The 275183-nt window shown below is 40.5% G+C and overlaps 3 protein-coding genes and 1 long non-coding RNA gene across 15 annotated transcripts; 1 reads left to right on the forward strand and 3 right to left on the reverse strand.

Moving 5' to 3' along the window:
• The first annotated feature begins 4516 nt into the window (after window positions 1–4516).
• Window positions 4517–115636, forward strand: ZNF827 (zinc finger protein 827). 3 transcript variants are annotated; one of them, XR_011048392.1, is made up of 15 exons: window positions 4517–4745; window positions 29385–30392; window positions 35238–35410; window positions 46676–47159; window positions 59431–59664; window positions 75308–75556; window positions 76263–76320; window positions 81689–81792; window positions 101747–101884; window positions 103413–103584; window positions 105073–105239; window positions 108220–108411; window positions 108505–108682; window positions 111054–111220; window positions 111503–111582. XR_011048392.1 is itself a non-coding variant. In XM_068403386.1 (14 exons), the coding sequence occupies exons 1-14, from the start codon at window positions 4703–4705 to the stop codon at window positions 112308–112310; spliced, it is 4008 nt and encodes a 1335-aa protein (XP_068259487.1). In that variant the 5' UTR covers window positions 4517–4702; the 3' UTR covers window positions 112311–115636. The 3 variants fall into 3 exon arrangements, 2 of the variants coding, with proteins under 2 accessions (XP_068259487.1, XP_068259489.1); XM_068403386.1 differs by lacking the exon at window positions 111054–111220 and having other exon boundaries at window positions 111503–115636; XM_068403388.1 differs by lacking the exons at window positions 111054–111220; window positions 111503–111582 and adding an exon at window positions 109027–109098.
• On the reverse strand, window positions 101297–125144 carry LOC137664841 (uncharacterized). Of its 2 annotated transcripts, none has more exons than XR_011048394.1 (6): window positions 124639–125144; window positions 122471–122530; window positions 122217–122388; window positions 116572–116730; window positions 114062–114222; window positions 101297–101424 (listed from the first exon to the last, which is right to left on the reverse strand). It is a non-coding gene; the product is annotated as an uncharacterized lncRNA (long non-coding RNA). The 2 variants fall into 2 exon arrangements; XR_011048393.1 differs by lacking the exon at window positions 101297–101424 and adding an exon at window positions 105695–105728.
• A 5071-nt stretch (window positions 125145–130215) lies between these two features.
• Window positions 130216–145453, reverse strand: MMAA (metabolism of cobalamin associated A). Of its 6 annotated transcripts, XR_011048390.1 has the most exons (12): window positions 145232–145407; window positions 143892–144367; window positions 142213–142335; window positions 140633–140803; window positions 140229–140314; window positions 139484–139633; window positions 137651–137930; window positions 135588–135677; window positions 133733–133783; window positions 133265–133327; window positions 132072–132717; window positions 130216–130472 (listed from the first exon to the last, which is right to left on the reverse strand). XR_011048390.1 is itself a non-coding variant. In XM_068403350.1 (11 exons), the coding sequence occupies exons 2-11, from the start codon at window positions 144310–144312 to the stop codon at window positions 132689–132691; spliced, it is 1464 nt and encodes a 487-aa protein (XP_068259451.1). In that variant the 5' UTR covers window positions 144313–144367; window positions 145232–145407; the 3' UTR covers window positions 131994–132688. The 6 variants fall into 6 exon arrangements, 5 of the variants coding, with proteins under 5 accessions (XP_068259451.1, XP_068259452.1, XP_068259453.1 ...); XM_068403350.1 differs by lacking the exon at window positions 130216–130472 and having other exon boundaries at window positions 131994–132717; XM_068403351.1 differs by lacking the exon at window positions 130216–130472 and having other exon boundaries at window positions 131994–132717; window positions 145307–145397.
• A 20869-nt stretch (window positions 145454–166322) lies between these two features.
• SMAD1 (SMAD family member 1) lies at window positions 166323–214026 on the reverse strand. 4 transcript variants are annotated; one of them, XM_068403326.1, is made up of 7 exons: window positions 214005–214026; window positions 191883–192506; window positions 178701–178958; window positions 175945–176061; window positions 171900–172121; window positions 169573–169829; window positions 166323–167741 (listed from the first exon to the last, which is right to left on the reverse strand). In XM_068403326.1, exons 2-7 carry the CDS (start codon window positions 192280–192282, stop codon window positions 167598–167600), a joined length of 1398 nt encoding a protein of 465 aa, XP_068259427.1. In that variant the 5' UTR covers window positions 192283–192506; window positions 214005–214026; the 3' UTR covers window positions 166323–167597. The 4 variants fall into 4 exon arrangements, with proteins under 4 accessions (XP_068259427.1, XP_068259428.1, XP_068259425.1 ...); XM_068403327.1 differs by lacking the exon at window positions 214005–214026 and adding an exon at window positions 213802–213821; XM_068403324.1 differs by lacking the exon at window positions 214005–214026 and adding an exon at window positions 213515–213788.
• Window positions 214027–275183: the final 61157 nt, after the last annotated feature.

Genomic DNA, 275183 nt, shown 5'->3' on the forward strand with positions numbered 1-275183 from the left:
CAGTACTCCTTCTTGATGCCTGTCCACTCTGAGGCTGCAAGATTGTAGTGGAATTCAACAGAATCTTGGTCTTGAAGAACATTCCTGATTCAATATTCTCTCTGTTCACAAGCATGGCATAGGCAGCTAAACAGTTGGGAGAGCACTGCCAGTGATTTCAAGGGTTGCAAAAAGTTTTTGTCTAGGTTGCTGTGATAGTTCACTGACTGTGGCCCTTTCATTTTCCTTTCATTTTAAGCATGAAAAGGTTAAAAACTTTGGGGAAGGAGAACTTGGTTGCCTTTTACAAAACCTAAAGCCTGTCTGTCATTTAGGATCCACTGGTTATGCAACTCCACCTCCCACTTTGTAATTGTTATCTGTCCCAAGGTAATAATCATCAGATAGTAATGACTTCTGATCATTGTTTATTGGCCTTTGTGAAACTGGTTGGTGGCCTTGCCAGTCATTATTATTATTACATATCCATTACTTAATGTTATTTGTTTACAGGGCATTTGCAAACATGGATGATGGTATCCATGAGCTGTTATCCTATGGATTTGTTCATCCCCTCATGTTTGCCTCTTAAATGCTTTAGAGCAAAGAGAAGTTTGTAATCAAATCTTGTTTGCAGGATTGATTCACAGTTACTGCTGAGTGTAGAAATTCATAGTTACTGCTGAGCATAGAAATATTGACATCATTTAAAATAGAAAAGAGGAGGAGTTTAAGCCATTGAGGGTATCCCTCCAAGAGGTGTGGGAGAGAGAGGGCAGTTTCAATTGAGTGTGCCTCAAATTAGATATTGAAGATACAGAAGCTAGAGGCAAATATCTTCTTTGTTCAATAGGAAATAAATCTAAAGATAGGAGTACCATTAAAGAGAGCCCATGGAGCCGGAGTAGCTCTCCTCTGCATGCTCAGGGACACACAGCTGACCTGACCATCATTTTGGTAAGCTGTACTTTAAGCAGAGGTGGCCTAATACTGTAGTTTGGTTTGGGGCCCCAAGAGCTGGTTAAAATGATCCTGTTTTTCCACCCAGTAGACTTTTTTAAAAAATCTGAGCCTGGGAACAGAACTCTTTAAAGTTTCAAAGAATAAAGCAAGGATGTCAGCTAAGTTTTAAGTTTCTGTTTAGCAAACTTTTCAAGTATTTGTTACGTTACATACAGATAGTTTGGATGCTAGACACCCTGCAAAGGTTTTAAGAATATTACATCATTTATTACTGGGTAAAATCTTATTTACTCAATTTGTTTCATTTTCTCATGTGTAAGTGAAGAAAATATTTACTTTGTTCGAAAGGGGTTTCTGAGGCTGAACTTAATTCGTATGTGTAACTAGGTTTGGTGTTTGGAAGGTGCTGTACAATCATTACTTATTAATAGCAGGACCTGCAGAAGCAATGCATTATTTATATTATGTTATCTGTGGAAGACTTGCAACTATTTTCTTGTGTTTGGACTAGAACTGTTCAAAAGTATGGTCAGCTGACTTCATTCTTTTTCCTACTATACCACCAAACATATAATGGAAGATTATTTTTAAAACGGCGTTATGCCCTTAGTCATCTTCCTTAAACCAATATATAAAAGAATGTAAAGTTAGGACTGATGTGTCTTTGATTTCCATGTCATGGCTGGATATGATCTATTGACTAGGACAGTTTGTGGAGTAACGCAATCAGCCAGGATAGATATGAAGAAGCAAGTTGTTCCCATATAGGGTATTTCCAGGCATGGGATTAGAAACTCTTCAAAGCTAGAATATATAAAGTTTCTCCCTGATAATTCATTCAACCATTGGGATTTCTTTCACTGCAGAACAGACCTAAGGCTTGGTCCACTAAACTCTTAGGCAAACTGTTGGGATGTCTGTCGAAGTCAAGGTCAGAGAGATTTAGTGCTGCTCAATTGCTTGCCAGTCCCCATGGCCCTTTCAAAGAGTTGTGTTCCCATAGTGTCTTTGCTGCAGCCACCTCAACTCCCCTAAAGGGGGTTTCAGATGATGGAGGGAAAAAAAAATGCACAGCGTATTGTAAATTAATGCTGACAATGTCAACATTAATTTATGCCAGAAGTGCATGAGGAAAAGAGTGGTGATGCAGAACATGGTATTTCCTACATCCCGTTCTCCTAGAGCACCTGAAGAAGGGCTGCCACAGCAGTGGCAGATCATAGTACAGAGCCCTTGCTCTTTCCCTTCCTGCAATGGCTTCTTTGTGGCCTCCTGCACAGACAGGACCATTTGGATGGACAGAAAGCCACTGCTCACAAAGGTGGCTTAGTTCAACACAATTGCCATTGGAGTGTATTTAAAAAATAATTAAGAAGGGTTTAGCACTGCGACTCTTATTAGTGAACAAAGTTCTGTTGCTAGTCCCAGGCATGTCAAAATTGAGGTTTGTAAGTAATAGCAAAGAACGCCTCTGGTAGTTCTGGTTATCGTTACTGATGCTCTACAGATCCCCCAAACCAGCATAATCTGGAGAAGTGAAGGAAAAGACAGGACCTAAATATTCTGAGGGAATTCTGACTCTGGTACTCTTGATCATGAGTAAGTGTAAGGTAGCTGTTTGGATTCGTCTCCACCCCCAAAAATCTCTAGCCCTGTTTCTGTCAGTTATACACTTTGTTTTTTACTTCTGGATTAAAAATAAGTAAATCTCTCAATGAAAATTAAGTATTTTAGCTGTATTGTGAGATGATAAACCAGCTGAAGTCAGGAGTCGTCCGTTTTGTCTCAGTAGAAGTGTACTCTGTACATGTGGTTTTAAAACTCAGAATTGCACGTGCATGCTAGTGAACCTGAGATTCTCATATATATTATCTTTTAAATCTTATTTAGTTTTTCTTTCTTGTAGAAAAGGTAATCGTGGCTGTAAAATGGGTATAATATTATTTGAAAGAATTCAAACTTGAGGTGATTAAGAGTGTAAGCTGACTGTTTAAAAGATTTAGGTTGCAAATCTGCTGGTTTGTGTTTTCCTAGACAGTTGTTAGGGTCTTTTTTAAAAAAAAATTTTTTTTGAAGTTAGGATAAAAAATGTTGCGATAAAATGATGAGTCAGATTGTCAAAAGGAAAAAATTCTAACAGGTACACATGCTAGAAGAATGCATTTTTTTTATTTTTGCAACATCTGACTCATGATTTCGATTATGTATTCTGCCAAGTTCAAAGTTTCCTTACACAAAGAGAGAGCGATATGAAACAACCGTGCCTCAAACCATTTTACTTCAATTGTAGTAACCGGTTTTAGAGTTTAAATCATTAACAACCTCTGTGTGAACTTTTATCCAAATGACTGCAAGTCACAAAGAGAGCACTTCTCTTTCACGAAGTACCTTTTGTGCTTTAGTGAGACCCAATCCCTCTTCTATTTTTTTTTTTCCCCACCTTCATGTCTGTCTTTGAAGATAGATGTGTGATTTGTGAAGTAATGAAAGTATGTATCAGCTAATGAAAACTGCTATCCTGGCTTCATAATACATGCTGGAATTGCTTCAGGATAAAGCTTCACATACCTGCATTACAGCAGGAAAAAAAAAAAAAGTGAATTTCAGAAGTCCAGATTGCTGTGTGCACTGTAGGAGTATCATGTAGCAGTGAAATCAACCATTAGGGGTGACCTAATCTTGATTCCCACCCCCCCTACTTCTCAAGGAGTTGTGATTTTCACGCTGCTTGCATTCTTTCCACTTTTTAAAACTTGCACAAATTGTCAGATCCTGATACTGGAACAGAGTACCTACATACTAACTTGCCCACCTTCCTTGCTTGCTTATTTTGTGCACTTAATTTGGCAGGGAGGGAGCTGTCTCTAACCTCCCTCTCCCCCCAATACTGAAATTGAGTTCCAATAAGCTCCTCCGGCCCCTGTACTTTGTGAGGGAATAGCTGAGCACGTCCAAGCAATCCGGTGGGTTTGCACTAGTACGATTTTTCTTTTCTAACATAGGAAGACAAAACGTATTAATTTTTTTTTAAAAAAGGTGGTGGTTATTATTATTTTCCTTCCCACCAGAAATGAGGGAATTACAGTGCGAATGGTCACGACCCACAAATCCCCCCCCACCTTTTTTTTTTTTTTTTTAAAGAGCGAATTAGGAGCGGGTGCAGGACTGGGGCAGCGCATCCTCCGCCGGCGCGCAGCCGGGGAGCCGCGGGGGCACCTTCCCCTTTGCTCTGCCCGTGTGTGTGTGTGTGCACGCGTGTGCCCGCCCGCCGGGGTGTGCGCGGTGTGTGTGTGTGTCCCTGTCTGCCTCCCGCCGCCCGCGGGCGAGCCGTGAGCGCCGCCGCCGCCGCTGCCCTTTGATCCCGGCGTTAGTGTTAGTTAGGGGCCGGGAGGCGCGGGGGGCGCAGCCCTCGGCACCGCCGCGCCAGCCCTCGCCCCGGCACGGCGCCCGCTCGCCCGCCGGGAACACATCCCCGGCCGCTGAGGGATACTGCGACCGGGGACAAGCCAGGTGCACGACCGGGTTGGGGGGGGGCGGGAGGGGGGGAGAAGAAAAAGAAAGAGAGAGGGGGAGAGGGAGCCCTTCGCGGTGGCTCCCGGAAAACCAGCTTCAGCCCCCTTTCCCCCGGCGAAGAGGGAAAACCCGCCCCGGTTAGCAGCTCCCCCGGGGGCCCCGGCTTTGTGCCTGTCTGTGCCCCCCCCTCCCGGTCTTATTTGATCTCCCGTTAAACCAAGGAGGAGAATGTGAAAAAAGGGGGAAAATGCCCAGGAGGAAGCAGGAGCAGCCCAAGCGCCTCTCTTCACGTAAGTGCCCCCTCTTTTTGCCATTTTCTCCTTCCTCCTCTCCCCGTCTCCTTCCCCTCTGCAGCCGCCTCCGTCGTTCCGTGCATTAGTTTAGGGTTACAGAGGTGAAACTGACAAAGACACAGCCTGGGTTATTCCTCTTTTAGGTCTGAGCTAAGGCAGCCATGTTGGTGATGAACAGCCTTGTGCCCTTTTAATTTTTCCTCTCTCTCCTTTCCCCCCTTCTTTCTTCGCGTCTCTCGCCCTTTCCTCCCTCTCCCTCCCCTCGCCCGTGATTGTGCATTTGTGCTGGGTGGGGGGGGGCGGTGTGGGTTTCTCTTTGGGGCTGGAGGGAGAGGGGGGGCTCTGTTTTATTGGGGTGGGGAGCGGGGCTAGCACCGGAGGGGAGGGCGGCGAGAGGGGAAGCGGCTGCTGGCGTCTTGTGCGGAACCAGCCGAGAGGTCCGTCCCCGGCTAAAGGTTGCGGCGGGGCTGGGCGGCCCGGGAGCGGGGGGGAGGCTGGCAGCGGCGGCGGAGGGGGCCGGCGGCGGCGGCAGGGGCACCCCACACCGACCCCATGGCCACCCCGTAGGGGGCCCGGGCCGGCGGCGGCGGAGGGGGCGGCGGGGAGGCAGACCGTGGCAGGCGAGGTCCCTGCAGAGCAGGGAGAGGCGGCGGCGGGCTCGGGGCTCCTCCTGGCCGCAGTGAAATGAAGGGTCAGGCGGGACTCGGGCTTCGGCGGCGCTGCCCCAGACGAGAGCAGCAGAGCACAGGGCTAAAGTGCATCCCGATCCTCCGCCCGCGGGCACCCCGTGCGCACGCATGCACACACACACACACACGCACGCACATCCCCCGACACGGCTCACCCTGCCCCGCTCCTTCCCGCTCCCTCCCCCCTCCCTGCCTATTTGCTCCCCTCTTTGCAAAACAGTTAACTTTTCTCCCGCTCGCTCTCCCCCTTTCTCCTTGCATTAAGCGCTCGGCAGCTATTGAGAGGGAGGCGGAGGGGAAGAGACCTAAAAATACCCTGCCCCTGCTTGGCCCCAGGGTTGGTTTAAGGAGAGCGGGGGGGCGGATGGAGGGGTCACTCGGCTGTCTCCGGCACATCTGCCTGGAGCGTGTCGCAGCCCCTCTGCGCCGGGCTCGGGGCAGGGCAAGAGCTGAGCCGCCGGAGCCGGGCTCGGTCACCGGGAGTTCACCGGGGCGGCCCCGGCCCTGGCCCCTGCCCGGGGGGCGCCGCTGCGGGCGGAGTCCACCCCTCCGCTATGCGGGCGAAGGGGCTGGGGCAGCGCTTCCCCCGGCCCTTCCAGCACCGGCACACGGGCCGGGGCTGCGGGTGTCGGCGCGGGGGGGGGGGCGGCGGGATGGGGGCAGGGGGGCGGCACTTGCCGCCCCGTAAATATTTCTCTCTCCTGTTCCGTTCTGCTGGAGTCGAGTCAAGGGCTTGAGTTGTGGTGGGGTTTGCGGGGGGGGGGGGGAATGGTGGGGTTTTCCCCCCTTTTCCCCCTTTCCCCTCCTCTTGCCGTTTGCCCCCTCGCAGCCCTTTCTCGGTCCGCCCACTAGAGAAGCCGAGCCGGCAGCCCCGGCGCTGGTTCCCCGCGCAGAGCGTCGGCCGGGGCGGCGGGCACGGAGGCGGGGGGGGGGCGGCGGGAGCGCGGCGCCCGCCTCTGCAGCGCCCCGGCCCCGCCGCGGCGGGCGGGGGCAGGGGCCAAGCCTGGGCGCGCAGGGCCTTGCGTGGCCGTGGAGGGGCGTTTCGGGGCGCGGGGGTGGGGGGGGGCGGTGAGCGCCGCCGCCCCGGTTTGGCAGCAGCCCTGCGGGAACGGGGAGGCGAAAAGGGGCTCCCGGGGCGGGCGGAGGCGGCGCTGCGGCCGGCCCGGCGGCTGACCTTGCCCTCGCCCCCGCCCCGGTGCGGCTGCCCTCCGCCTGCCTCCCGGGCTGACATCAAACCTGGGCTCCATTTTAGCTCGCTCGGGCGTGCCGCTCCCGTGCGCGGCGGCGGGGGCCCGGCTCTCGCCTGCCCCTGCCTCCGGGCTGCGCCTCAGGCTCCCCTCGGTCCCGACCTCCTGACCGCCCGCGCCGGGGCGAGTCACGGCTTTTTCTGGGCCGGGGAACAATTGCTTTCATTGTGCAAATCGAGTTGTGCGTGCGTGTGTTATTTGTTTTTATTTTTATTTTTTTTTAATGCACGGCCTAATTTGCAGTTCTTTCGGATTAATTTCTTAGTTCAATTCATGGGAGTGTTTTTTCCTGATGTGTAAAACACACACACATGCTACATGTCCCACACGAATGCTACTTTTTAATGTGATTTATTTATTTAATTTCCTTTTACAACTAGATTGCACTAGATTTAAAGCTCTTCTGTGACAATAATAATAACAACAATATATTAGATAATTCAGGAAGAATTGCAGGAGTACTGTTCTAGCCTCCAGTCCTGCAGATTCAGAAAATGCCTTGGAATCCATTGCATTCAGTGTGCAAATACTATAAATAGTGATTTATTTATTTTTAGCAACATGTTGCTTTGATGGGTGCTTCGTATAAAATACATTTTTAGTCTACAATTTCTGCCGGTTTTAGCAATACATTTCTTAGCGGAACTGTGTGTGTATTTCAGTTTGAGTATTAACGATGGCAGAAGAATGTAAAGTGCACCGTGCGCATCTAGAAAGAAGATGGCTAATACTGTATTCAACCCTAACTCTGCCCCATCGTGGGTATCGCGCTATGATTCACGCCTAAGTTACGTTACAGGTTGCTGCTGGTGCATGAATGCTCTCGGGTGTACCTAAATGATGTAGCATCTTACTGAACTTACTGATATTTTGGATTCTGTTGCAGTTGTTTGGGAAATAAATAATAAGGTGTTGATAGACTAATTTACCAGTGTTACAATGAGGAAATGTAACTTAGTCTGGCAAGTCCTGTGGACTCTAGTATAGCTTAGGTAGGAAGCTGTCTTCTCAGGATCTCTAGGCCTTAATCAGTTTCTTATAAAATGGTACATACCCTGAAATGCACCTGAAGAACGCTGTCACGCTGCTTGAAGTGACAGTATATAAACACTACTGACCAGGACCCTGATTTTATACTTCTGTCCATTGACTTCATTGGACAGCCCTTGTGTAAATTTAGAGGTAATTTCACAAGAGCAGACTGCACTGCCAAGACGTATGCTATAGTGAAGAAGTTCTCTGTACAAGAGTTTGCTAGAGACGTATCAGGCTGTTGCAACATTTTAATTTAGTTTCAAGGGAGTTGCTAGATACTGAGGCTTCAGTTGTTGAAGGAAAAAAAGGATTGATATTATTAGATGCAATAATACTGTGTTTTAGTGGCATGTGCTTACAACATAATTTAGTTTGGAAAGGTCCTTTGGAAGTCGTCTGGTGTAACCCCCTGCTCAAAGCAGGATGAACCTCAGGGTTCGATCAGGTGGATGGACCCTTTGAGACTCTGATATTAACATGTATTGTAAGTGGAGTTTCCGTGTGTGAGGAAGTCAATTTTTGGGAACTGTTTAGTCACAGATGCCGGCAGAATGTCCTCACCCACACTCTGTGAAATACAAGAGAAAGTGCATCCTTTTTAATTTAAGATACAAGCGGATGAGGAAAGGACTTTAGGAGTTGCTGGATAGACAATGGCTCATTCATACCCAAACTAAATACTATGGCAGCGTAGACTCAGTTTACAATGACACTGTTAGGTCTATAAGTTAAAAATTTTCTTCAGTGCACATATGTCTTATGATTACTTTTGGATGCGACTAACTCAGACAATTCAATTTTCACTGGAATATTTAAAGGAATTTTACTCATTCCTTTGTGTGTGTGTGTGTGGGTTTCCCCCCCCCCGCTTCAGCTGCTTCAGCACTTGGATTTTTTTTCCCTCATCTATTCAATTAGCATCAGAATCTTTAAAAATGTATGTATAAATACAGTTCTGCTCTTATTTTTCTTCTCCTTGTTGCCTTACTTCCCATTCTACCTCACACTATTTTTTTCTTTTCTGAGAACTCCTGAAAGTCTATTTCCTCTGAACTGCTCAAATGTGACTTGGAAGAGTTCAGCCTGAAGAGTAAAAGTTTTGGGAAGCTCTGAGACACTCAAGTAAATGTTTAAGATCTAGACCACTATGTTGCCTTAAGTGTAGCAATCGATACTCCTTGGGGTTTGATTCTGTCTCAGAAGCTTGTAAGCAATGCAGGTTGTCAATGAGTGCCACAATACCATTTATACAAAGCTTGTATTTATTATAGAGTGTCAGGCAGAATTAGATGCTACATTGAGATATTTGAACTACTACTGCTTTCTGAAGAATGTGTTTAATATAGGACAAACTGCAGTGGTATTTTCTGTTGGATTTATTTTGTTAAAGAAGCAGATGCAGAATTGATACAATATTAGTTTCAATACCAAAAGCTAGATATGTGATAATGAGGGGGCATAACTCTTCTTGCTTTCATGGTCAGGTATAGTGTTAGATATTCCGGATACTGTGTTGAAGTGTCCAGCTGTTTCTATATGGTAAAAAACCCCTTAAACTCTGTGAAGCTTTTTATTATATTGGTTTTTATTGCTGGATTATATCATCAGAGTGTAAAGAAAATACTGTCAAACAAGTAAGTTAACGGTGATTTAGAGCTTCCTTCTTTTTTATTTCTGCAGCTTGCTTCATTTGATGCTTTCTGATAGCAAGAGAGGATGTGTTGGATGGGTTTTTCAAAAGACTTCCCAGTGTCAGCAAAGCCTTTACTACCATTCAGCATTTGAGAGTTGCCTCCAAGACAAAAGGCTTTTGCCAGGAACAGGAATCTTTCTCTTTTAATAGAGTTTATTACCTTACTAGCAGACATTGCATGTACAAGAGGAAGCTTTTAACATATTTTCTATTTACCATTTTTAACCTCTTACTGCTGCAGAGATCATGATATAGCTCATTGTCAACAAGAGGATCCATGTAGGGAAAATTATTATTCTTAGTATGATTAGGTTGATAATTTCATTGCTATCATCATGGTTGGCCTGGTGGTGCTGTAATGAACCTCTCAAATGAACAGCAGCCTTATGGTGGATGGAGTAGCATCCACATTACTCCAACTGAAAACACTGTTCTTATTTTGTCCCTCTTGTGATAATGGAGTCGTCATAGACTTTTCAGAAGTACCTTCTGCCTTTATGGGAATTTCTTCTGACGTGTAAAGTCTCTGTCTCTTTAAATTTGTATGCTATTTTTTTTTTTTGTATTATACAAACTAAGTCACTTTTATAAAATCATTCAATGATCAATGTCTAAAGCCATTCAATGGTAGACCATGTCTTAGTGTTGTCTGATAGTACAAAATATGAATAAATCACACTGGAATATAAATTGGACTACCAAAGAGTCAGCATTGTGCTCATTAAGCTATTTAAGGCTTTAGGATCTTATGAATTAGATTTTAGAGGGGGCGGGGGTACAACAGATTATAGAACAAAACCACAAACTTTTTAGTTGGCCAAACAGGAAAACCTGCAGGTAGAGCAGTGGAATGGGAAATGTAAGAACATGCAGACAGAATGCATTTTTACTTCTAAAGTTTAAAATGGATGAAGAAGGAGTATTACTTAATATTGTAACAGGGTGATTGTTGTCTTTTTCATATGTAAGAAGGCAGGAGTAGGAGGAATTAAGTTTAGAAAAAAAAGAAGAGGAGCCAGGAGGAGCTGGCTGTTCAAAGTGAAGTATTAGTAATTTCCTATAATTTAATCAGACCAGATCCCAGAGCAAGATAATGAGAGCATGACCTACAAAAGAGGACTTTTTGGAAGTTAAAAGGCTTTCTAACATGAAGCTTCACAAGGCATGTGATTTGTCATGAAGCACCATATAGAAGACTCTTTTTTTTCTTTCACATTGCAAAGAAATCATAATATAGACATCAGTTCAGATGGTTAGGGAGAGCTAATATGGCTTATGCCTGGAATCCTTTTACTGCTACAGCTGTTCAGCTACTCCAGAGTCATGCCTGAAGAGTGTATCTTCTAAATAAGATTTTGTCTTGGTTTCTAGTATACCATTTTTTTGTTGCCTAGTTTGCCATTCATGGTACATGATTTGTATCATTTAAGTTTCACGTATACAAAACCCTTCAGGATGTATGGAGGCTAAAGTATCGTGTGTTTTACAAAAATAATAATACGCAAAAAATCTGAACGACGAAGTAGCTAGCAGTATGTAATAGAATCCAGTTTTCAAGGGGGAGCAGGGAATTCTCTTCCTCTGTCTTTCTACCCTCTAAAGTAAAACTTTTAATTTTTATTCCACTTTGAAAAATGTTTTCTATGAAGAATAATAAATGATATTGGGCTGAGGGAAAAAAAAACCTCCAAAAGGTGGATAATATCCATTTCCCCAAGGATTTTTTTTTTCGATGTAGTTAAATAATAAAACTCAGACTTGACCCATACGTCAGTTGAAAGGATGCGTGCTGCAGGGTACAGTCAGCATTGGTTCTGCACATATCCACTTCATTGTGGCTAGTTTTATGAAGGGGATTCAGCAACATGTATCCATAAGCTCACATGAGAGCTTGTCTTTCAGTTTTTCTTTTTTACGGACTTAAGGTCACAATTATGGAAGCGTTATGCTCAAAAAGACGTTTCTCTTTTCCTCATGTACCTTCAGTAGCATTTACAGGGTGGTACCTTCTTTGGTCTAGGATCCAGATAATCTGAATGCTCAGTCTGAACCTGTTGGCTTAGTATTCCTTAAAGTTTCTCCTGCCTTTCAAGGGATTTCCTGCTTGTGGTGTAATTACACTGAGTAGTAGAATCACAAGTTAAGCCTAACAAGAAGACAAGCCTGTTCCCTTTTGCAAGTTAAGAATTCACACAGAGTCCAAGTTTGATTAATTTGGAATCATGAAAGAGTTACGGGGGATTTTTTTGAGAAACATGCAGTAAGGAGCGGAAAACTGGGCTGCACAAATAGTCCATTCCCTCATTCTTTTCGGTACTTAGGCAGTAGGGATGGGAGCTGGGGGGAAAATGGTTGGTGCTGGTAGTACAGTAGACCAAGAGAGAGAAGTGTTTATGCAAAACTGATGATTTAGCTGCTGTTTAGAATAAATTGCGTTAAAAATGAAGGGGTTACCGAGTGGTAGAGGTCTTGTAATGAATGGTTTAATTAGCAGTTTCAGAAAGTGAAATTAGGTTCCAAACATCTGCACTGTTTAGTTTCTTTTATTTGGGACATTCACTAGGTAGAAATAAAATTTTTGAAGCACCTCAAAGCAAGCTACTGTAATAATCCCTTTGAACTCTGCATGGTCCTACCTCTAGGGATTCCCTTCCTCAAGATGGATTTATAGCTCTGCTGGCTCTCATCTGAAGTTTGCTGCTTGGATGTGTTTTTCCTCTATTGTGGGGCTTTCTATGCAGGTACGAAGAGTTCTTCCCTGCATGGTCGTAAGTTTTATCTGAAAGTTTCTGTGAGGGAGAAGATTTGGCAGAAGCTTACTTTAAAATTACAGCTTCCTGGTTTAAGTGAATGTTTTGGACACACACTGGATCTTGATGCCTGTTAGGGCTTGTAAGATGCTGTATTGGGGCAAAAATGAGAATTCTGGTGAATTCTTAAAAATAAATGGCAAGTAACTTTTAGAAAAATTCATTAAAAGAATTGATGGCTTTAACAAGTGTGTATTTAGCTTAATGAGTGATCTGCATGTGTGACTTCATTAATGGACACAAATTCTTTGCAAGCTACTTCTAGACTTCACTTTTACTTGTATAGTAGTACAAATAATTACTCATTGCGAAAAAAATATTCTCAAAAAATTGGAATAAGAACAGATTTTCCACAGGTAGATGATCATGTAGTGAAAAGTAGGTAAGGAACAGAGAGGATGGCAAGCAAGTGGATTTAGATAGCAGCTGGTGGTGTAGCTGTTTGTGTTTCCTTGCTTTCCTGAAGCACAGCCAGAGTCTCTCCCCTTACAGACCACTGTGCCAAATCTAGACCTGGCAACTAGTGACTGAGGGCCCATTTCTTTATCTGTGTTTGGAGCAGAACTTCCCCTTATCTACCTCTGTATTTCTAACACTTTGAGCCCATGAAGAGCCCTTCTCAGCCACCAGTGTAAGCATTACAGCCTAGAGCTGCTCTAATTTCTGCTGCCCCCCGGCTCTCACCCTGCTCCTTGTTCTGAAAAGGAAGGGCTGACATAATCCTTTTGTCAATTCTGCGTTGCCAAAGGGAGTTCTTTGCACAGCCAATAACTCTGAAGGGGGCTCTTCTGCTCACCTCGAGGTACTTTTACATAGCCCATAAGGTCTAAATAGACTTCACCATAATTGTTTATATTGTCTTCCTGCACAGTGCTGTGCCACATTGAGATAACAAAGCAAGCTCTAAATAAGCTACCTTGTGTACGGGAGGCAGTTATCACAGCGGTCTACCCAGGTTAATTCAGCTATAATACTTGTGGGTACACTCAAGCTGGCTCAGATATCACTACATAGCACTGCGTTATTTAGTATAGACATACTCTCATGAGAATCAGAGTTGTTGTCTTTGAAGGCATTTACTGGCCTGCATAAAAAGTGTTGGTAAATCCCACAGAGTTTTCAGCCAAGAAATGCACTTTGAAAAAATAAAATCAAATCCCACTGCCATTGGCACGCTTGCTTGTTTGTTCAGCAGAAAAGCCAGCAATGGCATGGACGTGAACACGAAACTGTCCCTTTGCTTCTAGCTATTCCTCTGCATCTGAATTTTAGGTGGATTTTTAGGAAGAATGTGGAAACAGGTTGCTGCCATTTATGCTGTGTCTGTGCCCTAAGTAGCCATAGCATTAGTTTCGTGTACCGGGAGCTTCACACAGAATCCTAAATCTCTCTAAAATAAGATAAGGTTTGAGGAATGTCCACTTTTTGTTCAGTGCTTACACATTAATTATGTGACCTCTGACTTTTCTTAAGGTTGAAAGCTGAGGCAGTGCCTTAAACATTGTCTAGGAGCGAGGAGTGCCCATTCCACATGGAAAGGTCTGTTTCTGTGTGTTCGCCTACCACTACAAGTAGCTTCCTAATCCTCTATTATTTGGCTTTGCTTGTTAACCCCAAGCAATCCTCTCAGGGACAGAGAAAGCAGCTGTCTTTGGTAACAAACACAGCACGACAAAACAAACAGTTCTTTAAGCTTCCTTTGGATACGTTACCATCATATCATCCTTGTGGGAGGAATTAGAAACATGGAGAATATAATTTGCCATGTTTTAATCTGACTTTGAGAGAGAGGAAAAAATTAAATTATAGGGAACTAGATCCTGTGACACTTACAGGAAGGAATAATTTCAGTATCTGAAACCTAAACCTTTTGTTTCTGAACCAGTCAGAAAGCTAATGTGCATAAAGCACCTCAGGTGAGTAGTGGGGAAGAGTAAAATGGTAAATCAGGAGCACATTATTTACCAAAAATAGAGCAGGAGAAGCTGCATTTAGTAAAAATAAACAGAAACTAGTCAAAAACAAAAGAGATCTTTGTTAAAGCGGGTATGCTGGTCTGATGTCGCCTGCTATGGTTGAATATAGCCACACATACGGTGAGCTGCTCCCTTCACTTTGTGACCCCTTGATAGAGGTTGTAGACACAACAGGGATAATTAAAGGCACTGTAGCAGCTTAATCTGAGGCTTCCCATGTTTTGTTCATTGTAGCCTACATATTAAGGTGACATAGGGATTTCTAGTTGATTTTGTTGTTTCTTTTACTTTATTGATCACTGGAACACCCTTCATAAACGTATTCTAAAGCAACAATTCCATATACTTTAAAAGTCTTCTAAGGGTCAATGTTTTGAGTGGTTAGTGTGGGGTTTTCTCTTTCTGTATTTTAATAAAAGGGAAAGAAAGTTCGCAATATTTGCTGTCACTACCTTTCCAACTTCAATATTTAGAATAATTTAAGATGACTTCACTGAGTTCCACTTAACGTTATTTTTAAACTAGGACTTAATGTTCATTATCAGCAATGGGCCAGCTTTGCAGCCTTTCTCTAATCTCCCTTGTGCTGCTAGGGTGATGCAAATGTTATGGAAGTTGCCTTGGCCTTCCCAGACGGGGATTCTTATTGCACAGGGGTGTTCCTAGGAGAGAAATAATACTGTTGTTTCATACATCTTCATATCACTGTGACTTAGAATAGACTGTGAATCAGAGATGGAAAGGGTCAGGGATGAAGCCACAGCTGGAACACACTCAGATATACTTATTGCTAGTTAACAGCCATTTCCAGCTGCTGTTGATAAGCCAGTCGCCAGGCTGAGTCTAGGTTTAGAAAACATAAGGGAGAATCAGAGCGCTGTAAAGGCTCATGCTGTGTTCCTCCTTTGCCAGATACTCACATGTCACACAGGAGAGAACCTGGCCCTATCCGTAAACTAAAGTGTCTGGACTATTGAATATGTAGCAGTAGCAATTCTTCCGAATCGAGTGGAATGAATTGCTTTTGCCAGAACGCCACTGGGGCTGTTGGGAAATTGAGATGTCTTATTCGTGCTCAGAGACGGAAATAATGAGCAGACCAAAAAAGTCAAAGTAAGCATAGGTCAGAATGTACAGCAGTGCATCATATCATCAAGGCAGGCAAATGTAACCACTTCTTTCATGGTTTTTCAAACTCCAGTATGTCCGTTATATGAAGAGCAGCCAGCCAGCCTCCTGCAGCAATAGAGAGAGAGGCTGTGTTCTTCTTCCTTCCTTAGAAGCTAGCTGGCTTAACTTTGTGCTCAGGAGAGGAAAACCTCCCTTTGGCAAGCAAGAATTTTTCTCTTGTTATTTTACTGGTGCTATAAGTTATAACTGTGCTCCTTGGAATGGTTTTTGGGTCCAAGAGTTCTAGACTACAATGACAGAGCTGTTGGGGTTGTATGATATTTGTGGGGATGTTTGGAAGCTCAGCAGGACAGTTTACAGACATGAAATCTCTAGGTTTTTTGAGTTCCTGTTTTTTCTTTTTACTGTGGCTCAACAGGAAGTTGTCTTCAGAGATTCTTCACTCCTATTGGGAGAGCTTCACAGGCAGCTTTTTTTTTCAGCTTTAATCCTCGTGTGGCTCTACTACACTGATGAGGACGAGTTTTCTTCCCTTTTCTCTTTCTCCAAAACCACTTGTGATATAATCACTGATTTTATCACTGCTAATTCTTTTTTTTTTCACCCTTTGCCAGCTGGAGAAGATTGGTCAGGAAAGGTAGGAAAGCAGAGAAATACCCATTTTTCATCTTGGTAATATCACTGCTTTATCAGTGTCACTCCCTGAAGACTACTGGCAGTTTCAGAAGTTAATAGAATGAGAAGTTATTTGGAACTGGTTCAAGAGAAGACACAGCATGCCTTTAATCCATTGGAGAGAAGAGGAAAAGTGAAGGTTGCCATTTGTATTATCCCTGACATTGTTAGCCTGGCTTGGGAAATTAGAGCCAGTAGTCATGGAGAAAGCAGATCTGACATACCGTCTTCTTCTGTAGGACTTCTGATTACTGTTCCAGCTGTCTGCCTCTTGGACTTCTGTTTTCTACGGTAGTGATTAGACATCAGAAAGTGCTCTCAAGGATTACCTTGTGCATGAGAGAGACAAGGAAATATTGTTTTCTTCTCCTTTGTTGTTTTTGTGTAGTACATAGGAGTACAAGCCAGAGAGTCAGCCTGCTGTCCTGGGCACATGTGACCCAATAAAAAGATAGTTTCAGCCTCAAAGAGAGCCTGGATTCTAATTAGATCTCCTGTAGGAAGGATGCACTTGGCAGTTTCTCAGGGAAACCGATGTAACAATGGTTGAGATTGTGCATCTGTAGAGCAGTTGTCTCTTGGAGGAACAGAGGTAAGCAGGAAAAAGATGGAAAATGTGCTCCTTGAGATGACTAGATATGTTCTGGATGTTGCTGTGTGTTTTTACAGAGCTGCTGAAGTATTCTAAAGAGCTTTCCTCAAGTGTTGAAGCTATGCTGGGCTTACATTAGTCTGTCCCCGTACAAACCCTGGTGGGAGTTCTCAGCTTCTCAATTCCAAACTTTGACTATGCCTTTGAAGAGATACAAGAAACCAGATCTATTGAGCAGTCCTTTGTATTTAATAACTTCCGTGTGGAGACGAAGAGGATGACATATCATTATCCTTTTGGTTTCAGCTTCTGCGTCATTAGTCAGGTGTTTTCTGTTCTCCTTTTCTGGAAATCGTTTGCTATTACCAGTTAGAGAGGAAGTATGGAAAGGGAAATTTTAGCTGAGATCATGCGCATGTACCTTGTCATAGATTTAATATTCCATCTTGAGCCCAAACCAGCTCACTGGCAAGGATGATGGCCGCCTTTGGTTTTCCCGTACTCTCCTGGCATCTGTGAGGATTGGACTGTTCTTTAGATTCCCACCAGGGGCACTAAAGCTTCTCTACCTTGAAGATGAAGTCAGTAACTGTAGTGCTTCAGTAGTATTTGCTCATCTTTACCTTCCTCTGTACGTTAATGATTTCTTCCTGTTTTATAGGGGCGCAGGGAGTGTGTGGCTTGGGGAAGGTGGTTTGGACTTTATAGGAAGATCTGAGGGGAGACTGGGAACTTCATGCCCTGTGTATATGCTCAGCCATGCAGGGGGTATCAATGGAAAGACAGCAGGTGCTCTTGCTGTGGCATTCAGATGGGCTGAGGGAGCACTGAGGGTTGTGCACAGAGCAAGAGTGAACGTGGAGACAGTGGCCTCAGATAATGACAGACAGCAAGGGAGCTTTGTTTTCTGGAGCTGTCGCTTTGGAGTTTAGAAACCTTTTTTAAATAAGCCTGTTGTAATCTTGTTTATAGTAATTAAGGATTTGCTAGTAATTTAAATAGTTGGTTTTGCCAATGTACAGATCATCGTCTCATAGGTACTGGTAATCTAAGGATGAAAACATTTACACAAGAATAAAAGTCAAGGAAGCAGGTAATTGACCGATTTATCAACCTTAGCAGACAATTTTTTCTAATACATCATGGTAGCTATGGTAAATTTACTCTGGATTGCTTAAGGGCACGATCCTATACGGTGTGTACAACACACAAGGGCAACTCCTTGAAATGAATGGGTGATGAAGCAGGTAATCAGCCGGTGTGGTTTTGGTGCCTCAATTAGCCTTTTGGTCAATGGTTTGTCCCCTAGGAAAGTTTGGAATTGCCCTGCACAGCACTGCTCAGAGCATAGGTGATTTATGGCTTTTTTGCTGGAGGTTTTAGATCCATTTTAGTCTTTCAGGTAATGTGAGAACTTTTTGTAAACTTACAGCCATTCCCCAGCCATAATGCTAAATTGCAGTTGTGATCAGGGAGTTATTTATTTTCATTGCAAATTGTTTGTATGCAACGAAGTGGCATGTTTGAACGCTTTTCTTGCTTTAGTCAGCCCCTTTTGCCAGCTGCATTGACACTTGCAACTTCTCATCCACTTCCTTTCCAACTGTAAGGGTGACTAAAATCATGTTGCTGTGGTGACCCTGTCAGTTTTCAATGACTAGCCACACCAAAATGAGTTGCATGTATTGAGGGTAAATCAGTGTTACAATAATCTATAGCATAAACAGATCACTTTATTCTTGGCTGCTGTAAATTGTGAGGAACATGTTGAGGATTCTTGTGTCTTAGTACTTTTTACTGTTGGGGTTGTGGCTGTGCTGAGGCTTGCAGTGCATTTCAGGCAATGAAGATGCATTTTGTCACAGTAAAGAGTTGAGACAGCTATCACTGCAGCCAGTTCTGGGGAGGCAGCAGGTCAGGTGCAGGCCTTAATTAAGATGAATTGTTAGCTGATGAAGGCACTGAGTAAGAGCAGGCGATTTATAGATGTAGCTCAAAAACAGAGAACATAGGTATGCACAATAGAGTGGACCACCAATTTTATTTGTTACCGAGTTAAATGAAGATTAGAAAGCAAAGCTCTCCTGCCTTTTTTGGCACCTAGATCATACGAAATGTGATATAAGACACTGTACTATTCATGCTTAATGCCTTACTTCAGTTTTGCTATGGCGGCTTCTTTTCTTGGGAAGTGCTTGCTACGTAAAAGTGATACCATTACGGGTGCTTCTCCCAGTTTTCTGGTGTTTGCCCAAGCCTTGTGGATACCACTGACAACCAAGAAAAATATAATCACTTTAAAATGCCTTGAGCCATCCAGTCAGCAGATGGATTCTCTAAACCCTGTCTTATGCTTAGTCTTTCTCTTGGAGACTGATCATCACAGCACCAAAAAGCATTGTAGAGTACGCAGAAAGAAATTCTGCTGGTCTTACTTGAGCTGTTCAAGGCAGAGGCTTACCTCCCTGAAAATGGATAAATCTCTTTTATTTCTGAGCCTTTTATTCCGGGTCATAGGACAAGTTTTTATCTACCTCTGTAATCATTCACATGTGCCCACCTTCTTTCTTGAAATCCATTGCCTTTTAAGGGATGAAAAGATAAAAAACTGAGGTTATTATTCTGTTTTTTTTCTTTTAGATATCTTAATAACATAGTATGGTCTTTCCGTTTTCTCAAGCAGAATTGTCCAAGTGAATGCATCTTTGATAACATCTAAACAGAACTGTATGATGATAGATTGAGAGTGCCAAGTTACTTCACTGCTTGAGCTCATAGTGATTGTCTAGTTTCACCATGGTTTCCCTTCCTTCCATCTCTTTTTCTTTTGTAAGTGTCCTGGTTTTGTGGGGATAAAATTTATAGAATCACTTTTCCATTACATTTTGTTTGTTTGTGGCCAGCCATGGTATGGTGATCAAGGCCATTAGCAGTGGAAGCCAGGGCAGCTGCCCCAGGCTGGCCCACAGGTGTGTTCTGTAACATTAACGTCAGGTTCACTATAAATGGGAAAGCTTGCTGGGCATCTGGGGCTTTTTGCGCTGCTCTCCTCTCTTTCTCCTTCTCCTTACCTCTCTTCTCAATGGTTGTGATCCCTGGAGGGACTTGCCACCATCTATGAGCTAAGTATTATTTTGTGTCTTTGTATTAGCATTGATATTGGTTCTCTTATTTTATTAAATCTGTTTAAATGTCAACCCACGAGTCTCCCTCCTTTTCACAATTCCCTTTCTCAGCTGGGGAGGGGTCTTGGATGATAGAACAACTGGTTATTGTTTAGCCCTGGGTGCAGGCTAAATGGAGACAGTAAGTCAGGGATAACTGCAGCCTGAGATCTCATCAGAAAAAAATAATCTGTATTTTGATGTCTTCTACCTTAAATATACAGTAGAAGACTATGACCTAGAATCGAACTAGTACAAAGCAAGTAGCCGTTTGGAAATGAGTAACTGAGCCTCTGGTTTGCAGATAGACTGTGTTTAAGATAAGGCAGTTTTGTGTTTCTGCTTAGAATTTCCTAATAGAGTCACTAGTTCTGTGTTCTGTAAGCAACTTTTCAAAGAAGATTTCATTAATGACCTGCTAAAGGAGTAAAATCTCTTCTCATTCATGGAGTTAATTGTCATTCAAGGATGGCTTTAAAATATTATGGATTCTTATATTGACCATTTGGCATTCATGTGATTATCTCCCACAATAACTTGATCTAGAGTGGAAGCTAAGTTCCCTCATTTAGAGATCTTCTGGTTGTAGCCAGCTTTTCCAAATTGTTTGCTGTAATTGTTTGGGGTCTCATTTCTAGTGAATGCCTTCTGGTAGGAAATACTAAAATATTTCCCCTCCTTTATGAAGTAGGCTGAGATGATAGGTCTTGACTCTGTATGCTAATGATAATAGAAGTCTTGAGAATAATGTTTAACTCCTCTTGTATTGGAGGTGCCAGCATTCCTATTACCTTTTGGTATTTGATACTTTCTCACTGCAACAGCCTATTGCCATAGACATCTATCTAGAGCAAAACAAATGAACAAGCAAAGTGAATTTTGGCTAACTAGGAATAATTATAAGGAGTTTTTAGACTTCCTTATAACTAAGAAAAGGTAGAATTTTTAATCACTGTACTGAACTTAACATGTAAGTGAGCCCACAATGGTAAATGTGTGCTGATGTAAATGATAACACTACCACTCCAGGTGCAGGGAATCTCTCTGGGTAGACTTGCACATGGACCACTTGAACCATCAAAGATTGTTGAAGCTGATTCCTGTTTCAAACAGAGCTGTGGGAATAACAGTTGATCTCCTGCATATTTAGTTTGTCCTCAAATTTGTAACACACTGTCAGAGTCTTAATCTGATATCATAGCTGATTTTAAAAGACCCAGGGAAGCCTGAAATTCCTGATAAGGGACTTGGATCCGGCTCAGAAGTTCCTGCCTAAAAAAGTATTTGGTTTTATAGCAAATGGTTTATCATATTCTCTGTTTTCATCAGGCAAAAAAGATGTATTCCTTTGATATGTTAATGTACAGACTTCGGGTTTTCAGTGGGCCATATTCCTTTAGTGTATCAATCAGTCTGATCACTATCTTGTGCTTTATGAAAGGTGTGTCCAAACTCAGCTATAGGTTATTATAGGATGTTTATGAGGGCCTGTGGAAGAAACTTTCTATGAGGCTGGCTGTGGTATTTTGCTCAGCCTCCATAAAAGTGTTACAAGAACAACATCGGTACCATAAAATATGTTTTGTAAAAAACATGATTTTCTGTTATACTGACACTTTATGTGCTTTATGAATCTGTCTTGGGGCTACTAGCCAGCCTTTGCAGCGTAAGCTGACTTCAGAAATAATTGTTTCTTCTGAAAACCTCAATCATAATTAACTGTCTTTGTCTACCTTCCCTTCAGGAGCTCTAGGTATTGGTCAAGTCAGCTGATGAAAGCTTTTTGTGTAGGATGCTCTTCTGTGGCCTACCACTTGAGAAAGTCTTCAAAAATATTCCCCTCCTCTAAGGCTGTGTGTGTTCTGTTTCATGCGCACACCTCAAGTACTTCAGCTCGCCGAGCCTCAAATAGTGACAAAGTCCAGCTAGAACAAAGTAATTCTAAATTGTAGTGAGACAAATATTATACATATGTTATTATACACATATACTATATATATGTAACATTGTTATATATTATACTATAAGACATATTGCTCTGGCCACCTGCTTTTCAGGGTTGCTGATTACTGGGCCTCATTGTTAAGATATTATTTCTGGATCTTTAGGACTTTTCTTCTCCCAGGAAGATGCTGCCAACCAATTATAGAGAAGAGGTTTTTTTAATTAGTATCAGAAGTGTCTATGGTGGTGGCCAACGCAGCTGCAGATGTCCCAGCAAAGGCTTCTAAAGCAGCCTGCCTAATATTGACTGCTGTAGCCATCCTGACTGCATGGGCCAGCTCTTCCCTGAGAGGTGTAGTGCATTGTTGAGGTTTGGTGTGGGAGGGAGATCCCCTGGTGTTTTTCGTTGACAAGACACGATATGCTTTGCACCCCAAAAGACCTCAGGAGATAGGTGGCTCAGATTGTTTTGACTCCTTCTAGTTCCCCATTCCTGCCTCCTTTGCATCAGTTTTGTTCTGATTTCTTGGCAGAGTGAGTGGTTTTCTGCCAGATTAGTGACTTGAAATTTGCTCACCAAGCAGCCAAACAAACAACAGAGCAAATGTAAGGGAGGGCACAGGACCACCACTTCTGTCAGTCTTGAGCTTTTGTTGCCTTAACAGTGTCTTCTAACTGCACTCTAAGGCAACGCCTGTTCATCTGGTGCTTAAAATCTCTGAGTCCCAGTGGAAGCAACACTCCTCAAACATTGATTCCACAGCTACTAACTATAACCTCTTGCCTAGAACAGAAGAGTTGGAGGCAAGATGTCAAACATCCATCGCACTAGGAGTTATCTTTTGAAGAACTTGTTTTGAGGGAGATCAGACTTGTCACTATAAGGTCCTATCCTGGTCTGTCCACAGCTCTGAGAACCTTCATCAAGTAGTGACAGCTCATCTGAGGAGAAACCGTATATTTCTGTCCCCTTTCATGGATACTTAGCTAGTAAAAGAAGGATCTTTTTGGCAGGTAGTGAAACCCACTTGACACATTTATTTCGGGGATTGCGGCTGAAAATAAAAGGCTACTGTCTCTGTTTCCCATCTACCACAAAATTCTTCTCCTGGAAAGGAAATAAAGGCAGTTTTATGTTGTCTGTGACAAGCTTTTTCAGTAATCCATCCTGCTTCCCTTCTTTCTTGGAAGAGACCATCACACCTGGATTCTGCCTTTGAGAGGAAACGGAAGGGCTGTACATGCATTTTGACCTTCTATGGTTGTCTAGCTGTTGGCAAACCTGAATGCATGGTACTTCTGCACATTCACAGTTGTTTGTGCATATGGGCAAAGCATCTTGAAGAGTTCCAGTTACAGCAAGGTAATTAACTTTCTCTAATCTTTTTTGTCCTGGAGCCCTTTTTTAAAAAAAAACAGTACTAGAGAAATTGCTAGGTGAATATTCTGGGGTTTTCTTGTCAGTGAATTTTTTCAAAGTCACTTTAAGTTAGGGATAAAAGTAGAAGCTATACACCTTGTCTTTAAAAGCTGTGCCTTTCTTTTCCCCTCTCCTCCTTCCCTCCAGTTAGGAAAGTCGTTATTTCCAGTTAGGAAAGTCGTTATTTCCAGTTAGGAAAATCATTATTTTAGAAGATGTGGAGATGAAATACAGAGTCCTACCTAGGGTTTCTTTTCCTGTCTAATTGTGTGAGTATTTTCACACGTCTTAAACACGGGGGAGAAGGACAGAACAGAAGAGCTATGGCTTTTTGGCAGTTCCTTCTTGCAGCTGTGCTGCTCTCTCTAGGTTAGCCTGCAGTAGAGAAATTTGGTTCAAGCACCAGCAACACTGCTAAACCATTTTGTGAGGAGGTCAAGAGTTGAATAATCATCCCGTTGATAAGTGAGTGAGCCAGAAATTCCATTCAAAGAGGACAGTGACTTCCTGTGCTGCTTACCTATTGTAGGTCACAGAAATCGTGAAGGGAAAATGGGGGACCGAGGGCACTCTCGCACATGACTGTTTATGTAACTGTGACTTTTAAGTTTTTTTTGCTGCTGTTGATATAATAAAAGGAGTTAAGGCAGGCTTTTGTGTCTTTATTAAAATCATGATTTTCTTGCAAGCATCCCTATGGGAAAATCAACGTAGCTGCTGCTCTGGATATATAGTCTAATCAGATGTGGCTATAAGTGTTTTTTAGAGGTGGAGTCTGTGAAGTGTTGGTGCACAGTGTACCCAGCTTCTCTGAGGCAGTCCTATAGCACACACATCCACGTGGTCTGGTGGGTGTGGGAACCCACAAAGGCTGTTCAGCCCAAAGATATGACATTCACTCTTTTTTATTTGAAATGCTTAAAAAACAGCCTGAATACAAAAAGGGTAGTTCATAGGCAGCTAGACTGAGCAATTTATATAGGATAGCACAGAACAGACTTCCCAGATATGACTGCGATTTTTAGGCCTGTGCATGCCGCTTTCTGTAGTACCTGGTTGTGAAATCAGCAGGGGTTTATGTGAAGCTGACACCCAGAGACAATGTGAATTTGAAAGTGATGTGATATTAGCAAGTGATCTCTTGTAATTATTTTTTGCCATTGCTAAAATGATGCACTTACACAGTGTACATAGATTACCTAAAGGTATCAGCTGTATTCAGTCCTTAGCTCCTTCATTCTTCTCTATTATCTGGTCTGAACTTAATTCTGATGTGACACTTTTGTGGCTGATAGTTCTCACTGAATGTGCTGTTTGCAGTTAGGACTTCAAGTTCCTCTCCTATAATTTCATCCTGGACCTTCTTCAGTATGGCTTCTGCTTTCCTTGTTCCACTAAAACTGTTCTGTCCATGGTGGCTAGCAACCAGTCTCTGGCAAATTTCAAGGCTTCTGTTGCCAGTGGTACATACTGGGTTTGGCTGGAGGAAGTGAGCATCCTTCTGTATCGCTGTTCTAAAGGGTGTAAGTTGGCTGACTGTCGCAGAGCGAGGATGGAGACATTGTGGGCCTGTGTTCTCTTCTTGAATGTGCAGTCATCATGTGATGGGAGACTCCTATTATTTGGATATGATGCTGATGGTAACAGTCATGATGGAACCTGGGTTACAGCATCTGGAAAGAGGATATTCTGAAACAGACTGCCAAAAGAGTGAATTTTGGCCTGTGGCCTGGATCCCTAATCCTCATTTGAGGGTTCTAAGAAGGCAGACAGGAGGGAGTAGGACATAGGAAGCCATCCTGGAGGCCAAATATGAGCACACCAGTTTACCGTCTGTCTCACCTCTGCCTTGTCCATGACTAGGTAAATGCCTTTACAGTTGTCCGTGCCTTCTCAGTTGTCAGCTGCTGCTTCTCTTCATTCACTCCTCTTTTCTTGCTATTCTTGATGAAAGCCACATGAGGCTAAGTTCTGTGTTGCTCAGGTGTTCTCTGCCTTATTTTTGATGTGTCTGCCTGTTTACTTGCCCTTAAACTGACTCCTTATCTGAGTCAGCTGTGTTTCCTCAGAACTCCTTCTGGATGGCTTACTGCTTCATATAAATTTAATGCATCCTTTTAAATTCTTTAGGTATCTTTGCAGAGCTCCTCAGTTCCCTAGTGTAAACCTATCACTTAATCCTAGCTCTTTCAGTAGGCTTAGGTATAGTGTTTATTATAAGATAATACAGAGAATGGTTTATGATAGGCATTAGAGATGGAATAAGATAAGCTGTTGGGGCAACAAATTAGGATGATGATCTGGGTGCCAAATAGCCAGCTAATGCAGTTGTAACTTTTAGATTGACACAAACTTGAATGACCATATCTGAAATCCTTATATAGATTAAGATACTAGATATCAAGATAATAAAAATGGGGTTTGGCTCTCCTATCCCTTTAAATCCTGGTCCTGTAGATTTCCAGATTTTTCTTGAAGTGTAACTGCTCTTCAGTTAGGGCAATCTTACCTAATTTATCTCATCAGCAATTTTCCTGTGTGCATTACTTGGAAATGACTTGACTTCTACCTACTTTTATATTTGTTTTAATTTGCATTCTGTAATCTCATCATTACAATTTCCATATGTTTCATATCACTGTAGAATATGGATTTGCAATGTTAATTCTGTATTGAAGTTCTTTAATTTACTCATTGCACTGAATGATTAAAGTGAAATTTTATCCCTCTTAGCATGAAAATTCAGTCTCTTTGGGGTAAGTTCCTTAGCTGTAACCTCTTCTCAGATAATCTCTGCTGGTTCAGATGGTGTTCTTTCAGTCGTGTTTTCACTGCCCATATCTGTATCTCAGTGCCACAACTTGGAGACTTTTCTGTGTGCTACACAAACTGTTTCTAGACCTAGCCTACTACATTCATATTTCTCCACTCCAAGTCCTGCAAAGTGGAACTGTGGATCATCTCACACTTGCCACTTTTAGGAATGGCATGTGTGCATTACGTTGGGTACAGTTAAAGTTTCCAGCATTTGAATTGGGTGGCTCAGTATATAAATCAACAAACACATTTGTCTTTTTCAGTTTTCAGATATAAGTAGTTTGAGCAAGTTAATATTTACATTTCTATTGATATCAGGGTCAAATTCTAATCACGACTCTAAGTAAAAGGGCAGATGCTCAGAAAGTGAAATAACATACTTTGGGATCAGTAAGATTTGTCAAACTGATCTCTTGAAGAGGAAACTGAGCTTCTCCATATTTGAAAACAAGCAGATGAGTGGGCAAGCAAGGGAAACTGGCACTTTCTTCAAACAGTGCTTCTGCACACATTTGTGGCTTTGCCAGAGATTCCTTGATATTGGGCTACACCAGTGGCAGCAGTCGCCCAGCAGTACTTTGGTGCCTTTTCTCATCGCTGACAGGAGTGGGAAGTAGTTGTGTGAGGCTGCTGTGTGCTGTGTGGTGGAGTAGTCCCGAAGCATGCAGGACACCTGTAACTTTTACTAGCCTCTGCCAGTGGCAAATGGTTTGGGAAGCAGTTCTCCTTCCAGAACTGCCATGGAAATCAGGAAAGAGAAGCATTGACAGGTCTTGACTCTTGAATCATGTTGAGAAGAGGCAATCTGATGAGCGGTTACTCGGTAAAAGTTGGTGAGATTCCCAGCCAGGTCTTGCTCCAAATGAAGTCAGTGAGAATTTGCCCCAAACTCTGAAGTTACCTTTTCCTGCTTTGCAACTTCCATGTGGTTTCTTACCCAAGTTTAGCATTTCAGGCTGCAATAGAAGTGAAATGACAGTAGCTTAACGTTCATAAGTAATTCTGTAATAACAACCTATGGTATGTTTATGGTGGAGAGAAGAAATTTAAATGTGGTGTTACATTTCCATTCCTAGCTTTCAAGGACTTCTCACTGGAGCTCCTTAGAGCTTAGTTGCAACTTAGTTGCAAGAGAAGGGAAAAACACCTCATGCGGATCTTCTGCCACACACCTGAAAAACAGCTGAAGCTTCTTAACCGACACATAGAGGTTGGCTCCTGTTTCAGACAAACCTGGTCTGGGTGTCCCATGAGCCCTCTGAGGGAAGGTTTTATTTAATTTGAAATTGTAAGAAAGTTGGTGGATTGGGCTGATTTCTCCTGGAGTTCTCAAGCTTGTCCAAACTCACAGGCTCACAAGTGAATGTGAATTAAAATCCTCCCCTGAAGGCCTTGAATGGCAACTTTGCTTAGAATTGAAATTGCCAGGCTTCACCATTATGCTTCTAAACCAATTCACTAGTGTTTAAAAGGAGGCTCGACTGAGCTTATGATAAGACACTGATGCTGGCTTTTTCAGCGTTAAACTTACAGCCTTAAAATACAGTGGGCTTGGTACTGCAGCAACTGGGGGAATTACTGAGGAGAGGAAGATTAGAACTGTGTCAGCAGTTATAGAGGCCTGGTTTCTGGGTACAGAAGGAAACTGCACTGGTGGAACGTAAAATCCAGCTGGCTTTTGGGATAGAGATGCAAAGCAAATTTGCCCTTTGTTATGGAGACCCCTTGGAGATGTGAGAGTGCTTACAGGTAGATTAGCGACAGGAGGGGGAGCTCTCACTGCGTTACCCAAAGAGGAGGGAAATTCTGGACATGGCATTGGCCTTTATGTGCATGTTGTTGTTAATCTTGCTGTGTCTGTGATGCTAACTTGGATAATATCAAAATAATTTTAGGTAAGTGATTTGGGGTTTGCTTGACTTCTGTTTGTTTTGAATAGGAAAGATGCTAGCCCTCTTCTGCTTGAATCACTAATCTAAGGTAACTGAGTGGTTTTATTGTGGGCTCTTAAAACATTGGTGAATTTTTTTTCCAAAGGATTTTGAGTAAAAGGAACTTACTGTGAGAGACTATTCCTCATATTCTGTATAACATTAAAAAAAATCTTTGCTTTCAGAGTGGATGTCACTATCTCACACTCATGATACATTTGATACATTTGGCTAGGTTTTTGCTCCTTAAATTCATTGGATCAAAGCAATAATATAAATCTTAAGTTTTTATTCATCAACTTCTCTCCAGGTTTTGTAATTTGCTGGAATTAAATGGGGAATCTGGGAATAGTACATGATCATAGATACAGTACATATCATGCAGGCTTATTTCCAGAATGTCAGTGGAGGGTTATATTAAATCCTTTTGTTTTGCTGTAGTATGATTACAAAGATTCTTTTGTAGCTTGGGGCATTGAGTCTAAAGGCAAGAAATGTGAGAGGTATCTGGCAAGAGAAGATAACATGAATTTAATTCTAGCATTGCTGTTGTTCTTAACTACATTCTGATTGGTCAGCAAGATCTGCAAAAAAAGTCTTGGTCATGTCTGTATGACTTTGAATACCTATCAGGATGAAGAGCAATCCAGGGTCACAGTGCTTTAAACACTGTCAGTAAGGTCCCAGGAGAGACTAGATGTGTTGCAGTTATGGGAGAGGAGAAAATGTAACTAACTGCATTGAGACAAACTTTTTTTTTTTTTTTTTTTAAGATAAACTAAGTTCTTTACAACTTTCACATTAATGAAGAGTGACAAGCAAATGACAAGCAAGTAATGTCTCTATAAGAAGAAAAAAAACCCAAAGATTAGTTTTGTGTGTATGATATTCCTTTCCCAAATAGCTGGAGAGATGAGAGCTTTAGCCTGCATTCATGTATTAGTCATTTCAGCTCTTCAGGAATGAATTGTGTATTATCAGTAAAAATTTTATTTTATTTTAGATAGGGGTCACTGCAGGATTGGGCTGAGATTTAAAGTCACTGGAAGAAACTACTTTGAGTAGCTACACACCTGATCTGCCTTTGAAGGCACGCCTGTGCTAGCTGTACAAAGACACAAGTATCCAGTAATTTCTGGGCCTGTTAAATCCCTGCTTTATAGCACAGAGTTCGTAATATTTTGCAGGATGTACAGACTATACCAATAATGAAATATTTGCAATATATGAATATATATTATGTATATTTGTATTGTTGCAGTTTTAGCTGTTCTAGTTATGCTGACTGAAAGATGCCAGGCTTGTCATGATTTTGTCTCCAAAGAAAGACTTATTCATTTTCAAAAAACTTTTTCCTGGTCACTTAATCCAGACTGATGCCAAGTCCATGCACTTTAGTGGGGATGTTAGGTGACTATTCAGGCAGGTCATGCAGAGGTCAGGCATACTTCATACCAAGAAGTTATTTTACACAGGTTTGGGAATAATACTGTTGTTCTTGATTCCACACAGATGGTACCAGACAGGAAGAAGTGGAAGGTGAACTCAGTGAAGAAGAACGCTGGTTTGGAAATTCTTCAGAAACTCCTTCAGAAGCATCATATGGAGAAGTTCAGGAGAACTTTAAGCTGTCTCTTGAGGACAGAATCCAAGAGCAGTCCACTTCCCCAGATACTTCTTTGGGAAGTGCAACTCCTAGCAGCAACACAGCAGAGCTGGGATCCCTTGAAAATGAGGCACTAAGAGACACATTACAGAGCAAAGAGCACCTTTCTCCTGATGTGTCATCTCTGTGTGAAGAAGAACCTCCTGGTCCAAATAAGCCACTGAGTAGTAACCTGAGGCGGCTACTGGAGGCTGGCTCCCTCAAGCTGGATGCTGCTGTTACAGTCAATGGCAGAGTCGAATCCCCTGTAAATCTTGGCTCAAATCACTCCTTCTCTCCACCTGCTCATCATGCCCAGCAGCTAAGTGTTCTTGCCAGAAAGCTTGCTGAGAAACAGGAACAAAGTGACCAGTACAATGCAAGTAGTCACTTTATATGGAATCAAGGGAAGTGGTTGCCAAACTCAACCACCACCTGTGGTTTGTCCCCTGATTCAGCTATCCTGAAACTGAAAGCCGCAGCCAATGCTGTTCTGCAGGACAAATCTCTTTCAAGGACTGAAGACACTATAAGATTTGAATCCTTTTCCTCCCCTTTTAATTCTCAGTCAGCCAGCTCCACGTTAGCAGCTTTATCTAAGAAAGTGAGTGAAAGAAGCATGACTCCTGGGCAGGAGCACCCGCCTCCGGCTAGTTCCTTCCTTTCTCTGGCTTCCATGACCTCTTCAGCTGCCCTGCTCAAGGAGGTTGCTGCAAGGGCTGCAGGCACCCTGTTGGCTGAGAAGAAGTCACTGGTTGCTGAGGATCCCCTGCAGCTTTCAGAGATGAAACAAGAGAAAGCAACTCCACCACAGTCTTTGGAATTATTGTTATTGCCAGTCCCTAAGGGAAGAGCATCCAAACCCACTAGTACAGGTATGGATACAGTTTAAGCCACTAAGTAGAATGTATTTGTTTTGCTGTAGGCTTATATAACATCTCTTCAATGGGTCTGGATTTGGTTTGATTCCATGTACTATGAGAATAAGAAATAGGTACTTTAGGTAAACAATAGAAGAGCTTTTTAAAATACCCCTTGAAGACCAAACTGTCACAAATGTTTCCATATTTGAAAGGTACAAGCATACAGTTCAGTACTTTTTTTTTTTTTTTTTTTCATACAATGGTATTTCCCCCTCTTACCAAGTTCAGAATAAGTCCACAAGAAACATTTAATGGAGAAGATCAAAGAATACCTGTTAGGGAGCTCTTGGTATCAGTGAGCATGTACAAAACTAGTGCTTTTGAAATACTGGACAAGGGAGAATTCTCCCTCCTGCCGCCTCTGTCACAAATGGACTTTTGTATAATCGCTTACTTCTCTGGCCTAATTCACCAGAGTATATTATTATGTTGCCACTTTTCATTAAAATTTTTTGCAGCCGTTCAGTATTTTACAATCTTTTGTCATTAAAAAAAAAAAAAAGGTGAACTGTGTTTCTCTAATTTGCTCAACAAGAACCATTTTACACTTCTGACTTCCCTCCACCAGTTCCAGCTGTTGGCAGTCAAGGAATCAGGCTTATAGGGAATAAGAAGAAACAGTCTTGGTAACAAAAGCTTTCAAGAACTGGCAAGCCATGCAGGGAAATTTAAATGATCCATCTACAAAATAAGGAAAAATAAGGTTTCTTTCATCTTTCTGTAAAAAGTTCACATCATGGAGTCATATTTCTGGTAGAACATACAGCTTCAGGTGTCGTCAGTGCTCTCCCTAGAGTGGCATTCTGCTGCAGAGGGGAGGGAAGCCTGTCGGCTATCTTCACAAGATGCACAAAGTGGTTCAGTATATTCGAGCTCTATCAGGCTGAGGTTAATCAGGAATACTAGCTTGACTGTACAGGTGTAGCAAGCCAGTGTACAGACATGAAGCCTGACATGGCTGTTGTATAATTGCACTGCCGTCTTTCTGACCTAACCTTTTTGTTTAGGGGTGTTACGAGGTCTGATCTGTCCCTGTGCAGCTCTTGGTGAAAACTCAGAGGGCAAAAGCTATTGGATGGACAGCAATGCTTATTCCTCCCTTGGAAGAGGAGGAGGAGGGATGTGATGAAGTGCAGCCAGTACCTTTTTTTTTGCTCTGAGTTACATGTGTTCTACAAATGCTTTGCTGGTGTGTTTTGCCAAGGCAATTAAAGTGGCAAACTATTCTTGGCATGGGTCTGGCCTAGGGTTTTCATTAGTCTGGATGAAGCCTTTTTTGGAGTAACACAAGCTAAACCAAGAAAAGGTCCTTTCGCGTGCGAATAGGAGTACCCACACTGGCTACACCAGTGTGACTGCGGGCATTAATTTAATGTAACTTACCCCATGAAGACTGGCCTTCATATCAGAAGGGGAGTAATGTATAGAAAAGGAGTAAGGTTAAAATTTGTTTGAAGTTATTAGTTTATTTCCTGCTGGAGAAAAAGCTGTTTACATCATAAGTTTTTACTGGGGAAAAGTAAATGGCTGTAGTAAAATCCAGGTTCTATGTTTGACCAACAAACTGTGGGATTTGTCCGTGCAGATTATACTAGGGGAGTGCTCTGTACCAGCACGCAAGTGTGCTGGTAGTACTGGCACTTTATAAACTAGCTCTGATGCAGCAAATTCCTAGGAAATATTCTCTTTGCTGAAGGCCCAAGCATACTGTGCTGCTAAAAGATAACAATGGGGGCTGACTGCCTCTGGTCCTTGGTAACCGAGGAACAACTATTCATTTTTTGTAATACATGGGACTAGTATCCCAAGAGGAAGGGTGTTTCCTTTCAGTTCGTACGCACTGGGCCAATGCCAGTTGGCATCCAAGCAGACTTTATAGTATAATGTTCATAGTAAAAGTTCTTTAAGTACATTTTCTGATATTCTATTAAGTTTTTCCTTTCTAAATAATTAACCAACTGAAAATAAAAAGCACACTATTGGTTAGCATATCTGGATGTTGATTATGGAAAGCCAAACTCCTTGATTCCGTCATCATGGAGAAATGCAGCTTGCAAAAAGAGGTCGCTGTTTAGTGATCTTTGATTGAAGACTTCACTTCTGTAAAAGCTGAGTAGAGCAGCTGAGTGTGTATATTTGCCATGAAAATAAATGCCATAAAAAAATTGTCATAAAAAGAAATCATATGTTCCTGATTCCTTTTGCACCTATGACCTTATGGCACTAAAGGCAAAAAATAGTATTTCATTTTATTATGTTTTCTCTTTTTGTGTCTATGTGATTGCTCCTTGAGACGAGACATGGGATTTTTTTGTCTTGTTCTCGGAGAGAGACATCTTTTCCCAGTAGGCATAGCTTGAGAGGTGTTTTTTTCCCCTCTCATACTTCGAACTGTTAAGGCACTGATGAGTTTGCTTTGTTGTTATGAACCTGATTCGCTTACCCACAAGCAACATCTAGCTTTGGTTATGAGATCAGTACTCAGTGAGATTAACTAGATGTTGACAAGTAAGGACCAGCAAAGCTGGAGGCTATTTGAAGAGGAATAAGTTGATAACAAGAGTATGCCTGCTGCTCTTTTGTCCACCACATTGAGCTGTTTGTTCAGAATTATTTCAGGCAAGAAGCTGGAGCCATGGCTTATCAAAGCATAGTCACCCCTGAAACTGCATGTCAGGTTTGGTGGACCTAGTCATTACTTGCATAGGTTATAGTAAAGAGGTACAGAGAAGAGTAACTTTTCTATCAATCTGTTAATTTTCCAATTTTATAAAATGCTCATGTGTTTGGGATGAAATTTAAAAGGAAGCCTGGAAACTCTGTTAAAGTTCTGATGTAATTTTTGAAAGAGTGTGGGTGGCAGACCCTTCTTTTACTGATTTGAATGCTTGTTTGATGTAACTTTTTGCCTGTGATGCTTGCAATTTTGTTCCTGAAGCTTCTTTGGGGAGCACTGGCTGATCCTCTCCTCGCTGGAGTCACTTTTTCCAACTAATTGACACCATGTAACGTAAAATAGACATCAATATAAATGAAGGAAAGCTGAAGCCCGTGATTTTCTTTCTTATGCTGAGGTTTATGTAGTATACTAAAGAGCTAACATGGTTCAGCTTTGGAGAGCATTGATGTAATTCCTGTGTACCATTAATTGTCATTGTTATTGGTGAAGTCACATGCATTCAGTCCAGTTTTTTGCATATTTTCTAATGTGCTAAATTACTATTCATCCATCTTGTTTGGAGATTTATTTTTAATGGGGTGGAAAACAGGTAATAGCTTGTTATGCCTTTTTTTTTTTTTCCTGGATCTTTTGTGATGATAACAAGAGGCTGGAGAAAATATATGACAGAAGGAAAAGAAATGATAGGTAAAAATGCTACCTATATATATATTTTATGTGGTTTATCTTTCTCCTGCCTTTTGTGAAGAAGTAAGTAAAGGTGTTTAAAAACTGAAACACAAGCAATTATAGCATTGTTTTTGGCTTACTCTTTAGAAGTGCAGAGAGGGGAGCAATTTGATAATATGTTGAGTGTGATAGAATATTTTACAAGGAGAATTTCTGAACTTGCAGAAGTGCATGCTTTGACAATGTGTCCTTTTTTGTACTTACATAATGACTACCTAATCAGTTGAATTACAGTGGTTTTGTTTCCTACCTAATAGCAAGAATTGTATTTTAGGATATGACAAATCTTCCTGGAGGTTTTTATCACTTAGTTCCTCATCAAGGGAATTTGGTGTTTGCTATATTCTTATCAGTAGGAAATAACTGATAATAATGAGATTAAATATTCTGAGAGAATTTCTAAATAGCAGGATGCACATTGCTGAGCTCTGGATATTTGAAAATAGTCTGTCTCCTTACAGTGAGGAAAAAGGCTTCTAATTCCACGGTAATACTAGACCTTTCTTTATAATAAGCAGAGGAAATCATGGTGAGAGGATGAATGGATGGTTAGTTGTGTAAAGTCATCAGCAAGGAATTTCTCTTCCGTTCAGCCTTGTGATAGTTCCGCACTCAGTAGGCTAACCATATTTGCCTGATAAATGCCACCAAATCCTTTTCTTATCTGAGGTGAGTTGGGCAGTAAAGCAGAGTGCAAACATTTAGGAAGCCAGTAGATTTAAAGCCCTGGCAACTGGAGGAGCAGAAGAAAACCCAGGACCCGAAGATCCCTGATGGCTGAAGTTGCAGCAGCATCTGCTCGAGCCATAACTAAACAATTTCAACAGCAGGGATTCTAAAGTCATTACCTTCTGGAGTTAAATATATCTGATATGCAATACCAGCACGCTTTTCAGTTAGGTTGTGGATTGTTCTATATTTTATATCCGGCTCCTTTGCTGGCTAACCATCAGATATGGAAATGGATCATTTTTTAACAGTTAAGCATATTTTCCATACCCTACTACAACCGGCCTTTGATAGGAAATGAAGCTGCAAAGTGATGATTATGAGGGACATCCATCTCAGTTCAGTTAAATTATAAGGAACATTAGGACCAGGTGAGATAGAGTAGCATCCCCTACTGATTAGCCAAAGGATATTTGGGACATTAACGTTTATAAATTATGGTGACCTTTCTTAGAGGGAGAATAACTCAATTAAGGGGGAAAGGGATATGCAGGGAGGAGGAACTGGAATTTCTGGTACATGTTGTTGTTTAACTGATATATCTCTTTGCAGATGAAATTCTAGCATTGAAAAATGGTATCTTGAGTATGTTTACAAGGGGAAAGTATTCGACAAGTGGCTGTAAAGGATCCTCTCTTTTTCTTCCCCCTTCTGCTAAGCCTCAGAAGAAGAAGGAGGAAAACCTTTCCAGTGTCCAATCTGTGGTTTGGTTATCAAGAGGAAGAGTTACTGGAAACGGCACATGGTGATTCATACAGGTTTGAAAAGTCATCAGTGTCCACTCTGTCCATTTCGCTGTGCACGCAAGGACAATCTCAAATCACACATGAAGGTAAGGGAAATGTTTACTGACAATCAAAACACTTGAGTCATCAATCAAAAAATCACAGAATTGTCACAGAATTGTTTTGGTTGGAAAGGACCTTTAAGATCATCAAGTTCAACCTAGCACTGCCAAGTCCACCACTAAACCGTGTCCATAAGCACCACACCTACACATCTTTTCAATACCTCCAGGGATGGTGACTCCACCACTTCCCTGGGCAAGCCTGTTCCAATGTTTGATAAACCTTTCAGTGAAGAAATTTTTCCTAATATCCAATCTAAACTTCCCCTGGCACAACTTGAGGCTGTTTTCTCTCATCATATCACTTATTACTTGGGAGAAGAGATCGGCACCCACCTCCCTACAACCTCCTCTCAGGTAGTTGCAGAGAGCGACAAGGTCTCCCCTTGGCCTCCTTTTTTCCAGACTAAACAACTCCAGTTCCCTCAGCTGCTCCCCATAAGACTTCTGCTCTAGACCCTTCACCAGCTTCGTTGCCCTTCTTTGGACTCGCTCCAGCACCTCAATGTCTTTCTTGTAGTGAGGAGCCCAAAACTGAACACAGGATTTGAGGTGTGGCCTCACCAGTGCCGAGTACGGGGGACGATCACTTCCCTTGTCCTGCTGGCCATGCTATTTCTGATACAACCAGGCCGCCTTGGCACACTACCAGCTCATACTCAGCTGGGTGTCAACCAACACCCCCAGGTCCTTTTCTGCCAGGCAGCTTTCCAGCCGCTCTTCCCCAAGCCTGTAGCAGTGTATGGGGATTGTTGTGCCCCAAGTGCAGGACCCAACACTTGGCCTCGTTGAACCTCACACAGTTGGCCTCGGCCCATTGATCCAGCCTGTCCAGATCCCTCTGCAGAGCCTTCCTACCCTCCAGCAGATCAACACTCCCACCCAGCTTGGTGTCATCTGCAAACTTACTGAGGGTGCACTTGGTCCCCTTGTCCAGATCCTTGATAGAGATATTAAAGAGAACTGGTCCCAATAGTGAGCCCTGGGGAACTGATGAAAACTGATGAAAAAAATGATAGTGTAACAAATGTATTTCATTTGCATTTGCAAGAACAAAATCTCCTCTAGTTGTACTACTAATGATGCCTTTATTTAAATAAAGAGACCATAAGAAGAGAAAGAAATAACTTGTTTTTCCTTTGCTTGCCTTTCCGTTTTATGCAATGTGGAAACTACCTTGGTTTCTATCAACTTGGTGCAGCGTAAGCTTTCTGTGACTCATTTAGTTCTGGACCTGGAACCACCAGAGGCAGGGATGTTAGCTGAGACGTGACACCATGCAAACACAGCAGTGCTGGTTTTCAGGATGCCAGCTAGTATCTCTGCATGCTGTTGTATCACACTAAGCGGGCATACCAACTTGGCCAGCCCTAGCAGGAGATCTCTCTTATTTTCTGCAGACAGGCCTGCAGTTTTAATGTTTTTGCTGTAGTTTTTAACTGCAGGCACTTCAGCAGTGAAGCATCCAAACCAAAATGAATGATAGATTATACTGTAATATTTTGTTTTCAAGTGTTTCCATTAAGTTTAAAGCATGCTTTTAAGTCAGCCTAAGTTTTAGGCTCAAACTGAAGGTGACCTTTTCAAGGAAGCAACATCTGTGTTGATACGGAAAAAAATAAAAATGTAAAGAAACTCTCTGTCTGCTTAGCTGAAATACTACATAGCTGCAGCATACATAGAGCCTGGTCTTGCAAGCTGTAGGACATGCTCGGTGAAGTAAAAATGGTACCTGTCCCATTAGCCCATGGATGAAGAAGCTGAAGTGCAAAAGGTTTCCCTTGTTAATGCGGTTGAGTTTTATAATGACAGTAAAATATTTTATTATAGTTAGTATTTTGTCTGTTTTAGACAAATGTGTGTAACAGACTACCAGTCTGGTGTGGAGTGGGACAGAAATGCCTGTTCAGCTTTTATATGTACTATTGCAGAATCTGATATCACTAGACAGGAGTCTAACCTTGATTACACTCAAGTAACTATCCACTTCAGTGTAAATGATTCAGGTGATTCCACTGATCACAACAGCAGATCTTGCTGTATTTCAGGTCTTTGCTAGGTCTGAAGTCATTCACCTGAAGTCTGAAGGCTCATTCCTTAACACTCCTACTGCAGATCAGTGCACTGTTCCCAAACATCCTTGGTGTATCATGCTAATCCTTATCAGGTACAAGCAGGTTTGGTGTTTATAGAATCATATCATAGAATCACATAACGGTTTGGGTTGGAAGGGACCTTAAAGATCATCTAGTTCCAACCTCCCTGCCATGGGCAGGGACACCAGGTTGGCTCTTTCTTTTAGGACTTGGTGTTCCATGTTGACTAGATGGCCGTCTGGAGTAGAAGATGAGTAGAAAGAATGGGAACACAGCTTGCTATTCCCTGGCAAAGACCTGTTGCTGTGCCCTGCCTTGTAAAGGACATCCCTATTATTCCCTGCAGAAATTCTTGTTTTCTGCTTTTTTTTTTTGCCTTTTTGTTATTATTATTTGCTCGTTGAGGGCCTATCCCTTCCTTTTTGGTGTGGTGATTTCCACAGGTGGTCACAGGTAGGATGCTGGAGAAAACTAGGGACTTCTTCGCTGTCTCTGTGTGCTATCAAATTGATGGCTATCGGAAGGCCTTGTGCGCTTCTCTGCTCCCCATCTAACATAAACCCCTTCATTAACTGAGCCCATGTCATCTTAAAACGGACCCCTTGTACAAACATGTAACATGTAGTGTTAATTATTTGGTAACATATAGTAATTATTACCAAGTAATGCTCAGTTAGATGTCATTGAGGTCAGAGTCAGGCCCAGAGCTGCTTGACACAATGTAAGAGATTACAGCCTCCCTTAGCCTTACTATGGAGATAAGATCTGAAGTCTCCTCAGTCAGCGCAGTCCAGTCATGCAGGTCGTGATGGACTCAGTGGTCTTTGCTGGTAAAACTGCTCCCTATTTAAGATGAAGACAATTGTGTTACAAAACTAGATGGCCTGTATTTGGTCTTTTGTCCTTGTCTTATGAATAGATGTAAAGAATCACAAGCACAGGAATCTGAAAGATGATGTTTTACCTTAATCGCAAGGGGTTTCACACACTTTTCTCAATTGAGTAGGCTATTCGTAAAAATATTTTCTATCACATCAAAATTGAAGCAGGTGAATGAGGTTAGGGGCATGTTAGTCGTGTCCAACAGTGTCATACATAATTTGAATTCCCTTTGGTGAAAGTATGAATTGATAACAAGATTAAAAATAAAAAATATCAGATTTCTTTTCTCATTATTAAAAAATACTGCTTTTAAATCTGTATGTAAATAAGTAAGAGTTTATAATAACTGACGCATATATAAGCCAACAGTGGTCAAAATGGAATGAATACACATCAGAAATGGTACAGCACAGCTGGGATCTACTTAGGATGTAGCATTCTGTTTATGCCAGTCAGATGTTTCAGTTCTTTTCGTTGTCCTAGGATCCTTTGGGAGCTACCTGGCCTTATCTCCTTCCTGGCAGGCAAGCCACAAAGGGTAGAGCTGCCTCTAGCTCTTCACCCCTCTCTCCCTCCCCATCAGTCAGCGGCGGCTACAGGTGAAGACACGTTTTTCAAAACCAAAAAGGCTACTCAAAGTTAGGGTACTAGGCTGGTGTTTGTCATTCATTATAAGCCAATTTTTATTCTAGGATGCTGTCACAAGCCAAGCATTTTTCCTTTATGCTGTTCTTCAGTTTTCAGATTTTACGTTCTATTGATAAGGATGACAGGCAAAACCTGTTGAGGTGTTTTGTCCAGCCGCAGTCCTCAAAATCTAATAGTGTTGTCTTTGTTTCCTCCTAGGTGGCATAGCCATGAGCTGAAGTACCTCCTCTTTTTTCTAGGTCCTTATAGGCATTTTCCATTGAAACTGGTTATTTAGAGATTTAATTTCCATGAGTGGTTAGTGTGTGTCCATATGGGCCTTCCTTACTGTGTGTATCTTTAGGTTAATGAATAATAACTATATAATATAAACACTGTGTAATTTATGGTAATTATAACATGTCAAACTGAATGACCCACAATACAACATTGCCAATGTTTTTGGTGTCTTGTCCCTTGCTAGAGAAAACCTTAATAGAGAGCTGGATGGATTCCAGCCCTGACCTACATTCAGATCTACATGTGCTACCCACCATGTTGATGAAGCGTTCTTCCAGTAAGGGCACTTTGCCAGGAACAACTCACAACTGGAGGCGAGGAAGTGAAAGGCAAGAAGGGAAGCAGAAGGAAAGTTTCCACACAGACACACAATGAACAAGGGAGGCTGAGCAGACTGCCTTTTAAGGCACATAGTGTTATCTATAATTGTTACGTTGTGTTTAGATTCCCCAGTGATAGACACCATAGAAAAATCCTAAAATAGACACAGTACAGAATTTTATTAGTCTGTTTTGGAGACAAATTATAGTACATGCATAACCAGAGGTTCTGGCCCTTATTCCCAGGAATCTGGGGGTAGCATCTCAGGACTTGATTCTGGTATCATAGTGTGGTTTCCTGGGGTGGTGAGAATACTGAGAATGAAGCTGGACAAAATGAATGGGTAACTGAGAGGGGTGTTGTGTCCAAGCAGGCAGCAAGGATTGTGTTTGAGTCCTCCTCTCTGCTTATCTAAACTTATATTCAGTTGGAATATGTTGGTTTTGTCTTGAGAGAGAGTGTATCTTATATACTACTTTGCAGAAAGCAACGGAAAGGGGTGGTGTAATTCAGCAAGATATATTCAGTCTTTTCTGTTTTTCCTGGTAGGGAAGTAGGGATTAAATTTACCTCAGAGCAATACCACAAGCATCAGTCAGACTTTGGCCAATTGGTGTCTTTGGATCATGCACATATCTTCCTCAGCAATTGGTGGACGGATAGGCTGTGAGATCATACAGATATGTTCCAAGAAAGCAACAGGATATTAGCCTGAGCACTTGGAAGGGGGAATGAGGAAGAGAAGCATATGGCCAAAAATAATATCTATAAATGTTCCTCGTGCTGCTATATAGACATAAGGCAGAAGTGGGTGAGCCAGCTCTTCTAGCAGTGGAAAAGAAGGTTGGCATTGTGAACACGTGCTGAAGCATGATGGTATGACAGAAAATGAGGAAAGGGAAGATTAAGCTTAACAGAAAAGTTAGATGCAATGACAGGCATGTCATGTGATGCTTAACCACAGGATCTTCCTGCTGCCATTGCTTATGAAGAGGGACCATGTAATGAGATCTCAAATTAATATTCCTGTGTAATATGAAGAGGGTTATAATTAGTCTCTTGATTAGGGAGAAGCTATTGATTACATGATAGTGGGAATAAGGGGAGGCCCTGAAGAATATAGCCAGGTGCTCACTACCCCTTAGTGATTTGCTTTTTCCCTCTTTCTTCCTCAGCTAGGGTCAGACAACTGAATAAGCATTCCTAATCCATTTTGGTGAAGTATAGGAGACGTTATTGTAAAGCATCTTCACCATATTGGGAGAAGGAAGTTGACTGTGTTTTATGGGAGGGTTTTTTGTTTAGTTTGGTTTAAGCTAACCTTGAAGAGCCCTGGGAGGTGCCTGTGGTTCCATTACATCCCCTCAGCCAAGGGGAGGTAATGCAAACTTGCACAGCTTTTCAACAAGTGAAATCTGTGCCCTGAGTCTCAGACGGGTACCACAAGTGACTTCAAATATCTGCCTTTTAATCTTGTCACTTCGCATGTGAGACAAGGATAAGACGGGAAATGCATTGATACCTTAAATCTTAGAGAAAAAAAGAAAACAAAAATATATTTTTTGGAACACTTAGTCCAGTCCAGCCCTGCAGAGAGGCTTTTTTTCCCCTTTGCTTTCAAGCAAAGCAAGGAAATAGTTTCAAAAAGAAAATACTATATAAATAATGTATGTGTCCTGCGGGGAAGGATCATATCAAAACTAGCACTGCAGCACTAAACTTTTGAAAGTGCAGTATTTTTAAAATGAGGGACCTTGTCAGAAAAGAGCATGGAATGAAGAAGAGGGCACGATAGATGCAAAATGGAGACCTCTGAAGTGTACTCAAATGCAGGTTCAGAAGAAGGCATTTTACTAAGAGATTTAAAAAATGAACCAACCAAACAAGAAAACCCGAACAGAAAAAATCAGCAGGTAGGCAAATATAGCTAAATGTCCAGGTTGTAGTAGTTGCTTAAACAAGTGCCCCTCATGGAAATGTTAATCCACTTGAAAGTTGGTGAGAAAAATAAAACCTATAGTAGGCAAAGAAAAATGTGATAATTATGTCACAGAAAGTGAGTAAAGACTGAGTAGCCAGAAGCAAATATAGCAGTGAATGGATTTAGCACCCCAACCCCCTTATGTTCTGATTTTGCTTAGGGATGAAGGTTCTCAGAGAAAATATTTCTTCTTGTTCTGAGTGTTTAAAAAATAACCAAAAAACCTCTGTTAAGTCCCACAAAAGAAAGGTGAATGCCTATCCTTCCCTTCCTGTGCTTCAAAACTAGAAGGGAGAGTCTGTGCAAAGCATTACCCCAACTTTAAGGAAGGGGAAAAGATCTACTGCACCAGTACTACAAAAATGCAGGACATGCCTGTGTCACTGTTTCCCTCACCCCTACTCCCCATTGTACCCTGTTAGGTGGGATCACGTGTAACTGTGATACATCTGTACGGGCCAGTGTGTACTTCCCATGACTTAAATTGGCTGGTAAATCATCAGGGATGTTGCTGGTAAGTATGAAAAGACGATTTAAGAAACTGCTTATGATACCAGAACTGTTAGTATGTCAACAAAAAATGTAACAGAAAAAAAATACAATTATATGAATAACGTGATATGATAGGGACATGTGGTTTCTGTAAAAGAAAATCATGTGTTCTTCTGCTAAGATGTTTTGAGCATGTCAGGAAAATCATGGACTTAAGAATCAGTTGAAATTTATTTGGTCTTTAAAAAAAGCCTTTGGCAAAGCTTCTCACTGAGAAGCTGCCAAATAAATTAAGCAATGTGATGTACTGTGGCAAATTAGAAATCCACCAAGAGACAGTAAAACAAAGGGTAGGAGGGAATGAGCAATTTTAAGCATGACAAAAGGCTAACAGAGGGATGTTCCATTACTAAGAGTGGAATTGTGTGTATTTTAGCAAATGCGATCTGCATGAAATGATGACTGTGGGTAAGAGAATTGTAGACGATACAACCTTATGTACGTGAATCAAGATTAGAAAAGGCAAAGCTTGAAAGGGAATAAAAAGAGGCTGGCTGACAGATAAACAAGGGGGCAAATGAAGTTATTGTTGACAAATACAAGTTACTCCACCTTGGAAACAAGAGTCTAATCGTGCACCTGTCTGTCCGATATAATGAACTGTAACTACTGAGGGAAAATATCTGAGTATTGTTGTAGACAGTTCGATGAAAACCTTTTCTTGGCATGTGCAGCAGTGGTTTAAAAGTACATTAGGTATTTGAATGTCTGTAAAATAAACCAGAAATAACACTAAAAATATTATAATGCTGTTATTAACATATGGTATGCTGCAACTTGTGATATTCACTTCTGGTCACTGCATGAAAAAGATGAATCAGAAATAAAAGGGATTTTAAAAGCTGGCAATGAAAATTATTAGTGGGGTGGCAAGAACTCCCTTTGAAGAAAGAAGCTGAAAAGAATGGGCTGCCAGGTGTAGAAGGGAGATGTCATCAAAATAATGCATGAGAGAGAGAAGATAAATTGAATGGCTTTTTTTTTTTCTTTCTTGTAATGTGAGAATGAGGAGGCAGCAAGAGAAACTGAAAGAAACAAATTTAAAAAAAAAATTGACCCATAGATAATTTGTACCCATGTCCTCAAACTAGGCCTAAAGTTTGCAAGGAGCGTATAGTTCTGTTGAAAATTATTGTGTATGTCATATCAAGCACACACTGAAAAAACTGTAGAACCACAAAATATCGTTTGAGACTAGGGAGACTGTAGGGTTAAAATAAAGATGATACAAGTACTTTGCACAGTCAAGGAGAACATCCACGGTTAAAGGAAATAAAGAAGTCCTTAAATGTTTCTGACGTAAGTCAAACAGTAGTTTTATGGGATTTTCAAAGAACCGTTCTCTGTGAGCAGGTTGTGCACTCTGGTTTGTTGCAGCGTGATTCAGAGAGATCCAAATCTGGCAGCAGCTGGGCTCAGAGTGGGACTTTGGAGAAAACCTGTCAGCTGCCCTCTTGTCTCCTCTTGCCTGTGGTTCTTGCAGCAACAGCCTAGTTGAGTCTACAGAGGACATCTGATGGTTTGGATAGCATTAGCACAATGTAAGAGCCGTTCCATGTCTCATGGAGGGAGAAGGCAGCTTTTTGGACTGTAACGTTGCGTGACTTGGATCTCCCCTGTGGCTTTCTGTGTAGCTCTACAGGGTTTCTTGTTTCTTATTCTGCAGCGAGTAGTTGCTGCCTTGACTTTTCCCTCCAAATAGCATAGAATGGCAGTTCTTGGCTCTTTTAGCTGCTGTCGAATGAGAAAATAAGGGATAGCTTTTCCTTCAAAGGGACTTTAATTCTTAGCTTCTATTTCTAATAGTTTTCAAATTTTTAAATGAATATTATTATTTTTGAGAATTAAAAAAAAGTCTTATGCTGGGACTAGACCCAGGACATTGGGAGCTAAATAGTGGGCTTGATGTTGTTTCATATGGTGTTTTTTTGTAGATATAAAATTCTTCCTTTCAAAACTCTAAATATTTGGGTTTGAATTCTGTCATTCCTTGGCTGCAAGTTATAAACATACTTTATTTTGTGAGAAATCCATTGGTGATGCTGCTATTGTCTTTGGGCAGAAGAAAACTCCAAATCAGATTAATCAGTGCCCCCTATTCTCATCCATTTTCAAAAGATATTGGAGGGGTGGCATGCCATGCTCCTGGGAAGAGAAGGTGGACTCCCTCACACTTTGCCACCTGACTGCAGCAGTGACAGCCTTCGGAAAGCATCATATTGATGATTGTGATAAGGGGCCTCTAGAAGTAGTGGTTAAATATGTAGGCAGGGAAATGTTGATTGAAGGGGATCCTGGAGAGAAACCCTGGCACACAGAATCTCAGTGGGTGTAAGAGATAAGTTGCCATGGTGAGAGTGCTTGCTACCATTAGTACATCTCAGTGCTCTTCCTGAAGAAGAGTGCTTACATACTGCTGTGCTCACAGACCATCCTGTTTCCAGTAGCGTAGACAGGCAATCTGACTGGCATTTCTGTTGTAACCTGTTAATATTTAGAATTTATTGTGCTGCTATTTTTCTGCAAGGTTGTTGCTTCAAAACTGTCTCAGGTTAGCATTAGCTTCTAATTATTTTGTTGTCAGATGCAATTTTAAGATTCTAGAATTACTTTTTCTGTAAATGTCATGTTTATACGATACTGAGAATGTCATTCAGTAAAGTGGCTGGCCAAGAGAAATTCTCTCTTGCTGCCTGTTTGTTTAGTACCTAATCTCCGGAGTCCTTGAAGAACTACTGAATGAAAAGTTATATAGCACTAATGAAATGTGTCTTCACTGAATGCAAAAAGGGCTAAAAGAGGGACATCTGTCAGCTTCACATTTTAGCAGACCTGAATTCAGGTCCTGTGTATGTAGAGCTGGGAATGCTGGATATGAGCTTGTGACTGAATTCCTCTTATTATACAGAAAATTAATCAGGCCAAATCTACAACCGTGGGAAACTCCAACCTGAATTTTGACAGAGCTGGGTTTGGGAAATGCTGCTGTTACCCCAGAGCTCTGCAGCGTCTGCACCAGAACTCTGGGGATCTAGATCTCTGCTCTGCAGGAAACTGGAAAGCGCTGAAAGCCTTAGCAAAAGCAAGGTTTTCCAGGCTCCCTGGTGGAAAGCTGAGCTTTGATTAGAGCTGGAGTCTCAGGGCTTTTGGACTCCCAGTCTACAGCAGTGAGCCTTGGATCCCTGGCACAGCTGGCTGCTTCTGAGCCAAGCCCAGGGAGCTGGGGGTAGAGTGCCACTCAGTAGGGTAAGGGAATGGCGCCTCGTTTGCCAAGAGTTCATCAAACCTCTCCATGTTTCAGGTGAAATATTTTGCGTTCAACAAATTGCCATTTTCCAACAAAAATCTGTCTCACTGAAATGTTTCCAACCAACTCGAGTCACAAGTGAAAACGAATCTGTGGAGCTCAGTCTGGTGCCAGTTTGTCCTGATCACATGTTCATCAATTAGTAAGGAAAGAATGTATGTATTTGCCAGTCTTTCTGCAGGGAATAGCCCAGAGCGCTACTGCCAGGATTTAAAATTCATTTGTAAAGCTACAGGGAAAAAAATTTTCGATATACCTGCCACTATTATGCTGGGCTCAATTATTCCTTCCCTTTCATGACTGTGTTAAACAAGAAATTGTATAATTGTGTGTATATAGTTTATATTAATGAGTGTGTCTGTTCAAATAATGTGTAAACCATTACGTATGGATGGATGGATACAGTTCTCTTTAAAAGGTAATCAGGATTGGGCCTGAGGATACTAGGCATTGTAGTCACACTGGAGCATGCAGTCTCTATGAGAAAGAGCCTGCAGTCAAAATATGAGCACAGTAAGACTAACTGTGATCATTAATTGACTGATAAAATAGAATAAATGGCAAACACCATCTCTCATGTTTGTATTTTATCATAACAGAGCTGTTTATTTTCTGGTAGAATTATTTTGCAGCAAACTGTTTCAATAGTGCCTTGGTATTGCCAGGTGCTGTGTTTTTACTCCAACGATATATGAATCGATGATGGACGTTGCTATGCAGGTTGGTGTTTCGCTGGGTTGCTCTGAACAATTGTTATTTATGAGGTTGCACAGAATGAGCATGCTTAGCAGAACATGTAATAGATAGGGGAGGTGTTTGTTTTTTAATCAAGAAAGCTACTAGTTATAGCTTGGAAGTCTTTTTATGCACTGACAGGTCATCAGGATCCAGTTGTAAGGACTGTTTGATCCAAGGCAGATTTCTTCATTTCCATGCTGCAGGAACAGATGTTCCTGACTTTTTTTTTTCTTTAGCTGAGTCTAATGTTTATGTTCTCTGACTTATGTGTGAAAGAATCCTACTGTTCTTGGCACCTGACCTCTTTCCAAGTGCTCAGAATGAAGAGTTCACTTATTAGTTAACTTTTTTTTAAAATAGCGTCAGAAGTGTGGAGTTGAGTTTTCTATAATGCTAGTAAACTGTTCTGCTTAATACATGCTTTTATCTTTCACCTCTTGAACCAGGTTCATCAGCACCAAGACAGGGGTGAGACCTTTCAATGCCAGCTATGCCCTTTTACCTCCTCCCGCCACTTCAGCCTGAAACTCCATATGCGTTGCCATCAACATTTCCTCAGGACAGAATCCAAAGTGAAGGAGGAAATACCAGAAACTGAGGTGAAGGGGTCACCACAGCTAAATAGTGACTCCTGCCCGGGACCACAGAGGGAAGGAGGTGGACCTGACCTGACGGGATCAGCATCTGTATGTAAAACACCTGATGTGGCTGGACAGCCTAGTGGAGGTATTCCACCTTTACTAGTGAAAGAAGAGCCCAAAGATGACAATGGCATCTCAGCTGCACCTTTTGCTCTTAGCACTGTTGACAGAGCCCCCAACAACACAAAGCTGAAAGACTCCTCTGACTTTGTGGCCAATACAGCATCAGCACTATTCAGCCAAGACATCTCTGTCAAGATGGCATCAGATTTTCTTATGAAGCTGTCAGGTAATTGAGCAGCAAGCGGCAGCATCAGCTGCTCCTTTATGGGCTAAGAAACACTTTGCCTTGGGTTTGCTAATTGCAGTGAGAAAAACATTGCAGCTTCTTAACAGGATTTCTTGTTTCTTTTGATAAGGAGAGGTGCATGATGGAGGGAAGAGGGGAAACGGTGAGAGAAGAGAGGGATTTTACTGTTTAATTGCTGGGATTGGGAGGGAGAACTTGTCATCCAGGCTTTCATGATCATTGACAATTACCTTGGCAAATCTCATTCGGTGTGTTTTTCAGGCATCCTGAATACCTGTAGTTCTGGTTTGAAATCACTGAGGGTCACAAGCGTCCAGCATGTTGGAAAATTTAGCTCTTAAGTTCTCTGTCTTTACCCATCTGTTAAATAGGACCAATAAAGTATTGGTCAACTTCCTTTCAGAGTAGTATTTGAGGTCTGACTAATAAATACATGTGAAGTGTGAATGTTACTGCATTTCTCAATTATTAACACTTAAAAAAAGGTAGTCTTAGAGATTCATGAACAGCTTTTAAATTCTTTTACTACTTGAATTGAAATCCATGTCTAATGCAAAGCATGTGTTTATTGTGTTTTCTTTCAATGTCAGATTATTGCTGTAAGAATGATATTCATATGTGACATTCTGAAGTGGAGGATGTGTTTAGGGTGAATCTCTTATATTTTATGTGGTCTTTTATTGATTTGACTGAACCCTTCAGAATTGTGGACATGCTGGGGGGATGTTATATACTAAATGTTTTCAAAATTGGCCTTTAATTTTTAAAGAGAAAGAAGTGAGGGAAAATGCCACTGAAGAAACTTCCCTATGGCAAGTTTTAGACTTTGGAGATAGAAGATACCCTTTTCAACAGAGAATAATTGGTCATCTTTTTTCCTTTATATGGAATGTAAGTTGCATTTTAGCAGATTTTATTGTCAGGTAAACTAAGGAATTAGATCTGTCCTAATGCCATTGCCTTGGTGAAACTGCAGCTATTTTGGAAAGCTTGTCCTCATGATTGTCCTGATCTGCCCAGACCTTTATACCTCTGGGATCACAGTTCTGTGGGGAATCAAGTATAAGGGGTAAACACAAGAAATGAAGCCTGAGGCTTCATGGAGCCAATCAGGAAAATGGAGAAGAGCTGAGGACAAGCAGGAGGTGAAATGGGCTGGCACAAATGGTTTGCTGTTCGGGTTGGAAGAAGGCACAGAAACCTCCCCTTTAAAAAAAAAAAAAAATCTGTTGATATGATTTATTATTATGACCAACAAAAAATGAGCGAGGATGAGTCTGTTTTTATTTGCTTGTATGTTTTTTACGTGTACATTTTTTTAATTGGGTTTCAAATTTGGACTCTCCATGAAAACGATTTTTTATGTTGTCTGACAGCTATCCCATGTATGTTGTTGTTCTGATACCTACCTTAAATTTGGGTTCCTGTGCACTGAGTGTCTCTACACATCAGCTGTACTGACCTGTAGATGGTAGTGCTCATGATGGCTGCATGTAGCAAGAATGAGAGCAGAAAGCAGGAGAGGGGGGGAAAGCTTGAAGGCTGAGAAAACATACAACATTTTGATGTGTTGTTTTTCATGTAGCAGTTGATGGGGAGCTGTTCACAGTTTGGCAGACGGTCATGTTTTCAGTGTCTGATCTATTGGCATCGGGAGAAGGATACAAATGTACGTTATTCATGCAAAAGGCCTATGCAGTTATTTTATGGTGACTTACTAAAGGTCTTGAAACCTGACTTGTATGCACTGTTACCTAGCAACATGTTATAAAGTCACTGGGGGAGTGAGATGTATCTGTAATTTTGTATGTGTGCATATTTGGATGAAAATGTACTGCCAGTCACCAAGTTTACTACAGAAGAAGAGCAATGTTAAAAGGAAAGGAATTTCTTTTCTCCTGAGATTTATGTTGTGTTATATACATTTAGCTCATGCTTTCCTCCATACAGTGTTCATAAATTTAGAGTAGAAGTCATTCTCTTTTAGCAAGTTAGCTAAGTATTAGCTGCATTTTTTTGACTGCTTGCTGTGCTGAACCAAGTTCCTTTGACTTATTTATTATGACACTCTCTTGTTAGGCCCATCAGAACTTCAATTATTGGCCCTACCTTTTCAATGATATAAATCTTTTGACACCTCAAATTGTGTATGCCAGTTGTAACAGCCAACACAGATTTGTTGAGACCAAATTATGTCAAAACAATCTAATTTTCTTCTCTGACAGGCCTTGTGGCTAATAAAGAAGCAGTAGATAGATATATAGACTTTTAGCATTTGGCATTTATTCTTATTGAATATTGATGGTTTAAATGAGCATTTACTTTTGCTTGCCAATGTTTATTGCTCCTCTCCTCAGCTGGTATTAGTTTGTATGCCTCCAGTTTCATGGGAGACCTCAGGGCCTGTTGGTTTTCATTTCTGTGCAGTTTCAGCCTTTTCTTTTTCTAAGTGTGTGTCTCAGAGGAGTACTTGTCTCCCTTCAGACCTAAGAGTTACAGTTTCCAGAAGTTTAACTGGTGCACCCAGGGTGAAAGGCGGTACAAATTGGTGTTTATTAACTACTATGAATTTTTAAATTGAATCTTAATAAGCATGTGTATAATCTTGACTCTCAGTATTCTTTCTGATTGTGCAATGCAGTACCTTTCTAGTCTAGATGCAATGGGTATCAGATGGTTGGAAAACAGTACATTGAAAGTAGTTCCCAATCAAACGAGAAGAGTTGCAGTCAAAAGAGATTTGTAAAAAACGTGCAACTGTTCATCAAACAGTTGCACAAATACAAAACTAGGTAACAGTTCTGTGGGAAAGGAACAGGAGTTAACAACGTCATGCTGATACTAAAAAGGCAGTCATCGTACTGGGATGTATACAGAGAGAAACAGTCTTGAAGAAGGGGGAAACAGTCCTGCTCTTCTCAGTCTTGCTGTAGTCCAAGGTTTTGGCACTATAGTTTATGAAAAGCACGGACAGTTGGAAAGACTTCAAAGGAGAGCAGCAGAAGTGACTGGAGGTTTAGAAAACATGTCCAGTGAGGATGGATAAAAGGGAGTGAGGTTGTGAAGCCTATAGAGAAGACTAAGGAGAGTCATTAATAAGCCTTTAATTCATTAAAAAGTTTGTTGCAGGGAGAAGAAAATAATCTGTTGGTGAGTCATCGTAATTAGGACAAAAAATAATAGGTTTATATTGCTGTAGGGTTTAAGTTGGCATTAAGAAAATAATTTCAAAAGTTGAGATAGTTAAACCTCTATGATAGTTTGGCTGGAGAGAATGTGGCACATCTGCCACTGGAGAATTTTAAAACAGGTTAAATTACTACCTGTCAGATATGGTTGATCACATATTAGGCAGTAGGATGGAGTAGATCTGTGTATCTCAGTCAGTGAACCATAGGACATCAGAAGCAGTTGCAAGAAATTTCAGTTGAACAAAAACAAGCAGCAAGCTGTAGAGAAGCAAGGTGGGAAAAAAATTTACAGATGTTCAAAGTTAGACCTGATTTCGAGTGGGCCAGAAATTAATTGTGATGACGCTTCTCAAAATGGCCTTTGAATTTTTTTCAGAAAGGCTTAGGGGAGCTTTAAAGAGGTTGAGAAATATTGGTGTGGGTGATGTTTTGAGATCCCTTCAGCCCTAATTCTGTGCCATTGCTTGCCAGAAGGATTTTTAGTTACATGTTTTATGAAATAAGGCATAACACAACTTACCAAATGTAAATCAACAAATCTTGAAATTTTTTTCCAGATTCCATTCTCTAGGTCCTAGTTTAAGGTTAGGAGATGCTTTTAAATTCATAAGAAATTTAAAAGGGTTCTCTGAAATTTTATTTAAATTTGGAGAGGGTTATTGTTTGTAAAAACTATTAGCAAATGACTCTTAACATATAAACAGAAGAATATTTAAGCATGGACATGTTTTTACCTTCAAACCTTCCCCCTCCTATTTCAGTAGGATTGCTTGTATGCTTTAAGTTGCCCAAGTCTTTTGCTGCATCAGTGCTTTGCCAGAATGTTTTCTTCTCCCAGTCTATTAATTCCATATTGAAACTTTGTAACTGCGTTCGTAACTTAATTTGCAGAGTATTTGCTTTTCCTGTTTCAGAGGTTTCAGTGGCAGATCTTATACAGCATGTCTCTTTAAATACTGATGTCCCTCCACCCACTTCTAAGGCTTGTTTTCATTTGTAATAAAAACCCTCTTTCACAGTGATCCAAATTACCATGGCCGGTGTACTCTAGTGAAGTTATTACTGTCCCTATGTTATGTGCTGCAGTCACTTTTCATAACATTCGAAAATAAATGAATCCCATCAAAATGAATGGGATTCTTGCACCATTGATCCCACAGGAATTCTGTGTGGAAACAGTAATTGTAAAGCATACTTCATTTCTGGCCCCCACCTCTCTGGCTTCACCAAGTGCATTACTCTAGAAGGCATGTCTCTTCATCTTGTGATGGTGTGTATTACCAAGTGTGCCCTGCATCTGCAGTTCTTTTTATGTTCCCCAAGTTACTCACATGGAAAAACTTTGCTCTCCTTCCTCCTCTCTATTGTAAACATGCTGAGGGTTTGGGGTTGGACATGTTAAACAAAGGAGAAACTATGTTTTCTCGCAGTTTAAGTCACATCTGCTGTCACTGTTGTGTGAGGAGTCAAATCTTTATTTTGGAAAATAATGCCTCTATGGGATTTTGGTGACTGTCCAAAGAACTTGAACTTTGCATTCATGTTTTATTAGCTGATTCCATTAATGGAATAATGAAATAGTAAATCATCAGACATCTACATACAAAATATTAGTAGAGAAGCTAAGTAATCGCTTAGATTATTTGTTCTGTTTGGCTCTTAAAAATTACCGCATTCCTTAAAGGTAACACAAGTAATTTGAAATGTTTTAGCATTTGCCATTGATAGGACTGAACTGACTGGCTTGAACTCTTCAAACAGCTATTTTTAATAAAATAAAAGCATGGCTGATTAAGTTGTCATAATTGATGTATTTGTGTAGCAAGTTCCAAGGAAAAGACCATGCTGCATATATTTAGGATTCATAGTTTATGCCAGAATGTAAAATTTCAATTAGAATATGTAAGCGCATGGGACTGGCAATTATTGAGCTATATCCTTAATTTAAAAATACTGTGAATTCTATAATGCTGCTGTCAGTGTAAATACCCCTGATGTCATCAAATTCTCACTTTGAAGTGTCTTTCCAGATTCACATTTTCATAATTTCCATATAGACCTTTAATTTAAAATAAAACTGAAGACGGGCAATAGCACAGCTAATTAAAACTTGGGCAAATAAAAGCTTGTACTAATCTTTGCCACTGATATATCACCACCCTTATAATCTCTTTTCAGTAATTGCTAGTCTTACATCCACAATTTCCCAACATCCTTAAAATCATACCCATCATGTTTTACACCTTGAAGGAATATGTAGAATTTAGCAAGGTAAAACAGTGTAGACTCTGTTCTAATTCAGTCATTTAAAATGCAGGATAACAAACTGCTTTTTTGTGTACTCAGCCTGATGCAACTTAAAAGAAGACATGAATATGATTCTGGACTGGCTCTGTGCTTACGGTTTAGTTTTAATATCTACACAATCTCTTATACTTGGAGTATAACACTAGACTAGACTGATGGCTCTTTTGCTTCCCTGATTACATCATTACTCTGGGCAGAAGTCCTAGCTCGTGTGCCTTTCTGTCACATCTATCCAAAATGGGAATTGAAGACATTGTTAGTTCAATCATCTCTGATTGTTTGGTTTGGTTTTTGTTTTCTTAAACAAATATGAAGGTCAGTCTGGTGGTGTTTCTTTCCTCTGTTTCTGTTCCTTTGTAGAGAGAAGAAATTTCCATAGTGCAAACAATCCTTTCCAATCATCAACAAATTTCCCTTTGCTCCTTTCGCTTTCCTCCCCTTCTTTTCTCCAGCTTCCACAGAATTTTACCTATTCTGCTGTTACTTTGATTTTTACCTGGAAAGGAGAAGATGTTCTTGGCACGTTTTACAACCTTGTTTAGCAGGTGGGACTTTGGCTGCATAACAGACATCTTGGGGTATGGGGGGATGTGTGGTCCTGCAGGTGCCTTAGCAATTTGCCTATTTCCTCTATTCCACTTGGACTAGAACATTGTGAAATTTTGAGGGGACAGTAGCAGGACTGGTCATTCTCCAGGGCTGTGTCTCATTTTGCTTGACTACAGCTCCTTAAATGCAAAGCAGCTTTAGAGAAGATCAGGATGTTTAGTTGGCCTTTTCTCAACCTCTGCTTACATATTTTTAACGTACTTAAGCAAGACGGTTTGGAAGACTTCATATTTTAAGTGGTCTCTGGAAGCCCAGAGGTGGCAAGTCTTGGCATCATCATATTTCTCATGATTGTTTATTCTGCCATTCCACTGCTTTGCTAAAAAGGAATGTTTTAATGCTGAGTCGTAAGTGGCTTTTCATTGATAGTTCCCGTCCTCTTCCTTGGAGCCGTATAGGTTAGTTTATTTGGCTGAGGGCAGAGTAGAGGGCTTTGAAAATGAGATGTAATTGAGTTAGCACTCCCAGGAGGGTTAGGTAACATGAGGTGCTCTGGGACAGATTAATACTCCAGGGCAGAAGGCACTAAGAAGAAATGGGAGACCAGCTAGACTGTCCTGCCAGAAGAACAGTATCTCTCCTTTTGGGCCACTTACAGGGTAGACAGCCTCTGTGTTTAATAAGTTGAACATAATTTATCAGCCCAATTGGATTTTAGTCTGGACATTCTCCAACAGGTTCCAATTGCATAGATTTTTTCTTGCAAAGCAATTAGCTCACTGGTGTCTTCTTCTGCAATGTTTGTACCCCTTACTCAGTTCTTGAATGTCATCAAATATAAGCCATAGTCTCCATGCAGAATGCCAACACCTACCTGCACATCTCAATTACAGAGCAAAAATAGGAGGACTCAAGTCGTACCCTTTATTGACCACAGCTGCCTTCAGGATGGTGATGCCCAATGTCAGGGAAACATGTCTTCCAAATACTGTGGAACTGATCTGTCAAAGGTCCTTGGTTTCTTTTAACCACTGCAGCTTACAAATCACCACCTGGAATGGAAGGCTCCCTGTGTTATTCAGGTGCTCTAGCTCCAGTAGGACCTGGATAAAACACTGTCCTTTTTTCTTTAGGTAGAAGTCATGCCATGGTTCTCTTGCCATGGTGGCTCTGAGGAGAATCACAAAGAGAGGTTTTCCTGCAAGATCTCAAGGAGACCAGTTCAATTTGCAGTGCCTTTTGGAATGTGTCCTCACTTTCCCTTTTTCACTCAGCCATGACTGGCCTGCTCTCTCTCATCTTTGTAGCTGTAGTCACACATCACTTGTAAAATAATGTGATGGTACAGCAGCATACTGTGGTGTTTTTATCACATTTCCTTTCCGCCCAGACTCTGTAGATGCTTTTTCTCGTGGCCTTTTTTGTAACAGTATTTTTGTTGTGGATTCTTTTTTCTTTCTCATGTTCTTTCCTCAGACAGATGGAATGGTGACCAACTCCTTGCTGAGTGTGACTTGTAACACTGAGCTTGGCTTGAAATAATCAGCCCATTTTTCCTCTTTCAATTATAAACATTTTGAGCATTTAGAAATCCTTGTAAGTGGACTGATGCAGTAGCAGCTTCTATCAGAGTATGTCAGATTAGTGGCCGATGCCCAAACCTTTGTTTGTGGCATTTGGCAGTTTGAGGAAAGTGTTATAACTTTCATCATCTACTTTTGCCAAATGGATCAAATTATTCCAGTTTCTGGGAAGGTAAAAATCAGCAGTCTGGAATCTTCTTTGATCTGTTTTTTTCTGCATATGGAATGGAACAAATAGAGAATTTTCAACCCTGCTTGAGAGGCTGCTGCCTGTTGGTTGTGGGTTTTTTTTTTTATCCTCACTGTGTATTTCAAAATTAAATTGATGGGTTTTTTGAATTCAGTCTGCAGGCAACACATCCTTCAGTCTGTTCTCATTGCAGTTCAGAATGAATGTAAATGAAACACAAATTAAGTATATGTATGTGTATCTATTTTTATATGTAGATAGAAGACGTTATTCCTTCTGGAGAGTAATAATTTTGTAGTTCAAATATACTTTAATAGACTTCAACATCATCTTTTTAATCCTTGTCTAGTTCTAATTTTTAAAAGATTCCTCAGTCATAGGGTTTTTAAAAAACTGGTTTCAGTCAACTTTTATTTCCCTTATTTGCAATGTTGTTTCTTACATCTGTGTGTTATTCTCCCTAATGTGACTAGTGGACGCATCATAGTTGCTATTTCCCATGTGTTAGCAACATTGCCCGTAATAGTGGATCCAAGATGGGACAGAGGCGAGAGTGGTGAGGATTTTTGTTAGTTTTGGGGTTGTTAGTTTTTTTGGTTTGGGTGGGTTTTTTCCCCATCTAGTTTTAATGTATGGATCTGATAGATTGGACAACCTCCCCCTTTTTTAATATGTCTTTCCATTTAGGCTTCATTTACATTGGAATCTGCTTTAATGTATTTCAAGAAAGAGTAAAAGCCCCATTAATTGAAGCACAATTGGGTTGAAACTGACCCAATAGTTCTGTGATTTTATTTGGTTTTGTTTTCTGGGGGAAGAAAAATGAGGTAGATAACTTTTCTTTTTTTTGTGATTTGTCTACAGTAAAATGCTTGATTTTTGGGAAGTGTGGTCAGTTCAAGGATGTGCTGTCAGTTAATTAAAGAAATAAACCCCTCCTTCTTTCCAAATTTTTTACTTCTATCTTCTGTCCAAAGCAAAGCAGCTAGAGTAGGCAGAACCAGCAACATAGGTAAGAACAATAGTCTGGTTTTCTTTTCCCCTTCACGTAATACTGCCAAATGCACATCTTCAGGACTTTCTCTGGATTGTAGGACCCTGACCGTGTTTTATATTTCTCATAGGTGATGTCTTGTAGACACACAGGGACAGACTGAGCATACAGATCTCATAAAGAGCTCGTTTCAATTATGGCTGATGTTGTGCTGGTAGATTTGTTGTTAACATAGTTTTAGCTTTGTTATCCCAGGTGGTGGCTCAGAAGTGGGAGGGAGCAGTGGCTTATAGCAGCATGTGCTGTCACAGTAAGAGAGCTAATGTGTGGGGTGGGGAGAGAAAGGGAAAGTGAGACATAGGAAAGGAGGGAAACTTGATGGATGCCCTGTTCAAGTCATTCTGGGTGTGTCACTGTTATGAAACTATTTAAACTCTGATGTGACCTACCTTGAATTTTTGGTTCTCGAAGCTATTAGAACTTGGCTTCATCTCAGTAGAGTACCCTGGGATGAAGAACATAGAGGTACCACTTGACACCTGCCCTTGAATTGGGTCAAACTGGCTGCTGGGTTTTTGCTTGGTGATAAGAGGGTTTAATAAATGCTAATTTCTTCCAAAAGTGCCCCCTTTGATCCTCCTTCCTGTGGTAGGGGAATCCATAAAGCATCTGCCACTACATGCTGTAGTGCCTGACTGAAAAAAGTTCCTAGTTTAAGGCTATGATATTGTATGAATTCTGTTACAGTGATTCTGTTTGTCTATGGATGTTTTTACATTTTTCTTAACCTGGCTTATAATGGACCACAGTGTATGGTTGCAAACTTATACTGATCTGTGTATGTGAGTTTAATATCATCTCTGTATTTACATGGTAAAAGTGTATGCTGACCTGGTCTTTAGTGCTTCCTCTACCTGGTTCATTTTCTGCCCTGGTTCATGGGCAGAAACACAGCTGGTTTCACAGATTGTTCTCAGTGGGTCATCTTTACCTCTTCACTTAGACTTATGTTTCCTTTGTTTTCTGGGACAATTTGAATTAATACCTTCTTGAAATGAATAAACTCAAAAGAGTTTTTTCTTCAGGGTCTCTGAAAATTCAGGCAGAATGCTTTCTACCAGTTGCACTCAGCTCCTGGTAGAGGTATTTTTCATATCAAAAATGCAGCTAGAGTGGCATGTTTTAAAAGAGAAGGAATGCAGAAGGTAGTGTGGTGAGCATTCATCACTTCAGGTCAAACCCCAGAACAGACTGAGCTAGAAAGATGTAGGCCTGGATAAAGAAGGTAGATGGAATTTTTTTTTGTAAGTACCTTGATAAAGTTAAGATTGGTTTGAGCGCCTTAACCTGTATTTTGATGAATTAAAGCATGTTTTACTGTTACATATTTCTGCTTTTACTCTTTTTTTTAAAAAGGAAAAAGCAATGCCTAATATTGGTAAAAGTGCTTATAGGTCATATTAAAAATTAAAAATTACACATATAAGGTAATTTAATTTCTGAAGTAATGAATAGCACCAATGTGTATGTACTTGCTGCTTATGTGTACACTGTTTATACCCCTTGCTTTAATCTTGTTCTTTGGTAAAGACTTGCCAACCAATAAGAAAGGAGAAAAATCAAACAACCCAGGAATATAAACTGAAAAGATGTAAGTGTTGTGTTACAGAGTAATGTTGTAGCTTTAAAAAATAATAAATAAAAAAAAAAAACACAAACACAAAAGAAAAACACAAAAAAATGCACTGTGTGAAAATGAACAAAGCTCAAAGTAGCAAACAGAAGTGTCTGTTCGTGCTAAAGATGGCAATTGTACCCCGTATTTTAGGGTTGAGGTCTCTGGGAGATGGTGAGCACTTCCCAGTGGGATGCAGGAAGGAAGGTTGAGGAGTCAGATTTTGGGGAAACTGCTGAGAAAGGAGAGTATCTGAGGCAATAAGCCAGGAAAGTGAGGAGCTGGAGGTAGGTGAAGAGTGAAGTGGAGGAGAAAATAGATCAAGGGCTTAAGCAGGTGAATGTTGCAGATTTTGTTGGGTTGATTTTACCTGTTAGTACCCTGCCCCTTCAGTTAGATATTACTGTCCCTGTGATATGCCATTTCCTCAGCTTTTCCTGTTCATGTAATGGGTTTGCAAAACAAAGAGCTCTCTGCAGCAGGCAGTGCGTGTTGGCTTCTAATGCCGTGCTGCAGCCTGTGAAAGGGCTGGTGGGGTACATCCTTACGTGGTCCAAGTGAGATTTGACAGAGCTCATGTGCAAGAGTCATGAGGGTAGGCAGGGGATTGTCATGTGGAAGGAGGAAAATATGTAGGAGAGGTAGTGAGGTAAATGGTGAGAGCTTAGAAAGATAACAAAATGGAGATGATGCTCTATCTTTCATACTTGTGGAGACAGAGGTTTAGAGAGGTGAGAAAGATGTAAACTCTTCAAAGTTTGGGGCACTGAACAACTCATCTGCTGTGTGTTATTGGGAATTTAAAGTGAAATTTTGAACAAGAAGAAGCCACTAGAAGACAGGGAAGGAAGTATCTCTTAATGGTTAAACATAAAGAATTGTAAAAAAAGCTGCTGAAAAATAGTGCAACTTCTTTAGCCTCCTGTTTATCATGCAGTCTGCCTGTGAATTTGTATTGCTTGGGTTTGGAAGTATTGTTTAAGAGGCATTTGTGGTTTTATCCCTTCAACGAAATGCAGTGCAAAGGATCTACTGCTGTCAAGGGGTATTGCAAAGACCATTTAAGAACATCAGCATTCAGTGTGTAGACGTTAAGCAGCCCCAAGATCTCTGTACCCTTCTCTGAGGCTGTGCAGCTGCTTACGTGGAGTATTTGAAAAGATTGTTTTAAACTTGCTCTCTTGCTTTTTTGTGAATGTAGAACCTGGAACAGTGCTCTCATGGCATCTTCCAGTGCAGATCTGTCTTCTGAAAATCCCTCTGTTGTCTTTCTTAACAAATACCAACTTTTAGGACCTAAGAATTTGCTGCTCTTTTCCCTTTTACTCTCCTCTTGCGTTTCCTATCTTTCTACTTTTCATCTCTTGCCTCTTTTCCGTGCTCTAAGAACTTAGTATGTAGTACCCATGGGCTTTGCGAAATTTGCCTGTATGTGAAATGATGTTTTAAACTTCCATCAAGCCTATAGAAGACCTACAAACCAGGGGAATGCTTTTAGGAGGAGTAGGGGCAAAAAAAAGTAAGGAAGGATGGCTTCTTGAGCTCTGGTACACGCAGTTTTTGTGTTTCAAAACTGCCCCTTTGTACAAAAGATGCAGATGTTTGTTTACCTCTTGAAGCATCTTTGAATACCGTTTGACATGCTTGCTTCTAGTACCTGCTCTAGCATTTCTCAGGTTATGGTTTCTTCCTGTTACTAGCTGCTCTATGATTGTATATTATGTACCTCATTAAGTCTCACTTCTTTCCCTCTCTTGACAGCTGCAAATCAAAAAGAGCCCTTGACTCCTAAATTTAAAGTGAAAGAGGAGCCTAAGGATGAAGAAGCTGCAAGTTCAGCCTTGTCTCAGTCCAGCTATGTGTTCAGCCAGGAATCTGAAGCCTCAGCTCCAAACCTCCCTGAGGAGAAACTCAAGCCACAGGAAGCGCAGGCAAATGTGATGAGGCAGGACATGTCAGTCAAGGCAGCATCTGAGCTCCTCATGAAGCTCTCGGGTAGGCATTTAATTTAATAATATTCAACTACTTAATTTTTTTTCATGTATGCTAGCAGGGTTACCTTGCAGAAGGAATGTTTAGCTTTAGTAGCAAGTGAAAGAACGATTGAAAAGGTCAGTCTACAGAGGTTCATATACATAAGACATCTCAGTTTGGTCTGTCACCATAGTGTCTAATTATCTCTGCTCTGGTTTTCAAAATAATGACTATGGGATAAGTCAAAAGAAGTGATGCCTTAAAGCTTTTATATGTTGTCATTTTTAAAATGTACCAGAACATGCTGATAACCAATTTATTCACGTGTCACTTCATTAACATCATAAGAATATGTGTCTGTACTGAACTATACCTGATACAGCTTTATAAATGATGACTTTTAAAGCTTTTTATTTTTTCTAGCAATATGTTGTACTCAAAATCGTAAGATACACTGTTAAAAAAATAATGTAAACTGAGTCAGCTTTCTGCTGTTAGGGAGACCACTTGAACTTGCCTATGTTGCCTTAGTGATACATCCTTCTGCCAGACAGGTAGGACAGTATGTATGTGTATACACATATGTACTGTTACAGCTGGAGGGAGTCAAATAAAAATGTATGTTCTGCTAATTATGCTTTGTCTAACTGTCAGAATCAAGGTTTAACTTTAAGGGAAAGTAAAAGGGTTGAATTCCCTGCTGGCAACAGGTTAAGTGAATGATGAAAAGGCTTTGAACTTCTAATAAACTTCCATTTTTAGGACTGAGGTGTGATAGTCTGGGAGGCTGGATTTCATACTTCCGCACCTGAACTGGATCAATTAGTTTTTAAGTCTTCTCCAAAACTGGACAAAACTTATTTTTTTTTTTCAGTATGCCAATGTCACACAAGAGGTGCCAAGTGAAGATGTTTCTAGTAACTTCTGAGATCTCTGCCAAACCTATCTGAAATTATTTGGCTTGATTGGATACTGTCAACATTGAATTTGAGCTCAAATTTATACCTGAAAGACTTTAACTGACTAGGATCTCCCCCATAAATTCTAACATGTAATTAATTCACTTCTGTTCCTACCTGCACATTTTAATTTTCAGAAGAATTTGAATTATTGATTTGCAAGCCTTCCGTGTTAATGGCGCAAAAAGTGCTTCCCAAGTAGAAAAGTTGATCAGAGCAGAAGTTTCCCAATTTTTCACAGGCTCCCAAATACTAAACGTTTGGTTATTGATATAGTGCACTGTTGCTGCTGGTAACTGGTACGAGTATGGTGTTCTGGTAACAGAACTTTACAGCCTAATGAATGTTAATCTGTGACTTTATTTTTCTTGGTGCATATGAATTTATATAACTATTTTCATAAAGAAAGAGCTCCATAACTTAATGATTTCTCAAGTACTTCAGAGACACTAGGATTCTTGATTGTGAATCTTGAATTCAGCACTAGCAGACTGTGTTTAAATGGTTTTATTACAGACTATTAGAATATTTGTGCCTTAAATATCTGTTTATATGAGTGAAATCTGGCATGTATAAAATCTGGAAGTCTTCAGTCACTTCTGTTGGGAACTCCCAGTCTTTAAAGGTTGTAGTAAAAAATACACTAGTTTTACATTTCTCTTATGATCTCCTGGTGATTGAGCAGATTTTGCCGATAGTGGTCTTTTTGGTTAATCCATAGATTAGAAGGTAAAGAGTTACGCTAGGATTTACTCAGTCGGCATTGCTGCAGCTGGTATTCCTGAACCAGCCAGTGGGTGGGGTTATACCAAGTTTATCACAGACACTGTTTTCAACTTGCACTTTTCTGAATCACCATCTAAGGCAGAAACTATAAAGGAGGAAAACACTAAGATACAGTTTAATGTAGGACAAATATAAGAGGAATATCTAAGATCAGTAGCCTCTTTAGTGTTTTGTTTTGTTTTTTTTTAATGTTTACTTTATCTGATAGAATACTCTGAGATCACTATTGACTTCCCAGCTTATCTTAAGCAATTCTGCACTCTGTTTTTGGTGATTTAGAACTTAAACAATTAAGCTACTTCTTCAGAATAAAGTGAAAACAAGAACAAACTTCTTCCTTTTTCCTGGAAGGAGAAAAAAAAAAAAAAAAAAAAAAGAAAGGAATTAATATGTCTGGATGTTCAACTGTCTGTGGGAAGTCTTCAGTCAAGTGCCCTTATTAGATTTGATATATTATATAATTGGGTTTAAGTCAGGTCCTTCCGGGCTCTATATATTCTTGATAAAGACTGAATGGATTACATCCTTGCTCTGTTATTTTCACTCTCTTCTCTGTAATACTAATTACCAAAACCTGCACTGCGTACAAATTCAGCAAGGGATTTCCGACATAACAGTATTTTGCTTTCTGCATTCCTGACGTACATGCTTCTGTTATCCCCTGAGCAATAATATTGCTGGTTGTTGGAGCCTCAAGGAAGCCTCTTGGGATTCAGGCATAGACCTCGCTGTCTCCTTTCCTATGAAGGATACACTGGTTTATATTTTTCACTGGGAAATCTCTTTTCCCAAACAAAGAGGCTGTGTTGCTAGCTCTTGGCTGAGCTGGTACAGGTAGTGGAAGGCCTTTCCAGTTCTGGAGCCTAGCTTGGCCTGGTGCATGCTGTAAGAGAGACTAACGGCCAGTCACCAGCCCCATAATGGAGGGAATTGTCAGCCACTCAGAAACTACTCTAAAACTAGGAAAAGTTACAAGAATAAACATATTTTACTGTAGTAGAACATTAACAGAACATTTACTAGTTGTCATTGTAGCGGCAGATGTGCAGAAACAAGAGAAAGTCACACGCAGCTGTCTATTTTAGTTCTACTACACAAGGCACTCTCTTTTCTCATTAAGCTAAAAAGCTGTCAGGACACTTACATGCTTCTAGCAGCACACAACCAGTGTTTAAGATCAGGCCCTGACCCTGCATATTACTTTGGTGGAATTGGACCTTATCTGCAGATGCCAAGCCCTTTTATACCAGTTTTTTCCTCTACAGTGTTCCACTTGGATTCCTATCTTCTACCTCACAGTTCACAAACTTGATACCTAGTCACTTGATACTTAGTTGCACTTCTTCCAAAGGATTATTCAAGCAGAGGAGGCTAATGTCTCTTGGGCACATCTAGGCAGGACACTTTTCCATCCAGATAGTCAAAACAAAACTTCCTGACAACTGATCTGCTATTGAAAAATAAATGCCCATTTGGAAGAAATAGTCTTTGGGGGTTAATAGGCAAAATTCGAGCCTCACAGCAGACTTTCAACCTACATTTTACAGAAGAACATAAAATGACTACTATGATTTATACAAATGTACAAAGGTGAGCTGTGAATTCTGTCCATTACTTAGTCTTGACTGAGACTAGATCCAATGGTAAGCAAACAGATTTGAGGAGAATAGAGTAGTGGGGCAAATCACTCTCATCTCTGGAAGGGTGCCATTCCTGCAAGATTTTAAATTCCTGTTAAATGTTGCACAAAATCACTTATAAGAAATGGAAGTAATGTATTTCAATACATCTGAGAGAGTTTTCTACATTCTTACCAGTTCTCTTTCATGGAAAAGCTAGTTTGTTTCTGTAAATGTTTAATTAAGTGGTGCACCCAGTGATCCCTGGTCATTTTTATACACTCAGTCTTGTAAATTGAAAGGTAGGTTTCAGAGGAGACTGAAATTTAAAATAAATGTTTACATTTACATAGGCTAATGGTTGAGTCTAAAAACTCATTTTATGTTGATATAGTCATGCTGCTAATATGTTTTGGGCATATGTTAGTTTTCAGAAGCATACAGTGTTTTGCCTTCTTGTCCAAAAATGAATGCATAGCTGGAAGTGTACAAAATCTATTCCAGGTACTAGCATTTTATAAGTAATATTTTACCCTGGTGCCTTGAACTATGACATTAGTATGCCCTCGTCTTTCCTAGAAATGTTGTCTGAATCACATTTGCCTTTATTTCAGCTATATCTTATTTGTGAAATGTAGTCATTTTGCATTTCAGTAGTGACTCAGGTTGTTTTCCTCCTCTCTTTTTTCAGTGTATCAATTCCCCATGTATTGCACATATCCTTGTTATCACTAGCAAATGCATGACCTTTGTGCTATTCAGTTCCTTTGGATTTTTTGTACTTCAATCATCAGGTCACACAGTGCTTCTTGTAATGCCCTGATTCCCCAGTACCAGCAATGTGTTGTAATTTCGGGTTATCAGCAGATGCAGTTAGTGCGTACTTACTTTTTGTGCCAAGGTCATGAAGTAAAACGTTGCATACAATTGATTCCAAAAGCGTTCTTGATCAACTCCATTTATTATTACCTAATTATATGACAATTCCTCTTTCAGCACAACTGGTTATTGGGGGAAGGGGGTTGGTGGGGTTTTTTTCTTTTTTTGATTAAGTCTTTATCCACTTGAAAATGTTTATGTTGATTTCATATTTCATGCCTTGTAGTTAATTTTTTTGACACTGTATAATACATTTAACTGAAACCACATGGATTAGAACTTCTATTTAAAAAGAGGAGGAAAAAAAGAAGGAATGATAATACAATTGTAGCATAAGATGAAGGCCAGAACACCTCAATGCTGCTCCCATTCCAACAACGGCACATCATGTGTTAGGGCACAGCAAGGTGAAGGACTATCTGAGAAGGCTTTAAATTAGCCTATACCAAAACCAGTCCAGTCACAACAGCACAGACTTCCAGAGGAACTAAATAACAATATCAGTTTAAAAAGTTTGCTAACTAGGAGTGCTATCTATGCGTGTTGTGGCTGGACAGCTGGCGTCAGATTTACCTCATTTTAAGGCTTCGGTGGCTTTATGCTTGGCTGTCATCAGCCATGTGAATTGACAACAAAAACAAGTCTGTGGCTAGTAAGCTATTATCCTTAGCAGTCACAAAATCTTTCCAGGTTTAGTGGGTTGCGTTAGCAGTCTTTTGGTTTATTGTTACTATGGTGAAGAAAAAGTACATTACTACATTCTTTGGGTGAGGTGGGGGACAGAGAAACTAACCTGCCTATGTATTTCTTTTTCCGAACTTCATGGACTGTTCTGGGAAGCACTTGTATGGAGTTAGGCTGCTGTCTTTGGAGATAGCTGTTGTCAGGACCTCGTAAGAGTCTCTGTACCTAGATTGCAGTGGAGCTGTCAAGAGTGCTTTCATCCCTGCTTAGAGGGCCTTGATAATGGGCAGAGGAGTGAAAATACGGCGAAGTCTGTCGTTCCTTCATCTCTGAATAGCTCATTAGAAAGCTCTGGGCAGCAGCAGGTGCTTCTGTAGAAGCCCAGAAAAGTAAGTGGGGAAGTGTATGACCTAAAATAAGACTTTCTTTTGATGGGAACTAGAGAGATGGCAAGCCATGGCAAGTCACATCGCCAGATTAAATCCTGCTACTAGCCAAGTGGGTTTTGTTGTGTTTTTTTTTTTAACCAACAGAAACGTGAAATTGATTGTGAATGGTTGGAGTGAAGCTGTGATTTAATTACAGCATAGAAAAAAGATGCAAGTTTCTAGATAGCTAGATTTATTGTTGCAATGTGTCAGGTTCCAGAATTTCTTTCAAGATTTTGAGACTCTCCTGCTGATGCTGTGCTACATGAAGTTCGTATCAGGCCATGGTATGTTCATTCAGTTTAATAAGCTTTTCCGTGACATCTGCATAATTCTGCCCCTCTGCTCTGCTCTCCTGAGACCCCACCTGGAGTACTGCGTTCAGCTCTGGGGCCCCCAACATAAGGACATGGAGCTGTTGGAGTGAGTCCCAGAGGAGGGCCACGAAGATGATCAGAGGGCTGGAGCACCTCTCCTGTGAAGACAGACTGAGAGAGTTGGGGTTGTTCAACCTGGAGAAGAGAGGGCTCCGGGGAGACCTTCTAGCAGCTTTCCAGTACCTGAAGGGGCCTACAGGAAAGCGGGAGAGGGACTTTTTACAAGGGCAGGTAGTGATAGGACGAGGGGTAACGGTTTTAAACTGAAAGAGGGTAGATTTAGATTAGATATTAGGAAGAAATTCTTTTACTATGAGGGTAATGAGGCACTGGAACAGGTTGCCTAGAGAAGTTGTGGCTGCCCCCTCCCTGGAAGTGTTGAAGGCCAGCTTGGATGGGGCTTTGAGCAACCTGTTCTAGAGGAAAGGTGTCCCTGCCTGTGGCAGAGGGGTTAGAACTAGGTGATCTTTGAGGTCCCTTCCAACCCAAACCATTCTGTGATTCTATGATAATAACGTAATCCCAAAAGAACTGAACTGGTAATGGATTCTTACCTGTTGATGGGTTTTGCCATGTTTCCTGACAACGTTAATGTCTAAACCCAAAAGCAGGAAAAATGTGAAAAAATACTGCCCATTCAGAGAAGTATAGGGTGGGAAGTATGGAAGTCTGGAAGGTCTTAAGTTTTTTTCCCCTCCTATAGAGGGGATCTTTAAAAAAAGATCTTTAAAAAAAGCCACAAAACAACAAAAATCACAGAAAAACCAAGTACCTTATAACAGAACCTAGCTTTTAGTTCAGTAGATGCTATACTATACCTTTAACTTATTGCAATTCATCTTTTTCCTTTTTTCCATGGCAGGGTAATCTTGACATTTAAAGAAATTCATGTTAATTTAAAAGATTAGATAATTTGGAATAATAAGAAATCATAATGTCTGTGGTTCAAATGTGCTTCTTTTGGTGTTCTGGATTTTATTTTATTTATTTTTTAGGAATTGTCACTAAAGAGTTTAAAGAACTCCACTGATCCTTTGCTTTACTGCTATTCCTTCATGATGTTCAGCCAGGTGGGAGTGGCCACAGAGCTATCAAAAGTGGGCATGTCAATTTTTTTCAGCGTCAGGGGATTGTGGATGCACAGTGTTTGCAGAAGGGCGTCTTGCAGTCCCCCTTGCCTTTGCAGAGTCATCTTGTAAAGACAGGAGAACTGGAGCCAGGCTCTCGGCAAAGGTACAGCTTGCTGCAGAAATGCTAGGCTAGAGTTTTCTTGGACTAGGAGACTTACATAAATTGGAATATGTTGTAAAATAACAGTTCACTGCACATGTACACTTTTTATCAAATTCTTCTTGATCTATGTTTTGAGGGGTTGGCTGTGTTCTGCAAGTAGAGTCTTTCAGGTAAGCGCCATAATCCTACCATTTAAGTGGAAGGAGCAGCAGATGCGTATCACAACTCAAATTAGTCTATTGCTTTAATTTGCTCTTTTTTTTTTTTTTTTTGTTGGCTTGCATTTTTGTGAAACTAAGTCTGTAGTTGCAAGATTCTATAACATGGGAGTTCAGAGGTTCCACTTTAACAAATGTGAGCCATTTTATTTATTTTTTTTAATGCAGGATCCTGTTATATTGATTTAAGGCCCATTGACATTGTCTTGTATAAAACAGCAGTTTAAAAAAAATACTAGCAAAATAAAGCATCAAGCACAGCGCCCTAGGGATTGTCAGATGTTACTTGTTGTGTCTCTGTAGCAGAACCTTCAGGGCTCACCAACTGTTCTCTACCTCTGAGGTTTTATTTCAGCTGTTTTAGGGCATGTTTATTTCTAGCAAATCAGAACAATTAGCATAACAAAATGCCTGATTGTCCATACTGAAAGCTTTTGAAGTCTGTACAAGTTGACCCACTAGTTACCCCTGTCTGAATGATTGTGAAAACTAGTACATGAGTCCAATTTATGAGACATATGGGAAAGGCTGTCTTTTCCAAGTTGATTCATAAAGTTGATTTGTAAAGTTGATGCGCATTTCAGCAAATATGAGCAACTTAGAATTTTAGTTGCAGGATGAAGTTTTAAATAAAATGGTGGGAAGAAGCATGAATGATTTAACAAGGATTCGTTTATTTCAGCAATGGAAAGTTATTGGACAGCTATTGTAACAGCAAAAGCAATATTTACTACATAACTTGTGTTTTTTATTCAATCTATGCACTTGATTTGACTTTCATCTCAAATAAAGTGAAAAGCAGACTGTGCTGCATTAGAAGAGCGTGTTCAGTGTGTGCCCTCTAGAGCAAGTGAGTGCTGCATAGAATCATAAAATAGTTTGGGTTGGAAGGATCCTTTAAAGGTCATCTAGCCCAACCCCCCTGCAATGAGCAGGGACATCTTCAACTAGATCAGGTTGCTCAGAGCCCCATCCAACTTGGCCTTGAATGTGTCCAGGGATGGAGCATTTATCACCAATCTGGGCAACCTGTTACAGTGTTTCACCACCCTCATTGTAAAAAATTTCTTCCTTATATCTAGTCTAAATCTATCCTCTTTTAGTTTAGAACCATTACCCCTTGTCCTGTCACAACAGGCCCTGCCAAAAAGTTTGTCCCCATCTTTCTTATAAGCCCTCTTTAAGTACTGAAAGGCTGCAATAAGGTCTTCCAGGAGCCTTCTCTTCTCCAGGCTGAACAACCCCAACTCTCTTAGCCTGTCCTCATAGAGAGGTGCTCTGTCCCTCTGATCATTTTTGTGGCCCTCCTCTGGGCCTGCTTCAACAGGTCCATGTCTTTCCTGTGCTGAGGACTCCAGAGCTGGACACATTACTCCAGGTGGTGTCTCACTAGAGCAGAGCAGAGGGGCAGAATCACCCCCCTTGACCTGTTGACCACGCTGCTTTTGATGCAGCTCGAGATACGGTTGGCTTTCTGGGCTGCAAACCCACATTGCCAGCTCATGTCCAGCTTTTCATCCACCAGTACCCACAAGTCCTTCTCTGCAGGGCTGCTCTCAATCTCTTCATCACCCAGCCTGTATTGATACTGGGGGTTGCCCTGACCCGGGTGCAGGACCTTGCACTTGGCCTTGTTGAAACTCATGAGGTTCATGTGGGCCCAGTTCTTGAGCTTGTCCAGGTCCCTCTGGATGGCATCCTGTCCCTCAGGCATGTCAACCACACCACTCAGCTTGGTGTTGTCTGCAAACTTGCTGCGGGTGCACTCGATCCCACTATGTCATTGATGAAGATATTAAACAGTACTGGTTCCAGTATGGACCCCTGAGGGCACCACTTGTCACTGATCTCCATCTGGACATTGAGCCATTGACCACTACCCTCTGGATGTGACCATCCAACCAATTCCTCATCCACCAGACAGTCCACCCATCAAATGCAATTTAGAGAGAAGGATGTTGTTGGGGACCATGTCAAAGGCCTTACAGAAGTCCAGATAGATGACATCAGCAGCTCTTCCCTTGTCCACTGATGTAGTCACTCCATCACAGAGAAGGCCATTAGGTTGCTCAGGCAGGACTTGCCCTTGGTGAAGCCATGCTGGCTGTTTCGAATCACCTCCCTGTCCTCCATGTGTCTTAGCATAGCTTCTAGGAGGATCTGTTCCATGATCTTCCCAGGCATAGAGGTGAGGCTGACAGGTTGGTAGTTCCCAGGGTCCTTCTTTCTGCCCTTTTTAAAAATCGGTACAATGTTTCCCTTTTTCCAGTCACTGGGGACTGCACCTGACTGCCATGACTTTTGAAATATCATGGAGAGTGGCTTGGCAACTACGTCAGCCAATTCCCTCAGGACTCTGGGATGCAACTCATCAGGTCCCATAGACTTATGTATATTCAGGTTCCTCAAGTGGTCATCAACTTGATCTCTTACAGCAGCAGGGATTTTGCGCTCTCAGTCCCATCTTGCAGTCCATCCGTTCAGAGGTGTGGGAAGAAGGGTTGCCAGTGAAGACTGAGGCAAAAAAGTTGTTGAGTACCTGAGCCTTCTCCTTGTCTGTTGTTACCAGTTTGTCAGTCTTGTTCATTGGGGGCATACGCTTTCTTTGGCCTTCCTTTTCTGGCTGACATACCTGTAGAAGCCTTTCTTATTATTCTTTGCATCCCTTGCCAAGTACAGTCTCCAGCTGTGCCTTGGCCTTCCTGACCCCATCCCTACGCAACCGGGCAGCATCCCAGGATACTTGAACCTGCTTCCACTGCCTGTGCATTTCCTTCTTGCCCATTAGTTTGACCAGCAGGTCTCCACTTATCCATTGACTGGCCTTCCACATCCAGAGCCTCGTACGTGTTGTACAGGGACACCTGGAAAGGCGAGGTGGACAAGGAGGGGGTTTGCTGGCCACCCCAGCATGGACTTGCCTCCATTTACTCCTTTCCTTTAAGCTACTGCCTTCAACATGGTGGGGGGGAGGATACAGGATCCCCTTGATCTTGTTTTTTTTTCTGGTGGCTGTTCCTGTTTCTGTCTCGGGGAGGGCAGAGCTTGGTTCCACCAGTCTCTCCCTTTCTCAGATTCCCCGATGCTCCTTAACCTTTCTGCTTCCTGCATGTGGAATGCTGTACCAGTTTGGGCTCCCCAGTTCAAAAGGGCTGTTGAGAATTAGTAGATGGTCTAGAGGAAGGCAGCAGACTTGATTAAGGGTCTAGGGCTCATAACGTACAAAGAGGCGTTGAGGGAACTGGGCCTGTTCAGTCTGGAAAAGGGGGACTAAAGGCAGATCTAATCACAGCCTGCAACTACTTGAAGGAAACTTAGAAAAGCAGTGGAGTCAAACTCTTCTCTGTAGTGGCAGATGGTAAAAGAAGGGACAACAGCTACCAGCTGCAGCTTGGAAGGTTCAGAGTGGACATTAAGGAAAATTTCTAGTGCAGCACTAGAACAAGTGTTACCCAAGGATGCTGTAGCTTTCTCTTGCTTGGGGCTTTTGAAAATTCTGGTAGATAAACTTGCAGTTGATCTGATCTAATGCTGATGATTCATGGGATAATTTCGTTTGGAGGGGACCTCCAGGGTTCATCTAATCCAAACTCTTGCTCAAAGCAGGTCCAACAAGACCAGGCTGCTGAGGGTCTTATTAAGTTTTGAATGTATCCAAGAATGGAGAACCCAAACTCTCTCAGCAATGTGTGCCAGTATTTCACCATCCTGACAGTGAATTTTTTTTCTGTGTATACAAACAGAATTTCCTGTGTTCTAACTTGTCTGTTGACTCTTATACTATCACTGTGCATTTCTGAGAGAAGTCTGACTCTAGCTTCTCTATACCTTCCCTTTATACCTTAGAGAGTTGTAGACAGCAATAAAATGTCCCCTTAGTGTTGTTTTCTTAAGACTGAATAAACCCAGTTCTCTTAGCTGTTCTTCTCTTATGTCTTGTAGCAGCTCCCTAACTACCTTGGTAGCCTTCCACTGAACATGCTCCAGGATGTCAGTGTCTGTCCTGTACTGGCGAGCCCCAAGTAGTGCACAGTACTCTAAATGCAGTCTCATAAGTGCAGAATAGAGGGTAAGAATCTCCTCCTACTTGATGGCTACAGGTTTGATAATACAGCCCAGAATATGGTTGGCCTTGGTTGCCAGAAGGGCACATTGCTGACTTGTGCACGACTTGCATTGGATTGTGGTAGTCCCAACTTTCTGAGAGAAGTAGCTTGAATAAACCCTTTCTAAAACTTGGCAATTTCTGTCCTAGGCTGTAGAGAGGCGTTGTCTAAGATTAAATTTCAGAGGCACTCTTACTGCCACACCTTTTTGAGGTGATACTGTTAGGCCTTCAGGGATGGATGCTGTACCCTGAGCTTTTAGGTAGCACAAGTATTGTTCTATGTTTCTGTTGTGTTTGGGTCTTTTTTTTTAGCAAGAGCCACTACTTTACAATTGCTTGCACTTGTGAATGCCAGAGAACTTGAAAGCTGTGGAAGAAGTTACTTCCTCATGGAACAAGCCTGTCCAATACTGCATTTTTCATATCTGATGTGGAAAATTGTCTCACTGAGTGTGAATAGGTTGAAGTTCATTGAGGCTTTTATAGATCAGCTGGTTAGAAGTTATACTGGTCTGTAAAGAAACAGCATCTCTGTGGCTTGATGATAGTACATCCGTGTATGCAATAATTTTCTCTTATTTTGTTAAGCTGTTTCCATATCACAAAGTTAACAGCAGAAAAAGGCATATTAGGTGATTTAGTTCATCTTCTGCCAGATGAGCAATGTTGACTGCTGTGCTGTTGTTCTGAGCTTCATCCAGGTTAGTTTTGAATGAATAGCAGACCATGTTTAGGAGATCACAGTCTGGATACTTTAAAGGTACTTCAGTCTTTATGCCCTGCTGATTTTTGCTAGGAATTAGATATCTGTACTTTTATAAAAATCTGGAGTGAAGAAAATGACTCTGGTATACTGACTTTGTATTCTCATACATTGCAATTTATTTAACCTAGCCCATCTACTCAAGGAGAAATGCAAAAGTGGAAAAAAGCCAAAGCTATCATGATTTTAATTATTTGAATCAGGAGACCTTTCAGTGTACTGGTCCTTGACTTGAAAACCTTTAGCTGTGCTATGACCATGTGAGATACCTATGTAAGGAAGCAAGGGGTATCACCTTACTCCACAAATGAACTGTCTGTAGCACAGAAGGGAAAATAATCTTCAAGAAGTTACAGTTTTGACTGCCTGTATGGAGAAATGGATATGGGCATAACCTTAATTACAGTCTTTCAGCAGCACAAGATCTAGCACAGCTGGGTTGTATGCCTGTGATTGCTGCTCATGGGACAGACTGACTGTGTTTCCCTTTCGTTAGCCCTTGAAAAATTATCATCGAGACCCTCCTTCAGTCTTCTGTGTGTTTTTGCTTTTGGGAATCAGGAGTATGACAGGATTCATGTTTGGCAGGGACATTCTGTCAGATCAAAAGGGTTCAGCTGGGAAGATAAAGGTCAAAGGAAATGATTAAATATGTAAATTTAGTTAGGGCAATTTGAGTGCTAGCTGATTGTGAGGGAGAGAAGGTCATTGGTATTGCTTGACTCTTGCCTTAGCTGGGGTCGTATCAATTTGTATGATTCAAAAGCATTTGCAGGACAGGGAATTAAACTGTGTGGAGCAGGAACAGAAATAGAAAGAAGATTTTAAAAGCAGAGAGAGCAGCAAAGGTCAGCTTGACTCTGCACCTAAATTTGGCAGCTGGGTGCAGAGCTCGGTCTGTCAGACATCTGAAGAACTCATTTGTTTGCAGAGTTACCTGAGCTTTTGATTGACAGGGTTACCTGATGCGTTCCTTTGCTGTTCTGTGTTCACTTTCAATGCACAGCATGCTATTTTTACACTTTTCAACACAGATGCAATGTTCTGTGGTTTTATAAGAAGAGGCTAATGGAAGCTTTAAATAAAAAAAAAAAGAGAGAAATCTGCTTAACAGGACAAAAAAGGCATTATATGATATTTCTAACTTGTCTTCAGTGACAATTCACTATGAAAATTCCCAAAGTCTGAAATGTATCTGGTGAATTGTAGATGGTAAAGATTTTTATCAGTGTTTATACATTTCTTTTAAAGGTCAAGAAATGTCATAAGAAAAAATTGGAAGTGCTTCATGTAAATAGTTCCTGGAAGATACCCAAGTGGCTTTTATCTCCTGGCTTTGATGATTTTTTTTTTTTTAACAGCTGTAGCTGGCAAAGCCACTTTTTCTCCACTTACGAACAACAGGAATGTAGGGAGAGAGAGAAACCAGGGGAATGAAAAAGGACTGGGTGACACACATCAGTTTAATTTTAGGTGGAATGCCTATGCCTTCATGCTAAAGGGATTCTGTTTGTCTTTGGCTAGAGACTACAAGATGACACCAACCAGCTGACTACCTTGAGGATGTTATCAGGGATAACCAAAACATACTTTGGTGTCTGAGATTCATTGTAATAGGGGGTAATTGAAAACAAAAGGCCTGGTGGTGTTAGAAACATTCACGCTTGGAATAAAATCTGTGAGGCCGAGACAATCATGTGTGAGTTAGAGAGGAGAGGAAAAACAGAGAGAGAATAGCAACAGATTAATATATCAAGTGAAGTTAGTGGATTCGCCTGCCCCCCGCCTTTTCTTCTCTCTGACCCAAAGTTAATAGATAATATTGTTTGTGTCTGGGCTTTTTCTTACAAACTGGTATTCGTTTGTTTATTTTTAATAGCAGAGCCTTCTAAGTACTAAAATTTGACAGATGACAAGGAAACTTCCATGTGAGGAAACGTACTGTGCAGAGTGGCTCCATGAGTGACCTGATGGAGTCAGGACAGCCAGCCTCTGTCTGCAGCAGTTTACGTGCTGGCCCATGGTCGTAGATCTGATCATGTCCCCCTAGTCTGGACGAGGGCCAGACTGCTCTCTCAGGTCCTAGAGTCCACTCAGCATCTAAGCTCTCTGCTTCTCTGGCTCTGTGTGCTGCACTGTGCCTGTCCCTACCCTCTACCATGGCCTCTCTTGCTGGGTGCTAGCATTGCCTTTTCCTCCTTTCACTCATGAAGTCTGAGCAATTCAAACTCACGCTTTCCCTTGACTCCAGCTGTGAAGGCTATGTAGGTGACAAATTAGGGCAGGTGCTAATCATGAGTAAACAGAAACAAATTTTCCTTAAGGTTTTCAGTATCTTGGCTAGTACCAGAAGTACGTGTACAGGTTTAGACAAAATTAATAAACCCCATGTACATTTTTTTGTTGGAATGATTCCTTACCTGGGTGGCCCTTCTGGTATTTAACTGTGTTCGTGCATTTATTTATTTTCTTGATTCTCCCAGGCACGTTGCCTGTCTTACGCTGCCTGTTTCCGGAGTGTCTGGTGAACATTCAGTCAGCAGAAGCAATGCGGAGCTGGGCAGTTCTGCCATGATACCAGTGTCCTTTCAGGAGCACTCTGAATGAAAATGATTTTAAAAACATGATTTTTCTGTGACACTAAATTGAGAATAAATTCTACAGGTCTTCAACTTCTCTTTTCACAGCAGAAAGTCTGAATCAAAAGGGCTGTACAGGTGTTTAGGGTGTGATAGGCAATTACCTAGGAGTCTCGATTTTGAGATTTTCAGAGCTTTTATTCTGGAAAGAAAAAAGATCACTTACCTTGCAGCCAAACCAGAGCATTCAGCAACACCCAGGTATACAACACTCAAGTATAGAAAGTGAACTACAAATTGGCTTCTAGACTATGGTTTTGTTTGCTAGACCCAGGACACTGGAGAGGAAGGCAAGGAGGGAAGGATATGGGCTTATGGAAACTGGTCATTAAGGTTATTGGATCTTGTAATGTATGAGGGAATATCTGTGCTTATTAAAAAATCAGACTTTAGAAAAGCATGGGCCCTAGAATACTTCTCTCATCTTGAAAGCATATGCAGATATAACAAACTGGTTCTTCACATAATTGTCTGGTATTTTCCATAAAAAAGAAAGAGAGCAGAAGAGGAGCAGATGAGCTTTCCTCCTCCACCCCTATACCCATACCAATACTTCTGACTCTGCTGGTACTTCTGCTGATAAAGAGTAATTTAGAGTTCGTAAGAGGTCTTCAGTGCCCACCTTTGGAGAACTGGTGTGTAGCTGCAACTTCATTTAATAAATAAAAACAAAGCTTCACTAATTGGTTTGTGATCACCTAGTATTCATAGAAGGTGATATAACTCTCATATTTACAAATATGCAACTGTTTTCTGCTCTCTAGTTTGAAAAATTATTTTCAAGAGATTGCTTCTATTTATAACCCCCAGAAGAATACTTGTAGCAGTCAGCTGCTTGCTTCCCGTACCATGTGCAGTGATATGGTATACAAATTATAACTTTGTGATTCCTGCTTTGAGTACTCTGAAAAACTGTAGCCTAATTAAATAATTGTGGCAGTTGTTTATTTTTTTTAAATACATATTTGCAGCTGAGAGTTACAAGGAAACCCAGACAGTAAAGATAAAGGAAGAACCAATGGAAGTTGACATTCATGATTCGCAGGCTTCAGCGTCACCCAGCCAACCCAGCCAAAGTGTTGGCTACAGCACTTTATTAGGCCGAGACATTAGTGAACACATACAGAAGGCACCAGAAGGTCGTGTGCTCCCAGAAAGAAATCTGTTCAGCCAAGATATATCAGTGAAGATGGCATCTGAGCTGCTCTTCCAGTTATCAGGTAAAAGCAGTGGAAATAGTTGATAGTTGAATTTAAAGAACAAAAAGAGATTGTGTATAACCATTAAGGTGCTGTGAAAGTGTGAGGTTCCTAATGCTGAAAAATAATAGGAGTTAGAGCCCTTCTACCCTCACATTTGGAATGCAAAAGCCTTGCCAAATGTCCCCCATCGTTAGCATATGCTTTAGAGCACTGTGACAGTCAGGTCAGGTTCACAATATTTGAACTGAATTGGAAAAGCTGGAGTTCAACTCCTGTATTTTTGAAAGCTAATTAAATAATTTGTGACAACTGGTTGATCCAGGCCTTGGAGTATAGGGGAGCCTATAGATGGCAGTTACTGGCATAAGTGGCCGGTGGCTGCAGCATGCAGTGCTCCTGGGGCTGCACTGTCCATTTCTTTTGACAAAGGAGGTGAACCTCAGCTATTACATAAAGGCAATGATATCAGCACTGTGTTTAATGAATGCTTGAATTGCACACTTTGCATGGAGCACTAACACTGAAATACGAAGCTGAAAACATTTGTCGGATGTTAGTTTAAATAAAGTCATGCCCATTCTCTAATCACGCTGTAACCATTTACCCTAAATTACTCTGGATGATGCTGTTATCAGAAAGGATTAAAATAGTTCTGCTGAATAAAACCTGATAGGGAAAATATGATATATGCTAATCACAAAAAAACATGTATGTTCCTCTGCAGAAAAGGTGAGCAAAGAGCACAACCACAATAAAGATAACGCCATCAGAACTACAGGCAGGTAAGTACAGTCCATTGTTATATGCAAAGCTGTAGTGTAAATGGCATTGCTTCATTTTGCCTTGTGAACTCAATGTGTCTGTCTCCTGCAAATGGGACCTGATATTACAAGTGTAAGATATTTTCATGAGTAGTGTAACCTATATCTGAAAAATTACACCCATAGATCTGATTGCTTAGAGTTCATGAGACAAAAGGCCTTCGGGCCAAAATGACTGCTCTGCTCTGATCAAGTATTCACACGTCATTTTAAGAAATTTTTTTCCTATTTTTTTTCTACAAAAACTGAAACTTAAAAGAAACTGCATAGTACGTGCAGTGCTTGAGGGAAGAACAGGCTGCCAACTGGATTTTAAGATATGGGCCAATGTAAGAAGAGGTGATTTTGATTCAATCTTCTGTCAAACTTGGATTTCTTTAATAAAATTTCAGTTTAGTATTTCTATCATCTCAGTGCCTTCTAGAGATGAATTTTTAAAAGTCAGACTGTAAGACAATGCTAATGAAACATTTGTTAAAGATTACAGTCACATTAATAAAATAAATGAAATTATCCAGGAATTAAAAACATGATACAATTATAGCACGTGCTGTTAAAGAAATACGCACTTTACAGTATAGTGGCTGGGAACAAGCCCGCGAGTTGTTTACATATACGTGAGCAGCAAAGTGAGGTGTTGTTACAACCTGGTCGCAACTAGTTCATAAATCCCTTGGAGTAAATTAAGGTGAAACGACACCAAATAACTGGTATGAAATTAAGAACAGTTTATTAATACAGGGAAAGTAACATGGTCATAAGTGTCTTGAGTTTCTAAAGGCATTGAGAAAAGAGGGAAAAGGAAAAAGGAGAATAGAGAATATGAGAGAGAGAAAAGAGATATCACCACCCTTGGATCCAGCAATGTAAGTTGTTTGTAGAGCTGGTAAATTGCTTGCAGAGTCGCTTCTCTGGTAAATCGCTTGCAAGATCACTCCTCAGGTGGTGAGTGGGAGCACATGCCAGCATCCCAAGCGAGAAGTTCTAAATACTTTAGGTCATTTGCATGCGAGATAGGAGAGGGTGGTAACATCTCTCTTGTCTCCCCCTCCGCTCACTTCTCATCCTAATTGGGACACCTGCGCATTTGTAGTCTTAGATTGTTCTTGAAATGAGTCAGTGGTCCCCCAAGGGGTGTCTGGTGATCGTGATCCCCCCTAGTTATGGTGTCTGCTGTATGACCCCGCTTCTGTGCAAGCGTCGTTGATACCTTCATGTTACAAAGATGTTACACATGTAGGTTGGCCCCAAGGAAAAGATACCATCCTGCTTCCGCAGGACTTATGTCTTCCTCCAGCCAGAGTTGTAAGTCACATCAATTAAGGCACAGCAAAGGTATTGTTCTGCACCCAAGGCCCTTATTTCTTCCCAGACTTGCACGCCTCTGTGGCATCCATCCCCTCCTCCAGCCAGAGTTGTCAAATAAGTTGTTTAAGGCATACAAACTCTGCCCGTCACAGGTGTCCCCGTGGGAAAGTTCAAAGCTCTTATGTAATAAGTGGTACCTAGAATTGGTAAAAACGTAGGAGCCCATGGTGAGGAGTAGGCAGGAATGGGCAAGGGTTCATTTATTTCCTACCTGAAAGTTCCCTGATCAGTATGGATGGGTTGGAGGCTGAGCACACTGAAGGACTGAAGAGATTCTTCAAAGATAGAGTAAGACCTCCTGTGCCTCTGCAGCGCCTTCTACAGAAGTTCCCCATGTGTTCAGTGCCTGCTAACTAAGACAGCTTTGTCCAGACAGAAGTTGAAAAGCATTTCAGTTGCAGAAGAAAAGATCTCTAAAATATGTTGTTCTTAAATTCCTAGGCCTTTCCCGTTCATTCCTGGTAACTGTAATAAATAAATAAATCATTTGGTTTTAATAAATTGACCAGCTCAGTAAATGTACGTTAGGGACTTCTTGATTTTACAAGTTGAAAGATAATTAAATTGAGCTTTTAACTTCTGACTACTGTGAATGCTTCCCATATTTTGCTAGTTTGGGAGTTTGTGGGATATGCAGCCTGCATAGCCTTCCCGTGACTACTTAAAAAGCATAAGCCTGAGGGGTACATACAGAGATAAATACACATACTGTCCAGCTACTCATTAACCATCCAGTGTGCGTTGCAGGAAGGGGGTGGCAAATAGTCAGTTGAAAATAGATTTCAGTGTCTCATGATGTTACCGGCAGGACTGGTGTGAGAATCCAGAGCTGCTTTTGGATCTACCAAAGGTAATTCAAACTGGAAAGGTTGCGGACAGTTCAAAGATACCTCCTCCTTCTTCTGGCTGCCAGTTTTTAAGAGGGTAGCACAGTTGGCCATTGTCAAACTTGCACTGAGTTTTACTGAGAAGTCCTGATAATGGCTGCTACCAATCAGGGTATGAAATGCTGAGTACCTGATTCAATTCTTCCAGGTGCTTTTCTTATCTTACCTATCTATCAACAGAAGACATGAACGAGAAGAGCTTCTTAAGGGGAAGTGAGTCAGTCTACTAAATCCTGCGAGTTCAAACACATTGACTTGAAAGACCTTGCCAAAAAAAACCCCATCCAAAACCAAACAAACAGCTGGAAGTCTTTACTGGTAAGGGTGTGACCCCTTCTCAAAAGCAGAACGTGATGGAGTAGCCAGTGGAGGATAGAGGCACTCAGACGGCATTAAGAAAATGTGTGGTGTTGCAGTTTGGCCCACCAACCTACATCTGGAGTAATGACAGAAAGGCATTTGAATCACAGTTGTTATGTGAAGTTTGCTGACAGCTGCAGAAAGCCAAGGTGAGGTCAGTGTTGTCCACCTGTGAGTAGCTGGGGAGCAGAGAGATTGAGCTGTGTCGTTGGTGAGAGCCTTAAATCAGCAAAGCCCAGCAAGATGGGGTATGCAAGCACTTCTTGCTGTCTTATTCCATATTAACATTTCCAACTGTCACCTAGCTGTTGCTATTCCTCCTGTGAGTATTCCCGGACTTTGCGAGCATATACTTCCATATGACTTTGCTTAAGCAGCCGAAACTGGCAAGGATTCCTTGCAGTTCAATGGCTGAGTGAGATGGTAGAGCCTGCCATCTGTGATATGAAGACAGAAAGTGGAGAAGCAAATGATCTGGAAGTGAGTACGCCAGCATAAGATGCCAAGATAAGTTTCTTTCATCTAAAGAACTGTGTAGCCATAAAACTGGAAAAATGCAGCCAGAAAGAAAAATCCTAAAGCTTAATCTTCATCAGAAGGGACTTTGCGCAATGATTGAGAACAATTTATGTAGTTCCTTACTATGAAGCAGGAGCTCCTCCCTCCATACTTTGCACTGGGAATTGGAGGACATATCTGCTGAAATAAAAATACTAGGGCCAACACTGAAGAGACTGAGCTGCTATTCTAGAGGAAGGCAGAAAAGACGTATCCAAGGATGGTTCTGTAATTCACCGGAGGCTGATGGCGGAGAGGGAAATCCTTGGGACACAACACGATGTGGTCTTCAACAGCAACCTGCTCATGATATATGGTCTAGCCTGAAACAGATAAGTTCTGCATCATCCATTTTGCTTAGAACCAGCAATGAGCAGCGTCCTAGTGTCTGAACCTAAGGCACAAGCAGGCAGGCCAACATGGAAACCTGAGCAGACGACAAGATTTTGAAGAGTTACAGCAGTAATAAAACTTTTTTAATTGGTGTTTTTCTTTCAAATCATTATTAAACCAGTGAGAGGAATGTAGCAATAAATGATGCCATATTTTTATACAGCGTCGGTCTGTCTTATATTATGTCACCCCTGAGTGGAAGTGTGAGTCTTGGAAAAAGTTAAGTCTTGCACATATGGGCTGGATCTTTATCCTGCTCACTTGTTTTCTTGAGAATTGTGCATTGTTCAGCTGTCTGCATACACTGAATTGTTCTGGGTTGGGGCAGCTTCATGCCTTACCCTTCAGCACAACCTAATATTGACTGTGTTTATGGTTATGTTCACACTTTTGTAGAAATACCAAAATATCCAATTAACTGTCACGTATGGAACAGCACAAAATGAATAATGGCCAAAAAACTTAATGAGAAAGTAAATAACGTGATTGCCAAAAGTGTTACATGATCAAGTTAACTAATTATCAGCAAGTTTCCCAAAGGCAGAAGAGACCTGGCTAAGAATACAAGTGACTCAGTGGAGAACACCTCGTTCGCTCTCTGCATGAAAACTGTGTGAGGGAAAACTTACGCAAGTGCTGTTGTTTAGATTGACACCTTGGGTTATTGGGACTGGGACGGTCAACTTGGTTGGTGCTGCTGGCACGTACTTTCTGGGCTTGGACTACCTGCTGTGCAACACTTCGTAAGACCTCATGCTACGTTCTTTATCCTGAAAAGGTTCTTGGATTTTATTACTGAACAAGAACAGGCTGCAGAAATGAGCTGGCTTCCTGTCCTGCACCTTTAAAACACCTATTATACACCAGCCTGTTAAGGATGCTCAATATGAGAGAGATCAGATTAATGTAATTTTCATTTTCCATAGAAGGAATCGATAGCTTGCATGCAGAAGGAGTACACTGCCTTAGAAAACAAGTTTTCCAAGAAAGACTGTCCTTTTCCATTTTGAATTTTTTGGTGTACCACTTACAGATGTCTGTCTATGCTGTAGGCAAGGAATTCTTGTTTCTATTACGATCTTTAATTGAGCAGAAAACAAAATACTTTGACACAAATACCAATTCACTATTGAAATTGACTTTTTTACTGCCTATTAATTAAAACCAAAGCATGCTATGCTTTTTGGAGTCAAGTAGCTGATAATTTTTGCACTTACTCCTCTTTGGGAAGTAACCACTTAGTGTATATGAATTGTTTCCTGCTTTAAAAATCAAACTCACGGAGTTAGTTTCATTCATGGAATGCCATGTCAAAAGAGAGCTATTCAGCATCTTAACCTAAAATCTGGAAAGTTTTGTTTTAAAAATAATTACTATATACCTCAGATTATTAAATAATAGTATTTTCCACCTTTCCTGATTGGCCTCTCCAGATATGACAGTAGAATACAGATTTTTGGACAGTAGAATACAAATTTTTGAAGCATTAATTTTAATGATCCATACTGTATTGTGATATAGCAAGTCTGAGATGTTGAAATGTAGTTAAAAGCCTTTTGGGATGACTTCAGTTTTCACTCTGAGATGCAATTTTACCAAAGCAGCCTCTTCTCCCCGCCTTGCCTCACAGTCTGCATAACTTTCAGCATGATTTCTGTAAATGAAACAGGGCTTTTAACAAGATATTAGGGTGAAAAATCATATTTACTTCTTTCATTAACTGCTGTTTTGTTTACAAAAAGACATCTTATTTTTTCCTATAGCCCTTTCTTTTCTGAAGACACATTTAGACAATCACCGTTCACTTCCAACTCAAAAGATCTCCTGCCTAATGAAACTGCTCTTCATGGAAGGACATCTGCACCAGGTCAGATACCTTTTCCTTTCATTACTTCCAGTCCATATATCTCTTTAAAATTTTCTTACTGTAAACTCCACCACCTGTCCAATTGTCTTAAAATATAATTTGCTTTGTCAAAAGGCAACTATCTCTCCATCACAATAACTGCTTATTATTAAGAAGAAAAAGAAAAAAGTTACAATATTGCTGAAGCATTTGTATTAATAGTTTTTAAACTACTATTTCCATGAATTGTACAAGAGTCTATAACAGATTAAACTCGGCGGTATTAACAGAGGTGAGGGTTTTTTGTGCGTGTCTCCCATATGTAAAGGAACTTTACTGATGTCAGATTACTGTCTGCTGTTCTCCTGTTACTGGCTATCTCCATCTCTCAGAGTACAGATGAAATATTTGCAGTACCTGTGTCAGAGTGGCTGAGCTGGCAATACAATTTTAGTGCCTTTGACAGTAATTTAGAAACCTTTTTGGAAGGATGTGGAGTTCTTAAAACATACTGAAAGGCCTCAGTATCTGTGGGTACATTTCCACTGAACTTCTGAACTAGTTGACAGGCATTTTATGTCCAGATGTAGCTTGGGTTATATTGTACACTAGAATGGGAAATAAAGGCATGTAACAGTACTATCTAAGGTGGCACTGAACACATGCAAAAACTTGATACGTGCCTTTACTGTCCTGTTGCAAAATAACTCATTTGCTAGTTCACTGCTATCTGTCTTAAATTAATAGCTCTTGGGTTCTAAAGGTCAGTAATTACACAGCCTGCTGTAGGGGGGGTTATTCACCTTTTCTTAGCAATCAATAAAGTTTTGGGCATGTTACTGCTAATTTTCAGCTATAGACTGTCATTTAATTTACAACTTAGCAGACTTCATGTTTTTTTAATGCTTGAATAGTTTTTTGACAGCTTGTGAAGTGGCAGATGAGGTTAAGAGCTAGATGTTGTCTAAGGGTAAATACGCATAGCAGGAAAAAGAAGAAAATTTGTTGCATAAGGACAAGGGTCTTCAGGCTATCCTCAGTCACGCTTTTGCAAGGAAGTAGTGGATTTTGTAACGCGGGGCGAGGAGAACCAGACCCAGTGTGGTGCTTTTAAGTATTAAAATGTAAACCAGGTTAGCACTTCAGTCCTGGCTTTTGACCTTGGCATAACATGGAATATTCATACACCCAGATGAAAGACGAGAACTCTTAGACACCTCGGGCAGTGCTCGATACCTCAGAGGACATGGCCTCTAGCAGCAATACTCTTACATCATACCAAAATGAATGTATAAGAATTCTAATTCCCTGTAAGGCTTCATTTTAAGTGAGGCCACTAAAAGTCTGGATGGGTTTTGGTGACATGTTTAATCTTCTGCTTAAAAGTATTTACTTGGTTAGGACATCCTGGAGTGTTAGAATGGCTTCTGAGGAACTGGGTTTTGTGTGTTTGTGCTGCTCTATATTCTGCCTTATGGAATATACGTATTACCTTGCTTGATAGGTCTATGTATTATAATACATATTGTTCTGTGATTATAAGACTCTGATATCTAATAGCAGCATGTATACTGAAAATCAAAAATGCCAGTTTCTGCTTCATTTTTATTTTTGGAACAACCCTATCATTCCAAATATGTTGATTTTTCTCAGCTTCATAATAAATTCTTGGACCTGAAGTGCAACTTCACAGTAGCACCAGGAATGTGATTTAAATTTGATTAAAATTTTTAATCAATTATGAATGTGGTATTCATGTAAAAGAACAGCAGAATACCCACAGGTAGATTTCCTACGATTTTCAGCCTTGCAAGAAGAAATAGCCTATGTAGTGCTATTGATAGCTCAGAAGAAACTTTATTCCTGAAGAGAGTAGCATAAAGAAACAGCAACAAACCGTTGTAAAGGCCAACAGGATGTAACAGAAAGTGCTGTGGAAATGTGTATGTGGTGTCCCATGGATAAATGATATGTATGCCTTCCCTTGAGATTTGTTTTGGGTTACTTCATCCCTGAAACAGGATAATAAGAAGTAGAAAATAACAGCATAAGAAGACGATAGGAAATTCCCAGTCCAGTGTCATCTTCAAGTCATCAACTAAAATCCAAGCAAATTAACTGCTAATGGCCTGAGAGTGTTTATTAAGGAGTGCCCATATCCAACAATGTGACTCTGTGCCACCGTCACCACAGCTAGCAGAGTCTGATGAACAAGCGTGGGGTCTGAGCTGCTGCTCTGCGCTGGCTTTCTGTGACCAGGCTTGACTCAGGCAGGCAGAGTGGCATGAGGAATCCTTGGTCTGGGTGGCCTTGGTGGAACCCTGTGTACATAGTGCTTCTTTCCAAGAGAGCACCAATATGGGTGGTTGTATTCCCAGACTCCTGCCAACTTTCTGTCTTCAGGCTTCTTGGCACCCTAGCTGCAGAGGAATTGGGAAAAGTTGACAGGAACACAGGACAGTATGATATCTCATGTGTCAAATTCAATTCTTTTCTATAATAGGTAACAACATTATGTAATCTCATTCATTAGCAAGATCCATCTTAAACCTGTCATCCTTATTATTTGTATGAGGACACTGTTTCAGAAGATCACCACTTTGAAGGCTGGGACCACTCTTTCTTCTGCCTGAATTTATTCACAGCAAGTTCTACTTTTGTTGTTTCACCAATGCTGTCCTTCAACTTTGATAATTCTTCTCCCTTGTGATGTTCACCATCTCATGTGCCATCTTATGTCCCCCTAATCCTGTCTTCACTTTGGAAAAGTAAGCCAGCCAATGTCTTTTAGTATGATAGGGTTTCCATTTGCTGACCGACATCATAGCCTTTTTCTGCCTCTGTTTAGGCAAATTAATTTCTGCAAATATGAGTAGTCAGAACTATATATGCTATTTTACAAGGGGTCTTACCAATGATTTTTTCAGCGGCATGCAATCTTCTATATGTATATTGGAAATGCCTCTCCTGATTAATCACAGTCTTTGTAACTACAACATGCTGATGACTCTCAGTTCATTTGCTAATCGAATAGTAACATGTTTTTCTTTTCCTTTACAATTTCAGCTGATGATTTCAGCATGCAACAGAAATTCTTGTTCCGACTTTCTAGGCATATGACTTTGTAATTGGAATTGTTTCACTTGTTACTCTAGCTCTCAAGATTATTTCTTAAATACTCTGTAATTTCTGCATATTGATGATATTGCGTTCATTAATGCAATGCTGGGCATTTTTTTCTTGTATTGAAGCTATTAATTAGGATTTTTAAGTACAGTTGGTGCAAAGTTCAGTCCTTGAGACTTCAGCTTAGTGGCGTCCTCAGCGCAAACCACTTCTTGTCGTAGCCAGTTTATAAGAAAATTGCAAGATCAGGTATTTAAGAGGAAGAGCACTCTTTGTAGGGCATTGAGTATATAAGATCCCCAAGGAGCATGAAATAATTAGGAAAGACATATTAAAAGATGTGTGAGAGCAGTGCACTGATCAGGGAATTTACTGGAGGAAAAAAAAAACCCCTAAATAAATAATGACATAGTGATGGATTTGGCCTGAAATAAAGGTGAAGTAATCCTGATCAGCAGCAGTATCACAGGCAGAAGTGATTCTCATGCAACAGCTTTTAAGTCTGGTACCCAAGGAAATGACAATGAAATCTCCAACAACTGTCAGAATTGGACTCAACAGCCCCACACAAATCATAGTAACTCCCTGATAATCTGTGGTGAATTCTTAATATTCTGAGAAGGGAAGAAAGTAGTTTCCTATAGTACATAATTCAAAAGTATTGGATAGATTTGGGGAACTACTTGCCTTCCTTTTTAAGACATACTGTATGTTAATAACCATACAAAGTTAGTTGTAGTTACATTACACTTTTCTGTATTACTATTACTGTCCAAATAAGCTCATTTTTACTCAAAGATGGAAATAAAATAAAATGGTATTGACGTCCACATCAATCAAGCACACTTAGCTCAAAAATTACCATAGTATCAAAGTCATATATCACAAAGTCATATCCAAAACAATTCAATAATTTCAGCTTTCCCCTATAAGAAAAGCAAAATGACCTTTTTGACCCAGCAAAAGGCAGGGAGAAGAAATGAAAATTTTCATTTCAAACAGTTGCTTTAAAAGGGCATTTTTATCTTCTGTTTTATAAGACTCTTCTTTTGACAGAGTGGAGTTTAGTTTTATGTCAGACTATATAGTTCAATGCAGATCGCTAGATAAATTAAAAACTTGATCTTAGGCTGGTGTTCCTGACCCTTAACCAATCTTTAATGTGTTCTAATAGTGTTCCACTATCTCGCTGACTCATTCTGTAAATCAAACCTGCCTTCATGAAATCCAGATGAGTGATATTCATTATTCCTTTGCTGGGCAGTTCATTAATATTGGCGAAGACTCCAGCCGTGGGTTTTTGGGAGTATTTTTTCTCCATGTATATCTGTGTGTAGTATAATAATATTTCATTATTTTCTCTCCTATTCACCAAGGACCTGGTATTCTCCTTCATTTACATTGACAGTGCCAAATATTGAAACAATAGCATCTGTAGAGGATTAAATAAAAAAAAAAAATCAATCTTTTTGTGAAAATTTGCTACTTTTTGCAAAACTGTAATTTTGATTGTGGTAAGTGAATTTCACATGGCTAAAATAGACTCTTGGAACTGGAGGATGTAGGTTTTGGGGAGTTGTAGTCCATGAATAGCCCTGGCTTTTTAAATTTTGTCCATTGGTGCCAGAGCTAAATTTATCAGTGTTATTTATTTCAATGAAATAAAGCCAATATAGCTTCTGTCCTCAAGTACCTCTTTGAAAATGCATCGGAGCCTCTTCTGTGTCTCCACACTCTTTACTGACCTGTAAGATGACTGATAGGCCGTGCTTCCTCTTCAGAAATGTCTAGAAGCCAATATTGAATCAGTAGCCTGATAATAGTTAGTTCAGTAGAAAATTGGAAACATAGTGCAAAAATTTTGGATTTTGGTACTGTCAGTTGTATTTTTAATGATGATGTAATTAGTGGCATTATCCTATATTTATGTTTGTTGAACTAAGGTAATATGTGTTACAAAGATACCCTTACAGACTGTTCACCCGCCCCTCACACAAGAGTTCAGTCAAGTAGTAATATTTGGGTCTGGGGTCGTCTTGTTCCTCATTGGATTCCTTCACTGTCTTCAGACAGGCCATTATCTTGTCTAGTTGCAGCTGCTGTTGGTGGTTTGTAGCCTTGAAGCCTCCATATCTTCTGATTTACGTGGGCTGGGGAGACCCTGTTGTGACTAAGCAGGTATGCATTCAGTAAGCCTAAGTGGCAATTTACAGCTTGCGGCCTAAGGCTTCAGCAAATCTGGCTACTTGTGCTAAGTAAGTAAAGCTAAGCAAACAGCGTACTAAGTCATGCAACATTATAACTCTAAGTGATTCATTCTATTTAAAACTTATTTAAGCTAAACAACTAATATCTCTTCACATTGAGAGGTGTCCCTGCCAAAGGGGATTGTTGCCTGGCGTTCAGTCCAGTTGCCTTCCAAGGAGAATTAAAATTGAGCTCATCCAGCGACCTGTCGTTGGTAAAAGATCTCCTTGCTTCAAGGAGCAGCCTTGAGAGACGTCCTGACTCGAGGGGAGATCATTGCCATGCAGCCACGCTGCCTGGCAGGGCGAGCTCAAAGGTGGCTCACTTAGGCTGTCGTATTTATGGGATAAAGTGGTTGGCTTGTAGTCAGACTGCATACAATGTGAAGGGTATGCACAAGACTCCTCATACCCACAACTTATTGGTGTTCACTGTGTTGCTCTGCTGCTTTGTGGGTTTCCTAGAGGAATTCTTGGCCCAACTATGGCTCAGGCCTTTACCTCCTTTGGAGCCTGTACCAAACTGCTGCTGGTTTGGTTAAGGGGGGGGTCGAGTGCATCCATCACAAAAATGTCCTTAGGCCTTAGGGGACAGTGAAACGCACAAGCCTTGAGGATTTCTGCTTAAGTTTTTCAGCAATGAAATGTTGGCATTTAAATTGCCCTTGTATAGCTATGTACCCATGGAGTTAATTAGAACAATTCACACCTCCTTACGGTCGTTGTTGTTTGCCTTACATCTGCCAAAAAGCTTCTGACTTCACATTGTGAGTAATCCTCTGTTTTCTTCAGGGAGGCTTTCTTCACAGTCTTAAATGCTAGAATTTGTAAAGGAAAGCTAGGTGTTAAAAGCACAATTACAAGCAATTAATTTCTAATCCATTCAGGACAGCAGAACCTATGGATTATTATTTTTGAGAGAATCACAGAATGGTTGAGGTAGGAAGTCTAGTTCCACCCACTTCCTCAGAGCAGAGTCAGTTTGTTGCTCAGGACTGTGTCCAGTCAGGTTTTGAGTATCTCCAGGGATGGAGACGCTCTGGGCAATCTCTGGGCAACTTGTGCCAGTGTTTGACCACACTCACAGTAAAAGAAGTGTTTTTTTACGTTTAAATGGAGTTTTCTGTGTTTTAATTTGTGTTCTTTCCTCCTCTCCACTGGGCATCACTGAGAAGAACCTGGCTTCATCTTATTCTCTCCCATCAGGTATTTATACAGTTTGGAAAGATCCCACCAAGTCTTCTCTTCTCCAGGCTGAACAGTCCTAGCTCTCTTTCAGGCTCTCCTTGTATGACAGATGCTCCAATCCTTTAATCATATTTGCTGGACTTCAGACTTCTTTGAAAGTCTAAAAGAATATTTCAAGGTCCTGACAGCAGTTTCTGTCCCTGTGATGGAACAGCAATTTTTATTGCCAGTATAGTTGCAGAGGGAGTGCACGTGCATGTGAATTGACTTATACAGTGCATTGTCCCCCCCTGCTTTATCCCATTATTAGTGCTTATGGTCATTTTATTTGCTTTCAGTTTTGGTCTGAGTTACGAACTCTGCCCACCCAGGACATTAGATATTCCCTTCAGTTTCTTGATGATAAGAGTGCCTGACCCCTGTTGGCTTCCTGGCAGGGTGGAAAAGTGTAGAGTAGCACTTAATTCACTACGCAAGGCATGCTCCATCAGGTACTTGGTCCTGTTGTTCATTTCTCTCTCAGTATTTCTTTGAGACGGACTTGTTGAAAGCGGTGCTGGAGGTAGATGCCACACTGCTGTCATTGCTGCCTGCAGAACACAATGGTAGGTACTCACTAAGCCTTGCAAAGTCTGGTTCTCTCAGTCCTCAAAAGCACACATTTAATTTTATTCCTCTTCCAGTACCTGTCTGGGTTAAGATTCAAATAGATACTCTTCTTTTTATGTATATGTGTGCATGTGTATGTTTGTGTAAAAAACCCATGCAGATGTATTGGAAAGAACACTGGAGAGATACCTCTGAGAAATCCAACCTGTATGACAGCTTCATAGATGGGAGGAAAATTTTTTTGTGACAGAGTGGCAGATTGCTTTGAGTTAACTGATTTTAGTTCCTTATCTCCAACATGCATTTTACTTTCATTCTTCACATAAAAAGAATGCCTTTTGGGTACACATTGACTGGTGTATGCTCTCTGTCTTCGCACTGTCTAGAAGGCTAGGGACTGTCAGCCATCGTGGTTGCTCTCTCAAGTCTGATAGCAAGAGACAGATAGCTGGCAAGTTGTGGAAAGTGATTCTAGGAAGGTGAGATAGTTGGACTGCTATAGAAGTGGGCTGTGCTTGGCATAGTTCTGGAAAGCAAGACAGATTTTGCAGAATTTGTTCAGCATAATTCAGTGCTAAACTGTGTGACAGCAGTTCTGGCTCTAGCATGTTTGTCATCTGTTGCATCCTGTCCTCAGATTCCCATGCCCGTCTGCCTGGGTGCAGCCTGCTTTTCCTATGCACCCAGATGCCTTGACAAGTGCTTTGCGCTACAGTCATCGAGCAGAGGGTTCCAAACTTCTGGTTTGTTTAATGGGATCATAACCAACGCGGCTGCAACTGATTACCGCATTACTTTTCCCTTGAAGCTTTTTCTGGGTCTGCTGCCAAACAGGTTTGCATCTAGTGCATGTGTGTTGCAGATCTGTGATACAGTAATAGTGACTATGTCCTGAGCAGCCACGCAGTCTTCGTAACTAACAAAGTCCCTTTCAGAACAGAAAATACTATTATGCGGAACAGACCATTTCGAATCAGCAAATCGCTTCTTGCTCAGACATGCACGGTGCGTTCTTTGGCTAAAATAGGACAAGTGAAATGTGCAGCATGTGCATAGTTGTACGTGTTTTAATTTTTCTCAACAATCCGTATTTGTAGGCCATTCCCACAGCAACGAAGGGGAACGTGATCCGATCCTTCTGAGGAACACAGGAAACTCCTGGTGAATTGGCCAGTCCCTCTCTCAATACAACATGTGCTAAATAGCAGGACTTTGCAGGAGTTGTTACGGGCATACAGAGTTCACTTCTTTTCCTTGTGAAGTCACTGCACTAATTATTTTGCCAATTATTTACAGGACCTTCAAGATGAAAGGTGTTAATTAAAATAGACAAACAGAAAGATACACATTCAGGTCCATGTCTAACGGCTGTCTTGAAAGGCACTTGACATCTATCTGAAAATTTGTGATCCTTATTTTATTATGGGCTGCCTTTATACAGGGTAACTTTTTTCCCATCTAATACTGTGCAGTCTTCTTATACAGGCAAAAAGTATTTATTTTTATTTCATTTCCCTTTTATGTTTGTTCCTCCTAAAGCAGGATCCAACCTCATGCTAAAGGACAAAAGAACAAAGTAATTTCAGTCAGAACAAACACCTTCTGGTTTTATTCAGAATAAACCCAAACTAGACCCCATTCATTAAACCCAGCAAACCAAAAGCTGTTCAGAAATACCACCAACATCAAATCCAAAGCAAAATGGCCAAAGGTAACTGTTTCATCCCACATGGAAAAATAAAACTTAGCAATTGGTTCTTTTAACCTTTCAAACAGAGCAGGTTTTGGCATCTTTTATCATTTTTTATACGTTTTCTGAGTCTCTAATAGTTATTCAACAGCAAGTGATTTTTTAAAAAGTAAAATAATTGTCGCTATCAATATTTTTAACTAAATATGTAACACAAATGGAGGTCAAAATTGAGAAGGGCTTCCTGAGCAGCTACACTCATCCAAAGTACAGAATGAGAAATGTGGGATTTTGCCTACCTTGTCTTCTGCTGGCAAGTGAATTCAGGAAAACACAAGGCTGTCCAGCAAGTTCTTGGGACCTGTGTTTTGATGCAGGTGACAGAAGGCAACTTGATGAAGAACAACCGTGAAGTGATAGAATGTGTTTTTTGGAGAAAGAAAGAAGGGAGAACAGCAAAAGAACAGCAGTTGAGTTCAGGAAGGATAACTGTAACCAACTTGGAGATTTTTATGGAAAGAAGCCTAACAATAGTTGTTGCCAGGTCCTTGAAGAAACCTGACCTCTTGAGTGAGGCTTTTGGCGCTGCCTCCCACAACATGCTCATAGTAAGCAGGAAAACCAAGAGTAGGTATGACTATAATTAAGTGGTTAAGTGTAGCTGTCAAAACCCAGGGACTATGTGCGGTTCTGCAAGGGTCTGTGCATGCTCTGGTCAGTCCTTTTATTACTCTTGTGGATGATGGAAGAGAAAGCGTGCTTATTAAACGTCCTGGTGATGCCATGCGTGGAGATGCCATAAGCACTTCAGAGGACAGAATTAGAGCTCAATCTTGTCTTGAGGAATTGAAGAAACAGTCTGGGAAATAGCAGCCAATTCAGTGAGGACACAATTTTGTGCCTGGCAGAAAGATGAGTGCCACAAAAAAAGGGGAAGGAGGAATGCCCAGGCAGTACAACTTTAAGCGACGGATCTGGATTAGTCATGGTCAGACACTGTATGTAGAGCTGACATTGTACGCATTGCAGAAAGGGCAAACACCTGGCTGAGATGTCAGGAGTGTTGTCTGTAAGGCACACATGGTAATTCTGCTCTACAGCTGGAGCCCTGAATTCAATTTTGGGCTCTGTAATCCAAGAACAATGTAGAGGACAGCGGTGGTCAGAGGTTTAGAAAACATGAGGTTGAAGAATTTGTGTTTTTTGAGCCTGGAGAAGAAAAGAGGAGAGACATGATAATGGTATTCAAATACGTAAAATGACAGCTTTGAGAGAAAAAGAATAAACCTTGCCTGTATTCGTGTGAGCAGAATAAGGAATAGCAGGCTTAAATGACAGCAGAGGAGACTTAAGTTAAACACCAAGTAAAACTTTCTAGCAGGGGGGTGGTTTTACACTGGCCCAACTGTCACAGGAGGCTGTGGAACCTCTGTCACCGGAGGGTTTTTAAAAGAGTAAGTTAGACAAGCACCTGTCGGGACTGACAGGTATGTCTGGTGTGTGGCCGGTGTGCCTCCAGGCGAGGAAGAGACAAGGTGGCCTCCTGAGGTCCCTTCCAGCTCTAATTCTGTGATATAAATTCAATAGCAAAGCTACAATGGCGATCAAATAACCTCTTGAAAGAGACTTGATAGATGAGCCTTTGGTTTATAAATACTCGGCATGCTGTGTTTTAGACTCTGCATCTCATTCAAACCCATCTATAGTTTCATTTCCTCTTTTGTCTTTCTTAATATCAGAATCTTTTGTAAAAGTGAACATCAGCATTGAGTCAGACTGTTTCCTGAATATGAAACTTTTCCAAATACAAGCTCAACATGAAATAGAAAGACAGGTTTTAAAATGGCTTTTCAGAGCGAGAAGGAAAAGAAGCAAAAGGAATTGGAACACATCATTCCTGACATTTCTTCTTAGAGTTACCTTGGGACTCGCCAGTCCTCACCTGTCTTATCTTGTACAAGGTTGTCTTCTATAACATTTGTCTGCCTAAGAGTAAATTAAATGCAAAATTCATCAGGCTGTTTGGACAGATATATATATATATATATATATTTATATATATAAAAAAGACCATTGTTTAAAAATAATCTAAGCAAAGCTGAGGAGAAGTTTTTGTTTTGTTTTTTTTTTTTCTACAGGATTATTTCAATCGGCTACAAATTTGCCCTACTGATTGCTGGGTCTTTTAGTTGAGTTTGGGGCAGTCGTGTTGCTGACTAGTGCCCTGCAAATGCAACCTGAGAAGGCAGATGGGAGAGTAGTGCAGAAGGAGGGAGAGGATGGTTTGCAGGCAGATGTGTGTGCTTGTGATGAGAGAGCAAGGAGAGAGGTAAATCTCTTAAAAGACTGAGTTAAGGGCTTCAAGGAAATGGCAGATTCACTGCTTTATTGCTTGGGGAATCTGCAATAAAAGCAGTAAGTACATTTTCTTTTACAGCAGCAACCACAACGTACTGTGAAGGGTGGTGCCTTTCCTTGGCAGCTTGAGGAAACATGGAAAGGTGGATCTGGGCGAATGCTTGCAGTTACTTTCATCTGGTTTTGACTCTTCTGTGTTAATTCAGTCAGCTCAGGAAGAGGGACTAAGTCTGCATTTGGGGCTTTATTTTGCATTCCCCCACTGAGGTTTCTGGTCACCAGCTTACAGTTTCTCTAGTACAGTGGCTTTTGCTTCACTAAAAAGGTTGCAGAAGGCTGAAAAGAAAAATGTAGTCTAAAGGCCAATTTGTCTTTATTTGTATCTGAATTCTGGATGGGGAATAATAGTGTTAGCCTCTATAAAGCGCCCTAGATGTGTTAGCACCTTCTCTATATGAAAGAAAAGCTCCTATTTCAGGGGGACTTGCAAGTAGAAGTTGGCACAGTGACAAAAACAAAAGAAAAAAAGGAAAAATTGTACGTACACCATAATGGTCCTAAACATGCACAAATGTCTCTGAGTGATTTTTAAAAGGGTTTCTTAGGAAGTGTGTCTTAAGCAGAATTGTGGGAAAGAAATTAAAAGGGTAGAAACCTACTGGCATTATGGAAATTAATTAATTGTGTTTAAAAGTAACAATAGGAGCAAATTATACTTTCATAAGTTCATATGAACTCAGTGTTGTAGCATGCAAAATAAATGTTACAAGCAATAAATGGTAGAGCTAAAGGTGAGGGCCACCTGCTTGGGAGCGAATTAGAGAGAGCTTATGTAAATTCATTGTGGCACATCTTACAGTTATCATTAACATGGTTTCAGAATGATATTCTAGCTTTATATTGAAATAAAATATATTGTGCAAAGATAACAGAGAGCACATGATCAGGTTCTTCTCTGACAACAGATGCAGAATTTAACTTTTATTTACAACAGCTATTATTTCTAAATAAGTAAAGTTATGATGATGTAGCTCTTTGCTACTGAAAGGACTGATTGTTCTCTTGGCCAACAATGATCAGGTAAGCTTTTAAAAACACATTTGATGGAGCAGATTTGTTGGTGTTTCCTATCCGTTTCTTGCAATGTCTCAACTCCCTCAGTGAAAAAAACAACCTGGTTTCCATCTGGGCCATATTGCATTACTTCACCTATAGTCATGACACCAAACAGACCTTCTTCACTGTGGTAACTGAATGATTGAGGAACTCCGAGAGCCTGTGCAGTGAGCTACAGGGACTCTTCCATGACTGCTGCTTTTTGGCCAGTAGATTCACAGCTCAGGGCCTTACTTTGCATGTGTCAGGATTTTTACATTGTTCTGTTCTTTTTTATTGTGTAAGGAATGAAGTTACCACCAAGACAATCCTGTTTATGCTTTATGCTAAAGCAGTACAGTGGATAATATAAGTTGAGAGGAATAGAGGGTGTTGTCCAGTGTTATCCTCAACTTGATGTCATATTGTACGTGCTGTAAAAATAATTTGCACGAAATGACTGCAACATTATTGCACCTTTAGGGTTCCTTAAAAATCTGCAACTCCAGCCACCTTGCACAGAATTTACATAGACTGATTTAAGTTTTGAACTGGGGTTTTTCTCTCTTCTTGGTTGTTATGTTTTGAGCTTAATACAGACAATAAAAACAAATCTCAAAGCTTTATAATGCAGGTGGAGGTTTTCATAAGCCTCACTGTTTACTCAGAAGTCTTCTGTTCTATAAGTTAAAATAGGTGTTAGTTTTGATGCAAAGGTAGAAGGTGGGGAGTGACCTTGTGTTTTGAAGTCAATGTGTCCCTACCTTTTCTTTGTGCTGACTCAGGTTTTGTTTTTCTCACCCTGCTTCTGACTGTCTATTTTTGAGCAACAGGCTCAGTCTTAGCAGTGAAGTGGCCTTCACTGCTTTCCCGTGCTCCTCTACGGAGGCATCTTTAAAGTTGATCTTTTGTTTTTATTCTTTTCACAAACCCCGAGATCTTTATCACTTCTCAGTGACCATTTCAAGTGTTGTTGCCTGTCATTGCACATTTGGAATACTTCCGTGCACAATATTAGTGTTTCTTTTTGTGGGTCATACAAGCTCTTTACTGAAATATTTCCAGCTTTCATGGTTGATGCTTTTAGACAGAGCAACTTCAGCACCATGCTACTGATACATAAAATCACTTGGGTTCTATCTTCTTCCATGTCAAGGATTTTAAATTATCATAACGTTACTGCTTTTTGCCATACTCCATAGTAGTGTTAGATATTTGCAAAAGCATTTGAGAAAAAAAAAGAGCATTATTTAGTAAAGTTTTTTATTTAGCAAGGAGACTTCCTCAGCTTCCTCTGCGCAGTTGTTCTGTCATTCAGACTGATCATGTGCAGTTTTTCAGGACTTACGAAACAAAAAGTACATGTCCCCCTCGCAAGTGGAACTAGGGTTCTTTTATTTGAGCAATAATTTTGTGTTAATTTTTATTTTTTATTATTAGAGTATTATTAAATCCCTCCAAATAACTTCTCATACCTGACACATGTGACTGAGAGCATGGCTACACAGACCCTTCCTTTGTTCATGCTTTGAACATGCCAGCTGGGGCACAGGGCTCTGCTGTCAATGCTGGATGGCTCCCAGGCTGGTGCAAGCTCACCTCTGGCCAGCCCACAACACACAAGGGGACTGGGGTTTGTCTGAACAGATGCCCCTGAATTGGTATTAGAGGCAACAGCACTGACCGCTCTTAATAGCTACAAAAAGGCATTAAAAAAACCACCACAGACGGGGTCAGGCAAACCAGCTTGCAATTTCAGCTGAAGCTTGAGTTTAAAAAAATAAAAAGCTTTCTTACTGCTTTTTATTTTTGTGGGGAATATAGAAAATTTTTATGCCAAAAAAGCAGTTGCTTATCTCTGGCTAATAGTGGATGAGTCTGCTCACAGTAAAAGATACATCCTAAAATAAGACCAGACAGGTTGCTGTGATGCTGGTGGTAACAAATGAAGACTGCGGGACCGCTCAGGATCGCAGATACCTTAGGTAAGTCGCAAGACATATCGTACTCGGGAACTATAGTATCTGGAAGGATTCCACTGTTTAACTGACTTACTAGAAATAGAATTCTGGTGCTACAGATAAAAACTTTGTGCAAGTAAGTTGGGAAGAGACTAAGATATACAGTATTTGGACTGCTGCATTTCATATAGGCTATATATTTTTGAGCTTGCGAGCCTTTTGCAGGCTTTCAGCAAACAAGCTTGCAGCAGAGCCTTAATTACATATTTCACAAAAGGAGCTCTCAATTTTTAAATCTAGTGTGCTCGTCAGAGGTGATAGATGAACATGTAAGTGGAAGGCTCCAAAGCAATAAAATGCCAGTGACCTGAAGTCAGGTGAGTCATCTTTGATGATGGGGACACTGCGGAAAGAAGGAAGACATTATAATAACATAGATGAATGCAGACGGAAGGAAAGAAAATTTCTTTGACCAAATAAATGTTTTTAAAGCAGTGTTTGCATGATTGCCTGACCTGAGTATCTTGTTCCTGAATAAATAATTTCTTGAACTTTTTGTCTTTTAGACATAACAAAATAGAAATAACCTTACAAATGGAACAAGCTTTTGTGACATTCATATAGAGCTGCATAAAGTATATTTACCTCTTGGGTAAATGTGGGGTACTTGAAAGATCACAAAGGGCAGGCTAGCAGTAATCCACTTCAGGCTGGTAGTAACCAAAAGTTAATCTGATGACTGTTTAATGTTGTAAGTCTTTCAGAGCAACGTGAGGTGCCTTGCTGTGGGACATCTGCACTCCTGTCAGTGTTCATCCTCGTGCTATGAGCTCACAGAAAGCTGGTTACCTTGTCCAGCACTGCTTCTCAGTCAGTTTATTCATTTTCTGGTTTGGTGGACTTTTTTAGATGCATTCTCCCATGGGAGCGTCCTTCTGCATCTCATATTCTTCACATCAAGTTTTATCCCCTGGAGTATGAGGCGGGAGGTACTGCACGCTTCCCTTCCTCTTCTGTATCAGCTATCATCTACCTTTGCCCACTTCACCTCCTGTTCTGAGTTTGGCCATCTCTCCCTCTTAGCTCTCAGCCTCACCCTGGGTGGCTATTCTGTCACCAGATCCTCTCACATCTCACTTGTTTTCTTCAAGACATTTGGCTTGCGAGCAGGATTGATCGAAAATAGTCTAACCACCACTCTCTATTTTCTGCCTTCACAGGATTTCTGTTCATTTCATTTTCGAAATGACTTACCTGATTTCTTTTTGACCATCTGTGTGGTGTCAAACTGTCTGAATAACCCGAAGTATAAATATGACATACACTTTAGAAGAATGGAGAGAGAATAAATTTTGACCTTCTTTGTTAAGGCTCAGCAGCAGCTCTCACTTCCACCTCTTTAAGGTATACTTATTGCAAAGGACAATCTAGTTAATTTATATCATCTGTAGGATTCCATGTGACCATAAGGATCTGCCCTTGTGGATTTTGTTGCTTCCGAGGTCTGTGGAGGTGTGAAGATGAAACAGTGAAGCAGCTGTTTAAGTGAGTTATAGGATGTGAGAGCAGACAGTAAAGCAGCAAAGGTTATAAATATGAATTTATCTTCTTTGAATGACACTTCAGCATACTTTTTGTTTGTTTCCTTAGCTTTGTCTTTTTCAGTTAAATACTGATTTCATTCTTTCAGTTATTAGTATAAAGATATAAAGGTAGGCATGGCATTGAACAACAGATTAAAACATGATGTAGTATAAAACACTGTGAAGCAGTAATTGAAAAATATATAAGCTAAGTAAAAGAAAAGAAAAATCCAAAGCCAGTCCCTGGGCAACTTTTTGTGCGTGACAGCTACACAAGGCTGATTTGGTGACTCTAGACAGTTACTTATGTATTCAGGTCACACTTTGTTCTCTTCTTCAGTTACAGCTTCAACCAGACATGGTATCCTCTCTCAGCATTTCTTGACAAAACTCAGGCTAAAGGCTTTTCAGAAGGGGTGGTTAATGTACTCTCCATATTGATATCACCAGTTTGAGGATGAGAGAAAAAAAAAATCGTCATTAAAAGTGAAAACTGAAAATACATATATGTTCAGAATAAGACCCAACAGCTTAGGAAGGGGGTAAATAATAACTCCCTCAAGCTGCTGGATTTGTTTGCCAGAAATTCATCTGTGTGGGGGGGCAAGAGGAGGGACAGAACAGTATTTCTGCAGTTGATGTCCACCTTATCCTCACCTCAGGGAAAATACAGATGGTGTCAGTCCCGGCAGTTTCTAACCCCATCTTGGATGATCAGCTTTATACCGCTACTTGTTATGAAGCTGACTTGGGGTTAGTAGGGAAATGATACCAGGTGACACGAAGGGCAGGAAAGGTGTCCATAAAGTTTTATTTCACTAAATTTCATTGAGAATTAAGTTTTAACTTTGCATAAATTTTTTAGCTCTTAAGACTTCTATGCAAAAATGATTTCAAAATAATTTTATTACTAGCATGTAATATACTGAATCTTAATCTTTCTATTACTTTTTAATGATGTACTGGAGAACTTGGAGGCCTTCCATTTTACCAAGCATATTTTGTTTTAAGATCTAAGACCCATACAGAAACGCAGAGTCTATTGCTCACTTAATAATTTCAATATTACTTTGTCATGTGTGCTTTGCTAACATAGAAGTTTTGGACTTTGCTGTGGAGTATTTGTTTAAAGCAGAAATCGTATATCAAGTCCTTTTTTTTCTTTTTTTTCTTCTTCATTTTAGTATAGGGATGTCATGGTGAAAGACAGATTTCTGTGGGACATCCCTCACAATGGTGATTTATTATTTAACATTAGTTGGTCTCAGTCCATCTTCTTCCTGGCCACTGTGTAAGGTGTTCTTAAAGTATAATGATGCTGACTGTCTTGGTAGAGTGCTTGCGGATACACAGAGAATGCTGTGCACAAACCAGTATTCTGGTCTCAGAGTCACTGGACTTGTACTCACTTCACAGAAAACACCCTTCCTTGTTGTTAATTAGAGACAGAGCCCAGGGATTGAATGTGGATGTTGATTCATCTGATTCTTTAGGTCACTGGCAAGGTCAGTTGCTGGGTATGTTCTGAGAAAATTTCTGGACCACTGTATGGACACAGAGCTCCAGTTTCCAGGCTGCAGACAAAGCTGCCCAGAGGGTAAGGTGGGCAGAAGTAGGTGGTTTCCCTTGGAGCACAGAAGTCTTCCACAGAAGTGCTGAGGCTCCTGTTGCACCAGAGACCAACTCTGGTTTGCCATGAACAAGCTAAGCAGCTTGCTGAATAGAAAAAGCGCTTTGCTACAGAGAGAAGGTTCAGTCAGAAGAAGAAAGCAGCACTGTAGTTAGGACTTAAGGAATGAAGCTTTAAAGTAAATAGAAGTACTTTCAAAACACCTACAGTATCCTTTTTTTGCATCAATGAAAAATAAGCAGCTGCTTTGCAAGGGACCAGCTTTCACCACCTCAACATAATCAGAAAGCTACTATTTTTCCAGCTTCCCATGAGCTTCCCAGAACTGATAGCTATAAATCCACCATAGGGAAGAGGATATTATATTTTTCTTAAGAGATAAAAAAGGGCTGATGACTAATGCTGAAGTGAATTGTTAAGAGACTTATTTACTTAATTGAGCCTGCTTGTTTGGTATGTGTCCCAATTACTTCATTTTTGTTGTGACCATATTGAAGCAACCTACACCCTTGTGACCCTCGCTTGTAATTATTACCATATTCCTCTTTTGAAGCACTGTTTTGATTATGTACTCAAAAAGCTCTGCTAAAATATCTGTAGCATTAGTACAGAGTCAGATTTTTCAATTGTTTTGAACTCAAGGATAGTAACAAAAAGAATCATTCTTTACTGAAGTTCTTGTAGGTTATGGGGGGGGGTGTCTTCCTTTTTATTTTCACAAAATGACTATTTTGAATAGGCAGAACTTGTTCTTTAACTAGAAATTCTTTTAAGAAAAATGTGGTGTTGGGTGGTAGCACTCAGAGGTGCCTCATAATTCCTCTGGTGTGCTGAATATTGGACATATTGCAGGGTTACAGGAAACAGTCACAGCAGCTGAAAAGGGGCTGGCAAGTATGTCCATCCCTAAACTTGCTGAGATTGCTGTGTGGAATCTGCCCCAAATTGAGGCATTGTTTTTATTATTGCTTAAATTAACTCCAATATTTGACAGTTCTTTGCCTAAACCACAGTGGAGCCCTCTGGACACCTACCTGTGAAGGAGAGACTCTTTCAGACATGGCAGTCAAATTTGCAGTGGCAGTTGACTCTTGTCAGTGAGAGGTTGCCTCTACAAGAGGAGCGTTTATTTCTCAGTGCTTCATCGGATGAAGATTTTGCTGGTTTGTGCCAACCTCCACGATAGTAACTTACACTCAATAAGATGTGTTTGTACTCCTGTCCTCAGCTTCTCTTCTCCTGTTTACCTGAAAATCCCAGCCAAGTGGTTTTCCTCCGTCACGGCGTGCACACATGCACTAGTGGAGCTAGTTCTGGGCAGCAATCCCACAGGAGGTATCGGTTTGGAGAAAGGTGCTCTGCATGTTGCATCTTTCATTCCAGTGGAAACAAGGTCTTTCACACAAGTAACTCTTAAACCAAGCCCCCTCGACACTGGCTGTTGTATTTGGAAAGCTGCTGAGTACCCGTGCAGTTTTGTGCACTTCTTAACAACAGCGGTCCCTTCTCCTCAGGCAACAGGACCCTTGCAGAGAGAATATTTCTTTACGCAAGGCTTGCTGATACTGATTCTCTTATTGAGCTAAGTAGTATCACTGCTATCCCCAGTCTCCATCGGCTCTCTGCGCCCTTCTGTCCAGATCAAAACTGGCCATGTTTTTAACTCTTGAAGTACTGTGTACTCCTTTTCTCTTCCTCATTCCCAGTCCTTTTCTCTCACCCTCCTTACAGAGTGCCTTCATGTCTGTGCTTTATGCTGTGGGGAGTTTCTTTTTTGTACAGCAGACTCTCTCTGTTCCTGAAACAATTAAAACCCCTTCTTTAAATAATGGCTTGCTCTGGGTCTCAGGTTTTCAATGGATGGCCCTCTAAGCTGCCGGGGATTTTGATGCCTGAGGACAGCAGGTGCTGGGTGGAGTTTACCTCAGATGCTGCCCCTCACTGGCGTGCTGTGTCCTCTTGGTTTAACGTTTGCCTGAGCAATCTTCTGTTCTCCTTCGATGTAAGACTGCTCACGTAGCAAAAATTCCCGTGTCAGTGAAAAGCAAAGGTTTGGAAATCTTTCTTCTGCCATGAATAATAATGTAAACCAGACCACTGTCTCAGACCAGACATTCTTCATGCACCAGGCCAAGGTGGGTGACTGACAAAGCCAAAGGAGTGGTCTCTGCAAAAACAGAATTAGAGGTTAATGCTTTGCCCTGCTCACTATTGACTTTCTCTCTTTATATAATCTGGTTTAACTCTTTGACTATGTCTAGAACACTTTGACTAAGTGTTCTGCTTTACAGTACCTATGAAAGACGCTGTATGAAAGATTGATTTCCTTTCCATCACTGGGAGTTTCCTTTTTACATGAACTCATGTGGCAGATCACACAGCACGTAGCCGAGGTGTTGCATTTTATATGGTGCCTACAGGACTCTACTGAATGAAATCTGCAAGTCTCCAGAGTTCTTAAATTCCGTTTATGTGTTTTTTTGGCATAGAAACAGAAAAGCTGGGGCTGGAAGTGGGAAATGGATTGCCATCTTGGAAATTTAACGACCAGCTCTTTCCCTGTGATGTGTGTGGAAAAGTGTTTGGTCGACAGCAGACTCTGTCCCGGCATCTCTCGCTGCACACAGGTAAGCCGATGCTCTGTGGTTGGTTGTTACAACACTGAGGAAATCTGTGTGTTTGTGATGGTTTGTTTAAGTGGAGGGGGAAGAAGGTAAGCAGGAGAGTGTGTGAGCCATCCTCGGCTCCTTGCACTTAGAGCAGAGCCGAGCGCAGAAACAGGACAGAATGTCAGAGTGGTGTTCAGGGAGTTAACTAACATTGTATTTTTACAACCTACTTGTAATCTATCTTAACAAAATACCTAAATTCAAGTTTGTCCGGGTGCCAGTAGACCAGCCTGTAGATACCAACTGGTTAACCAAGCCTGTGAATGGAGTTCTGAAGCAAAGGCACAGCCTTTCTTACATTCACCTGATGAGCTTTTTAAATGTCACTGAACAACAAAAGATTTGGCCTTGGTGTTTCAGATCTGGTAAAACTGAAAGGATTTAATATCTGTCATTCCTCTTTGCTCTCATCATCCAGTTCTTCTGAGAGGAACAGGGGCTGTTCTACCCCATACCAACTTTCTTAAAGTGAATCAGCTTCAAATCAACTGAGACTAACAGAGTAAGAACTCACCTGGTCAGCCTGCCGAGGTGCACTGCACAAAATAAGACTTGAAAGCAAGAATTTCTGATGCAGTGCTGAAAAATAGTATTGGTATAATGCCAGTATATGCTGTACTGTCTAGTAAAGCCGTACTGAAAAGGTTCAAACGCTCTGTTCTGTGGCATCGTGAGGTTTTCTTAGTCCTAAACTGCTCTATTGAATGCCTTTCCTCTAACACTTGTAGCATTATATTTCAAATTTAGAGCAGCAGCTCCTCAAAGGGAAAGGTTGTAAAAGCTGATGTAATGTTTGGTTATTTTAATCAACTCTTTGCAAAATAAAGCCTGGCATGTACAAAAAATGTGCTGCCAGGATTTAGAAATGTTTAATTTAAAATAAAATAATTTTTTATTTTAGATTGTTTAAGTTGTGAAGCATCAGAAACTCATGATGAATTTGTTCAATTTCTTCAACTGTTCTTTGAGTGAGGTTTTTTCGTTACTTTGTGTTCGGAACTGGCCTAATGATACAGCATTCCTTTTCCTCCCCACCCTCAGATTTTAATACAAAATCATCAACCATCAGCTCTCTGCAAGGGATCACATGGGCAACCTCAAGAATAACTGGACCCAAAAATCAAATAAAAGATGCTAGGTAAAGGAAGTAGTTGTAGATTATTGATGTGTTTCTCTACTGACTCTGCTGTAGCTCTCAGAGCAGCAGTTGCCTCAGTTTTCCAGTTTATAAAGTTTTATATTATCTGACTACAAATGGTAGAGCAAGTTAAAAAATAGTAGCCCTAAACTACCTCCAGATTAGTTTTTTTTCTGAGTAATTGCTGTGAATTCCTGTAAGTTTTCCAAAACGTCGAGCTTCCAAAGTACTTCATTTTGAAAGCTGCTTGGAGACACCCAAAGGAATGCATCTGGGTTGCTGGCAGCTTTAAAAATAGCTTCCTTCAAAATGCACTACACATTTAAGGTTTTTCTGTTTCTTTTTCAGAAGAGAGAAAATACAAATGCCACTTGTGCCCCTACGCTGCTAAGTGCCGTGCTAATCTGAACCAGCACCTGACCGTCCATTCTGTGAAGCTGGTGAGTACAGACACTGAGGACATTGTCAGCGCTGTCACTTCTGAAGGCAGCGATGGAAAGAAGCACCCTTATTACTACAGGTGAGGACCTAGACGAGGGCTGTGCACCAGACACTGGAGTCTGAATGTCTTATCTGCCTGCTAAGGACGTGCTAGAGGGCCACCCTTCTGGTGTAGCAGGGTGGAACTGCGATGAAAGTATTAGTCTGGCCTGTATCTGACTTAGGCTAAGCAGCAAAACCCAGCTGGCTTGCCTCATGCTCTGTGACTTGGCTGGCCATTGGGAAAGACTCTGGGGTTTGGTGTGGGATTGGTTTTTTGAAACAGCTTTGTGACGCAGATGGGCTCTTAGAAGCCTCTTTAACTTTTTGGGCAGCGTTCGTTTAAGTTTTGTGTTTGGAAACATCCCATCGTGTACACAGATTCATGGCAAATCTAAAGCACAGCGCTTCCAGTTGTCTCCGACAGCTCCGTTGTTTTCAGCCAAATCTATGAAGTCAAATAGTAAAGCGTAGTAAGGATTGTTGTAGCGATACACACGTTTCCTCCATTTGCTAGAGGTATATACCTTCAGTGACCAACATGAGGAAAGAAAGGAAACCTTTAGGAGAATTTGCCTGAAAAATTAAAACAGCTTGCCCAGATTAAATGGATATTTGGGTATACTCCTTGTTGTATGCACTGCTGTGTGCTCTGCACACTGTGATATGCACTCCAGCGGCCAAGCAGATTACCAAATCACTCTTACTTTTAGTCAAAGTGCCAAGAGCAGATTTAATTACAGAATCATAGAAGTAAGAAATAAATGAGACCTGCTGGATTAGATTATCTGGTCCATCCCCCCTGGGAAAGCAAAATAGTGCCCTAGAGTATATACTTTTTAAAATGTTTTGGGCTTGTTTTAAATGTTAATGGCCTAATCAAAGCAAGAGGAGGACTCTGCAAAGAAAGTTAAATTAAAGGATTCTTTCCATTGCCTCTCCATATCACTCTGTTTATGCACTGGCTGTGAAATCGGTATTCCTGCTAATGATTTGCATAGCTGATGAATGCTGTTTTCCAGTCGAGCATAAGAAATGTTTGAACCCATTTTTACTTGCTTACACTGAAACTGCCAGGCAGTTTTGCACGAGATCCCAGTTTGGCACGGGAACCATTCCAGGGCTTGAAAATAACTCCTGGAGTGTGCAGCAAGCTCTCCGTTTGTCAGTGTATCAGCCGTACTAAACATCTTGGCAAAGCTGCAGTGCCTCTTATTGCCCAAAGGAATCAGCTAGGTGATGCACAGCATCTGGAACCTGTAGTTTTTAATTAACTTTATGATTATTTAGCGTCATTATAGCATGTAGAGGATGGTTGCATTGTGCCTGCCCTTAATCACGTTGGCACGGCCATCAGTTCAGAGGCAGTTCAGCAGACAAAAGAATTTTGCAGTGAACACTCAACAGTGAGGAAGAGAAGTTGTCTGTGCAGTGAATTTTTTCTTGCAAATTCAGGGAAAGGCAGTACGCTTCTGTTTGTGGTTTGGTTTTTAATGTTTCTTACTCTTGAATTCCCTTCTGCCTGCAGCTGTCACGTGTGTGGGTTTGAGACGGAGATGAACGTCCAGTTTGTCAGTCATATGTCCCTCCACGTGGATAAAGAGCAGTGGATGTTCTCCATTTGCTGCACAGCATGCCATTTTGTCACTATGGAAGAGGCAGATATGAAGGCTCATGTCAACAGCAAGCACACAGGTGATGATCCCTCTCACCCGGCTGCAGTGATCTCTCTCTTCCTTGCTTTTTAGGTGCAACCTTCACACTTCCCATTAGCACTCCACTTTCACTGAAACGCTTGCTAATTAAGGCTTGATCTCTCAAAGCTGAAGTGAATTGGACTCCAGCCAGGCAAACAATCTGGTAGTGCAGATCAATTTTCAAGCTTAGCGAAATAAATGAAGGACTACTTAGCCCTCCTTCTTCCTATTCCCTTTATCCCCCAGATCCCCTCCCCTGTTGAAGTCAGCACAATTCGTTTGTTTTTCTGACTGGTTTACTATTCCATCAAAAATCCCACTTTGACTTCAGCGATGATAAGGTGACTTTGAGCGCTGATTGTGCGTACCTGGCTCTCAGTTTGAAATACACAATACGTTGAGCTTCGCTCTTCAGTGTAGTTGCCTCCACAGTCTATCAGTTTGGAATTTCACGCCGATGTTTAGTTGACACTGTGATTCAGCAATACTGTAAATGTAACTTTATATTAAATAACAGAACAAGTCATGTGTTCTCTCCCTGGTCCTGTTCACTTAAGAGCCAAAGATAAGAGCAATAGCAGTTTTCAAACAAGCTCCATATGCTTAGTCCAACTAATGAAGTCTGGCATAATTTAAGGAGAAGCAAATTAGAATCCTTTTAATTAATTTCTCTTATAACACCAGGCAGAAGCATTTTGCTGCCACAAACTACTAACAATTGTGGTGACAATACTGAACCTGAATTGCATCCAGCACAATTTTTCCATTGCTAAATTGCTTTTCCTGTCCTACCAGGAATGAAATTGGGAAAACAGGGAGGGGTAGAGAAGAAGGGAGAGGAGAATGCAGTTGGTTGTGCTCACAGATACACAAGTTAAACGTAACTACAGAAATACAAACTACTGGAAAGCTCTCAAGGGATTTTATGCCAGCATAGCTCTCAGCACTACTCCGTGCTCTCTGAGGTGTTTCCATCTAACTCCACTTCATATACAGGAAGTCAAGGCAAATGAGAAACACACCCCCATAGCCACGTGAAAAGCTTGCATCAGAGCTCAAAAATGAGCTGTACTCTACTGTATCTTCCTGTCATGGCTAAAAGATTGGAGCTGCTGCTTGAATTTTAAAGACAGACAAAAAAGCCCCTGTTCCTCCTTCACCCTGTCAAACTGAGCTGTTCAGCTGGTGATGCAGCCAAATGCTTACACATGTGGCAAATACAGAGAGTAACAAGTAGAATGGATTTTCTGGGTCACTTGACTCCAGTCCCTTACCCTGTGATGTTACCATGTCATACAAGGCCTGTTTGTAAGGATGTTGGCATATGTCTTCAAACAAGTATAACTGTTTTAAACCAACTACTTCTACAGACAGGCAGCTGCAGATTTTCCTGCGTTAAAGATCAGGGACCTTTTTAAAATTTCCAGTGTGTGTCTTACTGATAATCAGAACACACGTACGTTGTTCTTGTGCCAGAACTGTCCTTCATCTGAAACAGCGGTCCACCTCTTGCTCCCTCCACCTTTCTTCTCTCCTTCCACAGTATTTATTTCCTTAGTATATTTACGGAGAACATCCGTCTCCCCTCTTAAATGTACATTGTGCCTTTTCTTATATGAAACACAGTTTTCTCACTGTACCAATCCCTCACTGCATATGTTCTTGTTAGAACCCCTGCTCTCAACATATGCAATCACAGCTGTACATGATGAAATGAAAAAAGTAGCGGTGGTGGCAGTGTAAAACAGCAGCAGCTACTGGGAATAGCTCACACAATAACATTCTGTGATCACATTTACCTTCCTTGAAGGCTCCCCCACACTGATTGCTCATATTTATCCCATGTTCTGCTCAAATTCTTCTTTTGTTTTCCTTGACTGTTTCCAACTTAAGCACTCCTCATTTGTAGCAAAAATTCTTGTTACTGACCCTTCAGGTCATAACCTTGTACTCTGTACTATTAAATTTCATTCCATTTCTATTACTTTGGTCCCCAAGGTCAGTGAATCTTTCTATATGATATCCCAGTCATCCTCCCTATTGACAGCTCGGGTCATCAGATTTCATTAGTGCATTCCTACATTTTTATCTTAGACTTCAAGGTGCCGTTCAGCAGTTTAAAGCAAGGCACATAGGTACTGGTGTTTGCAGAGGCCTTGATCAGGGGACCTTATCACATAGAGAATATGAAGTTTTAGTAAAGTCTCTTTTTAACACAGCTCTGATTAAACCGAGACATAGGTGGGAGGTAATAATTTGCCCATCCTTGCCTCGTTAGCTCGTGGCAGTTCTCATATGAGAACTCTCACTCTGGTTCATTTCTAGTGTGTGATAAGGTTTGAGAGTTGGACTTCAGACTTTTACTGCATACGTAGGGAAAGTCTGATGGGCTTCAGATCCAGTTAAATAACATTTTTTTAAATTAATTATCATCAATAAGAGGTCCTAATAAAAGCAGATAAATCTTGAGACCACGCTGTTATCTCTTACAGTCGTTACTGAGGATGCTCCTCAGTACAATGAGTGAGATTATTCTCCTTTGCCCTTCATCCCAAATTTACCCATTAGATCCACATAAACGGAAAGGTGGGGGAAGTTTTGGTTTCCACGCCCCAAACCTACAGAAGCTCTGTTTCCTTTCTAAGTGACAAGTTCTTCATTGTTTTTGAACGCTGAAAAGTGGTTTTGGGGATTTTTTTTCAGCCTGGTAATGAGGTAGAGTTGCATGCTTCCATCCCACTACCACTACAGAGAGAGTCAATTCTAGGATAAGCTGAGAGATTTACTGTAGTAAATGCTAATAAAAAGGAAGGAGGTGCAACTATGATTTATTAACAGATCAATCTATTTCAGACTTGTTTATAAGCATGTTTGAATTAAATTTAAATATAAATATTTTTCCTGCCATTTAAAACAGGATCACTGAGATTCCATCCAATCTGCTGTACTAGTTAGTGCTCTCTATTCCTGTTTTTCAGCGGAAGAGAGGAAGACACCCAGTGAATCCAACAGTCCATCTTCATCTTCGCTGTCAGCACTGAGTGACTCTGCCAACAGCAAAGAAGATGCAGATATAACCCCAAAAAGCAAGGGTTCAAACAACCTGCTAGTCATTTCTGTAGTGCCTGGTAGTCAGACCTCAGTGAACACTGAAGAGAAGTCAGAGAAAGGTAAAACACCGTTAAACAAATACAAACTGTCACCTTCTACGCAGTCAGTCTGCCCACAAGGTAAGGAATACATTTTCCTGTTTTATTTTTCAGGCTTTGAATGTGTTTTCTGTAACTTCGTCTGCAAAACAAAAAATATGTTTGAGCGCCACCTGCAAATCCACCTGATCACACGGATGTTCGAGTGCGATGTGTGCCACAAGTTCATGAAGACACCCGAACAATTACTGGAGCACAAGAAATGCCACACTGTCCCCACCGGTGGGCTCAAGTAAGGAAAGCAAGTACACAAACTTTTACTGTGTTAAGCACCTCTAATCCTGTGGGGAAAGGACAAAAGGAAGTCAATTAGAAAGGGTTAGTTAAATGTCTGATAATCCAGATTTGGGGTTTCCTTTTATTTAGATGACCCAAGCCCAGGCCTGTAGTGTACAGGCTTGCACCATTACAGCAGATTGGTACCCTAGCAGCAGCTGTAGTATCCACTGGTCTTAACAAACTACGGTCCTTTCCCTTTTCAAGTCAAATAGGAGACAGCATGCGATGGGTCCTACAGAGAATGAGGCAGCACTACACAGAGCTGTTGGCAAACTAAGAGGGTTTTTTTTTTTCAAGGCATCAGAGCAAAGGAGAGCACAGCACAGGCTCTATTCTGCACCTGGCTCAAAGAAACTAAACGCTGTACAGTCTCTGCAACTAGGTATGAAGTTATAACCTTAAAGGTTATAACCTTTGTAGACTCTAATGCAAAGTCAGTCCTCTCCAAGAACTAATAACACCGATGCTTTCTGCTTGCTTTGCATGCCCCAGAATGATCACTACTGTATAAATTAACATGTAATGAGTAATACACTCCTTTAAGAAAAACAGCGCTTTGGCTTTGGCTAAGGTGGTGTCCTTGAAGGTCTGTTGGTGCAGAGCAGTGTTTCTAGAGAATGAGCGTGCCCTTATGTCAGAGTTGGACCCCTGAGGGAAGGAGTGACTGCTGCGGCCATATGCTTGCTCCCTGTGGGTGGGCAATATGACATTACGCAAGATGCACGTCCCTGGTCTCTGTTCCAGCTGCTGCAGGAAAAGAAGCTGGAACCCCTTTGAGCCCAGCTAGGGTTCAGCACTGGTCTCCCTGCTTCTGTTGCTCTTGCTAAGCAAACTAATGTTTTCAGTGTGCTGTAACTGCCATGTGATGAGCACACCACGTTTAACATTACCACGAGTAGCTCTATCAGTTTGCACTGCAGGTTTTGAAAACTGGTTCTGTTTGCCAGGCAGCGTCTGGTCTCCAGCTCAGTAGTTCCATGAACTGGGATCTGTGGTCACTTGAGATGTGATGACTGAATCTGGGAAGAAGACCAGACTGAGAAACAAATAGTGTGCCAGGACGACAGGATGTCTGTCTTGGACGCACAGACCAGTTGTCTAATGCACTTTGGGTTTAAGCTGCACAGAATCTGGTCTATTTACCAAGGGAAAACCATGACCTATGACTCAGACCTTCCTGACAGAATGGGCTTCTCAGTCTACATAAGTTATTCCTGCCCAACTCAAGTAACAATTAGGTACCTTGAAAGCTGCACCTAAGAAAAAGCTCTGATTTATTTTTTTTTTAAGGCATCCAGAAGAGCCTGAAGAGATCTAAGTAAATTGTATTTTTCTGTCTCCTGTTTGCTGTGGGGGAAGAGAAAAAAACATGATTCCTCCAGCTCCAGGTCAAAATCTGAGATTCTGATCCAGAGAGCACCCAGCCCAGGAGAGGTATGTGTGCATAGACAGCCTAGTCCTCTGTTGCAATAGAGCTAATCACGTTAGCAGCCTCAACACCAGGCTCCCTCTCTGGATCAGAGTACTTGATGTGCATCTGGAAAAGTGTCTGGATGTTTTAATATCTGTTTGTCCTCCTGTATTACTCACTGTGCTCAAAAGTCTCTCTCGCTTAGCAGGTAGATAAGTATTAAACCTGTATGTGCAACCAGCTGTAGCAAGGGAAAACACACATGGAGAGGGAGGATCTCTGCTTAGAAATGATCTGAAATGCTAGAACACAACTGGCAGACCTGCTAAATGGTGGATGCAGATCAGTGGCAGGTGAAGACATCTGTAAGACAGTATCCAGGTGCCTTAGTTGTATCTTTTTTATCTAGACCTGCTCTTTTAGCTCACCTCTTAGCTCTGGAAGGGAGCATGCTTAGTTTAATACAGCAGAGATCCCTGGCAGGTAGCTGTCCTCACCAGCTTCCTCTCAGCTACATAAAGCACAAGCGGGTGTGTTTTGGGTTTGTTCAGCTCAGGCCACCTTCCAAGCTTTCAAGATTCCCTCCTCCAGCCTTCTTGGCCCTTCCTGGTCCAGGAACCAGTGGTGAGGCCCTTTGCCACATCCACCCCAGTCTGGACGCTTGCTGCTGTAAGTGGAGCCCACATCCTGTTCCCACCCAGGAACAAACACTGCCAAACACACGCCCCCTTTGAGCATGGCTAGCTCAGCTCCCAGAAACAGGCATCCCTACAAATCATCCTAACAGACTGCCCTTCAGCTGCTGCTAGCAGGATACCCAGGAAGCTTATTGTTCAAGGTCACATAGAAGGAATTTCCTAAGCTTTTGCTGTACGTGTGGTATTACAAGTTTATTCCATCTTTACTTAAACAGCTGCTTTCATACTCATCTGTAAACACTCACTTTAAACCACTTCTTAATGGAAAAAATGGCCAAAGCGACTTCGTGCAAACACTAGGAATGTCGTTACACAAAGTACCTGTGAATCAGTCACCCACTCTGCACTACCCGGCCTGCTTTGCAGAATCTTCCCCATCAAGGTAAGCCCGAGGATTAAAGGGATGCTCCTTCAGAGTGAATCAGTGTTTTCCTAGGAACGCGTGAGCTCTATTGCCATTAACTGGGCAAACCTCCTCTAAGTAGAGACATGTCAAGATGAACCAAGTATTCCAAAGAGGCTTTACAGGCAGAACTAAGTGCCTTTTTCTGCTCTTTAGTAGGTCAGAGAGGGGTTGAGTGACAGGGTTAAACCAGGAATGCAGGTCTTCAAGCTGAGTGACTTCTCTTTCCTCTGTCCCTGCCTTTCCCTGCTGTGTCGCCAGGTGCCCATTCTGCATCTACTCCACTAACCGCCCCGCAGCGATGGAGTGCCACCTGAAGACTCACTACAAGATGGAGTACAAGTGTCGGATCTGCCAGACAGTGAAAGCGAATCAGCTGGAGCTGGAGATGCACATCAGAGAACACCGCCTTGGCAACCATTATAAGTGCGACCAGTGTGGCTACCTGTCCAAGACCGCCAACAAGCTGATTGAACACGTGCGTGTCCACACCGGTGAGCGCCCTTTTCACTGTGACCAGTGCAGCTACAGCTGCAAACGCAAAGACAATCTCAACTTGCACAAGAAACTGAAGCACGCTCCACGCCAGACATTCAGCTGCGACGAGTGCCTGTTCAAGACTACCCACCCTTTTGTCTTCAGCCGCCACGTGAAGAAGCACCAGAACGGGGACTGCTCCGAAGAGGAGAAGAAGGGCCAGTATTCAACCTCCAAGGAAACCAGTCCACTCCTACCAGTGAACAGCTCCAGAAACCTCCTCTCACCCCTCTCAGTCATGTCTGCCTCCCAGGCTCTGCAAACAGTGGCTATGTCAGCTGCACACGGGAGCGGGGCAGAGCCAAACTTGGCAGTGAAAGCCTTGGCCATCAATGGCACTTCCCTGTGCTTTGATAAATACTGGAACTCAGAGTTTGCCCACCTTATTCCTTTAACAATGTTTTTCCCCAAAAACCACTACGATCTCACATTCCATCCACCCAGACCTCAGACTGCACCAGGAGGTGCCTCTTCACCTAAACACTCCTTCCTTGCCTACCTTGGACTAACAGAAAGGGCAGAAACTGTCTGAGGGCAGTTACATTCTGTACCAAAAATACCCCAACAAACCCAGCAGGTATACATTGCTGCAAAACGTAGACCGAAGAGGTAACGAACACGTGTACTATATCATTAGTAAGGGTTAGAAAAATGGCTCTGTGTGTATACTTATTGCATTGACATGAAAGCTGCTTTATTACATCTTCAAGAGGTGACCTACTGCATACTTCTACCTTCAGAGGCATGTTCCCAGTACTCTTATCTAAGAAACTATTTTGTCTTGTTAAGCTGAAAAAAAAAGAGTGTCCTTAATGGCAATCAGCACTTGTAAGATTACATATTGCTGCATTTTATTTTTGGGCTTTGTGTGCGTGTGGGTGGGTGAAAGAGAGTCTGCCTGTAGCGTGCCATGACATTGCTTTTGCACATCCCTTGTATTGGCTTATTTAATTATTATTCTTTTCCCCTTTTCATACACTTGCTCCCTCCCTTCCCTCCGTCTCCCCCTGAACTGTAGCGTTGTGGCAGGACTAACGCTTGGTTCAGGGTGGATTGGAGTATTATTTCAGTGCTGTTTGCAGCTTCCTTTAGTTGTTTGATGCCTTCTACTCAGTTGTCAAGGTTTGAGGATTTGGGGTAGAACTGATGAGGAAAAAGTTGCTTTCAGCACTGCAGGATGAGAGTATGACAATGAAAAGCGTGTGTATGTACACACACACACACATATGCAGTGTGTGTAGTCTACACACCCACACAGCAGGCCCAATTCTTAACCGTTACACAGGTGTAACAAACAAGCACCTGCCCCTGGGCCATAGCATACATCTTTTGTTTTAAAAGGGCATATAAATATTATATATATATATATATATATATATATACTGTATTATGCAGTGGTTACCTTTTAGTTTGCAGGAACAACTTGTATAACTAGAATTCTATGGTGGAAAAAAAATCCAACAAGGGGATTTAAAAAAAAAGGGTATGGATACATTCTGGGTATAAATACTCAGACTAAAAAAAAAAGGCAGTTTTGCACAGTGCTTTAGTCTTGCACTAGTTTGTTTCTCATTTTCAAAAAAAAAAAAAGAAAAAATCTGTGGGCTGAAGGTAAGATGACTGTTTATTTGAAAAGGTACCAGTAACAACTTTGAAATATAAAGCTACAAAAAGATGCTGTTTGAACCACACAGTTCTCTTTTATACCCTCAGTATTTCAATTGTACTTGCAAATTCTACAGTCCTGTCACCACCCTCCGTGTTATTAGTAGTACTTTATTCCTTTTTGTTAACGGCAGATAGAGTGTACACTGCTAGGAAGCTAACTTTATACTTATTTAATGCTCCTACTTGTGGTCATTAAAATGACATGTTATATGTAGCACTTTATTGCAGGAAGAAGCGAATGCGGATTGGTCGTATAACCTTTGTTAATCTCAAAATGCCAAGAGTGATCTTAAATTAAGAGAAGCTAACCAGCTGCTAATTGATTTGTATTTCTTAGACAACTTAATATCCAGGAAGAAAGATCAGGATTAAAAATACTCTGCATTAAAATTGGGAGTATAAAATATGAAACATTTCAAAATTATCATGTGACTTAAGGGAATGCTTTCTTACTGGATTATTGTTTTCCACGATGTCTCTTGGATTCGGATCTCGCTGTCTTTCACCAGGTATTAGAAACATCTGACCTAGCTTTTGTCAGAGTCCCCTGTCTGTCCCTTGGCCAAGCCACTGTAGGAGGTGCCCTGAGTCACATCTAATGTGCTATTCACTCACCTTCATGCTCTCCTGAAGGAATTTCTTCTGCACGTTGTTCCAGGATGGGGGTGTTCCGACAGGCCAGTTGGAGCCAACCCCTTGTTCATGATAGCACTAAAGCAATGCTCCAGTTCAGGAAGGCATTTCTGGTCCACAAGGGCTCTTAGCCATCTGTACAACTAGAAACATAACTCAAACTTCATTAGTTCTTAAAAGAAGCTTGCGTAGAAATACTTTTTTGATGCAAAACTTGCATCATTTAACCTATTTGCAAGATTCCCACATTTGTTTTGCACTGAGATGGCCAAACATTCTCCACTGTCCTGACCAAACTCTTCTTGTTCAGGGAGGACATCCTAATCTGCGCACTCCTGTTAACATACTGGAAGCTATTTACAGGGGGGAAATACACAAAATAGTAGCAGGTTATCATTTGGAATTATTAATTAAAGGACAGAGAAGTCCCACCATTTTGTTTACATTCCAGCAGACACTTTTGGTTCTAATGAGCATGTGGCAGTTCTGTCTGTCTACGCAGTAAAGAAAAGCCATCTGTTCCAAGGTGTGTATAAACCTTTGTAAACAACCGACGTAACTCAGGGCCCTGTTTGCCATGCTTTACTCCATCACAACTCCTCGTAACTGGCCCCCCCCTCCCTGCCCCGGAGTACAGACAAAATAGAAAATGCTGTATTAATAAATACTCAAAGCATAAAAAATTGAGTATCTTGACAGCATGAAATGCAATCTGCTTTCAGAAACTATACCCGTTCTTTACAATACACCCAATGCATATATCTCTGACCCCACCACAGAAGAGCAAACACCTCCAAAACAAAAAAGCTTATTTTTCTCGCTGACAGGTAAAGTACAGCTGTCTAGGAGGAAGGAGTAGAAATATTAGTAGGGCACTTCATCTAAACCAAACAGCAGTTTAAATAGGGCTGGACCTTCCAAGAATGAGCTGTCAGCATGTGAACGCCACGTGTTCGACAATGTTCCACTGTACCAGTATCTGATATAGTCATGTTTAATGTACCTGGGAAATTTGTTTAGCACTTTGGAAAGGATAAATTAATTCTTTCTAGCAAGTTATAGAAGTTTTCTCTGTAAGGAAAAGTGTGTTAGGAGGTTTTTATTTTTTTAAGAAAAAAAAAATACAGTATTTATCAGAGCTCATGCATAGTAAAATAATTGGTTTGCAGTTCAAGGCTAAAGAAAGGAATGTTCTCCAGAGGTTTCCCCTACCAATTAATGACCAACAGTTCTGATAAATTCCCCCCACCATAAAGGTAATTTCATACTGGTTTTCACTATGCATTCTTTAACGAAAGCTAGCGTGTTTTTCCATTCGGTAATTGAGTTAAAGTTCTCAGCACTTTTTTCTTTCTCTGTCTTTTTTTTTTTTTTTTACTTGTTGTATTATGTTCAAATATCATTCTGTCAAGGTTCGTGTACATTAATAAAAATTTGTATTGTATAAAGCTTTTTGCATTATAAGGCTGTACAGGGTCATTTTGACAGTAACTGGTATATTCCTTTGCATCTTATGTTGCATTGCCAATTTCTAGTGTATCCAGTTTGGAAGTACAATATACTCTAATTAAAAAGGTTGGCTATATTCTTGTTTCTTTTTGTTTTTCCCTCCTCTCTTTTTTTTACCTTAAATAGATTTAGGCTTGATTTGGAGGGAAGGGGAAAGGATTCTCCTACAAGACAAGGTATGAAGAAAAAAGGTAAGATGTTATCAACGCTTGAAGCTGAAAAGGAAAGCTGTGGATATTGCTACTGATGAAGAAATACAGCAAATACTCCTAGGATGGCTATAGGAGTTCTCTCTGTGGGCGCTGTACTTGTACCAACCTGCCAGGTCAATTCTGCAAGGGGTTAGTGCTTCCTCTGAGGAGTCTGTTCAGTCGTGAGGATGATGGAGCTCTCCAGCCCCACCCTCCTCAGCCCTGAAGTTCAAAAATCAGATCCTTAACCAATCCAGGTTTGGTGAACCTAGCCTTGCTTGGGAGTAGCCCCAATGAAATCAAGAGAACTCTTTCCTTAAAGAGGAGCTACGCAGTGAATAAAAGAACATAGTGCATTAGAAGATTGTAGTGGAAATCTATTTTTTTTAATTGTAAAAATATCATGTGTGCATTTTGTCAGCATTTTAGAAAAAGCTTTTGTTTTTTCACCAAAGATTAATGAAATAATTAAAATGCACAGTGGAGGCTAAAGAAGGAAACCCTAAGAGCAGACAAATTTCCAAGAAGCAAAGATCTTATTGGCTCCACTGAACAAGAAAAGATACTGAACAGCCCAAAAAGGAAGTTAGAGTATTTAAACACTAACCAAGGGAAAAAAATATCTGGGTATTCATGAGATAAAAATTATCCTCCGATAAATTGATGTTAACATTAAATACATGTGGATTGCCCTTTGCCCTCAGGGCAGTGTTAAGGTCTAATCAACTGAAAAATTGTTACGGTTATTTCTGCTGGGCTGTGGCTACTCATTTTCAGGGCCTCTATCAGTACCTTGTTAGAGTACGTGGCACTGTTAGCCCGTGTGTTGAATCCACTGCTCCTCCTTCTGCTGGTGACTGGTTAGGTGAAGGGAAGGCATCTCTAGCTTTGACATTGGAGTGATAAGTCATGTTCAAGAAGAGGTGGTCTTTCTCTCCTCTGGCACTATATCTGTAGTAGAAAATATAAAACAATACTCCAATGTGTTTTGGTGGTTGTTTTTTTTTTTGGTGCTAGACATAAATAGTTATCCTGGCAATTAAAAGATGATCATGCAAAGTCTCCTGTATAATTTTGAAAGGTATTTCAGAGATTGATCTGCCAAGCGCTGATTGTATCTTGATGGTTTTAAAACAGACCTTTGCTTGTGTAAATTGTTACAATTCTGTTGTAAATTATTATAACTATTTAATTGAAACAATGGCTTAAGATGTAGGTTCAAATGTTCAATTAAAACAAGCAGAGAAGGTGCAGGGAGTAAGTCAAAGAGCACCTTGGCTGGCAGAGGAAAGGGGACACAGCTGTCTCTGGCAGCAGTACACTCTGCACTGTTTGACAGTGTTTCTAGGAGGGAGCTGAGCAGAGGACTGAACTACCCTGCCTGCGGAAGTAGTCAGCCAGCAGTTAAGTGCAAGTCTTGTAGTAATTCCAGCCCTTGAGTCTTACTGTAAACTTTTGTGTAAAAGCTCAGGCCCAATCTCAACCAAAACAGCAACCATCCTCTTGCAACCAGCCTCTCTAGCTTTACCAAAAACCATACATCTGACAGAATAACCCTAGGTGCACCCAAATAAATAGGGCTATTACTGTCACAAGCTGAGAGGTGATAAAGAGCCACTGTTCTTTGCAGCAGGTGGCTATAACATGCTCATAGACCTGCACAATTTTAATCTATTAACTCAGCTTTAGCTAATCTGCCTTTTCTGATACATACACCAATATACATGTGTGATGATAGAAAAGATCTCCAGTTGTATATTGACCGTCTCAGGACAGCAAGAATGGCCCTGTTTTCATTTTGCATCTACATGTATTTCTAATATGCCATATATGTTTAAAAAAAAATTTAACTGAAAAGTGGACAATTTTTCAACCAGAGTCATTTCTTATAATCCTACACCTGCCATAGTCATCATGAGCCCAACAGAACAATGCTTAGAGAGAGAGAGACTTTGGGAAAAAAAAGTAAAATTTTCTGTAACACTTGACAGTAAGAGAGATTCTTGTGCAGGAGCTGGCATCATTTATGCAGAGGCATGTTTTAAAATACATGTGTTAAAATATATCAGTTGTGCTCCTAACAGACATCTGCATTATATCACCCACCATCATATCTGCTGCTAATTGGTCTCCTTGTTGACAAGTCTCTGCAGCAAGGTTAAGTAGTGGCTGTAAAAGCAATCCAGCCTCTTGCCCGAGGGGTCAGAGCTCAGGCAGACCGTGCAGGAGCCTGCACAGCTTCTTCCCTGCTATATATTTTCTGAGAGCTAATAAAACACTAGCGCAATCACTCCTGCCCGGAGCGCTGCCAACCACTACAGTGGCTGTGGAGCTGCAGTAAGTGGTATGGCATCTTATCGCAGAGGCACCCAAGTAGTCTGCAAGGGAAAAGGCATCATCTTTTGCATCAAAGTTTTAGAAACTACCAAGGAAGCATCTAAAAATTGCAGAAGCAACAGCTAACCTTGGCCATGGGGCAGCCTAGGCCCGAGTGCCCAGCAGGAGCCCCTGGAAAAGGGGTGGGGGGGATAGTGCCCTGAGGTCAATGTCCCCTGAAAGGTGAGCATCTTCAAGGCGACTCATCTTGACCAAACAAATCCACTAGCTGCTTTTAAAAATCTTGGCCTAAAAGTCATCGTGAGAGGTTGGAGGGAGCAGCCTGCTGCCTGTTTCCCCAGGAGTGCACACTGGCCGGAGTATGGCACTGCTGGCATCGAGCCAGTCGGGACAGCTCGGACGTCACACGTGTCTTGGCAAATCTCAGCTGAGTTAATGGGTTACATCTGAAACAAAGACTAGAATTTACTTGGCTTGTTGCATAGTGCTTGGGAACATGATGCTGCGCATCGTCAGAAATGCAGCTGTTGTGCTTCCACATATGCACAACAGCTATCTTTGACCAACCCGGCAGTGGCTATATTACATGTATGACTCTTTACTCACCATTTAAAAAAAAAAAAAAAAAAAAGAAAAAGAAAAGAAAAAAATAATAATTTGGAGCTAGAGCTGCACTGTAGTGGGGGTGGGGACACATATCAACTGAAAATGTTTCATTAAGTTAAAAAATACCACACAAACCCTCCCAAAAGGCCCCAACACCTGTCCAGCAGAAGAGCATAAAATGATACTCAGGCACTTCTCTGCAGCCTTGTGAAACCTCTGTGACCTATTTCCCTACTGTAAGACTGAAGGGGGGAGGGGGGGGAAGAGGTGTTCCATGCTAGGAGGTGGTTTTGCTTTGTTTCCTTTTTTTTTTTGTTTGTTTTTAAATTGTTCCATTTCCTTCCCCCTCAACCATGATTAAAATGCAACATATGACACAACTCTGAAAAAAAAAAGCCACAAAACCAACAGTTTTTCCAATTTAGGCTATAGTTAATGAAAAGACTTTTGAGTTCCTGTAGTATCCGCTGTTGTTTGCATGTAGGCCTGCTCTATTTTACGTCTCAAACCTCTACTTTCTATCAATCACGTACCTTTTTTCCCAGCACTTCTCAGCCAGCATTTCACTAGAACTGCAATCTTTGGATTGTTACTCTTCTGGGAAGGTGCCTGTTTAAATAAAGAGCAGAAAAATGCTCTCTATGGCTGAGCCACTAGACCTTCATGCCAACAGCATGAAGGCAGCACAGCCTAATGTGACCAAAAACAGGCCCCACTTTCTGACTGGTCAAAAAAAACCTAACAAATACTTTCTCAATTCTTTCCCTGTTATTTAAGACTGGAATGTTCATTCACACACCAGACTGAAGAATTTGCTTTTTAACAGATGTAACAGCAAACCAGCTGGGAGGGTGAAAACTGTAACTAACATGCTCATGCATAGTTGGGTAGGACTTTAGAACCTATTTATTCATAACTGCATGAATGAATAGGAGCATGTTTTCTGAGCCTGGTCTAGCCCCTACTCAGAAAAGCCTTGCTGTTCCTCTCTGCCTGAACACCCACAGCAGCAGCACTACTGGTGCAATGTCCAGCGCTGACTAATTTGCCAAAAAGCCAGACCTAAGTGCTGGAGCAGAGCACTGCCCTGCCAGCAGTGCTGAGGCCAGCCTCGGGCACCTCCACGCCATCACACATCTCACACTGTGTAGTGTCACACACAGAGTTTATCTGGGTCCAGAGAGCAAGTGGTGGTTGAGGAGAAAGCAAAAAGTCATTTGGCTTCCTTGTAGGACTAACAACTTCTCTAAAACTGTGTGTAGATTAATGCAGAATTTCTTGCTAGAACCAGCAAAATAAATTATGGTAAACTATACATGTCTCGTATTTCTTGTATTGCAGGGATTAACACTTTCATGATATCTAAACTTTCCAGTACCCAGTGTACAACTGCATTCCATTACAGCTAGAAGCAGGAGTTGTTTTAGCAATAAAATCACAGTATCTTTTTTTCCCTGAAATCGAGAAAAAAAATGTAAATGGCATGGGAATATAAGTAAACAGCTGCAGTGGTCCTTCCATCACTGTGATTCTGAAATAATATGCATACATTGGTGGTTGTCACTCATGCCAGTGACACTTAAAAATGTACCAGAATAGCTCTATTCGCAGGTGTTATCAGATGACTGCACTCCAACTATTTAGTGAGCAAGCATTAAAACTTCATGGTTTTATACCTAGCTACCTGTTTTTAATGGGACTGCATAACTAGAACTTAAGGGAAAGATCTAAATATAATGTTAATGTGATTTAAAAATATGCACTGCTTCTTTTAAGTTGGCATTTCAATTAAAAATAAATAAGATACAGTTATATGGTGACACTGAGATCAGATTGCATTTTTACCAGTCAAGTTTCATTCTTCTTCAAAGCGACAGATTTATCTGAGAGAGACAGAGCCAGGAAGAAGAGTCCTCCATCTACTCAAACCAGGAACATATAAATCACTTCCCAAAACTGGGATATCACATTTTATGGATTAATGCATTTTGCGATAAACACATTGTTACTTTCCCGTGGCTAGTCTATTAAAGCTAATAATTGCATAATAAAATTTAATTCCTATCCAATTTTAACAGGAAAACAACGCCACGTGCACTGCGGAAGGTTACATACATCTACACGTGCGTACCTACCGTCTAAACCTCTTGCAAGTACCTTTAACTTGGTTGCAGCAGCTCTGCTTTAGGACAGTGAGCCCATCAGCGCGTAGCTCTATTTAATTAACTAAGGTCCCTTTGGTGCTGCCATAGTAAATCACATCTGACGTGTTCTTCACTACTCGCACTGCAAAAATAATTCCAGATTAGCCTTCCCCAAGCTATTTTCTGTCTGCCTGCTGTAGGCCCTTGAGCTGGACAGTCCCACTCTGTCTGCTCTCGCCACAAGCAGAGGCCACTTCATACTTGTGGTCATGGCTGTTACCCTCCTCTGGCCCTCTCCACTGACACGAGAAGCTCATTCTGCTCACAGTTCACTTCCATATGTGGTAAAAGGGTTGACCCTGCTAGATCAGCCCATTCATTCCTCAATTCCAGGCAGTATCCTGCTCTCAGGGTAAATGCTACAGACTAACACTTCAGAAGAAAAAAGAATTAAAAAAAAAAAAAAAAATCCAGAAATTTGGATTGCTCAGAGGTTTCTTCCAGCGGAATGTTAGGCTGTCAGACAAGTTTTTAAAAGACACAGGAATTTCCTGTGGAGCAGAATTTGTGGTTCCTGACGATGAGCGCTACTGGCTATGTTCTGACCGACTGCCTTTGGATCCGGTTCCCAAAATCCTTTACACAGAGAGGTTTTCCTGAGCATTCTTTAGAAACTGGACATTTTGCATCAGGATTTTTGATTCTGTCACTGTAATAGCCAGGTCTTCAACTTTTATATTTGCCATTGGGAGCACAAGTCCTGTGAGTGCTGTCATTATTTTTTTCTCACCTAATCAATAGCTTGCCAAGATCCAGGCTCTTATTTGGTGGTAGAGACTTCAAGAATCCTCCACGCTTAGGGAGCCAAACCAAAATGGGTGGGGTGGTTTTTGTATAGTTCAGAAAAATTGTTTAGCCCAGGAAGCTAAAAAGTCCTATGGGAGACTAACAGGAAAGGAAGTGAGACATCTAACTTTTAATGACAAAATAAAAATAAAGTAGATCACCAAAAACTGTCACTGGCAGCCAAAGAGAGGCCAGGACTCTGAAGTCTCCAGTGTGAATGTTCCCTAGCTGCCAAAAGCTTGCATGGTTCAAAGCTCGCTCTTGGCACTGCCAAACGACCAGGGACTACCTCCTCCCAAGTCATCTGCCAATTCATGACAGGCCAAAGACTCAGAGAAATCCCTTAGCTCTGCAGCTCTTTCTAGAAACCTCAAAAAGCAAGGGTAGTTACCTCTAACTCCTCCGAGATCTGCTGTCTGTACGTATGTTGACATTGAATTTACTGTGCAAACGCTAAAAGCCAGAGAACTTCCACCCCAGCGGTACTCACAGAAGTGCACGTACCTTGTCTCCTCGTGCTCGATTCTTGCAGAGGGTGGCCCACTTGTTGTAACAAGTTGCAGTGTCATAACAAACTCAAATCAATTATCCTGCTTCTACAGCAAGACTGCTAAGTCCCTCAAATCTTCTCATCCCAGGCTTGGTAATGCAAGGGGACTTTCTGAAGACTTCTTTCCTGTTAACATAAAAGGAAAAAGCACCTGCAACACCCAATAATACAATTAATATTATCAGTCAAGTGAAATCTGAAATCTTACATCATCCCAAGGAAGCATTCAACTTGAATTCTGATGGTAGCCTTGTTTCCTCTTTCCTTCCTGGCAATAAATAGGACAGCCAATTAAGAAAGCTACCTTCAAGGAAAGATCCCCTCCCGCCTATTCAAAGGTCTTTGAAAGATCTCCCAGGAAGGTGGGAGAACACAGAGAAACCTCCCACCCACGGGGCACAGGCCAGAGACAGCTGCAAAGTGCTCTGAAACTGCAGGGAAGAAAGTCTCACCCTTTTTAACTCCAGTAGGCAACCTGGGACACTGGGGCAGAGACAGCCCAAGAGAGGACAGCAGCCTGTCTGCACACCATCCATTTCCCCGTGCTGATATATTGCGTGGTATTCTTGATAATAAGCACAGTTTCTCTTACTAACGGACAATCAAGGATGTGCCAGACCCCATCCAGTCTTCAGGTCATTAAAGGAAGGACCTGAGACTCAGGTGGTAACACCTGAGATCGGCAATAAAACTCTCCAGGAATGGAGAGGCAGGAGTTTGAGGCTCTAATCAAAGAGCTATAGGAGGACCCGACACCAGCACGCTCAATAAGGCTGTGCCCTGTCAGAGCCTGCAGGTTATTTTGGACATGAGAAGTGTCAGAAAACAGATTAATGCAGCCTGACTAGGAAATGGGGAATGCATCCACCATGGTTCGCAGGCTGGCCCTGAAGCAAAACAACTGGTTCTTCTTAATTTATAAGGCATGGAAGTCAACCTCGAGGTACTTCCAGTTCAAAATATGGTTCTTTTTTCCTGTTTATGATCAAACAGTACAGCATAATTCAAACCCACATCCTGGAAAGGTGAACAGCAGATAGCCATGCTAGCTGCTCGGGGCACCTGCTTCCGACGATCTACCCTCTTCCTTGCACAAATAATGTCAGAAGATGAACACCTTATTTAACTAAATATCCATCCTCATCCCCTGATTGCACATCTTATTTTGCCTGTGCTGCCACTATATCATATGTTCCCTCAACTACACAGGATTTCTTTTACTAAAAATATGCAATAATGCAAACACACTAAATACCACAGTGCAGTGACTTTTTTTTTAACACTTTAACAGCAGTATTTTCTTCTTTTTTTTTTTCAGGAAGAAACTGCAGACAACCCATGTCAGCAGCCAAATTAAACCAAACAAGTCTTTCTGAACAAAAGGTGCTCTTTCTAGAGACTCAGACTCACTCATTAACTCCAGAGTTAATGGACTGCAGATTCTTCAGCTTTTGGGAAATACAATTTGACAATTTGCAGAGGAAGATTGATTTTTATTTATATACATCTATAAATAAAGACTTCATGCAGTGACACCAGCCACTCAGATGCATGATAGAGTACCTTTTGAAGAGAAACAGTCAGGATTTGGGGTGAGGGACTAGTGCACATCCTTTTCTAACTCCAATTGAAAAACACATTTTTCCTTATCACATCTAACACCGGTGAAGAGGGTGGCATCTGTCAGGTGCCTCTTACAGCCCGGATTGCAACCTGCCCTCTCAGGCTAGAGAGAGGTCTGTCAGCCTTTGCCAAACGAGTCAGAAGTCAGTGATGCAAAGATACCGTGTGGAAGGAAATGAAAGAGAGGAGCTTTGCAAAAACAGGATTTTGCTCTTAGTAATTAAAAGTAGCAGGAATTTCACACCAGCTCTAGCAGCTTTCCACCTACGAACAGAAGTAAGGAAAACGGGAACAATACACAGTGCAATTCACTGCCAGAAAGATTGCAGGAATACACTTTCATGAGAATCTTGAGAATATACAAGCAGAAGGAAAACTTGAGGGATGGATAGTTTTAGCAAGGCCACACCATGTAAACAAAAGATACCAAGGAAAAAAAAAAGAGGGGGGGGAAGGATCTAAAAGGATCAGAATCCATTGAGGCTACAAAACCCAGGTTTCCTGACTAAGCAGGTTGAACTACTCAACCACAAACAGGCTGCTTGAAAAAACTTATGCCCTTAAAGTTATTTACACAACAGCTGGGAGTCTTGATCTTGCCAACCCTGCATCTTCTCTCCTCCAGCTGCAAAACCTTTTATCACCTCACCAGTTCTTGCCCATCACAGAGCAGCGAAAAAGCCCTGGTCAAAAACAAGTCAGAAATGCAGAACCCAGAAGAAAACAAGGCAATTGATTTAGGACTCTGCTCACCATTTTCTTTAGCACATTCTCCCTGGTTCTGAGTAGTCCAATATGCTTCCGAAGGAACAGAGAGCAGTTTGACATATTGAGAAAGGAAAAAAAAAGATGGTAACAAGTGGCTGTTCCTTTTACCTTGGCTGTAAATCTGAATACAACACACAGTGCATCATGTCAACTCCAAACAAGTGCAGGCAGATATACAGCATGCTGCTTGCCCTGACCAAGCCATAGAGCAGCAGAGAAAAAATAAGGCACTCTAGCAAGACATAAAATTACTCAAATCTGTTGTAAACAAAAGACCAGTTTTAACAAGGTCTCAACTCTCCTAATGCCAGGAAAACATCACTACTACCTAGACAGAGTAAGCCTACCCACAGATCCCAAACAGCCCTATAGCAGATACAGATATCAGCTGGTAACGTGAGCATTTTTAGGGAGCAGTATGGTACAAGAAGGCTATTCACCATGACTAAAAAAGAATAAAAACATTCAAATCAGCTCAAATTGGTTCTTTGATAGGGGCAACATGGTAGCTATATTTTGGTGGGTTTTTTAGGGATAAAGAAGTTCTGAGGAAGTACAACTATCTCCATCTGAACCATCCAGGAACCTTACACGAGGCAATCTAATCACCAACGCCATGACTGCTTTGCTATAAGTCCAGCAGATCTGGTGATGGATCACAAAATCTATGGGTTGTTTCATGTCATGCTTGGTGTCAAAATACTATATATGTTTTGACAGGTCTGTAGGACAGAAGTTGAGCACTGACAGCAACTCCCTTAGCTCTTGGAAAGGATTCATACCAAGAGGAACCACTAAGCCATCTGATGCCAGAAAACACAAACCACACAGACCTTGAAACCTCCCTTTCTGCCCCAAGGACTCAAGCATCACACTGCCCAAACGGCGAGACCAGGAGCATGAACTAAGAGACTCTAAAAAGATCATTTGTCTCTTTTTTTTTGTAGGGTATTTTACTCAAGTCTCTCTGGGGTTCCCTAGTAGGGAAGACAGATGTACTCGACGCTGAAATTATCAGCATTTACCATGAATCATTTGGCATCAATTACAAGAGATTTTTTTTCCCCTCTCTTGCTGAAAGTACACTGTTTTTCCTGTGTGGGACTGTTTGACTATGTCTGGCTGATTTGATCACCAAGAAGAATGAAAGCAGGATGCCAGATCAAGTACCAAAACATCACTCAAAACCACTGACTAACATTTACAGTTCAATCTCTAATCAGTTATTTAACCGACTTCAGTTGTGAAAACTCAACTGCAGCTTAAAAAAAAAAACAAAAAACACCTCAAAAAATCTGAATTCACTTGAAAATAGTTAGAGACATGAATTAGTAAAAAAAAAAAACCACCACCAAAAAAACACACCATAATTCAGTACAAACAACAAACTAGATAGAGGCAGGGAACATGTACATTGTTTTTTCAAAGCAGTACCTCTGAGAATGAAACAGAGCAAACTCTCCAGTGTTTTGACCTCCAGAAGGTCATGTTCACAAGTCAGTGCCTGTAAGAGCCAAGCTGGCACTCCCAATGCCCACAATAATAGATCCAATTACTTCAACCAACAAGTATTAAAAAGCAAATGCAGCACATAAAGCTCCTACTGCTTTGTTAATTCAAATATATATATCTGCAGACATAAAGATGAGAGAACAGCACCCTTGCCATTTCTGTATGCTATACATGCTTTGGTTTCTTACCTTTCCTTACGCCTTTTGTTTTACACTTTTTTTTTTTCCCACTGGTGTTTGCCTGTTTGGAAGCACTTCACCCAAACTCAAACCAAAACATGGCTGAGTAAATTGATTCGATAACTATTTGTTTTGTGAATGTCATTCTTCCCACCATTATTCACTGCATTTTTTCAGACTTGGCTAAGAGAAAATAACATTTTGTTCTTCTTTCAATTGCAGATGCATAGATCTAGGTGCTCAGTAAAAAAATAAACTTGCTTCATACTTACTACTCAGTGACTATTTTGAATTTGCTAAGTAACCTAGCAGTTCAAATAATTCATTTAAGAGGATAAACAAGACACAGAAAGCTTCAGTAAGTACACTGCTGAAGCCAGAAAGTTCAAAGGGGATCAACAGCATTTTATAAAAGGCAGATTTAAAAAAAAAAAAAAATCAACAAGATCCAGCAGTACCTACCAGAAACCCCAGCCCTGGGGACATCTGAGGAACGGCTGGGACCACATCTCAATGAAAACCCCTTCACAAGTATTCAGCATCCTCTCCCCTGTCCCACTGGGTGGGGATGGGGTTTGCCTTCCTCCCTGGAAGGCCTAAAGACCATCACCAAATCTGGCACCTCTGTGGGCTCCCATGCTCACACCTCAGCTCCCATGCTGCCCAGGTACACTAGCGCTGGCTCCATCTCACACAACAAAGGGAAAACGTTGCCACCAAAATCCTCTGTCACCTCTCTGTTCTCCCCAGGCAGACAAAGCTCCGCTCAACAGCTTCAAAGCAGCCAAGGAAAGAGTCCCAGCTGCTGCCCGTGGGCCCGCAAACATGTCCTGATCACAGTAGAGGAGCTGTGCTGGTTATGAGCTGAATATGCAGCTCAATGTGACTGTTAATGGGGAAGCTATTTATGCCTACTTTGTAAATGTCCCGATTTACTTTAAATACAGTTGTGTTAGAAGAGCCAAAACAAAAATACCTATCAAGAGTATAGTAGACAAAACTAACTGTGGAAGTGATACTGCCCCAGAAAAATGCGATGTAGCCAGTTTTGCAAGGTTGCTAATTACATACGATTAAGGATATTATACAGTAACCTATTAATACATCTAGAGCCCTTTGTTGCCCTATTATCAATAACAAACGGGAACCTTCTGTACTATTTTGGGAAATGACCTTTCTCCACAGCATTGTAGTGTAGCACAAGCCAGGAACCTCCTGAGCTGTAATTCCAAGCTCCACTGTTGTTGAGTTGCTGCGTGATGAGGGAAAGTCGCTTTAACCTATGAAGGACGGTTTCTTTTTCTGTAAAGTTGTAGTGACAGTCGTCTACACCTCAGGTCAGTGGAGTGCTTTACTCAGTTCAAATATTTGAGCAGACCTTTGAGGATGCAAAATGGCAGATCAGTGTGACACATTGGTGCAGCTGTTTAAGGATTTTAACACAGCAGAAATTCAGCTGCAGCTGGAAGAACGTATTCAGCAGACCTACAAGATTCCCTTTTCACAGGTGAGAACTTATAGCCACTAGCTTTAGGCTACAAGTCACCACCTAGTAACTTTTAACTTGTGAGTGATTTCAGCTACAGAGTTTCTCAACACCCAAGAAAGAAAAGCTCAGTACTTGTTCCCACCTACATGCCGGCAGAATTCGGCGTAATGTTAACAACTCACATAATGGCAAAGGATACACCTAAAATAACAGCATGCAGAGACCATAGGATGAAAATTACAGGGACAAGCAGAACGCACAGTGGATACTCAGTTTATGCAGTCTGGTACATTTCAAAGGTCAAAAAAAATAGTTGAGTTATAGGAAGTTACAGAGATTAACAAAATAGAGCAGAGACTGTAACAACACCAGCTCTTTCTCTCTCTAAATAAATAGAAGTCATGACTAAATGAAGTCATTTGGAAAACATTAATTATTTCATTTGCTTTGGCAGAATATTCCCAGAATAACCCCCTCAAATTGTGGTAAAAGGTGGGAAACAATCTGACCCATTTACAAATTACAGGAATGTGCATAAGCACACAATAAAACTATATGAAGGCTATACTCCCAACTTAGAAAAAACTTAGAAAAACTTAACTCTTTTCTAAGGGGCAGAGATCAATTTACTTTGAACACCTCACTTCTCTCCTGCCTCACTCCAAAAGAAAAGGCTAGATACTGATATAGTATTTGAGAGTTGTCTAATAACTCCCTTTCATAACTTCACCAACAGCTTCCAAATAAAACTTACTTCATGGCTTGAGACCCATCCCACTGGAGGAAATTCCATTTCAATTCCTTTGTAATTGACTGCACAACTCAAATTCCTAAATCTGCATCCCCAGTTCTTCAGAAATAAAGCGAGTTTCACAGCATGGCAGATTTACCCTGAAAGCCACACCACCACACACCCATATTTATGTGAGGAAGTTCCCAGGGTGAACACCGTTCTTCCATCACAATGATCCTCAAATGCCCTCAGAAACTCTTCAGCTATTATTTAAAAGCACTTTGTTTTACAGACAGATAAGACAGCAATATATTTGACACAGATGTTTAAGCACTACATGATTCAAGTTTTATAAGAATTAAATTATAGCAGCTATTGAAATCCATGTTTGAATTTAATATTTAATACGTCTCTACTGACAGACTGCATTTACTGATCTTAATTAACAGTGCCCAGAGACAGCTTATCCATGTTCTCCAGATTGAACTATGGCAAAATTTTAGACCTTTAGATCCATGGATATACCGAAAACCAAAGGACAGCAATATGTATTATGTAGCAAGTGGTTGGGTATAACACTTAGGAAACAAAGGGGTGAGTTTCCTCACCTGGGCAAAAAGCTTTGACTTGTGTAGAACACCCGGATGTGAAGACACAGGCCTTGATGGTCACTTTTGCTTCTAAAACTTATTCATGCAACACTTTGGAATTAATTTTCTTTTACCCAACAACTTCATGAAAAAATACTACATCAGTAGCCCAAGGTCAATGGGTCAAGAAATCAGGCAGTCGCTAAGGAAGCCTTTTACCAATTTCTTAAAGCATACCCTCAGGTGGGGCAAAGGCATCCCGAGTGTCGTTTGACCCCGTGGAGGAGCCACCACCTGGGAGGCTGAGCAGAGAGCCGAAGGGCTGAGCGCTGCTATACAGCACCACCTAAGGGCTCTCTACACGTACTGCAACTGAGCCCTAAGGACTGCAGCTGCTCCCAGCCAGCCTCCAGGTTCCCGGGCACATCCACTGCCCTTCCAGCAGCGTCAGGTAGGAAAACTTTCTAAGCAATTGTTTTCTCTGTGAATCACTGTCACTTTTTCATCAAAAATCATCTAGAAAATGAAGTTACTGAGAAGTTGGCTGAGGAAGAATTTTCAGAATAAAAAGATTTTACCTTTGTCATTTGTAGCAATTTGTTTCTCTCTGTTGCAATTTCTTGGTAATGCAAACAAGGTGGTTTACTACCAACACTCTAGATTAAGCACAGGAGGAGAGAAAATATCATGGCTTTCAGATTTAGAAACTAAAAAACAAGAGTAGCCTTAATTCTATCTAGCTTGTGCAATATTTAAATCTCTATTTCAGCTTTTCAATGCAAGATTCTTTTTCTTCGTAAGTTACACAAGTCTTGTTTGTAAAAATCTTTTCTTTTGGGGTGATTTTGTGATGCAAGCTACATGAGGAAATGCCACAGTAACCAGAGTATCCAGCCTTAATCTCAAGCAGCAACCAACAAAGAAAAAACCCTATGAAACCAAAACCATTCAAACTGTCCCACAGAAATGTCCTTGCACTCCAGGTGCTCGCTAAGGGATACATGTTCAAAACGTTAGATGAGAGCTAGCCAGGCTAGTTTCATTTACAGGATCTGTGCATGTCTCCAGAGCAATGTTATCTAAGATGAAAGAGTTGGCAGTGAACCAAACAAGATTATTTTAATTATTCCAGTTTCCCTCTGAAATTTCCTGTCTCATTGCATATGAAATTTACTACCCCAAAAATTGAAACTGACTCACCTAATGGTACAAAACTGAGGCAGCCTGTATTCTGGGACCCCTGCTCAGTCACACTTAGGCATGTGCTCAAATGCCGTCCTTTCCTGATATCAGCTAAAATGAAAGCCACATGCATCCTGCAAGACATGAAACTCAGATTTCCCCATTCAACACATCATAATTCAGAATAACTGATTAATCTTGGTACAGAAATAAAACATTCAGTGGCTTTTAGCTGTGCTAGTGCTGTACAGTGGGCATGGCCTGACCAGTTGTTGCAGATGTGGAAATGACAGCACTAAAGAGCCTCACAGTAAAGACACTTTTTTGCTTATAAGAGAATGCCACATTCTAATGGATAGCTAAAAGGAAAGGTGAAGGATAACAATATTTTAATTATCTAAAGTTTAAAACATTAATTTTCAAATCTACTTGGGCTCTATTGCCACTGCACACAGAAAGAATCAGTCAGGTATTTTGCATCACACCACTTTGAAACAACAAAAAAGTTCTTTGCTTTTACTGAAACCGTTTCTAAAAGTTTATTGATTTTGACCTAAGTTCCCTCCTTCTCCTGTAAATCAGGAGAACGTGACTTTGGCTACTTGTTTTGAATTCTGCAGATACCAAATACTAGTATCTGTTGTTCACTGCAGACACAAATCGTATTCACAGCTCAAAAAAAAATAAATCCTGTTTTGGTGAACATCATCTGCTCTGTTCAGCAAGCATGGGCATGGAAACTCATTCCTCTTAGTCTCAGACAGCAGTAAGGATTTCCAGGTAGATTATTTTGTTAAGATTTGTGCAAATAAAAAAAAATAGCGATATCTGCAATGTAATTCACATTCCAGTTTGCTGTTTATTTTACTTGACTGAGCTCTGCCAGATACCATACACCTGCCACGCTTTTGACACAACGCATAGGACAAAAACCAGTTTCTTGTGTGGCTGCCTTTTCTGGAATGAGTATCTGATCTCAGTCGTGCAATAACAGCAATATTAGTCCTCTCCATGAATTTTATGAGACTGGGATAGTTGAACAGCAGAGTTTCTCTTTGAACTTCAGAAGAGACAGGACACCAGAGCATAACAGGCTTGTGAAACACATGCTGACCTTTTAATATGTTGAGCTGTACTGCTGTTAACAGCTATCAACAAACCCTGAAGTGTGGATAGAGGGGAGAAGTCAGTAGTGGAGGTGATAGCAGAGAAAGGAGAAAACCAGCAGACTGACAAGGCATTATTTTCCACATAATGTCCACAAGCTTACAGATGTCTCAGGATCGTAACATTTTTGGCAGAAAAAAGGACACAAATACTTAGCTGTTTCTTACTTAGATCTAGAACACAAGCATCTGAGTAACAGTAAAAGCTCTTAGTGGACACTGTTGCAGTTTGTGATGTCACTAAAGATCATTTGTCCAGTTAGACTAGCAACTTACGGTTTAGAAGTAAGGTGAAACAAGCAACTTAGTCTTTGCACTTATTTTACAGGCTCTGCCAGATTTGATCAGATAAAAAAAAAGGGAAAATTGTCTTTAAATCTACATTCAGTGCCGATCCGTAATCATTTTCAAACACATTCAATATCCCTTCTAGTTCAGTTTGTGAAATCCCTCCTAAAAGATGTAGAACAGGAAATTCTTAGCACCCCAATTTCCCTTTCCCTTACGGATTATTTTGCCTACTCCAAAATATTGGGAAAGCTTCTCTTAAATAAGAGTAATCCTTACTGTGATGGCTGAAGTCTGTTCCTCCTGCCACAAGAGGAGGGTCTGACATCACAGCCTGGGAACCAGCTCAGCTCCTCTTCCCCATAAGCAGCAGGATACATCTTAGCACAGTTGGCTTGTCTCTAAACTTCCCATCCTCCACACCTTCCTAGGATGGTGCCTGTTTTCTTCTAAGAGTTGATGGGAGAGAGAGAGAAGACTAAAGGGCAAAGGCAAGGAAGGGGTCAAGTAGAGACGGTTTCCCTCAGATGCTGCTAACAGACACTGAACAACAGTTTTGCACGACTTCAGAAATCCTTCTCTTCTGCTGGTGAACTCTGTCCAAGCCTGAGTTCACCAAGGTTACAGGAAAAGAAAAGGTTGTCCTTTTGTTGATCAATGCTGCTAAGCAACAAGTCATAAAAACTAACATTATTCTTGTCTGCCGCTGGTTGCAATTAGAAAACTACAAACAGGATCTTTGTGTCATAGATTCAGGGCTCAGAGAAACCTTTAGCAGCGTGACTTTGTCATGCTATGAGCCACACAGTCAAAGAGAGTATCCTCTCACTATACGTACGTACGCATCCCCAGCCATTGCAGTCTGCCACAGTGCAGGTCAGCTCAGTCATCTGAAGTTATAATAGTCTCCAGATTATAATAGTCACTTTCAATAGAAGAAACAAAGCAAAAATACTGTTAATCCCTGATTCACTTCATGAATATTTGAGTAATTTTAAAAGGTGCATAACAAAACTAAAGCTTTTTTATGCTACTCTACCAGTGAAAGAGATCTAAGCATAAGAGAAAATGAAGACATAGTAACTAACATACAGCAGGAACTCACTTTGCCATAGTATGTTAAGGAAAAATACAGGAATCCCATCATACATTCAGAAAAGTGAAGCTTTTGACTTCTTACAAGTGAACATTTACTCAAACTACAAGGACTTACAGCTTTTCCCCACTTAGAGCACAATTACAAACAAAACCACCTAGTCACAAAGGATAAGTGTGTGCATTAGACTAGTCCTCTGCAACATACAAATCCAAAAGATAATTGAATTTATAATTTTTGTAAACCTCACACAGCACACACTGTTGGTCACATCAGTTTCTGCAGCTTGCCAGTGAATTGTCTAAGATAACTCTTATGCTCCTATGGGAGAAAAAAGGAGAAAAATAGACATTATTCTTGCTGCTCCATAACGTACCTTCTCCATAGACTACCATGAATGTCAGCTCTTTTCCTCGTTGGTTCACCAGCTGAAGCATACCTTGATGTGGCAGCAGAGAACAGAATATGCTTATCATACTTCCATTCTAAAGATGTACTTTAACTGCTTATGAGTTTTTAGTTTTTAAATTTTTATTCTCAATCCACAAATTGTCTTAATGTTCTAATACAGGGTGGGTGGGTAATTTTTAAATAAACTGTAAGGAATATGACCATGGAGTATCTGAGCTGGCTTTTGGAAAAGGAATCCTGCTGCTAGTCAACCTGTGCACTGTTGACTGTCCAAATCATAAGTTCCAGGGGAACGCACTGATTTTTCTTTAAATACATGTTTTATCAACTTCTGTTCGATCATTCTTCAAATGATATCTGTTTTAGAACAGTCCAGCAGGAATAGTTAATGGAACGACTATGCTCTGTAAAAATGTTTCTCATTTTAACTCACAGATAATGTTACTTCTCGAGACTGCATCCAAGGGCGGAGCAATAGAGCACTCTGAGCAAAGAAAAGTAAAGGAGAAATAAGTATGTTTACACTAGTACAGAGCAAGTCAATAATTGAGTCTTCCCCCATTAAGAAAGAAAACTTTATAAAGGGAACTGCATAAGGTTGAAAAAAAAGTTTACTAGTATTCTTTAGCTCGATCTCCATCCCCAAAAATCTCAAGACCCACAAGAGACAGCCAACACAATACAGATTTCACGCATAAAGAAACAATATAAGTGAGGAGAACATAAAGACCGAGAAAGCGTGCGTAACAGGAAGTAATGCATTTACAAAAGGCGAGGGCAGATTAGATATCAAGGAAAAGTTTTCTACTACTTAAAGCAGGACATTACAACAGAACAGTAGTCAAGAAGGGGTCACTGGGTCCTGTCACTGAAAACAAAGAAATTAGATATAAAAGAAATAAGTCACACTGAGAGCATGAACTTGCAAAGAGCATTTTTTCAACCTTAAGTAACATGGCCGTAAATATATATGGGGCTCAGAATAAAGACTACTGAACTGTAACCCTGATACTCTACTGACCTGTTTCAGAGTCCTGGGTAAATCACTTGATCTCATCACATTTGTTTTTCCAGCTGTGAAACACCAGTAACATCTACTACACAGGGACCTGGGGAAAAGCTTCATACAACTGCAAAATTTTGTACGACACAAGAGTTTGTGTATCTGAAAAGTTTGTTCCTACCTCCCATATCAATTTGTCTAACAGTTGATCATACCTCTAGCTACAAACTTAATCTTACAATTTTCTCATAAAGATATATAATTTTCTCATACTGTTTCACATACTGCAGCAGCTGTGGTTTTAAATGTTAACATGAGAGCAACTTAACTCTAGCAACTAAGAATATGTCAACATCCTACTCAACAGATTTGTTTACTATCTTCTTTCATAAGCCTGTTTACTTGAATGAGAATGTTTTAACGCATTTTAGCCCACTTAATCCCACAGAGCTAGAAATGATGAGCTGGAAACACTCTTCTCTATCTTTGGAAATACTTAATTGTTTACCAAATTACCAGCTAAAGCTATGCAGCCCTTCTGAAGACAATGCATTTCCCCAGTCCATGAGGACATAAACAAAATTGCACAATTAATTGAACAGCAGTTGACTTCAAAACATGTCATAGCAAAATTTTACAAGCTATAAAACAAAGAAATTGGTTCTCACACGTGAGGCTCAGGTCACAGTTCGCACAGTATAGCTTTTCAATTTGGTAGGGGCATCACTGAAAAACAAAGCAGGGACCCTTATCTATTGTGCCATTTCTGAAGACCCTTTTCAGTATAAGGGTGTTTCTTTGTCTACTGAAGCATAAGGCACAAATAAACACATAAAGAAAGCAAATCTAATTTTCATTCAATGCTATACTTTCAGAAGAAAATGCAGTTGAATGAAAAGTAGAACTTGCTTAAGCCATTGTTCTGTCTTTTGCTAAGAGTTCATTAGTAAATTAACAATACTTTGTTAAAGTATCAATACTTTAAAAGAAGCAAGAGAAAAATAATGATGGCCCATGGCTTGAGCAGACGGACAGATCTGGGTCCAGAAAACATCCTGAAGAAGTGGTAAAACGATTTCTGCTCGAGCAGCTATCATTTAAACAAAGCTGCAGGTTCTATTTTACTTGCTTGACAGCTCACGTACAACAGACAAGGAAAACGGCAGCCCCTGACAAAAGTAATGACAATAATAAGGGTTTGATCTAACAGATAAGCACAAATAAGGTTCCATTAAAAACTGTCACCTGAAACAACAAATGGACTATCAAAAAGTTGAGAACTCACCAGTTAAAGTGCTGCTGCTCTCATTAATTTGTTTTCCACCTGACTCATTTCTTCTACTAGGCACCATCAAAATACAGTTAATTTTTAAATCTGAAAGGATAGAAGACATTGCTTTTGGTTTGGGGCACTTTCTGTCATATTCAAGAGAGACTGGTTTTAAATAGAAAAGAAACTGTAAGTGCTACATTTTTTTCACAACTCAGCATGCTCCTAAAGAAGTCGCTGTGCTTCTGCCACCCCCTAATGTTCCTTCAGCTACTTCTACATAACTGGTTGCAGCAATCCCAAATTACTCATTTGGGATGCAAAGCTTAAGAAATAGGAATAAGGGGGTCAGAGCACTGAAGTTCTGACAATTTATGTGGTGGAAACCAGCTACACTGGTGCAAAATTTCTTAAGAAAGAAATGCCTTGGCTGAATGTCCCACAAACACCACAGAGCTCTTTGTTTATATTTTACTGCAAATCCACATGGGGATCATTGCTTTTAATTACAAAGCATTTTTACTTTGTCTTGCGGTTTGTCTTTTACTTTCTGGTCATGCTTCATATTTTTAGAGTAAAAATATATGGACAATTATACAGACACCATCACACAATCAGAAAAATAACTGAAATGCTAGCACCGAGGATGGAGGTTTCTTCTGCATTGTTTAATTTGTGCCACTTTGACAAACCAGAGGAAACAAAATCCTGGGGAAGGGAAGAGGAAGGGGAAGGGAAGGGGAAGGGAAGGGGAAAAAAATCACTCTGGGAAAAAAAAAAAAAACAAAGGAAAAAAAGAGGATCCAAGTAAACAAATTCATCGCTACCCTGGAATTGTCTCAAAAATTCAGACTTGGGTTGCCAGAACTCAAAACGCTGTGTGAAACACATACTTCTTGGGAAGCCAAACAGGTGAAACTGAGCTAAAATAAAAATTACAGACACCATACCTTTTATGTATGTGTCCAGAAAATCAAAACTATAAAAATCATCACTTCCATAGTTTTTCTTAAAGTCAATTCATGTAAGCAACAATAGACTCACAAAATCTCCTGCTATATTATTGGTTTTCTGTCAGGTCTCCAAGAATTAGCATTTTTCTTCTTTACCCTTCCTATTTAGTAGGTACCACATAAGCTCTGCTTTCTATATCATGGCTTAGGAAAATGCTTCCTCCAGATTAAGGGCAATTAAACAAAAAAGTACTTTTGGTTGTCAGCAGTCGTCTTCTACAAGAGAGGGGAAAAAAAAAACCAAACTCAAATACAACTGGGCATTTTATTTGAACCCAAAAAACCTAAGTCAGGTCAGAAAACCTCAAACCATTATTACTGATATCAATTATTCTAGTATAAAGACATTTGCCATCATGGATGACACCTGTTCCATTTGACGTCTGCGTTATAAAAAAAGTCTAACTGAATTTTGCTTTTGTATTAAAATGTCTATTTGGAAACTGAGATAGTCAAAATTCCATTCTCCTAGTGTTTAGTGTATAATAACTAACTATAGCTTCCAAACAGGGCCTGAACATCACCATATTCTATTTATATGCATACAATTTATTTAAACTAAGACTGTGGTCAGGTGCTGCCAGGGGGTCCAATGTTCTTGCTGTCATTCAAGGTGAGGAAAGAAAAAGCAATCCATACTGGAAACAGCTGATGGTATGTTAGAATGGAAAGCTGCAGTGTCAACTGCTCTAAGATGGTCCCATAACTGGAATAAAACTCTGCACCACTACAAACCTTTTCTCTTCCACCCTCCCAAAACCAGTCACATTTTGACACAGGCAAACATTTTTGACCAACAGATCTATGGTGTGTACAAAGAGAAGACTTTGAAATGTACTTTTTTCCAATATAGTCTGTAGTAATCTCTGAGTGAGTGTTGGGATTTGTCATGATCTTCGCATATACAGAATCCTATAGAATTTTTTTTTCAGAGTACTGCTTAGGTATTCTATTAATGTCTGCTGTAGTAAAACATTTGAATCCACACATAGAAAAACTGTATTTAATGTTCATGTTTACATAAAGCACTTAACAAGAACAGAGTAGAATCGAATACTTAGAGACCATCTTTGAATGCTTTCAGTAGCAGGTCAGCTGCCAGCCCAGGAGACAAGACACCACTAAGAACTTTTTCTTCTAGAAGTGGAATCTTATCCTTGACTGCCAAGTGGCTCCGGAAATGCTCCAACATATTTTCTTGGATGAGATTCCACATCCACACTTTCTGCTGCTTCCGTCGTTTGGCAATCAACTCACCACTTGTGAGCATGAGGTCACGAAATTCTGTCATTTTATCCCACATATCTGAGACACCTTCTCCAGTTTTGGCAGAGATGCGCATTACCTGTTGGATTCAGAATAATTTTTAAAGCCAAGTAACTACTGGGCTTGAAGGATCAATTACTGCATCAGGTAGATCGTATGAAAATTAAGAAATGCATAAGGCAAGCTTACTTCAATGCACTCGCTTCACAAAGCTCTAAGCGGTTTTGTGCCACTTAATTTTTTTTTTTTAAAAAAAGATCTCAAAATTGGGATTCTACCAACTATTAAGTGGACTCTCAGATCCATAGTATTTGGGATAAATAGGCCTTGTCCAACTCCTTGTATAATAAGAATCATTTTTAATACCTCCTTTAGCTAAAGGGTACAGTGTTGCCATTCTAATTAAATGTAATCACATATTCTGGTAGATATACTCTGGTAGCTACTCTTCTGTGCTTAAAATATTCCAGCAAGGAGGTATTTCGACTATTTTTTGCATTTGCTTTCCAGACCAAGAATTCATTTTGCCAAAAATATTTTAGGCATCCAACATGATCTTTTAAATGGAAGTTGGTTTTGGGTTTTTTTTTGTTTTGTTTTGTTTTTTTTTTTAAAAAAAGTCTCTCTCTCTTTTCCCAATCTAATAGATAGGATACAGGCCCTACACATCAATATTTTCTTTCTTCCAGTTGTCATAGACACTGCCATCCTGAAAGAGAGACAGATTTCTGGTAACTTGTTTAATTCACTGGTCTCAAACAGTTCTTTTGGGTCACGTTTATCAGATGTGACACCTCTTGTCAGATCTAGAAACAAAAATTACAAAATGATGGCTAAACCTCAAGCAGCCCAGCTGATTTAAACTTAATTCGATGGGTCAAGTTTAATACCAGGGCAGAGGAAATCTCCTTTATATACACATGTATATAAATAAAGGGAGTGGGAGTGTGTGTGTGCTTATTTTATATACACGTATTAAAAATTAGTACTGAATCTTTTCCTTAATCATTTACCATAACCTTTTAATAGATGGAATATTGCCTTAAAACTAAAGGCCCACAGGATGAGAATTCCAATAATCTATAGACATTGCATACACAAGTAGATAAGGTCCTTACCCAAGAACTCTTATTATGTGAGAAATTTTTAAAAAGTAAAGCAATAAAGGGAACACACGAACAAGCGAAAGAACAAAGATAATCATAGGCTTCAGAGTTATACAAGAGGGACAAATAGCTTACGGGACATTTTAAGACATGCATAGTTTACAAAAAGACGACAAGGTTGTACCACTACTGATGTTAGTAACAGGTCTGCTAGTGCTGAGACTGTAGCTCAGGACAGTAATCATGAGGAGCAGGACTGGCTTTGCACAGTGTTTCATGTGGCACACCTTGAGATCAGAGGTGAAACAGAAGCAGCAGCAATCAACTCTCTAGCACAGTGTAAAACTCAACAATAGAACTGAAATTTTTATGAAAGAGCCCAGGGAGACTAGTATAGCTAGATGAGACAATAACAATTCTAACTCATTCAGTACTTTTTCTGTGGGGAAAAACAAACAAACAAAACCCAAACAAAACAAAACAACCCCCAACCCCCACCCCCCAAACCACAGTGAAATACACAAACCTTTGGTCTCCAAACCTTTGACCGTTTGCGAAGCAGCTTCATAGCACTAACATATTCAGCTTGTATTCTCCGTGCAGGCACAACTAAATCACCATCAGCTTTATTTATAGCAACTAGATCTGCCATCTCAATTATACCGCGTTTGATACCCTAAATGGAACATGAAGGGAAATCATAAATACCCAGAAGGACTGTGACATGCTGATTTATCAAAAAAAGCAGGTCAAAATGCTTTGGTAGTTTCTGGTGGCTCTTGCTGACTTTTTTGTGTGTGTATGTGCTAGTCACGCCAGAGTAGTACCAACGGTCTCTGTCATTACTAGTTATTACTTTACTTTGACATGGGAAAACTAAACATGGATATCAGAGTTGACGCGATAACCTATTTCATGGGTAGAGATTTAAGTTTAACCAAAACATGACCGAGTTTGCAAACCTATTTATATTGATTTCTGTTTTCCTATAATACAAAGCCACTCCCCAAAATCATATGTAACTAGTAAATAGGCCAAAGTAAGTCAGAGAGTATAAAAATTTTACATCCTAATACTTCCAAAATTGGAGGGGGATATCAGATCCTAGCTGTGCAATAAATTGATAAGACACTGAAAAGACTTCAATAGTAGCAGTGCAATTTACAAAACACTATTGAGATGGACTTTCTGCACAGACAGATACTACATCTTGGATTAAAGTTTCTCTTTCTAGTCCTAGGTAATACTTAATAAGAGAAACTGAAAAATACCTGTAATTCATCTCCACCCGCAGGTGGTAGCAGTAATATAAACATATCAACCATATCAGCCACAGCAAATTCTGACTGTCCCACACCTAAAAAATTAAATCCAGAGTTCAACATTTATTGCAAACTTTCAGTCACATTAATGACAGTAATTATGACAGATCCCAGTATTGCACCATGAACAAATCCCACTAACAAACAAAGACAACACGAAATGCAACAGCTTTTACAAAACAGTGTTTTTACAAAACATACAGAACTAGAAAATTGACAGAATGGGCATTCATTTTCAACGAGTAACCATGTATGAAAGCATGACCAAAATCAAGGATCAAAGTATGCAGTTACTAACCCACCTCATTTAGCTATCACAACAGGACAATTAAAAGAAAACCCTAAGCACATACCTACTGTTTCCACAAGAACAACATTGTAGCCTCCTCCCTCACACAGCAGAATGGCTTCATTTGTGGTCCTTGTTACACCTCCCAGTGTCCCTCTGGTTGGAGACGGTCTGATGTATGCATTCATGTCTCTTGACAACTCAGTCATCCGTGTTTTATCACCCAGTAGAGAACCTTAAACATTTAATGTTAAATTATTTCAAAAGTGCAAAAGAGTCAAACTTCCCCCTCTCCCCCTCGCAATGAGAAGAGACAGATCTCTTGGAGGAAGTCAGTCAAATAAGAATATCCCAATAATAGTTGCTCAAGACTTTGCTGAGGACTAGAAAGTTACTGCCTACTTCTTCTGCCTATCAGAAGCTGGGAAGGCCTGATAAGCAGGGCTTACTGCTACCAAATATGAAGAATTTGTTCTAGGTCAGAATGAATTCTGCAATTCCTGAATGGCTTTTTGAGGCCTATACACACCAGGCCACCCAATTACATCTTTGCTGTTTCTGTCCAAAGGGACAAATCTCTGCCTTATGATACGGACATTTGTTGATGGCAGATTTTTTGTTTTGTTTTCAAGAACGCTGACATGCATCCTTGCCTTCCTTCTACACATACAAACCTCAAATCAGATTCAGTGAGATCTACACGCATGATGCACATTCCAAAAGATGAGAGATGCTCAATTCTTTTAACTGATGCAGTCTTGCTATCATATTTTGCTATTTAAATTGATGCATCTTGAATGTATGCATTCAAGAACATAGTCTTTCTTCACTCCAGGTCATTGCAATGCTGAAATTCATTTTTAAATAGTTACAAATTGCAACATCTTCTCTGAAAGTGCAGAAGCTGGATAAAGGAATTACGTTCTTTGGCAGGTGCCCGTTAGAAAAGGATCAAAATCAAGGTTCTATTATTTATCTGAGATATCGTTAATCAAGCATGGTCAGCCTATAATTCCCCTACAATTTTTGATTTGAGAGTGACAGATTACAGCCACACAACTTTGAAAAATTTCAAATTTAGAAAAAAAAAAAAAAAAATCATACTGCAAGTCAGACAAATGGCCAGTGATAGTGCATCAGCAGACCTTGAAACCAGTATAGTCAACAGAAATCCAGAAATTCCTATTGAGAAGAACTAATGAATGTTCTAAAATCCAACCTGATCTACAGGTTCGGATTGCAGCATCCTCTAAATAGTTTTAAATTAGCATGTGCTTCCTGCCCAATGATTAGCATTACCAACTGCTGAAATTTAAGCAGAAACGAATGTGCTTCTGCTCTTTCATTCCAGGGAAATAATAAATAAATGCAACTAGAGAGAAAAAAACGCAGCTATCTAAAGTTTCAGACAAAAAAGTTGTAAAGACATTCGAACACTGGAAAAGAGTAAACCTGACAAAATTAGGACACTGACACATATTTCGCAATTTCGTATTGTGGGGAAAAAATGAAACTTTAATACAACATTTATTTTTAATATTTTACTTTTATAGGCCCCCAGATTTTCCTCCATTTGGCCCAAAGAGAGACTCCTATACTTGACAAGGTATTAGGAACCTGACTCAAAATTTAATTCACACTCACCACCACTTGTACTAGAGGAAGGGTCTACAGCCAACACAGACACTTTGTATTTTCTTTCTGTAAGCATTTTCCCAAAGCATTCTATGAAAGTTGATTTCCCAGCACCAGGAGGACCAGACAATCCTAAATAATCATATTAGGAAGAAAAAATCATTTTGTTAAATAAATAATACATCGCATGAACACTGTCAACATCTAAGTTGATAACAATTCATGTTTTAGCACAATATCACAAAAAAGGCAAATGAAAGCTCTGCCAGGACTGATATACCCAACTAAGCGGTTGTAATTGACTTGAAATACACTGACTTGTTTCACCCAACAGCGCAGCGCTCACTCCACCATCCCTCACACTACCCACACCAACATAACATTGGGTTTATCCAGCCTTATTTCCTCTCCTCCAAATACATTTACCTATACTGACTTACACTTCAGAACTTTAAAAACATCATAGTAAATCTGAAAAATACAGATTTAGGATATTTATAAGAGACACACTCTGAAAGCAAAAGCCCTTACCTTGAAGATCTGTTAGTTCAAAAAAAATCAGGTTATTTACTTACATGTCAAAGCATGCAAATTAAGATTAGCTTGTTAACCTCCACCAAATATTTCACTCCCATGCCCAAATTCTTGTTCCTACCACCTTTGTACACACACATGAGACAACAGCTGAACATGACATCACAGAATCACAGAATCACAGAATGTTAGGGATTGGAAGGGACCTCGAAAGATCATCTAGTCCAATCCCCCTGCCGGAGCAGGATTGCCTAGACCATATCACACAGGAACGCGTCCAGGCGGGTTTTGAATGTCTCCAGAGAAGGAGACTCCACAACCTCTCTGGGCAGCCTGTTCCAGTGTTCGGTCACCCTCACCGTAAAGAAGTTTTTCCTCATATTTAAGTGGAACCTCCTGTGTTCCAGCTTGCACCCATTGCCCCTTGTCCTGTCAAGGGATGTCACTGAGAAGAGCCTGGCTCCATCCTCATGACACTTGCCCTTTACATATTTATAAACATTAATGAGGTCACCCCTCAGTCTCCTCTTCTCCAAGCTAAAGAGACCCAGCTCCCTCAGCCTCTCCTCATAAGGGAGATGTTCCACTCCCTTAATCATCTTCGTATGTCTTTAGTATACTTTAGTATGTCTTCAAAAGGGAAAAATATTTTATAGTTTCCAAGATAACCAGGTTCAAGTCTCCTGAGCTGAAAAGCAGGCTGCTTTAAAGTAAGGCCATAGAACAGGAAGGTATATATTTTTCCTTTTGTGGATTAATGAAGGGATTCAGGAAGTATTCAAGAAAACACCTTCTTTGGGAAAAGAACAAGTCTGCTTAACTATGTCCTTCCCTATCTAAGTGTAGGTAATAGCTGTATCAATCTGCAAACTGCCTAACATTTCAGCTTATAATAGTTATTAAAAAAAAACAAAGAACTGTCGTGTGTGTGCGTCCCCCAGAATAACCACTATTTCTAGAGCTTATTCAAAAGCATTTCCCAGCTCAAGCCATAATTTAACGTGACAATAGAAGTGATCTAGACTGGTTGCAAACCACATGAAACCAATGATCCAAGACTACAGACCATGATGCTTAAAGAACAACAGTGATAACGGAAGGCGAGGACTGTAATCCCATCAAAGCAAATACTAGACAGACATAAAAGGACTAACCCACTCTAAAGGCAAGTGGCTTTCCTTGATTTAATTTTTCTTGTTCCCTGTGGTAGGATAATACCTTCTGAAGGAGCACCTGGGCTATTTTCTTTTTCCTACTCTGAGTTGATTCTACAAGTGTAATGGCTTCTGCTAAACAGGCTCTATGACCTTGGATTAGTCCATTGTAAAGTCTGTCTATGAGTCTTTGTTCTCTGTCAGAAAGTCCCTCTATTTGCTGGTCAGGGGCTACTTGTTGACACAGCTCTCTCCTCAAACCATTTGATAAGTATATCCATTTTGTACGATAGTGATGCACTGGCGCGAAAGATTCAATGCACAGGAAATCTGCTCTGGAAGTTAAGTGAAAGTTCGTGAAGTAAGTTCTTCTAGAGAAACAACAACGAGGGAATCTCAGCAGCAAAGAGGGGATCTTCATCTTGTTTGGAATTAAAAGTACCAGAGGTATCAGTTCACTTCTGTCTGTAGACACCCTAAAGAGAAAGAAAAAATTTTTACTTCCTTCAAAGCACTTATAAGGACTCAAATAAAATCTATGTACACAGGCAATCATCAGCTTTTATTTTATCCATACCTACTGTTTTAAACAAAAAAAGACAGTTCCCTCTTCCCATGGAAAAAACAAGAGCAAAAAGAAGCTATGGAATCTTCAATAGCATTACATCTCTTTATTATCATATAAAAATAATATTTTCATTTATTAAGTAAGTAACCAAACAAATAAAAAAGCACTTTTAAATAAGACATCCTCTAAGAGCACACACCGTACCCTAAAAACCCAGGAACACACCAACCCTTATGCTTACTGTAATTGCTGTATATTCTACTTTCACGGCTGCAGGGAGTTTTTAAAACAATTATTCAGGATAAGCTTTTTGCACCTTATTTCCAGGAGAGGAAAAAAAAAAAAGTAGTCAAGACAGAAGAACATTTAGAAATAAACCTTTGAGCAACCTGGTCTAGTGGAAGGTGTCCCTGCCCGTGGCAGGGGGGTTGGGATTAGATGATCTTTAAGGTCCCTTCCAACCCAAACCATTCTATGATTCTATAAAGGAGCTGAAACCTCCCAGAAGACCGACACAAAGCAGCAGCACCAGGCACAGCCACCGCTCTCGGGGCCTGCTCTGATCCACCTCAGCCCCGCTAAAAGCCTCACACACCGCCCTACGCACAGGTAGGCCGCTCCTTCACAAAAGCCGCCGCCACTTTCCGAAGCCTCTCGGGAAGAGGCTCGCCCTGGCTACCGCGACCACCCCCCCACCGCCGCGGGTCTACGAGGGCGCACACCCACACGGCCTCCCCCGCCACCGGGACCCCGGACAGCCCCAGCCCCGCACCCGCTCAATCTCCTCAGCCTGAGAGCGGCCGCTGGGAAGGACGGGGGGCGAAAACCACCGTCACGGATCGCCTACCGGGCCAGGCGCCGCTTCCCGCCTGCCCCAGCACCTACCGACCGCCTCCCCGCCGCGGGGAAGTGACGCCCTCACGCTGAGCCGGAGCCCGGCCCGTCAACACGGTGACGGGCCCACCCCGCCCCGGGCTCCCCGGCCCGCCCAGCCGAAGGCCCGCACCGCGCATGCGCCGCCAAGCCCCGGCCGCCGCTCCCGGCTGAGGCCAGTTAACGCGGTGCTTCGTTGGCGCCGTCGCACAGGATCAGAGCGAGGAAAGGGGCAAGGAGGATGGCGGGGGGCTCTGATCGTGGCTCGTCTCCTTTCCCCTCCCTGCCTCCAGCGATCCCTGCCAGCTCTCACGGCAGCGTGGGTTGTACCAAGGCAGAATTTCAGCGGCTGACATAAACGGCACCTCAAGAGAGGGACGTTTGCCTCACTCTGCACAGGGAGACAAGGCCCAACATCCACCACCCCGCAGACGTGCCCTAAGCAGGCCCTTTCCACGTCAAAGTCGGTTGAAACCTCAAACTAGTCTCAAAAAGTGACCCTAAACTCTGATCCAACCACCTGGTGATCTCAGAAGCGAATTAATGAACCCACTCAGTACAAAAATAACACTTTATCTAAAGGAATGTTAAAGATTAATGAAATACACTACACGTACAACACAACAGTGGCAACCAACTCTCTTTTCAAGTCCTCGCCTTGGAGATGCGCTTAAGACTCATTTCTAGTCCTTTCATGAGCACACAAACTTCCGTGTTGATGTAATAACAGTTTCTTTGCCCTGTCCTTACAAGGCTGTTGCAAGTCATCATTTTTCTCCTGATCTGAAATCTTAAAAATGTCCAGTTTGAATCTGTGCATGACAATTTACTATTCCCTGATTTCATTTCAGATACCGGGAAGGGAGAAGAAATGCGTAAACCACCAAAACGTGCTTACTAAATCATATTTCTTTTCAGTCTTCATTTTGCCAAGTTAAACAAACCTGATTTTTAAAATTTCCTCTCATGGAGTGTTGGTTTGTTGTGGTTTTGTTTGTTTGCTTTTTTAAATTGTATTATTTCTCTAGTCATCTTACCATCCCTTTAACAAGAAGAGGTGAAGAAAAGTACATGCATTTATTTCCAATAAGCGCAACACGCTAGTTGTGTGTTGTGTTACTAGTGCCTTACAATGATACCAGCAATTTTCTAGAATGCATTAGACTTGTTCAGAGTCCTATCAGATTGGCAGTGCAACTGATGGACCGTATAAAATCACAGAAGTTTTATTCTTAACTGCTGAATGCACGATTTAATCTCATTCCTATTATTCCAGTCCACAAGATCATCATACACAGAGAACTGAACAAGCCACTCTTCAGAGTTGAGAAAACATGCAATTTTGTGTCCCTATCAGCATGTGATGAAACCACAGCAGAAAGATACAAGAATTCCCATTTCAAAATAGCCTGTTTAACCAGATCTTTATTCAGCACGTTAGCATGTATCACTACAATCTTTTCCTTAAAGACGTCTTCTAAAGCTCTGTTTTGAGTGCTGTGCTTAAACCTAGGTAGCACATCCTCGCTATTATTTTAATAACAGCAGCAACAACAAAAAAAAGCCATTCTGCTATGGCTTCATCACAAATCATTGATCCTACATTTTATTCCACTTTGGGTGCTTTCATCTTGAAGACTTTTGTCATTGACCTTGTTGCAAGAACTAGATGAATGGGTACACAAAATTGCATGTTTTGTCAACGCTGAAGAGGAGAGTGAATTGTTCAGTTCTCTGGCTATGATGATCTTGTGGACCGGAATAATAGGAATGAGATTAAATTGTGCATTCAGCAGTTAAGAACAAAACTTCTGCTATTTTATACAGTTCATCAGTCGCACTGCCAACCTGATATGACTATCAACAAGCGTGTTATGGGTTTTAGAGTACTCTTCCTACAAGAACTGTTTCAAGACCTTCCACACTAGTGAGGCGTAGAAATCCAAATCATTTATGAGTCACCTCTTCTCTTCCCTTTCCCCTCAACTCCGTTATTCAACAAGTTTGCTCTTCTCCAGAGACTCCAGTCCCCAAATATCAGATATGACAGGAAGACTTCCTGTTGCACTGTCAATTATATACACCCCTTCTTTCCATATTCTGGAACAGAGACTACGCAGGTCTTCTAGAACTGTGCGCTCTTCTACCATCTCTGATTTTATGTTACTCTAACCTCACCCAAAATAGGCAAAGTATTTCCTTAGACGCTGGACCATGTCTAGAGTCTCCTTAATCTACGTTCTGTCATATTATACAGTGCTCTTATGTTTCTACTATGGTATTTTAACATATGTGACCAAACATGTATTTTTTTTGGTCTTTATTACACACAGCCCCAATGAATTTTGGTCAGACTCGCTGTTTTTGTGCTTTCTGATCTCCAACATACAGAGTTCTCTTGGCTCATGTGTTTCTTCACCCGGTCATTATTAATTCACTTAACATGCTAGCTGAGGTATTCAGGAGGGTATTTCAGTAGCTTTCCACATCAGCCTCTTTGTTTCTCTCTCTTTTTTTTTTTATTTTTTTTTTTTGTGGGGGGGTGTTTGTGGGGTTTTTTAATTTCAAATTTCAGTCATCTTCCTTTTTGTGTTCTGTCTGCTTCTTTTCCCCAGGGGTGTCAGCAGAATAAAAATGTGCATCCCATAGTTATTCCACCACAGTCTGCAAACTTGTCCAAGATTTTAAGGAAAATGATCTGTTTGAACATCCTTGCTGCAAATCTACCCCAGATGTTAAAGAAAACAGTACCGCTGTGGTTACTCATGAAATGGCAGTCTTCCTTCTGAGCCAATACTAAACCAAACACCCTGTAACATGTTATAAAGTATTGTGCCATGGAGTAAGGGTGTGGGGAGGCACAAATCTTCAGACAAAACGTGCAGCTGAATCCCAACCATTACAAAATAATAGAAAAAGAGCCTTCTGTAACTTCTCACAGGAGAAACAGTATTACCATTAGCATCTTTGCCAAATTCCACCATGCAAATTTACGTTCCATCTAACTGGCTTCCCCTTGCAGTTTTAGTTGGATTTGTTCGTTCTTCCTTTCTCTGGCAGCACTCTGATTTCCCTGCTCTGTTCACCTCCTCTTTAAGAAGTCCTGAAGTAACCTTTGCGCACATTATTATCACAACGATATTTAATATGTTCACAGACATAGCTATAAGCAATGTGCTGCAAAGGCAAATACAAAGCAATCTCTAAGATATAAACAAAATTACAACAGGACAGATAATTGATGAAATTAAACAAACAGCATCAGCTTGAAACTTACCAGCTTTTCCCTGAACATATGAAGATGTACTTCTGTTAGGAACTCCCTGTTGGTCCCTCCCTCTGTACGTTAAAAGGTCTGGCATGCCTACAGTCACTACTGGTTATGGTTACAGAATTATGAAATTTGCATCACTTACAAGAAGAAATTATGATTTCTTAGAGATGAGATTTTATTTCATCAGTTCTTTCTCCTCCTGTGAGGCTGGGAAGGGTGTTCAAGAAGGCTCTGCCATGCTCCCAAATCCCTTTTCTCCACTATGCCTTATTGCAAAATGAACTTCGCACTCAGAAATACACATTCAGTGGCAATTCCTATGCTGACTACTCACATAGCACTTGCAGTGTAGCACCTGGTTGTCTCGCTCTCTCTCTTCCAACATTTCTCCATTCTGCATGTAACAGTCCACCCTGCTCACCTGCAAATGCATGTTCTTGGCCAGTATGATTGCAACTAGACTAGTGGTTTTATTGCTAGTACAAACAGTCCAAGGAAAAAAAACCCCAAGATACTCCTTAAACTACATTGGAAATTTTGGCAGACATAACAGAGAGAGAAGCTCAGCATCCAAACTGTATCAGGGTCCATCCTGTGAACACTACCTCCCTGTCCCCTGGCCCCCAGGAACCAGCATCACAGCACTTCGCCTTTTGCGGCTATGAACCAGACCCATCACCTCCCAGCACACAGGAGAAATGAGGGGTCTCCTCCACTGAAACCTACAACAGCTGATCAGAGCAACAAATAAGTGTCCATTTGTGGCGAGGGTTAAATCCTACCTGTATATCAGGTTCAGCCAAGTTACAGATTAACTACAGTCCCTGCCACAGTACAAACTGAACTATAGTGGTGACTGAATGACCACTTATCCTTTATTTTAGAGGATACACCTCAATATTTCCATTCTCACAAAAGCAGAGAAGACTGAACCAATCTCCTCTTTGCAGCACAACACTAAGGAAGGTAACTGCTGATTACAGCATTATTTTTAGTAAGGCACTAGCCTTTTTATGAGGACAATCTCAGCACTTTAGCCAAAATGTTCCTTCTGCCTCATCTTAAAAGATAATTGGACACCTAAAATAAAAACAATAGGAAGCATATTCACAGCTGAAAGTTTGCCCATTTAAATGCAACATGAACCCAGGCCTCAGGTTTTGCATTCATCACTCAGGCAAAGAAATGGCACAGAAGAATCAAATCTCCCCAAAGGCTCATTAACAACTACACAAACACGTGTTTGCTCCATACAGGCATTTGAAGGTCTTACTACAAAGGCCAGGACAGAGCAGCAAGTCAGCTCCCTGGCTAGGTCTGGAGACAAAAGCCTTACCACAGACCTCCAGGTTCAGCAACCTACAAAGAGGGGACCACTCCAACAGCTGAGCAGATTCACTGTACTCATGCTGGTGAGGAGCTGTAAGGTTGTTGGAGCTGTGAGGGCTGCCTGAGGAAGCTGGAAAAAGAAATTTGCTCTTTGAGCTTTGGCTGAGATCTACCAAGAGATTATTTGAAGGAAGAGGAAGAAAATTTCGACTTAAACAGCTATGGTTTATATTTGTGTAACATTTTTATAAACAAGGGAGCTGAAGTTTCTTCACAAAACCTTATAGCAATGACTTCAACATTTTCTTGTTGGTATGAACTGAGCTAGGATTGCACTTCAGTGAAAAATCACCCATTACAGGGAAGTTTTCTACTGCTTAGCACAAGTTTTTTAATTATTCATGATGAACTGCCTGATATAAAATGACATATAAAGGGGACACATAAAAAATATTTCCTTATAAAAGCAATTATCTTTTCTGTAAATGTTCACATTTCTTAGAAAAGAAAAATAAAATTACTATATGGGCAAAAAACCCCAAACATTATTCATATAGACTGCTGGTTGTAAAAGCAAGTTAAATAATGTTCTCCAAGACTGATTCGTTGTTAAAGTTATAAACCTGAAAGGCCAAGTCACTTGCCAATAAAATACTAACTTTTTTCTTTCAATTGAGAAAGTATTTAAAAGCTTGGCTTACAGAGTGTGTTCTTCTCCATGGCCACCAATAACTCATGATATCAAGATATTTCTCATGTAGCTCATTATGGCACAGCTGAAAAGGAAATCATTATTGCTGCCTCCTGATTATTTTCAATACAGCAATGAAACCATAGCAAGTATATTAGTAAACATAAGAAGTATAATACAATCTGACACTTGACTTTGACAAGGCACCCTCCTTCCCAGCTACTTTTTGCTAAAGGAAAGGATTGATCAGCTGCAATTTCTAAGTTCTAGAGGAGTTGACAAAGACAGGAGCAAAGGACTGACACTTTCAAGTGACTAAATACAATCCTCCTTCCTCCCACCCCAGTGTGCTAAAGATTTATTAGGCTGGTACAAAATCAGCATGATCTTATACACCAAAAAGTTAATACCTTTGTTCACAAGGTGAAGCATACGGTGGGGGGCAAGGAATGAATGATGAATGCATAACTGTTTACAACTTGAACATTAAGAGTAAAGACGTAATCTTTCATGCATTCAAGTGTTTTTCCCTGCATCTCCAACAGCACTGGCGCTTCGGAGGCCTCTGTCTCAACATCCCTATGCTGAGTGCTTCACAAGCAGGTGAAAACCACAATTGGTGGAAGTGAGATAGTAGGTAGAATTGTCCATAGGAACGTAACATTGCAGCAAAACATATCATGACATGTTTTTGGTTCCAGGATGACACTATGGCCAAGAGGAAGACCAAGCCCATGATAAATCTGATAATTGGGATTCAAGACTGAGATACAGGAAAACCTAAGTGTTTCCCGTTTGGGCCAAACCCGTGGTATGAACAGGGAAGCCTGTTTCCTGCAGTCCACCTAGAGTGTCTTAAACATGAGGCTATCATTTATCACGCAGGAAGTTTCTCTGGTATGTATGTGCATGCATGTTGTGTTTGCATGCTTACTCTCCAACATGCCCACAAAAGCAAGACTTTGGTCTTCTTATAAGGCAACATTGTTTAGTGATTTAAATGTTCCATTTTTCCAGGCAGCTGAGCAGATGGGAGTGAAAATGATAAAGAGGAAAGATTCTGCTAAGTTTCAATGTTATATGATCAACCCATCCAGAAATGTAGTAATACAACACTTTAAAGGCTGGCAAACTAACTTAGAAAGGGCTTGTTAAAAAGCACGTTGGATCATATTGTGCATTGTTGCTTTATACCACAAAATAAACACCTTTATGCTAGTACACCCTACATTTACTAAGCTTATGCTAAGGCTACAAAATATTGTGCCATAGAATTAAAATGAAATAAGAATCTTTAAATAAGACAAAAAGGCAAGCAAAAAACCCCCAAACTCCAAAAAAAAAAAAGTTACAGTCGTAACTGATGCAGCTGCATGGGGAAAATTGGCCTACAGAATATGAAAAGCAGTAAAATATTTGTTTCTAGCACTAGCTAATAGGGGTCGAGAAGGGACATTGGAAATCTTTCTGTCCAGAAGCTGGTATTTTTATCTAATTGCTTTCCAAATTAGGCCCACGTTTAGAAAAGAATTTTATGTTCCACCAGCACTTCGCCGCCCCCCCCCCCCCCCCAGCAGCAGTTAAGCATTAATTTGTTCTTTGAAAACTAGTGTTTATCTTTAGCACGTAGAAATAAACCAGAAATAACTGGTGTGACTCTTGTCTTCAGGATCACTTACTTCTTTTGGCCAGAAGGGGAAGCTAGCGCTATGCGTTTTTGTCATGCAGCTTGGATGTATTCTGAACACAGAGGAATTCTGTGTTACTTCATCATTACAATCATAAATCTACCGTTTGGCGATGGCAGATTTTTAACAACCTGAGGAACTTAAACACACTGAACGTTTATTCAGAGTGCATTCAGTAGGCTTCAGAATGTAAAATATAAAAGTCACACCTCTGCCAGCATGAATTCCATCTCAGTTTTGTTTTGGAGAGTTACTGACACAAGACCAACAGCAAGTGGCTGTAACCCTATTTCGCAGTCCTTTACAGTCAGTTTCTGACTTTCCAGCACAATTTTGCTGTTGCCCTCTCTGTGGTTGTTTCAGTAAGTCAGGGGTCCCTGTGTAACATAGGGCTTATGTAGGAATGTCATCTTATTTCCCACTTAAACCAGAAACAAAATGCAAAGCATAAATTTTAACCAGTAGTTCTGTTTCTGTGTTAAGACACCTATTCAGAGTATCAGTGTGGGGAACAAACTGAAAACTTCATATGGAAGGTATGAAGAGTTGCCTTGTTGCCTAAATTAATGTTAAAGGACTTCATGTTTTATTATTGAGAATGAAGAAGAGAAATCTGCAGTATTTACCTCAGATGACTTGCGGTCATCGGCATCCTTCATCCTTTTGAGACCAGATTCAACTGTATTTATTTGATGTTTTGCAATTTTAGTAGAGGAGACAGACTGAACAACTGAGTTTTTTCTTTCTTATCAACTATTCTATTTCAGCTTCTCAGCATTAAACAGACGGCTCTTTATTTGATTAAAGTTAATCTATCAGCCATGTTAGATGGCCTTTCTCACAGTGCTGCGGAAAGAAACGCCAGCAATCAGATGTCAAAAGCTGTGTCTAGTTCTTTCTGAATTTTATAGTCTTGTATCTATGTGTCCCTAGTCTGGCCTAGACTCAGACTCTGCCCATTTCTGCTAGCAACTATACCAACTTCCAGGAGTGTTCCAACTCTCAACTCTCTGCTCAGCCAGAGGCAGACTATTCAAATCATCAATGGATGAAACATTTAAAAAAATTAATAGAGGAACACCTAAATACAAGGTTGTGACACATATATATACACACACCATTCCTTGTCCTTGTTTGCCATTTGTTCCATGAGAATACATTCTTAGTGCTATTTCCTTCTAACGTAACAAGACTGATACCAGAAAACAATAAACAGATGCCAAGTACTTCAGTAAGGATGTCAGTCACCAATAGTGGAGGTCTGACAGAAGGCCTTACATGCCCATTACATCTTAAAAATGACCTAAAATGGTGAGATAAGCAAAAATTGACAGTGTTGCATTAAAAGTATTCAAGAAGTCCTCATTTGTTGAAGTGTCTCTTCCCCATCACCATCCCTTTCTGCTGCTGACTTTTTGTACCTACTTATTCTAAAAAGGATGGAATGAGTGGAGACTCATTGGATTAGAACAGCAGAGTTACTTGGGGAATGAGAAGTTTCTTGAAGGGAAGGGATCTTGATTTTGTCTTTAAAAAAGCTTCTCATATTTTATACCACACACTGGGCTATAAAGATCTTTTTTTTTAAAGAGCAACACCTTTAACCAAAAAAAACCAAACCCAAACCAAACAATCAAGAAAATCAGAGCTCAAGTCAGAGCTCTTAGCTCTTAAGCCACATTTCAGAATCGCATGTCAATTACATTTCACCTCTTTTGTGCTACTGTTCAATTGAAGGAAAAGTAAGCAGTCATTCAAATCCTCACTTACTTTAGCTGGTGTTCTGGAGAAACAGCATTTCATGAGTTAAAACCTCATGATCTGTCCATCTAATTGTGGAAAGCATAAAAATTCTGTTGTCATCTCCTTAGAGTGAATCCATTCTTATAACTAAGCCTATGACAAGAATAAAAATGGCATCAACAATCTGTTTTAATGACACTGTTTGTATCATTTCCAATTACAAAAGTAACATTTCTCCAAAGTCATTAGTGCCCTGCCATTATAGCTGTCACTGCTTCTCCGGTCTTGCTGCTCTGAGAGCGAAGACTCTGGGTAGGTTCCTGTTAGGAATAGTTAAGCCTCAGGAGAAGCTCTTTTCCAGATGGTCTTGTATGAGGCAATCAGTGAAGGTTAAATGCTATTAGCAGAACACTCTCCAGCAGAAAGTGAGGTTTGTCACTAGGATAGCTGTGCAAATCACTAAATTTTTTAGCTGTAACTCATCTTCACTTTAACTACATAGGCATATGGAACAAGGAGAAGAGGGGAAAAATATTCTTGCCTGGTTTATATTAAATCAGTATGTCTCAATAGGCACGAAAATATGCTCAAGTGACAAAGGGATCCTCAACATCAGCATCTCTGACAGAATTTAGTTCTTAAATGTTCAGACCAAGCCCTAAACACTCAGTCACAGCACAGAGCAGGAAAGCATCCAAGAAAGCATCAAGGACACCTGTGCTTTTCCCAATATGCATTTTTCTAACCTGTCATTGACAATCTCCAAGGACCAATTCCCCAAAACCTATCCAAATAACTTGTCAGTGTTTTACTGTCTTCACTGATAGGAATTTCTCCCCTCTGCCTCCAGTTTTAAACTAAATTTTATTCTCTGCAATTTAAGCCTGCTATTCTTGTCCTATTCCCCATGAAGTAGAGAGAAGGGATAGAACTCTTGCTCCTCAGAGTAGCTTTCTATGTACGTTTCAGGACCTCCAGGTTTGTTGCAAAAATGTGAGTACAAGCCAAATCAGTCAACTAGAACCACTAACGATGCTCTTTCCTATCTAGTCCCTGTATTCACACAGCTGTTTATTCTTGTTGCAGTGTCAGATATCACATTTGTCCCTATTAAATAGTAAGGTATTTTTTCAGCTGCAGAGTTACCCATCTCAGTACCTCAAGGGCTTTAAGAGTCAATGCAAGTAGAAGAAAAGCTGGCCTTCTTCGTTTCGCACTTTTCTGGTCTTTGCTACAATTAATTAAAAACTAAACAAAACAAAAAAACAACCATAAAGCTTTTCTCCCTTCTCCCCCTTCCACAAATTTCTACTTACTTTTAACATCAGAAATTGTCCATATTTTTTCCCTAGAAATCTGTGTGGCATATGTTTTATCATCTTCAGATCAGAGAAGCTAGAGAAACCTGCAGAAGTTCACTAGTGAAAGCCCTTATTCTACAGGACAGGGACATTCCAGTAGTCTATGTAAAATTTACAGGGCAGACCACAAAGACAACTGCATATTTAAACAGTTAAATCTGGTTTCGTTTTGTTAACATAGTATTAAATGCCAAGACAGGTGGTAGAAAAAGCTCCTTAACCATAAAATACAAAATCCCCACTCTCTTCAGTTAAGAGCAGAGAGAGAGGCCACTGACCAGAATCTTCAAAGATTCCAACTAAACAAGTACAACCCTGATCTGATATTCTTTAGCAAGCAGAGCAGAACTGTATCTGGAGGGAAAAAAATAAAACCTCATTTATATGTCACAAATCCATTCCTCTGACCCTTTCAGTTAATTTTAAATCACATTTATTTACCATTATATTTTAGAACAAAACTTTTCATAAATAACTATAGTAATACAGGGAGTATAGTGAACTCTTATAGGCAGCTTCCTCACTTGATTCTCCCACCACGCACATAAACACTCCTAGATTACTTAATGATGACTGCAGTGTCTCAAGCTCAGACAACAGGGCAGCATGTATTTTAGTGAAGGTTATTTCTGCAAAGTTTATGGTTGGCCTTTCTGGAAGAAGACTGCAAGTATAGACCTAATGTTAGTTATCTAATCACATATTTTCTTAATTCATACATTCTAAATAACAAAGACCACATTTTAAAGTTTGACCTGTAAAAGAAAACTCTTTTTGTTCCTTGTGATCTATGAAAAAGGAGACAGCACATGCTTTTTTTTTTTCCATGGAAATAAGAGGAAAAGAAAATCTTTTGCCTCCCTTCACTTCAGTGAAGGGTCCTCCCCCTTTTTTGTTTAAAACAGTGACTCTCAGATTATTGGATAAATATTTCAACACTTACTCAAGAAAGAACAGTAAATACTTACAAAAAACCCAACCCTTTTCTTTTAAGAGTTTTAGTTTTAAAAAGTATCAGAAACAGAATCAAAAAAGAAAAGGCAAGAACAAAAAAAAGTTTAATCCAAGGGAACTATTTTTGCTGATTAGCTTAATTAATATTTTCTGAAGACTAATCTGGACATTCCCCATGATCAATTTCCAGGTGATACAAAATTTAAGATTTTGGCTCAATTATGTGTGTAAGAGTCCTGGAATTAGGTCAACTTTTTCCTCCCCTCATTGCTCATTCTCACAAGAGCCCTACAAAAGCATCACGAGATGATGAATGCATCAGAATTTCCAGGAAAATACAATGAAATCCCACTGTAATTCCAGTGGGGTGACAATCACTAAAGCCAAGCAGAAGAGACAACATTTTGTATAAAATAAATACATACATAACTATAAAACAAAACCATTTGGCTAGGCAATCATCCTACTAAAAAGGCTTGGAAACCACAGACTGGAAATGCTGTTGCAAAATGCAATTCTGAGATGTATTAAGACAAGTGTTACAAGAAAGAAATGAAGTCATCATTTCACGTTACTCAGCTCTCCACTCAACAGCTTTGAAGTATTGGTGAGGCCTCAAGAAGACTACAGTGCTCAGTTTCAAGCACCTTACTAGAAAAGATGTAAGCAAACTGGAACCCAGAGGAAAAACAAGTACATTTAAAAGTGAAGAAAAGCAAAGAATTTTAAAAAATTATTTTTTTGACAAGAGAACTGGAAAAGTAGGGGAAGGAGTGGGAACATACCTTTCTTGAAGGCATAAAGTGTTATGAAGACAACAGTAAATGATCTGCATCACCATCACAAGCAGACTGAGAAGTAATCAGTTTCATTTGTAGAAAGGCAAATTTAAACCAAATCATAGAAGAAACATTCTAACTACAAAGGTGATTAAGAACTGGAACAGGGTAGATAGGAAGACTGCAAAATACCTTCCATTTGAATTTTACTTAGTCCCTACACAAAGTCCTTCCATCCATACCATAAACCACCTGAAAGCATACATGATGCAGCCAGCTCTCACCTGACTGGGATTTACTGCACTTCTACAGATATGTAACATGTACGAGGCTCAAATACGCTTCAGATGCAGCATTCCTAAAAGAATTTCTCTCAAATCTTTATGCACCCAAAGTGCTGTTTTGTTTTGTTTTTTAAAAGTATTTTCCCTCCCCTCATAGCCCTCAGGCTTTTAGACTGATCTTTTCAAAGGCCGAAATTCCTCTGAAGAACACAGCGTCTGTTCCACTGTGAGATCTCTGCCTGTTGCTGGGTCAGCTTTAGCCAGAAGGAAGCCACATTGAGCAAGTCCCTCCAGATTTTTCCCTTTCCTCCAGTAAGACCTACGGAGGCAGAGTTCGTGTGGGGGAGGTGGCAGGGAAGGAAATGAGGCAGATCCCTGTACTCCCCCTCCCCAAATATCAGGACTATAATTTCTCACCTCTTTTCATCCAGCTTTCCAGGAAAAAAAAACAAAAAACAAAACAACAAAAAAACCAAACACACAAAAAACCCCAAAACCCACAAGAGATCATCACTTAAGCACATTTGATGAGACAAAATAAAGTGATGCACCCCAAGCTTGGTCCTGTCATTAACAATGTCTATTTCCAAATTGTTGTACCACATTAACATTACTTCCAACCTAGCCTGGATTTGATTCTACAAACTATGCACGTTTCATTTTGTCAGACACCACAGTCTCTCAACTTTAGTTTCTTAACACTTAGTCCATCATCACTTTGAGAGGTGCTACGGTATATCGAAGGAGTATAAGCACCTACGGAGCAAAAGAACTCCAGGACCACTTGAAGACCTGGGCCCTGTGCAACTGCTGTGCCAGTTAGTAGCTACTGGGGACTATGAAAATGGGGCTGAGCTCCGTTTTTCAGGTACAGTAATTTCAGGTAGTCTACTATTTTGATAGTCAGAGAAAATACACACACAGCCCACAACACATGCTGCTAGAGAACAGCAACAAGCACAGTCAGCTCCTACAAACATTTGTTTGGCTGTTATCCTCAGACCTGAGCTCCTTTGAAAAGTGACTGAAGAGTGCAACTGCCATGCACAACAAACTCATATTGAGCAAAGTAAATCACTTTTGCATTCTCACCTGTGCCTTAAAAACAGGGTCTTACAGAATTTGCCTTCTCTAAAGAAAGGGAATTTAATTCCAATCGCAAAATTTGTATCCTTAGTAGTGAACCAGCAATGCCAAGTTAACCATGTCAGACTTGCAGTCTGGAAGCTACACTCCCAACAATCCACAAACAATACATAAATAAATAAAACCAACCCAAACACAACCATGTCTTTTTCCAGGTATACACTACATACCTTCTCATGGGACCACATTAACTTGTACTCTCTTTCATTAACCAGCCCTTTTACTGTGCTCTCAAAAACCTCTGTAAGAGCTCAGAGGAAGAAAGATTTTTGGGAAGAGGGAGCAGGCTACAAAGAATGAGAGGTAAGAACTTCATGAAGAGGGTTCTGGTTCTGCATTTGAAAAACCAAAACCAGACAGAAAAAATAATCCATAGATTATACATGTAAAAATATGGAAATTGAGAGTGCCTAATTATTATATACACCTACAGAGGATATCGTCAGTCTGTTGTTACATTACATGGTATTCTTTGTGAGGAAATTAAGCTAGCTTTTTACTGACATACTAGTCAGCACTTAAAAAGTACATTGTATTCCATCTCTGACAACTACATCTTTAATAATGTACGCTACCTCTCTGATTTTTACTACTTATTGTCACCACAAACTTCAGATGATCACAGAAACCCCAACCTTGCTTCCAGTGTTGCAGGTCCAGCCCAGTTCCTGTGTAAATAACAACCTTCACACACACAGGCTTTCACTCACAACTGCTGTACGTAAAATCTTTGTGTCTAGGATCAATTTTAGAAAAAAAGACTTAAATGTGTAAGACAACATCTGGTATCTACGCATTCATCCAGCATGTGGAAGCCAGTTACAACCACGTTTTCCAAACTTGCGTGGCACTGAAAGGTTACCATATGGAGATGACTAACAGTGTTATTTGGATCAGGCTTTCAGCTACACTCAGTGCCTTACAAGGGCTGTTTCCTGTTTATGTGACAGGCATCTCACATTTTTCAGGCATGCCATATACAGTTGTAGAAATAATGAATTTTGACTGGATTTCTTGTATACACCACCTGTGTGAGGCCACAGTGATTTCCAATGCAAGAAGACACGGTAATGTTTTACAAAACACAGAGCATTCAGAAAAACAAAAGGCAGGCCACATACTCTTCTTGCATATGCTTTCATCCACCTTACTATTGAAGGAAAAACGGTGCAAGAGCACCCAGATAGCTCTGAAACAACACTGAAAATAAGCACCACACACAATGAGATCACTCACACTGTGATCAGGCGAACCTGTCCCCCCAACTCTAGTTCAACACGATGCTCACATGCAAGAAGTTCCAGGTCTGACCAACATGTTTGGGATTGTTCCATGTAATGGCACAGCCATACCCCAGCCACCCACCCACAGCTGCTGGCACAGAAAGAAACATTCCCTGTACTTTCTCAAGTGACGGTAAGAAAACCTGGCTGTGAACACACTCCCTTGGGTACTTCCTCAGCCAGCCATTCTTCCTGTACCTGCTCTTCACTGGCTCAGCTCCCCAGCTACATCCATGTCACCACTGCTGCTCCTCTCTGACAAGGCAGTTGCTGTCACAGTGCTGGCTTGAGTTCATTTCTTAGGGTGACTGGCACAGAGAAGGGAGAGAAATTAGACTGAGAACAGCTTTCAGTTCCCTTTATCTCCCTAACCAGTTCTGCTTATCATAAAAGCAACACCATACCCATGTTCAATTGAAGAGGGAGGGGTGTTGGGGGGAAATAGCAGAGGCTACTACACTAAATCTACCTCTGGAAAAAGATCTGGAAATCAACTGCTGTTGTGTAGCCCTAAGCCTAACAGCCCAGCCTGTAAAAAAATTAAAAATTTAAAAATTCGCCAAGTTCAATGAACCTTCCCTTGCCACTGTACGCACACCTTTTTTGCTTTGCTTCTGTTGATTACTCACAATATGGACTAATCTGGGGCTTGTATGGTGCTAATAGATCCCATGAACCAGAACAGGTGGTCCCTTACTGAAAGTATGCTCTGCTCAATCAGGCTCCTCAAACTTGAGGTTCCTACCTCAAGGTAACTGCTTAAATTGCCACGTGCCCATGCCAACATTAAGACATCCCAGTGTTTTTCTAGGAACCATTTTAAAGATGATCAATTTATAGAAAGTTTAATGTTTTAATATTTTGATTATAAGAATGCAAATAGCTGCTTTCTATCAACGTAAGCTCATCAAATTCAAACTAAGCCCTATTGCTGTATCTGTTCAAATTTGCTCCTGTGACTTGGGGAAATCACAGGAACGCTTAGGGCAATGACACGATTCCTGAAAGACGAAGAGCAATACAGTGGGTCAGAAAACAAATGCCCAGAATATATTCCAAATTAGCACCAAATCAATCATTACCAGTAGGGGTACAAAGAAACCCTACACCCGAATTAAAAGCTACCCAATGAAAGAGTATTTACAACACTGCTCTCCTGGCACATGATAAAAATCCAGCTCCTGGAACCATAAGCCTTCGGAGCATGCAGATCAAGGTAGCTTCTTTCTGTACTGCTTTAGAAAACAGCATGGATCAAATCCAACAAACACAGGGATCAAGCTGTGTTTGAGAGGTTTGTAAGGTTTGTTTGTAGTCAAACCATTGCCCAAGTCATGTTCAAAATGAAGCCATGCTTGGATCCAGTTTTTAAATAGTGCTGTTGCCAGCACTATGGCCTGTGGTGATTTTGACTTGAGGAGACTGGTCCACAAGCTTGAAGAAATATCTGATGGGACAGCAGCCATCTTCCAGTCTCCACGTACATATCTGAAAACACTCAGGATTACCAATCCCAAAAGTATTAACAGAAGGCAGAAGTGAAGAGCTCAGAGATGAGACAGACCCTGCTCTCCTGCCAAGAACTGAGTGCTCTGGGAAAACAGTAAGTCTTACTGCAGTACACACAGAGAGTCTCATTCTCCTGCTTGTACTACGTTCGATTCTGTAATCTGAAGGAACAGAAAACCAAGAAGTTCAAAGTCATCATACAAGGAAGGGTAAGGGAGGGGGAAGTTGGGCACATTTTTCTTCATATAAAAGAATGGTTTTACATGCTACAGGGATACTGGGGAAACAAAGAAGCTGAAAGAGGAAAATTAGAATATTCTTTACAAAGGCAAACTGTGCTGTTCCCACCATGTATAAGCAAGTGACTTGTCCAAGCAAGTGACTTGTCCACTTAAAGCAAACTCTTTGAGCAAGGAAAGCCTGTTTGGTGTGTGCAGAATCCCCTCTGTAATATAGTTATAGCTCATTTTACATTTACTACAATAGAGTTCTAAGTGGCAGGCTTTTATCACTGCTATGAGAGATCTTAAGTCTTGTCTACAATCTGAAGCATGTCAAGGTGCTCACTTCATCAAAATTTACCTAAAGCAGCCTCCTCTGAGCTTTACAGATTTGAAGTGTCAGATGAGCTGGCAGGATCATGAAGAGATGATACAGATTTTTCAACTCATACCTTAGCAGCAGGATGAAAAGGGGAAATTGCAAATGAATTCCTGAGAGAAAACTAGGAATCCGCACCCATGAGAATAAAAATTCTTAATTCCTGAAAGATGACTGAATCAAATTCCAGACTTTTGGACTGTTTGTAAAATTTGGGGGTTTGTTTGACATTACTTTTGATTACTTCAGCTGCACACAATAAGTTAACATACACTGAGGATCCACATGCCATTTTTAACTGTAAAGCATTTATCAGACACAAGTGAAAACTACAGCTATCTTGTCCATTCACTGCAATAGACCTGCTCATCTTTGCACCCACGTCAAGCCCAGGGGATGCTTACATTATAAATCTTATTGGGGTTACTTTTGTGTTTGCATCAGGCTTGATCAGGAGGCCATCTCTCTATTGCAACTGCTTCGTGAAAATCAATTCACCATCCATACACCCTGTCAGATGTAGCTGCTGTAGCTGAAGAGATCATCATCTCCCACAGCCGGGATGAATGAAATAGAATCCACCTTGTCAGCCACCTCAACTAAACTGAACCAAAGTGGGAAATCAGAGCCTGCTGCCTCAACAGTTCACAGCACATGAACATACACAGACAAACCGGTGGCAGTTTGCCGCACCACACAGACGTGCGACTTGCGGTGGCACACGAACAGGCACAGCACCTCACAAGGATGGCAGCCCCCAGGAACAAGGGCCACTTCAGCCAGCCCGCACATATCAGCAGCCCCCCCAAATGAGAGCCAGGTCCCAGTTACACAGCTTCATTTGTCCTGCAGAGGTTTCCTCTCTGAGCAAGTCACCAAGGCCAGTGGAGAGTACAGGAGCTTCGTTCTACAAACCACACAAGTTATTTATTCTGGAGCCTGTTGGGAGAGAGCGATGATGAGAACAAGTGCAAGGCTTGCTTGTGAAGCTGAAGGCAGCAGTCAGGGAACACAACTGCTAAATACAAAGCCCGAGCACCCTGGCTGACACTTTCTGTCATTTCAGTCAGATGCAAACCAAGTGACATACTACTGTAGAGAGGAGGGAAGGGAATCTCAATAACTGTAAAAACCTTTAAAACAATAATCCCAAGCAAAAGTCAAATCCAATAGCATTAACCTGTCTCACTTCACCTTCCTCTTCCAAAAAGCATCTGAGACAGCAGGGGTTGAAAAAGTGGTGCCTGTGAAGCAGGCATATCTTTATGGGTGGCTTCCAGTGGCTACAGCAACACATAATTCTTTACCTGCCTTTGGCAAGCATACTGTAGAGGGTGTTTTGTCTGACTGAAACATACAGTGTCTAGCAGGTACAAGAAAAGAATCAGACAAAAAGCTATTTGCAAAGAGTTAAAAAAAAAAATTAAGGAAAGTCATCAAGAATATAGGAGTCGGGGGGGGGGGGCTTAGGAAACAGAGAAGAGAGAATGTTCCCTAAAAGGGTATCATGACAAGGGTGTCTCTCTTCATTGAGCTGTTTAAGTCAAGGACCGAAGGGGACACAGTAAAATAAGAGCCATTTTCACTTCTCTCCCACACAGAATTACAAATGTAGTTGAAGAAAATGAACTGTGAGATGATGCGTGTAAAAAATATATTGCTCTGCCATGACTGCTGATGGTAGAGTTATGTTGTATATTTAGGCACGCATCCAGAAAAAGGTGACTGCCAGTTCATGGTTATGAATCATGAATCTCAAGAGCAGAATAATAGGCTACAGTGTGCTGAACAGAACTAACCAGCAGCAATTGATAAAGACACCATCAAAACACAGCTACCTTCCAAGATGTCGATCAAAGGTTTAAAGTGTGTCAAGACAAAGGAAAAATCAAGGAGAGAGGCACACCAAGAAACGGCCATATAAATTTCAGGCATCTCTGCATTCATTTATTGTCTTCAAACAATGATAGTCACAGAACTGCATTCTCTGAGGCTAGAAAAGACAACTGCAGTTGTGAAAACATAGCTACAGTAGCAAGAGAAGTGATTTAGTAAGGGAATGGCTTTATCAGACTAGATAGCAATACCAGGTTAGTGAGCATTAGAAGATCAGGTCCATGATTCTGATACAGGATATGTTAAAACATGAATTATTTCTCTCCATACCTTCCCTAAAACCACACAAATAACCATGACTACCTCTCTTAGCTTTCATCTAGTCTTTTAAAGATTCACCAGAGACTTTTTAAATGGTTAAAAAGTCATCACCACCTGGGGAGAATTATTTTCTTTCCAGCACTTAAAAGCCAAAGCACAGATTTCAAAACAAATTCAGCTCCATGGAAGTATCTGTCTCCACATCTACTGTTCACTACTCTTCCTCAATTCTTTTTCTAAAACAGTTATCCATACCTTTTCAGTTTCTCCTAACAGGGACCATCTTGGCTTTTCACCCTGAAGTAGTGCCTTCTGTGTTTAACACTGTTGTTCAGAAGACTAGACCTAGGAAACTATGAGGAAATAAAACCAAATAGGCAGCAGGGACGCACCTGATTACAGAGTTGACACTGTAGGCTCTCTCCGAGTTTCTAGCTCTCATCATTCTCTGTTTTGTGAGAGGTCAGCAAAAAACTCTTTTCCTTCTGTCTTGTACTGTGCCTTTTCCAGCTTTCTGAATCCAACTATCCAAAGTGGGGCAAATCAGTGAGAAAACTCCGAGATGCTCCACAGATCTTCACAATAGCCTCAGCCTAGCAGTTGCCTCCTCCAAGTTAACTTCTGTCCTACCTCCTATTTTTCTGGCTATTAGTCTCAGGTGCTACTCCAATCCACTCAGCTTATTTAATAAAGCGCAGCTGGGATAGTCTATGCCATCACACAAAGGTACACTTTTTCCTTACACCTAATGTCTCCTCACCACAAACAAAAAGCTGGATAACAGATAAAGAAAATATTATGTACACTGCACTTCAACAGTATCAACAGCATAGAAAAATCCACAACAGAAGGAACTTAAAAAAACTGGGACCCTGCGGAAGTATTACCACTGAAAGTTTCTGAGACGCTGCAGAGCTAGCATTTTCTGATATTAATGCCTGTTTAGGAAAAAACAGAGAGGCATTACACCCCAAAACATACAAGACTAACATTCAAAAGCAGTCACAACACAACCGTCTTTTCTTACTCCAAAGCTATTTCAAAGTTTACCAAAACTTGCACAGGATCGTCCAAATATGAAAACTTCCAAATAGAAACACTCTTAAGACTTGAATGATGGATGGTTACAGCACTGATAAAAAAAAAGTCACTACCTCAGTGCTGCATTCCAACAAAAGGAAGGAAACTGGTTGGGAACAGCTGGAAGTTAATGTAGCCAGGCTGAAGATGGGAAAAACAGAGACAGAGACTGAACAGCAAACGGCATTCTTTCTCATTCTTTCTCTTTTGGTCATCTTTAAATTTTACTTATTTTTAAGACATTTGTGCTATGACTGGTTCTTTATGAAAAATATATGTTAAACTGGATTTAAAAAATAAATCTGTTCTTGGAACTTACAAATACAAAAAAGTAACTAACCAAGTTCTCCTAAATAGGGAACTTGAACATTATGTATTTTTTTCTCCTTAGCAGGGGAAGAAGGGTTAGTTTTAAAAACATATACTGAACCAAGCAATGGCGTTAACTTTAAAACAAAAAAAAAAAAGAGAAAAAGATGGGATTGACTCATTCTCCAAAAAGGGCTATTACTCATTACAGTGACATACATGTACATACATCTGGCTGAACACACATTCATCTCTGTTGCTCAGCTTTCCCTCATGCTCCTATTAGCACTGCATGGTCTAATACAGCCAGGCACAGGTGCTGGATCTCCAGTCAACCCCTGGTCTCTCGAACTCCATCATCACCACATCTGACAGACACTTCGCAGCTGCAAAGGGACAGTCCTTCCCTCACTTCTCCCCAGAGCAAAGGCAGAGGTGTGGGGAAAGGAGCGTGGAGGTTCTTCATCGCAACCATGGCAAGGAGCAACAAGAGCCCACCGACAGGGCAATCTTGGGAAAATCTCTTCTCATACAGATATTGTATGTTGAAATCTCACAGAAATCTCACAGAAATTCAACAGTGGCTAGGATACACTTCAGTGTTACTGCATCCAGTCTAATCTTGCCTGGTTAAGAAATCTTTCTCTCTATAGTACTCATTTATTGCATATACTGAGTTTAGTAAGGTTACTAACCTGTACTAATCATAAATGTCTAACCTCAGCATATCTAGTTGTTCCTCCTCCAAGATCGTATCTTCATCTGGTTTGTTAAGAGTCTACTAAGAAGTGGACAGGACAAAGTTTTAATCAAATGTAAGCAGTAACAACAGGTTTTATTCAAAACTTCCAGTAAAGAGGACCCACTAGTTTTGGAATAAAGGTACTTAAAGTACTACAGCTTATGTGAATATAAAAGATCAAAGAGAAGAAAATAAACCAAGCAGTAAAAAAAAAAAAAAAATTTAAAAAATATATATTTTTTTAAAAGTTTGAAATAGACCCAGACAGGGATCTTGAAGTCCTCCAAACAATTAACAGTTAATAAGTTTGGCAAAACAAGATTCTCTTACAAAATTAAAAGCCTACTTCTGTTACATAAACTGTATAAAACTGCTCAATAGTTAAAGAGCACTCTGTACAACTTTCTTGAAATACATAGAGCTGCAGTCTTCAAACTGCAGAAATTAATTATTTTGTCCTCTTCACAGGTAAAAGAACCCAGCTGCGCAATTGTTTTGGGGGAAAACAAAGAGGCAAAAATAGTCAGAATTAACAAGATGAAGCCACTATAAAAATGAAATGCACAGCAAAACTCAGACCTCAGTTTAAACTAACAAGCTATGTTTACAATATATTCTACATTTCAGTTGTCATTTTCCCTTCCCACTCCCACCTCCCCCCATTCAAATATTCCTAATTCCTTTATGGTCTAAATCTAATTAAATTTCTAAACTTTCAAATACACCATACATACATTTAGCAAAAAACATACCTAACATTCTTACAGCAGTATGGTCAGGACACAATTTCAAAGATTATTATACAGTTATTGAGATCAAACCTTATGACTTTTTTTTTTTTTCCTTTTAAAGAGAACAGCAACCATCAACTTAGACAAATGGTTTTAAAACGTACTGCAGAGAGCCTGCAAAAAGCAGACTTTACCAGCATCGGCTCTTAGCCCCAGAGGACACAGGGGAAAACAGCGAGCGCTGAATGTAAGGAAGAAAGAGAATCTCAGAGTGCCAGCTACAGGAAGATCCTTCGGGAACTCGGTCCGACAGATTGTGGTTTTGGCTCAGTCGTCCCCGTTGCACTAAGCCCTGCAAATCAACTTTGCAATAGTACGTTACTACAATGTAAACTAAAATTCTTGATACCAACAGTATGTCAAAGGGGTTTATTTTTTTTTTCTGAATCCAACAGTTGGTCACAGAAGTCAAGTATTTTCATGGCTCTTACTCAGCTGTTGCCAGTTCAGGGAGGGGGGGAATAAAAACGTGTGTGTCTGACTCATACGTCCTTCAAGTACATGCAAGGCTCAATTGTTTCCAAAATGCAGGAGCTTGGGACCTTTTAAGACACTGAAGAAATAGGATTATGAGGAGAGCCCATCTGAGTAAGTACTTTATCCAGCCACTGAAGGGGACCATGAAGATGTATCTCTATCCAGCATGGAGTGCTCGTTACATCTTGGCGATGATATTCAGCTCCCCAACCCTGGAAACATAAATCATAAGTGGGGAAAGAAAAAAAATCACCTTATTTTATAATATCAAATACGTAAGAAGCATACTTGAATCATCTTTCTTACCAAAATACTCTAGCTTTCAACAGTCATTATCAGCAGGGTAGCATAACACCCTTGATGTACCAACTATCATAATAATTAATATTTGGAGAAATATATAATATAATAAATAATTAAATTTGGAGGAAGTGTAATTTTGAGATCTCTTGTTCTCTTGGAATGGAAGTCCTTAAATTCTTAAAGGCATAACCTGTGGCAGTGCAAAATTTCCCCATACCTCACTGCCAGCTGCATGATGTCCCCAATAAAGCCTCTGAAGAGGGGGATAATCAAGTCTTCTCTGCCAAGACCAAAAATAGAACAAATTGGGGGGAAATACTGCCAAACATATTAACAAATTAAAAAATGAGGTCATAGACTGACATTATGGAAGTGGGTGCAAGGCATCTGTCTGACAAGAACCAAAGCATCATTCTCAGGATGGACAAGATAAACCGAGCAATAAGTCAGAAACATTCCTCTTTGGAGAAAGAGGGCATGGTCATTCCCCAGCAGGCTGTTTCTCAAGTTAAGACAAGACAGGTTTTGTTCCAGCTCATACCCGATTCAGTTACAGAAATTACCAAAGATATAAGCAGATATTTAAACAGCATTCAAAATCATTTTGTAAGTGAACCATTTTTGGGGCAGGTCTGGAGACAAGACTAAGGTAGCCACAGGTTCAGTTTGCTCTGCTCCATATTAACCCCTAATGAAGGGATTACCCAGCTCCCAACACAGGTGGCAGCAGCTCTGAACACTGTGCAGTGCAACATCCAATATGCAGGAAGTCCTGTGCAACTGTTCAGGCGACACTGCCGTACAACTCCATAGGATGCAGAGCTATAAACAACCTATTCCATTTTAGGAACCCCTGTCCTAAGGCATCTGAAAGTTCCTACCCTCCTATCAAGGAGAGCACTTCAGCATATTACCATCTTTATTTGACTACTTTCATATACGTGACCAGCCCTTTTATATCGGTACCTATGTTGACACTCACAGCCACATCACAAATCTTGACCTTGCATGCCCCCCTAGAATATAAAGATATGTATGTTATTCTAAATAATTACTGCAGCTCCTAATTTGGGAGCTGCTGGTCAAGACAGATTTAGAGGATTATGCTATCTACACTCCCACAACTGCTATGATGACTTACACTGCAGCCCCAGCTCAACTCTCCAAAAATACCACGCAGGAACAGGAACATGAAGTTCAGCAAAAGCTGATGCTACATAATGAATTGGTGGCTTTTCCACTTTTAGGCCAAGTAATTAATGACTCAGTTCTTTTCAAAACTTACTTGTACTGTATCTTGCCATATCCCACAAAATTAAAAAGACAACACCCATAATTCCAGAGTAATTATGCAAAAAATTCTATATACACAGACACAGTATCTATACACATATTAAATACAAGAATTCAACTGAAACACTAAAACTTTACAAGAGGCAATTCAATGAAATTAGAATAGTTAACAGACATGATAGAAATGCTTTACAAGTGACTAGAAGAAACACATTCTGCAAGTCACCTTGAGCTTTCCAAGTATGTGCGTCAGATGGATTTTTGTCCACAAAGACAACTTCGTTTCATTAAGATCTGTCTTACACTTAACGAACATTATTCCATACTTAAAATTCAACAGCTATTAACAGGTCGATGGAGGGAGGCACTGGACTATTCAAAATCACCACATTAAGAAAAAATAATTTATTTCGCTTACAAAATAATCTCAAGCAAATTTTCACGTACCTTTACAAAACTCATACGTAGAGTGCACATCTTGGTTAGCTCATACACTGTCTCAAAGCCATGGTTCACTGACTGAGCCAAAAGCTGAGCAAACTCTTGATTATTGAAAATCTTCAAACTGCAGCCACTGGGGATTTTGCAGACCGTGGTGGGATGGAACCCATGATGGTAGTTGCAGTTCCGACTTTGCACAAAAATACTGCTGTCACTAAGACATTCAGCATACACTTCCCCACCAACATAATAGAGATGAACACCTGGGAGGAGGAGGTTGACATAAGGAGGTTAGACGAATTCACACTGTTTATGTATTTTTCCATGCTCTGTCTCCACAGAGATATGTTTCTTCTTAGAGAGATAAATATTAATTGCATATCAGACCATTGTCTGTCTTCAAACTTGATTTTTACTTTTCTGTTTCATCAGGAGGCGATTTGAAAGGAGGGTGTGTGTATGTATCCATATATAATGGAAATTGGTAATTCCTGCATTTTAACATGTTGTATATTCAACAACAATAAACTAGCAAGGACTTCAGTAGTTTTGACACAGTACGTTGGATGGCTTGACCACTTGCACTTTTTCTCATTATATTTATGTAAAACAATCATTGGGAATGCAAGAGGAGAGAGCAGAAACCTACTGCATCATTTGTAGATACTAAAACGGCCCTAAGCTGGATTCTCTGGAAAAGTCCTAAATGCTATTTTGGATAGCATGAGTTTTTTCAGCTCACTTTAGTTCCAGAAAGCTGGAAAAAGAAAATGGCCCTTATATTCCTCAGATGTATCTGTCAAATGAGGATAGACATGAATTTTATAGTCCTTTCCCCTCCTACTGCCTGCTCCCTCACCTGCCACTGATGGCAGCAAGCCCCAGAAGAGCAACATACAGGGAACCCTTGTGGAGATCTGCAGTCAGTAGGACTCTATTCCAAAGGCTTTGAGAAAGCAAGAAAATTTGCCTTTTGTGTTTAAAAATGGATTACTTGCTGCTTAAACCTTTCACCTCCCACAATGTCATGAGTCAGAGAAGTGAACACACAGAATTTAAAAACTAAACTGAAGTCCAGTCAGAAAGCCCTGACTGTGCTCTGTCATGTAAGATTTTGCCACTGACGTGTGTACATGTGTGGGTACATATATACTCCCACCTGATCTGCAAAAATATTTATGGCTATGTCTTCAAGTTTGGGATTTACTCCTCCTTACTCAAAGACTAACAGTTCTACATCAACATTAGTTGTACACATCTACTTAGTCAACAGCATCCTTGTCTCTTCCACACTCTGCTTCGGTACATACACAGTTAAGTGCTTCAGCAGAACTCTGCTTGCAGCTGGGTTACTTTTAACAGGAAAATGAAAGAGGTGTTAAATAAACATCCTGATACTTGCTAAGATGGATGGGGAAGAAAATAAGGAAGAAGTACTAGGACTTGAGTGGCACAGCAGAGGTGGTGTACTGCTGAGAGCTGCACAAGTCCTCATGTAGAGAAAAGCTCTCCAGATCAAGGGCTCAAACCTGAAGACCTGACAGTTCTCTTCAGTTTCAATTCTTTCCTCCTCTAAGGAGGAGGAAGATACTTCATTAATTGGCACTTACCACATACACCCCAGTGCCTGGGCATGCTGAACCCTCAACTGTCTCAGAAAATTTAGCGTTTACCAATACCGTAAACACCTACAAAATCTGTCTGGCAGGAATGCCACATTGCACAGTGCAATGTCAGTTTTGCCTGTCATTCGCTTCATAAGTGAGTTCTCAGAAAAGAGGACTGTATTAAGTCAGACGTAAACCAGAAGCTTTTCTCTTTTGCAGGACACTGTCACAGCCATAGAAGAGAAGCACAAAATTCCCACTGAAAGAATCACTAGCTCGTGAAAAATGCATTTGGAAAAAGTGTTTTAGCAGGTTGTCTCTCTAAATACATGTTAGGATAGCTAATCTGTGTTGGAACTAAGGCTAGCTAAAAATTGGTGCCAAGAACTATCATTGGGATTTCCATATATACCAATAATCAAGATAAATCAATGCATTTCATTAGATAAACTGCCTTAAGCTCTCATTCTAATTAAGACTATGATAGCCTTTGGGTAATTAAAAACTGATTAAGGGCAAAAGCTTCCTGTAATTACACACCAGGTAAGAACAATACTTTGCTTATAAGACTTGGCCAGAAAATTATGTATTTACCAATACAAGCACTTATCCCATGTACTTGGGAAGACCAGCCTGCTCTAGAGGGAAGTGGCCCAGGTTGCCATGTCTAGAGGAAATGCTCCCCCACCCCAACCCCAAAAAGCAGATGCAAAGATCTAAACTCACCTTTGCCAATATGCCGCCTAGTGTTCTCAATGGTGGAGTTGCGGTTAACGTTCGAAAGCAGCCCCAGGCAAAATCTGTTCTTGTTGTTTGAAGGATCAGTGAAGCCATCCACCAGAATGCTGGTGGAAGAAGCATGGAATGCCTCCCCGACACGGTTATTCAGCTCATAGTAGACAATAGAGCACCAATGCTTCGGCTCTTCGTAAGCAACTGCCTGAACATCTGTAAAGCAACAATGGAAATGTTATAATCTAACGGCACTGGAATACAGGCTCGAGGTGTAAAGATTTATAAACCTGCAGATTTTGTCTGAAGATTGCTGAAAGATGAGCTGGATAACCAACTGCAGTTAAATGAAGACTCCTCTATCTTCAGTTATTTTTGAACTTTTCATAGCCACAGACATACAACAGAATAACTTCACCTCATCTTGAACATTTCACCTTACTTGCACAAGACTCAGAAGAGACAAAGGTCGGCCCTAGATACCAAGAGAAAAGTGCAGGAAGCTCCTGGGCACATACCAAGCACTGCCCCAATATCCCTGCCGCGTTTGCTACAACACACTATGGTGTGGGCCCAGACAGCAGAGAAATGCTGCAATTCTACAGCTCAGCTTTCTTTCCAATTTAGTAAATGAACTTCTACTTCAGTTCATTTTATTGAGCTACCAAATTACAAGTCACCTCTGTGCTTACTGCAAAGTTGTACGACGACAGGGAGAAACAGCATCACACAATTATACGAGAGACCATTTTGGGTACCAAGAAGTATAGCAAGGTAGCTTAAATACACAGTCAGCAGATCAATCTTTCAGTATTCAAGGAGTCCACAAATCTTTCTTCTGGGCTTCTTGGGGGAAGGGTAGGAGACTTCAAAAACTAAGAGAGATTGAAATTTGTCTGCAGAACATCCATGAAGCACATCTTCAATATGAACAGTCCCCGCTTGGGATCGGAGGCTGAACAAGGACATAATGCGCAGGATCCTAACAATCATGCTGGGCTGAAGAGCAGATGAAATGGAGGAAGATATTATTTAATGAGACCCTTTTATTCATCAGGTGCTACCAAACGCAAAATCTGCAACTGTTCATCACCAAAAGAATTACTTGTTGAGTAATAGCAAGGATTTCTCAGAAATGGTTTTCCAGACTCCGGTAACGAGAGGCTCCTCCTCAGCAGCTCCTAACTGAAGCTGGGAATTGTGCAGAATGCCGACAGGGAATTCCTGGTTCATGACTTCTACCCATCAAGCTCCAGAAACACATGGAAGTCTTGAGGTAACCCTTGTGACTGTGCACGGGCAACAGTTGCTCCAGATGATATTGAAGGTCTTTACCAAAAAGATTTTCCTAGTGGGTGTCCAACAACAGTATAGGCTGCTTCAGATATCTCCATCCAGTGCGCATTCTTTCAAGTGCCAAATACAGCTACAAATTATTAAACTGCCTCCAAATAAAAGGAGGCTAGTGCAGGGATGAGGTTGCTTTATGTGGTTTCTTTTAAATGAAGGGGACTATTTCACTGCTAAGCCTGGCACAGCTGGACTCGCTGCTAAGATACCAACTTTGCAGATTAAAGCTCCAGCTACAGGTTAAAATGCTAAAATGAAGATCAGACTGGTATTACAGGAAAACTTGTTTCTCTGGCCAGAGGTTTCCTTCTCCTAGCCTTAAGTCTTTACTGAAATCAGCCAACTAAGACCAGTGTTTGTATTTTCCTCTGTTCACAGATCATATTACTGTAAGTTGTGACACGTGCAAAAGAAAAACCAAAAAGTTCCCCCCAAACCAGCAATACATAGCAGATACAAAAGGTGGCAAATAATCAAAAGCAGGATAACACATCCTACATCACTGTGCAAAACTTGTGAGCACAGTGTCTACTGCTGACCAATAACTTGCTTAAAACACTCATAAAAAGGAGTTGATCCTTCCTGATACCCTAGCATTTTCTATCCTTTCATCTCAATGTAAAAAAAAAAAAAACACAATAAAAAATAATAAAAATAAGTCATTAATTATTAGTAAGAGGTTACTACACTCTTAATTCCCATGAAGATGCCAACAATTATCAAAGCTGCAGCTTTGCCCCAGTTCTCAAAGTCAGGAAGAAATCCTGCCAGCTGGCCATTCTTACAGAATGAATCATATCTCTCTCACACAGATTTCATACTAACTTCCTTACATTTGCTTTAAGTCATGCAGAGCAGGTGCGTTTAGTCTCTCTATTCCCAGCATGGGCCAACAATGGAAATTACCCAACTTCATTGACAGGATGCAGCTTGTTAAATCAAATCTCTTAAGACTAACAAATCACCATGAAGAACATGTTTCTAAAAAGTTTGCAACAAAAATGCTGCAGTAAGTTCACAGTAAAAACTCTTCTTTTACAACCTGCGGCAGATTTTTTTTTAAAGTAGCGCAATTACAGCATACGTATAAGTATAATAAACACATGAAGGCACACGGATGAAAATCCATTGTGCTAAACTACTAGAAGGGGAAAAACACAAATAGACACAATTTTTATTTTGAAATGGTTGAATATTAAAAAGCAAGAAGAAAAACGTAAGCCCTTTACTCTTTATCAACTCTCATATAATAGAGGAATTCTACAGTACTCGTGTATTGTGAGAGGGACAAACATGCAAAGGTCTGCAGTTAGGCATAAACATTGATAAATGTACTTTGGGCCAGCAAGGACTACACATGCACACAGAGCGTACTGGATCAGCGAAAAGTGGAAATGCTACAGATGGGGTTTATCACATGCAAAACTCATTCCACACGGAGAATAAATAGGTTAGCACAAAAGCTATCCAAACTGTTGGATAAGAGGGCAAATATACTTCCTGAAACCAGACATTAAGCTCAGCCACAAAACAAATCAAAAAAAAAAAAAAAAAAAAAGAAATCAAACAACAGTTAAATTGTTTATATGCTTGTGATCTTGATAATCATTCTGGCACAGCATCCAGCTTGCTGCTTTTTCTTGGCATGGGCCACAACTATGTAAGCTTATGTGTTCTCTAAAGGGGCTATTTCTCACAACGTGATGAATGTACTAAATCCTTTACTCAGCAGTCACGGCTGGCTGCAAAGGCTTTAAAAAGCAATGTGTAAAAAGATGTCTGTGTCATAGTACATAAAGCAATAGGTTTTTTTTTAAATACAGATTTTAAAGTCTCTAGCAGTGCCACACCTCAGGCAGACAGCTCTGAATTCTGAAGCAAGTGCTATCAGCGCATGACTCAAAGATGGAACAAAAATGGGGAGAGAGAATGAAACAACACAAAATATGAAAAAACTCAAACACCCTTATGACCAGAAGGGTAAATTATTAAAAACAGAACATTCTTTTTAAGCACTGAAGTTTAGAATTCAGGACAAAAACATAGTAAGAAAAGACAGTTTTATGAGATGTACTGTCTCAGAGGAAAAAATACAGATATTCCAGTTTTCCATGTAAAATGTCTCTGGGCAGTATTAGCATCCATCCTCTGATCAAGTCTTTGCTTGCAGAGCTATACTTGACCATATCTACTGTCATCCACAATTCAGTAGGCTTTATATAGTACTAACTGCATTGTTCCAATAAATCAGTGTAATCATACGACAGAAAGAGATCCCTTTCCTTGCACATGTGTAATTTCAGCATCGCACACAGAAACGTGCAGCATCATAGGAATTCTTCCTGGTCGGTGATTAATGGAAGCTCCAAATACAAAACATAAAATGACTTTGGTTGTTGAGTTGGCTGGGAATAAGTAAGTAATAAACTCCATACATTTTACATTTTTTAAGAGTCATGTGATAGCTTCTTGTCCTAAATAAATATTTACATTTATAAATTTTTATCCCCAGATTTACTATTTCATCCCTTACAACATCAGAAAAAAATTACATGGCTGGTTTTCTTTTCTACAGCTAAAAGTTTCCATAAACAATACACATCCAAAACTAAAACTCAATTACTAAAGCTATGTTCTGAAAGTTTACTCTTAAGAAGCGAAGCAGAAGACGAGAAGGAAGTGTTCTTACCTCCTCTGTGTATGTCAGGGGGGATAGCGGGTGCCATCATGTTGGTATCCATTGGCTGGGAGGTATCGTGTGTCATCTGATCTTCCGGAGGCAGGTAAGCAGGAGGGGGGGTATCAGCTAAATATAGAAAAGGCAGAGATACACGAGTCCTTTCCTCTCTTTAAAGTATATATACATACTCACATAAACAGTTTTAGCCTGGAAATGCTTCCAGCCTGACTCAGCTATAAACTTCCACCCATCAGAAATCTGAGAAAGCAATCATGGACATTGAATCAGGAAAACAAAGAATTACTGTGCATATTAAGCACAACTGCAATAAAAACAAGTCACCTCCCCGCCATGAAACCACAAGAGAAAGCTCAGCTATGTTTCCAGCCCACTTTTTCTACAGGTTGAATGTGCCATATAGATATTAAGGCACAAAGAGGTCTCAGGACCAGGCCAGAAGTAGATACCGAATGTGAACAGAAGTTGGAGAAGAAAACTTTCAGTTCAAACTTTTCTGTTTCCAACATGATTCTATCAGCAAAGCACGCAAACATCCCAGATACATGCAGGACCTTATTATTGTCGTTGCGAAGTATCAGCTCTGTTTCCCTAGACTGGGAACAGTAGCAAGTGTTCAGGAACCCAAATTCTACAGAAGTAGCCGTCTGGGTCTGGAATTCATCTGTCGGTATCTCTTACTGGCTGTACTGCCCCGTTCAGGGTTGAATCACTAGCCTAAAACTAGCCCGTGCACAATGACCGTACTCACTAACACACTGCTTTCAGCCCTGTTTGAAGTGTCCCAGACAGGTATTCACGTTGCCCTTCAGATGCCTATTTCACTTCTTGGAAAGTTTCCCAAATGGCTTCTTAGAAGCTGCAGGAAGTTGCCAATGTCACCATTTCCCAATACACCAGAGGACATTCTCCTCCAAATCAATTGCCCAGAGGTACATGCAAAAGAGAGAAACCCTTGCCTGATCCCTGCAAGCTTTTGCTGCAAAAGCTGCGATTAGATTACCACTGCACTCTCTGGTGAACACGGCTGCTGCTCATCCCACATTTACTTCCATTACTGAGGGCACAGATTGCAAACTACCACAGCAACGAATCACAGGGGCCTCCAAAACCCTGAAAACCAAATCAGCACCAACTAAAGGCAGGAGAATCCTACCGCTGCTTTGTAAGTTGTGGCGTTTTGTGGGCTGGTTTTTGTTGTTGTTGTTTCTTTTTATTTAAGAAAACACATGTTAATGAAATCTATTAACTGCTTATTGTTTATAGGATATTCTGTTGACAGCTTTAGATCTATGCTGGCAGGTACCTTGCTAATTCCTTTACTTGGATACCTTCGGTTGGATGAGAGAGCAGCAGAGAAAGACAGAGATGACAACAGGATGCATTAAAAGCTTAACAGTCTGCACTGGAATTTAAGTCTTGAGTTTTACTAAGCCTTAAATGCTCGTGTGTGTGCAAACATCATGTTAGCGATGCACAGACATGGCAACAAGATTGTAAAGCCACAGACAACAAATCAGCCAGTATCCAGAAAGTTTTCCAGATCTCTGGATAACTGCTTTGCTCCTTTTTTTTTTCCCCCCAAAGTCAGCATCTTTCCCCATTAGTGCAAGACGGCCAACTGTCCAGAAAGCATCAAGGACATCAGTATCTTGACCTCTACTCTAATTCAATTTCTTCACTGTAGCTGCTGACTTGTCTTTACGGGCATGTGGACAGAACAGACCCTCAAAGATCAAAGTTCAGGAAGACCTTGTCAGAGAAGCCTTTATCTCTGCTGGAAGAGCCCCAGTCACACCAAACATATTTAAAAAAAAAAAAAAAAAAAAAAGGAAGTAAAGACAGCTGGTTTTGCGGCAACTTTTCACATGTTTTAGAAAAGCCAATACAAACTCTTTCCTTCCCTCCTGCCTCTGCAAATTCAGTAGTCTTAGCTCACAAGAGAAAAATTTTAAAGAGAAACAACTATCAGCAGCAGAAATCTATGGATGTTAATTTCATGTAATAAAAACAGATTTTCACAAGTCTGCTGCTTTGTTTACACACGCCCTCCCTCAGCCTCCAAGAAAACATGCAAACAGAACATCAGTAAGCATTTTTATGGAGTCCTTCTCCTAGCATTTAGACCAAGAAATCTGTCACAGACTGCTTCTGCAGTATTTTCATCCACCTGCACGTAAAGACCAAAAAAAGACAGCTTCACAGAATTTTCTACAGACATCAGTCAACAAAGAAAGGTTGTTATTTCTTTGACTTTAGGAAGTAAAACAGCCTGCAGATTTCTTTTCAGGACCTTAAGGAACTGTTTTGAAGTATATTTGTTTCTTGAAATTACATCATTGTTGAGAAACATCCTTCTTCTGCAGAACTAAAGCCTTGTGCTGAATTTATGATGATCTCTTTCCTAAGCAAGAATGTCCTGTAGCATTATGCTTTTTGTGCATTAAACACTATGCTTTGTGGGCTAAACTGTTGAACTGGTCCCCAAAATATTCTGAATCCCTCCCCCTACCCCAGAAGAGTTTTACTGTAATGTTTTAACTGTATTTGAAAGAGGTACATTATTCAAAACCTCAATATTATTACCAGTGAAAGCTATCACGTAGTCTTTATTACCTTACATCTCTCAGCTCGCTACTGTACGCAAGTGTTGGCTGATAATTTGGTATTATTAAGCAAAAAAATCATGATACCAGTGATGTCCAACCACCTTCTCCCTTCTGAAGAGGAACCAAAGTTGACTGTACCTGGCATCTGGAAAGGACTTCCCGGGTCTGAGCTGGCTGGAGAATGTGGGTAGGTGCTACTGCTGCTTCCAGGCGAGTTTGGATAGCTGCTGTTGGGCGAGTGGGGGAATGGGTGACTATTGGGTTGCTGAAAAGAGTCCGGGAAAGTAGCGTTGTGTGGCATGTGGGGCTCGTTTTGTCCCAGGTTGCGGAATTGGGCCAAGAGGCTGTGCTGAGGGTTGTACTCGCTGTGCCTTGGAACCAGCACCGGAGGAAGGACTGGAAAGGGAGAAAGAGGGAAAAGCCACAGCGTTAGAGACTCAGTTTTGAAGGACTAGGCTATACAGGGAAAAAAACACATTCTTTCTCCCCTAGGGCATATTCACATCTGTCTTAAAAACAAGGTAGTCAAATCTAGGAGCGCATGTCTAAGCAAGAACTCTTTTCCTTATATCCGGTTACTGCATAGCTTGAATTCATAGCGATCGTGCTAGTTACCTGGTTTGCCAGATGGGAGCTTGCTTTCACAGAGGGCCAGTGAAGAAGAGCCAAGAACAAACCGCAGTTCTGCGTTTTAGGCTTTTTTCGCACAAAGAAATGCTGGGAAGTAAGCACGTTACAATGCTGACGTGCAGTTCGTTTTGCTGCACTTGGTGATCCTGCTAATCACGTAATGGCCTGTATCCCAAAACCTTGCTAATAAGGACAGATATTTTTTTCTGAAGAAAATATTAATACTAATAGGCCTTGAACTTGGTCTGGTCCCAACAGCTGTAATTTTATTTTTAACCTGGATTATGTTCTTACAAGTTAGTATTAAAACAGTTATTAACTCTTCAAGGCAGTTTACAAAATGTGCGATTTAAACAAAATTATGTAGTTCAAAAAAACCAACTGAGCAGCAATTGAGCTCTAAGTATATGCTACTATGGGATCTGAGAAACACACATCAGAAACTACCAGTCTCACCACACTCTCAAGGCCTCCTCACCAGTGGGGAAACAAAGGTCTCTTTTTAACTGGGAATATGAACATGATACCAGATACATTAAGATAAAAGAATCAGCTCTTTTTCCAGTGCCTCAGCTTCTATCTTTGAATGCCTCACAGCACAGTCCAAGCTACTCAAAGGATTAAAAGCAAGTCTTGTTATAGATTGAGATTTTTGGGTGATGTGGGGAAGAGGAGAGGCAAGGGCAGCGAGATCTGTGCACAAAGCAGTGGAAGTGAAATAAAAAAGTTATTCCTCTCCACATCTGCCCCGCTTCAGCATCTCCATTTCCCAGCTCCATGGCCGAGCAGGACTTGAAGAAACCCCTGTGGATAGGCTGCCTTCAAGGGAGGGTGCTGAAAAAACACAAAACCAGCAGAAGCAAGCCAGGCTACCATCCCCTCACCCCGAGACTCCTGCCCTGGCCCCAAAACCTGGTGCACACACAGAAGAGGAACAGGAGCACATATGCATGACAAGCCCATACAGACATAACTATCACAAAAACAAGAAGTAGGTTTCCCTTGCTCTTTTTTTGATATATGCCTAAGAGAGAAATTAAGCCACCAGATTTTTGCTCACTAGCAGCACTAAAAGTTTGATCCCAGAAATCTTTACTGAATGTACACTGAAAAAAATCCCTCACTACTGAAATTAAGGCTGCCCATTGGAGTTAGAAGCAGGTTTTAAAGATTTAATCTGATGTCTCACTTTCTTAGAGCAGTTTCACTGAGATTCCAACAGATCTCAAATATTTGAGGCAAATGTTGCCCCTAAGAAGATTTGTTTAGATGTGAAAATTTTAACCAACTCCACTTCACAAGGAATATACAGAGTTCATAATTACGGCATTTTCTGAAACAAAACACATCCATCTGCCATCCTGTGGAAGTTCTCAATTGCAAAACATCTCAGGAGAGATGACTCCCTCAGCTGTGCAGACTGTCCCTTGCCTCTAATGCAACCATTCTCACACGTCACTGGAAAAAGCCATCAAAAAAAAAAAAGTTACTGAGCATTTAGGTAGACATCACAAATCCTCTCATTCACAACACGGTAAATGTCAAACCCAATCTCTCAGAGTATTAGGACCTCTCAGAATTAAGCTTGTTCCGTTAAACCTAGCAGTCCTTTTGCAGGGAGGTCAAGCACTATTTAATTGTCATAGTCAACATTTGCTGGGCTAATAAATTACCAGTGAAAAAAAGTAACAATGAGATCATGTGTTAAAAAGTGTTTTCCCTTTCCTGTCTTTATGATTCTTTCTTACTTTTCCGAGCATTAAAAACACAGCTTTCCTATCTCTTCCTTTCCTGTGGAAGAAGGTCAAACCATTAACTTTTCTGAAGTTAATCTGTGCAGAAAGTACATCACCCACCTTTCCCATCCCCTACCTCACATTAAACGATGACACACATGACATCACAGGAAGCCACACAATTTATAGCATTTTAAAATAGCAAGAGAACAGGATATTTTCTGTATGTTTTCTGTAATTAAAATAAAGCAGTGCCAGATTTTCCCAAGGTATATACGCATGTTTCCTCCTGTTGGGCAGAACCAGTGATGAAGTTCAGAAGGACTTGAAGTAAGAACAAGTCTCCTCTTCCCAGCTCTCCCTCATGCAAACCTACACTTTTTGTTCAACTACTTCAACCTCAAACGATTAAATGCCAACTTCTTCAAAATACACATGGAAAAAGGGGAAAGGGGAAAAAGAATACAACTGGTATTGATACAGCACAAATAGTCTTGAAATTCTTGCAGAATTTACTTTGAGTGCTGCCCTTAATTCACATCCTCCTCACACACATGCAACCTTAAATGAGGAGGAAAAGCCCTGAAAGGCCACATCAGGTGGGACAGAGACTACAGTTCCCCAATTAGTCCAACTCTAAGACAGTCACTCACTGCCCTAACCTGATCTCTCTGCAGCTCACAGGGCTTTTTTCCAGGCCAGCTGCTCCTACCACAGTCACATTAATCTGCACACTGTTCACTCCAGAGTGAAGACATGAGCAGGGACCGGGCCCTTTGCAAGCATGGAAGGATGCCAGGAGTTCAAAATTTAAAGGGGGCTGCATACCCTTCTTGCTTCCCTCACCCCTGTGTAAGGCACTGAGCTTCTGGTCAGGTTGCAGAGCTCAACCATATGGAATAACAAATTACTGAGGCTTAGTACAGCAGGGGAGGAGGCTGATCTCTGTTGCAGCTGCCAGCTCCAGGGAGAGGTATAATTGAAGGGGAGAAAGCATGAGAGAGTTACTCTGTGCTAAGCCAGCACACCTGTTGCTATAAAGTAATGAAGCAGCACACATCTTTGCTGTGCAGATCTCCGTAGGACGCTGCTCTAACAGTTTGCAGACAGAATTTCTCCCTTCCTCTTTACCTTCTTCAGCAGAAGGGAACACAGATACAAAAGAATAAGATAAGATTTTTTTTAAATTATCATTGTTTCTATTCAGTAGGGATGCATATATTAAAGGAAACATACTATTAAATACACTGTTGTCTTAAAAAGCTACTGCAACAGATTTGCAAATTCAACCTCATTAAAATGGTTAAAAACCAGTTAATGGAGTAGAACCACAAGTCATCTAACAGCTTCATTTCTGTACTTTCTCAAACACCAGATTTAAAGGTTTTATGGGCTATACTGTGGCTAAATTTTGCTGCAAGATTTTGTGTTGATGTGGTCCTGGAGTTGAGTTAATACATGAGTACTATAGCAGTAATGCTACTAGTAACGGTTGAAGAGGAAGAGAAACCACCTGGAAGCCAGGCTGGGTATATTTGTGGAACTGTAGCTAAGAAGAGACCCTGTATCTGTCAAGACAGCCTGGGAATTGGGTAGCTTGTTTTTACCATGCAAATAATACCCAGAGTATGCTCACACCAAACAAATGGAGCTGTATTAAAGAAATTACAGCTACAGGGCAATTTCACCCACAGGGCTATTTCATCTGAGAGCCAAGAATGCCAAAAATATAGAAGATAGACCAAAGACAACCTGGCTGTTCAGATAAATGTTCCAACTAACCACAGCAAGAAAGAAATGCTTTTATGAAAGTGTAATGGTGGCCTTTGAAGAAAGCTACTGATCTCTACTCTTTGTATCTCCAGCATGTCATCCTGTTCTTCACAAAACTAACAGGTGTGCTGTCCTAGAGTAAATATTTTCTTGGTTTTCTTTTTTGTTCTATTTTCACATTCCAGAGATAATGATTTTAGCAAACATGGAAAGTCTCCAATTTATGATTATAACTTCTTCTTTTTTAAAGTTTCTCTATTAAAAAAAAAAAAAACCTAATCCAAGCCAAAGGACCTGCTGTACTTTCAAAGGAGAGTATTTTCTATCCAGATGGGTTTCAGTTATCTTACACAAGCGAGATGACAGCTAGTTTCCCTCAAGGTCTCATTTTTTTTCCCCTTTGCACATTACATGGAGATTTGGGTAGGTATCTCTTTTTCCATGTCTGGCAATTGAAAGACCAAGTAATGAAACACAACAAGGGGCCGCATATAAGAAAGTAGACTTTGATCATTTTTCCTTGCCAAAGTAGATTCTGCTTCTTCTGTGAGCTTTATAAAATTAAAAAAAAATAAAATGAAGAAAAAAGATGAGCAATTGCTGCTGCATTTTCTGCTCTTAAAAATCATGACAACTTGGTTGATGTATGTTCTGTAGAAGGGTTTGTACAGGCTTATACCACAACAGGGCCCTCAGCCCTAATGAACACCTGAAGGCATTATCATTAGCCAGTGAACTTTAATTTCCAAGCATCATATAGCTGTATTTTCGTATGAATTTATATAAAGCCACTTATGTTTTACTAGAAAAATAGAACTGCGGGTTGGGAAGGAGGGAAATCCTCACACACCAGTTCATGCTATTTGGAAATGGGTATGAAAACATGGGACGGGGGGAGGAACTTGCAGCTTGTACTCCACGCTCTAGATAGAAAATCCTGCAAAGACGAACTTGTACAAAAAACAGAGTTCGGAGAAGGGGAAAAAAACCCAAACAAAACCAATAGAAAAACCCAAAACACAGTGTTTAACAAATTTCAACCCTCCTAAAGACTCCTAGCTTAATTTCCTGCCTTTGAGGCCACAGCAGCTGAGGTTGGCTGTGGCATCCCAGTGAGCAGTACAGTTCCACGGCGGGAACAGAGCAGGTACCAACGTATGCTCAGCTGAATGTCCTTAGTTTTGCTTGCTGTCTGTAGCATTAGAGAGTCACCGAAGGATGCTGACTGAAAGGTCTCGCCAAGATCTTGCTTGTAAACAATAAAATGCCAAGTAGAAAAGTTTTAATGTCATTTGGTTTTCCCATGTTGCCTAAAACAAGACCTGGCAAAACTGAATATTCTTTGACCAAAGGGCAAGTTCTCACATACAAAGACACTTGCATGTCTACACTTAGGATAGAGTTTACACTTGGTTAAAAAAAAAATTAACAGTGCGGCAGCAAAAGCAATCTCTGAGGATCTAGCTACCTCATGTTGTTCCAATACCAGCTGGCTTAAGCAAGGCTGCAGTAGCACGGCTTTGCTTTACTGTTTTCTCAAAAGCAGAAATGCCAGCCTTTTAGACTTTTGCTCCAAACCCATGTTCTAGTAACTGCAAGTGAAAAGGCTCAATAATAGCTATTCAGCAGCCTGTTCTGGGTGACAGATGGACAAATATGCCAGACTTTCTATTCTGGCATATCTGGGAGAAAGCTGAGAGTTGTCATGTTTTTTCAACTCCTAATTTTATTTTGCAGTTTCAGGAGACCCTACAGCTTGATTTGTCATTTCACATAGTTACAACTGAAGAACTATATTTCAAAAAAAAAAAAAAAAAAAAAAAAGGCAAAACAGTTGTTGCTTTACTGACATTACTTTCACATCAGACATCTGGTCTAAATGCATTTGGCAAGTAATATTAGTACATTTCCTGCATTACAATATTGAGCCAACATAAGATTTTATTTGCGGATGCTCTGATAAGCTAACATTTTGATTGAACTGACATTTGCCAAGACCAACTTCAGAATTTAGTACTAATTTTATGCACATTAGTGAAGGAGTGCTTGTAAGCGGATTTGGGGGAGAAGCAGTCCTGATACAGGAGGAAGTTACAGTGTGATTAGTGTATATTAACTCAGACATTTACACAGACCAGAGTTCAAATTACCTGTACAAAAGCCACAGTCACCATCCTACTGAGTAGGCCAAAACTTGGAAGTCTGGTCTTCTGAGTCAGAAGAAACATCTGAATCTGGTTAATTTTAAAGAAGAAAAAAAAAAGACACAAACGCATCCTTCTTGACAACTTTCATCCCTTTATTACAGCTTGTTTTTCCGACACATGAGGTTAGACAAGGAAAGCCCTGCTGTCAGACCATTCCCCCCTTTCTGCCTCCCTATTTCAATTCCTCTCCCCCAGCTAAGTTCTGGTGTGGAATTTTAGAACCAAATTCTGCAAAACTGAAATGAAGACAGTTTTATGCTACTTGCCAAGCAAACTGACCATTGCTTGCTATTTTGGGGAACCATCCTATAGTTGTGCCCACCTGTTGTAGCATGCTATTTTTAAAGTTACGCCCAACAGCAGCGTTACACAGCGATACAGCAAAACTTCTCAGTGATGACACTCTCTGCTCCCTCACTCTGACCCTGTAGAGGTGCAGAAATCCTGCTACGGAAATCCTGTGGGAACAAGGACTTTTCTAACTTGGTTCTACATATTAACTCCGAAGGGAGGCACTGGTTTTCCCCTCCTTCACGTCCCGCAGAACAGTTTCCCTTTCACCTTCGCTCCTCTGGTCCCTCTCCCCCTCCCTCCAATGCCTCTAGGCTCCCTCCAGCCCGGGCCATCCAAGGTCTTCCATCCAGCCAGAAACAGCATGGAGGCTCTCACACCAACCCCCGTTGTCCCAGGTGCCGGGGGGTGGGAGCCACCAAGCAAGCCCCAGGACCACAGAAAGCCCAGCCAGGCAAGCTTGTGGACCCAAAGAGACTCATCGCTTACTCCCAACTTTTCTCTCCTGGCTCCAGATTTGATCTGGACAGACTCACGGCACCCGCCCATTTGACAGTCCCAGGAGCCGCGTTTGAACCCCGCCGCTTGCCGAAAGCGGCATTAGCGATCTGACGGGCAACCCGCCGCAACAGGCTGTGTCAGGTTTGAAGCGCAGGGGGAAGACGCTGTGACGGGTTTTTAAATATCCTCTTCTCAATTTACCCTGTCTAGAAACAGTTTGGGAACATTAATTTTATATGTAGTGATCCTAGGCTGGTTGAGTACAGGGGGACAAGACAGGGATGACTAACTGACCCATTTCATTTTTCTGCAAAGTACCTAGAAAGAGCGAGCTCACAAGCATGACCAGAGCAATACACACACCCAAACATCTGCCTGATTTCAAATGGCATTAAAAAGCTCCCTTAAACATGCCTTATTTTTCTTTCACTGAGACCAGAGCTGCAGTGCTGTGCAGGGAAGCATTCAAAGAGCATTTACTTCCAGGACGCATCAGTTTAAACCTGCCTTATCCAGGATTTCCACCCTTTCAAGTTTCTTTCTGCACCCCTGGTGCCTGCAGTAGGTGTGCAGCCTTACGGAGACTCACTTAGTGAAAACAGCAGAGAAGATCAAAGACAAATATGAAAACAATCAGGCTAAAGTCATAGGCAAGGAGTCCATGCTGGGAGCAAAAACAGCACGACACACCTACTGCTCTCCTTAGAGCCCGGGGACCTGGCCTGTTCTTGTGGCAAAAAGCAGCTGTGCATTTAGGTAAAATGTTTCTTGCCAAAAACAAGCTTTCTGAAGCAGACATCCACTTGAATTGATGGTTATAATGGAAAGGAACATCACGATCTTTAGGCAGACTTGAAAATTCAAACCATTCTGACAGTGTATTTGTCCGTTTCACGAAAAAGCAACCGCTGCTCATCCCCTTATTTGGGTGGAACATGGGCACCATCAGCTTCCTAAAGCCCCTTGATGTAGAGCAGACTGCAGCCAGCTCTCCAAAGCAGAGAAGCTTAACAGTGAAAAATCATCCACCCTTTTTTGTCTACGCTTTATTGGTAATTGCAAAAAACCTGAACCAGTGAAGTTATTTTCAGCCTCCGAGTGGCTGTGCTAATGGCCTGATCCATGCAACTAGAATACTTCAGAGGACAGATCGGCTGCTTCTGGACTGACCGATTTTAGTACCCCCCGGCATGGCATGCTTTAAGCACAGCAGAGCATCAGCAAGCACCTCCAGAAATGACCATCAAAAAGTTAACAACTGCATTTCCCAAAGCAGGTTTAAGCTCACTCAGATCAATGAAGAGTAGGTTTCTCCCCAGCCTGACCCCCGAGGAGGTATCAACATATTCTAGACACTCCCAGGAGACAGGATTCAGTTGTGGGGCAGGGGGTAGCCATTGACGTAAACACTCTGCACCTTCAACCACTTCCATACATGAAGCATAAATGAGAAGTTAATTCCCCTTTTGCCTCCTTTGTAACATATTATAAACTCCAATCCCCTTTAACCTAGCAGGCTGATGAGCAAGCATGCTCAGTAGAGGCAAACACAATTCTGCATCAGATGGAACCAAGAGCTAGTATTCACTAGTACTTTAAGAAAATTAAATACTCAGTTTCTTCATCTTCCTTCCTTCCCTTTAGCTAAGGCAAAAGAACTGAACCTCCTCCCCTAAAGCCACATCAGAGGTGTGATTATTATTTTTTTAAATAGCAGAGTCAATTTAAGCACGTCTTCATCCTCCCTGCTCGCTATCCCATTCCTTTTGTTTTGCTGTTAGAGCAAATGGGATCCAGGCTTAAAAAAAGAAATTTTTTTCCCCTAAATTCTGGATGACATCTTTCACCTGATCCCGTTGACATAACCGAGGACAGAGGCAAGCAACAGAGGCTGTATCTCCACAGAAACCAAAGGAATAAAAGAATGGAAGGAAGCATCTCAGGAGGGACTTCCAAATGTCATTTCACACATTCTCCACAAAACCTGAGAGGTCATTTGTGGCATTTTCAGAGAGATGAGGAACATCACATTCACTTTTTCCTCACAGCCTCTACATATGCTCTACACCTAATTGTTTCTCAAGCCTTGATCATACTGAAGTATAGTCCCAAACCAGATATGAGCCTGATTTCCAGACATCTCTAAACCAAAAAATAAAACTGAGGAGAAAAAGCAGATTCAGTCAAGCAAGCACACCAGTTCAGCTGAGCGTGCCAGTTTTTAAAAGACAGACCCTGCCCTCCTTAATTAAAAGCTTTGCCTTGCCAAGGGAGAAATTTGACAGCCATTAACTACCCTGCACCAGAAATAATTCTGCACACAACAGACGTACGAAAGAGCAGCAGTGAGCTACTGTAACACATCTTGAGATATTTCTTCCTGGCAGTCGAGTACAAGGTTGTATTCCCATCCCCAGCAACAAAACAGCCTCTACTTTCTCCTCTCATTTCCCACCACCTCCACTCCTTCCCACACGTTGTCCGCAGGGCTGTGTTGGTACAGATGTTCCTGTAGCCATGCCGAGAGCCCCGAGCTGCTCTGATCAGCCTGGAAGATAACACAGCAGGGGAGGGAAAAAGTGACTGTGATCTGGTTCAGCACAAGGCCATGCAAACAGCTGTGCTGGCACGACACAGCAAGCAGGAGCTGTTTATGCACCCTGCTGCGGATCGAGTCTCCATCGCCTGGGGGGCAGCTTGCTGACACCAGGCTGACCAAGTGTCACACTGTCACAGGAAGGCCACCCTTCCTCGCCTCCACCCTATGCCCCTACACTGCCTTGCCCCCATCTGACTCGGCAGCGAGCGAGCCAAGCTAGCCGTGCCAAAAAGCTGTTTTCTGTCTGTTCAGGTTTCTTGATGGACTCACTGCAGGATCAGATAGGCACCCGTGCCTGCGCAGAGCCTCTAGATCAGGTTAGGCACAAATGTGGTACCACCACGTCACACCCACGTGTCTGCCAGATGCCACGTTGCCTTCCTTACGCAGGGACAGCAGCACAGCCTGTGCTCAGGGACACCTGGGAGGCTCCCTATTTGAGACTGCTGAGAGTTTTCCACCTCCTCTCGGCTGTTTACAACCAGTTCCTATCTAGCCTGGCTAACAGAAAAATCTCGTTTGGATTCAGGTGTAGCTTTGTAGCTGGCAGACACACCACAGCGTGCCAGTTCACATGTTTTCCAAGCTAAACAGCAAGGATGGAATAAAGTATCAAGGTAGAAAATCCATGCATCCCTCTGTCACTGAGAGGCATCCACAGCACTGATTTCCCAACATAGAGCATTACCTGATTTTACGTATTTGAGGATTTACCACTAATGCGTTCCTCAAAACTTACACAACACTGAAACAAATCACAGAACAACCAGCAGAAGAATGAACATATAGGTGCCATCCCATGCACGCACCATACGCTTGAGCTGTCCAGTAACTGGATCTGCACAAAGCACTTAAATACAGACCACGTTGTCAAGCAGAGCCAGAACTTCACGATGTACCTTGCACACAAAATGCACATCGTGCACAATCTGAGCTTCCAATTTTGTTTTGTCGAGAGAAAGTACACTTCTAACCCTCCTGGCTTGCGATGATAGCCTCTGAAACACAAACCTCGATGTCTGCTTGAGTCCGTAGACTGTTGGAAACAGTGACTCATGCATGAATTCCCACTACCCCTTAATCTCAAAGAGTAAGCACTTATGCAGCAATAATGATGTTTTAATGTCCTGGCAAAAATGGGAAAAAACAGTTAGCAGAATTTGGGAGTGACTGTCAGGAAACGAAGATAAAGATGACGCTTGGAGAACAGCAAGAACAAGGAACGGACGGGAAAAAAGAAGTCATAAGTTATGAAGCACCGCTCTCCAAGCCAAACGGGAGTTCAGCTACCACCTGTTCCCAAAAGCCACGTTTTCCTACTCATCTCCACGCAATATCCCTCAAAACAAACGGCAGATCTGTGGCTAAATATAAAACTCTCCTCCTTTACATACCGAGCCAGACACCTCAGTAAAACCACAGTGGGCTTCAACCCCACTCTCACACTTTGGCAAGCTGTTAAAAGTTCAAGACGTGACTTCAGCACGCATATAACATTGTACCTCCAGACCCAGATTTAACAGGGCACCTCAGCAGAAGTGAACGCTAGCTCCTGGTCAGCACCGACCTCCAGAACATGTGAAGTGGTTAGAGCAGCACATTGAGCTTGTGAAAGACTGAATACTTCTGTCAGCTCTGTCAAACTGACTACAGCCCTAATGCTTACAAGAAAACTGCCCAGTTGCCTATTAGGCAATTGACCAAGAATATGTAGTTTTTCCTGAAGAAGTGTACTCTCTGGACAAAAAGGGAAACATTTTATTTCTACCACCTGCAACTTGATTAAGTTACTGTTTTGGATTTTTTTTCCAGCAAAAATTCTGTAGCTACATGAATGTAGAGATTTTTATCTCATCCAAAAACAATTAAAGAGCAATTCAGAATTCAGGCTTACAGTTAATGACTTTTTGCTCCATTTCCCAAATACACAATTCATAAGATCACTTAACACCCAAACCCCAGCTTTCCAACCACTGAAACTACTTAGCAGCACTCAGTTAAAATGTACATTTTAGTTAGACACCTTTTGAAAGTTTTACTCTATTTTTATCTTGCGTATCCCATTGAAGTGACAGGACATTTACAAATACCTATTTTTAAATATGGTATAAATGGTCAAAATGAAAACGTTCTCAAACTCAATAACTGTTTCCAAGATTAAAGCAAAGTGAGTTAGCACATGTCATTTGACATTACAGTAACAGCAAAAGCCCAACTGTTGCTCAATCTGACAGAAATAGATGTCTTTGAGGAATCCTAATTTTCAGTATTTTGGAATACTGAATGCAAGCAACTAGCACAGCCATATGCAGATGGCTAGCAGTACAAGGACACGACTATTTTACTACCTCACTTCTGCTTAACATGGAATTGTGAAGAATTTTGGCATTTTTTTAATTTTAAATTGTTTAAAAACCATTTTTCCAGTGCAGAGTTCCTTTGTTCAAGCTTCTGCTGCATAAATACAAACATTATGGGTATTACCTGTGCCATTCTCATGATTTCCAAGTTAATACTAACACACCAAAGGGAAATATTTAACATCTAGATATGTACTATGTGTTGCAGATCCAAGACAAATGCAATTTTTATCCACAGAAAAACAATCTTGCAACAATCTTATTTCCACTGCAGTTTTTAAGGTGTCTGTGCCACTCTGCAGAGACAGCTTCAGAGTTTCTGAAACGCCTAACACAGATGGGCTTAAACCAGGGAAATCTACCCATGCCTGCAGTGCATTTCTGCAGATACCCCTGTACAACCTCACAAGTAGCTGGAGACTAGTATAGATACGCCCAAGCACATTTCAACTTAGTCCCTGGAAGTATTCCCTGACAGTAAACTCACATAAGCAAAATTAAACACAGATTTATCAAAAAGAGGTTTGGCCTTTGAAGAGGAGACAGAGAGAATGGGTTGCACCTTAAAAAAGAAGTGGGGAAGTGGGTAACAGGTAAGTGAACTGTGCTTACAGAACAGCTGACAGTAAAACTTCACATATAACCAAACATCGCTATCAAAGCTTTAAGTTCAGGGGATGATATTCTGCTGTCTGATATCACAGTCTTTTCAAAAGGACGAAATTGTGGGAGATCCTAAAGACAATATTATGTTCTGGTGGATGAAGAAACAAAAGTGATAGAAGTGAAATAATAATTTGGAAATAATAAGAATACCACTACTGCAGTATGTCAGAATGGTTTTCACGCACAGACTACAATAATCCTTTACGTTAGCTTGCAGCGTTTCATACAGATTCACTGACCTGCACAATTCAGTAAAACACAAACTAATTGAGGGATAGTGGTCACCAACCCAGTCAGGTGAAAATGGGCCCAGCAGCCTGAGGCATACACTGAGATTACGCCTCTGTATAGTGACAAAACATTTACACAAGTGAAGCATTTGCCACGTGAAAGGGAGAACTGCTAATTAATACTTACATCCAGATAAACTGCAGAGCAAGAATCTGACATGTGCAAACAGCCACTTTTGCTTATTTAAGCTGATGAGTCACATGATTAATTGCCATACTTTGCATTGTTCAGATAAGATGTAAAGGTACAAACAAGGAAGAACCTACCAGGACTCTCTACCCGCTTGTAGTGGTAGGGATTGATGCAAACCTCCTTCTGTTTTGAACCAAAGGGAAACTCGCAGCATTCCAGTGGCTTCAGTTCGTGATGGCTCTGCAGGTCCGGCCAGCGCCACACTCTACAGTAAATTACATGCGGTAGCCCTTTCCGGTGTGAAACCTGAAGCCTGCCATCCAAGGAACGAGGAATTGTGACACAGTTGCTGGGCTGACCAGGACAGCTTAACGCTTTTTCCAGCTCCTCCATAGCACCTTTTTTCTTCTTCAGTTTTTTCACTAATGCATCAACAGCTTTCTCTGCCCATTTTTCTTCTTCATCCCCCTGCTTCCATCCCAACAGCCTCTTCACTGCTGGGCTGGTGAAGGAGAACAAACTTGTCACGTTCATGGTGACCCCACTGTGGTGATACCACAGAACCAAGCAGGAGAGACTGTCCTGTTCTTCCACGATCCCCAGCGTACAGCAGATTGTGTCAGTAGTCAAAAGCAGCCTGTCTCAAATAATTCTGGTCCTTTCTCCTTTTCAGTCCTCCAGTCCCAGGAAGGCAGTGCTAACATCCCCCCTTGACGGACGTGACCTTCTCATTATTCTAAACCCTTCCGGACGAGAAACTGCAGGAGAATACCAGAGGGAGAGAAAAAAAGGATTTTACCTTTTAAATTAACATACAGCAGTTAAAAGCATCCCCTCCCAACTCACAACAGTGGTGTGACCAAAAACCAACCAACAACAAAAGAAACAACAACTAAGTGTTGACAGCCTCCAGAACTGGACTCAAGGTACATCTGATGAAGACTTTTAAGCAGCAGGGCCTGCTGCTGAACTCTGTATATCCTTTTCCTCAAAACAGCCCTGAATAAATGAGGTGATCATCCTGGAAAATAACAACAAAACCAAAAAGAGGTTGGGGAGGGAGGGGGTTAGTGGGAGGAGAGGGCAGGGGGCAGAGGTAGGTGGTGTGACAATTCCCCATCAGCTCAGTTCCCTCATCCAATTTGCCGTGTGGCCTCAGTGATTTTTGTGCCATGCAGCAAGGGGGCCAGCAACTGCATTTGCCAGCTTCAAACAATACTTCTGCTTGGTGCCCAAGCATGGCCTCAGTTAGTACTGTGAGAAGCTCAACAGAAAAAGCCAAGACACAAGAAGACATGGCTGTATTCCCACACAGACTCCACAAAAGGGCAAGGGTCCTATATTAGAAGTGTAGGTCACATTAAACCTAGCCTAAAACAGTTCCTCAGATTTCATTTTTCACTGTTAAGCCTATCAGCTGTTGCAACCTCAACCAGCAAAACATCCCAAGGAACCAGTGCAAGATCACTAGCATTTTTTTTAAAATTATTTATTTATTTTAGAGAGCAGCTGGAAGCAATATGCCCCAACAGCACTGTGCTACGCAGCCCTCTCCAAACTGCCAGTGATGCTGCTCGAAAATCACTGCACTAGACTTGGGCATACCACAATCTGAAACAAAACCAGTTCAGCTTCACCTCCAACTTACTTTGAGGAACAAACCAAAAAGGAAGAAAGGAAACTACAAAAATCCTTGCCCTCACTCTCATCTCACATGAGAAAGAAAATTCCACTTCCCCACCCCACCAAAAAGCCCTCACAGCTCATAAGCAGACTGTGAGGGAAAGATATGAACTTACTTCACCAATTACATCCTGACCCTTCCCGTTGCAATGCCTGCCTGATGTACTCAAGGACACATGAAGGAGTTGGAAGGACGAGGAAGTCCCGATGCAAGGATTTTAGACAGCACAGTGGTCCTCGAGTTGAGTGACATGGAACGTGGATGAAGCAAGGGCTGAAGAGGGGGAGGAACTCCACATATGAAGAAGCCCCTGCTGTGAGCAGTGAGTTTCGTACTTGCCTGGGCTGGGAACAGGCAAAAGGCTCTGCTGGGGGAAGTAGGAGAGACCCTGCACTGGCAGGGAGGGGAAAATGAGACAAAGAGCACTAAACCACTGATTTTCAAACAGAGCATGAAGACAGACAGGAAACGTATCCTGGACTGGACACCAACAGGTTGCAGAGGAAGGGGAAAAGGATATGAATGTTTTTGTTGCCATCAGAAAGACATAAAAAACCCAACCAACCAGCCACCTATACACACACAGAATAGAAGGTGTCAGCACACCCGCACCAGACAGAATTTCATAGTTACAGTAAAAGATTGCAGATCTTAAAACTGTTAACGCTATGCCACACTTACCCTCTTGACTATCATGCACTGTAATGGTTTCATAATGTACCACTGTACTTGAAGTACTTTAAGCTGAAAACTATCCACTTGATTCAAATTAATTTGTCACTAAAACAATTATCTAATTGTAAAGGTTCAGTTTTATTAGGCTGAATGCATAAACTACATTTATGTGAATAATTACGGACTAAGACACAGACCATGCCTACCTGCACTTTGTACTGGTACTTCCCATTCCTTTTATGCAAAGAATTATATTTGAAATAACAATGTCAATGCAATGGAAGATTTTCATAAGCCTGGGGCAAATATAAGAATTTATTTTGTTACCTGGGCACGTGCTATACTGTTAAATGAACTGAAACTCCATTACTGTCACTGACTGTACCCCAGTTGTACTTTATCCTTACACGCCCTGCAAAGTGCTCTATTAAAATGCTGTCCTAATTTAATAACTGTATTACCAGAACGCCAGTACATGTGCTTCAAATGTGTTTGTAAGTAACAGAGTTATTCTCAACTCATATATAGTCTGTATCTCAATGTTCTAAGTATTTTTTCTGTATCGTTCAAACAAAAGATACAAGTTTCACATACAAAAGTTACAAGTTCCACTGGTACATAGACAAGTAATCAAGTCAAGTTTTCTACTCCACATCCATACAAATTAAACAAAAATTATTTAAAGATTTGAGTTGCAGTTCTAATAAAAAAGAAAGTACAAAGTCTAAATCTTGATCCAAACTTCTCTCAACATTGATAATGAATGCAGGCATGGTTCTACCTAGGCCTGACCCATTTCCATCAAGGTACTTTAAAAATAAGTGGCCAACCTATTTGTTGTGGAAAAAAAAAAAAAAAAGTCCTGTCTATTAAGACTGTATGTTTATACCCGTGCCTGAAAATCAACCCTAAGATGAGCTAGTACACAAGCTCTGCAAAGACTAAGACAACATTCAGATGCAGCCCCAAGTAGTCAGACCATAGGAACAGATTTTCCGAAGTTTTTGGATCAAATCCTGCAACACACACACGTCCCACTCCAACAATCATATGCTCCAAAACATATTTCACCACCACAATCAAAAGTATTATCTTAACAGCTGGCATCTCTGTAACAACAACTGCGGCAAGAAATACGCTGGGAGCAGGAGGAACAGCATTAGGTACAGTACTTGTAGATATGCTTGGAAGCAATGCAGCTCAGCAGGACCTAGCTGGCCACCAGCCTCCAGCTCAGGGACCCCTGCTGAAGTCCTGCCTGCCCGAACAAAGTCTAACCACACTCCAAGCCCTGAACAAGCCACAAGATAAAGTAAAGGGGGAGAAAACCCACAGGCTGCTGTACGCTACTCACCCTAAGCTCCAATACCAGCATTAAGCTAAAGAGAAAAAAAAGGCAGCGTAGGTGGAGTTTTTCGTTTCCAAGAAGCAGAGAGCGCGTCCGCAGCGCTGAGCCCTTGCCAGTACATTCCGTTTCCCTTTCTGCCACTCTTGGTTTCTGCACTGCATCATTTCCTGTATTACTTTTGCACAAAGTGGCCTTATCAGCTGGAAGTGCAAAATAAAGATTAAACCACGAGTCAGCAGATGACACAGCCGGGCGTCTTTCTTCCCCAAATACACGTGCCCTTCTGGGAAAGCGGGAGGTGGTATTTCCAATAGCTGAGTGACCATCAGCCTTTGAAAGGTGTGTTTATTCACGAGGTATGGGTGAAAGAGAAACCCAGGCCGAACAACTGCGCACTCTCCAAAAGGCAGCCTGGAATCAGTTTAAAGGAAATTTGAGTTGTTACCCACTTATCAGCCACTCTTTACACATCAAAACTTAGGCACTTTTTATTATGCGTTCTATCTGCTGAGGGATAAGTTCGAATCAACCAACTTCTTTTAAATCCCAGTGCTGCTTTATTTGTCTTCCTTCACTTATGCTGTCTTCTGTGTAATCTTTGGACTAACACACAAACCTACATGAAGCTTGTGAGAAGCCTGTTTTTAAAAAGTGAGCATTATATATATATATAGCTGTTTAGCCAGCCTTGTATTTAAACAAATTTATTTGGGCAAAATGCCCAAGAGTGAAGTTCTATTTTTCTAGCCCTCAAAGAAGAGACGGTTACTCTGTCAGCAACACTGAGCAGACAGTAAAATATTCAATGAGACTGTTTTCAAATTCCCACAGAAGATCCCATAGGAAACTGTCCCACTTTGCATAAATGACTTGTTTTGGTGGGTGGAAAAAGGGTTAGGACAATTAGATGATCCTCTCCTGGCAGGGGGAAGTAAAACAACTCCTAGCCCAAGTTTCAGGCAAACAAGAAGCAGCTCTAACTCTTCTACTAATTTCATTATTTGTATTACAGGCTCAGTGATGCAGGCAAAAAGGATCCTATTAAATATTTTTAATATATGCTCAGCACAGTTAGACATAAAAAGGGGCAGGAACCACAGTGAAGAGAATCTACATAATTGTTAATGGAGAAAATTGTCTAGTCTTTGACTACATTTTTAAAATTCAATTTATCTTATTTTATTCAACATACCTCCTCCCAGCGTCCACTACTTATTGACAATATCAAGAAATAACAAGCAGAGAGATTTTCATTTGCTTCTTTAGAAGTATTTAGTAATTTATCTTCTCTGAAAGACATCTTTTCAGCAACTCAGGTACTCAGGAGAATATTTAGACCTTTTTTAAAAAATAAAAGATTAGATTTTGGCACAGAAGCCAGGGAACTGTCACTTTACTCCTGCAAGAACTATTTCCATGTATTACTAAAAAGCATGCAGTCTAAGCAGCTGTAATGCTAGAATGTGTTACAACAGATTGTGCATTAACTTCCTCTGGCTCCCTATCCTTGGAGCGAGCGGTAAAAAGTTTCTATTTCTTTCTTCAAGCCATGTGACTTGTAAAACAAGAAGTCCAGAGTCTTCTACTGAATTACCCTGGTTTTAATCAAAGAGTTCTTTTCTTTGCACCTTCTTACAGTAGTATGAGATCTTGCTCATCTTGGAAAAATGCGTGGAAACCCAGTAGAAGCCTCAGCGGCGTTACAATACACATGCAAAAAAGGAAGCAAGTTTCATTTCAAAGTGCTGCAGAACTCATTAGAGTTTATACAAAACCTGACTTGGCTTCCCTTGTATTTCTGAAAAGCACAAGGAGAAAGAAGAAAAAAATATTAACTCTTTTATATGTCGTCTTGGCATGGTAGAAAGAATTCGAGAAAACACTTGAATATGCAATTCTGTGTTAATTTCTGATACGTACAATGTTGTTCGAGGAAAGAGGAGCACACTGGTGTTGAAATTACTTCAACATACTTCACAGGAGTAGGTAGCTTTTTTTCCTGACACTGCATTAGACTCCCCTTACCTAGGCCCAGCAAGGGCAAGGAAGATACTTCCAGTCTGTCTTGGATCCTGAGAGACAGACCAAAACACACGGTCTGTGAAACCTCCTCTAGGACCATTGCTCACACTATTCGGCTGAGGGATTGCCCTTCCAAGAAAACCTCCCATGTATCATTGTTCAGCCCACAAAGAAAACCCTTTTAGATACCTGCATGCAGCCTTTAGTTCAGCAGATGGTAGGAGAGCAAGGGTGTCACGTAAAGAGCAGGTGCTGACTGCATCCCACCTAACTCTAACAGCAGCCCATACAGTTTCTTGTAAGAAATATTTAGCTGTCCTCAATAGGGCAGTAATATTTGCCTTTAGAACGAGGACTTGCACAACTTCTAACTTATTTGATAAGCCAAATCAAATCCATGAGTTCCGAGTGTGACCTGAGCACCAAAGAGCAGATTCACCACTCGCTCAAAACGAGACAGTAGGGCCAACATACACTTTACCGATGGAGGGGAGGAGGGCAACAGTGACCCAAACAACAAAATCCCCACTGCTCAGTTACTCCAGAGCATGAAGAAATAACCTCATGCTATCAATATCTGCCAGCTCCTTCCCAATGCTCACCACAGTTCAAACCAAGGACAGTGTCAGACCAGTTTCTACAATGAATCACAGCTCTTCCTCCATCTGCCTACCCGCTCAGCTTCTGGCAGACAAGGCACTGATCCTTGCCCTTGAAGTCTCGATTATCATGATTACGAGAGCAAAACAATAGCAAATTCTTACAGGTTTTCTGGATTTGTACTCTGCCTTCTCAAATTGAAGCTACTAGATTTGGAAGTCTTACGGTAACTTCACTGTTGCTTCTCCAGAGAAAATACCCAGTTGCCATACCCATTAGAAACTGAATCCTGTGTTACAATCCAACTAAAAGGGTATAAAAGTCTTTGTAAGAAAATACATAATTGTGAGAAAAGAACCCAGCAAAGGTGGTTTCCCAGTTTTAACAGAGATGCATCAACAATTAAATTTGCTGGTTTTCTGATTAAGAAAACTTCTTCCCAATGACTTTGCAACTATTTTGACATATTAAACACCATATCCCTGAAAACAAATTTGAACACTACATCTTGCAAGAGTCTTATCTACACCTGCATTAAAGCACGCTCTTCCATGTTTATAAGAAACACTAACACGTACAGCCTCTTAAATAATCACCAGATCCTCAAATCATGCGGTTTTCACCGAGCTGAGAAACAATGTTAAATTTCCAGGTTGCACTGCTCAATTTTATTCATTCCTGCGTTCAGACGCACATGAGTCTCCATGAAGTCACAAACTGCCAGCTCTTTCTTAATGCCTGCTGGTTTCCTCGTCATGCTGATTTGATTTGCCGAGACTACAGAAAAAAATAACGCCAAGTTTGCCAAGTTTTACTTGGTCAGGAAGCTGGTTAAGCCTGGTGTACACTAGGGCTAGTACAAGTAGGACACACCAAAAAGTACACCCAGATACAAATGCTTTCTGGTGTCAGCAAGCAGTTGGACTGAATCGGATGTGTTATCAAAGATTATCTCTAAAACCGCTACTTAATATTTTAACTGAAGTCAGGAAGGAACTGTAATTTGATGATTCAGTCAAAACTCCAGCACAGATTGGATTACAAAACTATGAGCTTCGCTAAAATAACCTATAAAATTAATACAATGCTGTGAACTACAAAACTTGCCAGAATGGTGTTCATGAGGGTTTTTTTTTCCTAAATGTTATGAAGAAGACTCTTCATTTTTCACACTCTCTCCTAGCTGAAGGCCTCAAAGAAATCCCCAAATTACGACAAAAGATTCAAAACAAAAAAACTATTCAAACAGTTGTCAAGAGACAGAATGAATTACCAGCCATCACAGTGAGTATTTCATTGTGCAGCTCTGGGACAGGTTTATCCACTTCATTTGTGCTGTGAGGTATTTAAACTCCAAACGTTGTCCCACCAGGTACTAGGAGCACTCAGGAGTATAGCAGCAGGCGAAGAGCTCAGTCAGTGTTGTCAGATGACACAGGCCAACTCCTGAAAAATGCAGAACAACCTATAGACCAGTTTGGAGCACTGGCTATGACTTTGTGAACATGGGATATCCACAAAGATGCCATGACTAGTCCAGCTATTAAAGTAAGTTGGAAGTCCTTTTCTAAAAGGTCAAAAAGCTGGGGAAAACAGGGGGTTTTTTTTCCCTTTCATCATAAAACTCCTGTATAACTCCCTTTTTCCACAAAGACCATTCCCTTTCCTGACTTTTTGAACTGTCTTTAGAAAACAGGTGTTGTTTACAACAATAACAAACACACATCTGTGTGGGTGTGTTAATACACACAAAGGCAGGATAACTGAAACCTCTTCCTATATTTAGATCTGTCTGGTCAGCTCTAATTGCATAATTTAATCAAAACCCTCTCCAGCGGAAACACATCCATATTCATCATAGGCATCAAAGGAAACATCTTTACAAACTATATCCTTTTACAAACCAACACATGGTCCCACGCCACTTGTCCAATTGTTGAATTCCTCCTTTGGGAAGGGCATGGAATTTTATTCCTTTTTATCAGCTGAAAAAAGCATTTCCCTCCAATTCATCAGCACAGGGCGGGAGGAACTTCCTTCACAGGTGAGATGGGGAAAATTTACTGACATGTCACTTTCAGGGATTTTTTTTTTTAAAGTAGTTAAAACATACATTTGCAGCACAAAGGAAAACCTTTAAAAACAAAAATGTCCATCATCACTCAGGCATCAAAATTTTTTGAGTAACACAAATAAAATGCAAGATGTGTTTTGTCTTCACGGAACAGCACAGCCTAGCCCAGACTGCATGGATTTAGAGAGGGGTTTGTCAGCCCCAGCCAGAGTAGTGCTACAATGGGGTATTTTTAAGGAGGAGACCCCACCAAAAGCACTCCAGTTATGCTCAGCTTATGCAAGCCACTGCTCCTACAAATGATTCATTTTTACCAAGAGCATGCAAAAATACAGTTACATCAGCTGCATTAAACCACTTCTAAAGACTGTGACCCAGACCTCATTTATCAGAGATTAAGTAAAGATGTTAAATTACAGCTCAAGATCCCCAGCTTTAAAGCAGAATGTTTCACCAAAGCAAGAGACAACAAAAACTGAGAAAGAAAAATTACTTATTCACTAATACAAGTATTATTAGGTCAAGCCTCAGCAAAGCAGAATAAAATGATGAAAATTAAACCAAAATAGGAACATTAAAATAAACAAATAAATCTTTTCACAGATTAGTCCCCCACCCACCATTTATACACTCAAAATGCGAACAGCCTCTTCAGCTTGCCAATATTGAAGACATTTCAATGCATTTCATGAGATGCACGCTTTACTTTTTTAAAAGGATTCCTCTAGCTTTCCTTTTTTGCCGTATTTGCAAAAACTAAGGAGGTATTTTTTGCCTTTAAATGACCTTTAAAACACTGTATCTTCATCACGTCTTTAATGTCAAGAGGCAGAGCAAAAGATCTATGTTAAATTTTGGGAAGTGTCCTGCAATTCACAACTACCATTCTGGACAGGGAAAGTGTTTCAAGATGAGACAGCTTTCCAAGCCAAGACAGCCCAGAAACAAACATCAAGATTTGCCAGATTTCCACTGTCCAATGAAACGTTGTTTAATTACGGCATGCCGTTAGTGGCCTTCTGAAAACCAGGGCTGGACTTCGGATGACATGACACTCACTATGCTCGTGGTCCCTGGGAGAGTGAGCAGCAGCTGCACTACCATGTTACAGCAGATACTCCCTGACAGTGTCTTGGTATTTGTCAAGCCACCTGAACTCGCCAGACCCTTTATAAGTGGAAGGAGTGGAGATCATAGTGTTTAGAGATGCCCCTTCAGCTTACACACAAGAAAATGAGACTCTTTGAAGATCACAATTTACAGGCGAATACAAATTTACAGGGATCCTCCTGAGATCAGGTCAAGGAAACTTTGGGTTCACGTTTAAAATACACCAGCAAACACAGATATAGGTTGTTCAACGCCTTTACTGGCATGTGAGGTACAAGTCTGAGCTTGTCTACACTACAAACTTGAACTGCCTTCAACAACATCCCAATGTAATCCTACAACAGGGTACAATTTCACCAATATTAAAAGCTATACATGTGTAAGAATAAAGCTATTGACACACAGTTACGAAGGCATTTGCATGGTCTCTTACTTTTACAAATGTTTTCATCCAGACAATTACTCTATGGAACCAAAGGAACAATTATTGTTTCAACCAAAGACCAGACATCAGAAGTAGTAGCTTTCCCCTGGAACCAGCAGGCACACTTGGAACAAAACAGGTATTGCACGTTGCTGTGGTTGGAGGCCAACAACCTTCCAGACGACAGTCAGTTCACCAATGAAGTCTAAAAGCTCTGTTCTGAGGAGCGTTTTAATCCAAAGAAGTCTACTGACTGCAACTGAATTTGTTATCAGTACGTGAGGAGTCAGAGAGATCCAAAAAACCGTGGGATGAGGCAAAAGCAGCCATCACAGCCCTGAGCCAGAACATCTGCAGAATCTCACGTCAAACTGTTTTCTCATATTCCTGAGATCAAGGCTTCAGAGGGTTTTGTACAAAGGCTTCAACCCACAGATAGGAACTGATAGTTCATACAGCACTTGGCAACCGCATAGCTTGAAAGGAAGTCGGAGATATCCTCCTACATTGCTTACCGGGAATACGGAAGTTTTACAACGCGAGAAAATGGCTGTAATCTAGCTATCTGATCCCCTGGTTATCTGTAAGCTTTTTATGATTTTGGAAGAGGAATCAAGCCACATAAAGAATTACTCAGTACCCTCTCCTTATCTGCGAGCTTTTTTTGTTAACTGAGCCTATATGATTCTGCACATGGAATTAAAGCAACTTATTATTCAACCCACCATGATTTTCCAAGACCAGTTTAAAGTTTCAAAATTCAGGTTTTGGAAAGTTGCAGTACTGCAACCTTACAGCTGAGACACCAAAACAGTATTTCCTGAACACCAATGCAGGGTCAGTGCTGGCTGACTGCTGGCTGGCCTGGAAGATCGAGAGCCCTCATGTCCCAAGTCAGGGGAGGCAAAGGTGTGATGGAAACCTGCCTATATTCAGAAACGCGAGACTTCAGCCAAAGCAGCCTGCCACCAGTGCTCTCAGTTCTCAACTGCTCCCAGTTCACAAACCACAGGAGATGCATTGGGTCTGACCATGAGCAAGAGTCACAGCTGATAAACTAGTGGGGACAAGGACAAAGGGAACAGTTATCCAGTAAACTGCAGTAAATAGACCTGGAGTGTTTATGCCAGTTATGTTAGGTGATGTTTTCTGCACAGAACAAAATTTCAAAGAAGCCTGTAGCCAAGCCTGAGGAAAAAAAAATTACAGGTGGGTTCCCAAGGGTCTGGATAGTTCCTTGGCATAGCAGAAGGCTACAAGGGGATTCAGCAAGAACGTCCCTCCAGCACTGCCACTACAGAAAATACCTAAAGTTTGTATTTTAAATTTGTAGATAAGCTAATTCCTTGAAGTTAAGAAATACAGTACAAAGACGCAATGTTCGAAGATGTTAAATAGCTAGCAGTAACAAGAAAAAGTAAGGGTTTTTAAACACGTTTCCCATATACCGTTAAAACAAGTGCTTTCTAAATTTCTTTTGAGAGAAGTGGATTGAAAGCCAAAAATTTCAAAGTGACTTATGCAGTGGTGCAGAACCCCGGAAAGCTACAAGCAGTGCATTGGCTCACAGCACGTACCATCTTCAGGTGCCCTAATTCTCTTCACTGGCAGTGGTTTCTGGTAACACCAGCCTGCTTTTACAGAAGGGTTTTTCATGGATTTAATATTTAGCTTTTCTCTAGTTTCTTGATAACGCTGCTAACAATACCTGGTCTGCCAGCTGTTTCAAGTTATTTAATCCTCTAAAGAGGAAAAGAAAGTTTCTACTATGAAGTTAAACTTGGAGGACATTGTTTTCCCCATGAAGAAAAACATTTGTCCTATCTCACACAGAGCATGCACTAGATGTGCTCTGCTCATACGGTTGCATTAAACTAGAAAAACACTTCTAATACAGCTTGCAGTTTATACCAACATAACAGCACTTGACCAGAAAAGCTTGTTTAATTGTTCCTCCCCGTCCATCCTCCCTCACCCCCCATAAAATACGCTGTATCATTAATCACTGTCATTTTGCTGCCAATATAACTACACCGGGGCTTTGTGACTGACGTAACTGTTGGCAGTCTAACCTCGCCATGTTAATCACCAACATAAGTATCTGGGAAAAAACCCTGTAAGTTAGACCTTTCCTTGGCAAGCATGTTAAGGAAGTCTTCATCTGGGAGTACTATAGTACTGATTTATAACTGGCTACCTCCAACAGCTGCCTTGGGCCAGCAAGGTCACAGGTCTACAAGCAGATGAGCAGCTCTAACAGCTTGCTCCCACACGAAGAGAAAAGGTCTCCCTTTACTTCCTTGTGCCAGCTTTGGTACTTCAACATAATTTCCTCTCTGCTTACAGTCTGTCAAGCCAATTCACCTTCCTAACCCGGCAAAAACAACAACAACGTTCTGCAGAACAGCTGGATCAGCTTGGAGCAGGATGAGCACCGAAGTCACCCAGCCAGCACATGCTAATAAATCTGTGGCTGGGGTAGAGAGGAGCCAAACTGTTAAAGAGTTCTCTCCATCTTGTGGAGCTGCCACCCTCCTAAGTCTAAGTGATATGCAGGACAAAGATTAGCTCACACTCAGACACGAGTACTTCAGTTGATTTGCAAAACCTCATCTCATCCCCAGAGCAATGAGCTCTGCCCTAGCTGGTTCTGAATAACCAAACCCTCTAGCAAGCACCTCAACCACCCTCTGCTACCACTGTCTTCTGCTCTAGGTGACTAGACAGCAAACTTCAGAAAAAAGAAGAGTGATTTCATATCCATCTGTCCAAAAATACTCTCAGTTTAAAACTCTGCAGCGTGTGGTAAAGTATTTTCCAGATGAAATCTAATACGGCACATTACAGAAATTATAATTATGTTAAAGTTTTTAAGTTAATAAAGACAAAGACTTTTCCTTTGGCTACTACATCCACGTGGAAGCACTTAACGCTGACACTAGCTAGCATGGATAATAAAGGGCCTGTTATTAAGTATGCCAGAGTGTAAAGCCAGCAGCAGCAGGCAAAAATGCAAACGAGGAAACTGTACTAGCCTAGACGGCAACCTATATGTAAGTCAAGTTTTCTGATACATTCAGCAAGGTCAAAATTCACATTTTTCAAAATAGTACAGTTCGTCACTGCATTCACCAGGCAATTAACAGAACAGGGACAAAGACATAACCAATGTCTGTATAATCTATCTCTCTCTTCAGTGATAAAATGCAGAAGTGTCTGACGACAAGAGTAAAGATCAAGAGACTGTGAAGGAAGATGGAACTCTGGTCCTGAACGTTGGAGATTCCTGATGAGACCTCAGTAAAGCCACATGAATTGAGTCCTGTCTCTCTCAACTCTCTCTTCCCTCCCTGTGCAGGGAAGCACACACTTTAGATGTGTTTGCGATTCCTGAAAGACTACACATTTGAAATTAAACCAGTGTTACCACATTATGCATTTAACAATCCCTGAAGCCATCACATACATGTTGTCAGGTCTATGAGAAGGTCTAGGCAAATTTCAAATCTACTTTCATCGCTGTTGTGACAAAACAATAATGCTGTTACTATACAATTGGAAAAAAAGAAGCCATCTGGACATGGTCCTGGTGATCCTAGGTAGCCCTGCTTGAGCATTGGATTAGACCACATGACCTGCAGAGGTTCCTTCCAATCTCAACCATCCTGTGATTCTATGAAGCTCTCAAAACAACCACCTGCTGATCATTTGAAAACAAGAATTTGGTCCACATCAGAAAAACAATTGGTTCAGGAAAATGGGATAGAACTCTGCTTGCCTCGGCACAAATACAAAATCACATCAAGTGCTAGCAGATCGAGGAAGGGACCAAGGTCTATGCTTTATGCATAGGCAGAGTCATGAGAGAACTGCTTTTTAAAGTAATACGGCATTTTCACCAGGAAGTCAAACTCAGTGGATACAGTGATATTCATCAAAAATCATACATTTCAACAGAGGACAGAAGATTTTTCCAGAATTCTACAAAGAATAGACTCTCATGAATTATGATGAAAATCTCAATCAGATCATTTGTTTCCCTGGTTTTGACCACTTCACCAAGTCCTTTTTAAAATGGCCTTGGCCTTACTGTACTTCTTTTAAGAATTTCAAATACAAACCAGGGACAGCAGAAGGCAAAGCAGAGAAAAACATTATGAGAAATAATCCCTCTCCAAATTTTACATAACTTTTAGAATATTTTCAAAGCATCCAGAAGTCTTCTGTGTTACCTCACTCATCCTTCCTTCACTGTAAATCGTTTGTCTTCATCACTGCCACCTCACTTCACATACAGCCCTGGTAAGAAGCAAGCCACTTTTCCACTCCTGTTTTCACTGCTTGTGGGCTACTGAAAGATTCTGGTCTACAGGGGTTCCCATACCATGATCGGCACTATAGCACCAGATACCTTAAGCGACCCTTGTCACGTTCACATACTGTTTGTCTCCTAGCCTATCTGCAAAGGCAAGATGGATTGACTTATTTAATACACATGGAGTAAGGTCAACAGAAAAAAAAAAATCATCAGACAACTTGTAGTTGTACTAACCTGAAGAAAGTCCTCCCTAAAGTCCTCCCTAGGTTAAAACAAAACCAAACCTGCTTTCCCCAAATTAGATTTCAGTCAGGAAACCCCAACAGAGGTAAAAATATGTCAAATTTCACAACAGAGCATTTAGCTATCACGAGAAAGACCTGTCTTCAAATAGAACTGTGTTTTATTGATCAGTCAGTTTTAGTAACTTTTCAGGACCTCTGAGCAGAATCTACACTCCTAAGCAGGTGCTAGTGGCCTAACTTGAAAGTAATGTTCTTGTTTCACACAACACAGCTGAGAAAAGACAACTGGCCAACAGTGAACAAAGTTGCTCTGCCAACGTTTTTGTCCTACCAAAACACTAGCAGAGTTTGTTTTGCAACATGTTGGGAGGGCTAGAAAGAAAAGAAGGACAAAGAGTTTAAAAACCACAAACGACAAAAAAAACCAACCCATACACTTTTGCTGTTCTTCAGCTTTATAATTTACAGGGACACCACAGAGAATTAAACTATCAAGTGAAACAGCAGGAGATGTCAGTTGCACACCACCTTCCAATGCTCTTTCTCACACATGCACTTTCAAATTTGTCTTGGAGAAAAATTTTTGAGAGCCCTTTTTCCACTGCCTCAGGAAATACAGCTAGTTACAAGCCACATATTTGTCCCTCAACATGTCAGCTGAATGAAAGTTCTTACAGTAAGAGAAATGCAAGACAGCAAGGACGTTTCATTAATTCCTCCCACGTCAATATTCAAATGAAACCTGACAGATACAAAGGTGAAATATATTGGTAGAATAAAGTCAAATATGCAACTTATTAACAGCATCTGACCAAACAGCAGATGTTTCTCCTCCTATCACCCTCAGAAACACATTTAAGTGGAAGCCACAATGTTGCAACATGATTCTCCAGTTGTTTACTTCATCTTTAACCAAAACTGATTTTATGCTTTTAAGCATAAAATTTAAGTATTTATATATAAACTGATTATTTATATATAAATAAAAATGATAAATTTACAGGCTCTTCTCAACCATATATAGGTTTAGTCTACCTTTATCAGATCCAAATAATTTAACTTTCAACAGCAGTGAATGTTAATTTAGACATTCATATGTGCACATGCACATACAGCATACCTATCAAGTGTGAATAACCCTATATATATACCAACATAAGAATAAGACATCTTTAAGAGTCTCATGCCCTGGTTTCATCACACTACGCCAGACAGAATGCTGCTATTATTGTCAATACCTTGAAATGCCTGAAAACAAAAGTCTGAAATTATTTATAAAAAAAATATCATCAGTAAATCAGTCTTTCATGTAAACACAGAAGAATGAGATACTAATCCCCAATATTGAACAAAGTGAGGAAGAAAAGCAAGCAAAAGTGTGATCAACTATGGTCACTGCATGCCCCAAGCAATCTAAACATAAAGGATTCTCCAAATTCATAAAACACCTTTTTGACTTGCTACATAAGTGTCAAGTGTTAGTTCTGTGTGCACATGTGCTTTTTTTGCTTTCATCTACCTAAACAAATTTTTAAACACCTACTTCAGTCTTGTAACCTCTGTAGAAGAAACTCTGTAACGCTGTAAAGCCAGAAATCCAATTTCTACTCATACACAAAATCTGTATTAAGAGGATACACTTTCAGCTTCCCCTCTAATGATAGTTCCGAGTACTGAACCAAGGTCCATCAGTCAAAGCTGGAGGGCAGATGTGATTCTTACACCCATGCTGGGGACAGAAGCAAGGAGACAGCGAAGACTCTCAAGATTCTGTCTATAATCATTTTAGCATTGTAAAAAATGTTTAATGCGTATCTTCTTTCCAAGTTACACAATATTGGATTGATAGTCCATAGATCACTTTGATGTGGATTGGCATTTTAATGATTTTAATGACAAAAACCTGCAAGTTAAATACTTCTGAATACCACTGAGTGCTATAATTCAGACTATCTATACTGACTAATTCAGACAGTCTCATCTGCTGCCGTGTTGGGAAAAGCACTCCCTTTATAAGCACAGAAATATGAAATAATGCTTCAGAAATCACTGGTGAACCACATTAATGATTTGCTTACATGCCAAGTCAACATAATAGTTGCTTTTGGATGATACTGCTTTGAACAGTGCCTAAATATAATGACTTTATATATAAAGGCATGTTTAAAAATAATTTGTTTTCCTCACTGTACTGCAGACTTCGCCTGTGCATGCTAGGGAAAGGATGGGGGAAGAACAAAATGAGAAAGACTGGTGACATCTATTCTAATATCACTCTCCCAAGTGGATATCCCATACTGAAATAAAAGTGACATATAGCCCAGAACAATTACAGAGCTAGGTTAGAATGACTGAATTGTGCAACTGTCCAGAATAGCTGTACTGGTCAGGTTCCCTGCACCGGGGGGGAAAAAAGCTCCAACTTTTGATCTAAACTCAGCTTTTACGCAGCCTCACAAGCCACAGCACTCACGAGAAGAGTACAACTGAGTAAAGGGATTTGTACTTGGAGAAAACCCTTCATCACTTAATGACAGCTCAACCCAGCAGCTGTACCACTATCAGGGGGCAGCACTGTGGTCACTCAGCTGTGCAACACCTCCGCCACAGCAATCCCAGTGCCACAGTACCTCATACGCATCCTCCCTCCTTCCCTAAAATAATAATAAAAAAAACAAAACACGGACCCATCTATACAACTCAGCAGAGTTCAGCCTAACATGCACTGGATACTTGACCTCACACCGTCTAATTAGAAGCAGCGTGCTCGATCTTTGTTCCTGTTCAACTATGAGGCACTTCCAAAGCCAACACATGCAGGCATAAAACTGAGGCAGGGAGAGATTCTGTACTATCTAGGTTCATTTTGGAAAATGCTTTACATTCCTTGAAATTAGCCTGTTTATTTTATGAAATGTTTGACTTCTCTGTCCTGTTAAAAAACAAAGATGCCCCCCACTCCAATACACACAAAACCGAAAAGCTTCTGTAATGCAAATTAACATTTGTCCTCCGAGGAGGATAGGGATCTTTGTGGTAGCCATTAGCAGCCAAGAGTGTCCTTCTCCTCACCCCTGAATCCACCCTCTGCAAAGCCCTTCACAAAAGGCCCAATCTAACATTTTCTCTGGTTATTTTGAGTCTTGAAGAATAGCGACATTCTAATGGAAATAGTTATACAACAGCCTGCAGGGATACAACTCTATCAATTAAAAAGTATCAATTTAAAATAACTTCTTTCCCATCCCAAGCAAAAACCGCTGTTCTACCAAAAATCCTCTGTGCTGTTCTAAAGTTACATCATCATAGCTCGAGCGAAATAGCTAGAGAAGTGCAAGATGCCTGTGTAGATGAGTCTTTAAGTCACCAGCATTTCAAGCCACGCTTGCCAACTTGGTGTTTGTGTTTTAAACTCACAATTTTCTGTTCAGTAAACTTCAAAGGTAAACTTCCAGGAACTGTGTATCATCTTTATTAAGACTCATATGCATTCAATTTTTTGAGACACTGCCATGAACAGAAGAAAGGCCAGTGGAAGAATACTCGTCTGCAGCTACTAGAGGGAAACAAGTGAAGTTTTTATGGGCACAACAGACCTTTCTCCACTCTGAAAGCACAACTGGGTAAGTTTGTCATGAAAACCTAAACCAGAAATTAAAAAAAAACCACACAAACAAAAAAAACAAACCAACCCAAAAAAAACATTAGTAGAATCATTTCATTAACCATAAAGCAATTTGTGAAATCTGATTTTCATTTTCACAGATTTTATGGCTCTCTCTTCAATAAGGTAGTTTCATTTATTCATCTGCGTTCATCACACAGGAGAAAAGAGCTCCATATCCACATTTTATAAGACACAGCGCCCAAAAGTGAGCTTTAATTCTTTTATCTGCCACTCAGAAAGCACCTTAGTTAAAGCACATCCTGTTGAGATGCAACTGAACCTGGAGACTAACGCATCTCTCACCACTAGTGACCATTTATTTTCTCTGCTTCTCTTGTATCCCTCAAAATTATTTTTTTAAGTTACATTTGTGACTAAAAATAAGAGACGTTTCTTTCTTGGCTGGGAGAAGCTTAGGAGATGCAGTGCAGAGTTCACACCAATTCAGGTATGAGGAGTTCGTTTAACCTCTAATACATACAAAACTCTCAAAACATAAGCAGCACACCGACTAGCAGAAAGAAGAAACAGGGATTTTTAGCAGGATTTTCCCGAAACACTTCATAGTGATTTTATCAGCAGAAACAGCAAGACCTAAGACGTTTAGTATATAATAAACGTTTTACTATCTGTGGCATGCTACTTTCTAAGCTACTTAGAGCAGAAACATGAATCTGAAGCCACAGTTGACTTCACTATGAAAAGCAGAGTGACCTATGCCAGCCCATACTCAAAATTACAGCCTCTGTTCTAAAATAAGTTGGGTCATATAGTTCAAGATATGACTAAGATGCTCTGTCTTATACAAGAACTCAGATCTGCAGGAACTTTTCAACAGGCAGTTACAAACTTCAGTAGGATAAAAATACTAGGGGGAAAAAAAAGCCCAATTAGCTTGTTTGCCTGTTTGTCCCTTTGATATCTGATAGCACAGCCTGCAGGTCAAGTCTAGCTGATTTTGAGGCTTGAGAAAGGATATATAAAATTCAGAGATACTCATTCACAACCACTTCCCACCCCACACACCTCCAAGCTGCACATGCCTTCATCTATTTCAGTTGCTAATGACCGCAAGAAAAAGGTTAACAGTGAACTTAAATTGATTCAGCATTTATTCTTCACAGGGCCACAAGCTTTAACTTCATCTACTCTTTGCATAACTTAAATAATAAACACGGTGCTCTCTTTATTTGATTCTTAAAACACCCATATCTGAAGCACAATGGGACATGTCACAGACACTTGCTTTGCTGCCCTCATAATATGGTTTAATTATGATGACTGAACTAACGGGCTCACATCATAGACTTTTACAGGTTGACCCTGTGTCATCCTGATGTATCATTTTGCACCAGTTCAGTGCTGTAAATCAATTTAAGATCTCCAGCAGGTTGAAAAGGCTGGTAATGATGCTTTCTCTGCAGTCTCCAGGGACTCCACATTATACACAACTTACATTATTTATAAAGCTGAGACAATGCCTCCATTAGGCTTGTAAGACTACTCAAACGAGCTTTTATTTTACACACACAACTTGGGCTTCATAGAGCAGAACACTGGCTATATGTAACATGCAGTGCATTCATGCTCCAATTAAAAAAAAAGTCACAACCTCTTCATTTTTTAAATTTAAATCTTTACAGCAAGTAATGAAACCCATCATTTAATCTGAATAATTTCCCAGTATTCAGAAACACAAGTAGTACTTTTATTAACCTTTGTATTGCTTTTCTTTACATTCAACTCTACTTTGTATTCAAACTACAGAGGAAAAGCAAACACTAAACTCATCAGCTTTCAAACACTTGATTTGATAGTTAATATTTATACAGAAACAGAAAGATCTCCATCTGTTTCTTCAGTCACTTTTCTCAAATATACTGGATCATCACATCTTCAAGGGTACACAAAAAGGCAAGTGGAACAGGACAGAGTAGGAAAAAATGTATTTGATTACATACCCAATGGTTGATGGGGTCAAAACCGAAGGAAGGACAAATCCCTACCCTTAGGGTAACCTGATCGTGCCTTGAACTGATCCTCTCTGGTAGCTGTGAAAGTCTTCTGGATCACCCAAATCAAGGGGAATTTCTCTCAAGGGCCTACTTACAGTTTGAAGTAAATTGCAAGATTTCATCCTTAATACCAGAGCGAGAACTTCAAAAAGGGCTAGAGATCTTTCATTTTCATACTGATGCTCTCCCAGTCACAGTAAAGAAGCAGGCACTCCAAACTTGCACTAAAATCCAACGAGAACCTCTAAAAAGCTTCACAGCACTGCTCTCTGGTTCAACGGAAATATAAACTGGTTATTAATCAGCTACAACTAACAAACTCATCTCCCATAGTTCAGCAAAGTAATTACTGACAAGTAAAAGAAAAAAATGAAGTCAACATTAACACCTCAGGTTCCCTCACATGATTTGCTCCTGTTGTTTGACAGGACAAGGTGCAGACAGTCAGCCACATGAAGACTAGCAGAATTACAGACACATGCCTGGAAAGAAAAGTGGTCTCTGTGGGCTGGGTTAGTTTCAGTTTTTAGTCTTATTCTTGAGTGCTGCTTAAAAACACATATAACTATTGGGGGAAAAAAAATAAAGTTTTCTCTTTTTGACTTCTCCTCTGTGTGCAAAAGAAATTTGAACTATCAGCTATGACGTGTTTGAAATACAGCTTTTTCCTGAGCATGTTAGTTTCAAGATGCTATATCTTTCAACACTGACATCCATTAAACACTGACCTGTTTCATGCAACGATCTTTTCCATTTGCTTGTATCTGAAATACACATCTACTTTTACTCCTCCCCACCTGGATCTAACAATACCTTTCCTTCCCCAAATAAAATTGTTATCTTTTTTACATGCAGCGAGGATAATTTTTTTCCTAAAATACACCAAAATAATGATTATTTTTCAGAATAAGCTCTAATTATTCAGATACCGTAAAAGCAAACTGTAAAGGTCAGGCAACATATCTTCTTCAGATTGATCTATTAACAAAAGAGCAAGCACAGCAACCCTTCCTCAGTCAGAACTCCCACTGACTTCAGTTTATTAAAAAAAAGTCAGGATTTGGCCCAGATCCTTTCGAATGCATGGCTGAATATTTCCACACCAGTAAATTTTAATAAGCTTTAAAGATCTATATTCAGGATAAGATTATTTGGCTGTAGAACCCAAGTATATGAAGAAACTCCATTGAGGAGGTGAAAATCTCATGCATCCAAACCTTCTAATAGGGAGGAGAAAAAAAATTAAGTGAACTTTTCTTGACCTCTAAGCAGAGATTTGTCATTAAATTAAAAAAAAAAAAAAAAAAAAGAGGGGGCTGCGGAAAGAAAGGAGGAGGGGGGGAGACATTAAAAGGACAGGGGCACGGACCGGCCGGGGAGGAGGCGAAAGGCTTTTCCCCCGCAAAAACAAAGGCGGGCACTTGCCCCCTCCGGCCGGGGCTCCGCCGCGTCCCCCCGCGGGGCGCACAATGGGGCCGGGCGGCGGCGCAGCCCCGCGGCCCCGGCACGGGGCTCGCCGAGGAGCAGGGCGGCTTCGCGGAGGGGAAGGGCTCTCCCTCCCGCCGGGCCCGACGCGGCACCTACCCACAAACTTCGAGCCGGGAGCGGCCGGCGGGGAAGCGGCCCCGGGTCTCCCCCGGGCTGTCGGAGGGACGCCATCATGCCGGGGCGGAGAGGAGGAGAGCAGAGCCGCGCTCCCTTCGCGGCAAGGAGGAGCCGCTCCCCCCGCGGCCCGGCCCGGCGCGGAGGCCCCCGCACCCTGCCCCGGGGCCGGGGACCACCCGGGGGAGCTGGGGTGGGGAGGGGAAGGAGGAGGGCGGCACAGGCACGGCCGCCCGGCGGGGAGAGGCGAGGGGACGCGAAGTTGTTACCGGCTGCCGGGCGGTGAGGGGGTGGGGGGGGGCCGGGGCAGCCGGGGGCTCCGCGCCGCCGGCGGGCAGCCCCGCGCCCGCGCTGCCTCCGCGCCGGGATTGATCTGGTCTCGCTGGCGTCAGGCAGTCGGAGCCGCCCCGCCGCCGCTCGCCCCGCTGCCAGCGCGCTGCTCGCCGGCACACGCACACACACACACACGCACCGGGCCGACAAGGGATCCTCGCCAAATTACCGCCCCCGCCGCGCGCGGCTGGGGCCGCCGGGCCCCGCTAGGAGCGCTGCGCCCGCCGCCGGCCGAGCGGGAGCGGGAGGGCGACGAGGCGCTTACGAGGGGGCTTTATTCCCGCCCCCCCGTCCCGGTGTCTTCGCCCCAAGGGCCCAGCCTCGGCCGCGTTTGCTCGGCGCCCCTCGGGGCTGGCGGAGGTTTAAAAGGCGCTTGTGTACCGCCGGAGCGCGGCTGGGATGCTCCGGCAGCTGGGGCTTTAAGGAAAGCTCCAAACGCTGTGAGACTTGCAATTAAAGTTAATTTCTGTAACACTCTGATTGAATTGGATTTCATCCTGCCTCTTGCTTACAGGTGATTCAGTCCCTGACTTAGTCTATTCTTAATATTGAAGTAATTGCTGTAACACCTTCCAAAAACAGACCACCCTTTATCCCCGGGTACTTCAGATGTGGACCTCATCCTGGCCAGAGGTCCTGTTGCAGTTACCCCTAATTTATGCAAGTAAACCTATTAAAGTGCATGAAGCTTCTTGTGCAATCAGATATATAGTAATTAAGTCTCACCCCTATGGCCCTCTGAAATGAACTCTATTTGAATCTGCCAAGCATCTGCCCAAAAGTGGATCTAGCTGAAAGTTTACAGCCCACTTGAGGAACAGCAAAGTCTCTCTTACCTACTGTCTTTACAGGTATCTCGACAGTACTCAGATGAGCGTAGCACAAGTAGGATTGCACTGAAACTGATTCTTCAACAAATACTTAGGTTTTAACCCAGTCATCATTCCTGGAAGAAAATATGAAGTAACAAGTGCAAGATGTTTCTACATGGCAAAATATTATGATACACTTATACTGGCATAATTGCATCTCTATACTTAATGCCAGTAAATTTTCACGTGTATATGATGTTCTAGGTACGGTATTAACCTCATTTTAAAATCCAGCAAAACTGAGCCTCAGAGAAGTTTAGGCCCTGAGAGTTTTATCAGATGAACAGTAAGTCCTGGACTTACCCACCTGCCCACCCAGGTGCATTACGAGTCTGAAGACACAGAACTGGAATGGCTTGCCCAAGGTCACAGAAGGAGCATGACAGCAGCAGTAAAAAATACCCAGTTTTATGGCTGTGAGGTTCTCAGCACTTCTGTCTAACTTCATAACCTAAAATTCAGCCATTTCTATGTCACGTAAACAGTACATAAATTTGAAAGAGGTAAATTGTACTGTTGTTAGGTAGCGTGCTACAACAGAGGCATAGCGAGGAACTCTACACCAAATGATGCCATAATATCGATGGGGGAAGCCTGGAATAAAATTAGTGTTTTACTGCTTGAGTTTTGAATCTTAAATGATTCAAGATGAGCGAACTCTGGTAATCAGCTTTAACTTGTATTTTGTGGTTGTACTGCATGCAACGACAGTTAGCAAGTAAACTTTTCTTTTTATGTGCAATCACGGACAGATACAGTTCGGACTGGGCTGCAGATATAACTGGTAAAGGTTTATCTCAAGACAAACTAAAATCTCTTTAAATTTTGTCAATGTAATGAAGATATTTCCAAGCAAGGTACAGAAGAAACATGGGACTGCTACTCGTTTTTGTACTGTGGTAGTGCTTAAATGAGGGCCAAGTGTGCTGGGCCAAGGGTAGTGGATGGAGCAGTAGTACCTGCTGAAGAGCTTGGCAGTCTTGGTGATTCAGTCTCACACAGAGAAATAAATATATGGAAAAGGCCTTAGGTGCGCCCGAGCTCTGCTCTGCTCTACGGGCTGACTTGGCAGGGCTGGAGCGGGTGGCAAGCTCCATCCACTGGATCCTCATTGCTCGAGTATCTATTTGGCGCGTGATTCACACTAAACAGATACGACAAGAAGATAATTAGGGAAGCACTGCAGTTTGTCAGGTGTCTTGTTAGAACCACGTTTTTACTGCTTTTGTTGTTGTTAGGGTTGACTGGTTTGTTCGCTTCGGCATGAGAGAATTAAATTATTTTCTACTTACATTGAGGCTTGGGGAAGATCACATTAATATGCTCCTTTACCTAAAAAGGGCTATAAAACAGCCTAATATGGCCTTTTGCTGATGTTTAATAACCAGAAGGGTTGTTCCGGAGAAAGCTGGTTAGAACCGGCTTCAGACAGATCAGTTGTGCGAGAAGACCAGAGGGCAAGAAGGAACAGTGTGCCATGGTCAAATGTGCCACGAGGCTTCCCTGGCTGGGCTGTTTTGGTACACAGCCAAGTCAAAACTTCAAGTCTGCCGCCCGCTTTAGGATGTTCAACTCATAGCTAACTGTCCAAACCCATTACTCTGTGAGAGTAGTATCAGCAGTGTCTTCCTTGTACATTCACCACTTCTAACTCCAGCAGCTACTTTTAATATACCTTAATTAAACATCATTAGCATCTGCCTAACTTTTCTGAATAACATCAGGAAACTGAAAAAAGGAGAGCAGAGGGGTGTGTACACCTGGGTATCTAGCTTGATGCTGCTACAACAACAGTGTTCCTCCTCTGCATTGGGCTGAATAACTGTGCTATCTCAAGAGGTGACAAATATTTTTCCTCTTTTTACTCTGCAACTACATGATCATTCAGACTGGTGCAAGGAAAACGGGCCATGAGGCTGGGGCAATAACAAAAGAGAAGAACCATCCCTTCTATAAACAGCCTGACTTTTCATCAGATTAGGTGTACAATCCAATGACACCATCAGTCATAAGGCCTGTGAACCTGAATTTTAATGGTGTTGGGGCACTGACGCAGATAAACTTCTAATAAGATTCTCAAAGGAAACTTTAATCTCGTAGACACTTAACATCTCACCAAGCACCTGCCTAATCACCTTCAAAATCTGTCTCAGAAACAGCTTATCGGGAGGCAGAGTGCTAAAAGATATTCATTATGCTACATATTTTATACTATTATATTATGTAACAAATATTTAAGGAATACTACTACTAATACTGCTACTACTACTATTAGCTTTCAATCTTCCTCTAAAATCAGAGTTTATATGCAGATTATGATTTAGTATTTCTTGTTAACCTCAGCCAGGCTTCATCTGGCTTATTCAAGAGGTTCCAGAGATAGAGAGTGCCTTCTGGAGACAGTTTAGCTCCAAACTCGGTAACTTTGCTTCACCTTTTATGTACACCAGGTGTCTGCCAGAAAGTAGAGTTTCACGGATAATTAAATTGTATCAAACACATAACTTACTATTTACATTAAAATCACTGGAGTCATTTTCTTTTTAGCCATTACAGTGTTGCCCTAGCGTGGGAAAATACCAACTATTTTCAGAGAGAAGAGGCAGTTCTGTCAATAAGAATAATAGCTTTCTAAGGATACTCAATTTCATTATTTCCTTCTTTCCTGGGCTGGCTGGTAAAATTTATCAACCTCTATCCTTCCTGGCTTGTCTGCTTCTTTTTTGAATGGGTGAGGTATTAAACAAGCTTCCCACCTCAGCATTATTAAAATAGGATGTATAAACTGTTTAGCAACTACACAAATCTGTTTGGGAACGATGCCTCAGGCAGAAGACAGCATGTGGGAGAAGGTAAGGAGTATTTTTAGGAGGTCATCATAACTGTGCAGAGCTGCATGCGGTTTTTCCAAACCCATCTGGATACAAGGACCTGTCTAGCCACAGTAGCACGGAGTCCATAGCTGATTTCCACTGGCAAGAAAGGCACTTGGGTTTGAGCTAGTCCAAATACTTCAGTCCTGCACCACAGCAGAAGTGGTACGGTGGCATGGACTGACTGAACTGTGGCCTCCAGAGGCAGACTGAATGGGCCAGCAAAACAATCGCAGCAGTGGAGCTGCTCACCAGGCACCCTGTCCCCATTAAAGAGGGCCCAGTGGCCCACCTGCACTGCCGAGCACTCTGTTGGCAGCTGGGGTAAAGGGGCTGTTGGGGCTGCTCTCCTTCCCCTCCACCTCTCTCCCTTACAACTCCCTTGCTTCCCAGCAGCAGAAGCGCAGCAGACTCAGCAGCTCCAAGCATCTGCCAAAGGCTGACTGAGTGGGGCTGAGCACAGAGGCCCATCACCAGCACTTTAACGGGGATGCAGAAGTATGGGGGTGGTGGTACCTTGAGCTGTTCAAGCAGGCTGGTGTTTGGGGGAACTGTTCTGGTGCCATCCTCACAAAAGTGATTCCTGCATCCCCCAGTGGAAGCCAAAGTAAGTTGTTTTATGCCAGAAGTTGATCTGTCCTTGTCCTTGAGTGCCAAGATTCAATTTTCCCTCACTGAAGAGAAGCTTTGAGCTGGCACTGTGTAGGTTATACACAAACAAAGAGGAACTAAGTTGTGAAAGGCCCTGAACACAGAAGTTGTGACACGAGGGGTCTCTATACTCTTGCTTCGGTATGTCTGGCCGTTTTCTAGAAGGAACACTTCATGAGCTTGTCTCTGTAGAGTCAAACGTCTACTTGGGACCTGCCTTAGTTTCCTGACTCACTCTCATATGCAAAAGAACAAAGAACCCATTTCACTCTTAGAAATTCTTCCTGAACTGGCCCACCATGATTAAGTGGGATTTATATAGAATAAATGTGGAACTGATAATTTTACAAGGTTGTTACATGTATTTCCCTCTGTTACATTAAATAAGGCTCCTGCTGTAAATCCATCTGCAGATGCCAGAAAGGTCTTTGATCAGATTGAGTAGTCGTTCATCTCTTCCACCCTTGAGATGATGGGATTCAGACCAAAATTCATTACTTTCCTAAGATTAATGTACCCAGCTAAAGCTGCCAAGATCCTTATTAAAAGTCATGAATCCAAAAGGTTTGGGCCAAAACAAAGTACTAAGCAGAGCACTCCCTTATCTCCTTTATTGGTTGTTTTCTCTATAGACTCCGATGTACGGACTTTGCCCCAGCAATATTACATTGCTGGTAAAGAAGGGAGGTTGCACTCTGTTCTGCCAGCTAATCACATGCTGCCACGAAGCACAGCATTCCTGCCCACTGTACTGCACCAGCACTGTACTTTCTAGGGAATTAAATTCTCCCTTTGGACCTTGCCTGCATCCATGTTGACGCTTTTAAAGGTAGTTTCACTTTCTCCGGGCTGTCACCTCAGTAAAAGATAATGGACTCCATGTAACCAAACATTATTTGTTCTTTTAAAATTAAATTTCTCTTCAGTCACTCCGCTTAAAAAGATTTACATAACTGGAATAACCCAGCTCTATTACTGGTTTCTTGGAAGACACCACTAAGATTAACCTTATCTCCCATTTTAATTACTGTTTTCAAGTTCTTACAGTCCTTGTCCCAGTTACATCTTGTTGCAAAAACCACCAGAGAATGATACATTAAAATTTATTCAGACAGGTGGCAGATTCAAAATTAAAGCTAATAACTCTATGAGAAAAGAAATCAAAGGTGGTTCGGCAATCCTGAGCTCTTACTACTTGGTCACTCAGTTGCACTGGCTGTACAACCAGTGCACTAATGACTGGTGCCGTGCAAGTGGCTGTGTGTCACAGTTTGCTACGCAGGGCTAGGGAGGGTCACGGTCATGCAGTTGCATTAGCTCCACGGGCTGAAGAGGCCTTGGGGTAGGAATGGATTGCGGCGATGGATGAAGGCTGGGCAAGCCATGATAATTGTCTGGATACAGGGCTCTACCTCCTTCTTTATACCTGAAGAGGAGACAACTATATTACAGCATTGGAAGACTAATAGAATCACACGTATTGCATCTAAATGCATCCTTTTACTTCCACGTTTTGATAATATTTTGTGACAAAATAAATACTTAGCCCATTTTATATAATGATTAAAAACATAAAAGAAAAAGGCACCATGTCTTATTTTTATTCCCCATATAAATAGTACTTATCTTGAGTAATTTAGAAACCTCTTTTCAAGTTTTCTAAACTGATGCAAGTCTAAGTCACGCTGCCTGAGTTCAGTGTCGCTCTTGGCTGCGTAAGTCAGCAGTAAAGCAGTCCCACTCCTAACCCTTCCTCCTCCACAACGGCTGCTCATCCCTAACCCCATGTCACCCACCCCCTTTGTGCTGGCACAGTTGCTGGTGCAGCTGTGAACTGAACAGGCCTAGGGAACTGATCTGGCTGGGGAAAACAACTGTTTCAGGGGCCAAGCTCATTTTTAATTTGGATCGGTTCCCTAATGTGGTTCATTGTGTGGTTGTCCAAATCCTTGTGCTGATCCTATGCAGGGGTAGGACTGAGGTGGGAGAAAGGGTGAAACTTATCTTTTTGATAGTGTTGTTGGCTTCAGCCAGTTTAAAGCGGCTATAAAACTATGGTAGACTTGGTGAGCTTTTTTTTAACCAAGGAAAAATACTTCCTTTTTGAGCACAACTGCAAACATGGTTTTAGAAGAAGTACACTAGCATAGGAGCAGGGCTCACTGGTGAATAACAGAAGGCTAGGAGAAAGCATGATAGGTCTGAGGAATTAAATGAGCTGGTGTAATCACTGCATATTAGAAAAGGCAGCTGTTGGACACTGCATTATATGGTAAAAGGCAAAAAACCTGTTGCCCTTCTGCTGTTCATGAACCAACAGAGGCCAAAGAATTGTGAGGATGCCAACAAAAATGATCAATTGACTCTTCAAAAGGCAGACTTGTGCTCAGCTGGCTTCAAGAAGCCGGTATCTGGGCACCGGGTATGCCTGCATTCCCATGTTTTTTTTCTTTCCTGTATTCTCCAATTCCAGAGTTTTCCTTTGCTCAAGGTGTGGAAGAAACTGAACTCTGGAGAGTAAGTAAATGAGTATTTAATTAGTCATCCCAAGGCAATGGGTTCTTAGTGAATTCTCAACAACAGATAGCCCTGACAATAAATGTACATGTATTGATTAGTTTCCATTTGCACTTTCAGGAGGAAATTACCTTGTAGGTTTCAAACCTCCTGGCAGTCACACAAAGTGTTGAAAAAGGTTGCCCACATGACAAGAGCATTTAGACCAATTTTAAACTCCACTATTTTCTTTTTTGATCAAAAATGGCCAAATTTTTGACAAACAAGTTTGAGCAGCTTTAAAAGCAACCCCCTCTACACTACAGATACTATTGCACAAATAGCATCTGTAAATCCTCACTATAAGTAGAATTTGTGGAAAAAAAAAAAGTAGTTAAACACTTAACAGTTGCAACCAACCAAAATTAGTGTTGCTGGTATAATCTTAGTTAAGTATTCAGTTTGGGTGCATCCTGGTACCTGTCTTTAATTGCGTGCTCATATATGTTCCTTCCTAAAGACCCCTGTCTCACTCAGTGAGCAGAACAAATAGTGGTCAAATAATGGACAGTGATTTTGTTTTAACCACAGGTTCATGCTGCAGATAGCCGTTATGAAAACTGTTTTTGCAATATTTAGTTGCAAAACTGAGACTTAACTATCTGGCTTTCAGCTCATAGCTCATCTCTTGACACAAAATTCATCCTTCCATTCTCTGCCAAATTTAATCTCTCTTCCTAAGCAGACAGGATCTCTAGAACCTCTCAAAAAAAAGTTCTCTAATATTTTCAGCCCTGGCAAATCAATTAGTTATTCTTTATCCTGTTTTCAGAAATACTTGAGATGTTTCGCTGACATTTTCTACACATATTCTGCCTGAAGCACACATTGAGGACAATTAATGTTTGATGAAGTTCTAAACACATTTAATCAATATAAGCTCAGTGTAGGAGGTACTGGGCAACCTGAATTACAAGTGATGATCTCAGTCCACTAATAATGTAGTTTAAAGGACTAAAGCATGCTACACATATACAGAGATTCTGCTGTTGTTGGAGGTGTCAGAGAGAATGGAAAGGACTAGATGGCTTACTAACACTTAGGAAAACAGTTTTGTAAATACCACAGTCAATGGCTCTTCAAAATGGGGGAGAAAAAACCCCCAAACAATGCAAAATTAAGGCACCCATTTGCCTCTTCAGACAATTAGGGATAAAGCAGTTTTCAGTGTAAAGCATTTTATCTGGATGTCTAGAAGTATAATCTTTACAGAAAAGGATCAAATGTTCAGATGGACATCACCACAGAAGGCCCCCAGAAAACTGCAAATAGAAAGAGAGAGCACTGCTGCCTTACTCTAGCTGAAAACCTGCAAACTGAAAGTGGCCTTACAGTCAATGTACGCTTGGTGCAGCTTCTGCAAAGTCCAGTCACACAGTATGTGAACCCTACAGCTTGGGGCTGCTCATGTGCCCAAGGGCTTCAGCACCTAGAAGACAGCACTGATGATAGACTATATCACCCTGGTTAAGCAAAGCATACACTTGTCAGAGAGCAACTAGATGGAGGAGTACAACAATTTATGGCCTGCATTTAGACAGGCTTGTGCTGTGATCTCATCAAATCTTGAACAAAATAGGTCAAGTTTGGTCAGTGTTCAGATGAGATACACTCTAGGGAAAACACAGATACTGTAAGAAACAGTTTAGGATTCAACTGACAAAACTGCTAAGGCACTGTCCCAATTTTAGGCTAGATTCCCAGGTGTCTTAGGTAACCAAAACAGGTCCTTGGTCTGTCACATAGAAGGGGCACTGTACTGCTGGGACCATATTTCTCATTTTTCAGATGAGAAATAAAATTACAGTCATGCCTTGTGATTAATTAAATAAATCATTCTTGTCTTTGTTTGTGGACATGGCATTTTCAGAGGCAACATAAATGGAGAAAGGGAGCTTCTTTGATTTCTATGATCCTGGTACAACCTGCTAGCCCTTTCTCTGCAAAATCCCATTTTAAAGCTTTTCAACACTAGGGCATCAAAAGCAACAAATTTAAATTCCTTTAAGACTGCAAACATCACGAGAACTTTCTAGCAAGACATGCGCAAAATAAATCAAATTATATAATCTATCCCTTTACAGATACATTCCTTTTCCTTTACATTCACATTTCCCATCCATTCACACTTCCACTTACCAATCTTTCCCTCAACTCATTTCCCCAGATGCTGTTCTAATGTGATTTCATCCTTATATTGATTTTAAGCTCCTTGGTTCAAATCCTGTATCTTTTTCTTTGCCTGCAAAACACAGTATGCATGTAGAATTTTATGTGCAACTGTCATGCTCAAAAAAAAAACATGCAAATTTTTATCTCCAAATAATTAAAGACAATGACAACTATGCTTCTTGGGAAGTTAAGTAGTCAGAATATAACTGATCAAACTGAAATTTAGCCAGGACATCGAAATGACACCACTAGCTCAAAAGGAAAGAGCTTGTGAAGATTCTGATAATCGCAAGTGGTGAGGACTCTGCTCTCCTATCTCCCTCACACTATAACACCTCCTGCATGCTGTGTGGTGCAGGATGCTGCAGCGTGAACACTAAGGACAAAATGAATTTATAAACCTTGCATTCTCTCTATGATTGTATTGCTCAGCTGTATCAGTCTATCAGTCTACAAAAGAATTAATTTCTAGATCTTTTTTAGGCTGAAAAGCATCCACATATTATGTGCTTGCCTTGTTTTGATTTTTGTTTTTCTTTGCCTTGTGGTCATTCATCTTTGACGAAAGGGAATCAGAGAAGCAATGCCTGCCTTATCGTTGATTTGTGGTTTATAATCATGTTAAAGACAGATCACTGGTCTCCTCCTTACTACAGTGCCATTTATAACAGACAATTATCCCTGCATGGTGCAGTTGTCATGATCTAGTGATTGTAAATGCTTGTTATCACTGCAGAGCCAGCTAAATGCTGTGTGCTTCTCTTTGAAGCTGATTTGATTTTCCAGAGCTGTCTGTCATCCTTGAAGTTTTCTCTAGTGTAGCCCAGTTCCCAATCTACACACAAGTGAGGTCCTTTGATGTGAAGCATGTGGGGCAGAATCTGTGTACTGCTCCCACCTACTCCAGGCAAGGACTGTAGTCCAGTCCAGAAAAAAGAACAGCAGCGTGCCTACACTGGGAAATCTCCAGCCACTGCGCTGCACTGAAGGGAAGCCCTACTAATGGCAGTGACAATGTGCAAATGCCAAAATAAAGGCCAAGGGGGGCCTGAATACAGTGGATTGTCTACAAAAAGGAAATGTACCAAAACACTCTAGTTTAAAATTAGCTGGAGAAGATACAAAGAGGTCTAAGTCTTAATGACCTCAGTTCCACAATATGCCACTAATTAGCTCTACAATGAATAAATGGGAAGAAAATAAGGAGTGACAGACTAGGTCAGTGTCCTGGTTTGACAGTCAGCCAGCGGTTTGCCAAGGCCTTGTCTCATCTTTCCTACTGGGGCCTGTATGTGGTGATTTTTGATTGTGTCTACACTAACCTTTAATAGTAATTTGGACTGGAATTGCAGTGTATTATACACTATACAAACATACACCGAAACACTGCACTTGCTCTTTGATTCTGTAAAGTATGGGAAGAGCAGCTTCTCCCCAGCTGATATTTGTGGAGTTCCTCTGGTGGGCAGACACATGCCTTCATTTTTTCTCTGCCAACCATCTATCTCCCTGCTTCCTGCTGTCCTAACCCAGTAAGCCCCACATCTGTTTCTCCTCTGCCTCTTTCTGCAGCTTACATTGTGCCTATGATCTATGCTTATTTTTCTCCTCCATGTATTTACCTCCCTGGTTTCACTCCTAACATTTTGTTCTCTCTCCATCCTTCCTACATAATGAGATCTCATTAATTTTTTCAAAGGAGTATCTTATTTACCCCACTTACATTTTAAATGTGTAAAAAACCTGGAAATGCGGTGGCCTTGAGTTCCCCACTCCTCCACTGAACAAGGAAAATGTGACCTTAATCTATCAATACACTGCCTGTGTGTTGAGTGTGCCAGAGGACCCAAAATACCTGTTGGACGATGCCTGCTCTGCTCTGGTGGGTCTTACCAGAAGCAGATAACCATCAGAGTGCAGCAGTAATGCTCTGCTCACACCCCGTTGACACTACCGGTGAGAAACAGAAAGAGCTACAAAAGTAGCCTTAAGCCTGTTAGTAAATCCTGAGAGCAGCAGTCTAGTCCCCTGTATAACTTCAATAGCATGCATGTCAAGAGGCAAAGAACATTATTTTCCACATTTTTTCTGGAAGTTAACTATTTCTTCTTAGAGCGATACACATATATCCAGATTTCTGGAAGCCTTGAATATTGTATCACTCCTGAATGCCTCATTCCTCCTTAAAATCCTGCAGGCTTCCTCAGACCCCACAGGATCTGTACTTTGAGGATTCCTGGACATGTTATACATTTCTGTATCCAGAGCAATTGCACAGACCCCCAGTTCAGCCTAACATATGTCATAAGCAGTCAGTCAACACTGAGTAACAGCTCTGAAACACTATCAGTTTGCTGAGAAGACTGTTGCATGCAGCTCCCACAGTGCCAAGCTATCCAGAATCGGTTTGTATTCCTCTTGCTAGGATTTGCCATTTGAGTGTGTCTTGGAGGGGGGTGTCTTTTTTTCCTTTTAAAACGCATCAGCCCAGTGGCTACCAAGAACACAAATGCCACAAAAAGGATATTAGAAGCACTTTAAGTTATTACATCACTGGGGATCTGGCAAATGTTAGATCAATGTCCTTACATTAATAAAACGGATGGCTAAACATCACGAATCTAGACCACTCCACCAACATATATTATCAAAGTATACAAGCTATCAAGAAGTAAGTAGCCTGCAGGTATGCAGGTGTTGCTTATGCAGGGGTGGGGCACAGCTCAGCAACAACATTGAGAAAAGGAGGACAAGGCTTTTAAAGGGACCATGCTCCTCTTACCCGTGAAGCAGCAAAACCCATTAGTTAATAATTCAAATTTTTTTACAGCAAAGGGCTTGCCGTAAGTAGGAATGCTGTAGTTCTCTTCACATCATTACTCGTTATTTCAGTCATAATAAGTACTTTAATCACCAGGTACACATTTACCAAGCAGCGGGTAGCTAGGATGACTTCAGCCCTTTCATGGAGCTGGGCCAGCGGAGGGTGCATTACGTAGGTCTCCTCCTGTCCCTGTTTAGATTAGCACTGTGTTCCCCCCACTCACATTTTATTCATGGGTAGAACAAATGCCAGCTTAATTCTCACGTATTGGTCATGCATAGAGAGGCATACATGCAGCAAACACCTTGATGACAGAACTTTCCTCCTCTGTATTGTAAGGAAAGTGATGTTAGCCTTCTAGCATTAACATGCATGAAAGCAGACTCAGTTATGTACTGTTACCAGAAGATCTTGTGAACCCAGAGCCTTGCTTTCAGCAAGACAGACATGATAAAATCTTTCTTCTTTCTTCAATAACATGACTAATAAATGTAGAAATTCCCTTCTCCTCTCTCCCTTTGCCAATATCTGTCTTATCTCTGCTTCTTCCTTAGACATAATTTCAAACATGAAAGACATGTCTACGCTATGAGCAGGCAACCTTAATTCTGGCATGAGATCCATGGCACACTGCAGTTCAGCACGAGAGAGCTGAAGCTTAGGATCTGGCGTCTACAAAACACGGTAACTGGAATTTCTGCTGCTGACTCTCTGCTTGCCTAGTGAGATACTGAGCCTGGGGTTAGCATGCTCTATCTTGTGAAGGCAACATCAGGCTCCACTTCAGATTTCTTTCCAAAGCAGGTGCAGAGATGAAAAAACACGTGAAGCCTTTATGAAATGAGTTCGCCATTAAATACTATATCCAACAAGTAAGAGGGATCATCCTGAAGCCTTCCTGGAATTTTGGCAGCATTTCTGAGAGATCATCTGCAAATGACTAGAGATGGGTATTACATGTATGCTGTAGGCAATAAATAAGAGTGATTTTAACGGGCAGTGTATATTGACAAAGTAACACCTCTAAGAATAGAATACAACCACTGGCATAAGCAGTAGAGACACGCTAATAAAACTGAGGAGGACCTAGGGAGTGTCTTAAAAGTATATCCAATAGCAAAAATACTAGTTTGAACAACAACGACCAAAGAATGCAAAAGGCTACAACCCTACTAAACCTACTCACTTAACTTGCTAGTTTATTGTATCCAAAGATCACAGTAACTATACCTTAACTTGAGCACCTATAATACTCCCGAACTCCTGGATGTGCATCCCAGCTATGTTTCAGATTCATATCAGAGCTAGACATATGTATTCACCAGGCTCCCACTTTGTCATTCACTACAGGAAGAGAAACACAGGCATGTTAGCGGAGAGGGAACCGTGGCATGCTTTGGCCAGGCCCCTGGTCTAGAAGACTAGGAGACCGAGAGCATGATTGTCATTCAAGCTATTTTTACTTTAGCAACTTTTATTTACTATTTTCTCAACACTACATGACAGCTTTCTATCAAGGGAATATTTAAAAGTTAAGCTAACTAAAGTTGGTGTTTCTTAAGACCTGACTCTAATTCAGTGGTAATCGATGGGAATTGTTTCAGTGACTTTTATAGAGATCAGATCCTTCAGAATTGCTGCATATCTCAATTTTAGAGCTATGCTATCTTTTTTTCATGAGAACTTAGAGCTTTCTCAGGGGTGAAATTTTTCATTTCAAAAAAAGTAAATACTTTGGTTTTGTGTATTGATGACCCAAATCAAAATAACCATACTCCCTGAATTATAAAAGATAACAGTCTACTCCTATTTTGCCCCCAAATCTGAATTTTCCAAAAACAAGCTTGCTCTTTTTTTTTTTCTGAGACCGTAAGCTTTTCCTATGACTTTTTCTTTTATTTCCAGTGCAAGTAGCTACAAGAGAAAAAAAAAACCCTCTTGCACTGCCTTATATGCAAACACTGAACCTTTGTGCATATGGAGGAAAACCTGCAGGCAAAATTGGTAAGTAGCAGAAATAAAATAGCTATTTCCAAAACCAGGCATGAACACTACAATACTGTGTGTTGTGACACAAGTCATAGAATCATAGAATCACAGAATGGTTTGGAAGGGACCTTTAAAGCTCACCTAGCCCAACCCCCCTGCAATGAGCAGGGACATCTTCAACTAGATCAAGTTGCTCAGAGCCCCGTCCAACCTGACCTTGAATGTTTCCAGGGATGGGGCATCTACAACCTCTCTGGGCAACCTGTTCCAGTGTTTCACCACCCTCATAGTAAAAAATGTCTTCCTTATATCTAGTCTGAAACTACCCTCTTTTAGTTTAAAACAATTACTCCTTGCCCTATCGCTACAGGCCCTATTCAGAAGTCTGTCCCCAGTCATGATCATGGGCCAATACTGAGATTCTCCAGTGAGGAACCTGGTATTTCTGTACCATGTGAGGGAAGAACTAGGACATATGTTACACAGACAGATGTTTTTCTCAAGGCATAATTCATTTCTATGAAATAATACCAAGGAGAACTGTAGTGTTGGTACCATTTCCTTTACAATTCTTTTTCGAACCCAAATGAATTCCTTTCCACATGAATTCCCGTTGCTCTACTTCCAGAGTCAATAAGATCATTTGCTGGGATACTGTCCTAATGTGATCGATTCATTTGGCATTGGACAATGTGCATGTGGGGCAATCTTTTGTAGGTATATCTAAACAACATATTTTGCGCAGATGACAATTTGCTCCTACTCATGCTCCAAGCTGACCTGAAGCCCTTCAGCTTCATTAGCATGGTGCTGAGCTGAAACTAGTAAGAACTGCTAAAAGTGCCAAGTTAGGGCAGCTCTGTAACTTCGTTGGCTGGTTGACAGCAAAAAGGCGTATGCCTGCAATGTACCACGCTGTCTTTGAAGCCTTCCCATCGAAGGCCAGCTGCTCGTTCTTTTTCAGCATCCACTGACGTTTGAAAAAAGCGGGAAGACTCCTACTAAAATCAGAGGGATGCCAGAAGAGGCTTTAAGACTTCTGAGTGACCTTTTCTAACCTAGAATCTTTTAAAATATACTTTAAAAATTAAAACTAATGTTCTCCTCTATGGGAAAGGCAGTTGTCCAACCTAAATGAGGTCAGTTTATAGTTTTAAAATAGCTTTTAAAACTGCATGGTTACCCAACCCACCTCAAATTTTAAAGCATTAGGTAACCACGTTACCCTGTCGAGAATGGCCACTAGCTAATGCCAATTGACTACAAAGCAGCACTTTATTTTGTACTATCTGTTTATGTTATACAGAGTTCAACTTGTGGTTCTGCCAAACCTGGGGTCGTAGCAGAGTGGGAATTTGGTAAGAGTTTTAGACAGATCAAAGGGAGGGGGAAAAAAGGCATGAGCATGCAGAATTTGGCCAGTGACAAAAGCAAACTAGAACTTTTTTCTGTTGAAAAGACCTAAAGATTGTGTTGCCCTCCTGAGCAGAAATAACATGATGAAGGTAGAGAAGAAACTGTTTTTGCAAACTCTCATAGATGTAAGATATCATAAAGCCTTAAAATTCTGCTGTCTTGAGACTTTTTTAACTTACTGTTGCTTTTGTCTGTGAATTAAGACTCCTCCCTTTGCCCAGGAAAAGCAAATACTGGGATCTGAATGCTTTACAACTTTATGCTAGAAGAGGCCACAGATGGGGAAGCGGTTTGATCAATGTGGGAGGGATCAGCCCAAAATAACAGTAAGATATATTATACCATCAAAAAATGGCATGTCTGGAAGGAAAGTTTTGAGCATAAATTAATACTGACCTTAGCCAGAATAACTTGCTCTCTTCAACATCTGCAGCTGTGTAGTTACTAGGGAGTTATCTGGCTTCATATGCTTTTTCACATCTGTCTACTAAATCAGAGATAGAAATACAAAAATCTAGCACAAAGGGACATTATATGGATTTGTGACACTCCCTGAGGGACTTGGGGTCTTTAAACTAACAAAGATATTACAATGGGACACGGATATAATATTATCTTTGTGACAGGTATAACATTGGTCTAACATTGTGCCTGTTCCATTGTGCAATGGAAAAACGACATCTATTTTCCTCTGATGAGCTCTCTCAAACTTCCAAACATGGGTAAACAGAACTACAGTATATGAGACAATAAGTTTGGCATACACGCATGAAACTTCATACTTCTGGGATGAGCAAAATGAATAAACTCAGTTCATATTAATTGCCTTACAACACCATGTGTGAGTGAAAGCAGCAGTGGGAACAGATTATGAGAGGACAGAGAGACTCTCACAGTTCAGCTCATACAGTATTTTCATCATTCTTCATCATTTTCAACATCATTAGCAACCTCCAAAGACTAAGCTGTGAAGCCTTAATAGAAACAGGCATGACAAGGTGATTCAACAGGAGTAACAACATTTTTCAGCATGTAGCATGCGAGTTAGTGAAATGAGTGGTATGTTGTATTTCCCCTGCCTGTATCATCTCAGGTTATGTTATGGTCCAGTCTAAATGACAAGGTGATGAAATTGCAAAAGGTGTAACATGCCTTTATTGCAGCAGCATGCATGACACAAAGTACTAAAATCCCTAAAGTATAAGTCTTGAATAACATGGTTCTAAATCTTCAGGTGTTAGTGGGATATTCATGTTATTGCCCCATGCTTGCAAAATACGGGAGTTTTCTTAAATTATGTTCTGAGCTTGTATAAAAAAACTCAACAAATTAAAATGCAATAGCTTTTGCCCTCATTTTGAACAGTTGAACGTTTAATTTATAAAAATTTTGCATTCTTTTATATCTTCATAGTATTGAACTACATTTTAGGTTTAAAAAAAGGTGACATTTCAAATGGGCAGTCCAAATTGATGTGATTTTAATGTACTAAGAGATTTAAGGACACAAAGCCAGAAATACATAACCAAAATCAAACAAACATGTATGCATGCACAGACATAAACAAAAAAAGTCACTTCAATTTATAGTCGTTAGGCAAGGTGAAGAAATTCCGTGTGATTCTCTCTGGAAAGCCACCAATATAACTTGTACCTTACAGCAAGCAAATAACGTTTTCATACAGGAAGAATAATAGAGAAGGGGATTGTAGACACAAGCTAAACAAAAGTAGTGGTGACAGATGTGAAAGGTAATAGAGATACCCCTTACGTGGCAGATAACTATTTTCTATTGAATTTATTTTCTGCTGGATTAGCATAACGGAATAGCTCAGACACATGTCAGCACTAGTGCAAAAGAAGGGCTGCAGCAGCAAGATTAAATGGTTTGGATGACTAAAAAAGGAGGCACCGCTTTGGATACTGTCTGATAAGCTAGAAGGCCACCGCTCAGAAGCAATGGTGGTCTCAGTCACGTGTCAAACATTCAGGTTCAGAATGATCCTGGCAAAAGTTCAGGAGGAATTTTCTTGGCCCGCACTATAACATCTGAATGGACAGTATAAGGGCACTGGAAAACACAGGCAGGCAAGTACACTGCTGCTGAGAACATATAAAACTTGAATCAGGATCAGACCACTCTACGGGGCAATGAAACTATCAGGAGCTGGTACAAATAGGAACTTTGCCACAGCATCCTGGCACCTTACTTAGCAAGCAGTGCTCAGCATTGCTCCATGGGTATAGCCTTCCAAAAATAAGCCTTTCAATTTACAAAAAGGCTACTGTATAGAGTTGGTGTCCTCAGTTCCACAGAGGACAGAGAGTGGAAGTGCGTGGCAGCAGATGGTATGGCACAGCTAAATTATCTAGAGCAGGCAGTCTGAAGGAATCTAACAGCTTTGTTGAAGGAAACCAGCAAGCTGTTTTGCTTTCTAAGTAACTCTAATACAATGCAGCGTTAATTTCATCATTATCATTAGTAATGTGGTAATATGTGCCTACCTCTCGATACTTCTTTAGTGAAAAAGTTTGTCTCTTCTTGCTTCATATAAGATAGGGGACCTTGCCCAAAGATGGTCTGTTCCTAAAAGCATTTTTTTAGCACGCTAAAAATCTCTGTACATGGCCAACCTGACTTAAGCTGATGTTAAGGATGAGGTCTGCTCATGGAATGAATACTTTGGATTTGGGCTTACTTGGCTCAAGTTCTGATTGACTTATAACAATTTCTTGCATCTCATTTGGTGATATCTATAGCTCCGACTCTCATAAAATACATCTTTAAATTACCCTGAACTCATCTAGTCTGTGATTCCAAAGGTTAATTTAAAAAACACATGCATTCAATTAATGGACCAGATTACTTAGAGCAAGGGAACACAGAAGCATGATTGCTGCAGAAAAAAAATACAAATCTAAAGTGAATTTAAATTTTAAAATTAATTTTCTTCATCCTTTTTCTTGACCCTTCTTTTTTTTTTTCCCCATGAACACTGAAGCTGCTCTCGTATACAGATAGCAAATTTCAGTGTCCTGCAGGAGCAGCAGCAGAAGCTCAATTTATTTTCACATCCAAGGATAGGTACGACAGAAAAAAATACCTGCACCTTAAAATAGTATACCTGGCCAATATACAGTCAAGTAAACATTGGCATAAAACAAATAATGAAGAGCTTTATAAATGTGCATAAAGTGTAAAAAAATTTTCAGTATCAGAGGAAATAAACCAACAAAACACATAATCAGAAAAAGGCTACTGTAGTTGGTCTCATTTTTATGGTGAACTTTTCACTGACTTGCAGTAAAGAGGCTGTGATGTGGCAAAGTGAGGTTTTTTCCCAACCATAAATAAAAAAGTAGTTATCCTAAATACTTGTAAACAAGGCCATGGCTGGCGTGAGGTTTCACTGAACATAGTGTTTGGTGGCAGGCTTAGCGTATCACTGCTACTGCTCGCACCTCCCATTCTCTCTTTCTGACTGCAGCCCATCAGGACATCCCCGCGGGTTACAGCCATACAGCCATTTCTTTCAGGGGCCCGGCTTTTATCCCATTCCTCCTCCAACTCCACCACCTCAGTCCTACCCACTGCTGCCTCCTCAGTCATGTCATGACAACTCTTCGTGTGGTAGCTTATCGGGGCTATTTTTAAGAAAAAGTGTGATTGCGTACTCAGCCCTGCAGCCGATGCGTGGGCTACATTCACATCATCAGTTCAGCTTTTCCATTTTTTCCTCTATGCTCCTTAGTCTTGTGTAATCTAAAATTCAAGCTTTTAAACTTCAGCCGTTACAGCCAACACTAAAACACATCCAACAACCTCTTAATATCTACAAAGTTCTTTCAAGTAAATCCAGCATTTCTTGAGAAGTTAAATCTGGTTGTTTTGTGATGATTTGGAACTGAAAACAGACAGCTTGGATAACTAGAACTTAAAAATGCAAAATCAACAGTGAATCCAGTTTAGTTTTTGGCATTGTATTGTGTTTGTCTCAGCAGTAATAACAGTTATTATGTTTTAAAACAAATATCTAGCAACCAAATAGGTCAGATGTATTTCAAAAAGTGAAAGCCAGTGTATTTTTTTCCACTTGTTTGACAAGGTGATTCATTTACACACTCCTTACTAAATCACACGGTAATTTTAATAGGAGGAGAAATCTGGGATTGCCTGAGATGGATAACTGGGTCAAGTTACCCTTTGGAAGAAGTCAGTGAACAAAATGTGAAACAGAGAAATCTACCGCCTTTCCCCTTTGAGCTTCATGCAAATATGCTCTGGAAACTCGTTATGTCTCATTTTCTAGGGCTCAACCACAGTATCAGGCCTCCAGGTATGTACTTTCACTAACACCTTAAGCAGTCACTGCTGCTGAAAAAAAACCTCAGTCTTTCCCTCCACTCCCATACCCCAGTCCTGCCTGCCCCCTTGCCACTCGTCTGTAAAGCTGATCTTGGTTAAAGCTAAACAATGGTTTTGTTGGTTTGGCTTTGACGCTTGGCGCTGTTCATCAGCTGGCTGTGCAAATGCTGGTGCTGGCACAAGGAGGGAGGTGGTGGGGAAGCAAAAAAACAAGACCCAGTTGGGACTGCAGCAGGGTTAGCTCTGGGTGCAGCTAGGAGTTGCAGCTAAGCCAATTTAATAGCTTGCTGCTGCCAAAAACATCAGTCCCACACCCTCCTTCTCTTCTCTACACCTGCCTGCACCTGTGGAGCCAGGTCCTTCTTCCTTGTGCAGCCCTAAAGCCCAAGCGACCGTGCAGGGAGCCAGCTCAGCTCATGAAACCATGGAACAACTGTTGTCATGTTTTAACTGCATGGGAGCAGGAACAGCTCACTGAAGGATCAGAGGAATAGTAGAGCCAGGGCAAGAGAAGTGTAAGGAGTGCACGGCCAGCAGCAGGGAGGCAGGTTGAGGGGGTGGACAGAAGAACCACCCCCTTTCAGCAGCAACGACCTGTTAGTTTGGCTCAACTGGATCTTCTAACTTCACCCTTGCACTGTTTTGGGCAGCAGTGCTGGCTTATGTCAGCTAAAAGTGTTGTGAAACAACATCCTATGTCTCATTTCAGCCATGTAGGTAAGCAAGACTTCAATGAGCAATTCATATGCCTACAGTGAAGAATATGCTGATATGCATTTTGCATTAAAGCCCTATCTCAGGAGCCACATATAATTTCACAGGAAGCCCAACAAATGGCCTTCAAAGAGGTTCACTGCTCTGCATTTCAAAAATGTGGACCATTATGCCAGTAGTTCTCTCCTGAATGATAGCTTTAAGCACTTGTTATTGATTTAAATTTTGAATTAGTTTGTTTTGATTCAAAACATCATTACACCTACAACTTCATTTGGGTTGAGTTACTGTCCAAGTCTTCACATAAATTACTTCATCAGCTCACCAGAGGTCCAAGGCTGTGGTTCCCTGTGCAGACACTACCAGCTGCAGGAACTCCCAGCATTCCTCTTCTGTTTGTCCTGACTTCATGCTGCTGCATCCTGTCCCTTCAGCTTTGCCACTTTGTGGGGCTACACTGAAAAGTGGATAACCAAACTCAGACACAAAAATATTCCAGCTGCCACCTTTTATTTTTGGGGGGAGGTGGTGCCTCAGGCTGTAGTTTCAGCAGTAATACTGGCTTATTGTATAGCCAAACACCATAATTTCCCCCCTGCAAGCACACAGTTTATACCTGCCCACGTTTTACTTACAGCACCCTTTTCCTTGCATCAGTGTGCATGGCTGTGCTGGGAAGAGGACCTATCAAGCTGTTACATAGTCTGGGAAAGAAAAAGAACTAAAGGCACTTAATGCTCTTCTCTGATTCACAGCAAAGGTACACACATAGTATGTGATATGCTGATGTGACTGAGGCCATGGTTAAACAGATACTTCCAGGCATTTTGCTTACAAAGATCCCCATTGTTCCTTTCACTTCCCCAGTGGCATATTCCCATCCTTGAGCTTCTTCCTGCATTGTGCGAGAAAACAGGCAACTTGATTTCTATGTTAAAGTCTATAATAGTAGATAGCTCTAATAAACAGAAAATCTCTATCCACTTTGTTATTTATGCAGACATGCTGTATTTTTAAACAAGCCAAGGTTTAAAGCAGTCTCAGAACTCACACAGTCAGTCCTAAAACAATCAATGGCATCTGAATCTGTAGTGACCTTCTCAAGAGGATCATCCAGCATAGAAAAGAAAAGCTGCTGAGCAAGAGTGAAGCACCCTCTGCACTACCAACAGGCACAACAAGCTGTCCTGGGTGCCCCAGGCATTATTGGCTTTGGCAGAGCAGGCCTGCCCTATCTGAACCAGTTAAACTGGCTCCAGAAGTACCACAGGAGCCCAAAGGCAGGTAGTTGTTCATCTGACTGGGACGGATACAGAAGCTGCAAATAGAGTCAGAGGTTTTTTCCCATTACTGTCGTCATTTTTGATTGCCAGGGTTGCTGGGCTAAGTACGACTGGAAAGCATGTGAGCTGTGGAGATGGTAATTCTGCTATGTCCAAATATGACACCGCTGGTGAAATCTGCACAGTGGCAGGTTCTGCATAGCTCTGATCTGTCCACAGTGAGTATGACAGTCGGTGTACTCTGACGATGAGTTGGCCAACAGTGTTCTGACAGTGCATGTTAGGTGAAGGGATTGCAGTTATCTTATAATGCTGCTGGCTTTGTTGCATCTGTGATAGATTTCCTGATGATGAAATAGGGTTCCTAGTCTGATAAGGAAGAGGTGGGGCATATAATTAACCAACCAAGTAACTGGGAGCAAGTCCTGGAGTGTTTGTGTAATGGTTCCTTGGATGGACTGTACTTGTTTGGGAGAGACAATTTCTGCTCTTTATTAAACAAACAGTAGGGATAATTTACATGTCAACACCGTTAACTATTTCAGCAGTAGGGAGGAGGTAAACTCACAGATCTGTTCAATTAACTGTGAGCAATGTCTCATTTTGGTGCCACAGTTAAATGATATGTGGGAGATACCCTGATTTCTGTGCCTCCCAAGAAAGAAGTCAGTGGAACTCAAAACATATTCAAACCAAATCAAGACGCCCACACAAGCAAAGTAGCAACACAACCTACTGCCGTTTCACGACCTGTGTGAATAGGGCTCATTTTGTGAGTGGGACTTAAAAGAGTGGTCAACTCGTCTTTGGACTCCACTCCTGTCAGAACAGCTTTGCTTTGTTAAACCTTCCAAAAATGTTCAATAGCTTTGTGGAAATAAAGTTACACAAGATGGGGTCAGAGGATCCTGTAGCTCACAGCTCACCACTGCTGCTCACCTAGTCTCCCTGCTCTTCTCCCAGCAGTGTGATTACTCTGTTTACCTGCTGCTGTCCTCAGAGCTTGTCCGACACATTTCCTGAGCCAGTTCAAATCACTAATCTAGGAGAAAAACAATCCAGGAAAAAAAAAGGAGGTGTCTAGTCTTTTACTGGGCAAGTGATCTGAACAGAGAGCATAAGAGCATACAACATGTATAAGAAATGATTCAAAGATGGGGGCAGAACACATGGCTGAGAGCGACAGAAATGAGGAATTAGTTTTCAATAATTATCTTTCTACTATGCAGACCCCATTAAGATTCAAGATTCCCCCCTTTCCTTTATATTACATGCCCCAAACTAGTCCAGTTTTGCCTTTAGTGCAATAATACAGTGGTTATTTTATTACCTGTTGCTGAGTGAACTCTAATATGGTCTAAATTTCTGATACTGACAAGGCAAACTTCATCAGCACGTTCATGGGATTAGATAATTAGGTTGAAGCTAGCTAACGTGTTCTGAAAAATTCATCTTTTATCCAAGTCTAGACAAGCACATCTAAGGAGTGAGAGATTCCACAGACTCATATACTGATTTTGCCAATAAACAGGTGATAATCCACTGAATCATGCTTTTGCATTTTCAGGTTAGAAATAGGTACAGTCAATGAGAAAGACGGTATTAGCAAGAGATCAGTCAGGGTGGGAAAAGCAATTTGCAAATTCAAAAGAAACTGATGTCAGTAAGAAGGAAAGATTCTGAGGAACTTGCAAATATTCTAATCTAGCCACTGTGGAAGAGTAGTTTAGGATCCTAAATCATACAGATTCAAGGAATGATGTGGATTTCACAGAAATATTGGCATAAAGTATTCCTCTGCTCCTGCCACCGATTGTTGCTCCCACACCATAGTAGGCCACTGAGGCAGGTGGGACATTTGATCTATTTTAAATAACACAAATGCAGGTCTTGTAAGGTATTTGAAAAAGCTGCATTTATTCACAGAGCTGCCTCACAACAGGAATGTATTTCCTAACTGCTTTGTATCACAAAAAGACACAACCTTGCAATCAAGACAGTCATCACGATCATTGGACAGTAGATCACAGTGCTGCATTGCTTACATAAAAGGTTTTATCTCAAAGTACTTTAAGATGACCAAACATAATTTCCACGGAAACAAAGACACGGAAACTTGCTTCTTCCATCCCTATCTAGCCAGAAAGCTCTTCCACTTTTTCAGTGAAGCTAGCTACTGACCAGCGGTTTCTTCACCTCCAGCCTTGCTTCCCAAAACAGTCTTTACCTGTTGCTGAAAGCAAGAGAAAAAAGGGAGTTCAAGGCTGATACAACCTTTCAATAACAATCAGATCAGCTTTGGGAAGTTTTCCAACTCCTGTTTGTTCTTTAAAAATATTGTTCACGTTTTCAGTGCTTTTGTCATCTTTGTTCTTTTCCTGTTTATTAGTACCTCCACTTTCTTGCCTGCCCCAACCCGGGCGTCCCAGTTCTCCGAGTGAAACAGTGCACGCTTTCTGTTCTCCCCGCCCCAAGTCTTTGCATGTAAAAGTATATAGCAAAGTATGTGCAGGCTCCATCCAGGCAAAGCTCTTCAAATCCTACTCCCCATGTTTCAGTAGGGGCCCCTTGCACCTCTAGCTGGTTCTCTGCACTCCTCAGAGCCTCATCAAAGCACTGCCTGCAGGGTCTTCCCCTCATTTCCCTAATACCTTCTCTTCTGCTTGCAAAGGCACCTCCTGAGACAACTGCCTCTTGCCCTACAGCCTCGCTCTTCATAGCTCTGTTCCGCAGCTGCCATGCCCAAACCAGTGAGCCTGGGCTCTGGCAGAAGAGGAAGCACCGCTGGGCCTCCAGCACCGTGGCAGCAGCATGGCTTACCCTGGGCCAGGAGAGGGAAGAGCACAGAGGCAGAGGAGGCAGTTTCTTCCTAGTCTGTTAGCACTGCTGTGTGCACAGAAAGCAGCTCAGCCCCAACTGCAATTCTTCTTCCCATTCAGCTCCTTTCCAGACATCCTGAGGGGGCTGGTAGAAATATTGCACTCTTCACAAAACTGCCAGAAACAAGGAAATTTTTGGGTGGGGAGTAGGGAGCTGGAGAATGAGAGAGAGAAAATGAGGAGGGAAAAGACAAAGACTGGACAGAATATTCGTGGCCTTCATGCATCCTCATCAGGGGAACCACTTCTTCCCACCCAGTCCAACATGAACACCTGATAGCATCACAGGCAGAGTAACAACAGAGCTTTGTGTTTACCATTTTAACATCCTATTTGACGTTTGTCACCATTTTCTCTGACTCCAGCCACTTGAAAGAAGGGCTTTTTCCATGAGCCATGTTATACCCCAGTTTCAACTTACTATGCTATCTACTGTGATACTCTCTCCAGTCAGCTGCCTTTCCCTCTTCTCTTCCCACTTCTCTTTTCTCCTCTCCCAGGATATGCACATTATTTTCTCTCCCTATTTAAAGCTTCTTCAAATATTAGGCAGACCTCCCTGGGGAGGTGATACCCTTACCCAACTGAAGTGCAAGACGGAAATACACTTAAGATCAGTGTCCTACTGGGAATATGCAGTGTTGACCTTAGTGAGACAGTGGCCTGGCACTTAAAAGCTGTCTATGAGATTTGTATCACTGTCATAATCCTTTTCCTCTTCTTGGCAGAGGAATATCCTCTAAAAAAGGCCACAGTCAGTGTCAGAAAACTGAAATGGGAATATTACTTTCAGTTACTACACAGTTTTCACTAAGCTAGCAAAATAATAATTCTGTACTGGGTAAGTCAAATGGAAATCATCCAGCTGGAAAAGGCAATTGCTTCTGAAAACTCAAGAGAAATACTCCTTCATTTTAACATAAAATGCTATCCACTCAACCCATCTTTGGTACAAACTCACTGAATTTAAGTGAGTCAGACCCCTATATTTCTTCACAGGTTGGAGGAGAGATGCTACCACAAGATTTGAGACTGTAAAGGTGAATATCAGAAAATGTATTAGTAATTAACCTTCCTCCTTTTCTCTCACATTACAATCTACCCTTGTTGTTCTGTGTCAGCTATCTTTGTGATGCTCACAACAAACTTCTCCCTTGGTTATATGTATATGTTGCTGTAGAACATTAAGAAAATGTCACGCTTTTCCTGAGAACACTGTTAGCAGTTAATTACTCATGATAACTACTAAAGGGTTGAAGTGTTTGCTTTACTGGGCTCTACAAAGATACATTTTAAATGCCACAGGATAAGCTAGTTGCAGTGAGAAGTTTGTTGTTTGTTTTGTTTTTTTGTTTGGGTTTGTTTTTTTTTTTTAAAAAAAAAACATTCTACAGTTTGGATGCTGAGGTATGTAATTAGGCAAATAGATACGTTTAGCCTGGTGAACATGAAAAACCTGACCAGACTATTCCCATTTTCCCTACAAATCTATTTTTAATGCAAAGAACTATGGATATAAGTCTTGTTAAAAATAATGCATATTAACTTTAAAAAAAAAAATCTTTGTAAGTGAAAATGAATAGTATAAGGCCCTATTTTTCCAGCTTTATGTGCAGTATTTTTCATCCCATGACTGCCATTAGCATTGCTAGAAATCACAAAATTCCTTTGCATCCTGCAGGAAGTTATCCTCATAGGGCAACACTTTGCTACTCTTGTTCTGCGAGTCACCACTCCCATCCTACAAGACATCAGTCACATTGATAACAAAAGTGTGAGTAAGACAAGCATGTCTCTCCCTCCTATCAAAGACAAAAAACCCACAGCAAAATTGTCAATCCCTTACTGTTATAGTTCATAAGGTATTCCCAAGTCTAAGCCCATTGATATTCTAAAAAGTTCATAGTCTATAATGATTTTGCCTGTAATAGCTAGCAGACAAATTTTAACCATTTTTTAACATAAGGAGAATTGTGCCTGCCTTCCTAAATTAATCAAGACTCATGCACAACATCATCAGATGTTATTCCTGTTTATAAATGAAGCAACTGAATTTGAAAGACAAAAAGATTTGCACAATTATTCATGAAACCAGTGGCAGAACTGGTGTTGGAAAATAAGACCTTCCTGGGTCCCAAAAACATGTCCCAATGAGAAATCATTATGACCTACCTATGTATGTTATGTATGAATGATAACTACGCAGATGTAGGAAGCGACTTGAATCTGACTGTGAAAGAAATGGAAGCCAACCTTTCTCCAGGGAGTTTTCAAATCACAGAAGCTTCCTGGTAAATCTCTTAGTCCCTCATATTTCAAAGAAAATGCTTTATGCTGCTGTGCTAAATCAAGACAAAATTAACACAAACAGCATTTCCAGTGCAACAGAAATACGGTGCACACAAACCTTAATCTGATCACCAGGCTATAAACTGGTGCAATGAAAACAGATCAGAGCAAAGAACTTGTCAGGCATCAGTACAGTTGTCCCTAGTTTACCCTGAAGGATCTCTGTAGACTTGCATTTGCAATGCCCTTGCTAGATCTATCTCCAGGGGATTTAGATGCAAAAGGCTTTTATTTTTTGGCTACTTCAGTTCTTTCTGAAAGGGCAAACCAATTGCTTCTTTGCTTCTTCTGCTGCTCATTACCTAGTATAAAACCCATAGACTACATAAAAAAATAACAGAGCACAAGGCAAGAAGTATGTATCTGAAAATATGGGTAGGACTGCTAGCACCAAAGAGGAGTGCTTGATGCTGTCTCCTTTTGCACTGTGATGTACAGACTGATATGCCATTCCCTAGAGGGGCAGCTGCTTGTTAGAACCAAATACTCATATTAAATCCCACCACAAACCTCCTCTCAGCAGATGGGGTTGGTGATGGCATCTCCATGCTGCTTCTTAACCAGCTTATGAAATGATCACTGTTGAACAATGTAAGCTGCTCCTTCTCCCAGGCCCTGTGCAAATGTTAGGGAGTACCTGAAAGAAAAATCATCACTCAGTTGGAAGACTACATTGAGTGATAAAATTAAATTTGATGTCCTTGTAGAACTTTGAAAATTCTTTGCAAAAAGATAAATATTAAAATTTATCTGTTCTTGCCACAGAGACTAGAAGCTACTAGGCAATAAGGACAGGGGACATTTTAAGCGAAGACATAGAAGTGAGGAAAAAAAAACAACTTTTTTTTTCCCCGTGAAAAGCAAGCATTTGTATTTTTGCTCTTCGGTTTAGTTGCAAAACCTTTGTTCTGACATTCTGAGAGTGCCAGAGGTAATCAGGTGTGTTCAATTTATTTTCTTTCTGCCTTTTTTTGATTTGTTATACCTCTGTCAGGTGTTTGGCTCCCTCTCTAAAAAAGCTCTGATCTTTTTAGTCTATCATTCAGAAATCTCTCTGTAATAACCTCTTGAATTCCTTCTATTTCTGCTATGCTTTACAATATAATAAAGCCAGGTTTGCGGGAAGAGGTAATGTCTCTTATTAGAACAAGTGTCAGAGATGGGAAAAACACCCAAGCTTTCAAATATAAAAGATGGGACTCCTTTTTGATGTAGACAGTATTTAAGCTGAGCAAAGGCTCCCAGGTGAGTATCAATGAGCTAAAGAAGGAATTAAAATGTTTGTTTATTGAGAAGACTTGAATTACATTTTACTTTAGAAAGTTTGTATTTAAGCAAGTCTTCACAAAAGCATTAAGTAGTGTGAACTTTACCAACACTTTTTTGTTAAACGCTTAATCCACACCCACATCAAAACAAAGACAGAAGGCTGAGCTCTTTACATATGAGAAGGTGACTTTTCACACATAACCTTAACAGTAAACCTTTTGCTTTTTTCAGGGAAATACAAAGCTCCTAGATAATAAAGTTTCCTTAATTTACATATCTTCCAAGAAGTGGAAATTACAAAACTACGGACAAACATTGGCTAATCAGTCTAGGGAAAAAGGCACAAAGGGAAAACTCAGAAATGGGTTTGTTTAAAAGCTACAACAGGCAGAAAGGACCTTGAGCTATGAATGCTTTTGTTTTGCTAATCTACCTAACATTCAAGTGACAAAAAAAAATTCCTTGAATGAATGATTCTGACTTTGTACTAGTGTGAATTGAGTAGCTGCTGCTAAAAAAATCCAATACTTGGTTTGTATTTAAACAAGTCTTCCTGAAGACCTGTTAATCAAGCAAGTCTTTATATGGGAAAAACAACCGTTGATTTCGTAGTCATCATGTGAGTAACTTCTATTAAAGTCAGCAGGGCCTTGCCTACTGTGAGATTTTTTTGAACCTGTAACTCTTAATCAGTATAGCTGTCAGCTGTAGAGCCTGAGGAAGCTGTCATACCGACAATATTCAAATGTAGTTGTGTTTTTCCCACAGTGCTGTTGAAAAGAAACCCTTTTGTTAACCAAAGCCTGAGAGACATTGGTATCCTGAAATGGAAACAAATAGAGTGAAGTAGGGCCTCCTAACCTGATAAACACTTTGCAAGTGCAATGTATCCCCAGAACTGAAACTACACACGACCGTTTTAAAATATCTTTCACAAATATAGGTTATAAGTGTTAAGAATTTGTGGGAAAGTTTTTCTTCAGTGTAGACCACGGCTTGATGTTTATTCATATGCTGTAGTAAGCAAATGAGAAACTAAGCACTTTGTAAATGGTGCATCATTTTGACTACTTGATCCACTCTACTGACAGAACATTTTGGCATAATTGCTGGCATACATAATGTTTTCAAATGACAATTCTCCAAACAAGCCAGAGCCTGAGCTAACAGCAGTGAAAGGTGAAGCTGCCTACATATTCAGCTGAATTCTAGATTATTAAACACTACAGACAATTAAGATTTATAGTTGATATTGTCCACAACACAAATGCATTCCTCTACCTTCAGTACTTCCAGTTCCACAGCATATACTGGTATCTATCTTCAGCTGTTCTTTACATGTGAGAAACTAATGTCTGCTATACCCTTTCCCTGCCATTTGACCACAACTGTTTTGGAATGGGCCTCAAAATGTCTTCAGTGCTGCCTCTACATGTAGTTTTGATTTAACATTGGTAGTACCACTCAGCTCATGCTGTTGCTTCTCACTCCTGTCAGGCAGTTCCTAGTGGAGTAGCTTCAGCTCCATGCTGCTGTGCATCTTGGCTTGTAAGACAGGCAGGAGTACACATACAGTTGCCTTGATAATGGGAAAAATACTCCATCAAGAGTGACTGACAGAAAATGAACAGCACTTTAAAGAAATCCAAGAGACAATAAAGTATGGTCAGTAACAAAGGTCTAGGGCTTTCAGCAACCTTTCAGTATTACACTGATGCCAGGATATTGTCATGTGATTAAGATGGAGAGCCTAAATTTTCAAACATGCCTATTTTGTTTTGTCATCTCAGTGTTTAGCTATCAAATTCCCAACAATTAGCTGCCACCACAATTAAAGAGCACCTTTTGCAGAAGCAGTCAGGCAAGCAAAGATACAGTGACAGCAAGGAGACTGATGGCAAGAGGGACTCTCAGAGCAGGATAGCTGGTCAACATGCAGTTAGCAGCTGCAGATACGCCAGCTCAGAAGAAAAACTACAGCCGCATTTCAGCTATGAGCAGCCTGTAGTGGCATGAGCAGCAATGTGGAGGTGGTAAGAGTGCCCACAGGGAAGAGTTGCACAGACACAGAAAAAAGATATCTGTCTGTAGAAAGGAGCCTGCACAGCACAAACTATGAGCTGTTCTTAATGTATCTGTTTATACCTGGTTTCAGAATAAAAGCTCAGTATGGAAAGTATTTTCCCTATTGCCAGAAAGAAGCACTTCTCGGTTTCATCCTAAATCTTCCAAAGGTGTAATCCCTACAAAACTTGCCAATGCTGCTGCATAAAACAGGTTCTGAAACCTTAATTCTTTTTCCATAGTAGGAGAAAATCCAGCTTTCCTATCCTGTAATGCTGCTTGGAACAAGAAAATCTTGTAATTGGTAATACCATAATACCATACATAATGCAATTCTAGGTCCTTTGAATGTTTGGCCTATATTACTTAGGTCAGTCAGGTAGTTACTACCAGTGCTGTCTGCTCCATTTGGTCAAACTGCATCTTGTGTCACTGAGATGCTCCTTCCTGCTACTTATTAGGGAGCTTGGTGTAGCCTCATGCTGTGGTTGATAGCATCACCCTACATAGCCTTCCCTACAATCCCACGCCATGTAGTTATGTTTTTCTTTCCAGAACTAAGTTTCTGACAGAGAACTGCAAATAACCTGTTAACTCTTAGAAAAATCTGTGACCAGTCTTCTACCTCAGCGATTTATTTTTTTAAATCATGCCATATTTTCAAGGCTCTCTTCATGAGGAGAAAGACTAGAAACATTCTAAAATCTCTTTCATCTTCCAGGCCTCACAAATTGGAGGGGATAGGCAGCCACAGACTTTGGTAAGCTACAAAATGCTAGCTTCTACTTCCAGCTTATTTTATCTTCCTACTCTGACTACTAGTAAAGGTAATAACTGCAATGACAGTTATAATGATTTTACTGTCAGACCAAAAAAGCTTCCACAGCAGCTCATCCAGATTGCAGACCAATATAATCTAATCAATAATATATGAAAAAGATACCTATATGTCTAAAAGAAGACTAGGATTGACAACTCTCTAGAGATGTGTTCCAGACTGTATTTTTTCTTTCTTTTTAGAATTTAAGATCATGCTAAGTAGCCATTTCTCTTAAATACAGTAAACATGCCACTGATGGTGACACCTTGCATTCTGGAAAGGCACTACCAGCACCCCTATATACCACTCAGTGTGTACGTACCCTCTTTGTTAACAGTAGATCCATTGTCTATGTGATTCTTATGATTTGAGTACAATGGAAGAATCAATTTGATGCATATGGGGTGAGAGTACTCCAGATGAGCAGCTACTTGCTAGAATTTTGATACCTCCCACTTCAGCAATATCTCTCTCCCCTCCTTGTGGTTATATTCTCAAGACTCAGGCACAGTCTGAGATTAAGAGCTTTTTTGTTTGTACCACAATGATGGAATTCTGGGTTTAGGCTGAACCACTGTCCTCATGTCAGCTGTGATTATTTTGCGACAAGGCCCATTACAGAGAAGGTAAAGGATAGGCATGCTGCATTAATACATAAGAGATTTTTCCTTTATCATTAAAAGTTTCAGAAAGCTGAGGAGTTCCTGAACTTCTTAAGAATTACTGATAAAATTTCTCTTTATTCTTTGTCCTAATGGAAACAAAATCATTATAATCACAGTGTCTCTGCACATATTTTTCTCCCAACCTGAATACCTTTTGCATTCATGGGACAACTGCAGCTAGATTTGAGAAAGCACAGAGGTCTCAAGGCAGTTACATTCCTACTAAGTTTTACGCAGAAAGGGAATGCACAAAGCACTAAGACCCTGAAAATACCTCTGTATATATGCCTGTCAGGTATGTATCAGGGAAAGGCTGAAGCATGAAATTATTAAACATCTTGGAATCCACAGGGTCCTCCTTTGTGGATATTGTCCTGAGACTTTGCCTGAGCTATGTGAAAAACAAACCTCAGTCAGATCTTGCACATTCTTGGACATGATGTCAAATAAAAAGAAGATGCAAACCAACAGGAAAACTAATCCCAGCATTCAGCTAAATACATCCCCAGCTCGTCTCATTCCAGCACTTGGCCTGAATAACATAGTCATTATTTTCCTGGGTTTTGACCTTGACTAGTCAGGTTGATCTTACTGGGTTCCCTTTGGCCTTGGCACACCAGCTTTCTGAATTAATTTCCAAATCCAGTATGCGATGACTCTGTTTGTACTGGCACATCGTACCCTGACTTATCATCTGAACAGGGCAACATTGGCGAACTATTTAGAATGCTCTAGTACACTGCTGCAAGGGTCACCTGAATTTCCAGCTTGCTTTGAATGTGATGGCAGACTAGCTCAGAGGATTAACAAGCAGTTATCACTGTTTGTTTGCTTATGCTTATTGTCTTTATCCTAAGCATTTTTGACTGGCCACTGTTGCTCCAAAATGGAAGTTAGGCTACATGCATTAGTCTGTCTTCATATGAGTAGTTTTTATGTTCAGGTATTCTAACTACGTTCCAAATTACTTTCTAGGTCTTCAGCAGTTTCTAGTTTTAGCATCACTGTCCAGCCTTTGTGTCATAAGCCATACCTGTTGCTTTCTGCACCTTCTATATTGGGATATCCTCCTGTTTTTCAGTCAACACTTTAAAAAAACATAATTCATATACTGAAATTATACACTGTGGAAATACCTGGAGTTTTTATAATGAGATAACATTTTTAGCTTTAAGCAAAGACTTTTACTCAAATCACATTGTCAGTGTAGTTTGTGCAAGGTCACCTCTTGCTTACTGAACAGGCAACCTGAGATATATAATTGATACATGCTAGGACAAAAAAACCCCAGTGTCACTGTATATAATGGTGAAAATTAAGAGAGAAGCATCTTTTCAGAATGTCACTGTTTTTAAATGACCTAGCCTTTCAGCTAATATTTGTTGTTAGCATAGAGCAATTGGGAGTTTCCATTAATATCTCTCTTCTTTTTAAAATCTAGTTTATACAAGTAAGTAGAACCTTTTAATCAGACAAGCCAACAAAACATGGACAAAGCATGGACACCACCGCACGACCGCATGGGAAAAGCGAATAGTGCAGCTATTCTGGAATGGTTTTGATGGTGAAAGCCTGGAATGACTCCCCACTGTGACATTTTTATTCCACAAAATCATTGATTTATTTTGGAAGACAGTACACATATGCACAGTTACCCCAAATAGCTATTCTGTCCAACTATGCTAGGCAGGCAAGCATAGAGCTTCGTTTTCAGAGCCATATGCAGTTTTATTGTTGTCTAGGTCACTTCAAAATCTGTAGGAAGATCATGGTTTAAATCTCTCAAATCTCAAAAGCTCAAGTCTGTAACTAGAGCAGTATGAAGTGTTTTAATGTATGCTAGCAGTATTTTATTTCAGCTTATTTAAAAATGTAAAATCCCTTCTTAAAACATATTAGTTTTAAATGCATATTAAACCCAAGAAAAAATAAACTGGAAAATGTTCATAGATTTTCCTCTTCATATTTTAACTAGCTAACGAATTAACCAAACTTTGATAAACTTCAGTTAACATTTTATACCGAAAACAAAAGGGATTGTGTCTATGCATGTATGAAACAGTAAGGAGTTTCAAGGTAACTTGATCTTTCTGACAGTTTTTTAAAGCTGTTCTGTGAATAGGCCTAGAGCCTAGAACAATTTTCAGCCAAGTGAGCCACAGAACTGCAGGAACTCGTGGAATTCAGGATGTCTCTGGATTGCTTCCAGGGGGTCACAGAAAGATAAAGAAGAAAAACCAGAAAATGAAAGTTTGCTAGCCAGAGAGCTGCACAGCCAGAAGAAATGTTTTGCGAATCTGCAAATAGGGAGGCTGATCTAAACTGTTATCAACAGTTAAAGAGGAGCCATCTGTGCCTGTACAAAGTCCATGTACAGAAACATCTAGAGAAGTTTGCAAAGTCACTGTTGTGTGTTAGCCTTGAATCCTATCAGTATCAATTAAAATATCAATATTGTTAGAGCTTGTCACTACTACAGTTATCAGTTTTAGTCAGGACACAACAAAACTTTTTAGTGTTACTCCTTATTCAGGAAAATGAACATGCTAGACTTCAGCCTAAGCAGTTTATTCGTTGTAACTTGCAACACCATGTAGGCAATAAGTTTTAAGAGCCACATGATTAAGTCAAGAGTGAAGGGATAAAACAAACAGAAAAATACCTGTCATAAACAGCCTATATGTTCATGTGTTCTATATTTATATTCTTCTCAGAGGCCACAGCTGTATTTACACCAGAATTTTTGTGACTAACAAACAAGTTTCATCTCTTTCATAAATATGTACATATATTTGTCTTAACTGGTTTTGAAAAAGTGAGATAAAGAGAAAAAGTAGTAGACGTGAATGCAACAGCTAGTTATAAACTCCTCTGTAGTTGGGTACTAAGCTTTAACTTAAAAACACTGTAGAATGGTTACATTTTTTCTATTACCCACCGCACATAACCAAACCTCAGCAGTAAGGTTAAACCTGTCATAGCCAAGCAGATATTTGCACATTTTTAGATGCACAAATGAATTTTCAAAAATCTCAAGTCCTATAAACAAGCTAAAGAAAAAAAAAAAAGAGAGTTACCAGAAGAGTGAAAGTGGATTTTGCCCAGGATTAACCGCTTAGAGTGAAAAGCATATTAATCCTAATGTAGCTGAGAACTCTGTCTCCTATTCAGCAAATAATTTAAAAAACCTGTATGAGATTTACTGAAGCTAATGAGATTTAAAATGCTTAACTTCATACTCAGATTCATATTGTTTTCTAAATTGGCATTTTGATAACAAGGGAGGTTTGTTTGAAAAAGGAGAGAAACAAACAGCTCACACAATCTTCATGGATGCAAATCGTGTCTGCAGCTTACCTTTCACTGAACTGAATAAATTGCAGAATAATCCAAATCTTATTTGTGCATATATTGAAAGTGAGCTGTGGTATCTGAAACACACATCTAGAGACAGAAATAGCTGTCAAGTCATTTAACTCTGTCATGCACAACTCGTATATACGTACATAGATAGCCATTTCATACTGATAAACATTCTTTGAAATGGCCTGTTTGCAGGATAAGAAGAGACAAGTCCTGTTAAAACCTTGGCACCTCTGTTTCCAACCAATTAAAAAAGCCACTAGGCTTTGTTTCCAGTTTCATGCAACCACAGAAATATAATAACAATTGCTAATAATATATTATACTAAAATCTCTCTTGCAGCCACCTTGTGGTATTTCAGTCTCTACAGAACTTAGATGCTGTTCTAAGAAAATTCCTAGCTATTTTGGTTATAAAGAAAATCACCATAATATGAAACAGTCCTCTATATTTTCAGTTGTTTCCAGACTTGCCAATGTAGCTATATCCTTGGTGTATTTCTTTTTATGTAATAAACACTTCAGATCTTTATTTTACAGCAAGCATATCACTGTTGTTAAGCAATTATGTAAAAATTAACATTAATAAAGGATACTGATAACTGGAAAGAGTAACTAAGAAATGCTGTGTACTACTGCCTCGAGCAATCCTAGGCTGATTATTGGCTCTAAATCTCAAAAACGACACTACTAGTGTTAGTATTTTTTACAAGTTTTGTTATCCATAGATTATCTGGGTAGAGTTGGAAGCCACTAAAAGAATAGCTACAAAGAAATGTAATTGCATCTTGTATAACTCACCAGTCTCCACTTCTCCCTATATCTCTTGACATGCAGAGCACTGGAAAAGGTAGTCCCTTTGACGAAAACTGAGAACTTACATACACAGCATATATACAGCAGATAAGCTAAATAAAGATATGCTACTCTATTCAGAAGAAAAAATACCCCAAAACATTGTAGTACCTAGGCTCACAAAGTAAGTTTTACAGCCATACAGAACATACACACATATCTATTACACAACTAAAAAGTCATTGCAATTGCTGATGTTATGTTACCAAGCTAAAGAAGCTCAGCAGAAAAATCAGTATCTAAGAGATGCAGACTAAGTACCAAAAAAAAAAAAAAAAAAAAAAAAAAAAAAAAGAGAGAGAAACAAAATGTAGATTAAAAAGAGCACATTTCAATTCTGGGACTACGTGACAATAGCAGCCTTTAGGATGTTAAATTATATGTTTAACACACACAGCCTTTATTGGGGGTTTCGCAAGAATTTACAGGAGGAGATGTTTATGGCCTGTAATGGCCATAGCAGCTGCCTCACATAGTTAAATGTGCAAGTCCATATGGAAAAGGTGGTATGCTAACCAAAATGTGTGCATTTCATGGTCTTTTTAGGACTTGATACAGCAATAATGGTTTTAAGCAGGGGGCTGGACAAATGCTCCTCATCCCATAACCAAAGCACAGGTTATGCTCATACTGTCACCAAAGCAACCTGAAATAGCTCTTGTTCTCCACTGACACTACCCAGGATCTGGGTACTTAACACAGATATTCTGAGCCATTCTGATGGGCTAACTACCTGCTTTCTAGGTGTTGTAAATGCCAAGCAAGGCCTTCATGGCTAAATAGTCATCCTTTAGTATATAATAGAATGTTTGACATGAATTAAAAGAAACACCGTTAGGAAGTTTATGTATGCACCTCTTCTGAGTGACACATATATATGGCAACTGCTGGCTTAACAGAAGTGCTCCTTCTGTTCATAACACAAGAATTCCTTGTGTTATGAATTCTCAGTCACTAAAGTAAGCTTTTCATTTCTTCCTGTCAGTCAAGACTGACTTCTTGCAAGATAGTCACTTTTAGCATGGAATTCCTTAAAGATGTATTTTTACAGTCATTTATAAGAGCAGCAGCATACAGTAAGGAATGTAGTAGCCCACACTGGTATAGTTTAGTTTGTCCATTAGCCAGGTGTGTTACAAGCAACAATAATATACTCACCAGTTAGCTCAAATATTGCCACTTTCTCAAAGGATAATCTGCCCAAGTACGTGAATAAACTTCATCTCTAGCTATTTTCAAATCTCAATAATTATCACAGTTGAAGAATGGGAAAGCAAGGAAATTGTACATTTTGTTAGGAGATCTGGAAGGAGTGTCATAAATAGAGTAGCAAACAAGCAAATTTTGAAGATTTGACTGATATCCTTGATGGTGCCACATTTACTAAGTAGCACTACTACTGTTTCCTTTTTCCTAACCAGTAGGCCTCAATTATAAAGATGAAAGCACTTAGAACTGTCCTAGACTCCAGTTACATCTCTATCCTAACATAGTCTGTCCTGTGATGCTAGAAAAAACACTTACATTACCTTGTGTTCATGTGTAAAAGTCCCGACTTTCTTAAAAATTAAAGAGACACTTTCTAGAGATAAGAGAGAATTTCAGAGATACTTACTCAGCTTCACTCACAGCAGCAGCTCTGTCGTTCCACCCACAACCATAAAAAGTGCTGAGGCTTGCGTCCTGATCTCTCCTCTAAAAGTAAGGCAAATAAATAGTCACTAGCGTTTGGTTTCTGATGAGGTAAACTGCTTACACATAGCAGTCCGCCTCTTCTGGGACTGACACAGATGGTGAGTCAAAGTGCTTTCAAATAGTAGCTTTATGCTCATGGAGTCCCTGTGTTTCAGACTTAACAATAGGTATTTTTAAAATAATGGCATCTCTTCTACTTTAGAGATGATCAGAAAAACCTGTCAGAAATTTACTGTGAGGACAGAGGGGACAGGAATTCGATTGTGCGTACCAGATTATTACCAGCTATCACACACTTAATGTGCTATAAAGTATAAGGCTGGAAACAAACTTATCACAGAGCTCAAACTCGATTTCTTAACAATATGGTCACCCTGATGTAGCTGCTGAATAGAAGCCCATGATTTGGACTGTGCTTATTAGACTTGTATATACAAGCAATTCAGGATAATAGGAGCAAAAACCTGCTTACTGTACAGCTACTTGGTATCACCTGTATCTATGCTTACAGAAGAGAAAGTTGACAGAGCAGTAACCATGTAACTGTGTACATTATTCATGTACATTTATCTGTCAGCATATACAGCTAAAATCCTCTTGATAACTGCTTTCAATATTGATTAGAATAGTGTGCGTGTTTTACGATAACTGGAGTCAATCTTTTATGTATTCAATAAGCAACACTTAGTAACTCACTGGTGAATTACCAGGTAAATTAGTCAAGCTTATTTAAAAGAGGGAGCAAAATTTTGGCTACCTTTAAGTTACTTCATAAGCATCACAGTAATGTTACTTCTAAACTGTAACTGCCATGGCACTGCAACTCTATATTGAGAAGTTTCCTGTTACATTCACTAGACTATTTATTTGGCTGTGCTAAAGGAGACTAATGGTTAAAGTACTCAAGTCTCTTTGTGGCTGAGGGAAAGCATCAGAGCTCAACACTTCACAGATTTCTGGGAAGCTAATAAGATGTGTGGCTGATGCTGCATGCCAAGAAACGGGCAAATGGCAGCAGAAAATCATTTCAAGTCACTTCAGGATCTTTGCTGAGTCATATCAGTTTCAGTGTCTGTGTGAGCAAGCCTGTATGGATTCCACATCACACTCAAAACTACCAGAAGGGATTTTTGCCTGCCTTTAATATTTTTATAGCTAATTTACAACATCTGCCTGAAAAACACCAAAACAAATTGAAAAATGCAGACTCAGACAGTCTGTCTGAACATCTCATATAGCCATAATTTGACAGATCCAAATCCAATTGCACATGTAGCATTACTGAAAAAGTGTTCTCCTTACAGTCTATCTGTTAGATAGTGAAGCTATTATCAATACAGACAGAACTACTACAGTATAAAATTTCTACTAATTCCTTTTAATTTTCTGACAGAGCAGCTGATGCATCTGTTACTCTCATCCACACCTTGCCTATTTTAGGCCTAGTAAGTGGCTCAAGGCACCTCCCTTTAACAAGGTGGGTGGGCAGAGTAGAAACAGATTAATTTATCAGAGGAAGCACTGAGAGACACTTTCACTCAGAGATATGAGTTCTGGACCCCACATTTCCTCCAAGTTGTCTTCATTGCTCAATGAAAGGAAGAGACCATGCTCAACCCAACAGTTCTTACTGATAGATTTGGTTGATGGATTTGGTCAGAAGGCAGAACTAGCATTCATTTTGTTCCCCCTCTCTGCTTGCTGAGAGCCAGAGGAGAAATAGCACTCAATGACTGTCAGAGCTTTAATTCAGACCCAAGTTAAAGGCTTAGGTAGCCTAACCAAACACAGCGCAAGCAATTTCTGCACCAGTTCTTTATTGCTGTGGCGATATACGGAATAAGCTCCTTGTCTCCATTTAGCCCGCACCCAGGGCTAGATAACTAGTTGTTCTATCACCCAATCTCCCCTCCCTGACAGGGAAAGGGAATTGGGAAAAGGAGGGAAACTTATGGGTTAAAATTTAAACAGATTTAATAAAATAAGAAAACCAATATCAATAAAAAAGACACAAAATTATACTTAACCCATAGAGTGGGGGCAAGTCCTTCCAGAAACAGTAACCATGAAGGTGAAATGAGAACACAGCAAAAAAAACCCAGCCATCTCTCCCAAGCTTTCCCATTTATAGTGAACCTGACGTTAATGTTATAGAACACACCTGTGGGCCAGCCTGGGGCAGCTGCCCTGGCTTTCACTGCTAATGGCCTTGATCACCATACCATGGCTGGCCACAAACTGAAACAACATGTAACAGAAAATTGATTCTATAATTTGATCCCCACAAAATCAGGACACTCCTATATTGTATATTCCAGTAATCTGTCCATGAGTAGATAATATTAAAGATATTTAGTCTACAACTACCTGAAGGGAGGTTGTAGTGAAGTGGGAGTTGGCCTCTTCTCCCGGGCAACTAGCGATAGGACAAGAGGGCACAGCCTCAAGCTTCGCCAGGGGAGGTTCAGGTTGGACATTAGGAAGAATTTCTTCACAGAAAGGGTTATTAGACATTGGAATGGGCTGCCCAGGGAGGTGGTGGAGTCACCATCTCTGGATGTGTTTAAGAAAAGACTGGACATGGCACTTAGTGCCATGGTCTAGTCGACAGGGTGGTGTCAGGGCAACGGTTGGACTCGATGATCCCTGAGGTCTCTTCCAACCTGGTTGATTCTGTGATATACAGGCCCACACTGATTCCTGTTTTCTGACTAGATACAGACAGAACATAAGCCTTTTTGGAAAAGAGTGCCCGTTGCTTTACTGCCATTGAGGATCTCAAACTATTCAGACAGAGAACACCAGTGGCAGATGTATGCCGTCCATAAAAGAAACAGATGCACTTCTTACCTTACCTTTGTCTGCTTCCAGTGGACCAGCATTACCTCAGACTTATCTCTAGCTGGCTCTCGCCTGTACTCAGCTTAACCAGACAAACCTTTCAATGGTGTGAGATGAAGAGGGATAAGCCTTGGTTTCACTGGCATATCAAAGCAGCCCCGCAACCCACCTTTTTGCTGCAACCCTTTCAACAAATCCCAGCTTATGCAGTTAATGGATGGACAGAACTCACTCTGAAAGTGTCATTTACGGATATGGTTTAGTGGTGGACTTGGCAGTGCTAGGTTAATGGTTGGACTCAATGCTCTTAATGGTCCTTTCCAATCAAAACGATTCTATGATTCTATGATTATTATGATGGAGCTGTGTTAAGTGCGTATTTACAAATTCAGTTCTTTAGGACTTTATAATTCACTGTTTGTCTTTTTTTAAGCAGTATGTAAAAAATTTATACTTGGAATATAAACCACTTTATGGGGTCATAATTTCAACAGACTTCCAAAATAAAGTTTTGCTGGTAGACAAGAGCAAGTCTATCAGGGAGAAACAAACATATTCTCAAGCTCAATGTTACCACTTGTATTGTCAGGGAGCTCCCTGTGTCCCTAGATCATAAAGACTTAGAACAATGTAGCTCAGGAGTTAGATAATGGTTAAAAGATTTATTAAGTCATCCTACTTACTACAGCAGTGTGCTTTGTTCAGTCTAGAGGCTTCTTCCATTTCCCTTAGAAGACCATTTGAACTAAAATAACTCAGAGTCAAAAAAATTACTGGCCTGTATGCTGCACTTTATCCCATCTGTCTCTAACTTAATCATACTAATTAGCTGAACTATCATAAATATCATATTCTCCTTCTGTCATCACTGTTCACATTCTCTGTATTTATCTGCAGATGCCATGAGCACTTACTTGTTCTTGCTATACAGTAAACATCGTTATGTCAGGAACCCTACTGCGATAAAGCTTCTCTCTAACAAACAGTCACCCTAAGGGAAAAAAACAGCGTCCGCAGCTTGGTAACAAGTGGTAACAGGCTATCAGGTGGCAACAAACACTCAAAGATTTTTACATCTAACAGTTTGTCATATGTTAGCAGTTCAAAGTAAAGATTTTCAGGAGCCTAGGACTAATCTTAACTCTTTTTTTTAATCTTCATTAGCATATTAACTATGCTGTTTAACTCTGTGCTATGTATTATGCATAGGGAAACAGTATACCCTTTTTTTCAAGCAAATACAAGAGCTAATATGATTACATATGGTACCGTTTTGCAACCAGGTAGAAGTGAACAGTGCCCCTAACCTCTCGGGAGCACAGACAGGAGTTGCAGCCAATCAAAGAGAAGGAAGAGCAAGAGGACTCTTAAAATTTTGCCAGTTTTTGAAATATTTGGGAGTATGTTTAAAAACACAATTTGGTGCATTGCTTCTACGCAACTGTACCTTATACATATGATTTGTTTGGATGCAGCAGTCACAAAATTTAGCTGGACAAATTTTGCAGGAAACATTTAATTTCTGGTTTTTGTTTCTCTGTTGATATTCCATAAACTATAATCAGGTTGTGCTTTTTAAGGAAGTCCTTTATTATCAACAGAAAAATAAATAAATAATTGAAATCAAATGTTCAATGTCACATTTTAAGGTTTTTATGCAATCCAACTGTAATCCAGGTCATGGAGTTAGAAGATACATGTTTCTTATAAAGAAGTACATTTTGCATAATTCAGAAGAGTTTTACACAGAACTCTATTCTCAGAAGGATAAAGATGTGTAAATTCCTCAAAATCAAAGGGAACTGATACCCAGGAGGGCAAAGCAGACAAAACAGCCCATCAGCAACTCAACCACATGAAAGACCACAAAGAAACTCCAAAGCCACCCACGCAGCTGCCTGAGGAGTCTGTCAAGGAATGAGAGGCTCTTGTTCAGCTCATGTTGCTGCTGGAAATGTGTTTGAAGAGCTTGGCAATACATCTGGATTTTACGAGTGGCAAACAAAGATGAGAAAAATGAAATCGTATTGAATTATGTGCTGCAGTACGCTGGTGGTGTCACAGCTCAGCTAACTAGTATGTAATTTAATTTACAAGATAATGAAACAATCTCCTGCATTCCTTACTTCCAGAGGGGCAGCTGACAAATATACCCACAGTGAAGTACAAACTTAACTAGATAGTCACCTAAAAGGCAAAGAAGATACAATCCTTTTCATAATATCATAAACTATGTTTATTTTTTAAAGATATCTAGAAAGCCTCTGTTTCTGAAAAAAAAAGAATATTCAGGCCTTGAACACCAGAGATCTATAAAACCAGAATAGGTATGGTGAAGAATCAACCCCTTTTGTTTCTACATCCTGCAGAAACTACCAGTATTTACTGGCAGGGTAACAGAGTAACACAGCTATTGTATAATTTGTTATTGCTTTCTACCTGCTTGTTTTATATAAAGCTGACAGAATGCCCCATCTTACTTTGTTTTTCCACCCACAAATGCGAAGACATCCCTTCTCAAAATTCTTTGCTTTCCTCACTCAGAAAGAAATACGACAAGAGACTTAGATTTTCAAAATACTTGTCAATGAGCTTTCAAAACAACACATCTTAAATTTTGATCTGTACTACACCAACACAGCTCAGCTAGCTGCACTGAAATGTGAAGAGAGTTTTTTATGAGAAAACACATATTTAAACTACATTTTAAACAAATTATTTTAGAGGCCTTCAAATTGCTGCAGGGAGTAGAAGGGAGAATGAGAAAAAACCTGGAGCACTGAGGACACTTGTCTTCAACACTTGTTAAATGCTCCCTTGTTTTGTTCACTTTGTGAATCTGTAGGAAAATGAACAAGATCTTAAATACACATGGTGAAGGCTGCGAACTCCTTATTCAGTCTCTGTTTAATCTTCCACAACGCTTTTTGTTTAAATTTGTGAGTGACTCATAGCAGTGGCTTCAGCCAAGCTTAGCACAGACAGACTTTGTGCGTGCCCACACAAATACTGATGAGTCTGTTCCCACTGTTGGCTTGTTAAGATTCCCACTATCACTATCGTGAGCTTTTTTGAGGAGAGATTATTCTTTGCATAGGCCTCTGCCAAAGTATCTCATATTCTGGTGATGGGAATAGTCAGAGACAAGAGACTCTATATATTCATTTTCATTTATGACCTAATATAGCAGATTATTTTTTGCATTAGTTCAAATGAAATATTTGTCCTGTGAATTATACTTTTATAGGCCCCTGAATAATGCTCTTTTATTTACAGTTAAAAGCTCTCTAGGCAGTACCTTTTATATAAAACAAATTTATGTTGCAACAACATTCTCAAAATAAGAATCTACTCACGTGCCATTGCTCTTTGTTTCACACGGTCAGGAGACTTCAGTGGCCAGAGCAAAAAGTTCATTAGCTTTTACCACCTGAACGAAAATCTTCTTAAATCCTCTTTCACATGAGAATCCTCTTCCTCATGCAAATTTCTGGCACATGACTAGCTTAAAAATATTGTATACTATGTCCTGCACTGTAGTTGCCATTCCGTTCCTGCAATAATTAGACAGCACACTTGTTCAATATGTAGATCTTCTGCTTAAAAAGCAGGCAGGATGTGGTTATCCATTACATATAGAAGGTCCAGCCTAGGGGATCATTACTGTGCTGAAATGATCTAATTTTTTAAAGAAAGGCTTCTACCCCACTTTTCTGACATGGATTATTTTCTTCTGGTGACACAGTTTTTAGCCAGATCAGTTTTGTCATTTGGCATATTTCCTGCCTGCCCAAATGCCAGTGTCAAGCCTGAGGGAGGCTGAGGAAATGTGTATCTTGGGGCAGAGTAGGATCTCCCCTTTTGGTACTGCCCCTGAGCTCAGGTAAGTGTAAATGATCCTGGCACCACACTTGAAGATTCTGGTGCCCTATTATTAAGTGCACCATTATTATTGGCAAAGTGTAACAGGGTTTAGCTGCACTTGAAGTTTTACAGCAGTTCAGCAGAGTGCTCTGAAACACTCTTGCATATTTAAAGGCATAAGAGCCAACCGGTTCTAATTCCTGGCTCTTAGGCTTTTAAATATGCAAGAGTGTTTCATATATGATATATATATTACTGAGGCACCATGGGAAGGTGTATACAGTTTAGGATTAGGATATGGTTGAATTTAGGAAATTTGACATCAAAAGTGAGGTAGGAGCTGGCTATATTGGAATATCATCCTAACAGCTTTTACATTAAGTTTGATGTAAATCCTGTACATCCTTTAGTGGATTTCTACTGCATTGAAGTATACCTGAACTGTATCTGATAACATGCTACTTCTAGCTCAAGATCTGCCTCATGGTGAAAAGCATACTTGTGAAGCTTGTATTCAGGGAATGAATTAAAAAGTCAGGTGTTTTCCTGAAGAAACTTGGTGGTGACAGCTCTGATTTCAAGTTACACGTTTCAGGACTTTTTCTTGGCATTTATGCAGGTAGACTAAGGCTTTCTTTGTCTATAGGGAGACTACTATTGCCTATGGGTCCCACAATGGACCTATAGCTCTGAAGATTTTCCTGTGTTTAGATGTAAGATCTGAAGTAGATAAATTCTGAATTGGTAAACCCTAATTTCTGGTCCTCACTTCACCTTTCTAAAGGAGGCATTTGTTTCTCAAGCTTCACATAGGACTGCTGTATTTCTCTCTGTATTTACAAAGTCTCATTTTTTATCCAAGTCACTCTAGTTAACCTTTAGTTAAAATTTTTAGTTAAAAATCTTACCCTTTGGTTTCACAACCAACTTAGGCTGATCTAATACTTTTGTGCACACAGCTGGAAGACTCCAGATGTACCCAGAGGTGCATTTTACAATTGACCAGCAAATTAAGATCCTTGAGTGTATAATGCACTTGGTCAGTCTAGACCTTAGGGCAGCAAATATGACTCATTTCTCTTCTGATTATATCATACTTTTTCCTGTTTTCAGATTTATTTCTACAGAAATCTGATTGACAAATTGATTAAAATTTCAGGGAACTTGGCATTACATGAGTAAGCTTAAATACTACATAACATAACATACCTTACAGGAAGTAACAGTAAGTGAAGTATCTAGAAAATCTTCTCAGTTCCTCCCATTTATTGTATTCTATAATACAGTATCGACTTGTGAAATGAAAGCTGAAAGATACTACTGCCCAGTGATGGAAATATTTCTTCTGTTCACATTCTGGTATAATCCATCAAACACCAGGGTAGAACTATAATTTAGATGCCTTTCACTGCCAGCTACATTCAATAACGATAACAAAAGTGGTAAATAATTAGCCAGTTGCTTTACTAGATATTTTTGAAATAAATTATCTTACAGATGCTTAAACCTATCCATCTATGCATTTATCTAAACTTTTGATGAAAATTGACAGCTTCCACATTCAAGCATCCTTCAAGCTCCTGAGAAAGCTGGAAGAAGTTCATAAAACTGTTTGCTGCTAATGCTATAACATGAAATAAGCTTTGGGCTTCACATCAGTCATGATGTCTCATCGCAACAATGGGGCATAGTGAAAGGAGGAGGAAGTTGTTTCAAATACTAGTTGGGTTCACATCATCCGAATGGCTACCAGATGGGGCTCTGAGCTGCCTGGAGATTCCACCTTGGGGGTTAGAATTGCCCATGCACTCTGCAGCGGTATGAATGGGCTCTCTGTGTCACCACCTCTCTGAGTGTGAAACCCAGCTGATCACATCTGGTGAGAGTCTTGAGGTAGGCCACTGAAGCAGACATCAGCAGGGAACCCATGGGCAGAGGGAAAGACTGACAGTGCTTCCTGAATTGTCCAGGAGTTCCTGAACTGTCCATTTTACATGATTTATTAATTCTCTGGGATTAGGCAGTAAGCTTCTGCAGCTAGAGAGAGAAGGACATTTTCAGTAGCTGCATGGATTTTAGTGCTGTCCTACCAGCCAAGGCTGGGGAAGGCTTCAAAAATCCTTTCTCATTCAGAGGTGAGGAGTTACAACAAAGGGAACATGAAATGAAAAAGATGACTGAAATCTATATATTTAAGTTTCCATTAATCAGAATACATAATATAAATACAAAAGCACTTATTGTTTACTGAACAAATCATCAACTCGCCAGTTCTGCACTCCTAGAAGTGCCATTCCTCGAACAAGATATAAAACTTGAGTCCAGTACATATGATTAAATGAAAGATGAATAGAGAAATACTGATCTGGATAACTGTATTCCATTGAGCTGAATCTCACTTGTCTTGTAGTTCTCCCATAGTTGTGCTCTGCACTGATAACCAGGAGCCATGATTAAACCCAGAAGTAGCTGCCTTTTAACATTAACTGTGAAGACAACTCGTGTATGTACTAATTTATCCTGAGTACCATCTGCACTGAAATGTGAAGACAAGTGTGTCTGACTCTTGTGGTATGTCAAACCCAAATGAAGCAAGAAAGCACTTAAATCATGCAAGACGTTGAGGTTTTCAATCTGATTTTCAAACTAAACCATTTAGTTTTATTTCAGAAATTAATTCAATCTTCTGGATCCTTACTGGAAACCTGAACCCATAATCTGTATGCTGAAAGAACTTCTCATCTTTTTCAGCAATACCAGACTTTCACTGATTTCACTTCTTATTTGGACTGTCCTTTATTATATACAATAAGAGGAAGATTGGCAGTAAGCAATCTTCTAAACAGACAAATTACTCCAGGTTGTATGTCAGATACTTCGATGTCAGATACGCCAATGAAGGAGGCACGTACTCATCACATGGTTCTTATGAGGTATTCACCACTTTACGAAGCACTGACTCAAAAATGTCCAAACCAAGGAGGAAAAAAATCCCTTTCAAGGATTGCTGTGGACTACAATTCAGCTTCTGAGATATGAAATGAGGCATGGTAGTAAATGCTGAAGCAGGAGTGAAGAGTAAAAAGGCAGCCTGATCAGCGTCTCTGAAAGGCTTCTACTCTTTCACTGTTTTCTTCACAGAAAACAGTTTTATTTCTATTTTCCATTCAATTCACTCTTCTTGTGCCTGATTTTTGTAAGTGAAGCTAAATAAGAAAATCAGCAAAACAAGTGCTTTTTGTAAAAGTAAAAGCTGTGCATTTATGCGGAAACATCGTCTCTTTTCGACAAAGAGGTTTTATGTGTTTTCCTTACCTGCTGCACCATGGGGAAACAATCTTCCTTTCACTTTGTGCAAACTGTAATCATCTGTACTCTTGTTTTACTGTACTCTGTGCCCATTGCTGCAATTCTAGAAGTTTCACATTCCCCGAAGAAATATTTTGTAGTTAAAAAATACACATATATACCTACATACTTCTGAATATTTTGCAATCTAAGAGAGAGGAAAGTTACTCACTGGCCTGTCAGTTTAGGGGCTGATGCTTTCACTTGGTGTTGCATTGCACAGAACAAAACTGATCTGTTCTAGGATTTACAGAAATATGGCTACAAAGGCAAAGACTAGACACAAACTCTGAGAAAAAATACTTGGATAACTGAAATTAATATGAGGAATCAAATATATTTTCCTACTTTCTATCTCCTAATATGGAATGCACATGTTTATTTTTCTGGCTGATGTTTATCCACTGAAAACATCAACTGACAGAAATTTTATAAAATGTGACATATTTGTGTGAAGGTTGAGAGTGAGCTGAATAATTCAATGATTAATATAGTGATGAGGGACACAATGGCTTATTTCTACCCATAGGTGACATCATGCATTAATTTTGTAGAATTATTCAGGTCTTGAAATGGGGCAGGGGAACAATCTTGATGTCTCAAAGGAAAGGGTGTGGTATACAGCTAGGAGAAAGAGAGCTGATAGAAACAGAACATAACGTTCATGAAATGTGTCAAGGCAAACACTGTAGGCCCCATTTAGTAAATCTAGAAGAAACATCCATATCCCAAAAATTACAGTTTAAAATGTTTTCTTACAGTGATGGAGGAAAGATGTGTAGTTAAACGTAAGAGAAGACAAAATGGCACTGCTGCAATGAGTCCAGTTCAATAAGCAAGTGAAAATCTCTACACATGATGAACTTCCACTAACGCCAGTTGTTGGTGATATTAATTTCTAAAGATGACCATAGGGATAGATGACATGCAGTCTTCAAGGAGGTATGGTGCTTCTTAGACTGTCTGTAAACTGGTGACTTTTCTGTTAGCACAGCCCTGTTGGGCAAGTCCTGAGGCTGGTGCAGACCTCAGCACAAATTTGACAAGCTGCTCCAGCTTACACCTAGAGTCACCTAAAAAGAACTTCCCACAGAGTAGCGTATCTGGACCACAGATCACCCCAGCGACTCACCCACTTCATCTTCATACATACAGACAGCATTGACTAATGCTGCTAAGGGACATTGAGTGCCAGAATGCTATGAAGTAGTCAAAGGGGGACTAGGAGCTAGCTCAATTATTGTAAGAACAGGGACATGAGACCATCAATGTGGGTTCATACTACCTGGGGAGGTAAACTTATCAATTATCCCGCATACACAACTGAGCACTCTTACTCTGGTAGGCAGGATGTATGGAGATTTTACCTAATGTATTCAAAAGTTTAATCTGCATCATTCACATGCTAACCTGTTTGGTTTGCTTGTCTTTATTAATTCATTTCTTTTAAAAATCACAGTATTCTGAACAAGGAAAAAAAGTAGCTTCACAGGAGAAAGTGACAACGAACTGTCTACTAATCAGAAAAAAAACTAAATTCAAGGGCAAGAATTCTGCAGGAATCCAGGAAACGCCTGCAGGTTAATTTACTGTCTAGCCAAAGAAACGTAGAGTACAGCTGAGATGAAGCAGAGATGGAGTAGGTAGCTGACATGTTTAAGGTCTGGGCAGCAGAATTGCCAACTTCTCAGCCTGTCCCACCCACATTTAACATACGTGGTGATCATGAGAAGCAGAAACAGAAGGGCAAAAAGGTGGGAAAAGTGTAAGAGAACCGAAATCACGGGGCTTTCCTTAACGTGCATGAAGACTGATGAATGAGAGGGAAATAATTTTCTTCCTAGTGATCCGTAAAATATGAAAAGTTCTTGAATCTGAAACTGTATAACTACAGCTTATATAAGGGTATGTCTGTGTACATGGGGGTATATATACACGTCTAGTTTTGGATTTGTGATGACAGGCTGTTTAGCTAAGGGGGAAGATTACAGTGTTAGGACCATATTTGGCAGAGGAATTGTTTTTAAGTTTCCTTTGCAATTCTTGATATCTTTAGTTCAAAAATTTTTATGAAAATTGATTTCTCAAAGCAGTTTTATAAATATGGAGACAAAATGCTTAAGTGAGAAAACTTTATTCCTGCTTAAATGAGAAGCTTACAGTTACCTTAGAATCAGTGCTGCCACAAATCCACACTACCACCACAATAAGGGAATCTGGTCTGCTATGTTCAGCTCCTAGTATTGCACTCAGCAGAACACATAGAAACACACGTAATTTTAAGCATGTGCTTAACCCTTTCCTGAATCAGAGCCTAAAATGTTCCTAGTATTCTTTCCAGCCCAGTACAATTACTGGATTAGATGCATGGAAAGTGAACGGCGTAAGGGAACGTGCCTCTTCTAAGGGAGAGATTCGTTCTTTTAGACTTTCTACACACACCATATTCTTCTTTGTCCATTCCTGCTTCATTAATATTAATAAAAGCTTGTGTATTCAAGACATTTATAATACTGAATTACATTACTCAGTGGCTTTAATTATGTTATTTCTTGAATTCCAAATTGACTACCAACCTTACTCATTTTACCAGGTTTAAATAAGAATATGATTCATCATTTACAGAAAGCACATTACATAAGTTACACAATTTCACAACTGAGCACATTGTCTGCACTGAAGCTACAAACAGGAGTAGAAATAGAGAGGATTTTCTATCCTTAGCTTGAAATTAAACTTAGACTACTGTATCAATCATGTGAGCTCTGGCTGAAATGAGAACAGAAAACATTCATCACGTGTTTTCAATGTTCCAAACTAATAATAGTCTGGGACCAGCTTTCAAAGAAAGATATAGCTGTGCTTAGGAAGGGTGTGAATCCCAAATACAACTGCTGCAAATAAAAGCTTTGTTTCTTTTTTTTTTTGTTGTTGGATTCCTCATGAGGAAAATTTACTCCATATGTAGAACATATAATGGTTTTGCAATTCTAATGAAAAGTGTTAGCTACAGGCATCAAAACTCGAGTACATTCAGCAGTGTACTGTGGCCTACAGATGTGACTCCAATAATAGTAAGTGAGCTCATCCGTAGTGTGGAAGATTATTCATTAGGGAGAGAATAATGTAAGTGATATGATCATTACATCACCTTTTCCTGTACATTATTCTCCCTACAGCTGACAGGGAAAACATTTCTCAGTTTTAAGTTACATTCTTTTCAAATTTTGCAGAGCCTAGATAAAAGTGGCATTTGAAAGTATATGTACTTTTAAAGTTTCATTCGGCAACAAAGAAGGGCTAATGCTGCAGTGTTGAATTACTTCTTCAGTATCTCTCTTTTCTTTATATGAAATAGTTATTCCATAGTATTACATCCCACATCTATTACCACTAGCTATTTTAATTTTTAGATAAAGCTTTTGAAGAAAAGATATTTTGAATCTATATAATCACAGAATCACAAACTGAAGGCTTTTGTTTGAAACATAGGATCAATCTGATTCGTGTAAAAGAGGTCTTAATATTAAACTCAAAAGAAAATTTCCAGAAGTTACAAACTCAGGGAAATTTATGTTCAGATTACAGCAATAATATGTTTTGATGAGGATGGAGTCAATGAAGAAATACGAAAAGATTTCTTGGCTTTTTCTGTGCTTTTGGTAATAATGGTTTATATCCCTATATTCAAGGCTGAGGAGAAAACCACATTCATTATGATTAGGATGGAATTTATCATGATAAACAGTGTGTTTACTGATACTACTGCATAAAGGAGGGAATAATGTAAACCAACAGCAGAAATCCTCCTAATTTTGAGACTATGTCATTCATAATTTTGAAATAACGCATAACTTGGTCTTATTTTTCCAAATCAGACCACTGTTCCACAATGTTTTGAGAACCTGTCATCAGAATTAGTATCAACAGTTTGTAAAAACCCTAGCTTAGACTATATTAGTACAGACATATGCATTTGTATATCATGGCCTAGTTTTTCAAGCTTCCACTACATAAGGACGTTGTGAGGATTTGGAATGCTTATGTGCAAATTTTACACAGCATTTTTAGAACTGAATTAATTTAGAAAAAAAATACCAGTTTCAAAATGTAAACAGTAGTCTCATTTGTGTTGCAGATGTTCTTCAGACAATTAATACAATAAAGTTTTTAAAATAAACCTATTTGCTCCATTTAGTGTATTTGACTGAATATTGAGGTGGGGGACAGGAACAGACTTTTCATTCAGTTCTGCTGCTTTCACTGGCGTACACCTCTTTGCATAACCACTTGCCACTGTCAGTACTAATAGAAAAGAAACACTTTGGCTTAATCATAGGAGAGTGCAACTGATCCAAGTATTTGGTGTAAGGAAATCATCACAAAATATTTATCCTGGTTTTGGCTTCTTTGCTATGATATCCACCTCATGCACTTGTTGCATTCACAAGGATTTCCTGCTGTTGTGTGCACCAAGCTGGTTTACTACATGCGTTTCTGCTTTTGTACTATATTGTTTTTCCTGCCTGAAAAGTTACCAAGCAGTGCAATATCAGTCACCATGCAGTGTAAATGCTACAACATCAATAGACAAGTCTCCCAAATACAATTAAATGAAATTCTGGAAACCTGCTCATAGATATAAAATTCCGTTTTCTTCTCATTCCTATCATACCCAGATGTTAATGGAATAGAAAATGTTCTCTCTTTTTTAAATTCCGATATTTTTGTAGAAATTCTTGACTGTGAGGGTGATGAGACACTGGAAGAGTTTGCCCAGAGAAGCTGTGGATGCCCCCTCCCTGGCAGTGTTCAAGGCCAGGTTGGATGGGGCTTTGAGCAACCTGGTCTAGTGGAAGGTGTCCCTGCCCATGGCAGAGGGGTTGGAACTAGATGATCTTTAAGGTCCCTTCTAACCCAAACCGTTCTGTGATTCTATGATTATTGCAGTGGACTGGCAGTAGCAGTCTGAATACAAAGGGCTCACTTCCTTAGAAAAACAGAACAAAAATATAGTGGAGAAGTTGAAGGTCTGGAAATACCAAAATCCTCATTTCCTTACAACAGGGAGTACGAAATGATGTTACTATTACTGTCTGTTGTTGTTCAAATTTTTGGGGGTTCATACCTGCAAAATTTTCTCCCCCTACAAAAGACCTAGAAAGATCCTTTTGTATTTTTAAATAAACTCCAGATGTCAGGTGGGCCTATAAGAAAAATATCAAGCATTACAAGATCTTACAATTGTAAAACTATCCCTGACAATTTTAAAACTAAACAATACTTTTTGAGACATGGACAAAACCACTTAGTTTATAAAGGTTGAATTCAATCCTCCTTCATAGTAATAGTGCTACTTTAATCAACAGATTTCAAGATGAAGCCTGTAACTTCCCAGTCTTCAAGAAACCTATTAAGGGTAGTTTCATAGTAGGCATTATCCATATAACCAAAGCGCACATACGGAGCCCGGTACCAGAATGCTTTGCTATCACCTCTCAAAAGACCTCCGTGAGATATGCAAGTACCAGTCCCATCACTTCCCAGACATGGGAAGCAAAGACATTCTTCTGCAGCAGAAGACCTTGTTGCTAGCATTTGTACTGGCTCACATCTGCTGACCTTGGTGTGTCACCAGAGCTCAGGCCCACCTGGGTGCCTTTGCCAGGGCATCATGTCTATCCCTATATGAAATTTTACTGGTTAAAAAAAGTTTGTTATGAGTGGGGGCAGAAGCTTCTAGGTGCCAGTGCTGTTATGTCATCAGCAGTGTGGTTGGTGGCTGAAGGCTGGTGTGGTATGGAAGGCAGTTTCTTTGAAAGGAAGGGTTCTGTTTTGCCAGCTTACAAACTTGTGTGGGAATACAAAACAACTTTTCCTAGAAAACTCTGTAGTGTAGACAAGGCCTGAGGAAATGAGACGCTCTGGTTCCAAGGACACTTCTCACACTGACAAAGCCAGCTAAGTGGTTCCAGCCCCTTTTCCTCATTACTGATCATTTCCACGCCTGTGCTGATGCCCTCTTTGTTCTAACACGATTGTCTGTGAAGCTGAATAATAAACCAGATCAGAGAGCTGATCCAACTTTAAAAGCACTCCTCCTCCCTTCCCCTCTTTTTCCGTTTTTGAGGACATGCTGCTGAGAGAAACATCCATGGAACCAAGACCTGCAAACCTAGGGACCAGTTCCTTAATAACATTATAGCCAAAAAGAAATTAGATACCTAACTAAATCTGTGAACCTCATCTTATATGACCTGCTCAGAATTGAGAGAATCCAGATCTTCATGCTCTGGCAGATTCTGCCAGATTCTTCAGATTCGGCCAGATTCTTCTCTGGCACCCTAAAACTCAGTTATCTTCTTTTTCATTTAGTAAATGAATGGTACTTTAATCTGTTGTCCTACAGATGCTGAAGTTATATATATTTCACGAGTTTAATTTCAATAGAAGTCCTAAAAATATTAAGTCCTAGCTGAGGGATATGCAAATGCAACAGTATGCCAAATATATTTGCATTAAAGATCTAACTGAATTAACTGTTCACAGAACTTTTACACAGTCAGCTTGTCATGGCTCCCTTTGCAGCTTGACTACCTCCGTTTTTGATAGAGAGATTTAAAAGGTTTTCTCCCTTCCCCTGGGATTAAAGATCGTGATGAGCAGTAATTAGCCACCTGCACCCATACCACAGTGCTACAGCTTGTTTACCTTACAAAGGCTGCTGCACCCCTGGGGAAAAGTCATAGTGTGGTGGTTTTTTTCTTTTAAACATTTCAAGTTCAGTTCCTTCAAGAAAAGTTTAAGAGTTTATGCAATTTTTAGCATTACTAGGAGGAGAAAGAGATCCTTTTCCTCACAGTGCTACCTGGATTCTGTAGAAGAGAAAATAAATACTGTTTATTTTTCTTCTATTTTTAATTTTTCTTTTTCATCAAGTGATTCACACATTTGGTGTTAGCTGCCGCACTTTGCTCCCTACAACACGTTAAAATGAGCCTTTGAAAATAAAAGTAACATTTAGCAATAACAAGGGCTTTACTCATGTTAGCACAATGTAGAATCCACTCAACAGCCAATTAAAATATAAGAAAAAAATCAGAAATAAATAAAAGAAACCTCTTTGCAAATCCTTTAATGCAGTGATGCTTAATTAGTTTTTTTATTGTCAAACTGTGTCTTTGAATGAAGCATGATTTAGGACTAGCAGCTGATATAGTTATTTAAACTGTATTCTGATTCTTATTTGCTATTCTTCCTTACCATGACTGGCTAAGAATGGTAAAAAATGTTCTGCTTGCTTTGTCTTTTGTAAGCTCTGACTCAGTGGCAGGCAAGTACTACTTATGGGCCTGATGTAAAGCCTGGTGAAGTCAACTGGAATGTTTCCAATGACTTCATTAGACTTTGGATTGGGTCTGAAGTGCAGCAATTTACTCAACTCTGGAGCATAAATTACGGACATAAAAAACAAATTATTTGTGTGTTGCTGGATTACTGACAGCAAAATGTATGATGTCAGAAAAATAATAGGCAGAGATAGCCTGCACAAGTTGGAAAAGCTTAAAATATAGCCAAAGATAGGGGAATAATCTTTGGCAAGAATAGAGACAGTCTCAGTTCCAGTGCCAATGGAGGAAAGTTGAGTAATTTGACAGACAATTATGTGATTAATCTAGTAGGAGAAGACACTATCTGTCTCACTCAGTCACCACTCTGCTGCCTGATCATTGGACTAATATCTCGATGAGATGATGGTTTACTATTACAGCAGGAAGAGCTCTGAATCTGTAGCAACCAATGGAAACCCCTTTGGAAATGTTAAGAATTTCAGTGGCCTAAACTCAGAGAGGAGGTGAACAATGTAAGACAAACACGCCAGAGTAAGGATGACAATGTTGAAGAGAACTGAATGTCAATGTTACTTAAACAAAAAGAAATCAAGCAATCTCCACCTGAAACATAACATTTTGTTTTAGAGAAAGATCTCCCAAATATTGTTCTTCCGAAATTTCATATTTTATGTCTTGATGAGTTAGGAGTGATTCAATGACCTAGGTACTTGTTTCAGACAAAGCTTACTTAATTTCCCCTTGTTTGAAAACCATCTTACCCTAGCTACTCCAGAGAAACTAACCAAAATATTTGTTACAAAGTGGTTATTTGGTTGAACCAACTCTTCTCGGGTGACTATTTTATTTCAGTGTACAATAATCCAATCATTGAAGTGTAAGTCTACTTTGTAAAAAGGTTGTTTATTTTGAAATAAACACATGTTTTGTTCTGGAAGAGCCTATCCAAGCAAGAGCTGTTATCCTGGAATAGCTGATTATGCAACAGCTACGTCAATCCCCTTCTAAAGATGTGTAAAACCTTAGTATTCAAACATTGATTTCTCCCGGATTGGAAGTATTTTTAACTTCTGGAATTTGGTTTGGGTTATCCTTTAGCTAGGTGTATATATCTTTAGCTTCACCTTATTATCAAATCAAGAAGGATTTTTATTTAGAGAGATATTTACATAAAATAGTTTGTATTTTAAGATTGTTAAAAGAAATATGAAATTGGGATTTAATGTGGGTAAAACACCTTTACATCAGTAGGTAATATTACGTTCTAAGCCACAGAACTGAAAGACGCACTTATTTTGTTTATAAAGTTGATACGCAAAATAAAATTGTATTTTAAAAAAAGACACAAAGATGCAAGTTAAACTTTAAAATAATAAGGTGCATATCTTCAGTTAACAATTTTTGTCTTATATTAATTTATATGCACAGTTTATTTACACAGTAGCATTTACTCTAAAGTAATGTTTTGCTATTAGAAGCCATCTCCTTCTCCCAAAAGCAAACAAAACCCTCTGTGAATAAGTAAAGAAAACCTTTTAGCATTCCTTTTCTATTCAACTTTCTCCATATTTTGACTCCCTTTGTTTTCACAAATTGTTTTCACAATTGAAACAGGGATGGACAGGGAAATGGAAAATAAAAGCCAAGTGTTTTATTATTATTATTATTATTAAACCAGATGACACAGTAACAAATACAGATAAGGTACTGGACGAACAAACCTTTCCGCAGATCAGACCTGTGCCTTAAAGTATGGCCATTTTTTACCACTATATCAGTCTAATAACAGATTCACCTCACAAACCTTTCCTCACTTACTGCCTCAGATTGTCATGGTCATCATAATACTATCCAGGATGGAACAAAAAGAATGGGAAATGGAAAAGGGTACAGAGAAGAAACCCTTGGAATAATACTTGGAAAGAAAAATTTTGCGTAACTGGAAATGCTTGTCTTTTAAAAATCACTGTGGAAGAAAAGATGCCTTTCTGAGATAAATTTTTCCCTTTCTTTTTATACTGCCTGTAGCAGAAACTGTCATCTTTTTCTTAAACAGCATCTATTTTCTGCTGGGCAGATCTCGTACAACCTCACCTCACAGGTGCTGCACACTCTTGCTTTGTTCCAGTAAAACATGTGCTCAACTTTACTTTTGTATACTCCCTGTGAATTGATGTCAAGAGATAATAAACTATTTGATACAAAAGCTTTGTTTAACATTATTAAAAAAAAATATGGTAGGATTGCCAGGCAGGATTTTTACAGACATTTTCCCACATAAGAGAGGCAATTAGACAGTATGAAAAGTGACTTCCAGTTCTCAAAGTTTCATTTCGTTTGGGAGCCAATATGATTTAGCGGCTAGACTAGTTTAAAAGACAAGGAGCCAGAAGAGTTTAACATTTTCAGGAAGGCTGAGCCATTCACTGAATTACCTTGGGCTAATCACTTAACTGTTATGTTCTTTAGTGAAACCGTCTGTAATAATGGGTCAAAACACCTCCCCCCTCAAAAAAAACTAATTGAGAAACAGATGCTTAAGTCTGGTTCAGTTCTCCAAAGTAAATAAATTACAAAAAAGAGTAAGTCAAATATGGCATGAGAACAAGACATTCCTTTAACAACCTCACTAAGTTAAACTGAGATACAGCTGCAACGAAAGCCTACTCAACTGCAATGTTGTATATCATTGAGCTAAAAGCCAGCCTGAAATACACTCTGATGTCTACTTGATTATTAAATGCTCACTTTGAAACTAGAAGGCAAAATTCAGACTTCACTTATATAGCTACAACCTCACTGATTTCAGCAAAAACAGTGGAAATCCATGGAGTAGCATCCTGTGGAGTCTAAACTTCACGCACACAAAAGATGACACTTTTAAGTCAAGGAAACAGGCACTGGCAGCATTCAGTACTTGCATTTTCTGTTGATGTGTGCATACTTTAAAGCACTGTGCATTTTTATGGCACTCTATCAAAGAGAAAACAGTTGTCATAGCCATTGTTCTAATCTGGACACTAGCTCAGACTATCTCGTGGAAAAGAGCAACACTATTACCATATAAAGATGTACAGCAAATGGAAAACTAATCTGGCAGTTAAGGCACAAGAATAGAGATCAGGAACCCACCCAGGTTCCATTTCCAGATATGTCAGACACTTCCTGGATGATCATGTGCATATCGTCAAATTTTGATGTTCCAGTTTCCTCATCTACAAAATGGATCTAGCAGCACTGGTTAAAGAAGTTCTGTGCTTTGAGACCAAGATGAAAAAAGGCTTTAAAGGTCTGCAGTTAAGGCAGAACTGCACATTGCTAACTATGGCAGCCTTACTCAATTCTTTTCCTTTTCAGTTAATGCATAATTCAGTTATTCGGTATATCACTGAAAATATTCTGTAGTAGAGGCACACACAGTTTAAATGGCCCTACGTGTCATCATCAGCTGAATTAATACTATCTCTTACACAGAACGCACATGAATTTTGTACTTAAGAACATGAAGCAGCCCCGTGTCCTACTGAAATGCAACACAGTATGTGGAAAATCTATAGTTTCAAACAATGTTACTTGAAGTGGTTCACAAAACTTAGGAACTCAATGGTATTTTCAGCAAAGCAGTGTGCTATCGGTTATACTTCTTTTCATAATCTTAATCACAACTACATGCTGCAATAACATCACTTCACACATCAACAATAGAACTAGACCTAGCCACAGCACAGGGAGCTGCTGATGTATCACTTCAGCATACAAAGAGCCTCTCGTGGCATCAAGCCAACAAAACAGTGTATTTCTGTGCCTGTATACAGCTGGCAGAGGCAGAATACATGGGAAAACAACCTGACAATCCCCTGCTGCTTTATTTACACTGCAGAGTTGTTGTAGTACAATGCCTGGGGACAGATCAAGCTCAGAATTGGACATTTCTCATCTCTGTGCTCTGGAGCTGGGCTGCATCCTTCATGTTTTCAGTCAAAAATCGCTTTTTATGTTTTTCTTTTTTCTTTATTTTTTTTTGGGGGGTGGGAAGGGGGCAGCATGCATTGAGTGTACTGTGTTCCCCTAACAAAATACCAATTCAGAAGTTATTGCTGTGTTCCCTCATCTCACACTTTAACACATTACAAAAATTAAAACCTAAAATGTTCAAGGAGCTAATGCCATCTAAAGGCTATTAAGCTGAACTACAATATACGGCCACTAGCCTTATAACCATAAGGAAAACCACTACATCTAACTGCCACAGATTTTCACTTAACTCGGTAGCTGAGAACAGCATAGGCACCAGAAGGCTTTAGCTGGAATGGCCAAAAAAAAAAAAAAGTTCTTATTACTCAGCAAGACTGTCTCATAAAAAGTCCATCTCTTTGTATATGATTTTTTTTTATTTATCACTAGAGATTTAATTAGTAACATGATGTCCTGGTTTCGCTGGGATGAAGTAATAGAATCAACTTTCTATTACATTTTGTTTTAGTTTGTGGCCAGCCATGGTATGGTGATGAAGACCACTACCAGTTTTAAGTTGGCCAGGTGCTGGAGCTGTGGGAAGCGAGGGCCAGGGCAGCTGACCCAGGCTGGCCCACAGGTGTATTCTATAACATAAACATCACTTTCACTATAAATTGGAAAGTTTGCTAGAGATAGCTGGTGCTCTTTCCTCTAGTCTTCTTTTTCTTTCTTCAATGGTTGTTATCCTTGGTGAGTTTCACCATCACCACCACTACATGGGCTAAGTATAACTTTGTGTATTTTGTATTAGTATTGACATTGGTTTTCTTGTTTTATCAAATATGTTTTGATTTCAACCCATGAGTCTCCCTCCTTTTCCCAATCCTCTTTCTTGGCTGGGGAGGGGTCTTGGATGATAGAACAACTGGTTATTGTTTAGCCCTGGGTGAGGGCTAAATGGAGACACATGATTTATCCTGATTTTATTTATGAATGTTATTTCATTGCACTTGCACTTTAATCAAAGCTGATAGTTGTATGAACAGCTAGTCATTTCAAAACACACCAGAAGTCAAGGAATGAATATTCTGTACCAATATTAGTTTTATGTATTTGAATGATGTTTTTTCTAACTTTGTTAAAAGACAGGCTCCTACAATCATGTACAGCCTTCTTAAACATGAAGAAAAGTACCTGGTTTCTAGAAGGTCCTGACTTTGTGCTCCACTTAAAGGTAAGGCTAAAAAATAGTTCTTCCCTGGTAACTTCTCTGGGTTCTAAAATAAAATAATAATAAAATCAATCAGGTTGGTTAATTTAAAAATTAAATATGTTTGCTTTACAAAACAAATACTACAAAAGTAGTATTATTAAGCAGTATGGACTTTCTGTTCAAGCTATAAGGAAAGCCAACCTCCAGAACGATTAATCTTGGTTTGCTGAAGTATTAAATGAGTTTTTGACAAGCACATTTTTTCTGCAAGCAAGGTGGCAGTATTTTCTTCATTTCTGTTTATTCAGCCAGCTCACTTAAATGTATTATCCCAGCTGATTTTTTTTTCATTATTTCCATCCATAAATAAAAAACAGAAGGGACAGGATGATCTCTACTTTCTGCACACTTGAAAGACTAAGTGATCAAACCAATTCTCTTCCTACAAGTACACTTCCATTTTTTTAAAAAAAAAAACTTCAGTGCAAAACATACTTAGATAATCTTCTTAAGAAGGTTCAAATACACTTATAGTAATCTTATTTGACTAAAAGCAACTATAAAGAGGTTTTTTCTCATTATATTCTTTCAATTCCCATATTTATCCACTAAGAGTTTGATATGAATCACAAGTAAAAGCATAATTATTATCTAGTAAAAAAAGAAATGAAATGGTCCTCATCTTCTAAAATAGTAAAATGTATGTAAAAAGAATCCATGTAAGTGTTACATTAAAGTCTGAAATGTCTCAGACATATGTAGATATGGCATGCCCTCTTTGTTATCAAAAAGAAATGGTAAATTATGCATAAAGACATAATCGGCACATTTTAATGGTTACCAATCAGTGAAAAATCAGTCTTTAAGAAAAATACAACTGTAATGCAAGATTAAAAGCAATCACTTAAATCAGTTTCCTGTTCACTGATTTGATCCATTTTCATGATGGCTGGTTTAAACCACTCTTCTAATATACACTACTGTTTACTCATTCTGAGTTACAGCAAATATTTTTTTACTGCTTTTGAAAGAAAATACTGCCAGACTCCTCACTTTTTCTAGCTGCAGT

This window comes from Nyctibius grandis, chromosome 6 (genome assembly GCF_013368605.1).
Source record: "Nyctibius grandis isolate bNycGra1 chromosome 6, bNycGra1.pri, whole genome shotgun sequence".
Classification (NCBI taxonomy): domain Eukaryota; kingdom Metazoa; phylum Chordata; class Aves; order Nyctibiiformes; family Nyctibiidae; genus Nyctibius; species Nyctibius grandis.

Coding starts and splice junctions, on each gene's coding strand:
- ZNF827 (XM_068403386.1), top strand. CDS start 4,703: ATGCCCAGGAGGAAGCAGGAGCAGCCCAAGCGCCTCTCTTCAC. Junction 47,160..59,430: donor TTTTCTTATGAAGCTGTCAG/GTAATTGAGCAG, acceptor CTCTCTTGACAG/CTGCAAATCAAAAAGAGCCC. Junction 101,885..103,412: donor GCATCTCTCGCTGCACACAG/GTAAGCCGATGC, acceptor TTTCTTTTTCAG/AAGAGAGAAAATACAAATGC.
- MMAA (XM_068403350.1), bottom strand. CDS start 144,312: ATGAAGATCCCCTCTTTGCTGCTGAGATTCCCTCGTTGTTGTTTCTCT. Junction 140,315..140,632: donor TGTTCTTGTGGAAACAGTAG/GTATGTGCTTAG, acceptor TTAATTTTTTAG/GTGTGGGACAGTCAGAATTT. Junction 139,634..140,228: donor CGGGTGGAGATGAATTACAG/GTATTTTTCAGT, acceptor TGTTCCATTTAG/GGTATCAAACGCGGTATAAT.
- SMAD1 (XM_068403326.1), bottom strand. CDS start 192,282: ATGAACGTGACAAGTTTGTTCTCCTTCACCAGCCCAGCAGTGAAGAGG. Junction 178,959..191,882: donor CAAGCGGGTAGAGAGTCCTG/GTAGGTTCTTCC, acceptor CTCCCTTTCCAG/TCCTTCCTCCGGTGCTGGTT. Junction 176,062..178,700: donor AAGTCCTTTCCAGATGCCAG/GTACAGTCAACT, acceptor TTCTATATTTAG/CTGATACCCCCCCTCCTGCT.